The 242643-nt window shown below is 39.3% G+C and overlaps 3 protein-coding genes and 2 long non-coding RNA genes across 9 annotated transcripts; 2 read left to right on the plus strand and 3 right to left on the minus strand.

Annotated features, from left to right (window-relative positions):
• Positions 1–44484: 44484 nt before the first annotated feature.
• Positions 44485–87693, plus strand: DYNC1I2 (dynein cytoplasmic 1 intermediate chain 2). Of its 5 annotated transcripts, none has more exons than XM_074967578.1 (17): positions 44485–44629; positions 46850–46967; positions 49028–49142; positions 59988–60132; positions 63689–63748; positions 65127–65242; positions 78102–78191; positions 78474–78636; positions 78733–78832; positions 79377–79502; positions 80483–80629; positions 80993–81106; positions 81566–81699; positions 82700–82844; positions 83821–83961; positions 85538–85663; positions 86867–87693. In XM_074967578.1, exons 2-17 carry the CDS (start codon positions 46860–46862, stop codon positions 86978–86980), a joined length of 1944 nt encoding a protein of 647 aa, XP_074823679.1. In that variant the 5' UTR covers positions 44485–44629; positions 46850–46859; the 3' UTR covers positions 86981–87693. The 5 variants fall into 5 exon arrangements, with proteins under 5 accessions (XP_074823679.1, XP_074823678.1, XP_074823681.1 ...); XM_074967577.1 differs by lacking the exon at positions 44485–44629 and adding an exon at positions 44636–44922 and having other exon boundaries at positions 86867–87681; XM_074967580.1 differs by lacking the exon at positions 44485–44629 and adding an exon at positions 44636–44922 and having other exon boundaries at positions 60042–60132; positions 86867–87675.
• LOC141995971 (uncharacterized) lies at positions 67175–98779 on the minus strand. Its single transcript, XR_012641448.1, has 3 exons — positions 98403–98779; positions 70460–70566; positions 67175–67305 (listed from the first exon to the last, which is right to left on the minus strand). It is a non-coding gene; the product is annotated as an uncharacterized LOC141995971 (long non-coding RNA).
• Positions 98780–99528: 749 nt separating this feature from the next.
• Positions 99529–169185, minus strand: SLC25A12 (solute carrier family 25 member 12). The gene is made up of 18 exons (XM_074967583.1): positions 168929–169185; positions 167768–167821; positions 156881–157023; positions 150650–150765; positions 141098–141237; positions 138153–138299; positions 135643–135781; positions 134219–134312; positions 133530–133614; positions 124975–125059; positions 123467–123625; positions 119154–119206; positions 118822–118902; positions 109658–109798; positions 105538–105676; positions 101613–101771; positions 101321–101411; positions 99529–100651 (listed from the first exon to the last, which is right to left on the minus strand). Exons 1-18 carry the CDS (start codon positions 168938–168940, stop codon positions 100456–100458), a joined length of 2034 nt encoding a protein of 677 aa, XP_074823684.1. The 5' UTR covers positions 168941–169185; the 3' UTR covers positions 99529–100455.
• An 11812-nt stretch (positions 169186–180997) lies between these two features.
• Positions 180998–226517, plus strand: HAT1 (histone acetyltransferase 1). The gene is made up of 11 exons (XM_074967584.1): positions 180998–181117; positions 187368–187439; positions 194858–194933; positions 197702–197822; positions 208242–208421; positions 208675–208796; positions 209297–209401; positions 209767–209873; positions 213392–213543; positions 215309–215425; positions 226022–226517. The coding sequence occupies exons 1-11, from the start codon at positions 181111–181113 to the stop codon at positions 226187–226189; spliced, it is 1227 nt and encodes a 408-aa protein (XP_074823685.1). The 5' UTR covers positions 180998–181110; the 3' UTR covers positions 226190–226517.
• Positions 191815–202249, minus strand: LOC141995978 (uncharacterized). The gene is made up of 4 exons (XR_012641452.1): positions 202180–202249; positions 198008–198090; positions 193686–193742; positions 191815–193400 (listed from the first exon to the last, which is right to left on the minus strand). It is a non-coding gene; the product is annotated as an uncharacterized LOC141995978 (long non-coding RNA).
• Positions 226518–242643: the final 16126 nt, after the last annotated feature.

The raw sequence follows: 242643 nt of genomic DNA on the forward strand, positions 1-242643 counted from the left end.
ATGACCTCCTGAGGTCCCTTCCAACCCTGATATTCGATGAAGCCAGTCATCTGCAGGGGTCAGGACAGAAATTTGTTCCCCTTGATGTTCTCTATGTTTGGGGGTGATTTTGTTTTTGTTTTGTTTTGTTAGCTTGTGATACACAGAAAATCATAGTAGATTAGTTTAAGATTCTTCTAGTCTTAAACTCTGAGACTAAACTGGTTAATGCCCACCCTGGTCACTGTGCAATAGGTGTTCTACCTCCTTAGTTAGACTGCGTTTAAACTCTGAATATAGTTAAAGTTTTTATGTGCTCTATTTAATCACTTAGGGAAGAACTTCTAATTATTTAGTTTAATCATCTATGAACAATTACATTTAGAAGTCTACTCCCCCTCAATGCTAAACTCACACATCATTCAAACTCACCTGTGGTCACTCCATCTGTTTTCCTCGGTTTGTAGCCTCTCCTCACCCAAGAAGATCCTCACACTGAGGAACACTGCACTGTAAACATATTTCTGCATCTCAATATTCTTTATATTTTCCATAGGTACTGTAAGGTAAGCCACAAACAATAGCCTGAAGAATAACTGTAGATGATTAAACATCACAAAGGTCTGGATTATAAGCAAAAATGTTTTTTCCTCTATTTTATCATTCAGAGCATGTTATCCAAAATCTGAAAACACAAAAAAGACCATATGCACAACAACAAATTGCTAAAATGACTGTAATGATGCACAGTTCTACAGTGACTCTTTTCTCTGAGAGGAAGAACCCTGCATGCAAGCCAAAGCTCCATCTGACAAATTCTAATGGCAGTCTTTCTTATTTATACATACATTACACAATGCAACATGGTTGGCTTTAAATAAAAACACTATGTCACTTCCATTATGGATTGGCAACTGGTACAAATGGAGTTATGCTAAAATACACAGTTTCTTTGCTAATCTCAGACCTTGGCTCCAGGCCAACAGCTGTCCTGACTTTTATTAGTTGCAGTAGAATACAAAATAGAGGCTGAATAAAATAATTGAACAGAAATATAGCTCCAGATAATATTGCCTATGTACCTCACTCTCTCATTTCCTTTTTGTCTCTCCCTAGGGGTAAAGCAGTTATTCTTCCTCCTGCTAAATCCAGTTGCTCCCCACAGCAATCATGTAAATCTTGGCATCCGTCACACAGTAGAATGAAAAGACAAATCAGCAGGTATCTTTCACATAAGTGCAACAGGCAGACATGGGGGAGGGGAACCAAAAATATCCTCTTAAACTGTTCCCCTTTTCTCCTAAGATTTCTAGTCACTAAAAACTTTCAAATATTCTAGTGATTTAAAAAAAACTAAGGTAACGTGCATTCAAAGGGTAACAAGAAAACATTCTACAAATACATTAGAAGCAAGAGGAAGACCAAGGACAGGGTAGGCCCGTTACCAATAAGGGGGGTGGGAAACAATAACAGAAAATGTGGAAATGGCAGAGGTGCTTAATGACTTCTTTGTTTCAGTTTTCACCAAGAAGGTTGGTGGTGATTGGACGTCTAACAAAGTGAATGCCAGTGAAAATGAGGTAGGATCAGAGAAGGCTAAAATAGGGAAAGACCAAATTAAAAATTACTTGGACAAATTAGATGTCTTCCAGTCACCAGGACCTGATGAAATACATCCTAGAATACTCAAGGAGCTGACTGAGGAGATATCTGAGCCATTAGCGATTATCTTTGAGAAGTCATGGAAGACGGGAGAGATTCCAGAAGACTGGAAAAGGGTAAATATAGCGCCCATCTATAAAAAGGGAAATAAGGACAACCCAGGGAATTACAGACCAGTCAGCTTAACTTCTGTACCCAGAAAGATAATGGAGCAAATAATTAAGCAATCAATTTGCAAACATCTAGAAGATAATAAGGTGATAAGTAACAGTCAGCATGGGTTTGTCAAAAACAAATCTTGTCAAACCAACCTGATAGCTTTCTTTGACATCGTAACAAGCCTTGTGGCTGGGGGGGAAATGGTAGACGTGGTATATCTTGATTTTAGTAAAGCTTTTGATACTGTCCCGCATGACCGCCTCATAAACAAACTAGGGAAATGCAACCTAGATGGAGCTACTATAAGATGGGTGCAAAAATGGCTGGAAAACCGTTCCCGGAGAGTAGTTATCAGTGGTTCACAGTCATGTTGGAAGGGCATAATGAGTGGGGTCCCGCAGGGATCAGTTCTGGGTCTGGTTCTGTTCAATATCTTCATCAATGATTTAGATAATGGCATAGAGAGTATACTTATAAAGTTTGTGGACAATACCAAGCTGGGAGGGGTTGCAAGTGCTCTGGAGGATAGGATTAAAATTCAAAATGATCTGGACAAACTGGAGAAATGGTCTGAAGTAAACAGAATGAAATTCAATAAGGACAAATGCAAAGTACTCCACTTAGGAAGGAACAATCAGTTGCACACATTCAAAATGGGAAATGACTGCCTAGGAAGGAGTACTGCAGAAAGGGATCTGGGGGTCATAGTGAACCACAAACTAAACATGAGTCAACAGTGTAATGTTGTTGCAAAAAAAAGCGAACATCATTCTGGATGATGTGGGATGTATTAGCAGGACTGTTGTAAGCAAGAAACGAGAAGTAATTCTTCTGCTCTACTCTGCTCTGATTAGGCCTCAACTGGAGTATTGTGTCCAGTTCCGGGCACCACATTTCAGGAAGGATGTGGACAAATTGGAGAGAGTCCAGAGAAGAGCAGCAATAAAAATGATTAAAGGTCAAGAAAACATGATCTATGAGGGAAGACTGAAAAAATTGGGTTTGTTTAGTCTGGAAAAGAAAAGACTGAGAGGGGACATGATAACAGTTTTCAACTATGTAAAAGGTTGTTATGAGGAGGAGGAAGAAAAATTGTTTTTCTTAACCTCTGAGGATAGGACAAAAAGCAATGGACTTAAATTGCAACAAGGGAGCTTTAGGTTGGACATTAGAAAAAACTTCCTGTCAGGGTGGTTAAGCACTGGAATAAATTGCCCAGGGAGGTTGTGGAATCTCCATCATGGGAGATTTTTAAGAGCAGGTTAGACAAACACCTGTCGGGGATGGTCTAGATAATTAGTCCTGCCACAAGTGCAGGGGACTGGACTAGATGACCTCTCGAGCTCCCTTCCAGTTCTATGATTCTATGAAAGAATAACAGTTGATGGTTCAGAAAACTTGCCATCCTTCCATTTCAAAGCAACAAATCTGTAAAGGGAACAAATTGAAGTCTCTGTCTTTCACTGTATTTTGCATACAGGCTATACAGTCTATCTTTATCAAAATGGGTTTGACCTCAAATTATTGATCTAAATTACTAAAAATTGTTAGCATGAGGTTTGAGGGACATAGTCTATATCTTTTACACCAAGATGGAAACTATAGCCAGAAAAATATTTTGATTCCAAAATTCAGTAGATTAGACCAGATAATCAAAAGCCCTGTTCTTTAAGACAATATTATATATTCAAACAATTTTTCTAGTAATTCAGTTTTAGGTAGCTTTCTAACATTCTGAAGTATGGAAAGAGAGAATATGATACAAGTATAAGTGAGCTATTTATATACATATATCAACGACATTATGGTAAATCTACAAGAGCTGCAGTGGTTTGTGGTGTCATCTAAATTCCTACATATTGTACTGTTTTATTCCTTGTTCTTCTGTGATTTACTTTCCATATCCAATGGATTGCACATGATATCTTTAATAAGAAACCCATTTTTAAAATGAAAATCATATACAAAATGTCCTTCTGTCCTGCTGTATGTTTATTTTTTGTGATATGCTGTTAGGATCTGTCACAGGGTGAGCTACACCTTTAGGGAGGCTGGAACTCAACGTTTTCTGTGACAGGATTAGTCCATCTCCCCAGGTTGGAGGCAATGAATACAAGGTCACATGGCAGGAGAATATGTGACTAAGAACCAGGCCTGCTGGTAGTGATAAGGCTAGCCTGCACTGAGTCAGAAGAGAGACTTTATTTAGGGAGAGCAGACCTGGAAATAAGCGGTTATTAGAGTAGGAGAACAGCCAGGAAAAACTAGTGGGGAGCCTTAGGCTGGTGTTTGTATGCTTATCTGACCACAGGGAGGCCCTTTCTCACAAGACTCGGTGATCCTCCCTCCCCTAACAGACTCCCTTATGCCTATGGTTTTCTATCTAGGGGAAGCCTAATGACCTCAGCTTGTTTAGACACATGGGGCAGGCTTGTTCCATACAGTAGTATTTTTAGGAGGTATCTGTTGTTTTCTCAGAGTGGGAGTTTGGGATTCTCCCTTTTGGAACTGGGAAGACTTGGGGCTTCTCCCCTCTCTCAAACTCTCCTTTATTTCTCTCTTTACCTTTGTTCTGTCTCCCCTCTTCCCTCCATGACATCATGAGATGGAGGCTCAGAGCCTGGGGAGAACTGGGCAATCCTCACATCTCTCTCCTCCTCCTCCCCTGCTGAGTGCTCAGATTTTCAAAGTGGAGAAACCAGGACACCTGTCTTAGGAGGAGATGTTCATAGACTCTAAGGCTGGAAAGGACCATTATGATCACTAGTCTGATCCTGCATAACACAGACCACAGAATTTCACCTAGTAATTCCTGCATCAACCAACTTCTGTTTGAGCTACAGTGTATATTTTAGAAAGACATCAGTCCTGATTTAAAAACTCCAAGTATAATATTCCTATCTACATTATTACTATGGTCAATTACCCTCACTGTCAAATTTTCACTTTATTTCTATTCTGAATTTCTCAAGCTTCACCTTTCAGCCATTGGATCTTACACTTTTGTCTGCTAACTTAAAGAACCCTCTTCTATCAGTTCTTCTCCCCATATAGGTACTTACAAACCATGATTAAGCTCCCTTTTAATATCTCTGTAATGTAAATAGATTACTTAGGACAAGGTCAGCTCCTGGGCAACACAGTATGGGGAGGAGGTGAGCAGCTCTCAGTGGTGAAAGAACAGGTTAAGGACTATTTAGAAAAGCTGGACATGCACAAGTCCATGGGTCCAGATCTAATGCATCCAAGGGTGCTGAGGGCGTTGGCTGATGTGATTGCAGAGCCATTGGCCATTATCTTTGAAAATCTGTGGCGATTAGGGGAGGTCCTAGATGATTGGAAAAAGGCAAATATAGTGCCTATATTTAAAAAAGGGAAGAAAGAGAATCTGGGGAACTACAGACCGGTCAGCCTCACTTCAGTCCCCGGCAAAATCATGGAGCAGGTCCTCAAGGAATCCATTTTGAAGCACTTGGAGGAGAGGAAGGTGATCAGGAACAGTAAACATGGATTCACCAAGGGCAAGTCATGCCTGACCAACCTGATTGCCTTCTATGATGAGATAACTGACTCTGTGGATATGGGGAAAGCGGTGGATGTGACATATCTTGACTTTAGCAAAGCTTTTGATATGGTCTCCCACAGTATTCTTGCCAGTAAGTTAAAAAAGTATGGATTGGATGAATGGACTATAAGGTGGATAGAAAGCTGGCTAGATTGTCAGGCTCAATGGGTAGTGATCAATGGCTCGATGTCTAGCTGGCAGCTGGTATCAAGCGGAGTGCCCCAGGGGGCCGGTCCTGGGGCTGGTTTTGTTCAACATCTTTATCAATGATTTGGCTGATGGGATTAATTGGACCCTCAGCAAGTTTGCAGATGACACTAAGCTGAGGGGAGAGGCAGATATGCTGGAGGGTAGGCATAGGGTCCAGAGTGACCTAGACAAATTAGGAGGATTGGGCCAAAAGAAATCTGATGAGGTTCAACAAGGACAAGTGCAGAGTCCTGCACTTAGGAAAGAAGAATCCCAGGTACTGCTGCAGGCTGGGGACCGACTGGTTGAGCAGCAGTTCTGCAGAAAAGGACCTGGGGATTACAGTGGACAAGAAGCTGGATATGAGTCAGCAGTGTGCCCTCGTTGCCAAGAAGGCCAACAGCATACTGGGCTTTATTAGTAGGAGCACTGCCAGCAGATCAAGGGAAGTGATTATTCCCCTCTATTCGGCACTGGTGAGGCCACACCTGGAGTATTGCGTCCAGTTTTGCCCCCCCCCCCCCCACTACAGAAGAGATCTGGACAAATTGGAGAGAGTCCAGCGAAGGGCAATGAAAATGATTAGGAGGCTGGGGCACATGACTTACGAGGAGAAGCTGAGGGAACTGGGGTTATTTAGTCTGCAGAAGAGAAGAGTGAGGGGGTATTTGACAGAAGCCTTCAACTACCTGAAGGTGGGTTCCAAAGAGGATGGAGCTAGGCTGTTCTCAGTGGTGGCAGATGACAGAACAAGAAGCAATGGTCTCAAGTTGCAGTGGGGGAGGTCTAGGTTGGATATTAGGAAAGACTATTTCACTAAGAGGGTGGTGAAGCACTGGAATGGGTTACCTAGGAAGGTGGTGGAATCTCCATCCTTAGAGGTTTTTAAGGCCCAGCTTGACAAAGCCCTGGCTCAGATGATTTAGTGGGTGTTGGTCCTGCTTTGAGCAGGGGATTGGACTAGATGACCTCCTGAGGTCTCTTCCAACCCTAATAGTCTATGATTCTATTATGGGCCTCAAAAAGGTGTGCCTGGAAGGGTGAGGGAGAAAAAAGGTGCCCACTTCTCTCTCCTGCCCTACAGAACTCACCTGACACCACATATATCTGACTCTGTCCAAAGGGGGAATGAGTTGTTTAAAGGGCTTGATTAGAGGGGGTTGTTCAGAACATCTGGCAGAGGATCAATATGTAGCAGGCCTAGTCATGGGAGATCAACTGACTCAGCAAGTGTCAATAATTTCTCTGTCTCATCTGGCCAATGGCTCCTTCTTCTAGCCGTTACACATTTACAAAAACTGGCACAAAACTGATTTTTGTAACAGGGACAGTATAGCTTTTCAGCGGTAGATGGGCACTCTATTTCCGCCATTTCCTCCTTGTGGTAACTTTCATATATACACCTGACTGCAACACCAGGACACCAGCAGAGAGGTAGGAGGCCAGTTACTGACAGCTCCTCCCTTCTCTGTCTCAGTCAGTTTTTAGATCCACTCTGTAATGGATGAGAGCGGCTATGTCACGAAGAAAAGAGAGGGCATTAAGTTGTCAGCTTCCTACCTCCCCCACCCACAGCAACATATAATGATGAGACACATTAAAACACACAAAAAACAGATCCATCCAGCAGTTTGGCTGGCAAAACAAACACCAGCGCTGTTTAAAAAAAAAAAGCAAAAAAAAAAAGCACAGTCCCAGTGAAAAGGGAATAGTTGGCATATATAACTCGTATGTGTTTGTGTGTGTGTGTCTGCCACCCCATTAATTAATACAGCTGAGCAATTCCCGGTCAGACTCCATTTGCCAAATGAACTGCCTGTAGCTAGCAACCTGACAATATAAACTGATATATACTCTTAGAGTACCCTCTAAGTAGCATGTTGTTTCAGCCATGGTGTTGGTGAGAGAAGTGTAAGGCAAATCTGAGTGTATTATGGTACATGCTGCCTCCTTCCTCCCCTCTGAGCCTTGTCTTCCAGCTCACCAACCCTCTAGCTCTTGTCTACATTCAGGAAATCAGTTGGTGCTATGTACACTGATTGCTTAACTGCTGAGTATGGTCATCCTGCAACTGTTTAAGGATAGTAGTTGCAGTTTTGCTTTGCATCACTTGTGTATTCTGCCTCTGGCAAAGTCAGATAATCCTCTGGGGCTTCTATTCCCACCTCGGCAAACAGTTCCTGGCTGGTAAGATCTATCTCATTCTCATCTTCCTCCTTCTAGCTCTCTTCTTCTCCCAGACAAGGCTCTCCGATGAGCTCTGGCATTATCTACTGCCAGGTTGGATCTTTACTGAGGATTCTGTCCATGTCCTGGTAGAATGGATATATAGTAACAGGCAATGCAGGGGCGGGCAAACTTTTTGGCCTGAGGGCCACATCGGGTTTCCAAAATTGTATGGAGGGCCAGTAAGGGGAGGCTGTGCCTCCCCAAACAGTCAGGTTTGGCCCGGCCCCCAACCCCTATCCGACCCCCCCTGCTTCTCACCCACTGATGTCCCCCCTGGGACTCCTACCCCATCCAACCCCCCCTTTCCCTGTCCCCTGATGGCCCCCCCAGGACTCCTGCCCCATCCACCCCTCCCTGACTCCCCACCCCTGACTGCCCCCTGCTACCCCATCCAACCCCTCCTCTCATTCCTGACTGCACCCCCAGGACCCCAGCCCCCATTAACCCCCCTATTCCCCACCCTCTGACCACCCTGACCCCTATCCACATCCCCACCCCCTGACCACCCCCCCAAACTCCCCTGCCCTCTATCCAACTCCCCCCGCTCCCTGCCCCCTTACTGCGCTGCCTGAAGCACCGGTGGCTGGTGGCGCCACGCCACTGCGCAGCTCAGAGCACCGGGTCAGGCTGGGCTCTGCAGCCCCGCTGCCCCAGGAGCTCGCAGCCCCGCTGCCCCAGGAGCTCGCAGCCCCGCCGCCCAGAGCATTGCGCCGGCGGTGCGGTGAGCTGAGGCTGCGGCGGTGGGGGGAACAGCAGGGGAGGGGCCGGGGGCTAGCCTCCCAGGCCAGGAGCTCAGGGGCCTGGCAGGAGGGTCACGCGGGCCATAGTTTGCCCACCTCTGTGCTATTGTGACCCCTGGTTGGTTTTTTGCATGTCTCACATCCTTCCCCCGCTTGCAACAGTGCGCAAACAGCTGTTAAGTCAAATATTAATACATGTTGGTGTTGCTTTGGTAGTTGTCAGCTATGCCTTGATATGCTCCTCAGCTTAAAGGCAAAGGTATAGATATCCACAAAGGAGCAGCCATCTGAACACTGTGGCATTTCAATAGGTTCTGGTTGAAAAGCTTTGCTATGAAAATGACTTGCAACTGCACTCTCTGTAGTGTGCTGCACTACTTGTACAGGTAGGTAGCTTCTGGACAAAGAAGTGGTGAAAGGTGGCTGCACAAGCCACGTCTGCAGTGACTGTTGTTCTCTGGGATAAGTATTTTGGAGTATCCCAATAGTTTAATAATCCCACAATAAACTGGGCAGCAGTAGGCTAGCTTGGTACAGGAAAGTAAAGGAAGTCTATAGGGAAGAATGCCAGGCACTCCACTGCTATTAGGCAAGTATTAGGAAACTTTTTCAACCAAAGTTTAAATGTAACTAGATAAACTGTCCCTCGTCATTACCATCAAGCAGCGTCCAGTTTTAGATTACAACCAGCACAGTATTAACTTGTTTGGACAGGATATCAAGCAGGTGGCAACTGTCAAATTGAACCTTAGAAATGTAGGGCTTCAAGAGGTCATCTAGTCCAGCCTCCTGTGCTGAGGCAAGAACAAGTAAACCTAGGCCATCCCTGGTGGGTGGGTGTTTGTTGGAGATTTGTAAGAACAGTTTAGACAATGGGGATTCCACAACATCCTTTGGTAGGCTATTCCAGTATTTAACTGTCTTTATAGTTAGAAAGTTTTTCCTAATACCTAACCTAAATCTCCCTTGCTGCAGATGAAGCCCATTACTTCTTGTCCTACCTTTATTGGACATGGTGAACAAGTGATCACAATCCGCGTTGTAACAGCCATTAACATATTTGAAAACTTATCAGGTTCCCCCCCCGCCCCGTCTTCTTTTCTCAAGACTAAATATGCCCATCTTTTTTGTAATCTTTACTCATAGGTCAGATTTTTTTAAACCTTTTCTCATTTTTGTTGCTCTCCTCTCCAATTTGTCCACATCGTTCTAAGCATGTGGTGCCTAGAAATGGATATAATACTCTAGCTAAGGCCTCACCAGTGCCAACTAGGGTGGGAAAATTACCTCCAAAGTCTTACATATGACACACACAACTGCATCGGATCATTGACATATTCAATTTGTGATCCACTAATTCCCAGAAATTTTTCAGTAGTACTACCACCTAAGCAGTTATTCCCCATTTTGTAGTTGTGCATTTGATTTTTCCTTCCTGAGTGAAGTACTTTGCACTTATCTTTATTGAATATCATTGTCTTGATTTCAGACCAATTTTCTAATTTGTCAAGGTTGGTTTGAATTCTAATCTTGTCCTCTAAAGTGCTTATAATGTCTCCCAGCTTGTTGCCATCAGCAAATTTTATAAGCATACTCTCCACTCCGTTATCCAAATAATTAATGGAAATATTGAATAGTACTGGACCCAGGGCAGACCACAGTAGGACCCCACTAGATATTCCCAGTCTGACAGCTAACCATTGATAACTACTCTCTTCCAACTAATTATGCACCCATCTTATGCTTGAGAAGTGTTACAGACAAGTGCTGGAGAATGTCGAAAGATGTGGATGCTTGTATAGCAGAAGCTGCTGCCACATTCTGGGGCCTTCAGTGGCCTCTGTGGATATGTTGGACATCAAGTTTACTGTGAAGCTGTAGATGAACAGAACTACAGTTATATCAACTCTATTGTACAGCAGTGAAACATGGAGGCTGAGGAAGACTGAAAAGGACCAGACTGACATGCTCAAGTCTCATCACCTTCATCAGCTGCTCCTTATAAGTAGCAGGAAAAATCAGTAATAATATCCGTAGCCGAACCTGCAAATCATCTCCATCAGCACTGCTGAGGTTTTGGCAGTTTTCTTGATACTAACATACTAGAATGGAAGACCAAAAAATGCTGCTATATGCTTGGTGATTATACGGGTGCCAAAAGCTTTGGTGGCATGATAAGGTCACCCATGCTGGACACTGATTGACTATCCAGGCAGATCATCTTAAGGACCTAACTAGAGACTGATCTGGGCAGCACTCAATCTTCAAGAAGGTTACTTCCCTTCAAGATTTGTCATGATGATAGTCATGATGAGATAAAGTCTTCAGCTAATACCAGTTCACAGAAACTCAACCTACAAAAGCTCTCTAGCAGGATACTGAGTGGCAACACGCTCAACCAAAGAAAAAAAACAGAAACAGAACAACGGAAGATTTTCAGTGAGCTGAACATACTTTAATAGCATGACACTCACCCAACAACTACTGAGAACTGATAATCCCGCTACTTAGCAGGACACTGGTACCTAGTAACTATTTGCATGGGCTATAAGTCAATATAAAACCTGGCCTAATACACTCTGAAATTAATCTTTTGCTTTTGAGTTCAATATGGCTATTTCTTTTTGGATACTTCTGTACTTGAAGCTTTTCTAATTATGTAATATAAAGGGCCAAATTCTGAGCCTGAAATCTGAAATCAATGGAGTTACTCCAGACTTACACTGGTATAACTGAGAACAGAGTTTACTCCTCTAGCTCCTTGACTGTGGGGAAATGTGTCGCTCTTTTTTCCACTTACACATCACATTATGCTCCTAGGCTTTGCTGAAACAGTATAACTAGCTTTTCTCTACACTTTAAGTAAAATATTTCCTTTGGCCCACATCACAACTTTTGGACATAGAAGACTTCCAGCTTTTTGGTAATTTAGGGATGTTGCAATAACACAATTTTTGAAAGTCAAAACAGGACTGTTTTGTATTTAGTGAAATGTTTGCATTCCTGCGGTTTTTCTTTGGAATGGATTCAGCTCCCTTGTGTACTTTGGAGCCTGCGAAGTCATTAGACACAAGAAGAAGTTTTCCACATTTTTTTCCTCTTTAAATGGTATAAACATTTGAAAAGCAATAAATGCTTTCACTTAGCCTTTATTCTCTTGCTGTATTAATATTTTGCAATGCCAGCTTGATTACTGCCTAAGCATAATAATGTTTAAACAGACATAATTAAAATTCATTTTAGATCTCTAGCTTACGTAATTTTAATTTTTTAGGCCTACAAAAGGCCAATCGGAGCAGCACTAAGACAAGCATGGAACTACGCCCATCTGGGCGCAGTTCAGACATCTTTTAGAACAAAAGATTCCCTCCTCCCTCCCCCCGCCCCCCCTCCCAAAAAAATAAAAATAAAAATAATCCTACGCTTGTAAGACCTAAACAAAGCTACAAGATTTCCTTCAACCACAAACCTGTATTTGGGGAGTGATTAGAGCACTCTCTGTGCTCTCGGCTGTAGCTGCTGCTAGCTATTTTGGAAAAGGAAGGTAACACACTCTACAGGCTGCTTTTGAAAAACAGCTTCTGATTCTGTGGACTCACTTAACTGCAGGTGCAAATGCTGGTATCTAGATGGCTAGCAACAGAAGTGTACTCAGAAATCAGGCAGTCAGATAATATCATTAAGTATTTCTATTGTGGTAGCACCTAGAGATAATGGGATGGGGACCCTAATGTGCTAAGCACTAGATACACATACAATAAAAATACAGTCACTGCCCCAAAGAGTCTGCAGTCTAAGATATCTACAGATTAGCTTGTTGAGAGTGCAAAACTGGTGGACACACTTAAGATGCTTTTATCTTAGCTGGATGTGTTGTAACATCTTTTCTTAGCCTATTAAATATAAAAACTGGATGTTTCAAATAGCACCTCCAATTACATAAGCAACTGTCACAATGACTACCTAGTAACCCTCCTTTGATATTTAAAGTGTTCTACTTCCATCCTAGAAGGAAGCAAAGAAGCTTTATTTCTATTATATGATCCTGCTGATTGATAGCTATTATATAAATTGTCCAGAAATGTCATCCCTATACATATGGAATGTATTTCTAGAACATAAGCCCCTGGACTACTGAATGATATACACATTATGAAAACCTTTCTCCACTGAAGTCAGTGGGTATTTTTCCACCAACTACAATGGAGCCAGGATTTTGGCCATTAGCCTCTTAACAGTCCCAAATAAATGAAACACATGGAAGGAGGAACTGTGCTCAGAATCCTATACTCCATTACTGAGTACACCAGCATATTGTCCATGGCAACGAGGCTAGCAAGGGCTCTTATGTCATTCAACAGCAATTCTCTGCCCAGTTCATGTTCTTTCCTTTCATCCAAAATATGGCCAGTATGCCTGGGAACCCAATCCAATATAACTTTCACATCCAGAGCTCCCGCTGACATCAATGGGAATTTTAGGTGCAAGCAGTGGAGGAATCTCACCCTTGAACTTTACCCATGCAAGTTAGGGAAGCATTGTTCCTATTAATTATAATCACTGCAGACATCACATTTTTATACCTATAATTAAGCGCTAGCTATCATACAAATTAAGGAGAACAAGATTGAACAGATTTATTTTCTCTCTTGTAGTATCACAAAGAAAGGGGACAAATTTTAAGGTCACTGTGAAAAAGGCATCACAGTAATTTTTTAAAAATATTTTTTTTGCCTGTGGACATTCAGGTTCAGTGTCAAAATTTATAAGACATATAATAGAATCTGGATTTCAGTATGTGCTCTAATCAATAAAGGCTTTTTTTTTTTAAACACACTGAAGTGCAATTTTATTCTGGCTCTACAAAATGGCAGTGTGGGGTTCCATACTTATTGTCTGTCTCAAAGACTTATGTATCCAGTGTACTCATTGTACAAGTTAAAAAAAAATTTCTAACTGCCAACCCTGCAAACTCAAAGTCAAATTGGGTTCTTTCATTCTGATGCATTAACACCTGTAATAAAGGATGGCAGGCTGAATTAGGCCATCATTGACACCTGTGCAACCCTGTGTCTTCAAGTCAGCCATCAGTGACTCTTCTTATACGTAAGCTGCCATCAATAAGTTTGCACAGGTAGAACGAATTCGTCCTGTAATTGGAAGTCAGTAAAAAATTCTGTTGCTATACAAGAAGGAATAGAATCCAGCTAACATGCTCTTAGTTGTGTTTGGTTTTGAGTGTCTACATGAGGACACTCAGGAAACTTAAGGGAAATCAACTAACAGGGTGAAGTCAATGCACATAAGTTACAGTGGGTTAAATCCATGTGTGCATGCTCTCACTCAGGAATAAAGTGGTATTAGTTTGCTGTAACTTAACCTATAAGCCAAGACAGAAGAAAATAATAGTATAAAGTTAAGCCATGTCTACATGGGGATATTACAAAGATGTAATTTGTTTGCTCTAAAATTCAGCGATTTAACTGTAGTGAACAGAAGTGCATCCACAGCATTTATTACAGTGTAATAATACTACATTATTAATAACAGTGTCCACACACTATTGCCTTAGATCAAATTTACTGCTCTTCATTCTGGGCAGATATCTCATGGTGCACTGTTCCATTACTCTGCTCTCTGTTCTATGTTTTTTCACATGATACTTCTGATGCATACTGTAAACTCCAGGAATACTAGGACTTGGCGTCAAACTAACAATCCCATGATTCCTCTCCTGCCATTCGTTCATTTTGCTGGTCCCATTTGCCAGCTGGTATCAGACAGCATGGAGCACCCAGTGCTGAGGACTGTGATCATGGTAATCATTCATATGAAGAGGATGATGCATGTGAATTTTGAGTCATGTAGGCAATGGGTTTGGCTCTGCGGTTTCATGGAGACGTTGATGTTGTGCAGTATGGCTACAAGGTAAGGAGAAGCAGGAGGATGAAACTGAGCAGTCACTTTCACAGGGCACGTACCAGGAGCACCTGTACCCAGTGGAGTGCTGCTTCTGTGCTCGGCGAACTAACAGTTACTGATGAGAGAGGGTAATGATGCAGAACTTCAGGATGATAAAAGCAACTTTCCTAAAAATCTATGCAGAGATCATCCCAGATCTGCAACAGCACAAGACTAACATGAGAGTACCCTTCTGTGTGAAGAAACATGTTGCCATCACCATCTGGAAGCTCACCATGTCTGATTGGTACTGGTCAGTAATTAACCAGTTTGGTGTTGGTAAAGAAACTGTCAGGGCTGTTGTCAGGAGGGTCTGCAATGCTATGAGGAGGGTGCTACTGTGCCATTTCATAAAGCTTGGCAATGCACGGGAGGTTATTGATGGCCTGGGGCTCCCAAAACATGTAAGAACTATTGATGGGACACATGCGCCTATTCTATGTCCCCAAACCAGGCCACAGAGACTTTATCAAAAGGAAGGGGTATTTCTCCATGGAGCTGCAAGGCATGCTTGATCACTGTGGAAGACGAATCAGTAGTAATGTACTGTGGTCTGGAAAGGTCCATGATTCAACTATCGTTAGAAAATCATGCCTGTTTGCTGGAGTGAGCAAGGGAACTTTTCCTCCTCAGAACACTGTGGACATTCATGGAATTAAGGTGCCTCCATTCATTCTTGGAGATGCAACTTACTTTCTGCTTCCTTGGCTCATGAAGCCTTACACCGGACACTTGTACAAGTGGAAGGAGAGATTTAACTTTAGCCTGAGTAACTGCAGAATGTCAGTGGAATGTGTTCTGGAAAGCTGTGAGGGAGATAGCAGTGCCTGGTGAAAAGGCTGTTATGTGCCCTGACTTCAGCTGACTTTGGATTAGGCCCCCATGTTTGGCATTGCTGTTGAGTTGAATGCGAGTTTTATGCCTAGAGGGCTTCCAGGATTGGGCCATAAGTGACTACAATGAAAGTAAAAATGCCTACATGTGATTCCCCAGGCAGAAGTAAAAATACAGTAGAATCACATTTATCGGGCTCTCCATATTAACCGAACAACCAGCACTCACAGGTCCAGAAGCAGGTGATCTCTCCTGTGACCACTAGATGGTGCTGCAGCCTTGCACTCTCTCATTCTCTGGATTATCCACATTTTTGGTTATCTGATCTGGCCCCAGTCCCAATTAGATCAGATAAACGGAGGTCTGCTGTATCTCTGCTGAGATGATCTCTCATTCACACATCATTACTCAACATCTATTATGTTACCCACACCTAGCCATTTGTTATAGAAAACAAAAATAAAATGAAAACCCCTATATATGTTTCATTGGGTCCGAAAGCACTGGAAATGATGTGCTATGACTCATTACCATTTTCCTGGAAATACATGTAGTCTAAACAAGCACATAAGTTTTGATTCCAAAAGGCTTAGCTAATTGTTTTCCTCCTCTTGAATTTATGTTTACATTTCTTAGCTCCTGTTACAAGTTTCATGTCCGTATTTTTCAGTAAAGGTTGTCAAAAGTACTTATTCCTGTCTTTTCTGAACTCTTTGGCATAATTCTGTGCTTCTGTTTCAAATGGATGGTCCACCAAAGGGTCTGGTTCATCCAGAAGCTCCACGTAGACTTGTCCACACACAGAAGTAATTCACTGACTTAAAGTTCAGTTGGTCCAATAAAAGATATTACCTCACCCACCTTGTCTCATTAAATCAGTTGAAGTGAATCTATAGTAAGTGTCTGCACCAGCTCAACTAAATCACTTTAGAACCAATTTAGTTAAACTAGTGCACTTTTCTAGCCTAAACAATGACAAAACTAGGAAGTGGTGAGTTAGATAAGAACTTACTTTGCATGTGGGCAAAATTTATTAGGGCGTTTTGCCTAAGAAGGAACTGCAGCACTATGCCCACAATATATAAAACTATATTATTGCTTTTCTGCAATTATGATACGTATGATATGTTATGACCAAGTCTGACATATGCAACCATCTTGCAGGAGAAACTCCTAATACAAAGTAAAAAAATCTAATACAATTTACAAAAGATGGTCACAGCTGACACTGTTGATACTGTGGATCAAATTACAATCTGCTGTTTTTACATACTTGGTATAATTAGGCAAAACAAAGATAGATGTATTATTTTCCTATACATCCCTGTACAAACAAAATTAATAGCTGTTTCAGATAACTGGCAAACAACTACAAAGTAGGTCCTGTGGATTCCAGAGGGTTAGAACCTGATCCTGCAGTCCTTACCTAGTCTAAACGGCCAATGAAATCAATGGAAGTATTGCCCTTGAATGACAATTTTCAAAGTGGCTGGTGATTCTGGGTGTCTCCGTTTTTGAGCGCTTAACTTGAGACATGCTGCGTCTGATTTTCAGAAGTGTTGAACACCCACAACTACATGTTAAATCAATGTGGTCATTATATCTGAAAATCAAAACCAAAATATCTCATGGTGGTCACCCAAAAATTGAGGGACCCAAAATCAGTGTCACTGTTAGAGAAATAGTCTTGAAGTTGACTTCCTGAGCCTGAATCTCGTTTGATTACTCATTCATTTTTACAGCAATAATTAATATTCATACATACAAAGCAGAGGTCTAATAATTGCCAGTGTAACTACTTCCAGCATTTTGGTTTTAAGGTACTTTTTGGAAGTTATCAGAAAAGAATGACTGTTTCACGACAACAATACAACACAATGTGTAGTTAAATTTCCATGCTAAAATGTTTAGCATAGAAATTACAAAACAACTTCAAATAATCATTTCAAATCCATGTTAGCACTTCATCAATATAACTTGCTTAAACATGGAGCTCAAACATGATTGTATTTTTGCTTTTTTTATGTTTCGTTGCTTTCTTTAATTGCCATTTTGCACTGCTTATTCCACCATGGAAGTGAGATTTCAGTTTTGGGGGACTTCAGTATTCTAGATAAGGCTACAGTAGCTGTTGCTATTAATCCCTTTATTACATTATAATTGAAATTCTCTAAGCCATCACTCACACAATTAGTCACAAATTCAGTACAGTTACTTGCAAATAGCTCCCAGTTAGCTTTCTTAAAATTCCAGGTGGGTAATTTTCTATTACCTTCAACCTTACCTTGCCCTTGAGAAGTAATAAGTATAGGGAAATGATCACTCCCCTTTCCTTCTTCCTTATATATTTCCCAGTTGCATGTAGCTGCAATATCTGTTGTTATAATTCCCAGTTTATAACTAGGAAACACTACAATCTGCTGCATTAAATCTAGTTGGGGTGCCATCTTTTAAAATGACTAGATTGTTTTCATCAATGAGCTTTTCTCAACATGTGCCGTTTTTATCAGGTGTTTTACTTCCCCATAATTTTTTAATGGATCTACAGTATAGGTCACCACATATATATACACACAGTCATTTAGCATTCTTCACTATTCTTTGCAGCTCCAAACTTTCTAATTTCCCAAATGGGTTACAGATATTATAAATCCTTAAAGAAATATTTCTCTTCTGCATTAGGATCTCAACAGCATTATGTGGTAGGCTTACTTCTTCGGTCTCTATTGCTATCTCGTTTAACCTTATGAATTACAAACGCTGCCTCTCCTTCCTAGTTTTCGGTCTTGCTTAAAGATTATATACCCTGAAATTTTAAAAGCAAGCTTTTCAACCAATCATGTTTCCTGGATTCGTATGATATCTGGTTTAGTTTTCATTGCCAGGATATTTTTTTTAGTTCTTGACCATGTGCTATCAGACTGTGCATTTTCCAACAAAAGTTCGAGATCCCTATATTAGTCACATTTCACCATTAATCTCACCCAAAACTGCATGAATACAGTCCACTAACATATTGCTAACATACACGTATTTTTCCATTGCTGTCTCTACAATTTTCATTTTTTTCTGATTTCTTCCTAGTTTGTAATATACAGTTTTATCTCTTCTATCATAAATGCAACAAACCTTTCTTTTTCACTACAAGTATATATCACCTATTCTTTCCACAGCGTTTATCATAATGTTTATAAAATAAGGCTGTGTTTGCTGTTTGCCTTTCCTATGCTGATTGTCTCTTCCTTCTTGGCCTGATGCTTTGAGACTCCTAACACCTTTTGCATAAGATATGTTATTAATAATTTTTTTTCTTTAGTATCTCTTTAACTTGTCTTGCTGCAATACACCCTCTATATGTTGGACTGTAATTATTACTGCAGTTATTATATTTGACCTCTCCCCCTTCTATAAAATTTTCATAGGAATGCTCTCCCCCACATTTACCACATCTCATTTTCTCTTTACAAACAGTTACTACATGCCCATACCATTGGACTTATGACACCTTAGGGGAGGGAGGTCTAGGGCTTGGACAGGATGGCAGGCATAATAGGCCGGGAAGGCTGGGGCCTTCAACAACTGGGCCCCTTCCCCGAGACCCCCCCACCTCCTCCACTCCACCCCCACCTCCAAAAGCCCCCACTACTCGCCGTGTCCCTCCTCCTCAGGATGGGGGTGGGCGGTGAGGAGCAACACAGAGAGACAGTGGCCAGTGGACTGAGGAGGCTGAGGACTGGGGCCAGCAGCTTGGTGGGGGAAGGAGCTGGTATTTGGGGAGGCTGGCGGCAGCTTGGCCGGTGGGTTGGGGGGTTCATCTGCCACCCATGGGCTTGGATCTGAATATCTGAAACCCTAGTGTTACTTGTTCAGGTAGAATCCTTTCCTTAAACCTAATCAGTGCAGCTGCTGATTGCTTGCTTTCTCCTCCTCATTAATGAATTATCTCATCATCAGTCAGCTCTAGTGGCACTCCAATATTATCGCTTCAGTTCAGTCAAATACTTTGGTAGCTGACAACTTATTTTAACTTTCCCTAACACTTTAATTTTTAGCTATTTATCAGCTTGATCTTTGTTTTTACATTCAACTAAAAGATCACCATCTTGCAGCCCCCTGGCTCTTACAATATCCCCAGTCAGCTACTTTCACCGGGTTAACATCACCTAATCTTATTTCTTTGGCTAGGGATCTTACAATTATAACATTTTGGTTTATTTCCTTCCTCAGCTTTACCTTTTTGCTGATATCACCTGATTCTGTTCCTGCTCTTTTCTCTTTGTTTCCTACTTTGTATTCGTTCTCCATCTCTTTTGGTTCAGGAGCATCTCTAGTTTTAAATACTAGAAAAAAATATACACTGTTAAATATCAATAAAAATATAACCTAAAGACTATATAGCCTTAATATTACTACAAAGATACACTTCAGGATCTAGACCATCAGATGTAGCTAGACAGATTTCAAGTTTTCAAATCTGCTTTCTCCCTATGAGGTTGACTGTTAAGTGAAATGAATAATTAGTTAATAAAATAAGCTGTGTCTGTTCCTCTGTATCTTTACGGTATATTTTCATTTTGCCTTAAACTTCTTGTCATTTTTATGACATGGTAATTACATTATAACCTCAGTCTCATTTAATTAGAAACAAATGTTTAGGCTGTGATTGCTTATTTGAACAAATTAGCTTGATACTGGGAATGAAATATTGATTATTGCTTATATTAAAAAAAAAAATCAGTGAGTAACATATGACTGAGCCAGCGCAGTCTGAGAATCACTGACTGTACATCACATAAACACAGACCACCCCTCCTGCAGAAAAGATCAGAGTAAATAAGGGAGATGGAATTCATGGCCCCCACCTGCACAACAACTTGTATGCTGTAACAAAGCTCCTCTGCATCTACTACTCCCGCCTACAAATTGAACTATTACTACTGTCACGCCACATATTCCACGTGAGTGTAAAGGAAGTCAGAGCTGTGTAGTTACAGATCTAATTTTTCCTTCCCTAGCCCCCTCTATACCTTCTCACACAGTAAATTTTTAAGGTCAATGCTAAACCCTCTTCCATACAAGAGCTGCAGAAACTCTCTCTGCCATCTGCCCTCTTTCCCAGACTTTAAGCTGTGCAGAGGGCCTTTGCACAGGTGAATTTTATACTTGTTGACATAGGTGCTGACTTTTGGTTTTGCCGGTGGGTGCCCCATCCCGGCTCTGCCCCCTTCCCCGAGGCCCTGCCCCCACTCCGCCCCACTCCACCTCTTCCTGCTCTTCCCCCTCCCCTTAGGTCCTCTCCCCTGAGCATCTCCTGCCCACTGCTCACTCCTTTCTGCCCCCTCCTGCCTTGAAGGTGAGGTGTTTGTGTTGGGGGGGCTCAGCCTCCCCCCAAAACTGGCAATTTTCAGCATATTTATACTCTTCTTTCATATTCTGTTATTGAATGTGTGTCTATCATTGGCATCTTAACAATGTAATCATTATTAAAATAGTAATGAAATATATCATTACATTATCATGAATTACAGTATATTAAAATCATTACACTCAGCAACAACCTGTCTTCACTAACATCCCTGTTTAAAGACATTACGTTCGCTCTGGGCTTCATACCTGCTTGGGGCCTGTTTGGGAGCTGAGGCCACTGATGGCTGTGGGAAGAAGGTGGATGGGAGGGACAAGCAGTGGAGAGTCTTTCCCCTCTCCCTGCCCCTTTCTCCTCTCCCTTTCTTTCGCTCTCCCTGCCCCTTTCCCTTTCTCTTGTTTCTTCTCTAAGTCCTTGCTCCCCCTCCTGATGTTTCCCCCTTCTTGCTTCCTGCCCATGTCCCTTTTTCCATCTCTCTCTGCTCCCCACCTCCTGGTGACTCTGTCTAGTGCCTGCTCCCACCCACCCACTCAAAGTGGCAGAGGAGGTTCCCCCTCCTTGGGTGGGAAGGTTGCCTAGTGGTTAATGCACAGGCCTCGGGCTCAGGTGTTCTGGGTTTGATTCTCTGCTGCCACAGACTCCCTGCTTAGCCTTGGGAAAGTCACTTCACCTCTGTGTGCCCTAGAGCCCACCTGCCAAATGGGACTAATGCTGACCCTGCCTCCTAGGCTAAATCCATTCATGGCTGTGTGATGATGGGGGAAATGGAGATACCAATGTGGGTAGATTTGGCCTGAATTTCTCCACAGCCAGAGAGTGCGAGCCAGCTCCCCAGTGGGGATGGGAGAGAGGGGGGCTCAGTCCAGCTCTGCACAGAGTGGAGTCAGGGCTTCAGCCCTGCAGCTTCTGCCACTAGGGTGGCTGGGGTTCCTGAGCCGGAGACTTCAGCCCCACATGTTCTGCCAGGGTCCGTGGCTTCTCCTCCCCCCACCCAGCGTGGCTCCTGCCGGGATCCGGGGCTTTTCCACCCCCTCCCCAGTGTGGCTCCTGCCGGGGCTTGTCCCTAGCACAGCTCCTGCCAGGGTCTGGGACTTCTCCTCCCTCCTACTTCCCCCAGTGCAGCTCCTGCCGGGGCTTCTCCTCCCTCCCCCCCCCCTCAGTGCGGCTCCTGCTGGGGTCCAAGGCTTTTCCTCCCCCTAATTCACCACTGCACCCAGCCCTAGCCTAGCTGGGCTCCCTTGGGTTACCTGATGCCTGCTGTGGCCAGAGTGGAGCCTGGCTGGCAGGGAGCAAACATATATGTGGAGGACATGGCCATCAGCCCAAGAGGTGTAGGGCGGCCCTAGGTGAGCAGGGGCTGGCTGGGCTACTGCTGATAGCCCAGCACTCCCGCCCACGCCTAACCCTAAGGCTTTTTTTTTTTGTGAGACTCACTCAGCCCCTGCTGGAGCAGGGAGGTGGGAAACAGCTGATCTGAGCTGGCCCACCAAACAGCTGATCGCAGCTGCGCGCAGGCTACCCATAGGAAACAGCTTATCTGCCAAGGCACCCGCAAAACAGTTGATCCCTGGCTGCCAACAGCTGGTCATCCCAGTGGGAGCTGAGCACCCCCTATTTTTTTTCTGTGGGTGCTCCAGCCCCAGAGCACCCACGGAGTCGGCACCTATACTTGTGGATAAATGAGAACTGCCCCAGTTAGACATAAGATTAGTGTTGTGGAGGTGTTGGAAACTACATTGTTGGTTAGGAAGGTGTTGGAAAGATTTGGGGGAAAACATTTTGGAGAAATATAACTATTTAAGAACAGAGAAAATGAATGATTTCCTGCAGTCTTTTATGGTGAGGGAGGGAGGGAAAGATAGTGGCCAGGTTTGAGGAGAACTTTTTAACTTGAGAAAACTCAAGCATAAGTGTGGCTCACTATGTAGTCAAGGCTGGAGGTAACAGAGGTTTTGACGACTGTTGCAAAGTCTGCATTAGAAAGGAATGGATGCAGTACCATAGCCATCTCTAGATAGAAAGGGCACCATGATCATTGACGCCAGGTGGGAATTCAGAAACAACAATGAATTTAGTAGAACCAGAGTCTGTAAATCATTTGACAAAAGTCAAGCACACAGCCAAAGCAGATGAGGCAGACCCAGCCACCACGAACTCCTCAAATGCTTTCTCCTAACAACAAGCATGACTTTTGTGGTTAATTTACTTTTTGATACAGTATCTTTCTGCTGGAAGATTTTTTGCTAATTACGTCTCCATACAAAATGTACATCAACAAAGTATTACAAATGGCATGTGTTTACAAAGTATGACATCTAATAAGTTACAGTTGAAATGGAATCTCCTTTCAATATTCTTATTTTCTGTTGCTTCTATCTTTCTGAAAATATTACCCTTAGGGCTGAAACATAGAATACTTAGTTTTGGCAGGAGATTAATATTTTCTGAAAGGCCGAGGAAAATCTGCCTCAGTGTGTTTTAATTATCTAAATATGAAAAAAAAGTTTTATCCGTTAAGAAAACTGAGTGCAGATAATCATGTGAACAAATAAGTATAATGGCTGTGGTCTTAAACCTCAATTTCGGCATATACAATATGTAATCCTGAATGAGGAATATGCACTTTGCCTCGTCTAAAGAGTTCTGTTTTTTAAACAAAGTTCCAAAGTGTGCAATGAACATTAATATACTTATGATTTAAGTTTACACCATAGCATAACAATCACAGGTGCAAATTTATGCACGTGATTACATCACTGTGATAGCTACCACTGAGGAATGAGGCATGGTTTAGTCCTAGCAATCTTCCAGAAGAGAGATTTCTAGGTCTTTCACCTAGACTCCCCTGATTTGGATGGCCTTGTCCTGTCTTGGTTCACCTCCTACCTCTCTAACCTCCTTTATTATTGTTGTTGTTCTTTTGTTATTACATGGCACCTAGAAACTCCAAATGGAGAATCAGAGCCCCTCTGTGTCAGGCACTACAAATATATGGATAATGAAAAGATGGTCCATGACTAAGGCTACGATCTAATCATGGGTAGTTTTAGTAAAAGTCATGGACGGGACACGTGCAACAAACAAAAATTCATGGCCCGTGACCTGTCCATGACTTATACTATAAATACCCCTGACTAAATCTTGGGGGCAGGGGCCCTGCTAGTGGTGGTGGGGACTTGAGGGGCCTCTGCTTGGGTTGGTGGAGCCAGCGGTACCAGCTGCAGGGGGCCACCCCAAGACAACTGCTGGGGCCTGCTGAGCAGTGGCTGCTCTGGCCACCCCCAGGACTGCTGCTTGGTGGGGACCGGGGGGGCTGCTGCTTGCGGGGGGCCCAGGCCAGCAGCACCAGCCGCCGGGGGCTGCTGAGCAGCGGCTGCTCCAACCGCCCCTGGGACCGCTGCTCAGGTGGTTCCTGGGGCCAGCCGTACCAGCCACTGCTCACACTGTCCCCGGGCCAGCCACACTGGCTGTTACTCAGGCGGTCCTCAGGGCCAGCTCCCCAGGGCTGCCAGAGCAGTGGCCGGTGCGGCTGGCCCCAGGGCCACTCTGGCAGCGGCCGGTGTGGCTGGCTGCGGGGCTGCCTAAGCGGTTAGCTGCAGAGCTGCCCCAGCAGCAGCTGGTGCAGCTGTCCCCAGGCCCACCTGAGAAGCCGGCTCTGGAGCCAGCTGCTTGGGCGGCCCTGGGGTCAGCCACACTGGCTGCTGCAGAAGTCACAAAAGTCACTGAAAGACTCCATGACACACACAGAGCCCTATCCATGACCCAAAGAACTAAGTAAGCACAATATTTTCAGTGTTCCCTTGGGCAGTTCTTTCTCCTCCTGCTACACCTTGCTTATGAAAGTTTAGGACTTTCTTCTCTCTCTCTACACTTTATCCCTGTGTAACCTTACTTCCTTAGCTTCAACTACCATAGCAGTGCTCAGATCTCAAATCTCTCTTTCATACCTGTCCTGTCTCTTGACATCCACTCCCACATAACTGAGGGTCTCTATCATTCACATACTGGCTTGCTGCCAACTCCAGCTAAATATGGACATAATTTCTCTTAAAACCTTTGAACTTCCCCCTTTCCTGTTAACATCATGACCACTGCAGGTCTTCAAACTTGATGAAATCTCAGACTCTCTTAATCCTCTCCTTCCCTTGGCCCAATTAGATTATCATCAAATTGTGCTTCTTTTTCTTCCATAACATTTAGAAAATCAGACCCTTCCTTTCTGTCCAATGCAGCACCTCAACAAATCTGGCTCATTGTTTTTAAAGCTCAGAAAGACAGGGTCTAGTTAGTACTTTGATGGAAGACCTCGAAATAAACAAGAAATCTGAAGAAAGTGTTTTTTGTGTATTACAGTATATTTCACAGATCTCAGCTAGGACTACAGCTGACAGAAACTACAGATTCTCTTTTAGTGCTACTGATTTAGATGCAGATGTCCCCAATTCAATCTCTTGCTGGACTGGATTCCTCACAAATAAGGATAATCCTTCATTTTTCACTTGGATACCTTTCTGTATTCTGCACTGTTCACATCAGACTTTACAATTTTTATTTATTCTTGCCAGAATGCATTTATGCATTGGCTGATTTTATTACAGTTATATGGTTGAAACGGCACTTTCATTTTAGAGCCCCATTTTTAGTGGCTTAAAATAATTTTCCAAAACAATTGTCTGTGGACTGATTCTTCTCATCCTTGTTCTCAGCCTAAATTTTTTTTTTGAAGTTTTAAAAAAACATATCTGGTAGCTTTTGTGGGTCAGACAATCAAATACACATCTACCCCGACATAACGCTGTCCTCGGGAGCCAAAAAAGCTTACCGTGTTATATCGAACTTGCTTTGATCCACTGGAGTGCGCAGCTCCGCGGTCCCGGAGCGCTGCTTTGCCACGTTATATCCGAATTCGTGTTATATCGGGTCATGTTATATCGGGGTGGAGGTATATACACCAATGTGTTTTTACTAAATGTATTATTCTCTTATTTTTCTTTTCAATTTTGTTGGTTTTTTTCTTGTGGTTTTTATTTTTTACCACAAAAAATGAGTAATTAGAATTAGTAATGAACAACCATGCACCATTTTCAAAAAACAAAAAGAGTTATTCTCTTTTCTGATCTTTCCTGCGCATCCTGTCCACTCTGTGTCTGTCTTGTTTAAACTGTAAGCCATTTGATGCAAGGACTGGCTGGATTGTGTGTGTATTCTCTGTGCTTATTAAATAATGTTAATAAAAACGCTATTTTGACTTTTTTTGGTAAAAATAAACTTACACAGAAAACTATCAGTGAAACATTCTGATTTTACATGCATAAAAGTTAAACCATACCAAGTTAAAATTCCAAGAGCAGACACTACTCTGCATCATAATATAATGCATTACATAATTATTATATAACCACCTATGTTGTGATATCAACATTATATGATCACATGGCCAATGTGATATAATATGCAGCAAATAATGTAATTTAATTATCCAGATTCTCAAGTATGCCAGCAAAATCTGGCCCTGGAGCCTGTGCAACTCACTCCCTGCTGTCAGTCCTGGGGGTGTATGTATTCACACCTTACATGCCACTGAAATAATTTTTGTACAAAGTATGCCTTGTGAGGTATCATTTGAAAACTCATAATTTACTGGTCAATACTGGTCATGTCTTGGTGAAATATGTATGTGAAGTTATAAGATACCCCTGTATAGTGTTATTAATACATGTTCCAAACCCCACAGCCCAGCCCAAACCGAAATCGATAAATAAGTCTGTCCTAAACAAAGGGAGCTTAAACAGGTGAGGAAAAAGCAGCAGGGAACATCCTTCTCCATAGACTTTTTGTTTCCTAGTGCTCAGCTGCAAATGTTTTTCAAAAGGAGGACTGAAACAATAAAAAGGGAGGGACAAATACCCAAGCCACCCCTCTCATCCCTTGCTCCCCTGCCTATCATATTCACAGTACCTGAAGCGACAAAGAAAGCATTTGTTGAACTCTGGAAGAAGAGGGTCCTGACCCATAAGGTAAGATTGCTGAAAGTGTATGGTGCGAAACTTTGCTTGAATCTGATATGATTTGTTAAATTTGGGAATAGTAAATGTCTTATCTTTATTTTTCTTGTAACCATTTCAGACTTTTATGCCTCATTATTTGTACTCACTTAAAATCTATCTTTGCAGTTAATAAACTTGTCTTATTGTTTTTTCTAATCCAGTGTGTTTAAATTTAAGTGCCTGGGGTAGCAAGTTATGTGCATATTATTCCCTTAAAGGAATATCGGATTCAAATGATTTTATTGTACAGCAGAGGGCTGAGCAGAACAAGACATACGTTTCTGGGAGGAAAATCTGAGACGAGGGCTATGCTAGGGTCACCCTGCAGTATAACCAAGGCTGGTGAGAGCTGGAGTATAACCCAAGTATGGCTAGCAGGCTGCAGTTACACACAGACACTTGGTGTGGCATGCATGATGGAAGGCTGTTTGTGAGTGGCCCAGGTGGGAGTTACTTCAGCAAGGCATTGTAAGGCAGCCAAGGTTGAAGGGCAAGGGTGACACAGCGGCTCATTAGTCTGGATTGTATAGTGGTATGTCACAATCATCATGTAGCCAATGTGATATAATATTCAGCAAATAATGCAATTTAATTATCTAGATTCTCAGGTGTGCCAGCAGAATCTGGCCCTGGAGACTAGGCCACTCACTCCCTGCTCTCAGTGCTGGGGGCGTTTCTGTACCCTGCTGACCCAAAGATACTATTTTGGTCCCTTGGGGCCAAGACTGGACTGGCACAGAGTTAGTCCAGGATTTGAGAAGTGCAAAAGTGAGCTTTATGCCACCCTTCCATCATCTCACATCCCAACTTGTACTATGTACTGCTCAGCCACAGCTGAAGATCTGGCCCACTATATACTTTAATTTTGGATGGTAGGAGACTCAAAATGACTATCCATATCAGACTTTGCAATTCCATACAACTTTTACTATGAGAGTTGTTTATTTTCCATTCAAAATTATAGTTTTAGTATCCCCTGATTATTACGCTGACAAATTTCAACCAAATCTAAATTCAGTGTAGATTAAGGAACTCTCATTTAAAGCAGTACCAACATTTTCTTAACAGACACTACACCAGAATTTTCTATCACTTACAGCACCTATGTAAAATATCTATTTTAAAACGTATTTCAGTCCAATGCAGCCACATTTATAACATAGTACTTTCACATCTCTCAGCCTTCTAGCACTAGCTCTATGCCTTATAGATGGTCTGCCTGCCCGCCACGGGGCCTCAGAGCCCAACCAGGAAGGGTGACAGGGCTGGGAGGGGTGACAGGGACAGGCCCCAGCTCTCCGCCCTTGGGAAGGGGAGAGGCCCGCAGAGAGGCTCTGACTGATGGGCTGGTGCTGCGTCCCGGGCCTGTGCCAGCCTGTGCTACCATAACAAAGAGTGCAACACTGCCCCCCACCTCAAGTGTAAGGCCACAGATACCCCTTGCCGCCCCCCCAAATACCCCCTCCCAGTACATCCACTCATCCCTCTAGCACCCCCCACTACACCCTCCCAGTACACACACCGCCCTTCAGCATCCCCCAACTGAACACCCCCCCTCCAACTCTCCCTACCTCTCCCCCCGGCAGTGTCCTCCACTTGGGAAATTGAAACGCAGTAACCCTAGCCAAAAGGAGTATGTGAACTCACCTAACATCAAAGGAGCTTTTCCCGAGTTTTACTTTGGGTGGCAGGAAGGGCATGTGACGTGGGGTATGTATGTGTGAAGGCTGAACAGACAAAAAAAAAAAAAAACAAGGAAAGACTTAGCATGAAGGAGAGAGAGCACACATGTGTGCACCTAAAGGAGCTGCTGCAAGCACGGTGGCTGACCCTGGAAGAAACCTGGGGAGAGGTTTTTGGGTCAGGGTCAGGCTGAAAAGTGTTCTTGGTGGTGCTACAAGCAATAAAAGCTGTTTCCTGTTATTTGATTCCTTCTGCATTCAGAGACACAGACTTTGTACATTCTTTATAAATAAACAAAACTGCATCAAAGAAATACCTGACTGTCACCAATTTCTCTTCCCAAGTGGAATAACCTACTAGGCCCCACATTTTTGCCTAGCCACTCAGATCACAAGGGGTAACATTCTATATTGTGGGCTTACATGGTGGTTCTCTTATTTAAGTCAATGAGACTATTTCTGATAGTAAGGTGAGCAGGATGCTATGCATGAATTCTACACATTGTTTTTAAAAGGTTAAATATTCTGAATAGCTATTTATTGGACCATACCTTTACTGGTGCAGAACTGAGGAAAATTTTATCAACTATAAAAATATAGGGAAAGTATCTGATTATATTTTTTCTATTAAAGAAGTCAATTGGATATTTAAAATGTACTAATATCAAGGAGTAATTGGTTATAGAGGGAACAGTTGCACTGAAACTGGCAGTCATTTTATAGTTACATGCACAATTCAAATAGGGGTAGTACCACTATTACTCAAAATTCATTTAGCTGAAACAATAAGATAAATTATTCTAAAAATTCACTGTCTTATACTCAACACAGTAAAAGATCAATTTAATCTAAACATGAGTAGAGTATATACCACATCATCTGATCCAAAGCACTGACCTACTTGATTCAAATGCAAAATGCCTATTCCTGTTGCAGATGAAATTCACCAAGACAAAATGTTCAACAGAAAGATTACATTTCCATTGGGGCAGAAGGATATTTACCAGTATCTCATTATGGTTTGATACAAATATCCTGGATTTCAATCAGCATTGAGATACAATGGCAATAATCCAAAGCTTTGTTTCCTGCAGCATTATGCAGGGTTTTTTTTAGCTACAATAAAATCTTGAAAAATTTCCAAGAGGAAAGAAATAGAAGGAAATAACCTTCTAGTCATTTTAATGTCAGATACATGATGCATCTAGTGATGTCTGCCTGATAACTTTGCACCGGCAGGAGAAGGTGACATCATTTACATTTTTTTCTAGCATAAATGAAAAGCACTGAATTCCTTGAACTGTAAGTGTCCCATCAATTCTTCTACTCTCACTGCCCCACCTCCTATCATTAACATAGCATACCCACTCTATCTGATGCATTTAATCCTTTTCTAAGAGAAGTAATTTGCCTTCTTAATGGAAATGTATGAAATTTGCTTTAGCAGATTTTCTGAGTTTAAACTAAAGCTCCACTGAACATTTCCATCTTGAAAGAGGTAACCTTTTAGTCATAGGAGACATGACAAATTTCAGTCATTTAAAAGGTTTACTTCAAAGTATTATTTTTAATTATGAGAAGTAATGTGGTCTTCTGGTTAGACCATGGAACCTGAGTCTTGGATTCTACTTCTGGCTCTATCTCTTGAGTGCTCTTTGACCTTGGTCAAATTGTCTAAGACCTCTGTGCCTAAGCTGTCCCATCTATAATACTGGGGCTAATACTTGTCATACTTACCTCACAGGGGTGTTGTAAAGCTTACTCCATTAGTTTACTCTAAACGCTTTGGGCTGGGATCCTTGAATAGAAAGTTATGTAAATGTAAAGTATGATTAATTTACGGATTTCTCTGTTAAGAAAAGCTCTTATACTGTATGCAGTATGGATCCAATTTTAATAATAAATAATAATAACGTTTACACTTACTGTATATAGCTCCATTCAAAGAGCTCAACATGTTTTACCAATATTAATGAATTTAGCCTCACCTGTAAAATAGTATTATCATCCCCATTTTAAGAAAACTGAAACCTTGAGAAAATAAGGACCCTGATTCTGCTCCCACAGAAGTCACTGTCAAAACTCCCTTTGACATCAACGTGAGGAGGATCGGGTCCTAACTCACTTGCCCAAAAAAAGGAAACAGGATATATGTGCTAGATATGGGAAATAATCCAGTTCTTCTGATTTTCTGTTCTGTGTACTAACCACAAGACTGTCTTCCCTCCCATGAAAGTGAGTTCTAAAAAACATTAAATTTACCAACAAACAGAATATAATAATAATAATTACTGAATTGTATAACTCCATTTTTGTTACACCCTTACCTTGGATTTTAAAAACATCAATGATTACAAATATATCACAATAACTGACCAAAATCTGCCCTTGTATCTATGTCCTGTAGGTTTACATACGTGGCAATTCTTTCCTCATCACTAGGGTGAAGAACAGCTACAGTATGCAATTGTTTCATTTGGAATGGAAATGGAGGAAAATTTCTCCTAAAACTAGAGGGGAGAGCTATTTAAATATTGCACACCTCAGTAGCCTAAAAAAACCACAGCTTTAGCTAGATTTTGATCCTACATATACATCTCAAACTCTGTGCTAGATTTTGCTAGTACCAGCATGCAGAGCTAACAAAAAGAAAAATTCTCTCAACTTCTGACTACATGGTTAGAACAGTTTTGATTTAATACCCATGGTCCCTGCTCTACATGGGTTCTACATCAGGGGTCTCAAACACGCGGCCCATGGAGTTATTTCCTGCAGCCTGCCAAGCTCCCCCCACCCCCACCCCTACCACTTTGGAGTTATTTCCTGCGGCTGCCAAGCTCCCCTCACTCCCCGTCCCCCCTCCGCAGCGCGGCAAGTCCCCACTCCTCTGCCTACCTCCAGGCACTTTCCAGGAGGGTGAGGGGAGGAGCAGGGAGCCGCGTGCTCAAGGGAGGAGGCAGAGAAGAGGCAGGGTAGGAGCGGGGATTTGGGGAAGGGTTTGGAATAGGGGCAGGGAGGGGTGGAGTTGGGGTGGGGCCTCATGGAAGGGGTGGAGTAGGGGTGGGGCGGGGGGGGCTTTTGTATCTTTGTATGAAAAGGTGTCAGTGGTGCAGCCCTTGTGCCAACGTACTAGTCCCTCATGTGGCCCTCGTGGTGATTTGAGTTTGAGATCCCTGTTCTACATACTAAAAATTCACACAAACCCCTACAGATAGGCAAGGAAGCATTTAAAAAAAAAAAAAAGTTTGATTCTAGGGAATTCTTTTAAGAGATTCTACTTCCTTGGACTTCATGGATTTTCCTCATCCATTAATATCTGTTGCCCCAGATATACTATTAACTGAAACTCAAACAAAGCTCCCCCATACTTGTTAGATTTCAGGCAATTGAAACAGTGACAACTGTTAATTTGTTTTTTACCAGACGAGGGCTCCTTAACTACACCATTCACTCAAAAACCACAATGAAAATTACTGAAAAAATGTGTAAATGATGTCTCTTATGTAAAGCCTATCAATTTTTTATCATGCTGTATGCTTAGATTACACCCAAAGGACAAAAGCTGTGCTGAAAGTTCATAAGGCCTAGTCTATAGCTAAACTTAGGATGACCTGGCTACATTGCTTGGGGGTGCGAGAGGCACAGTTAAGATGCGATGCCCTTATAAGCCCCAGAGTAGACACCACTAGGTGAACGGAAGAATTCTTCCATCGACTTAGCTACCACCTCTTGGAGGTTGGATTTACCATTGTGGTGGAAAAGCCCCTTCCATCGCTGTAGCAAGTGTAGCTGCAGCATCACAGCTGTGCCTGGTAAGGCTGGTAGCGTAGAGATACCCTAAAACATGGAGTCTTCATCGTGAACAGAATAATGTATAAAGACCACCTCCCACTTTCTGCAAATGCACTCATAAAATATATAATTAAAAACACTAACGGTCAAACAAATTATGTCCCTGAATGGAAAGAGCAATATAAACAACATAATGGGTGTAGGGCTTGAGTTTGGGTTAGAGGCCAGGAATGTTTCTGTTTTAATGACTTACGACAAGGACGCAGCTCTTCACCTATACTTAGGTCACTTTTAACCTCAATTTTACCATAATTTACTGTAAAACCAGTTAATTTGGACTACAGGTGAACCATATCATTACAGAACATGTATATCATTACAAAACAAATGTATTACATCAATGTACATATTTAAGTTGAGTGGTAGTAACATTGGGCTGCTACCTCACGGCTGTTCAATAGGACTCCGATTTTGCTAATTGTAGGGATTTTATGTGATAGCTCAATAAAACAAGGTTTATTAAGTTTGTCCATCTCTAATGATGACTTTCTGTTCTGATAAAACTGAGAACTGATATGACTGCAATGGGAATATAGTCAAATTCTCAATTCAGATTGTTGCACTAAAAATCAAAGCATCCTAAATTCTTTACTTTCTGGGAATGATTCATACCCTGGACAGGTTTCAGAGTGGCAGCCGTGTTAGTCTGTATCAGCAAAAAAAAACAAGGAGTACTTGTGGCACCTTAGAGACTAACAAATTTATTTTGGTATAAGCTTTCATGGGCTAAAACCCACTTTATCGGATGCATGCAGTGGAAAATACAGTAGGAAGATAGATATACACAGAGAACACGAAAAAATGGGTGTTGCCATACCGACTGTAACGAGACCAATTAACTAAGGTGGGCTATTATCAGCAGGAGAAAAAAAACCTTTTGTAGTGATAATCAGGATGGCCCATTTCCAACAGTTGATAAGAAGGTGTGAGTAACAGTAGGGGGGAAAATTAGCATGGGGAAATAGTTTTTACTTTGTGTAATGACCCATCCAGTCCCAGTCTTTATTCAAGCCTAATTTAATGGTGTCCAGTTTGCAGATTAATTCCAATTCTGCAGTTTCTCATTGGAGTCTGTTTTTGAAGTTTTTTTGTTGGAGAATTGCAACTTTTAGGTCTGAAACTGAGTGACCAGGGGGGTTGAAGTGTTCTCCGACCAGTCTCCGACCAACTGTTCTCTGAGCAATCTAGAATTAATTGGTCTCATTACAGTTGGTAGAGCAACACCCATTTTTTCATGTTCTCTGTGTATATATATCTTCCTACTGCATTTTCCACTGCATGCATCCAATGAAGTGGGTTTTATCCCACAAAAGCTTATGCCCAAATAAATTTGTTAGTCTCTAAGGTGCCACAAAACTCCTCATTTTTTTATACCCTGGACAGACAACTTAATAATGAGATATGCTGAAGTCTCCTTAAACACCAGAGTAATTCCTTTATAATTTCTTCTCTCCTTTTCTTCCTGTGCTAATGTGAATCACAAAACAAACTCAAAATACTGCTCCACATTGTACTCTCCCAGATTCACACATGAAAGCGACCTCTGACTGCAGATCTCCCACATTCAGTGTAGAAATGGGCTCAGCCTCCTCCGCAGCGATATTCCACCTCTTCTCAGCCTTGAAAGAGTCCAGGTGCCTTGTGGGTCCAGGTGCCAGTGAAAAATGCGTGGGGATGGTGGGAATGCATGTTATCTCCATTCTGATACTAAGGAGAATCCCCGGAGGAGATAATACAGCCTCAGGTCCCAGGAGTACAAGGGAAAAATATAGTCAGGGAGTTGCACCATCAAGAAGCCAGCATGCCAGGGATTACAGCTCATACAGAGGCACAGGGCCATCCATGCATTCTTTGGGATCTGTATGAAACAGTGGAAATCAGCTACACTTGGGGGTGGGTTTCTTGACCTTTTCTTGTGCTAGCAAGATGGGAAAGACCGCAAACTCCCCTTTATCTGTAGTATTATGTTGGGGGAAATTTGCAAGAGAATCATTGCAGAGATTTTCTCCCCAATCACCCACTCTTACAGGTTTTTCTATGGGAAACGATCAACTAGGCCATTTCATTTTGGTTACATGGATTTTAAATTCACTGATCATCGTATTTCTCTTTATTGCATATTCAGTTAAAGGGATTATCTATAATGATTTTGACCCTGCTTTTATATCATAACTTTCACTCCAAGAATCCAAAGCTCTTTCAAACTTTTGCCCTTATCCTGCAAACACTTATGCATGTGCTTAACTTTAAGCTTATGAATAACTCCTCTTAAATCAATGGGACTGCTTATATGCTTAAACTTAAGCATGTGAGCAGGGCCGTCCCTAGCTATTCTGGGGCCTTATGCAGCCCCCCCCATGGGTGGGGAGGGGTGTGGGACCCCAGGCCTCCCCGGGGGGGGGGGAGGGGCAGGGCTGGCTTGAGGGGTAGGAGGGAACTACCCCCCAGCACTCACCGGCAGCGCGCGTCTGGGGCCAGGCTGATGCACTTCCCACTGCCGGTCACTGCAAGCCCGGACCTGCTTCAGTCCTCAGGTGAGAGTGGGTGGGGCTGGGGCAGAGCGGGGGTGGGAAGAGGCAGAGCAGGGGCGGGGGCCATGGGGAAGAGGCGGGGCAGGGGCTGGAGCAGCACGCAGCTGCGTAGGGCACCAGGGAATTTGGCACCCCAAATTTCCTGGTGCCCTACATAGCTGCATACTTTGTGTATGGGTAGGGATGGCCCGGCATGTGAGTACATGTTGTAGATCAGGCCCTTTGCCTTATCTCAACAATTTGATCCAACTATTGGGTCGGAATCCTTGACTTTTGCCCATTAGTTAATTTTGGGACCAATATTTTAAAAATATTGTAGTATGCAATATGTTCTCTGTAACACAAACAGCAACCAGGTGTATATTGTTTTAATTAAATTATATATTTGAAATACATGATAGAATGTATTTCCAACATATTTTATTTATCTAGTCAAAATATTTGGAAAAGTATATATTTCCACCATATGTAATTAAACTATATATAGAATTTCTGCAAATAATAAACGTTTACTTTGTGTGGAGAAGCAGAATTTTAATTGTAAAATACTAGAAATGTACAGGAACTGACATTTCCATTTAGCAGGATGTTCTGCAATGTCAAAATTTGATTTTTGTTCTGAATCAGAATATTGAATATTTCCAAATTTACCACAAAATGAAATTTTTAAAAAATCATTTTTGATTTTGACTTTAAAAAATAATTTGATAAATTTTTAAATTAAAAATTTAAACATTCCATTCTGGAAATAATCAAAATGGACCATTTCAGCAATATGCTTCAAAATGCTTCATTTCAACTTTTTATCTAAACAAAATGTAATCAAAATCGACGTGCTCCTGTGGAAAGTTTTGATTTAATCAAAATGGCATTTTCCACCAAAATCTGTTCTATTAGAAAATTTTTAACGAGAACTATAAAATACTTTAATTTTTCATTCACTAGGGAGTTCACTGGAATAGACTATGACACATAAAGGAACAGCGTACTCTATGTTCTATTGTTTGTAATATATGTTTGGAAGAAGCTAGAAACTTGAGCAATGTAGAAGACATTACTAACACAATGCAAGAGTTTTTTAGTAGCAAATCTCTGAGAAGAATTATAAGGATTTCTTAGTAGCATTTCTTGGTTTCAGACAGGCAAGCATGGATGACTATCCTATGGATGACCAAAACCCAATGACTATCCTATTCCAATCTATTTTATTTTAAAGTCTATTTTATAGTCCTTTGCTTAAGAAGCTACCAACTATGCTCTCAAAATTACACACACACACACACAATTCATTCACTTGGAAACATATCAAAAATTGATGCATCCAAAGATGCACCAAATCGTACCAGTCAATGAAAGTTTTACTTGTGTAAGGACTGCAAGTTTTGGCTTAAAATAAATAGATCTGCTAATGGTTAATTTGGGTTTTTGACCAGCAATTGGTCAACGTTAGCGTACAGTTGCCCTGATTCTCATTTACATTACGGCTGCTCTACATCTCTCCAGTAGTGTAAAGGGCCCTTGAAGTGGGTGTAAAGGTTAAAGTTGTAGTTTTAAGAATGAGATTCAGCCCACTACCTGATAGAAATATTTTTATGTGTGTACAGATTTAGGTTTGTAGTTTCAAGAATGAGAATTAGGCCCACTATCATCATCAGTCCCTTCAGATTAACAACTGATCTGCTATGCTAAATCTAGATGTACTACATCACACATGTTGAAGTAATAGTACATTCCTCTCTAGCCACAGGCTAGTGGGCAGTCCCCTATGAGAAAGGTACATCTTTGAAGGCATAGCTGTAACGTTTCTTTTATACTAGCACTTCTGCTCCAGTAACAACTCAAACAACAAAACACAAACACAAACTGCGATTCCTTAAGACAAACAGGCTACGCATCTTATAACTGACATAACTTATGACTGACAGAAAGGACAGATTTGACTCCACAGGAAATTGAACACTAAGAACCACTGAGACCTGTGGAGATTACCCTTATGGTTAAAAGCATTTATTGGATAAAAATTTGCCAGCAGTAGAGTATCAACTTCTAGACATACATAGCAGCAAAATACACCGTCCTTGCAGGAAATTGCACACTTCTCTCAGCTTTTTAAAAACTAGAAGCAGTATTTTTTTAAATTCCTAACATTATGTGATGTGTGTTTTTCATTGTCTTATGATTTTCTTGAGTCTTAAAATCCCATGTTAAAGGATGGATATAAACTCATTTAACTCCACACAATTTAACGCATGTATTCCATTGTATCAGAAGCATAAAAGAAGGCCTTTTTCAACTTTTTTGTATTTTATTTATTGCTTTTTTGCATCCCAATACAGATCCTTTAAAACAATCAAGAATATAAAATGAAACACCCTATGACTCAAACCAGATTGTTAGGACATAAAAATGTGAGTCTTTTGCTCTAAAATAATTGTATTTCTAAATCAAACCACTTTTAAAGACCAGAGTACTTTATAAGAAAAGATTTACCAAAACATTTATCAAACAGATTTGATTAGACAGAGTAATTCAGAGTGATTCACAGACATAGTCTGTGAAAAGTCTCACAGGGGAAGTGGTAATAGCCCTATGGCTTAGTACTTCTAAAACTAGAGTGAACAACTGTTCTGCACAAACAGCAGAGCCAGTGCTAGGCATAAGAAGATTAAGCAATTGCTTAGGGCCCCGAGCAGCTCAAGGGGGCCCCCAAGTAATTATTAATATGTGTCGGGGTGGGTAAAATTATTGCTGCTTAGGGCCCTCATGGGCTAGCACCAGCAGTGACTAGCAGGGAGATCGACTAGCTGTTCAAATACGTATTTCCTATCTGTAACATGTGTTATTCTTCCCTTTACATTATAAAAAGTTAGGATTTAGTCCTTTATCTGGAAATATTTTCCTATGAAGGCATATTGGTTTTACATTTAACTTTCAAAAACAGCTGATTCAGAAACAAATCAAAAAATGGTTCACTTACAATATCTTTCATTGACAGTCACCCAACTTTTGCACATAAGAGTTGTGTTGATGAAGTGCATCTACAACTGTCTGTTATACATCCTCAAAAGATAAAGAGCTTGATTACATGCTTCTTTGTACCCATGGAGGCAACTGTGCCAACAGCGCTGTTGGGGAGTTCACCATATTGATACCATTCTCACACAACCATGCAACCAGAAAAGGGCAATTTGAAGTTCTGGCTAAGGGTACATAAGAACTCTGACAGCAGAGGCTGCCTGGGAGATACTGTGAATTAGTGCCTCTCTCTGACGTCATGTCTCTGCCCTGTGCAGCTATCTCCACCCACTTTTGGGCCTGTAACAGTGAGCTTTAGGGCCTGTTTTGTTGCAGTAAATAGCCAGCTTTTACTTCTGTCTTCCCACTCTGGACAAAAAGAAAAGGAGTACTAGTAGCACCTTAGAGACTAACCAATTTATTTGAGCATAAGCTTTCGTGAGCTACAGTTCACTTCCTTCTGTAGGCAAGAGCGAGGAGTGAAGGTTTTCTGACAATGGTAGAACTGCATTTTCAACTACTTACAGCCTTGCTACTTATTTTAAATATGAGAGATTTGTTTCAGTTTTAAGGCAAGTAAGAAAAATGTACAATGCAATGCAATATTGTTGTTTACACACTTTCTCTGTAGTTTAACTGCACATCGTTTTTCAGGACTTTGTCCATCACATTGGCAAGCCTCTTACTGAATCCTCAATAAAGGGTCAGATTCTATTTTTATTTACACTGTTAGCTCCAGTTCTAGTTGATATTTTCATAAATTACTTGAATTATAGGTTGGAGATTATGCTTATAAAATCTGCAGATGCCGCCAAACTGGGAGGGGTTGCAAATACTTTGGAGGACAGGATTAGAATTCAACACAACCTTGACAAATTGGAGAATTGGTCTGAATTTGAAAAGATGAAATTCAATGAAGATAAGTGTGAAGTACTTCACTTAGGAAGTCAAAAATCAAATACACAGCAAGATGGGGAATAACTGGCTAGGTGGTAGTACTGCTGAAAAGGACCTGGGGATTATAGTGGGTCACAAATTGAATCCAAGTCAACAATGTGCTGCAGTTGTGAAAAAGGGTAATATTATTCTGAGTTGTATTAACTTGAATTTTTTTTAAAAGACACAGGGGGTAACTATCCCACGCTACTTGGCACGGGTGAGGCCTCAGCTGAAGTACTGTGTCTAATTCTGGGCACCACTTTAGGAAAGATTTGGACAAACTGGAGAGATTCCAGAGGAGAACAACAAAAAGGATAAAAGGTTTAGAAAAACTCACCCATGGGGAAAGGTTAAAAAACCTGGGCACATTTTGAGAAAAGAGAACTGACAAGGGACTTGGTAACAGTCTTCAAATACATTAACAGCTGTTATAAAGAGGACTGTGATTAATTGTCCTCCATGTCCACTGAAGGTATGACACGAAGTAATGAGCTTAATTTGCAGCAAGGCAGATTTAGGTTAGATATTAGGAAAAACTTTCTAACTATAAGGTTTGTTAAACTCTGGAATATGCTTTCAAGGGAGGTTGTGGGATCCCTATCATTAGAGGTTTTTATAAACAGGTTGGACAAACACCTGTCAGTGATGGCCTAGGTTTACTCAGTCCTGCCTTAGCACAGGGGACTGGACTTGATGACTGCTCAAGGTGCCTCCAGCCCTGCACTTCTATGATTCTATGAGATTCTCAGATGAAAGGCAGTATATAAATGCAAATTCTTATTATTATTTTTATATCCTTATATTTTATTGCTCTTTGTCATGTTTATTACTTGTCATCAGCATACTGAACTTTTTCTATAACCAGAAAGGCTTTAAATTTACCTAGGATTAGAAACCTATATATAGTTCCCTGGTTTGTAGCTTTAAGATTAATGATTTTCTTTCATGTAATCTTTGTTTTTTTCTGAAGTCATAAAACATTTTGCATGTTAGTAACTGGCAATTGCTACATGATGGTAAATAATACTGCTAACAACACCAAGTACTTATAATTGCAAAGCACTGAACAAACAATTATTAATCTTCACAAAATCTCAGCAAAGAGCATATTTTATCCTACAACTTAAAAACAAATGTAAAAAAATGAATACGACTGAAAAATGAGATGCTTCATTTCTCCAGACTTATCCTATTAATTATTTTAATTAACAAAATGTATATAATAAATTTATAAGGAACTCTATAGCATCTTCTAACAAACATTCAGACATACTGTCTCCTTGGTGCATACACATAATCCCTGTAAGGATTAATGGGAGTTAGATGCACAAATTGAGAGCAGACTATATCACAGCCTGTAGTATATCTGAAAATGGTTCTTTGGGTGCTGATCTTTTGGCTGTGTTTTCATTCTGTCTTTTAAAACCATTATAACTAGCACAGGTCTGGATGCATTATAGGGACCTTTAAGAAGCCTTCATTATCTCCCCTCTTTTTAACCACATAATAGGAAAAATTGAGAGTATAGTACATAGACCACATTGAGGAAAAGGAACTTACCTTGAATTTTTGAACTGGTATATCTATTTTCTATAATGCTCAGTGGTGAATCACTCTTAAGTGCTGGCCCATTCACGAGTATATGTGTTTTGTGCCAAAGGTTATCAGACTGCAAAAGTGTACTCATCTCCCAAGGGACTCATAATTCACCATCACCTTATTTTGACACTAAGGGAAAAATGTGTGTATCAAGCAGGGGAAATAACAGGGGGAAAACCCTGTGTTAATGGTGTAGGAAATCTTCCAAAGGGAAAAAACACAGGCTAGAAAATTAATAAAGATAACAGAAAAGTAATACTATCACATTATGAGAAAAGACTTGCCTGTGAGTTCATGCACTTCACAGAGTTCCCAAACTGTATTTGAGAAGTTTTCCTGAAATGCAAGGAGAACGAGACAATTAAAATGCTTACCTAAATTAGCAAAATCTGAACCAGGTTTACAATGGCTCAAAGAAAAGAGACAACAGGATTTATTATTGCCTGAAAATACAATAAAAGCTTGAGTAAAAAAATATTCCTGCAAGGTGACTATAGATACAGAATATTCCTATACAACTGTAGAGTCATCAGCCCAGATCCCCAGGTCTGGCCCAGCTGTGCTAGGCATAGGAGGTGAGGTGTGGGTTGGACAAAGGAAGCTAAAAGCCACCTTTACATTCTCCCAGTCCTGGGAATAGACAGGGCCAACTGTATTCCCATCATAAATTAGAGCATCTTCAATCTAATTTACACAGGGGCAGAGGCTATTACACAGCTGGGGATCCCTGTCGTACAAGATGCTGCAACAACAGGGGAAGGTTAGAGATAGCTATGCTGGCTCCATGCCAGCCAATGTTTGCCCTATTCAAAAGGAATTCCCAGATGCCCTGTTAAGCAGCTTTACTTTGGGAATAGTGGGATGAAGTAAGGAAAATGATGGATTTATGCTGGTGCTGGATCTGCACTGTATATGAATTAACATTCTGTAGATATTTGTACACCATTGCCAATTTGCCCCAAATAAAACCATTTTAAAACTAATCAGCAGAAGTGGTTGTGGAGAAAGAAGAAAGATAGGGATTCTAATGCTAATAAATATTAAATATTAACTATTATACATACTATTTTTAAACGTAAAACTAATTTTAAAAACTGCACTTCATTAAGTGTAATAACTATGCTCTATACTAAGAAATATGACCCAGTGTTAAAGAATTTAAGGATTAATTAATAAAAATCAATGAGCCAAATTCATCATGATTTTTTTAACCTGTCCATATGACAATCTCTTCTTTGGACTCTCATTGCTAAGAATTAATATGTTTTTCTCTATATAGAATCTTATATATGAAATATTATTTAACACCTGTAACCTGTCTTCTGAAAGAATTTGCAAATATTTCAAAATCTTACAAAACATTTTAAAATGACTTTTTAACTAATACCAAAATTTGATTGATATATATATATATATATATATATATATATATATATATAAAAATATATAACATTAAAGAAATAAAATTAAAATCTAGTACATTCCTGTTTTCAGGCACACACAATTTTCAGAAGACATATTGCCCTTAGCAATGAAATTCAAACACAGACAGATGTTTGTAGCAGTTCATTATTGTCGTCTTCACATTCTCATCACTGAAAGGCAGCCCCTTTTCTTGCACATCATGAAATCTCCTCTGACAGTTTCATTAAGAAGCATTTATATTCTCCCTTGAATGGTATCCCTTACTCTTTAATACCTCATTAACGATTAGTAGCAGCCAGGACACAAGACACCTTTTCTAATTCCCCCTAAATATATTCTAGGTCAATGGTTCAGTACTGACTCACAGAACAGACAAGCTATTGAATAGTCAACACTGCTTCTTGCAGCAAGCTGAGTTTTCTTTGGAGACATATAAGTCATGTACTAACCTGCTTAGTTTATGACTGTGATCCCCAAACTTTTCAGGGTCGCACCCCCCATTACACCATCCATGGCTCCCCAGAGCTGGGGCTGGGGCCATGGTTCCTGGGGGGAAGAGGAACATAGACAGGGTAAGGGGGCCAAGGCTTGGGCAGGGCCAGGGCCAGGAGCAGAGCCTCAGATAGGCCATGGTCAGGGGCTGGGCGCAGGAGCTGGGCCATAGCTGGGGGCAGGGCCGGAGCAGAGCTGGGTGGCACTCCCTCCCTGTCCCATGTGGGGACTGACCTGGACCCCACCGTGACCCCCGAATGTTCCTCTGCCCCCCCAAAGGGGGTCGCACCCCACTGCTTGGGGACCTCTGGTTTATGATACATAACAAAATCACAGCCTGAAGTGGCATGAATGCAGGCTTGAGACTACATATCCTGAGAACAAAAGCAAGCCAACCAGGAGACACTGGAGCATTTCCTTAGCAGATGTAAATTAGCACAACTCCATTGACATCTAATGGGCTATGCCAATTTACACCACCTGAGGATCTGGACCCGACTCTTGAGCTAACTAATGCAGGTCTTTGCTCTACTGCAGTGATACTGGCCTCAGGGGTTCAGGTGCCAAATTAGTGATCAACATTACGCGAAAGAACCAAAGTAGTGTGAATTCATTGTTTCATTTACTATAGTACTATATATTCATATTTAAACAGTTTGACAGGGGAAATATTTTGTGTGTGTGTGTGTATATATATATTTCTCACAACAAAATGACTGACCAAATATTATTATTTTATCAACTACAATTGGTTAATAACATAGTACAACCATCCTGACTGGTTAATAACTTAGACTGGTTAATAATTAAATCACACAGTGTTTTCATATCATGTTCTGCAAAGGAGAGACACAGAGCCACTTGTGGCTTGCAAGCCTCAGTCTGAGTATCACTGTTCTACGGATTCGATTTTACAAGGTGCTGTGCACTCTAGCCCTGATCTAGCAAAGCACTTCAGCAAGTGCTGAACTTTAAGCATATGAGTAGTCCACATTAATAACATGCTTAAAGTGTGTGCGTAACTGATTTGCTAACTCAGGATCACAGAGATCAGCATTTTGAAGGATCAAGCCTTGTACTGAGAGTGGCAAGGTTTGCCTGTGGCTTTGGCTTAACCAGCAGGAAAAAGGGCAGCTCTTCAAAAGGGCAGCCCAGTGGACAAGTGGCAACCCCTTATCTTTTGGAATATTTGTCTTAACCTTACTAACCTACTAACCATATTATTAAACTGGGATTTCTTTGTGTGTAACTTCAGCACTAGCTTGGAGTTTGAATCAAAGTTGATTGTTTGTGTGTAACTTCACCTCAGCCCAGCACTCACATTGAAACAGCTTGTGTGCAACATCACCTCTAGCTTAACAAAACTTGCATCAAAGTGACTTGGATGCATGTAATCTCATCTAACCCAGTCTGACATTCATATTGGTTTATTTGTGTAACTTCACTTCTAGTTTGGCACTCATGTCAAAGCAGGTTTTTAGTTCACAACTTCATCCCTAGCTTGGTACGTATACTGAAGTAATTTGTATCTAATTTCATTTCTATCCTCTTGCAGAACCAGCTAGTTTGTAACTTCACCCAGTTTGGTACTCACATTGAAGTGACTGGTGTGGAACTTCAGCTTGCCGCTCACATGGGAGTGTCCTGTGTATCTTTACCCAGCTTGGTACTTGCACTGAAACAGCTTGTTTGTATAACTTCATCCAGCTTGGCCCTCGAGCCAGAGCAGTTACTTTGTGTGTGAAACTTGACTACTGGCCTGGCACTTGCACTTAAGGGACTTTGGTATCACCCTGCACAAAACAGTGACAGTCCTAATAGCCTTGTTAAAATTGCTTCTTTGTGAACCCAGTGACATTACTGCCCCATCGCTAGCAGACATGTTAGTAAGTGGAGGGGGCAGCAGGTGAGCAAGGGGAGGGTTATGCAGGCGATGTCTCTGCTTGTGTCCCTAGCCAGAGCAAGGTGGGAAATGCCTCTCCCCGTCCCTATTTCATCTCAGCATGGATGTGACAAGGATGGGAGCTCTTGGGGCCCAGCAGTGCCATGTCCTCACACCAGCAGTGAACACACGTTGGGAGCCTTCTTAGCGACCAGAGGGACGCCATAACCGCACCCACCGCCCACTTCCGACGCTCCCAGTGCGCCGATGTGGCCTATTGAAACTACACTTCCCAGCATGCAGTGCTCCTCGCAGCCTCAGCTCCTGAAACGATCGTTCCCAGAATGCATTGCTCCATTCCCAGGGCTGCGACCTGGCCGCATTACCTGCTAGGAAGTGTTAGCCCTCTGGCGCCGCTATGCATGCTGGGAACGGTGATCTCCTCGGCCGTAGTTCCGTACTTTGATACCGAGGGAGCAGTGGTGGGTTTATTTTATGCCATTTAGGTGCCGCTGGAGTTCAGCCCTCCTGGGCGGGGTCGGCAGCGTTTTGCCAACAGTTCCAGTGTATTTGGGTTCGGGTCGAGAAGTGCATGTGTCCGCCTGAGCTCTGCGGCGCGTGCGCGTTCCATCGGGAGACGCTGGTGTGTCCTTCCGCACTTGCCGTAGGTTCCCGGCTCGCCCGACGTTGCCACCGCCTTTGTGAAGAGGCGAAAGCGGAGCTGGGCGCGGAGCCTCCGAGCGGCGGTTTAAGCGGAGAGAGGCCCCGCTGTCAGGTTAGCGCCGTGCCCGGCGAGCCCTGGGGGAGGGGAGCGCCCCGTAGCCCCTGAACCAGCCACCGCTAGCGGCAGAGAGGTGTCGGGCCCGCCCTTCCCCCCACACCCGGTGCCGCCCAGGGGAGGAGAAGCCGGCAGCGGGGAGAGGGGAGCAGGTTCCGCCCATGGCCTGTGGTGGGCGAGGCGGCCCCACACGCGGGGCAGTAAGAAGCGATAGGCTGGGGCGGTGGGGAGAGTCGGCCCCTGTCTCAGGCGGAGCTGCCAGGCCTCTCGGGAGGCGCTTGCTGCCTTGTGTTGTGGGGAGGGGGCCTTGGGCTGAAGCGCCGCGGTTGCTGTAATGGGTAAGCCCGGGTAAGCCTAGGCATCCCGGCGGCGTCTCCTTCCATCCCGAAGGGCTCCAGGGTGCGCCGATGCTGTCACCTTTGGGTGACAGCACGAGTCTGTGCAGCAGCAACAACAACACAGCCAGCGTGCGCGGGTGTCCCGTCGAGCTCTCTCACCCGTTGTTCGCTTATCCCCGCTGGCACAGCCCCTTTCAGGCGTCTCTGGTGATAATGTACTGGGTCAGGAAGACGCACCTAATCAGATCAATTTTTCATCTTTTTCCAGTTGCAGCAGTGCTGTGAAGCTGGCTTTCTGTATTGGAGCCACCACGTTACATAATTTATGCTTTGTAAATGTAGTATTAAACTTCCAATTCCTTTATTAAAAACTAAACAAAACTAAACAAAAATATTCAATGGTAGTATTAATCTCTTAGATTGTTTTGACAATCTTAAAAACAAATCAATTGGCAATTTTATGTTTAAAATAAATATAAAAACATCAACATTTACATTGGACTTAAATATATGAAATTTCTGGTATGTTTCTTTTCTCATGCACACATGCATGTATGTGAAAAAAGAAACAACTGTCAAGTAATGGTTCACGGCTTTTAGCTTCATCATCTCTGGAAAGCACTGCATCTGCAAACATTTGCTCAAGTGCATAATTTCAGGCTCTTGAATAGTTCCATTACTTGGGCTTAAAGTTAAGCACGTGCATCACTGTTAGCAGGATCAGGGTTTAAGGGCATTCACGGCTCCTCCTATTGTTCACTGTAGAACTTCCTCAGACATAATTTGGATTTCTTTTTCATCAACAAATTTGATCTTAGTCTTCCACCCCATACACATAACAGCTCTTCTGATCTGTATTTTAATTTTTTGGTACCTTTGTTTAATGGGGATGAACTCTCCACTTCTACCAACCCGTTGAATTTGGGAAACCTTGCTGTGTTCACAGTATAACATATAATTGACCATGTATTTCTGAATCCGCCTGTGTCTTCATTTTTCTTTTGAAAAATACACTGGAATCCCTGACAGTAAACACTAGACAAAAAAAAATTATACAGAAAAACATTGAGTAATCTACATTTTGTATAGTTCAAATTGTGTTCTCTAATAAATTATACTTACCTTGCTTTTTAGTTCATAATAAAGTTGGCGTTCCTCATATGATTCAGAATATAGATTTAATACAGCTACGTACTACGGAATATGCTGTTAAACTGCAACTTTTAAAATGAACTTAAATACAAAGGCAGTACATTATTCGTTGATATTTTCCTTCCTACTGTCCTATGCCTGGATCCTGAATGTAGTTGACACTCTTCATATGCAGAGACACATTGTCGGATTAGAGGCTCTAATCTTTTGGTAGCCAGCAGGATATGGTGAGTGAGGGAAATCTGGATATGATGTAATGAATGTTTAGGTGGCTCCTTAAGGCTTTGTTTCACAGCTTTGTTTTTAGTAGGTCAGATAAGTATATTTTTGTCAAACTGACTAATTTTTTGAAAAATCATGGAAGTCCACTATGTTAAAAATACATCACTGTCAGTATTATATGACTTGTTTAATAATCACTTCATTTTGATCAGGATTCCAGCCATGTCTGACAAAAGTGAATTGAAGGCAGAGTTAGAGCGCAAAAAACAACGCTTGGCGCAAATCAGGGAGGAGAAGAAAAGAAAGGAGGAAGAAAGAAAGAAAAAGGAAGTAAGAACCTAAATTTTATCAACAAGAAAATTATCAAATATTTGCTTATGTCCTGTAACTTGTCTTGCACTTAGTAAGTTATTAATTTGCTTCATGTTACTTAAAGGTATGCTGTCAAGTAGGGTAGGGCTAAAACTTAAATGTGCGGTTTTGTTTTGTTTTTAAGGGGGACTAACACCATTTCTGAATAGAAATATTTTGATGAGAGTGTTTTTCTTCCCCATGCATTGTTAGAAATCCAAACATAATAGCATTATACTAGTGCATGAGAAACAGAAAATTGAAGTGATTAGTCAGATCGCTAATCAGTGATCAGGGCGGCACCTGTAGAAAGTAAACAAACTGCATAAACTGTGAAAAGTTTTGGTTTTTTGTTTTTTAATTTAAAGTACTTTCTTAAATGTAGTTCTCAATATGTCCCTCAGTAATGACTATCAGTGCTGTCGGTGGCCAAGTAGAATATTGTGCCGTTAGCCAGCTCTAATCTTCAGCCTGCATTTTCAAGTCAAAACAATAATCAGGTCAAAGCCACCTACTCTGCGTGTTAGAAGAGAGAATTAATAATCAGTAAAAAGAAATCCAAGCAATTGCTTAAGTGCACAGTTGGCAGTTATACTCTAGAGACTTCTGCTGCACATTGGCTCACATTCAACAAAGCACTTAAGCATGTGCTTGAAATTAAGCATGTTTAAATGCTTTGCTGAACTGAGGCCTTCGTTCATGTCTTTTCTGCACTTAAGTTATGAGCTGTTAAGAATCTTAAAACAGCACGTTACTGAACACGCCAGAAGCATGATTCATATGTAAAGAAAAGACAGAGAAATATCTTGCAATATAATTCATGTCCCAATGATCACAGAAAAGTGTATTGACAGTTTGCACTTTCCAGGAATCATGTATAATACAGATAGCACATCACTGGGGGCTTGTTATAATATTTGGGAACTCCTTGATTTAGGAGAAATCATACAATGGTTTGGAAATATTACGTGTATCCAAGAGAGGAGTAGGCATTTATCTTTAACCATAAACATAGTGAGAAAATTGACTTATCTAAGTTTTTCCACCTATACAAAGGATTCCGGTTGAATGACTGGTTTATCTTTGTCACTGTTATTCTTTTTTATAGAGTGCCAATGATCGTACTCTAATTATGTGATTGAGATAAATTTATTGTATGGTATGAGCAACTTGAATTTGAGTCATATTTCTTCAAGTTAATAAGTAATAGACATAGACTTATTTGTTTAAACTTAATGAAGTGTTATGGATCTCTCTCTCGCTCTAGAACATCAGTTATTGTAGACTTTTTTCAGTGACCAGTTGGAGGATAGTTCATTTGATTTTTAGTCTGAAGTGATGTTGTTGGGAGCTGAGTGTGCTTTAATCCTAAAATTCCCTTGGCCCAAACAATCTTTTGGTTATTATTTTGAATAATATGCTGAAGCATTTGATCACTTGATTTTTCCTTTTGTTTTGTGGAGTGTTGCAAGAAACAACTTAACTTAAACTGTACATTGCATCCATCAGTTGTGTTTTTGCATAAAGAAAGAGTGTAATATAGTTATTTCACCCTTCCTTTTCTTTCATTTTGTGAAACCTGTATGATTGCATAGAAAACCTAAGCAGCCCATGTACACACCTACAGAGAAGTGGTTCTAAATATGTTCATGCCCGCTAGCACATGATCTATATATTCTCCTAATTAGTAAGCTTGTAAATATTTGCCATATAGGGCAGAGTGTCCTGTCACACAATTGGCCAAGCTTCTGTCTGTCTCCTTGCTGTCCCAAACCCATAGTATTTTTCTTTATAACAGTTACTGCCATTCGAGAGGTTTTCCAGACCATTATCTCATTAAGGAACATAGAAAGAGCTCTTTGACTTTCCCTGCAAAAGGAGCTTGAGGATTTCTAGATCAGACTTTTCCAAGTTCTGCTCATGATGTTAATGAATACTGGAAAAAAACCTAAATGTTTTCTCACACATGAAACCACAAAATGTTTTATACCAACTATATACTGTCTCATAAAGGTTGTCTGTTCCTGAAATTTTTTTAGACTGATCAGAAGAAGGAAGTTCTTCCTATACAAGAAGAGTCTGACCTTGAAAAGAAAAGAAGAGAAGCTGAAGCATTGCTTCAAAGCATGGGATTAACACCAGATTCTCCTATAGGTAAGAATAGTACCAGTTAACTGTTTCATCCCTCGTATCCTACATTAAGAATGTAGCATTTGTATTAAAGCATGAAAATTAAATGACTGACTCAGTGGTTCTAGCCTGCTTCTGTCTCTTGTCTTTGGCACAATTTGTCCTGCATAGTTCACCATTTGTCATAAATGTCAATTCTAAATGATGTGCCTCAGTGCACACAATTAAATGCTCAATCTCTCTTCTTTTACAAAATATTGTGAGTAAAATGTTGAACTCTGCAAATCTGCTCAATATTTAAGACCATCTCTGAGAACTGGGATCTAAATTTAAAGTATCTTTGGTACATAAAATTGAGGAGTATATGTCAAAAGTAAGTTTTCTTCAGAGTATAAACAAAAGTGAATTATTGGGAATCTGTTTTGGTCTGCATTAAATAACATACATTTTTGTTTTCCTCCTATTTTCCCTGAACAGCACATTGGTATTTTGTCTTCTGTCAACAGGCAGGGTTTTGGCTAGCGATTTTCCACTTTTCCACAATCACTGATCTTAATTACTATACATTATCAGTAATGTATCAGTCTGTGCGTTTGTTCTGTTTCTACTACTTCCCCCTCCCACCAACACAGTCTTATGGGTGTTGGATTGAGGTTCACTTAATCAGCCGATGGGTCTGACAAATATTTTTTAAGGAAAAACGGAGTAGTGATCAGTTACAAGTGGGAAGTTCATTAGGACGATCTCATCGGTATCCTCCAGCACCAAACAATACAGCAGTCTCCCTTCATCACACAAACTTATTTATAACTTCTGGTTATATTTTCTTATAGATATGTACTAATTTCTCATTTCCATGTTAACTCTCTTCCCTGTCCGTACAAGTTTAGTTTTAAAGCAGACCGGTCTCTTCTAGCTTTTTAGTTATTATCTTGATTACTCTGCAGTTTCTTACACATATGCATCACTCACATGATTATTCTGTAATTTCTTACATGTACACATTTCTGTTTATGCTGTTAAATGTTATCAGAACAGAGTGTTAAAATCCAGAGCAGTCTTCTGTCAGGCCTAAAGGTGCTTTCACTTCCAATAGTGGGGGTAATAGCAAGGTCAAATGTAAGTTTTAACTGTCTAGGAAAATATACTTGTTCTTAACTTGTTCTTTCCCTGTCTTAGCCTCAGATCCTACCCCATTCTTGGATAGGCTTGTAATCAGGTATGTCTGATTGCTCAGACTTTGGTTTTCCTTAGTCGTATCTTTCTGAAAAAAAAAATCAGACTGGAGTAGTATTTTTAAACTCCATCCTATATCTCAGACACTTCTCTGATCACTAGTTTTTGAGCACCCAGGATTTCAAGTTATCCTTTTGATTTGGGCTTTCACTGTGAATCTTGTCTTGCAACTATGAAGCAGTGTGGTAGTTGCTTTTCCATTATGGACATGATCCTTCGCTGACTACCCTGTTGCATCTGGTCTTGAAACAATCCCTGTGTATTTTGAAAGCGACCATGGGGATGCCATTAAAAACATTCTTATTCCATAAGCTTCAGCAGTGACCTACAATGGCTTGTGAGGGCAGAATCCTGCCCTTAAATCATTACTCTGGCAATTGTACTCCACAGATGTTTGAGTATCTTTTTCTGTGCCTTCCATTCAGTGTTTTGGCGTCTTTAGCAGTACAATATATTACAAACTATCCATTCCTCTCTGTGTATTTTTGGTAGACTAAAATTTAGGACATTTCCATACAGGAGAAATGACGGTTTGATAGTTCTGCTGAAATAATATGAAAGAGTCTTTCAGAAGTCCACAAGCATATGCTTACTAGCTGTCTGTGAAAGACTGAAAGCCATGAACTGGTACATCTCTCTGAAAGAAATGGGTTTATAAGGTATAACTGTTAATGGAAAATTGTCTGAAAAACCATGCCCTAACAAAATTGGTACTCTTCAGGCAGGGAACCATTTGTCCAAAGCCTGGACCTTGCTCGCATGTGACAGTGGAGAACACTCCCTTTCAGTGGCTATATTTAACTTCAAGCAGTAGCTTTGATCAAGCTCTAACTCAGGTTACATTAAGTTTCTTCAAAGGAAAGAGTGGTATTGGAAAAATGTATGAAGTAAACCCGTATTGATAGTTTTTCCTTTCTGTAGACTTCCAGTAAGGCGGTTTTCCTATATTAGATATTGCCTTAATGATAGAATATGGGATTTCACTTTTAAGAACTCCATCCTCTGATCCACGTTTTCTTAAATACCACCATATCCCTGATGTAAGAAGATATACTTGTAGTAGGAAGAGAGCCTGAGATATAAGCCCTTGTGTTAGAGGCCTGAGCTAAAGTAGTGGGCAAGCTTTTGCTAATATAACGCAAAGTTAGCAAAAGTTAGGCTGTGAGCAAACATCAGGCTTTGCCTGCTTGCAAGTTCACAGAATCTGGCAAGAATAGGGCTGATATTGCAGAAACACACATTTCTAAGAAGTGCTAGGCACAGAGTCTGTATGCAAACACATTTCAGAAGAGTGGTACCAAAACATCCTGGTATCAAGGATGGTACAAAAATATTTTCCAAGAATAAGGAACATGCTGACCCCCCTCCTAAAAGATAAGGTCAGGATAACAGAGTGATAAATAGAGATGTTTTAATCGAACCAACATGCACAAGGAGATGGGTGATAACTAGCCACGTCAGGGGGCAGTAACTAACTATCTCACAGGGGCAGTACGTAATTTGTTTGTATCAGGGTATAAAGAGGTATCTCTAAGGCCTGGTCTACACTGGGGGGCATCGATCTAAGTTACGCCACTTAGCTGAGGTTGACGTACTTAGATCGACTTACTGCAGTGTCTTCTCTGGTAGGTTGACTGCTGACGCTCCCCTGTCGACTCCACCTACACTTCTCACGCCGGTGGAGTACTGGAGTCGATGGGAGAGCGCTCGGCAGTTGATTTATCGCATCTTCACTAGACATGATAAATCGACCCCCGCTGGATCAATTGCTCCAGAGGTAAGTGTAGACATGCCCTGAGAGAGTGTCTTGGTCTAGCCGAGGAAGGAATGGAAAGTCCTGCCATTCACAGAGCTATGTTACGGGCATACATGTCTTAGTATCCTCGTAGAGTCTGCCAGGTGCTATTACTGTGCTTTTTCTGCAATAAACCTTCATACCTTATCGGATCTTGTGGTTATTGGACAGTTTGCTCGAGGTCTGCTATGCCGTCTGTCTGCGTAGAGCTAGGGCAACACACAGGGAGAACACACACATGCAGCTGAACATCTAACAATACTTACTTAGTGAAACACAAAACTGCTTCAAGAAATCATTAAAATTTTATCTTCTAACAACCAAAATTAAGCATCCTTATTTGGACAGTCTCGTAAGATAATTACATATGCATTAAATAGACATTGTCCCCACCAAGGGGGAGACTGCCTTCTTGGAAATGACATGCTTCACAAGAGGGCATTGCAGTATCGCAGACTAAACTTGAGAATGATTTAGAAATAATACATTCTTTGTGCTTGTCATAAGGATCCTGTGCACAAATCTTTTTCTCAACAGTCCTCTGATCTGCTCTTCCCACTAGCCCACTTCTTAACTAGGAAAAGTGTGCAAGTTTTAGTCTAGTAACAGAGCCTAAAGAGATTAGGCCTCAAACCTCTTCACTGCATCTTTATTCATAATCAATACTACAAATATTAAGTACTGTAGAAGAAGATGTAGTAAATTATAGTTTTACCTGAAAATCTGTTTACTAGATATATATGCCTACTACAAGTAAGTGATAGGCTACTACAAGTTGCCTTTTGGTAAATCAGTTTAAAAGGACTAGTTCTTGTCAATTCCTTTAACATTTTGCCTAATTTTAGTCTGTTTTCTACTCTCATATTACAATATTTTAGATCTGCTTTTACCGTACGTGTATTGGAGAGTTCTAAATGTAATTTCCTCTGCAAGAAAAGCATTTTGCGGGAGGAGCAACTTTAGGGGTTTTTTTAACAGGCAGAACATCAGAAATAAGAATTATTTTCCAAAACCCTGGATTAGATCTGCCATTTACTTTGGTATGAGAATCTATTTCTTTAGCATATACACTTGTACTACAGATAAATAACTCAGCTATGCTGTATATAGCAGTTGTTTTTTAAAAAAATGGAAACTTCATACAAATGCAAATAAACTAGGAGGCATAGAGTAGGTACTCAGGTTGACACTAGTCTTTCGTTTCCACCTATATAGTGCTGTCTCTCTTTAAAAAATAATTCTGGTGCAAATAGGATTTAATAAAGATAGAATTTTCATTAAACACTTGTGTGGTCTTCTGTTGAACAAGAGATTCCTAAAAAGAAAAAAGCATTTTAACTTTAGTTTATATTAGAGTGTCAAAATCTGTCCTGACTCTCACTCCATGTAGTTTTAATATCTCTAACAGGGTTGCATCATATATAAATTGGGGCAAAATTTGGTGTAGAAAACCAGGGAACCTTCAAATGATTGTTTTCATTGGTTAATTACTTTCATGGCAGTGATTATAGATTATCTCGATAGGTCATCTAGTCCAGTCCCCTGCACTGAGAGAGCACGAAGTATTACCTAGGCTGTCCCTGACAGGTATTTGTCTGACCTGTTCTTAAAAATCTTGAATGATGGAGATTCCACAACTTCCTTAGATAATTTGTTCTAGTGCCTAACTACCTTACTCTAAGGAAGTTTTTCCTAACATCGAACCTAAATATCCCTTGCTGCGATTTTAAGCCCAATTATTTCTTGTCCTGTCCTCAGTGGATGAGAACAATTTTTCACTCTCCTATTTATAACAAACTTTTACATGAAGACTTATCATGCCTCCCTCTTCCCCTGGTCTTCTCTTCTCCAGACTAAGCAAACCCAATTTTTGAATCTTTCCATGTGGATCACATTTTCTAGACCTTTAATCATTTTTGTTGCTCTCCTTTGGATTTTCTCCAATGTGTCCGCTTCTTTCTTGAAGTGTGGTAGCCAGATCTGGACACAGTACTCCAGCTGAGGCCTTATCAGTGCTGAGTAGAGTGGAAGAATTACTTGTCATGTCTTCCCTGCAACACTCCTTGTAATATATCCCAGAATGATGTTCACTTTTTTTGCAACACTATTACATTGTTGACTCTCATTTAACTTGTGATCAATCTACTATAACCCCCCCCCCCCCGATCCTTTTCTGCAGTACTTCCTAGGCAGTTGTTTCCCATTTTGTATTTGTGCAGTTGTTCGAAAATTACTTCCTGCATGTTTGTCAAGGTTCCTTCTCCACTCTGAACTCTAGGGTACAGATGTGGGGACCTGCATGAAAGACCCCCTAAGCTTATTCTTACCAGCTTAGGTTAAAAACTTCCCCAAGGTACAAGCTTTGCCTTGTCCTTGAACAGTAAACTGCCACCACCAAGCGTTTTAAACAAAGAACATGGAAAGAGACCACTTGGAGACGTCTTCCCCCGAAGCCCAACACCCCCTTTCCTGGGGAAGGCTTAATAAGAATCCTCACCAATTGGTACAGGTGAACACAGACCCAAACCCTTGGATCTTAAGACAATGAAAAATCAATCAGGTTCTTAAAAAGAATTTTAATTAAAGAAAAGATAAAAGAATCACCGCTGTAAAATCAGGATGGTAAATACCTTACAGGGTAATCAGATTCAAAACACAGAGAATCCCTCTAGGCAAAACCTTAAGTTACAAAAAGACACAAAAACAGGAATACACATTCCCTCCAGCACAGCTTATTTTACAAGCCATTAAACAAAAAAAAATCTAATGCATTTTCTAGCTAGATTACTTACTAACTTTACAGGAGTTGTAAGGCTTGCATTCCTGATCTGTTCCCGGCAAAAGCATCACACAGACAGACCAAACCCTCCCCCCCCAGATTTGAAAGAATCTTGTCCCCTCATTGGCCATTTTGGGTCAGGTGCCAGCTAGGTTACCTTAGCTTCTTAACCCTTTACAGGTGAAAGGATTTTGCCTCTGGCCAGGAGGGATTTTAATGCACTGTATACAGAAAAGTGGTTACCCTTTCCTTCCTTTATATTTCCCTTTCCTTTATATTTATGACAATGTTGTACTTTGCATTTGTCCTATTTATTTCACACCATTTATCCAGTTTGTCAAGATCATTTTGAATTCTAATACTGTCCTTCAAACCACTTGCAACTCCTCCCAGCTTCGTATCATCTATAAACTTTACAAGTGTACTCTCTCTGCCATTATCCAAATAATTTATGAAGATACTGAACAGAACTGCTTTCAGGACAGGTCCCTAAGGGACCCCTCTCTTTATGCCCTTCTCGCTTGATTGAACCATTGATAACTACACTATCATTTTCCAAACAGTTGTGCACTTGCCTTATAGCAGGTTCACCTAGGCTATATTTCCTTATGAAAACATCATGTGAGACAGTACCAAAAACTTTACTAAAGCTGAGATATATCACATTTACTGCTTCCATTCTATATCCACAAGGCTTCTGTCAAAGAAGGATATTGGGTTGGTTTGACATGATTTGTTCTTGACAAATCCATGTTGACCGTTAGAAGAAAATAAAGGTGGTAACTAAGTGCTTACAAACTATTTATTTGCTCCATTAACTTTCCAGGTACCAAAGTAAAGCTGACTGGTCTAGAATACCCTAGGTTGTCTTTATTTCTCTTTTTATAAATATGTACTATATTTGCCGTTTTTCAGTCCTCTGGGATCTCTCCCATCCTCCACAGATCCTAGCTCATTTACACTTATGTTCCCTATGTTAGCTCTTTTGGTGAAAAACTGAAATAAAAAAAAGTTTCAGAGTAGCAGCCGTGTTAGTCTATCCGCAAAAAGAAAAGGAGTACTTGTGACACCTTAGAGACTAACAAATTTATTTGAGCATAAGCTTTCATGAGCTACAGCTCACTTCATCGGATGCATTCAGTGGAAAATACAGTGGGGAGGTTTATATACAATGGGTGTTACCATATACACTGTAACGAGAGTAATCACTTAAGGTGAGCTGTTACCAGCAGGAGAGGGGAAAAAAAACAACAAAACCTTTTTTGATAATCAAGGTGGACCATTTCATGATCACGTTCACCCAAGCTGTCTTCCACCTTCAAATTCTCCTTCATATTTGTCAGAATTAAATCTCAAATAGCTTCTTCCTTCTAGTCTCTTTCACCACCTTCTGTAATAAAAAGTTGTCTCCATTGCATTCCAAGAACTTGTCAGATAATCTGTGCCCTGCTGTATTATTTTCCCAACAGATGTCTGGGAGGTTGAAGATCCACATCCTGTGCTTTGGATGATTTTGTTAGTTTAAAAAAAGCCTCTTCCAACTCTTCTTCCTGGTTAGATGGTCTATAGTAGACTCGTATTAGGACATCATCCTTGTTTTTTACCCCTTTTATCTTTATTCGGAGACTTTCAACAGGTCTGCCTCCCACTTCTGTCTCAGTCTCAATGCAAGTATATACATCTTTCATGTACAAAGCAACCCCTCCTCCCTTTTGTCCCTGCCTGTGCTTCCTGAACAAGCTGTACCCTTTTATATTGATATTCCAGTCACATGAATTATCCCACTAAGTCTCTGATACCAAGTATGTTGTAATTGTGGTTATTCACTAGTATTTTTAGTTTTTTTATTCCCCATACTACTTGCATTAATGTACAGGTATCTAAGATGTTGATTAGATTTCCCCTCCTATGATTTCCTATGTTCCCCCCAGATTCTGACCCTTCATCCAGATCTCCATGTTTTGGATTTACCTGTGGATTTTTGTTTCCTGCTCCCTTTGAATGTAGTTTAAAGCCCTCCTCTGTAGGTTAGCCAGCCAGATGCTCTTTCCCTTCCTTGATAGATAGATCCTCTCTCTGCTCAGCAGTCCCTTCTTCTTGGAACAGCATCCCATGGTCAGGGAAGTCAAAGCACTCCTGGCAACACTGTGACCGAATGGCTTTGCATTCATCCTAGGATGTGTCTGTCTCTCTCTCTGCCTGGGTCCCTACCCTTGACCAGAAGGGTTGATGACACTGCCACCTGTGCCCCAAGCTCCCTCTCCCTCACCTCCAGAGGCCTGTAGTCACGTCTGATCTGCCCATGGTTATATCTTACCAGCAGGTGGTTTTCTCTCAGGACTGGTGGCCACATTTCTTCCAGCCTTGGGGATATGTGGCTTCTCCTCCTCTGCCTTTGGGGGAGATTCCTCATTGCCAGGGTAGAAAACTAGTTTTGAGGGTTTTTTTGTGGCCTCTGTGGAGGGTGGGTTGGGAGCAGAAGTAGCCAGCATCCAGCTTCCTCCCTATTAAGGCACTCCTCCTCCCCTGGTGGTGCTACTGCTGGCCTCCCCACATGGATTGCTTCCTCAGTCTTGGAGGTCTCCATGTGTATTATTTTCAATCATTTTCAACCTAGCCACCTCCTCCTGTAGCTTTCCCACCTGCTCCCTGAGGGATTCTACCAGTAGGAAACTCTCACACTGGATGACCTCTCTAGCCTGCCTTTCTGTGATGGGTACTACAGGTCACAGTCTCTGCAAATCCACACCATAGAGTCATCCATGACTGGGTCCTCTGTCTGGACACAGGAGCAGTGTAGGCATTGGCAATGTGGCCTTTTTGACCCATGCCCCCTCGTTAATGCACAGGGGAAGGGTGATCAAAGATGATTCAGGATCAAGGGACAGGAGGCTAGAGCCTTGCTAATGCACACTCAGCAGGCCTCTGGCCCCCAAACACACAGTCCCATATAGGCCACGCTGTAAACTTTAAGCAAGCCAAAAGAAAAACCAAACAGAAACAAACTCACTCACCCCAAGAATTAGTGTTCGCTCTTTCAGCAGTCTATATCCCTCTCAGACTCCCCTGTTTGCTCTTTATACAGTTAATGCAGGCAGAAGATGCCTGTTCATACACTTGTAAACAAGCTCAAAGTGTTCAGGGAACAGTTATGTCATGTTCTGGTGGGGGTTTTTTATTGCTGCTCTTACCTTTTTTGTATCTGACTCTTTCATGATCTATGAAGTTGTGTACAGTAAGCAGCTGCTTCCTGGGGCAAAAGAAATCCTGGAAAGTCAGTCATTTGTCCTCATCTTTTCTTCCTTTGGATTTTTTTGGAGGGAGTGTGGGGAAGAGCTGCTCTGCTTTGGAGAATAAATACATACAATTTTAAGTTGCAGTATACATAAGTATTTTTAGATTTGGCTCTGTGATATTTAATGTCATAGTTCAGTGTTTGATACTTTATATCTATTAGTTAGAGCTCAGTCACTAGATTGCACGTTATTAGGGCCCCTACCGAATTCACGGTTCATTTTGGTCAATTTCATAATCATAGGAATTTAAAATTTAGTCAGTTTTATGGTTTCAAATGTTTAGACCCGAAATTTCGTGGTGGTGTATTCGTGGGGGTCCTGACCCAAAAAGGGGTTGGCTGACTCTCTCCGTCCCCCCACCCCCCCCAGCAGCTGTGCAGGGGAAGAGGAAATACCATCCCTCCCCAATCCTGCCAGAACTAGCAGCTGGAGCTCGATTTATGGTAGGAGCCTCCACCCTCAGTCCTGCCCCTCTTCACCCCCTCCCATAGCTAGATTTCACAGGGGAGAATTGATTTCATGACATATTTTTCAAGGCCATGTATTTGACACAGTCTGAGCTAAATTGATAGTCTAGGCATTATGATCCCTTAGCTCTGTTTTCAGGAGTTAACTGTTTAATTTAATAAAAGCAGAAAAAGTTTTCATTCATGCTTGTCTGTTTTTGTTAATTACCTTTTTTTAATTGAACAAGTTAGTGATAAAATCATGCTGTACTAGAATAGAGGGTTGTAGGCAGTCATTCTATAAATTATCCAGCAGATGGCAGTGACTACCCAGTAAAAGTATACCTGTAAAAAGAGCTATCTACCAACTCTACCTGTAATTTTTCCCTGTTTTGGGAGCAAAGGGGGAGTTTTGTTTTTTGGTGGTTGGTTTTTTTTTGTTAACTCCCAGTTTAGGGGAGAACCATGGCTTTGGGTGTCTGTTACTGAAAAATAGAACATGCAAAGAACTTTGAGGCATTATTAGGCTGTCAAAAAGGTATAAAGATGGGTTAGGCCATTCTTACAAATCATAATTTCTAGAGTGGGGAAACACAGTTTTGCATGATATTTAAATTGCATGATGTCACTCTTCATTATGCATCAGTTCCCAAAAGCGCATTGCTTCTTAAATTTTGTTTACAGTCTTCGCCCAAAATGCTTGAAACTTTTAAAGGAGATATATATTTTAAATATAACATCATTATATTTAATTAAAAAACAGCTTCAGGATAGCAGCTATTCTTGTGTCTAAAAGAAGTGTTAATTACTATTATCCAATAAAACAACAACAGTACAGGTTAAAACTTATTGTATGGCAAAAAAAATTGTTGCAGTTGTAACTGAAGCAAAGGCAAATTTAGTAGAATTTAAATAGTGCATTTTATGGTCTGTTTAAGCCATGAAAACAGTTCTTAATGCTATACTAACAAATGCCTTGAACTTATTTGGAAATGACAAACTGTAAGGAAAATTGTCTCCTTTGAAAGTTGGTGGCAGCATTTTGTAGAAACTGAGATCTTTTTTAAAAAAGATTCACCAGTCATTTTCTCCTGTGTGCGTCTTTTTTTTTGTTTTTGTTTTTGTTTTTTTTGTTTAATATATATAAAATCCCAGGTACATTAAATGCCAAAGAGTTGCATGAGTCTCCAGCATGAAATGTTAACATTGTCTTTTCCCCTCTCTTTCTACTATTCATTTTCATCCACGTATTTTTTTGTTTGCCATCACTTTTTTTTTTTAATACTTCATGTTAAATTAATTTGGAAACATCCTAAGCTGTACAACCTCTACGAGTAGTAACAGCGGATACCTGTCTGTTTCACTATTTAGTCCCTCCTCCTATGTCTCCATCTTCCAAATCTGTGAGTACTCCAAGTGAGGCTGGAAGCCAAGACTCTGGTGATGGTGCTGTTGGATCTAGGTATGGTAACTTTCTTAAAACATTAGATTGTTAAAATGATGTTAGAAATGTTTGTAGGTTGAGAAGTGCTTTAAAATAATATTGAGTTACTGTTAACTTAAAATTTGTAAACGTCTAAGTCAAATTTTATATGTCTAAGTCATTTTAAGATAAACCACATAACATCTCTTGTTCTAAAGCAATTAATGTTTTTTACTCTAGTGATTATGTAAAACCATTTTATCCTCTGATTCAGATAGTTTTCGTGGAATGTATTTTATTTAAATACTGAAGCTGCAAATAAAATGTGAAATGAAACTTTGAATTTCTTTTTAATTTTAAGATGAATCAGATATGTTTGTTTCTAATGGACCGATAGTTTAAAGTGGGTGGGAGGAAAGAGAATGTTATATCAAAGGGGTGTTTTCACTGTCATATCATGTGCACTTTCTTCAGATAGTAGGTAAATTCTCATAATAATTTGCTCAGAAAATCTATTAATTGGCAAAGAGATTAAGGTATTATGCCGCTATCAAATATGTTTTTTAACTTATCAGACTGTATGTTTATATTATGGAATAACTTGTTAAAACATAATCTTCTAGATTTCTTTGTGTGTGGTTGCACATGAGTTTTGCTCCTTTTTGAAGAAGTTTAAATAAGATGTTTGCTATAATATTTATCAGGATGCACATATTCATGTCTTCCAAATACTTGTGTTGTGGCTGATGTGTCATTCCCATATTTTGCATACCCCATGCTGTGAAGAATGAGTGCTTGAGCCCCATTACGTATAGTTTAAAATGTTGCTATTCCCACCATCCTAACTGTAACAAAAAAAAAAGTGAGTATTTTCATAACCAATCAGTGGCATAAACAAAAGTTTAGGTTGTTGCTAAAAAATGAGCCGTGAGCAAAATTAGGAGAATGTAACAGATCACTAACATGGAGACACATTGCTTTCCTGACTGTTCGTGGACACTATGCCTCTTGAATGCTACTTTGTGTTTAATATTTCATTCAGTCTGCGTGGATAAAGCCCACTTTTGATGTAATAAAATATCCAGTAATATTAGTCTTTCATTTAGTAACAACCAGATTTTAAGTAGTACAGTTCACATGTGACATGAGATCTGTGAATCGTTTGTATCATAATCCATTGGGTGGGAGGGTTATTCTCTGCTAACATTATTTTAATCTAAAATATTTGACGTTTAAATTCCATTCATGTGTAATATTGAATGGTGAAGCAAGTATGAAACATGTTTGACATGAAACAAACTTCACATGTGCATTTTATGGTGAATTCATCTCTAACTAATGAAAATATTATAGTCCTCACCATTGTGTATTCTGCACATGCAGTTACATAAATGCATGTCACACAAATGTAGAGTAGGCACAGGTGCTTGAAAACTGTTGAGAGAAAATAATACCGTGCACTTCTATAATTTCATCCATATATCTCAGTGTGCCCTACATGTTAGGATTAACAGCAATTTACAGAGTTTGGAAGTACAGTACAGCGGTTTTCCCATGTTGCAGGTGAGGGAACTGAGGTATAGATAAACAACCTAATTTGCTGAAGATCAAATAGTGAGTCAGTGGTAGAAAAAGGATATAATTTTGAGCATTACATTGGGAGTCAGAAGAGCCAACCACCAGACAATACTTTCAGATAATTTAAAGTACTAAAATATCTGCCTCTATGTATAGTATATTAGTACATATGGACTCTTGGTGAGACACACTGGTATTCAAAAAATCTTGAATTTGGAAAATCATTCTGCAGGAATAGTTTAGTATGATCGCCTCTAGAAACCATGTTAAGGAGTTAACCAGTTTCAGAGGCCCATCAGTGTGCCCATATCAGTACACATCATCTGTTGGAATCTAGTTCTAAAAGTTTCATACTGATCTGAAAATGTAAAACTGATCCTTCTATTTTTTTCTCCATGTTTTTAACCCTTTAATCCCAACATTCCACTTCAGTTGCATGTTGAACAGCTATGTGATCACATGATCAGTGCTTCTCTTATGCAGCAACTCAGTTTACAAAGATTGTCTTCCTGGTTAGCTTAGCATCTCCTCTGCATTTTTATCTCTCCCTTATGGTGGTTGGCACACAGCTGCATTTCTTAGCTACCGGATAAGCAGTAAACCACTGTTCAAGCCCTATGTCCACTGCTGCTATCAGTTTACCTGACTGCTTCTCCTGTCCTTTTCATCAATAAACCATTTTGCATACCTGCTTCTTCTCATCCTCAAGTTGCTGTGTTTATTGCAGCTCTTCTGCCTCTCTTTCCCACTCCCTATGTTTCTCAGGAACATTCAGAATAAAAATTCAGGGCTTTGCATTTCTAACTAAATCATTAATGAAAGGTTCATGCCTTTTTCACCAAAACTTGCTACTAGAACAACCTAGTACATAATTAAAGATACATAAATTTTAATTTAATATTTTTACCACACTTTATTAAACTATTGGGAGGAACTTTACATCTTTCTAGGAACTCTCCAGTTACACTGGAAAATAACTTCAGTCTTCCTAAAATAATCATATGGAAAAACCTTTTATTGATCTAGCATACAAACATATTACATTTTCTTTATTTTTAAGCTTCTGATACAAAATAATAGTAAAATTCTCTACAAAGTATGGTAGCATATACAAGCTTACTAAAAGCAGATGTTCTGCTGCTAATATTTCACGTACATTTGTTTGAAATTGCTTCTTTGTGCCCTGGTAGAGTTAGAAGTAGACACCAATACTGGATGAAGTAGATTTCCCTCCCCCCTCCAGGCAAGACTAAACTATAAAGAAGGTCCTATTTTATATAAGTGACCTGTAACAGATCCATTCCACTTCTTATTCCTATGTACTGTGCTGAATACTCACTATTTTGAAACGTTTTAATATAAAGCCCACTGTTTTCTACGATACTCAGTATCTTAAATTGGCTTTAAATCGGATGACATTTGTAAGCCCAAGGCAGTGCTTAACCCATAATTACAGCAGTGTCACATCTTGGAAACTCTAGCAGTTCTGTATCCCAGTGGAAACGTATTTTGCTTCTCTACCAAAAAGTTTGTGTGTTGACTCATTTCCTTTACCAATATGACAATTTCCTGCACATATTTAATGCTTTGGGCAAGATTGCAGTACATTAACAAACGTGACTTCATATGACATAACCAAATTTGTATAGCTTTAAAATGAAGTTTAAAGTTTAACAGTTCCTAAGCTGTTACAAATGGATTTTTATTCATTTGGCTTTCATTTAGGCTACTTTTGTCAGCGATTCTGCAATGCTTTAATTTCCCACCTCTGAAAGAATTGAATGTCTCTAATTGCTCTGAATTGTATGTTTGTGTTTAACTGTTTTATACTTATTGCATGTATTGTAGCATTGAACATTCACTGAATTTCCACTAACTGACATTATATTTTGTTTCCTTTAAACAATGAAAAAACTGTAAACTTACAGTAGCTTTAACATTTCATAGTGTGTATTTGCTTCACTAATCTCTGGCCTCTTTTGCTAATGCTGCATGGTTGTTCAACCTACGGTATCAGGACGCTGCATTGGGATACTGATCCATCAGTTCTTCAGCTCCACTCTGATTCCGATCTGGGGTATTTCATAGATTTTATATTCCCTCTTTTGTGTATTTATAAATATACAATTTTTATATATATACTCCAATATGAGAGCTTTTTTTTAAAAAATGAACTTTAAGTTACTATTGAGGGAACACAAGTTCTGAAAGTAATCAAAGTTCATGCTCTCCCTGGGTTTAGTGCAACTGGCCTATACTAGGCAACTTCAGTATTACTGTGATTGCAAGTTTATCATTTTTCCAGCAATATGTTTCAGTCTTTTAACTTTTTATCTACATCTTTTTTTTTTCTTGGCAAGACAAACTATAAAATGTCATTCTATTTTGAAATAAAATAACTACACATTTTAAATATATACAAAATGTGTCTAGTATAAGAAAAGATGGGAACTTACTGTTTTGTGGCTAGTCTATCATGAAGTCTATTATAAATTGTAAGCTTTTTCATTAAGACACACATCATGTTATAGAATTGTTTGCCTTCCAAAAATTAAAGAATGTTAGAATTTTTCCTTGAGCCTGTTTAGTCTGTAATGAATTTTTTTAAGTGTGGGAGAAGATGATGAAAAGATTAATTTTCACATACTGCTTTTTATTGCTGGATTATTGGACTAGTGATTAATATACAAATTGAAGTTAATAGGGGTTTTTACATAAAAGTTCTCCTGAGGTGGGTCTAACTTGCAATATATATATATATTTATTTATATATAGTGTGTGTGTGTTGCAGTTAGACCCATTTTGTCCATGTCAGTATTGTAAATGAGACCTTGTTCTCTCAGTTTTTCTTGTTAAATCTTTATCTTTAAGTTATTTAGTATTCCGTTCCAGGATATTATACTACTGTTTGGGAACAGACTTACAGTTCTAAGTCATAAATAATAGGTTTGGGAGAGCTAAGGAAATGGCCAACATAGTTAAATGGACTGGCAAACAGTCATTAATTGCAGAATAATTAAACAATTTTGCAAGCTATGCAATCTTGGAACCCTAGTCCTGCAAATATCTTTCATGTGAGCAAGGAAAACAATGGTAGTGCTCACATGAGTTTGGTTTGTAAAATAGACCCTTTAGCCAGTGAAAAAGAGCCTTGTCATACACTAAGATTTAGCAAGCCTTGAAAAACACTTCATGTGAAGTCAAGAAATCCAGATATCTTTGCCTTTTTTCTTTTTCTTCTAGTCTGTGTGTATAAGCCAGACACCTTTTAAAAAATAAAGATAGCATATCACTAACATATATAGCATTTTTCAGATGATAGCATCCTTTGGATTTAAACTTGATTTTTAGAGTGTGGAGTGAGATGATGCCTTGCAATCTGAAACGCCTTATAACTTAATCATGATTGTATTAAAAATATCAATTGTTCTGATGTCTCTGTTCATTTTATTTAGACGTGGACCTATTAAACTTGGAATGGCTAAAATTACACAAGTTGACTTTCCTCCTCGAGAAATTGTTACATACACGAAGGAGACTCAAACACCAGTTATGACTCAACCAAAGGAAGGTGAATGTTAACTTATACTACTATTACATGTATTTTTTCTGGTTATTAAAATGTACCAAGGCTATTCTAGAAGGACAGATGGAGATCAGTCATTTCTATTTGATGTTTTATATTTTACAAAATAAATAGTGTTTCAGAGCTGGACATGGTTAAGTGTAAATTGATCTGAGGGATGACTGGTAATGTCTTGAGTCCACACACGTCTTTTTAAAGAATGTCATCCTGCATCTTGTAATTAATTAAAGGAAACCTATTAAGCACTCGTATTTTCCTCTCCCAAATACACAGTTTTCTAGAAGATTTACTACATTTATTTGTAGACTTCCTGATGTTTAAGCAATGTAGAATGTGTTCCATGCACATTAAGGTAACAAAATCAGTTTATTTGAAGTTTTATGTGTTCTTAAGCTAAGAGTCAAATATGTGATTAGCATATGCAACTCCTATTCTCATCAATGGAATTTTGATCAATGATTAATGGCAGCCTGTGTCCCAACACATAAAAATCAATTTATAAAAATAAGAGTCTTTGAGAGTGGCATCACTAGCAGTTGACGGAAAAATGCCATTCTCAAAGACTCTTATTTTTATAAATTGATTTTTATGTGTTGGGACACAGGCTGCCATTAATCATTGATCAAAATTCCATTGAGAATAGGAGTTGCATATGCTAATCACATATTTGACTCAGCTTATGGCACAAACTGAAAAGAGTTGGAAATTTCTAAGTTAAAGCTTCAGTTGTAACTCGCTGTCTTTGCAGGAAAGAGATTTTTTTAAAGACGATTCAGTGGGTTAATTCACTTGCTGTTAACCTTTAGAGACCTGGGAATTCGATCACAAATGACAATATTTGGTCTTTGCCTAGTCCTTAGTTCATATCACAAAAACACTGAATTGTTCAGTGTGACTTCCTGCCTGATCTCTGATGAGAAGCTCACTATGAGAACATAAATTGAGGGCCTAGAATTTCAACTTCCAATTTTGTATTTCCTAGCTTTGTTGGGGTTTGTGTTTAATTTTCTGGCATCTTCTCAAATATAGATAAAAGCTGTGGGCAATATGTTCATTTATTCTGTTAAATTTATATTTTACAGGATTTAGTTCTTAAATCTTTTCATTTAAGAATCACAAGCATATTGTCTGAAAAGGTTTGATGCAGAATGTATAGCACTTTAGCTTGCATCAGTACTTTTTAAACATTTGGCAGTGGTTTATGTTGAAGCCACTTATATTAGAAGCACACCTCTATAGAAGAGAAATGAGAAAAAGCAAGTTACAGTACTACTACCTCTCTGTTGAAAAAGAGCTTTTCTTTCTTTTCCCCCCTTTTTTGCCTCATGTAAGGGAATCCAATATACGTTCCAAACACCTAAGAGGGCAGGTTTCTAAACTTGATAAACTAGAGTAGAAGAGGATTTTTTTCCCTGTATTTAAATGGTTTGTTTTATTTCCCCACAAAAATATATATAGACCTAGTATTTATTTTTATTTATCTGACAAACTGAAATATGTACTAATACTTCAATGAAACGTATTTATTGAATATTCAGTATATTGCCTACAGATCATAGGCAAAACCATTCTCTTGTGAACAAGCTTTCTATCCCTTCATATGTGAGGGTTTTTAAAAATATTTACAAGTTCAAAGGCTTTTCTGTAGCTTCTTTTCAGTTTTTGAATGGTGGCTTCTACTTGGAGCACTGGCAAAAATGGAAGCTGAATGCTTGTTTTTCAAGGGTACATCAGTAGTGACATCAGAGGAATCACATTGTTCTTCAGGAACTCACCAGTTCATGAAAATGCTGATTTCCACTTTAACTGTTCTTTATTTATGAGGTCGTCTCAATTCTGCCTCTAAGAGCTTACAGTAGCAAGAGCCATATAGGTGTGCATTCACATTCTACGTGTATTGCGTTGGGCATGGTGTCTGCTGTCAGTGTTTCAAACTCTCCTCCGCTCTCCTGGCATCATGTAATTCACTGTTTTGGTGTGATCACACCTGGGTGGCATCTTAGAATTTTTCAGTGATGGAACAACTTTTCCTTAAAGAATCTTCTTGTCTGAAAAAAAAATAGGAGTTTATGCAGAAACTGTATGTAGGAGAGTTTACTTTTTTGAGAGTGCTAAAACTAAGTCTGCTAAGGGTTGAGTGTGTCTCTCTTTAACATGGTGTTGCTGCAAATTTTGCGTAGGCTGAGGGAAAATTAATGAACAGATAAAATTTTATCTCTTGGATTGCATTCTTCATCCAAGTATTTTACTAATAATCCTCATAAGATGTTCAAGCAGTAAGTAGATATTCCTATTTTATAGATGGGGAGATTGAGTCAGAAGTTAAGTAATTTATTCTGTTCTCTCTTGCCTCCAAAACCATGAGCTTGGATTAGAATTCATGATTTTCTGGTTACCTGTGCTCAAACAAGCTTTAGTATTTCAGAGTGATTTGTATACAATTTTATTTTAGAAATTTGGGTGGGGAGGGGTGTTTTAAAACTGGCAACTTAAGTGATAAAAGGGGAACTGGATACATTGAACTCAGAGTTAAACCTGAAAATCCATCTTAAGTCCCTTAAGTCCCGTAACATACATTTTTAGAGGATTAAAGATGACTTAACTCTCAAATTCTGTACTCTCATTGACTTTCCTGAAAATAACCACTTCTTTGCCTAGGAAGCTCCCTGTAGCATAACTATGCAATACTGCTCCTTTCATCCATTTGTATAACTAGACCTCTGAATGAGACAGTGTGATGGAACATGCATTGAAAGTACAACTGGTTACCTTCTAATATAGTCTAGAAAAAGGCAGTTCAGGTTTTTCAAAGATTAAACTTGAAACATTCTAAAGGAAGAATGCTATCTTGAAATGTAGTGAATTTAAAACTGACTTAAAATAGTTTCAAGTGCTACAACTGCCCCTTAATTCCTCTGCATGTTTTGGTGGTTTTATAGTCACTCTTTTCAATTTTTACAGACGTTTTTCTCTTCCCTATTGCTATGAGATCCACACACACAGTGAAACCTGACTATATGCAAAGTAAACAAATAGAAAAAAAAAATCTTTTCTGTAACCTTTCAGCTATACTAATTTTGTTTATATATAAAAATAGTAGGTAAAAATATTGGACAAAAGTGTATTTAAATTGACAATATTCATTTAAATGTGTTTTTGGTGACAGAAATAACTTCTGTGTTGACACCTTCTTCATCAGGCTCCCTTTTCATGCAACTTTGGGAAAGTCCATACTTTTGGAAAACAGCATTTCCTAATGGAAAGACTGCAAATATTAAATGTGAGATTCTTGGTGGTTTCATTATTTCTATTGTGATATGCAGTGTTGTAGCCGTGTTGGTCCTGGGATATTAGAGACACAAGGTGGGCGAGGTAATATCTTGCATTGGACCAACTTCTGTTGGAGAGAGAGATGAGCTTTCAAGCTTACACAGAGAACTTCCTCAGGTCTGTGTAAGCTTGAAAGCTCATCTCTCTCTCCAACAGAAGTTGGTCCAATGCAAGATATTACCTCACCCATTTTGTCTCATTATTTCCAAATAGCTTCTGGCTCATGGAACATAGTCCCAGGGAGTAGACCACAGTTCCAGGGGAAAAATTGCCCCATGTTACTTTTAATCTATCAAGGCAATTTTACCTATAAACTGTAATAACCCATATAACTATTTCAAAAAAGCAAGTGAGCTACCAAAGTTCTCGTTGTCTTCCGTCTTTCTTCCTTCCATTTTAGTCTTTCTCTTTTGCTTTGCCTCTTTTTCCCCACCACCTCTCATTTTCTTCCCTTTTTCAGATTCTCACTGGAAGGTGGAGAGTTAGCACATGGGTTGTGTGCTGAAGTGCTTTGCTTTACTTACAATGCCTGCTGTGTGTGAAATTGCCTGGGATTGCATGATCCTTGTTAGTTTTACTCTCAACAGATATGCTGTAGTTAAAGAGCTTTAGTTCAGGAAAGTGACTGTGAACTGTCTGCCTCCCACTGGTGATTACCAGAACCCTCCCTTGGACACGATAAACTAGGATGGGTGGGTGCAAGCAAACTTAAAAGTTCCTTGCTTCCTGTTCGCTTGAGAACTACTGCTTTAATTGTATTGTTAAATCTACTGGTATTGTGTATGTGCATCTCTCAAATGTGACTTGACACTTGTATTAAGAAATGGGACTGATAAATTTGCTTTGAAGCCTGAATGTCTTTTTCATACGACTTCTTTCCAAATACATCTTTAATAAATAACTGGGAATTATGCTCCCACCTCTTTAATATGGGGACTACAAATAATACTACAGTCAGAAAGTGAAATTGCCACAGCAAACTGGAGTCTTGAAATGTGGGATGCTATGGTCATAGTTTTTTCTATCTAAAATATCTAAGAGGATACAGGCAAATATGTACGCATGATTTGTGAGAGTTCGGTGAGAATGGAGCACCTTTAGTTCATGTATATCTTTTCAATTATCACATTTAATCTCTAGGCGGTATTTAGTTATGGAATTTCTAGTTCATAGTGTATAAACTAAGTAGCAAGACTGTAAGACATATACTTGAAGCTTGTTCTGTTTAACATAGGGTAACTTGATATTACATAGACTAACAAAATGTTCTGTATACAGGGAACCATGGTGATGAGAATGTGTATTGGAATCTCCTTCATCTGTATACTCAAACTATGTCTGTATTAGAAGATCTGACTATACAGTCAGAGGCAGTCACTTCAGAGTTAGGGTTGCAACTGAATTTCCATTTATAATCCTAATTTTGGCAGTTCCCTCAAAAATCCACAAATGAAAATTAGCAGGTTAGATCCAGAGCGGAGGTCAGTTTTTTTCTATAAAATGTGTGGGTGAATTGGACACAGTGTTTCTCAATTACGACATCCTAAAAAGTGTAGTTTAAAACAATTTTGGAACTCCATTTAACGTGTTTCCTTTCTCTCAAACCCTCTGCTGCCCCATGCCGCCTCCTCACCCCAAAAAAGAGGAAAGAGGCAGCCTTACTGGACTCCCCCAGCTCTTCCCTAGGTGCTTGACTTTGGCAGGAAAGGTTGTGAAAGTCTAGCAACCAGAGACGGTTCATTCAGCCTTATTCTCTGTACTTGTCTATGTGCTACGTATACAGTATGGTGTCTGTATTTTTTAGCTGTAAGTGTTTTATCGTGTGTTTTGGCCAGTGGTTCTTGTTTGTACATATAATTTGAAGTCGCATACCTTTTCTGTGGATGACTTACAATCTCAGGTCCTTTCAGAATGGCTGAAGCCTCGTTTCTCCTCTTTAAGCACGCTGGTGGGGTGTGAAGGTTGATAAAATGGTTGACCTAAGTTTTAATAATAATTAGTGTCTTTCATTTGAACATCAAACTTGAAATTGTACAGATCATTTATCCCTCAGTGAAATAGGTCGAAAAGGCAGCACTTCTCTGAACACTGCCCAGTATGGAAATTAAGACCAGAAATTAAGACGACCGTATCCTATAGGAGGATTTAGGTAGGTCGACAATTCCAGTTCGGTAGTTATTGTTCTAAGATATAGGGGCTAAATGGGGATCTTGACTTTACATCTCATCTGCAAATCAGTACAGTGCCTCCCTATGTCGTGCCCCCGCACTTGGTCCAGTACTGATTCAGATGGAAAAGTGTCACATACTGAATCATGACTTTTTTGACCATGTTCCATTTTTCTTGAAAGTCTTTCCTCCAAGCACTAGCTGGCCTCATCTATCTCACTTCTGTTATAGGAGGCCTATGTTTATGAAATGTGACCGCATCCAAGCCGGATGTGTTATAGCTGCAGGCAATGGAAGGCTTGACAATTGTTCACCTATTGTTGTATAGCTGTATTATGACCTCTGAGTTCCTTAAAATAGTGATGAGAAACTCAGTGTCTTGGAGATATTGGAAATAGTTCTCTTTTGCTTTTCATCTGACACACTAGAATAATATAAGCATACCTCTCAACATGTGTTTTCTCAATTTTGTGACTAGGATGAAATGAATAGTCTTTTAAGAGATTCATTAATGAATGTTTTGCCACAGTTTTTCATACATGCTCCCAGCAACACAGCAGAGTACCTTCTTTTCTTAATTCTTGATCCTAAAATGAAGTGAAGTCAATAAATGCTAAAACATAAGCAGAATTCCAGAGTACAAAACAGACTTATAAAAGAAGTTTACTAAATCTTTCTTCAGGTTGCACCTACCACTTGAAGATTTTGTGTGTCCACAAAGTACTCCTAGTCTCTGTGTAAAGAGTATAGTCTAGAAGAAGTGAGCAAAAACCAGATGAAAGCGAACATAGCACCTAACACAGTGGGGTCCTGATCCATGGTAGGAGTCCTTGGTGCTATGGTAATACAAATAATAGATAACCATTGGGGAGAGGCAGCCAGACATTCTCAATGGAGGGCCTTAATGTTCTTGAATTTGCTCAGTCCGGGACCATGGCGCTAGAGTAGCCTTCCTGTGGTGGTCAAAAACTAATCCAGCTTTATGATGTAGGTCAAATAAATCTGTTTTAAAACATTTTTAAAAGATAATAAAAAAGCACATTTTAGACTATTATTGCAGTAATTCACAATTTTTTCATATTTGTGGACTGTTTCTTCAGCCAGATCTTCTCTTATGGACGGTCTTCCCCCCCCCCCCCAGTGCTAATCCCACACCTATGCAGTAGTTATAATGATTGATAACCTAAAGTAGTATTAGAACAACATAAAGGAGATGAGATGAAAATAAACTTGTTCCAATGCAACAAGTATGTTGTCTTGGTAACATTCTCTCCTTATTTTGTTTTTGTTACCTTTCCATAATGTAGAGTATTGAATTCATTCATTCCTTTGTACTAAATCTGCCCGTTGCCTATAATTGCCACTGCACTGATCTAATCTGTCTGGGTCATTTTAGAGTTTTGGGCTGTCCTCTTGTGATTTGCTACCCATCAATTTTTATGGTGTCAGCAAATTTGATCATGAAAGAATTTTAATACCAGGGACACCTGACAAAGACTTGATATGATTCATGTGTTATCCAAACAGGAATAGGCATCCAAGAGAATTCTGCTTAAACACTGGCTCATTGTTAATGGATGCTTTCTGGGATAGGAGGCCCACCTCTTGTTTTAAATGCCACGTTGCACCTTTGTCATGGAAGCACTTATGGACCAGGGTTTGAGAAACACTGATTCTGTTAGACAAAAGATAGGATGTGGCTCATTTATTGTTAAATGTTTAAATTGTGTGTGTATATACACATGCCTAGACCCTGCGTAACCGGCATAAAACAAATTCTTAAAACTAGATACAGTAGAACCTAAGTGTTATGAACTAACCGGTCAACCACACACCTCATTTGGAACCAGAAGTATGCAGTCAGTCAGCAGCAGAGGCAAATGCAGTACAGTACTGTGTTAAACGTAAACTACTAAAAAAATAAAGGGAAAGTTAAAAAGAAAAAGATTTGACAAGCTTAGGAAACTGTTTCAGTGCTTGTTTCATTTAAATTAAGATAGTTAAAGGTAGCATTTTTCTTCTGCATAGTAAAGTTTCAGAGCCATATTAAGTCAATGTTCAGTTGTAAACTTTTGAGATAACAACCGTAACGTTTTGTTCAGAGTTACGAACATTTCAGAGTTACAAACAACCTCCATTCCCAAGGTGTGTGTAACTCTGAGGTTCTACTATACTGTGCTGTATCAGAGCATTACTAAGTGACTGTAAAGCTGAAAGGAGCAGCTGAGGATTCCCCTGCTGTGAGGGAATCCTTGGCTAATCTATAGTTGAGGTAGCCAGCCAATTTCGGCTTTCCTCGCTCCCATCAGAAAGCATATATCTGGAGCACAGTGTGCTCAAGTGACCTTAACCTTAATGCAGGGGCTGTTAGTGGTAGCCGGAGATAGTTAGTTAGTCCAGTCTTTAGGCTGGACTTAGTTGTTGTGCCAGTTTAGCCTCTGGACAGGCCCATGATTTGGGGAGACGGAAAGATGGCAAAGCACCATGTTGGCTTCCCCTTAATTGTTTGTGCCAACAGTACTCCAATACAGCAGAGGATTGAACATAGGATGTCTAGTAAGAAGTCAGGTGACAGTTTTTCTCTATAACCATCTCTCTTATAACATCTTCCTTTCAGATTACTCAGACAACTGGAACTTCACATTCTAGTATTTATTTCTAGGTATAGGCTAACTTACAGCACCGCCTTTCACTCCATCTCTCCAAAATACATCACAAGTTTGATGTTGAGGTAAAAACTCACCCTACATTCAGAAAGTAAATGGGGGAAGTGTCCAGGCTGACACACTCCCTGAAAGTTTTGCAGTTCATGTTTGTTAGGGAATTCAGAGTGATTTCCTATGAGTGAATTGCTGATAAGCAGTAGAATAGAATATTGCACTAATAAGTATAATATACAGGAGTCTGGGGAGAAAGACACAAAGAGAAAAAGGTGTATGTGAACAGGTAAGTATTATAAACATGAAAATCAACAGAAGATCTGTATAAATGTGAAAATTAGCATAGAATTACACTCAGTTTTTGCTTGGGACACTATTTAGTAATGTATTTCCTCAGAACCAGATGGACTCGGCTTATTTCAGTAATTTGTTGCATAGATGGGACACTTCTGACGTGTAATATACTTAAAACCTGGGAACCTCTTAATTTACAATTATTGTATTCCTTACTCTTGTAGATTATAAAATTAATGTATTTGCAGTCTCTGTACAGTAAAGTGCATTTGTGCAAGTCATATGTAATTATTTGTTAACTAAAGACAATATTGCTGTATTAGCTCCACACTGAGTATTTGTAATTTGTTATTGGTGACTTATAACTGCTTAATTATTAGTTTAAAAAAATGCATAAAACTTGTATGATGAAAATTATTATTTGGTTAAGACTGATTATTTTAACTCAGGTTTTAACTATATTTAACATCCGCATGTAAGGCCTCTGGATGCTACAGCAATACAAACAACACCACACATAGTATTTATATATTCCAACTGTACTCTTTAAGAAATAGTTTAGTTTTATATATGCCTTTAGTTCCCAGTACATGCTATAAATATACAATGAAATACAGAAGGAAAACTTAATAGGAAGACAACTTCATCTTAACAAAAGCCACCCATTTCACAGATGATTTAACTTTGATTAACCTACTCAGCAACAGATTACTCAGACAACTGGAACTTCACTCTATAGCGTTACTGCTAGGTGCAGACTAATTTATAGCACTGCTTTTCTTTCCATCTCACCAAAATACATCACAATTTTGATGTTAACTCAAAGTAAAAATTCAGTGGTTCATTAAATCTGGTTTTAGCATTCATTGACAAGAGATTTGTCACTTTAAAAGTAACTGCTACTTTTATGCACTCTTTACTGCTTAGTTTATAACCTTAGATCCCCTGTCAGGAAAAAACATGGAGTTAACCACTTAGAATATTGTAATGAATATTCATCAATAAATTGTGACATACAGTCCCATTTCCAGTCTTCATGATCCTGTGCAGTTTTTAAAGTTTTAACTGCTTTATCTTCGTCTTTTTTTGGGGAAAAAGGTTAGCATTTTTAAAAAAAACTAGAAATTGTATCAGATATATTGCTAACTTAAATGGTGTAAACACCCAGCAGATAAAGTTGTCAGTAATGAACAGAGGGGAGGCTGAAGTAGAGAAGGTCATCTCTGCAAAAATTCAGGCTAAGATCATACGTTTTTGGGTTGGTGTGATGCATTTAGATTTTAAATGGCTACTTAATGCATTAGAAATGGTAAACTGTTTTTCAACATTAGAACTTTTAATACTTTTTAGTGTGTGTTGCTATTCATCATATTGTATCGCAACCCCTGCAAACACTTAACACTTGGACCATTATTGATAAAGTAAGAGGTGGTGATTGGGGGGAAACGAGTTGGAGGGGAGGGGAGGGGAGAGGAGAATAGGAGAGGAAAGGACATTTTAAAAACTTAACTCTGATCCTTCCTGTTCTCCAGTGGATTCTGGTTGTGTCTTTAGATTGTAAGTTTCTCTTGGTAGGGACCATTCTTTTGTTAACAACTTGATATACAACGTTTTAATTTTCTAAGCTTTTATATTTTAATTCAAGATTCTTTACTAATCCATTTTTTATATATATAATAGTGTTGCTTAATGTAAAGTAACCACAATAGAATTAAGGCTACAAGTCTTATGAGCCAGGGGGATGTTTGTACATATGTAAACCTAAAAATAGGACTGAGTCATCAAAAGTCCTGATAACTTAAAGTATTGGAATAATTGCTGCTCTACTATGTCTAGGACTCAGCTGCAGCAGTAACTAATAAGATAACATATACTGAGAGTAATATGAAGGAATTTGGATCTCTATAATATACACCATCTATGTTGAAACATTAAAAGGGAGGAGCAATCTGCTACAAGATCTTTTCTGTAAAATATGTAGATTATGAGGTCACTTAGCTCTAAACAGCTGACCATCTGCATTTGTTAGGAATTTGACTCCTGTCATTGAAAATGGTACTTAAAATCAGTGTGATGCAGCAAAGTTGGGATGCATTTTCTGATTCATTACATTTAAAGCTAGAGTAGCTGTCCAGAGTGACCAGAATCCAGGTCTCTAAATATAGGGCATTTTGTTAACTGCAGCAAGATTGGTTGGGGAAACAAATATTTTTACATAATTAAATTTAAATTGTACATCAGTTGTCTTGCAATTTGCTATTCTCAGTCATATCTATTAAATATAAATTTATCAGTGTTCGCACCCACAGTGACTGGACATTAGAATTTCAGTTTGCTTTGAACAGTACAGTTTAGAATTGCTACAAGTTATACAGTTTTCAGATTAATAGTCAGTTGTACATGCGAATCCATCTAAAAAGGAGCAGTGTCTTTCTGTTTCTCCATGTGATTATTTTGCGCAAAAAAGCTTTTTTTTTAAGTAGCACAAAAGCTGTAATTGGCGTGCTTTGTAAGGAAGTGTCAATGTGCAAGAGAGTGGAGATCACTAAGAATTCTTTTACGCGTTCTTTCCCCTTTGCACCACCGCCTCCTCAGCAGGGTCACTGAGATCACTAGCTTTTCTTGAAATGGCCATTTTCACTGGCAGGTGCATTATACCCTGTATTTTCAGATTGTTTTTCCATTCTGAATGTTTGGCAGGTTGATTGCTCTGGCTGCATTGACAGAGAAAGGGCTGACAAATGCGGTTGGGCTGGCTGAAAAGACAGTGATTACTGTTTTCCTTTGTGGCTGATTGAGGCCCTTGAAAGGAAAGATTTTAACCTTCACTATTTGGTTCAAAAGTATGAGCATATATTGAAATCATTCATGCCATTTATCCTAGTTCTGTAAACTTGTCAGAACGTAAAAATCGCTCAATTTCAAGTAATGTACGATTGGCATACGTCATTATCATTTTGATTAAGTTGGAGTTTGTATTATTGTAAGCATTATACAGTGTCACTTAAAGCTTTCTTTCCTGCAGGTACAGTTATATTTTTATTTCCTGTACTATGGAGTTAAAAAGACATTCAGACCTCTCTAAACCTATCACTATGTGTGTGGTTTGGCAGCTGGTATGGCCTACAAGCTGTATTTTGTTTAGAGGGTAAAGGCTTGTCTGTGGACCTCCTGGAGTGCTGGTAATTGCACAGGCTTGCCATTGGGGAAAGACATGATTGGAAGCAGTGAGGCAGAAAAATGTTGTGCCATCCCATTGCCACCTCATAGCAGAGACACACAATCCCAGCAGTACCATCTGGTTGTTGCTATCTAGTCAGCTGGCCTGGCTGCTGGGAGCATGGCTTGGCAGCTGGTTCCCATCCCTTGACCACTCTTTTGTGTGTGTGCTCGTGTGTGTTTTTTGTTAGAGAACTTTAAACATGGGTCAGAGAAACGTCTGTGACAAACAAGTAGAGTCCCTGTTGAATACTGTCTCGTTACTTGTGATGAAGCATGCTGTAGACTCCTGCTGCCATTCCCTTATAGACAGATGACATAGCTGTTTAACCAATAAAAATAGTCTTTTCAAAAACTTACCTTAGAAAGGAGAGGAAGAAAAGACAGGAAATGCATATTCCACAACACTAAGTAATTTAAAGTTATTTTCTGGTTTACAGTATTCAAAGGATAAAATGTAGTAATGTAAAAAGTGCTGTAAACCTTGTCAGTATTCCAGAACATTAACATTTTAGGTTATTCATTGCAATTAGGGAAAACACATTTTGCTTTAAAATTCTCATTGCCAAACATGATACAGATAATGAGACTTGCATTTAGAATGACAGAAAAGAAAATGTAATCTCTCAGCTATTATCTTTAGCAAAATTTGCCTCTCAGAATAGCAACCTGAAAGCTAATGTAAGTCATCTTTATGCCATATGAAGACCCATTAGACACTGATGGTTTCAGATCACAAGTAAGCAGCAGCTCTGTAGGCTATTTTAGACATTTGATTTTCTTTATTCTGCAGCATTAATGTGTCAGCATGTTACATAAAACTGTGGTACTTTCATATTCTGTCTGGAATGATAAATGCTTGTAAATTTAGAGATTTCCACTGTGAATTCTCTACAATTGCTTATGTATTCTGTTTCAGTTTACACAGCTACGCAATTTGGTATGACTGTTGTATACTAAATAGTGGTGTAGATAATGTTCTGATTAATATTCCTTCACTTTAACCAAACATTATCCTTTTTAAGGATTACGTTTTAGGAACTGAATCAATTTATGTAAAACTATTCCATATGCACAAATGTATTTACTTTTGTATTGTGTGAAACTGGATGGAACTTTACTGTGCTTCTCTAGGACTGTTATTAACTATTTTGCTGTATCATTTCTTTTCAGATGATGAAGATGAAGATGATGTAGTGGTACCAAAGCCATCAATTGAACCCGAAGAAGAAAAAACATTGAAAAATGATGAAGAGGAGGAAGGTACAACTCGCTTTAGGACACAGTATTAGGCATTGCAAATAAAAGGATGTTTAGGAATTTTAATGTAATAGTTTTTTTTAATCAAACTGACATTTGACTTTTTAGCACCTTTCTGTAAACAAAAATATGAATAACTTAAAATCCTATGTAAAAATTATTAAAATATATGGATATGAAAATGTTTTTTTAATTTGAAAAATATTTGGGGGTTTTTTTCATAAATGTTTTAACAGATAAGAATGAACTTTAGGAAAATCCAACCTTTTTTTCCCTCCCCCCCAGCTGCCCCTCATGAGCTTACAGAAGAGGAAAAACAGCAAATTTTACACTCTGAAGAGTTTTTAAGTTTCTTTGACCATTCTACAAGGATCGTAGAAAGAGCTCTTTCTGAGCAGATTAACATTTTCTTTGACTACAGTGGAAGAGATCTGGAAGACAAAGAAGGGTAATGTGGGAGTATTGAGTGCTTTACTGTGTTTACTATATTTGTAACTGAAAACGTGATCTTGGATTAGTACCCTCCATTTGTCTGTCTTTACAGAGAGATTCAAGCAGGCGCTAAACTGTCCTTAAACAGACAGTTTTTTGATGAACGCTGGTCAAAGCATCGTGTTGTTAGTTGTTTGGACTGGTCATCTCAGGTAAAAAAAATATTTACTTTGAGTCACCTTTGCAGATACCTCAAGTTTTGTGCACTCAACTTTTATTTGAACCATACATTCAGTGGTTTACATATAGTTCTTAGAATAGCTCTGACACATTCTGCTGTTTACATACTGTAATTGGATGTGATTGTGTTTATATATTTTGAAAGAGGTAACAGAAGTTAACTCAATGTTCTTTTAAATGCAATCTATAAATAGAACAGAAAATGCCCAAGGCATAAAGATACAGTATTAGCTCCAAGAAACTAGCCTCACCTAAAATATTTTTAAATGAATACAATTTATAATACATAAGTAACGAACACAATATTATCTTGTATTTTAACACTATTTTTGAATAAACCCTTGTAATTATACTTACTATGGTAATTAGCTAATCCAATATTTTCTGTTTACGGGGCTGACTTATCCATGGGTTAAACTTAGTTTTGCCAGTATAAATCAAGATTCTAGGACTGACTGGACCATAAGGCAGTTGTTTATTTTGAACATTTTTTTCCATTAATTTCTCTATAACTAGTATCCAGAATTGCTTGTAGCCTCCTACAACAATAATGAAGATGCCCCTCATGAGCCTGATGGGGTGGCTCTTGTGTGGAATATGAAATACAAGAAAACTACCCCGGAGTATGTCTTTCACTGCCAGGTATGATGTGAGTTCCTGTCTCACCAGGCTCAAGATTTTATGTTGATTAATTTGGACAAGTGCCTTATTTATACTTGTCAACATGATGATTTCATTGGGTTGGCATGTACTTTAACCACATGTATTTGCAAACAGATGTTGATGGCTGAAGACTTCATCAGTTTGAAAAGATTCCTCTGTTTAAATATTCTGAATGTCAGAAATTTTGCATGTCTGAAAATCTGTTTCTTAATCTCATTTATTAAAAGAAAAACTGACATTTATGCCTTCAGTACGAGGGGCTTTTCAGGAACAATGATGCAGAATGTACAACTAGACCGTAGCCCACTGAATAAAGTGTACATAGCCTGAGGAATTGGAAAAAAATAGATAAGTAAAAACACATGCTTCAAGTATAAAACAGATGCAGGTTTTAAAATGGATTACTGAAAGGTAAAAATGTGCAAACCTTTTCTGTTTGACCAAACCTACAATAACCATTTATTTTCAAAATGTCATAATTCTGAAAAATCACTTAGTTGAATTAAAACTAGTTTGTAATCTGATGCTGTCAGATTACTGTCAAGGCATAGATTGCAAAGGTAATTATATTATGATTTCATACTATAGTGACAAAACAGTTTTCTGCTCTCCTTGAAAAATGACCACAGAATGTGTCTTATTGCTGGATTCTATTTCTGTTACATTTGATTTGTATCTTTCCTAGAAGTTAGTAGTATGCATATGAGGAGAGTGTGATTTTTATTTGTATTTAGTAAAAGTTGAGACCAGAAGAATATCAAGGTTTTTAAATAACCATTCAACTCATGTAGTTGTGAACCTTCGTGTGTTTGGACAAAGGAGCAGAAGATAGGAAAAGCAATATCAAATGTAATTGAGGAAACAGCTCACTACCAGTAATTAGTCAGATTTTCTATCCTTAAATTCTGGATTTTAGTCTTAAAACAAAACTTTTCCGTGTGTGTGTGTGTCCTTTGCAGTCAGCAGTGATGTCGGCTACATTTGCAAAATTTCATCCAAATCTGGTGGTTGGTGGCACATATTCAGGCCAAATTGTGCTATGGGATAATCGCAGCAATAAAAGAACCCCAGTGCAGAGAACTCCACTTTCAGCTGCTGCTCACACGGTAGGGGGTGAAATGAGAACTACTCACTGTTGAGCCGTTAACCCCTTGGGGTGGGAGAGGGTTTCCCCTGGATGAACAGTGATGATGTTTTAATAGTTATGTCTGGGTTTAACAATAGTAGCACTGAAGAATTGTCTTTGTCATGCAGCTGTCAGTTTTAAAGGAGCCTATCTCAACACCATGCATTACGTAAATGCTAAAAGGCTAAATAAGTTTTCATATCTTTCAAATAGTATTGTTAAGTCAACTTAAACTGTTGTATGAAGTATTAAAATTTGTATTTCACACTTGTGTTAAGTGAATGTCATTGAATTTGTTATTATGGAAACTGTTTCTGAAAAGAATTTTGTAATCTCTCTTCAGCACCCTGTATACTGTGTAAATGTGGTTGGGACCCAAAATGCTCATAATTTGATTAGCATCTCAACTGATGGAAAGATATGCTCATGGAGTCTGGACATGCTTTCCCAACCGCAGGTAGAGTAAACTTGGGAAAGTATGTAATAGAGAGCTATAGATGAGGCTATTACTTACCACTTACCTCTTTTTAGCTCAGATAGTCTGTACCTTACTAAATACTTAGGATTTTAATATTAATTTCACCTGTTTGCTTTACCTATTTCATAAGACTTTGTAAAGTAGTGTTCTGCATTTTTTGACAATATGCAGACATTCCCTGCTTGAGTAGTTGTATCGTAATTCTGTAAGATAAATTCCTTTTTTACTGTAGTACATTAAGTGTCATAATAATTTTTGGATTCTTCAGTACTGATGCTAAAGTTTGGATTCATGAATAAGAGAGAGATTTCCAAATGTAGAAAACGGCTGGAATAAGAACGGCTTGTGGACTAACTAGTACTAGGAAACTTACATGATTTCTGGTAGAAGTTAAGATGGCAAGTTTGAAAAATAAGTTCCTGCTACTTTTTTCTACAGGATAGTATGGAGTTGATTCATAAGCAATCCAAGGCTGTAGCTGTCACGTGCATGTCCTTTCCTGTTGGAGATGTCAACAACTTTGTTGTTGGAAGTGAGGAAGGCTCTGTGTACACAGCATGCCGCCATGGCAGGTGAATAGACATTCAAATTATTCTTTTGTTTTAAATAGTAAAGCTTATCAGGATTTTCCCCTTAATATAGAAAGATTTTGTTGAGCAAGCTTAATTAGCGTTCATAGCAGAGCTTCGTGTTTATATAAAAAGGTAATATCTTTTTAAAAATATGAAATATTAAATCAGACTTTTAAAGTTCAAGAAAAGGATCCACCATTGCTACTGTTGGATCTTTATCTTGGCTAGGAATACTTTTAATTATGAAAAGGAAGATGAACTAGTAGACTTCAGTTCTATTCATTTGAATTGTAGCAGAACATCCCAAACTTTGTATCAGTTCCCCAGATAATTGTACAGTAAAATCACACACAAATCTTAAATTGGCTAGCATTTCTCCTGCTGTTCAATCTGCTTTGAAATTGTCTGGCTGTATCCTATCAATTGCTTTCTTAAATAAAATTGAGTGTCCAGTTTTCATCTCAAATACACATCACTCTCACAGCACAGCTCTTTGGTTTAAAACTAGCCAAAATTGTCTCTCTTTTGTAACATCCTTTTTCCCTCCTCTCCACTTTATCAGTTCTGATATGAGATTATTGGGGATGTATTGTCACTGGGACTAAAGTCTGCCCCAGCTACTTATGTGCAACTCCTGTTTAAGGCAATTTAAGGAATTTCGTATCCATATTTGAGGACTGAATTTTGTTATCTGATCCAAATATTTAGCTATTGCTTGAAGAGGTACCTAGTCAAATCTGGATGGGATAGCCTTGCCCAATGTTACTGTTTTCTATGGTATTATGTCTACACTTAAATATAACAGAATAGGGTTTTGGAAAAGAGAGGCTAATACACAGGATCATATTCAAACCCACATTTCACTTCCCCTCTGCAGGCCAAATCTATTTGGGTTCCACTGAAACCCACTCCCAGTTTATTTAAAACACGTATTCCTTGTTGCCTCTGTGTGAAATATAGTTTCAAAGGAAATTAACCTACATAATGTATTTTAAAACAGCAAAGCGGGAATCAGTGAGATGTTTGAAGGACACCAAGGACCAATCACAGGTATCCATTGCCATGCCGCAGTTGGACCTGTAGACTTCTCTCATCTTTTTGTCACCTCATCATTTGACTGGACAGTAAAGCTTTGGACAACTAAGGTATCTAAAACAGAGGTGTCTAACAATTTAGACTTGACACAAGGTGGTGCTATAATGTAAGCTTTAGTTAACCAAATTGTTGTCAAAGGCTTTAGGGAAGCTTGTTAAGTTGATTGGGTGAATGGTAACATCAGATGAGTTAATTTATGTAGCTTAGTTCTCTTTTAATAACCTGCAAGTAGCATCACCAAGATTACTGTAACTTATTATCACCTAAATGAAATTTATATGTAAATCCTGGCTGTTTGTCTATTTCTGGTCCATTTTGCTCATCCTTTCAACTTTTGTAACTGGGTTGGGAAGACCAATGTAATTATTCAAGTTATGTTGTAATTCAGGTATATTATGTATTGTATAAAGTATATTATAATTATGGTAATTTAGATGTCCATTTCATGTCCTTGCATCTCCATAGTTCTCACTACAGCCCGCAATGCATTACCATCAACACTGTTTCTAATGAGCCTGAACAGAGGTGCCGTCAAGAGCCATGATACTCATGTCTTTTCCATCGCTTGCTTAGCAAGCTGCCTCTGCAACATTGTTGTCCCAGGGATCATGAAGCTGGACTAGGGTCAAAGTCAAGCTAGGGTCTCCCCAATAACAGTGCACAAGCCTACCCCTAGGCCATCAGGTCAGCTCAGGAGACTTTACCAGAATTCACTCATATTTAGGTTGTTATACCAGCCTCCTATTGAAACTATGTTGTAATAGCAGGCAGTAAACATGCTATATAATTCATCCAAACGGGGGGGGTTTGGTTTTTTTTCCCCATCCTGTGGTTATTTTTTGGCCTTTTTCTATGTAAGAGACAGTTTAAGAAATTCTTTAAGCACAGATAGTTAGTTTATTTTAGAATTGCTGCAATATGAACTGTACAAAAACTCAGTCTTTCACCTTCATTGCAAAAAGATTTTGCTTTCAGAATCCCAAATGTAAAGTATGGTGTAAAGTACTATATGGTGCTTTGTTTCAGAATAATAAGCCTCTCTACTCATTTGAAGACAACTCAGACTATGTTTATGATGTGATGTGGTCTCCCACTCACCCTGCCCTGTTTGCTTGTGTGGATGGAATGGGTAGGCTTGATCTGTGGAATCTCAACAGTGATACTGAGGTGAGGCACAATAACTTACCTACTTCAAATCTGACAAGAACTAAAAATCTTAGGCTTCTTCAGAAATGTGTGATTAGCAGTAGATGTGTGATTAGAGGGGAATAATTCAAGTCACCTCGTTTTTAGTGTCGGATGGTGGTAACTAAAATGTTGTCCTCCCAGTATAAAAGGAATACAGAATCTCTATCTATATAGCATGCTATACTTGTGTGGCTTTTTCCACATAGCATACAAGGGCTAACCCCCCCCCCCCCCCCAATACTATGAATGAGTCACATAAGATCGCTATTATGCTGTTAGTTGCTCTAGTAGATTCACTGGCTCACATTCAAATGTAGCTGTTAATTTTTCTAGCATGAAAAAAAAAACCCCCACGATCATTAATCACCTGGTAGGGTGACATACACTTATTTTCAGACATAAGAATGGCCATACTGGGTCAGACCAATGGTCCATCTAGCCCAGTATCCTGTCTTCCGACATTGGTCAATGCCAGGTGTGTCAGAGGGAATGAACAGAACAGGTAATTATCAAGTGATCCATCCCCTGTTGCCCATTCCCAGCTTCTGACAAACCGAGGTTAGGGACACCATCCCTGCCCATCCTGGCTAATAGCCATTGATGGATCTATCCTCCATGAATTTATCTAGTTCTTTTTTGAAACCTGTTATAGTCTTGGCCTTCACATCCTCCTCTGGCAAGGAGTTCCACAGGCTGACTGTGTGTTGTGTGAAGAAATACTTCCTTTTGTTTGTTTTTAAACCTGCTGCCTATTCATTTCATTTGGTGACCTCTAGTTCTTGTGTTGTTAAGAGGAAATAACACTTCCTTATTTACAGCACAGCTTTGCAAACAGTAAGGTTCTGTAAAGGATTGTAGTCAGTACCTATCCCGAAGCCCACGTATACTTGCCTATATTACATAGAGCCTTAAATACCAAAGGGCTTTGTACCTCAAAATGCACCTGATCCTCACTGTACTAGCAGAGGCTACTGAGGTCATTCCTAAATGCAGGTCTTCCAAGTAGCAATGAAATTGATTGTCACTAAACAAATAATCTGTTGTGTTATGTGTTTTAAGAAGAATTTAGGGGGGGGAAATTGTCCTAGGATTATTTTTTTTGGCAAATTTCAAATCCATACCTATTGTCCTGTAACATAAACTGTATTTATACCAGATATGTTCCTAATGATTTAGGGACTGTTTGTATTAATGTTATGAGGCAATTTTTTCTCTCTAAATGAGGATTGCTTAAAATAGGCTCTCTCATGACCGTTTCTGCATATGTATATCTCATGAATGCTACAAACTCAGGATTTATTTTAAGAACTGAGGTAGCTTTTGGGAGGAAAGAGGAGTAGGAAAGAGTAACTGGGGTAAGACTTGTAAGCTCCCATCTCTCCCAATTCCCTTTCCCAATGTATTGGACCATTGGGGAAAATACTTGTCAGATCAGTGTTGAAGATTTGTTTCACCTTTTAAAATCTCCTTTTTCTCAAGGGGGAACAGTTGGCTAGAACACATTTCCGTATGATTTTTATGCTGCTAGTTTTAACTGTGTTCTAAATGGATATAGGTGCCAACTGCAAGCATTACTGTGGAGGGTAATCCTGCTCTTAATCGTGTGAGATGGACACATTCTGGGCGAGAGATTGCTGTAGGTGATTCAGAAGGACAAATAGTTATATATGACGTGGGAGAGGTAGGTAACTTTTGAGTTTGCTACTTTGTGTTACATGGATTTAAAGCTTCTTTCTGAATTTACTCTGTCACCTAACTTTTTGACTTTCAACTTTCCTTCAAAACATTTTTGCCAGGAATAAATGGTAATTCAAGATAAAGTTTCTAGTCCTCTTGCTTTCAGCATTAATTATGATTTTTAAATGTTTCAATCTCAGTTCAACTTCATACAATATTTTAGCATTTTAAAGAAACTTTGATGTGTTGTAGTTCTGCAACAAAGAAAAATGGTCAGTATTAAGCTGTTGAAATAAAGAGATCTAACAATTTAAATTTATACTGTAGTAGAAATTGCATATAGAGGAGATTAGTAGTGGGTGTGGACAAGATTTCACCTCCTTGATCACTACTCTGAATGCATGCCAGGTTGGTTATGAACAAAATGTACCATCCAATGGCCATTTGAACTGTAAAGTGAGAAGTAGTTGCCTCACGTCAGTTCCCACTGAGCAGCTGTCAGTCTCTCTAAAACAATTAGAATTGGTATATATATTTCAAGGATTGTTGGACAAGGATAAAAGAACTACTTTCTCACCTGTGGAGGTGGTCTCTCCAGACTGAGGTACATGGGCCAAGCTTATTACTACCACTGCCCTATTTGTTCTGTGCTTAAACGCAGGACTTCAATGCCAAAAAGTCAGACAGCACCCTTATCAAGCACTGAATTTATTAGTTTTTTAAAGTTTACTAAGGCTTTGTCTACACTGGCACTTCATTGGAAAAACTTTTGTCATTTAGGGGTGTTAATAAAAAAAACCAAACCCCTCACCCCCGAACGACAAAAGTTTTACTGACAAAAAGCGCAGTGTGAACAGTGCTTTGCCTGCAGGACTCTCCTGCTGACAGAGCTGCTGGTGGAGTGGAGAGGAAGAGCTCTCTCCTGCTGACAAACAGCAGCTACACTGTGCGCCTTTTAGCAGCACGGCTGTAGCAGCACAGCCGTGTGGCTAAAAGCTGCGTAGTTTAGCCATAGCCACAGTTACCACCATTTGTTGGGCAATGCATATCAGCTGTATTTGCTAGTAAGATTATTGGAAAACTTTTAATGAATAAGGTAAGCTGTTAGCATAATTCATAAATGTGGTGTTTAGACCAGGTGTAAAAATGAGCTAAATTACATTGTGTTCTTACAGTATTATTTACACCCATTGATATTTCTCTATAGCAAATTGCTGTTCCGCGCAATGATGAATGGACACGTTTTGGTCGAACACTAGCAGAAATTAATGCAAACAGAGCTGATGCAGAGGAGGAAGCTGCAACCCGCATACCTGCGTAAATCTTTCAAAATGAGTTATAGTAGTGGATTTGGGAATGACTTGTGTACGTTTTCAGAGTAATAGCATGCTTCATTCTAACTGGTAACCTGAGGAGAAATATGTGGAATAAACTGTGGATTTTGAAAATGTATAAAGGTCACTGAAAATTAAGTCTTGCAATGTCACTTTTTTATACATAATTACAAGCACGTTATTCTTGAATTTGTTTAATTTTTAATACAGCTGCCCTGACTTTGCAAGAAATGTTTTGCTGAAACACTAACCCAGATGTATATTATCTGTAACGCTATTGAATTTTTCAAACAGTATGTAACTATTTCTGAAAGATAAACAAGTTCCATTTCTCAATCAGAACTTCCTGTATTATACTAGCTAACTTTCATTAGGTAGTTAATCTCTGAAGGATTGTTAATATTAGGATATTAGAACTGTCCACGGAAGTGCATGCATCTGTTCAAAGTAAACCTTCATCCAGTTTCTTTCTTGCTCTTTTTTTGATTTAATAAGCAAGCAAGGCTAGGGTAGTAAGTTATGTATATGAATAAAATATTTAGTCTATAAAACTTTATTTGGTCACTGAACCTGACTTTGTAAAATAATACATATTTAGTACTAGGTCTTTGTTAAAAGGTGAGATTTCTTTATAAATAAAGGTTATGCAAGCTTTTAGCACCAGCCCAGCCCCCCCAGTCTCTCATTAGTAGTAACATCTTTGCTCAGATGTACAAAATCATTAGGAACCACTTCTTTATAGTCAAATAAATCAGTGTAAGATTCTTTCCTGTTCCTCCCGAGACAATTCAAAGAACCAAGAGGTTACCAACTCCTGTCATAGAAGATTGCTATCCCCGTCATACTGTAAGAGCCAGGTGCTGGTGTCCTTGTTGCCACAGCCCGTACGTAGAAGTATATGGTATTAAAACATTCTGTGTGACTAACTTAATGTGTGCAAAGAATGTAGAAATGAGTCCTTATTCAATGTTTTGGCTAGAGATTTCCAGGATTAGCAGGATGACTTCTGGAGGATGTTGAAAAGCCTATTGTAATCTGCAAGATGAAAAAATGACTAATAGAGTAGATGAAATTACTTAAAAAAACCTCACCTCATGTTATAGGTAATAAAATTGCCAAGCAACTAGAAAAAAAAGAGAAACATGCTCCATTTGTGCCAAGTTCATGTGAGGCAGTAAAGGGGCTTTTGTAGAGATGTGGATCTAGCTTAGCCTATCCCCTGCCCCATCCCACCCTGAAAAAAAAAACAAAAAAACAACCTAGTTTGTGTCACAAGAATAAGATCTCTTAAGCTCTTGTTTGCTCCAGCTCAGTCTGTTTCCCCAGGTCAACATTAGGGTGCCAGAACCTTCTTTGCTACCCTACTTTCAGAGACCGTTTGACCCCAACTTTTCAAACTAGAACTGCCTACAAAGGCTCTCCATATTATCACAGGTGCTTCTCCTCTCAAGGATTTGCCAGTTTAATGCAGCAGTATCGCCCATCTGCTTTTATATTATTTTTCCTCTATCAGTTACTCCACTCTGTCCCCTCCCTTGCTTTGGCAGCAAGAGAGATGCTTTGCCCTTTGTGTAGAGAAGACAGTGCCTCTCCATTCTTGAACCAAGATTCTGATTAATATGTCTGCTCCAGTAAAGCCTTTTGTCTTATCAAGACCAAAGTCACTCCTTCATACTTCCTGTGAGAGTATTGACAGTGATTTAAAAAACATTTATGAATTCTATTCCTGCTTAACTATCTCTGTGCTCTCTGTACAGAAAAGGCCCTAATTGAACATCAAGGAGTGTGCCTGACTCCTCCATTAAGAACATTTGTTTCTCAGGTTTTTCACTCTGCAAGATAGCTTCTGTGTAGCTGAATGATGCTGCACAGGACTCCTCAAGACTATCTGCTTAGAATAGTGCTCCCCAAATGCTTCCTCAGAGCCATCTTGGAGGGAAAGGAAACTTTTAGCTTATCTTCTCCCCTGCCCAAACTTGAGCCCATTTGTTTGGCAAGTGACAAAAATGGGCTCTCTAGAAATGTTAGGTCAGTGCTTCTAGAAGAAAAGTCTCAGTCTTGTACTCTGAGGCCTAGGTCCTATTTCCATTATTTTCCCTCTTTTTTACAACCATGGCAGAAGCAATGCTTAAGTTCTGTGAGCCTGAGGACTACAATCTAGCCCAAGGCGAATCCCACTCATGCTGGGAGAAGGCGTACCTATCCATCATGCATGTAAGGGAAGGGGCTCTTAACATTTAAAGAGTAATGGAGACTTACTCCTTCTGACTAAATAAGGTAGTAGCCCAAAGCTATTTCAAAAATGTAGGTGTAGACAGTATTCCCTACCATTCTCTAAACGTAGCCTCTTCCCATCCACCCCCAAAAAAATAGCCGCAGGAGAGAAAAGAATGCAGGCAGAAGTCCAGCAGCAGAGTAGGCTACCAGTTTATTGCATTGAATGCAGCATGTATGATTAACTGCCTTGTAGGCAGGTGGCGTGTCAGGTGCTTATGGCCCTCACAGACTGAGTACAGGTTCTTGAGACTAAAGTGGCTGAACTGAAGGAGCTAAGAGACAAAGATACATAGATGAGACTTTCTGGGACATAGAACAATCCTCCTCCACATCTGACAGTCTCGGTGCTGTTGAGACTGTCATCCTCCTCAAGAGGAGAGAAATGATCCCATAGTTAGGACCCTCCTTCCAGATTATGTCAGTCATTGTGTCCTTTCGTACTGAGGATACCTCTCCAGGGAAGGGAATCCTGGTTATTAGGAAGAGACAGGTAATAGCAATGTAGGATTCAATCATTAGAAATATAGATAGCTGGGTTTGTGATATCCAGGAGAACTGCATGGTGAATTGCCTGCCATGTGCAAAGGTGGCAGATCTCTTGAGACATCTAGGCAGATTTATATGTAGTGGTGGGGAAGAGCCAGTGTACATGGTACAGTGACCTACAGAAAGGCAGGAGAAGTGTCCTGGAGGCCAAATTCAGGCTGCCAGATAAGAGATTAGGACCTCCATGGTAGCATTCTCTGAAATGCTTCCAGTTCCATGTGCAGGCCCAGTTAGGCAGAACTGCAGGGTCTCACTGCATGGATAAAACTATAGCGTTTGGAGGAGGGATTTAGGTTTATTAGGACCTGGGGAACCATTTGGGAAAGGAGGAGCCTTTACAGAAGGTTAGACTCCACCTGAACAAAAATGGAATCAGATTGCTAACCTGTAAAATTAAAAAAAAATTGTAGAGGAGTTTTTAAACTAAAGGCTGGAGGAAAGCTCACAGGTGCAGGGGAGGATCTATTAATGGGGATTTGCTACATCAGGGGTGAGCAAACTACAGCCCAGGTGCTACATCCGGCCCTTCAGACATTTTAATCTGGCCCTCGAGCTCCCACCAGGGAGTGGGGTCTGGGGCTTGCCACGGTCCACATGTGGTGCAGCTCCCGGAAGCAGTGCTATGTCCCAACTCCAGTTCCTACGTGTAGGGCAAGCCACTGGATGATAAACATGCTAAAGAAGCACTCAAGGAAGATTAGGCCATAGTGGAGAAGCTAAATTAATTCTTTGCACTGTTGTTCACTGCAGAGGATGTGAGGTAGATTCACACACCTGAGCCATTCTTTTTAGGTGACAAATCTGAGAACTGTCCCAGATAGGTGTCAGAGGAAGTTTGAAACAAATTGATAAATTTAACAGTAATAAGTCACCAGGACCAGATGGTATTCACCCAAAAAAAAAGCGGATTCTGTACCAGATGACAACTGAAGGATAGCCAATGTGATGCTAATTTTTTAAAAAATGCCCCAGAGGCAATTACAGGCCAGAAAGCCTAATGTCAGTACCAGTCAACTTGATTGAAAACTATACTCAAGAACAGAAGGATCGGACATCTAGAAGAACATGATTTGTTGGGGAAGACAAAATGGCTTCTGTAAAGGAAAACCATGCCTCATCAATCTTTAGCATTCTTTAATGAGGGGGTTCACAAACATGTGGACCAGGGTGATCCAGTAGATACAATGCAATTGGACTTTCAGAAAGCCTTTGACATGGTCCCTCAGTAAAGGCTCTTCGGCAATGTAAGAGGTCCTAAGATAAGAGGAAAGGTCCTCTTACTGATCAGTAACTGGTTAGAAGACAGGAAACAAAGGGTAGAAATAGATGGTCATTTTTCAGAATGGAGAGTGGTAAATAGTGGTGTCCACCAGGCATCTGTGTTCAACATATTCATAAATTACGTGGAAAAAGCTTGCAAAGTTTGTAGATGATACAAAAGTACTCAAGACAGGTAAGTCCCAAGCTGACTGGAAAGAGTTACAAAGGGATCTCACAAAACTGGGTGACTGGGCAACGAAATGGCAGATGAAATTCAAGGTTGATAAATGTGAAGTACTGCACACTGGAAAACAGTCTCAACTATACATACAAAATGATGCATCCTAAATTAGCTGTTACTAAAGAAAGATCTTGGAGTCATCTGGATAGTTTTCTGAAAACATCCACACAATGTGCAGCAGCCGTCAAAAAAGCTAACTCTGTTAGGAACCATGAGGAAAGTTATAGACAGAAAATATAGTGCCACTATAAAAATCCATGGTATGCCCATGCCTTCAATACTGTGTGCAATTCTTGTCACCCCATCTCAAAAAAGATATTAGAATTGGAAAAGGTATAGAGAAGGACAACAGAAATGATTAATGGTATGGAACAGCTTCGATATGAGGAGCGGTTAAAAAGACTGGAACTGTTCAGCTTGGAAGAGACGACTAAAGGGGGATATGATAGAGATCTATGAAATCATGAATGGTGTGGAGAAAGTGAATAAGGAAGGAAATGTTATTTATTCCTTCACATAACACAAGAACTAGGGATCACCCAATGAAATTAATAGGCAGCAGGTTTAAAATAAACAAAAGGAGCTACTTCACACAGCGCACAGTTAATCTGCAGAACTCATTGGCAAGGGATGCTGGAAAAGCCAAAACTATAACTGGATTCAAAAAAAAAATAAGGTAAGTTCAGAGAGGATTGAGCCATCAATGGCTATTAGCCAAGATGATCAGGAATGCTGCCCCATACTCTAAGTGTTCCTAGGCCTCTAACTGCAAGATGCTAGGACTGAATAACAGGATGGATGACTGGCCTGTTCTGTTCATTCCCTTTGAAGTGTCTGGCATTGACCACTCTCAGAAGACAGGATATTAGCCAAATGGACCATTGATCTGACCCAGTATGGCCATTCTTCTGTACTGGCTTAGATCATACTTTTCCCTGGGATAGGTGCAAAGAATCATACGGGGGAGGCGGGGGGGGAGTCATCTGACCCTAGACTTGAAATGACTGATAATTTGTGGTTCTCAAATGGTTTAAAATTGAGTTGTGTCCACTAAGTGAACTTGGCATCCTGTAGGCCTGTTGATGCTCTCCTTCACGTTAATAGTGCAACTGAGGGACTTCCCTACTGTTACAAGTAGATGAGATATCCATCATAATACACAGTCCTCTGCCTGGTGAAAGCGCTGCACTAAACAGTTACAAAAACAAGGAGTCCGGTGGCACCTTAAAGATTAACAGATTTATTTGGGCATAAGCTTTCATGGGTAAAAAACCCCACTTCTTCAGACGCATGGAGTGAAAAACAACAGTTGCAGGCATAAATATACTGCATCTGTAATTTTCACTCCATGCATCTGAAGAAGTGGGTGTTTTACCCACGAAAGCTTATGCCCAAATAAATCTGTTATTCTTTAAGGTGCTACCAGACTCCTCATTGGTTTTTGTGGATACAGACTAACATGGCTACCCCTCTGATACTAAACATTAGTTGTCATCCCAATGTGAGAGAGAGTTAGGAATATAAGCATTGTTCTAAACTACACAATCATTTGAGACTGAGGGCAGGGGGGAAAGCAAACCAGGTCTTTCCAGCTCTGGAAGGCTAAGGCTTGTTAAGCTAAGCTCTCTGAGAGTGAGGCTGAGTACTTTCCAAAGGATAGCCCTGAACTCCAATCTTTTCCATTTCAGCCAACCTAAATAAATTGGTAAGCAAGGTAGGATCTGCTTGTTTCTAAATTCTTTGGATAAATCACCTGAGCCCAAGATTGAAACCTTGGCAACCCAACCTTATATGCAGTCCCATGATGATTCTTGCTGTTGAAGAGAACCTGCTAAGTTCTGGAAGGATAATGCCTTTCTCACCTAAGAGACCAAAATGGTGATGCTCCCTTCTGGAGGCAGATTGAAGGACCTTACAATAAATTGTTGTTGCTTTTAATGTGTGTGGGGGGGGGGGCGGGGGGAGGTACTTACAAGAACCATCTCTGGGATCACCAGAGACATAAGTCAAAAAGAGGCTGAAGTAATGCTCATTTCTGCTGTGACACTGCATCTGCCAGAATCATGGTGGAAAATGCATAAGGCTAATGTGTTATCACACTAAATGTAACCATGAGAGAGGTGGTGGTCACCAGTGACAAATCCTGACCTATGGCCAGAGCTCCCCTGAGCTCTGAAGGAGAATTTTGCTTCCCATCTCATGAGACCTACATGACTCTTTCAGGATTGGGAAGCATGAAAACTAGACAGGAGTGTGAGCAACCCTAAAGAAACCTAATGAAACTGAGTAAGTGGTAGAGCGGATTCAAAAATGGGAATAATTGTCATTAAACATGTCTGCTGAAAAATTGCAAAACTCAAAATGTGACCAACTGTCAAGCTATGCGAAATCACCCCTTTTTCAATCAAATAGAAACATTCAAAAAAATTTCATCAGCTCTTGTAATTGGGCAACATGGCAGTTGAAATTCAGTGTAGAAAACTGGAAAAGCTCTTTAAAGCTATCCTGCAGCATTCAGGGGCTCAGGATTGGTCATCTTAAAAACTATCAAAAACAGAAGACATCTGGAAGAGGACACAAAAATCAGTCCCTGCTGCAGGAGTCTAGATAGAGGAGAAATTAATAGGAGTGGTCTATTTAATCTTAGTACTTTTAATCTCAAAATGTTTCTTAATAATTTGGAAAGAGGAATACAGCATTCTGAATGGTATAAAAGAGGTTAATCATGTAGTTCAGTTTATCACTTCCCATAGTGCAAAGGTGAAATGACCAGGAAGGCAAGAAAGATCGAGCTGATAAAAGGAAATCCCTTTCTGGGCAGCATACACCCTGTGGAACTTGCTATTGCAAGGTATCATTGAGGCAGTATCTTAGTAGCAAATGCTTAGAAGCATTGTACACACAGAAGACTTAGCAGGTGCAGTTACACTTACTACATTAACATGCAATGGCTTTTTATTTCTTATGCTTCAGCGTATACCCCAGTATGACATAGTGGAGTTAGGAAGACCTTTTCCCAATAATTTAGTATGTCTAAAGTAGATGTATGAGCACTATCAGACACTGGCCATGGTAAGGGATGGGACACTGTATTTGATTAGATCAACCACTGATCTTGGCAGCTTCCAAAGCAGCATGAATAGAAAAAAAATGTTAATAGTGCATCTTGTAGCAAAAATGCTCATGTTCAGAGAGGGTGCCCTTTTCCTAAAGAAACTTGGATCCAGGTTGTTCGAGAGTAAAGCAAGAAATCTGTGCTCAGTCCTAAGGTGGATGAAAGCATGGCTTTCATTTCGAGAGCAAGTCGCCTTTCCGGAGTAGCTTATCATATTTCAAATAAACAATCTGGCAATACTTCAAACAAGACTGAATATTAGTAACTCTCCAGTGCTGGAGACCCGAGGAAAAAGTAGGCTACCTTCAGGCCTGGAGGCACACTAGCTTCCAGTCGCATCGGCATCGACCTTGCTGCAGGGCCCTGACAGTGGAAAGTTCTCTGCACAGAGGACACTACAGTAGCAGAAAGCAGTTTTAATCACATAGAAACAGAGGAGGCCCAACACAGTCCCACAAATGGGCAAGGCTGGGCAGGGTGCGTGGGGCCATGGCAGCTGGCAAATGCACTGATTCGGTACATCCCCTCGGCAGCCTCCCACAGTCCAGTCCCTACTCAGCACCGGTCAGGATTTAAAGCTACTCAGGGCAGGCAGTGACATCGCTTCTGCCTCGAGGTGCCTGGGAAGATAATTTACACCTCCTTGTTTCAGCTTCAGCAAAAAAAAAAAAAAACAACACTTTGAAACAAAAAGAAACTTGAGACTGAGGATTTAACAAAAACAATAGAAAAATCCAACACATGAACCAATCTTAGCATTATGTAGGTTTAAAGAACACAAATCCCAAGTGTTTCTCTGTCTGATTGTGCGTTTCAGATGGGTGGCGCTCCAGGTACATGCACAGGATAGCTGCAGCTTACTGCACTATGTTTTTTATGGAAATAAATGCCATGCAGCATTGAATGTGCTAATTACATGTCTTTGTGTCTATGTAATGAGACATGTAATCACAGCACTAAAAGCACTTGTTTATTTCAGTGTGCATTAGACATGCACAGAGCTGGAATGCAGCACTGCTACATTCAAAATATTTGGCAGAAAATTCAGAGGTGCTCATACAGATAGGCAGGGCTCCAAGAGCAGCAAAGCTCATCCATCCACTATGCTGGGGATCCAGCTCAGATGGCCCAGGATGGGAATCTCTCCCCTCCCCCACCACAGATCTGTTCCATACATCAGTAGGAGCATCAAAAGGATGTTTTAAAGGGAGGGCAGGGCCATAACCAGTGGACTCTCAATTATGCAGCTCCACTAGCTAACTCTGCGACATTGGGCAGGAGGGGTCTCTATCATAGAGGCTATTGCAGTCCACGGGCTGCAGCAGCAATCAAAGTGTCTGAGCTGGCATTCTGGTGACAGGGAGACCTCTGCTTTAAGTCCATTTGTGCTGTGGTTGTGGGGAGAGCTGGGACCAGACTGCAAATATGCCATGATTTTTAAAAAACTTAATTTCTGATCCAAATCGCTTCAAACACTTCAGTGGCACTTGTCTGAAGGGATGACTTAATCCAGTGGGAGACTGAAGTTTTAAAATTAATCCAGATGAATTACCCAGGTGGAAAAAACATCAGATTTAACCACCTGCACAAATACTCCCCCTCTCCCTTCTCTCTGAAAACCTCAACAGCTGCCCAGTGCTTCACAAAATAAAAAATACCCTTTGGGCTGAGAACAAGGGGAAACATCATACCCCCAAGGGTTTTTTCTCCCACCCAGCAAGTTTCAAGTGCCTGAAAATGGGCATGTATAGGGAGAGTGCTGCCCTCACCATCACAGTAGCTTTGACGGAGCCCTGCGCTGCACAGTGGAGCAGCTGGCTGCAGAGTGACAGTTGTTTCACAACAACTTGTGAAGTTTTGACTTTTCTTTTTGTTCCACACAGCGCAAAACATTTTGGCTTCATGTGTTGACAAAAAAAAACAAAAACAAAAACACCACACACACACAAAACATTTAACTGAAAATGCTTTAACTAGCTCTACTATATGGGTGAAAATCACCTCCTGTGCATTAGTACCAGAGAGCATTCAAAGTTTATTTAGTGCCATTTGTTCTTAATCTCCTCTACAATCCTACTTCTTTGCCAGGAGAACCATTTTACGTATTTCAAAATCAGAAATGGGTTTATGTTGCTATTTAATCTATGCTATAAACAGAAGTTCTCTTACCAATTCTTGGTATTAAAAAAACCCCTCATTCTATTATGAGCAAAGCTCATATGGAGACTGGCTGCTGCAATCGGAATTATGTCTTCAGGAGGTTATCTTCGCTCAATAGATTTGAAAGTGAAAACTTCAGGCTTCCATCAGCTTTGCCTTATCAAAGTACCCCCTCTATTTTCAATCCAAAATCATGCTATTCAATTTGACATTTGCCCTGTATATTTTCACCAACCTTACGATAGTAGCTTTCTGTTCAATTGAGACACACAAGGACTGCATAAAGAACAGGCATGTCATGTGATGGTGTCTATCCTCCAGGCATGGGAATTTTTAGCAAGTGGAGCACAGCTCTGCAGCTTCTGCTAGAATTTAAATAAATTTTAGAGGTATTTTTCCCTCCCTCTCCACTCCAAAACAATTTCTTCTAATTCTAGATGAAAATTTTCAAAAACACAACAAACTAGTTCTGCTCCAGAGGACTCCTGACAAGCACTAGGTATGAATACGAGTCTTGGTAGCTTCAGCATGGGTCTGAATCCACAGGTCAGGTATCATTTAGGGAAATGTATTGGAAAATGGAATCTAGCTTCAAGCAATTTATAACCATTTTTATTTTTCCTCCCAAACCATATTTGCATTGACAACCCCATCCCCCCAAACATTTAGGGAATGAAAAGAGGATAGGGTGGATGGGATTTCTTTAGACAATCCCATGTCAGCAGTTATGGAGGGACCAGCATGCCAGTTGCAGGATGCTAGATATTGTAATGACCATCCCAGGAGCCTCACTGTCCAATAACTATTTCGGAACTCAAGTCAGTCAACAAGCTGTGACCAAGATTAAATGCCAGTGTGTACCAAGGATTTTTCTACCCCTCAAGGGAGCATATTCTTTTCACAGAGCAGAACAAAATTTGAAGATACAGGAACGTGAGCTGCCTAAGAAGCCTATGCCAAGGCAAACTGTGTAAACAGATACATTCTCTGACCGAGGACTGGGAACTGGGTGCCCCATAATAGCCTTCGTTACATGCACTCAATTCCTGTTGAAGTCAAGGGAAGTTTTGCTCCAAAGTTAAGGGCTGATTGTAGTTCGGCAGCTACAAAAGTTACCATCTCTTGGACAGCGACTAAAACACAGGGAGATTTGCAAGTGTTTATTTGGCAGAGACAATAAAGGCTGGACATTCCTATTCATTTTTTTTAAAAAAGCTCCTTCTTCCTTAAATGCTCTCTAAAGCCTTGGCCTTCACCTGTCGTACGGTGAACTAAAATATTTAACTTGAATAAAGTCAAGGCAATTCTAGTTGCCTTAAAAAAAAAAAAAGTCCTGAAGGCTATTTAACACAACCATGGCCCAGAAACTATGGTGTCTGAAACTGAAGTTGTAGGATAGGTAATTTTCTACCCTGCTTATAAAAACCTGGCCACTGCCTGTCTTGTTGAATCATCAGCTCTCTCTTCTCAGTATTACATTTCCTTAACAGTTTCCTAAGGAATTGCAAACCTTTCACTGTCCCCCATTTCAATTAAAATAGCTGCCTGAGATTAAGTGGCAACTGGATTGAGCTCAGCAGCAATCTTGCCTGTCATTTGGTATTTTACTGCAGTTCTTAAACCCAGAACATGGAAGCAAGCCGTTAGCTAGGCATTACTTTAGCGGTCCCCACCCTAGTCAGTTTGTAGGCAAGGCATGGCAGGGCTTCTCCCCAGTTTACCAAGCATACATTGTCAGACCCAGTCTCCTTTGAATAGGTTTATTGTCCAAACATAAGCCAAATAAACAGAAAATAGTCCTTCTGCTCACCCTTTATCCTAGCCTCTTCTCCCAGAGGTCTCTGGTAATTCTGCTTCTTGCAGCTTTCCAGCTCCCTGCTCAGCCAGTCCTCCGTCAGCCAGCTCCAGCTGCTCTTCTGGAACAGCTCCACCACAGGAGTTAGCTCCACTCTCCTGTGGTGCCAGGTACAGCCTGTCCCAATCATTACGCCTCTGACAGGCTGTTACAGCCCCAGGTGTAGCCCTGCTTCCTTTAATTGGCTCAACTGGGTCCACCTGCTCTGATACAGGGGCACTGGTCCTGCCCTGCTTACAGAGACCAGCTATGACAGTAGGGTGATAGATTACAGCTATGAACAGGAACTCTTGCTTTTTCCTGAGAGTCTGGCTGGAATTCTGCATTTGCATTGTTCCAAAAGCAAATTACCCACCAGTCAAAAAGGGCTTTTAATTGAGCAAATTTTAATTTTAATTTAGCAAACTTGAGGCAAAAGTTCTACATAATTTTTTCTTCAAAATACCTGGAAATCGTCTCAGAGTATAGCACTCCTCCTGTGGAACACAACCAGGTGCCTCCATTTTATTTTTTCTGGAATTTAGAGATTTTGGAAAACAACTAGCTTTCCCCCTCGTTTTCCTCCTACCAAGAAGGAACTTAGCCCCTCCCTGAGCAAGTATTTCCAAGTGGATTAATTCGTATATACCTCAAGCCCACAAAGCCAGGAGGGCTTTCAGCTCCCCGAGCTGTCAGAAGTCATTCTTCTAAAGCTACAGAAACCTCCTGTGCAGAATATAGAGCAGCTTTGTAAGTCTGCAAGGCTGTACTCAGAGATGTTTGCACACATTCACACAGTGCTACAGATCAGATGTTAACCCCCTGGCAGATTTCCCCACGCTGCACATTAATCCAAACTTCGTACTTCTAGTGAAGGCACAATCATAATAAAATGAAAGCTGTGTCTTTTAAACAAAGAGAGATTACATCAGAATTCAGGAGTTATGAATATTCACCAATCCAACCACCAGGTGATAGATTTCCTAGACTACACGGGGAGCCAAATTTATCTCTAGGCGATTCCATTGAACACAATAGTTACATCAAAGATGAGTTAGGCCAAGGCCTTTTATTACTTAATTACAAATATGACACTTTTGGGACTTGCTGGCAAACTAGCAGTGCATATCCTGGCAATTATTTCATCCGAATATGCTAAAACTAAACCCTGGACTTATTTTACTTGCTATTCAGATATGTACATTTACAGGATAAATTTATTCAGAGTGCTCATAATAAAATCCACTTATAACTGGTAAATACAATCTCACTACATTTAAACATGATATGCTGGAATTCAGAATGAGCAAAACGTTACTAGTCAACATTACCATGAGTTTCTGGGTAATTCCTACAGTTTCCAAGCACTCCTCCCCACATACACACCCACAGTTCCTGTGTTGTAACTTCCTATCAGCATTGCATGTTTATGCTTTTGCCTTTATTAACTAATACCTTGATTTATTCTCTAAGACAAGTCATGCTACACTATAATGGGACCTTTCTGGCCTTAAAAATCTATGACTAACTACACCAAATATCTGATGGTTTATTTTTATATATTACACAAATATAAGAAAATGAAATGACTTTAAATATATTTTATTGTTACATGATTCTTAATAAAAACACCTTCAAAACATTCTGTACATTTCAAACTGCTTAGAACTGCATACCCATTATATAAATGTAATCGTGTATGGATGCCATGATGTCTCTGTACAAAGATGTACAATATGTACAGTAACATGAAGTGCAAGCTGTGCAAAGCCAAGTAAAGGTTACTGATTCATGCCACTGGTTAGGGGGGGGAAAAAAATCTATGCAGAACTAAAGCTTCAATCCGTTTCCTGTGTGCAAATGATTAATTTATAAACAAATAAATGCATATTGTATATCATTTAGAAAGGAGTGATTTGACTTAAATTCTCAGTTCAGCAAGAGCAACATGCAGCTGACTGGATAGATATAGTACTGTTCTCTTGAATTTTTTTTTCATTGCGTCGTTATACTAGGCTGAAAGGTCATCTCAGGATTCAGCTGCTACTTTTGGTAGAACTGAAGCAACATCAGGAGATCGAAATTTTGGAAGATAAAGCCCAAACTTGTTTTCTATGCCAGCAAATGTAGCTGTAGCAAGTCTGTATCCACCTATGTGGTCAGGATTAACAGGAGGCAGGTCTGAGATTCGAGATTTGGGGGTTGGTTCTGATCCAGAGGGTTTGCTGTTTGAGGAGAAAAAAAGAAAAGATTATTTATTTAAAATGTTTCTGCTGCATCAGAACAACAGAGCAGAATCTATAGTAAGCCAATACTAAAAATGATCATTTGTCTACAACATATAAATCAACATAGTTAGAAGTTTATTATTCTGATTAGTTTTTAAAATAAAGGAAGCTTGCTTTAAAAGCCACTATCAAGTAGTTCAGGCTAAAATTTAGTTTCTGGATATTTTAAAATAGAAATATTTTCATGAAAAAAATATTTTAAATGATTTTAATTAAAACAGTTTGAGGGGGATTTAATTATCATCTTGCAGTGTAGGAAACCCAAATACAGAAGTTTTGTGCAGTGTATTAAGAAAAGTGAAACTGACAAACTTCCTGTTGCTTAGACAGTGAAATAGTATACAAATCAAGGCAATTTGATTTGTTTAAGCTCTTTCAGTTTTAATACCCAAAGATGTTAATAGTAATATCAGTGTTTGGGGTTTTTTTTGTGCAGGGCACACTTAAAACAAAATTCTGGCACTTTGATTTACAGCTAATCAATATCATTAAGTTTAACTACATCTGTTTCAACATATTCTTTCCATTTAGTTCTCTGAAGGCTCTGTATGAATTCAAACTTAGCAGATCTGGTTTGCATGTTAGTGAGCAAATGTTTGCACTTACATTCCTCCAAAATCAACATAGAACCATCGCTGCAGAAGTTCATAGGTCACTAACGTAACACCAAACTGAGGTGAAGATCTGAACACTCGAGCTGTTGAATATTACAAATAATACTGTAATACAGCAACGTTAGATCAAGAAAGATGGTCTGAGAATTTCAAATGAACCTGTGAACTACAATACTAGGGCCCAATCCTGCAAACTTTACTGCTGGGAGCAATCCTGAGTAAAATAACACAGAAAAAATTTGCAGGATTGTGGTCTGACTTAAAATATAAAGAAAATTCCCTACCCATAGCTCCCTTCCAAAAAGCCGAAGGGCCTTCTTCTCTAAGTATCTTTCTAAAACAGTCAATAACTCCACTGTATGTTGTCTGACCAGCGCGAGCTGCCACTTGCAGTCTTGTCTTGATGACATCAGCAGGGGTTACCAAGGAAGCAGCAGGCACACCTTTTAGAAGAAAACAGCATTTAATTTACACAAATCTCAGAGTAACAGCCGTGTTAGTCTGTATTCGCAAAAAGAAAAGGAGTACTTGTGGCACCTTTGAGACTAACCAATTTATTTGAGCATAAGCTTTCGTGAGCTACAGCTCACTTCATCGGATGCATACTGTGGAAACGGCAGAAGTTTCTGCCGTTTCCACAGTATGCATCCGATGAAGTGAGCTGTAGCTCACGAAAGCTTATGCTCAGATAAATTGGTTAGTCTCTAAGGTGCCACAAGTACTCCTTTTCAATTTACACAAAGTATCTTGTAAAAGATAGAAATATGTCTAATGTCAAAGAAAATACCTGCAAATGTCAATCTTTTTATGAAATCAAAGCTTATTAAAACTGTAAACCCACACACCCTGGTACTAACGTAAAGTATTCAAAATTGACTTTTACTGCAGCTAGCATAGCACAATCCTTCTAAATGTCTCTTCAAAATCACGAAGTTAATTTTAATACAGATGCTAAAGAAAAATACTATGAAAATACAGCCAAGAGAACTGCAAAAATTATGCAACGATATTAACAGAACAATTATCTCAAGAGCTCCCCTTTGAGTTCTATTATCAGTCAATTCAAATATCTTTTATTTTACCTTGTTTAAAGAGAGACGCAAATATTTCCAAGTATAAATAGTTAAAACTCACTCTCTCTCTTTTTCAATATAAGGGATTAAATATTCCTGACACAAATTAGTGGTGCTCTCAGCTGATTCTAGGAGCTCTGTCAGCCTTACTGTGCTTTGTGAATATTAATAGTTCTACTCACCTATTGTATGTACCAAGTACTTTGTAACAGTATAGCTGATTAACTGCTCTGCAAAAACCTCTCAAGTACTAACATTCCAATCCTTCACAGATCCATTTGTTTAAAGGTGTAAATATGCAAAGTGATCATTTAGAGGCCTTCTATTCTACAGTGTGAGATTTCTGTGGTGCTCTTTGGCCAGTTCATTAGCAGAACACAAGAACACAAGTCTACTTAAAAAGTAAACTATAAAGAAAGGTTGACAATAAAGGCATTTTGGGCACAGACACTATGGTAACAGCCATCAATGATGGTACAGTAACAGTACCTCACCCCAAGCACCAGCACTGGTTTCTTATTCAAATGAAAGGGGAACTGTACAGGTAAAGTACTATGCTGTTAGAATATTTATAAAATTTAGATGTAAAAATCCAACTCTCATTTTTAGTATAATGAATACTGACTCATTTCAATCACTTAACCAAAACCAAGAATTCCCTTCCAACTTGGAACTTGAATGTTCACTTTCAGTCTTGGTTGAATTGTTACTGTCGATTTCAATACAATTAAAAAAACAGCCTAACAGTTGTCTACATAGCACTTAAGGGAGATTTATAAAGTTGACAGGTCAGAAATTTAACGAAGTTACAGTAAACCTTCCCAAAACATCCTGCTGATCAATTCAGGAGGTTTTATCTTGGAACAGGAGCAGCAAAGCCAGTCTATTTGCTAAAGCTAACTATGCACTATTACAACCCTACAAACTTTTTTTGAAGCCACATGTGTACACACAATGTTCTCAGTTATGCTTATCTGATTCACTCCCATTAAACAGTAACATGAATTTGCAGCTCAGAAAGAAGGTTCTTGTAGGCTAAATTTTATATCTCAAACAAGATTTATAGCCATTTCTACTGAGCGCATTGCATCAATATCCAAGTGTCTGATAAACATTAATGAATTAAGCTGTGGTTAAAAGACACAAATGGCAAGTCTTATTATAGGATACTAGCCCCCACAGTGTATTTTTCAGTAGTTCTATGAATAAAATGGAACAGATTTTCTTCCCATTTCTGGGCCCTTTGTGCCATTCAAGAGCAAAAGGGCCCAGAAAACTGTCACATCTCCCCAGCCGTGGGGGCATACCCAACTGGGAAAGAGTGGGCATAACCACGTCCTACGCCAACTCCAGTTTAGGTGGCAGGCTGGAGCACACAGAGCTCTAGTGATCCCTGGATAGCTCTAAGGATGGTCTAATAAACTACACATAGGCCAGCACCAAATGGACCCAGGATCAAGGAACTGCAAACACCTCCTCTGCATTCCACCCCACTTGTGTTACACCCAGCAGATACTGGGTGCAAAAGAGAATTTGTCCACCAGGATGTCCACCATTAATTCATCTAGCAGTGCATTTTTAGCTTATTCACCATCATCGCATCTGGGCCTAATTTTATTAGCCTACGGACTGAGATAAGAGGCCATTATTACCAACAAACCAGTTACACATTCTGTTCATACCAAGTGCAGCCAATGATTTTAGTTTATTGTTTATTCATTGGGTAATGTTATGATTTACTAACATGTTACTTTACATATAATCATTGTATGCGAAATAGAGTTAAATTGTAGGATTATAGAAATATAAGATTGATCAGTAGTTAGAAGGAGTAATTATGTATTAGATATTTAAGTAAGTAGGATTGTAAGACAAGGCTTACAGGCTGAGGCCTGTAAGATTTTAGCTTAGCCATTCTAGGCCATAGGCTTAAGAAAAGCTTGACAAAAGTAAGCGACCAAAGAATGACCCTATGCCACAAGATTACCAGAAAAGATGTACCAATGGGTGATATTGCAAAAAAAATTAACAGTAAGAGTCATTTTTTGCTTACAAGATGCTCAGTAGTCACATTTTTCTAACACATGCCCTCACCGCAGGGTGCACTATATGCATAAATACTAATGAGGTATAGTCAGAATCACATTATAAAGAGAGGGTGCCCAGATTAGGAAAATTGAGCTCCCTATGGGAAACTCCAGCAGGAACCATTCCTTTACTTATTATCAATCCATGAGAGACCCACCAGACCTAACACTATCTAAGAGGATGTGAGTATAACTATATAAGTAACGTGTGCATAGGTCTGTATAGAATTTCTATATGCTTAGGTAATCATAACTTTGATTGTAACTTTAGTAAAACTTGTCAAACAGACTAGACATTATACTTATAAATGTATGTGTGGTCTCTACCCTAGGCCTTTGTGTGTTTCTAGAGACTCTAAATCTGAAGCAAGTAGCAGAGGTGACTTTCACTCCATTAAGCCTGAAACTGTAGCCACCAGAGCCGAACCCAGGGTGGTGTAATACCACATTACAAAATTCACTTTAAATAAAATAAAAGCCTACAGAAATCATTTCTAAACACTAACTCATGTAAGTGGGGTGAGTTTGTCCCACTATCATTAGAAGGGAAATCTTGATTAGAAATTCTTTAAAAAAACATGAAGAGTATGTTATTTCCACTCCTGTCCTGCTATTGAACAGTAAAGGCACCTTCAAATCCTTGTTTTGGCATTTACCTTTGAACTGAAAGTTTCTTCCCCAGTTGTTTAGGAGCCCTAAGCTAGAGGAATCATTTTCTTTCTAATTCTTCTCAGTATATGTTCATCAAAGATTCAAATTAGCCTTCAAGTCAGAGAGCCTGGTAACAACTAAAACCCCATTGAGACAGACAGATCAAATTTGGCTACAAGTTGCTGAGCTGCATTAAGCTGTTTATCCACATTATGCAAATGTAATTAGCTCTCATCAAAATTACACTACCTCCCACCAAGGATAAAAGTGATCAAATTTAGATTAAATCAGATACAATGGCATACTACCTTTCATTTATATGGGACTGATGAACGAATATTAAATATTATCTATTAAGGGGGAAAAGGTTATTTCTAGAAAACATATTGAGAAGTTACCTGCAATGGCACCAGCTGTAAGGAGATTAAGCCCTCCCACATGGCCATTTTCATCAGCAAGCATCAGTTTACTGTGAGCATAAACAGGAAAATAGATTGCAGAAAAGGGAATGTCTCGGAGGAAACACGCTTTGGCACCCTGTCACACAAAAAGGAAACATAATATACACACGTTATATAAATAGGATTAGACTTAAAGGCTGGCAAGGAGCCCCAGGCCACCGGGTATAGACTGAGCCAAGGCTCTTGAGGGGATCTACCAGGTAACCAGTAAATATAATATGTCTTAGGGAATGTAGTATGGAGATTTGAACATCAAAAGAAGCACAGTTAGTCATTCGATCGTCAGCTCTCAGCTTCAGCGATGGTTTCTAACTTTAGCAAAAGAGTGACACTTGACAATTAAGGGCCTGCCATCAAACCTTAGATAGATCGTTTTTCGTACAGAAATGTACACGACAATTTAACCTGCAAAAAACCTTCTCTTAGCTGATCCTGCTGGCCTGGTGACAGGGAATGTACTGCCACACAAGAGAGTTGACTGGGGCCCTTGCTTGCCACTTGCTCCACAGGAAGCTGAGAGCATCTCCACTGACCCTCTCTGGCTGCCAGAAAAAACTGCACTGCAGGGCTAGCACAGTTTGCTCTCTTTCCCTATGGGAAAGTTGCCACAACATGGAAACACTAAAGCATGGGAAAGTAATACAGAGACAAAGGATGGGGAACTTGAATGACTCCCTTGCTGGGAAAAAAAAGTAATTCTTGGTTAAAACAAAAGCAGACTGTGAAGAACTTCAAAAAGATCTCACAAAACTAAGTGATTGGGCAAAAAAAATGGCAAATTAAATTTAATGTGGATAAATGTAAAGTAATGCACATTGAAAAAAATAACCCCAACTATACATACAATATGATGGGGGCTAATTTAGCTATAACTAATCAGGAGAAAGATCTTGGCGTCATTGTGGATTGTTCTCTGAAGACTACCACGCAGTGTGCAGCAGCAGTCAAAAAAGCAAACTGGATGTTAGGAATCATTAAAAAAGGGACAGAGAATAAGACAGATAATATCTTATTGCCCTTATAGAAATCCATGGTACGCCCACATCTTGAATACTGCGTACAGATGTGGTCCCCTCATCTTAAAAAAAAGAAACGTGGGCATTAGAAAAGGTTCAGAAAAGGGCAACTAAAATGATTAGGGGTTTGGAACAAGTCCCATATGAGGAGAGATTAAAGAGGCTAGGACTTTTCAGCTTGGAAAAGAGGAGACTAAGGGGGAATATGATAGAGCTATATAAAATCATGAGTGGTGTGGAGAAAGTGAATAAGGAAAAGATATTTACTTGTTCCCATAATATAAGAACTAGGGGCCACCAAATGAAATTATTGGGTAGCAGGTTTAAAACAAATAAAAGGAAGTTCTTCTTCACTCAGCGCACAGTCAACCTGTGGAACTCCTTGCCTGAGGAGGTTGTGAAGGCTAGGACTATAACAGGGTTTAAAAGAGAACTGGATAAATTCCTGGAGGTTAAGTCCATTAATGGCTATTAGCCAGGATGGGTAAGGAATGGTGTCCCTAGCCTCTGTTTGTCAGAGGGTGGAGATGGATGGCAGGAGAGAGATCACTTGATCATTACCTGTTAGGTTCACTCCCTCTGGGGCACCTGGCATTGGCCACTGTCGGCAGACAGGATACCGGGCTGGATGGACCTTTAGTCTGACCCAGTAAGGCCATTCTTATGTTCTTATGAACTTGGCATACCAGGCCTAAAAGCAAACTAAAGAGAGTCCCTCTAGATCTTGACACATGCTACAATATCTGTGGAGGGGCTGTTAAAATATGTTATGTCAAGAATCCTGATTAAAATAACTCCCCAATTATTCATCTGATATTGGGTGAATTACTTCCTGCTGCAAAGAGCTCATCCTGAGGCTTCAAAACTATCTCCTCCACCCACCACTTTCAGTCCACTCTGTGCCAGAATAGTGGCCATTGACTCTCTGGGTTCCCTACATAAGAGGCTCTGGGCCATGGGCCACATAAGAGTGATGCCAGGGCCTTAGGAGGTCACACATTTCTAAAAGTTCCCCTCCACGCTGACCTATTTGGAGCAGACAGAGTGTCTCCGCAGGGGATCTGTGGGGCTTAAGTGGTATGGATGGTCTTGTGGAGACACACTCTATGCTTGGATGAATTTCACTCACTGTTATTACATGTTTTAAAACCAGTCCCCTTTTGGTATTTACTCCACTGAGCTTTGTATTCTTTTTTTCTTTAACTTAATTATCCTAAACCTCCTTGAGATGACTGTTCAATTTTAAAGAAAGATAAAATTTGTAATAAAACCATCTTTCTAGTCAGACACAAAAATGATTACTGCACTAAAATTTTGCCCTATGTACCAAAACATTGATGCTATTTAGGGAAACATTATAGCTGTGTGAATCTAACCTAGTGAATTCAGAATAAAAGCTGCAGCTATGGACGTAAATTTACACATTTTTACAGTGCTACATAGCTCCATAAATAAATCAGCTAAACCAATATTATGGAAGTGCACAGCTGCCTATAGCTGTTGAATTTACGTATTACTCCTTGCACTGGCACAGGATACAGGAAGAAATACTCTTCCTTGTTTAAGAAAACTAATCGCTTCTGCACCATTACATCTGATCTGTAATGATGGTAGTAAGTATACCTGCAGGGAAGGAATCTGTTGACTGGCATTCTGGTAAAGTACAGTACAGTACAGGCTTTTTTTTTTTAAATGGAATTCATTATTGACAAATCCCACCACTTAGCTTCTTAAAGATCTGAATCCTACTAAATTCTACTACTGTTTCACTGCTGCCAAATTATTAAGACAAAAAGAAGATGCTGCTGTGAGGATAACAATAGAGATAACTGAGATTCAAAATAAATGTAAGACAATTTAGGCTCCTAAACAAACACAAAAGAAAAGCTAAAGAAACTTTTCACAAAAGCCTCCAGATGAAACGATCCATGCCAGAAGCCAGCAGGTCTGCAGTACAGGACTCCCTGCAACCTGATATAAAAGCCCAAAGGATAGAACAGGAGAGTATTTTTATGTTTCCCTCTTCCACTAATATGAGTATAAGGGCAAGTCTACACTACAAAATTAAAAAGAAAAGGAGGACTTGTGGCACCTTAGAGACTAACAAATTTATTTGAGCATTAGCTTTTGTGAGCTACAGCTCACGAAAGCTTATGCTCAAATAAATTTGTTAGTCTCTAAAGTGCCACAAGTCCTCCTTTTCTTTTTGCGGATACAGACTAACATGGCTGCTACTCTGAACACTACAAAATTAAGTTGACCTAAGACTATGGCTACACTGGAAACTTCAAAGCACTCCCGTGGCAGCGCTTTGAAGTGCAAGTGTGGTCGCGCGCGAGCGCTGGGAGAGAGGTCTCCCAGCGCTCCTGGTAATCCACAGCTCCCAGCGCTCGGAGCCTGTTTACACTAGCACTTTAAAGCACTCTGACTTCTATGCTCAGGGAGGTGATTTTTCACACCCCTGAGCCAACAAGTTAGAGCGCTATAAAATGTAAGTGTAGCCAAGCCCTAAGTTATGTTGACATACAGCCACTGCAGTAAATAAACTGCTTTTGCATGTCAACCCTACAATCCTTGTGTTGGTAGTGCGCATCCTCACCAGGAGCGGTGGAACCAATTTAACTGTCAGGGTGGGGCACTGTGGGATGGCTCCTGAAAGGCAGCAACAGTTAATGCAACAACACACTGCGTCGACCTAATTACATCGACTTAACTGCTACACCTCTCATGGAGGTGGAGTTATTAAGTTGGTGTAGTGGGCAAGTTACATCAGTGGCAGCTGCATTTTACTGTAGACACTTACAGATTTAAGTCGATGTAAGCTGTCCTACATCGAACTAACTCTAATGTAGACCAGGGCTAAATGTGTTTCCCCCTCCCCTCCCCCCAACTTTTCTACCATGTGGCTGCCCTGCAGGAAGAGATTATTTTTAAATTTGAAAAGATTTTTGTTTTTCAGCAATGTTTTTGTTTTAAAAGTTCTTTTAAATTTAGCATAAAATGGTTTAAAAGTGGTGTGCCAGGAATGCCCAAATACATACCTTATAAAGACCAAAAATTCCCAGTTCTTTTAGAACAGTAAGGGCACTGACTCTGGGTCCTGTAGCAATTTCTCCTGCTACCTGCAACCGAATCTTTACAATCTCTAGTGGATTAGTGAAGATGACCTGCGAACCTCCTGCCTGCAAGACCAGAGAAAATGAGTTACAGTGAATTCTATCATTATATCACACCAATAAAAGTCCACTCCTGCAAGGTACTGAGCACCTTTGGCTCCCACTGAAGGACAACAGAGCCCTATTACATTACGTATCTGCAATATGGAACACACTCAGTAAAATCCCTGTTCTGAAGTCTCCCGTTCTTCTGCATAAAAGCATGTGCTTTTTAAAGTAAATTGAAACAGAAACAAAGGCAGACTGCCATGGTTCTGTATGTATTTGTGATTTCTATTACAGCAATTCATTCCATTTTGCTTCTCCCTCTGACATCCATATTTCTAAACAGCCACATTACTACCTAGAAGTTTATCAACTTTCATCCATATTAGATATCAGCTTAAGTTAATCATAATGCTCTGCAGTCCAAGGCTCAGGAAAACCAGAACAAAAGAAAACTGCTCTCATTCACAGACTAAAATAGAGTATATATCAAGTACAGTTTTGCCACAGAGATGAAGAATAAATATTAAAAAGGGAAATTTAATTGATCAATATTAGAGGAATATGTATGAAGTTTACAATATGCAGTGACAGCTCAGAAAAATGGATATTTTAGTTGCCATAACTCTACAAAACTGAAAGTTATGAAATTTTGTACAGTTGTATTTGATATGCAGTAAAATAGTTGGGTTCAATAAATGAAAATCAGCCAATGTGTTGAGGTGTTATTTGTAGTTAGTGCTGCTGCCTGCGGGAAGTAAGCTGACTGAAATTTATATTTGAGGTTGTAATTTTAAATAATCGGCAGAGTGGTCATATTTTTTGTGTGGAGCTTTTAATTGTTCTATCTGGAAAATTAAATAAATAAATGTAAACAACAGACATACCAACATTTCCAAATTTGTTACAAAGGAAAATAGATAGCTAGATACAGACTGGCATCCATTTCTCTGACCTGAGCATGACACAGATTTAATAGCTGGCAAATTGTTTTTACTTTATTAGCAAAGCAGAAGCACCATATCTTGCTCGTTTCTCCCATCTAATATTGCTGCATGAACTGTTCTACAGATTCTGCATTTTAGCCTAAGACTTTCACAGAGCTGCATCTCAAATTTTACAGAGAGATTCAACATGACAGTTTATTCAAGAAACATGTAAATGTTCTTGCAAGTAGCATGTTTAGACTTCTCTTTGGTATGCTGTAGGTACCACCCTTCCCTTCTGGCAAAGTGCATGGTCCCTCACAAAACGGATAATTTGTCTTTACTGCCGACCGCAATGTTCCTTTCTCTCCTCTCCCCCTCTTTAATTTTTTAATTAAAACCATTTACAAATTCTATTTAAAACATGTGGCACTGAACATGCCCAGCCTTATATTAATTAGCATTTTCCTCTCATTTTAAAAACTCTGAATCCCTTCCTCACAGCCCTTTTACATTCACTCCAACCTATCAAAAACATCACCTACGGAAAGGGAGACCATCCCAAACAGCTTTCTTTTTTATCATCCAGGAATTCAACTCCCCCTTTGTGAGCACAGTGGAAAAATGCAGGAACTTGCTTCTTCGGACAGCTATCCTATCTCCTACAAAGCACCCAAACTCAGGCTTTGAGTACCTACTAATGATTTTAAATTACTAAACTAAATATGCGGTTCAACCAACTCACCCCTCCTGCCAAGCAGTAGCTCATAACCAAATCTCGACATATCCAGAATTGAAATCTGTGTTGGGGTTTGCCAGGGCTCAGCCTCTTCTGTCATGTGTGGTCATGCTGGCAAGGATGGAGCAGCATACTCTACAAAATATCATCTTCTGTGCAACATGACCTTGCACGCAGTGTGTGTGCAAGGTCAGGCCAGCCGAGGGGAGCAGCACGCAAAATGGCATCCTCTGTACAGCACCCTCTATTTGAGCCCCAGCATCATTTCTTTACAAATTAAGAACTAGACACACCCATATATTGGCCTATATGTCAATCTCCCTACCTCTCTTCAAAGGCAGATGTAATTAAAAGGCCATGCAACATGGAGTGAAAGTTGGCAAACTGGGCTACTTCAAATCAGGGGCAGGACAACACTGCAGAGCCCCAGTTTATCTCTCACCCCTTCTATTATTTAGAGAGGCAATCAAACATCAACTCTCCACTGATCACAACTGCAGACTGCACCGACTGTAAATTATTTCTCTACTGATCAAAGTTTGCCATAAAGGAGAATGACAACCCTGACAATTAAATGGTCATTATGCTTTGAGTCAAAACCCCTAAACCCAAATAAGGGCAGTTCACATTTATCTTAATGGCATAGTTTCCCATTTGTCATCATCATACTGGTTTACCTCTGGATAACTTTTTGAAGGATCTCTCTCAAACAGAGGAGTTAGGTCTTCAATTTTTCTTTTTCTGGAACACTTGATGCAGCCATCAGGGAAAGTGCCAACTTGCTGAGCCCCTACAGGCCAGCTCAATTTGACCCCAGCTCCTCTGTGATGAACTATATACAGTAAGTTGTCTCAGTGCAATAATGCCACTGGTGTCCAACGCCATTTTTCAGACCTAGTTTCCTTCCTTCCAGTCTCTCTCCCCCTCACACGCACTTAAAACAACAAAACAACAATGGATGATGCCCTGCAGAAGAAACATTTCAGAGTTTCAATCTAAACAAATTTTATAAAATTACCAGCCGGCAAATTTTGTTAAATAATCACCTAATTCATTTTTCTTCATGTTGTATGAAACATCAAACCAATTTGAAAACTTTATGATTTTCCTACATTCATTTATTTCAATAATTGTGGTAGCAATAATCTTAGGCAGAATGCTTGCATTATAATGCAATATACCACAAAAACAATCCTCAAAGAAACCACAAATTTAGATGCTGAAACCAGAAATTCAGTTCTGCTAGACAATAATTTGTTAACTGCTCATTAAATGTGCATACTGTGTTTACATGTATGAAATTCTGGTTTTTATTTTTAATCAGTTATAAATTAGAATGTCCTGCAGGGCAGGCAAAATAACTATCCCTCATTGCCTAACACACGGCAGAGAAACACAAACAGACCAATTCATAAACATTTCTATTTTCTACAAAAAATCCAATCTTCCTGTAATTAACATTCTCTTTTTCTATCTGCAAAAGTGGCTGGGTCTCTGTTAAATCCCAACAAAAGCCTGCTTCTGAAGGGGCAGAGACTTCACACAAAAGTCTTTAACCATTTTCTATTAAAAATGTGTGTTTTGATCAACAGATAGCTGCATAAAACACATCTAGTAGGGGAGCCCTAACATGCGCGGGCTTGTGTGTCATCATTAAAGTAGTATTTTGAAAAGTGCCTTAATCATACCAACCTCATTAACATTTGGCGCGCACAGTATTCAAGATACTGACGGACTCCAATAACAGACACACTTGTCACAAAGGTGACTTGAGAAGTTTCAGAATATTTTAAATAATATAATAATATAATAACTACAACCACAACTAAAACCCATTTTAAATGCTGCTCTTTAAGAATAAATTCTCTTGCCCAAACATTGATTTCTCAACACAGCTTTATTTTTCATCCAGTGTTATAGGTGTGCTTGGACCTCTGCAGGTCTCTACGGTTATGTCTGCATTGCATGCTAGCTTAAATCTACATAAAATGGCTTAAAAAAAAAGGCACAAAGATGCGGTGGCACGGGCTTCAGCATGGGCTGTACAAGCATGCTGGTGACCCTAGATACATACTCGCATTGTCAGTCTGTGCCATCTTGGCTTCACTACTATTTTTAGCAATAGCAGCTAAATAATAGCTAGCGCACATTTGCCAGCTTGTGCTGCAATCACACCTCTTACTACAGTTTAGACATACCCCACGAGACACCACACTTTCCCAAAATGTTCTTACAATCCAAGACCTGATACTGCAAACACTTCGGTACATGAGTAACTTTACTCATGTGAGTAGTTGCACGGAATTCAATAGGACTATTTGCATGAGCAGGGTTTTGCCAGATTGGTTCCTTGAACATATCATTTATGAGTATGACAGAAGAAGGAGGGAAGGCAAAACAGAGGACATTTACGGAAAACGGGAAGCACAAGTTAACATTTTGGCAGTGTATGTATTGTAATTTTTTAATTTATTTTTATCAATGTATTATTTGTTTTAAAGATTATGAAAAGAAGAGGATTTTGAGGAATAAGGAAGAGGGGAGACTAAATTGGATAGGATCAGGGAGGTAACATGAGGCATAGGGAACAGTATTGAAGATAATGCAGAAACAGAAAGATAGAAAGGAAGTGTTAATGGAAAGAAATTGGTGGAGTGCAGGCACTGCTTGTAAATCCTCAATATTTGTTTGCAAATTGGTTGTGCAAATATTCGTACTTCTTTTTTCCTTTTTCAAATAGTCCTATTTCTATTTATTTCTTTGTGTGTTTGTGACAGAGTGTGTGTGTGTATATATATATAAAGGACAAAGGAAATTCAAGTACTAATATTAAAATTTATTTCTTTTTAAAATAGAATTGTCCTTTTGCACCTAAATTACAACAGACACGTTAAAAAAAAAGATTGACAAATTTATTTCTGAATGGAGGTTATTCATACACATCAGAAACAACAATAATAAAAGCTTCTATTTAACCTTAATGTCACGTAAAATAAAAACTCCACAAGAAGCAAATGAAGGAACTACAATTGACAGCAAAGGTTATGAGAGAAAAGATGTAGTTTGAGATCCTATGCAAACACCTCATGACATGCCAAAGCCTGAAGGAAATACACAAATGACCCTACAACATGAGACCTCTTGCCCTTTCCAATTCCACCCCAGAGGCATACGCTACAAAGTGGGAGATGTCTGCTCCAAGCCCTTGTTTACTTCCTCCTTGCAACTGCCACATCCTGGATCAAAACTATTTCCCCACTCAACCAACTAAAATAAGAATATGTTCTTTGATGTTTATGAAGTGGTCTGATTTAAAGAACTTGCACTCCACTCCCAAGTCAGAGCTTTCATTGTTCATACACCTACAGTAACCCTACTACAGTAATGCTAAGTAATACACCCCCTCTCCATTTAAATACGTATGTTTAAGATTGTAACAGAAATCAAAGCAATTTCAAATCGTAGCTGACTTTGCCCTTAACTCTCCTTGTACTTTCAACAGGCAAAAACATACAACAGCACAAGTAAAGGTAAACAATCATCTCTAATTCTACACTTCCTGCATTTTTCCTCTTTGATAATTAAAAACAATTGTTTAAACTTTTTATAACTTCTTTAATTTTTAAAAAAATATTTGACAAATGCCTACCTTGACAAGCTAGAAGGAAATGCACATAAAAAACCATTAAAATTTAATAATTCTTTTTTTGAAATAAAATCACAGGAGTGTTTCGAGACTAGACAATATCATATTTGTTTTTTAGTTAAAAACACACAAAATGGTTTAAAAAAAAGATTATTTTTAGGGTCATATTTGGCCTTTGGATGGATGCATGCATATGACAGCTACAGACATTAGTGGAAGCTCCACATCTGCCTGAAAGGAAGTATTTGGGCCTTGGGCTTCCTGCGACTCTTGCACCCCACATCCTCCTCCTCCTCCCTCCAGCAGAGATCAGAAATCTCCTCCAGTTGGGACTGGATGCATCCCTGTCCCAAGTTTTAATATTGCACTGTCTCCACACTGTTTAGGAGGTATTAACTTTTTCCTGTTTAATTTTAGAAGTCACAGAACATTGTTTCTGAAAGGCTGAGAAAGTCCTTTCAAAGCATTTATACAGCACAATAGGCGTGCATGCGGCTTTACAGACTTAACATGGACTGTCTCCTCCTGACTGATGAACTGATTGTTTCAGAGACAATATTTAACTATACAGCCTTATGGGGCTCTCTCACAGCATTCTCATCTGAATCCAAAACCCATGATGCTGAGTAGGAGGAAAGCTTGTAACTTATAGGTCTCCAGAAATTAATTAATTTTATTTATTTAATCCATTTGTAAAGCAACTATCAGCAAAGTGTTCAAGAGTCATACAATAAAAAGCAAATTACAATACTTAATAATAACCCACCAGCCCAAATACACAGCCTGAAAACACAAATAAGTCTGGCATGGGAGAGAATCTAACAGCCCCACTAACAACCCCCCACTCCCAATTAATAAAAATGGATTAATGGGCAGGGAGAGAAAGGTGGGTCCCCAAAACGGTCAACTGTAGGCCAAAGAGCCAGGTGGGATTTGCAATGTGTCCTAAAGACAGACAATGAGGGACTCTGACACACCTCAGTAAAGGAGTTCACAGCAGATTTGTTCACAGCAGTCCTGAGAAAACCCTGCCATGTCCTGGCCCTCACTGAGCCTAGGTACTGAGGGCAGACCTGTACCAGTTGACCATAACAGCTGGGCAGCAACACATTTGATAATACTCTGCAGTAAACTGACATCTTTGTAAACATCAGAAGTGAGAAGAACTTTTTCACTCTATACCCCAAAGCAGATGACATGCACAGAGGCTGACCCACATTGAGGGTGGGGAACCAACGTTCAGGATGGGATTCATGAAGCATCTCCAGCAGGGTTCCACTTTCAGCCAGCACAATAGCCTCACTTTGAATTCTCCTGCCCTACCTTGCTTGGAACAGGATCCATATGGAAACGGTACTGAACATGTAGAGGGAAGCACTGACAATCAACTGGCATTGTTTCAACCACCTAATCCTGTCAGTTTTCTACTTTAGCTTTTAATGAGTTGCCAGCAGTGTGTCCTAGATTCAACACTAGTATTTGTGAAAAGAATAAAAGAAGCTGAAATGGCATGAAGCAACAGAGCAGTCACCCATTTGTAAGCTATCACGTGACCTACGGGGGCTACAAGGAAGAGAATGTGGTCTCTGAAGTAGCTGAAGTGAGGGCAAGTGGCCTGCTGTCTGCACCTCCTAAAAATGAATGGAGGGGCAGAATAGGTATGCCATCTTCCCCTACAGATGCCAAAAGGGGAGAAACAGGACTACTAGACACACCATAATACACCAGAGAGAAGTAGTAGGCCAATAGCCCACCCCCCAAGAAAATAATTACTGAGAATACAGCCAATTGGAGGAGAGGGTTGTGTTTGGATAGCAATATGGGGAGTCCTCAATTTCAGAGGAGCATCTGAATTTTTGAACTCTTATATGAAAATCAAACATTCTCTCAAATTTTCACATGTCCTCTTAAAATATGATAAAGAAGATCCTTCAGATAGGGAACTACTTATCAGAAATAGATATGGCCTTTAATGCAGGTTTTACTGTGTATGAAACATTTTGGTACAAAAGGATCTAAACATAGTAAATCTGATGATCAGATTTCACAGCCAGATGGAAATTACAAATACCTTGCAAATATTTTTAACTTAACACATCACAGGAGAGAAAAACACCTAATGAATTACACGGTCTGCAAATACTGTTTGTACAACTGAGCCTTCGAGAAGAAGGTTAGCGTTTGTGGTTGATTTTTGCTAGCTACATATTGCAACTCCTTTTACCCATTTCCATGAAAGTAAACTTTGTACACTGACAGGTGAAGACTCAGGTATGTACCATACTGCCAAATCTAATCAGGGAGAACTATAATTAGCCTACCTTCAGGGCTTCTTCTTTGAATTTAAATCTTGCAGAGGTCAACCACCTTATTGCCCCAGGTTGTGTGGCAAGCTGAGGAGGTTTTATTCCAGCTTGCCAACTTCCAGCTGGAAGTTATTAGGGTTCTCTGCTACAAAAGTATCCCTAACCAGCTTTAAACATTCTACACTGTTACCAAATGTTGGGAAATCCCACAAACGAAATTAGCCAAGTTACAAACACCAAAGTCTGTTGTCATTAAAAATGCAAACCAAGTACAGATTGCTTAAAGAACTACCAAATTATAGACTTCATTTCCAGCGTAAATTCCATTTGTATATTTACCACTTTTACATGCTGCTTTTAGTTAAAATATGGAGTAAAATAACTCTAAAATTTTGTATAAAGGAATTTAAACAAACTCCCTCAGATCTGATAGCTCAAAGCCAATAAATACTGTTATTCAATCTCCTTACATTTATGTAAACAATGTATTAAGAGTTGTTGTCATTGCTGTTTTTAAACAGAAGATACCAAGTGAAGATGTAGGTTTAATTCTCTTTTGAGATTTACAGCAGGAACTGGGCTGTCCAAGTCAGTTTTTAAACCCCCTTCTATGGGACTTTTTCTGGGAGGACCAAAGGAAGCTGATGATTATCCCTCTACTGTATTCTCAAGGACTGACAGTGAGCCATCTCGTCCCCTTCACGCAAAGTATTAATACCATCCAAACGTGCCAAGAACTATGGAAAGGGAGGAGGAGCACCCTCTCTTTGAGACTGCGGAAGCCTCTCCTATGAACACCACATCCTGGGACTCAGTCTGACTGAGCTGGGAAAGTATGGTCAGTCAAAGATAGGAGCAGTGATAAGCAGCCACTCCACAAAGCAGGCTTCCATGGCAAATTATAGAGTATAAGATTCACTCAGCATCAGTGTTGCTGACAGCAGTATTCACTTTATCTCTGCAGCTGAAGGTAACAACGAAGAGGGATGGACGTAACAAGCAGCTTTGGCTGGGTCAGCAATGCCAGCACATCTCATATGTTAGCTGTGCTGATAGGGTGGAAAGAAGCAAGGAGCAATACAGAGGGGCCATAATTCCATGCTGCTCTCCATGATTCATGAGACTGGAAGAGGGGGTGTGAATAGATCTTAGGGAACTGGATCACTCTATATTTCCTGCCCCTTTCTCACAGCACTGAAACAAGTAGATAATGCTTGGGCACTCCACATGGAGAACCACAGAGTTTCAGTAACTTTTCCCATGTTTCTGTGTGGAAGAGGATGGTTTGCCTGATGTCATGGAATATACATTATACTTTATCTGTTATTCTGACTGGCCAGTGCAAGGGTGGGAATTCTCTCACTCTTTTTTTTTTTTTTTTTTTTTTTTTTTAACATAGGTATGAACAGCACAGAACTGATACTTACACAACTTCCAGCAAGGATCTCTGCAAATACTGGAATGGAACCATCTCTCTGAGTGAACTTGTCTCTGACAAAATCATTAACCTAATAAAAATATACAATTTATATATCACAAACAGTTTTTTACTTCAACTTTTCTGATCAACACACATTACATTTGTAACCAAACTTAATGGAACACTAGTAAGTGTTCATCATTCATGCATTTAAAGGAAACAAAGCCCAGCTGCTTCTACAAACATGGGAATGCCAGGAAAACAGACTTGTCTTTTACTACTACAAATCAGACAAAGATTAGTAAGAGACAGAATTAATTTAGAAATGGAGAAACTTACTGTGAGCTTAATGGCCTTTTCTGGAGCAACACCTATAAGCTGTGGTAACAAGCCTATAGAGATAGAGAAAATCATGAGGAAGCATTTTTTTCTATCAAAGAAAATATTACTTTTATAAGAGCCCAACACTCCTGCCTCTCCACAGGTGGAACTTCCTTTGAACTCAATGCCAGTTCTGCATGTAGAGCTGGCTGGAACATTGGCTGCTGAACGTGTACTTATGCAACTGAACATCTTAATACTTCTGCTGAAATTGGCAATATAAAGGATAATTGAATCCCCCTTCCATAATCAAGTGAAACCAGAAATAGTGGTAAAAAAGGGGAGGGGCTTGGAATATTTGTTTACACAATGGATCATTCAGCATTTTCATGAATATTTTAGCCTCCTTACTCAGCACCGCTCTCCCATGAAGTATACAAATGAATGATTTACTCTATGAGAGAGTGAGGCTGAAGAATGTCTGTCTAATATTTTCATCCTTGCAGTACACTGAAAGCAGACTGAGCTTGGATCTCTCCTCTACAAAAGTTTATCTTGTACTTTTGATGAAGGATGTTCCCTGCCTGATTTAATTTATTCACATTAAACACATAATCATGCTTTTTGATAACTAAAGCAAGTTTGGTAACAACCTGTTAAATGTCAAAATTCCCAACATAAAATAAATAAAATGTGTAAGCTTGAAAGCTTGTCTCTTGCATCGACCAAATTTGCTTCAATAAAAAGATACTACCTCACCCACCTTGTCTCTGAAATAAGAGACAGTATCAGACATCTAAGCAAAGCATCGTTACACACGGCCAAGTGTTGCCATTACTTAGGTGACTTGTTTAATAAAACACAAAACACACACACACAAGTTTCCTTTGCCCAAATGACAATGTACTACACAAAATGTATGGTTTTCCTTTTTTTTCCCTATTACTTAACTTACATAGTTAGAATGGATATCGAGGATCAGCATTCGGGAAAAAAGTTAGTTGTAAGTAACATTCCATTCGAATTCACTAGTTTCTCTTCAAGCACCACATGAGGTGGCACATGCAGTACTTTAACTTTTAAACCATTAAAAATGTTGTTTACAGGCTACATTTTGGCATGCAGCAGCTGCCTAAGACAAACTAACAATTAACTTCTATATGGAGTCACAGGGCTCAATTTGCTAGAGGCTACAGCTTATCTAAGGCTTTAAAGGATTTCCATTCTTTCAGTACAACAGGGTAGCATGCACTTTAAAAATTGCTACTAATAAATGTTTTCTATTCTGTCAAGTGTGTGTGTTGATGGACCCCTAAAACATACCTTGGAGAGGCTGATGAGACGGACATTTTTTTTTTGTTTTGTTTGTAGATAGGCCTGCAAATATTCTTGCATACATACTACTATCAGTCAAACCAAATCAATGACAAAAGCACATGACCTACTCATACATGTTTCTAGGAGCAGACTGATTTAAAAGAATAAATCAGTAGATGGCAGTCTTAACTTCCTAACATCCATGATTAGATCAGCTCCTGTTACTTTTAATCTAAATCTTCTGCATAATCATGTCAGTATAGTATATATGTTACAAAACCTGCATAAATAAAAGGTTACAAATTGTTTAAGTATTGATTTGTCCCTTTGATGATATAACTGTAGCTTTAACGAATATTAGGCTAACCTGCCAAGAGTTTTGTCATTCAACGGCCGGAACAACAGACCACCAGTTATAGGTGATATCAGACAACAACAACAAACAATACAACCACAGGTTTCCTACTGTCTTGCAAGGGTAAGGCAGGAAAAAAAAATCTATGAAAATATTATGCTATTTAAATAATAAAGAAGGTATAAAGATCCCCCACCACACTTAGCCCATTTAATTCACATAGTACCTTCCTCTAAGCGAACCCACAGAAAACATGCACCTACATAGAAGGATCAACAAATAATACATGCAATGTCTTGTTTTCTTCCAACCCAGTATTTTCTGTGCAATTTACAGGCTTACTACACTGAGGAAAGGTACTTATTACGTACAAAGAAAAGTTGACAATGACAAAAAGAAACACTGCCCTCCCAGCCTGAATCTCTGATCCACTGTGAAAAGAAAATCCAGCTCTACAGTGCCCACAGTTTAAAAAAACAAAAAACAAAAAAAACCCTACTAGACAAAACACCACAAGACACACCTCCCACTGCCTTTTATGTGCTGTTAAATACATGCACACACACACTCCATAAATCTATATTTCAGAGAGCCTGAGATTCATTGAGTTCTAGCCAGAGGAATGTACAAAACATTTCAGAGTTAATTCTGGAGTTGGGTGGCAGAGTCCAGTAGCCTTATGACAGATATTAATAAAAAATAAAGAATTCCTGTAAGGGATCACTTTATTTCTATGTAATTTATGTAGTAAAAACACACGTCACGTCTGCACTGTCCTATTCTGTCTGAATACAATTAAAATTAACACATTTATGCACACAAGAATCTACCTACAGATACACTGGGCATCTCTTCTGTGAATGCAATATAAATGTTTCTGTACTTCTACTTCTACATAATTTGAATTATGACAGTCTGGCATGGTTGTGGAAACAATCTAGCGCTATGAACTCAGTATCAGAGTCTCCACAGATTTAAGTTTTTCAAGGACACAAAAATACTAAAAACGACCATACAATCTAATTAAAAACAAATATAGAACAGATCTAAAAATAATTTGATCACTGTTTATTTTAAGCAATACTTAAAAATGTAAAACATTGTGTATCATTCATGTAGAGAGAGTCTTTGCTTTCAAAGTGCTTGTCAAAGGTTACAAAAAGAGGCAACAATGGTACTGTTAGCAACAATCAAAACTCAGACAGCATCAAAGCCAAAAGCTCCAATGCAAAGCTATTTGACTAGAAAAGGAAAAGGAAATACACTAGAAAAGGAAGAGAAGTGATGGGGTTTCAGGTGAAATTTTAAATTATGAATTAAGGGGTAAAATTGTTCTTGTGAAATAATTAGCAACAAGGGAAAGCAAATCTATTTACCAGTAAGATAAATGACTAGCAAGAGCCATAACAAAAGCTGTGCTACACTAACTATATCATCCCTAATATATCCCTCCCTTTGTGTTCACTTTCATTGCAAGCCCCCAGAAAGACAATGTAAAAGTCGTACATTAACTACGTACCACAAATAATGAGATTATTAAAACCTCTTTAATCTGAGCAGTCTCGTTTTAACTGGATTCTCTAGTGTAAAAACTGCTCAGGGGTTATCCCTTAAATAAATTGGAAGATTACCAATGCCTCCATGGACACAGCACAATGCAGATGACCCAGACAGGGAGCATCAAGGAGGTGAGGGACTCCACCCCAAGGAAAAGAACCAACTTAAGAAGTACTCCTATGGCAGCTGGAGAAAGTTTTTGTGAACACAATTAAGTTAAACCAAATGGTAAATAAGAATACAGAGGTTGGTTAAAACACAAAGATTGCAGGTGACCAGTTAGAAGGGCCCCAACCATATAACATGAAATAGTAACAGTCCTTTGGAATATGCCCGAGCTAAAAACAGGAGATGGACCCCCTATATTTGGGTATATTGAAGCACCTGATTGATAAAAAGCAGTTTTAATTTCTCAACTTAGACTTTAAAATCAGTATTACACTGATAATCAATTTTATAAAATATGAGACATATTATTCATATTTTAGAACTAATACAATAGTAGACAGGAACAAAAAACAAGGAAGGCTTCACCTAGCGAATGATGTTTAGTTTTTCCTAAGGAAACATTTACAAATCATGGAGCAAATCCCATTTATCACTCATGTGAACAGAACCATTAAAAGCATGAGACTACTTGCTTGAGTATGATGAGCAGGATTTGACCCTTAGTTCAGACACTACATTTCAAATGATTCTGTTTCTGTCTTGTATTATGTATTTCTCATCCTTCTCTAACAAATATTTGCATTAAAATAGGATCTTTGCTCCTTAGACACTCATCTGCTCCTGCTGTTTATCTACCGAATACAGTCACAATCCTTTTTTTGCAAGATAACAATCAAGTCCACAGCACCCATAATGCCCCAGAAAATTAGGACTTCAAGCAATGTAAATAGCACTAGAGGAACGAAGATCCTGTTTTCCAAGCAAGTGTTTATAATGACACTGATCAAGGGAAGATAAATACTCAGTTCAGCTATGTGAAATAGAAGCAGAATTGTTCTGATTAGCAAGAGTTTTTTTGGTGTTCCCATAAGGGGTTGGCTGTTGATGCACTGGATGAAGAAAATTACTAGATACCTTTGATTTATTCACTTACCTCTGTAAAGACCAAAAAAGCCTTCATAACGCAAAACTTTTTTAAAACAGTCATAGCTGTTTTTATACATCAATTCTCCCACAACTGAACCAGAAGAGCGCTGATTCTGCATTCGTGTCTTCACCAGGTCTATGGGGTACACAGCAGTGGCACCCACAGCTATAAGCAAAAATTACAAAACATTATTTCTACAGTACCACAGGTGTGTATGTTGCAATTGACTGTTAAAAAAAAAGTACTAGTTTTCTACAGCAGTGACCCAAAACATGAGGTTCAGAGGGTAATTCATGTTTACGGGCACTGCAAGGGAAAGTTGATGGCAGAACACGAGGCAGAAAAAGAAATCTTGGATGGACAACGTGGCATCCTTGGTGGATCAAAAGAATTATTCAGCCACACAGAGATTAGCACAGGATGGTACAGAATAGGCTACTGTGGTTGCAATCCTCCAGTAATGGAGATGCCACATAAGAAGGCTGTATACACTGTGAATAGTACCAATTGAAGTTAATGAGACTACTCACATTGTGAAACAGTAAACACGTGCCAGTCTTTGCTGGATCAGGAGTGTAATCCCTATGCCTCAGTTCCCCATCTGTAAAATGGACAGGATACGTCCCAACCTCACAAGGATGTTGGAAGAATAAATATTCGTATTTGTGAGGTGCACAGATATTATAGTGATGAGAACCATATAAAAGTGAATATGTAAAATAATCTGTTCTCCTTGTTTGAAATTTGCCAAAGGTTGTAAGAACTGCAGAAAGCTCAGAATGCACTGTAACTTCACCTGTTCTGCTGCATGGCTGGTGGGTATCTGGAAGCACACGTTCAATGGCTCTCTGAACCCTTCCTGCAAGTTGTGTGATGGATTCTGGCCCTCCCAACCCTTGAGTAGTTCTCTGCACAATGATCATTTACTCAGGCTGTGTAGGAGTAGAAGGGGTTGAATTTCACCCCAACGTACAATATGTCTTAAGCAAAAAGTCGCTGAAATTAACAAACACAAAGCTTTCAAACGCTATTACAAAAAATGAAGGACAAAACCTTATGACACCAATAGATCATGGATTTTTTTTTAAAAGGCATGTTAAAATGTTCAAAAACTATATTTAAGGGGAAAATTGACAAAAGCTAACAAAATAAGAAAAAGTTTGTTTATAATTATGTAGACAGACAGCAAAATCCTCAGTTTTGTCCCTCTCAATTTTGTTCTTATGTTTTTGGTATCACTCCTACCAAGTATAATCAATGGTGGTGCAATACTGCATGCAGAAAGCCGATGTCATTATGAACGTTTTGCCTTGAAGACTGTCTGGAGCCAGAGGTGCCACTGCAATGTTCTGCCAAGTCTTCTGATCATAGGTAAAAATAAAGAGCACTTCACAAAGCTCTCCAGTTCTTACCCTTTCAAACAATGAACTGCACCTTAGATGATCTCTATTAGTCTGGTGAGATAATATTACATTAACCCAGCCTTGAAAACAGTACACAGACATGTCACTCACCTCCAGCAACTGAGCCCAAAGTGAACCTGTAAGCAGACTCTGCTACGTGGAGCCAGATAGGCCTGCCCATACCGCCGTAAGATTGCTGGGGGGGTGAGGGGTGGGGGGAGAAGGGAGACATGATTTGGAAAACATGTGAGAAACTGAAGCAGCGTATGAACTGGCTTTTGTAAAATTAAAGAAAAAATTTGACAGAACAGCAGCTTTAGTTCAAGGGAAAAAAGACTGGATAATCCTCCTTTGGCATAAAAGAAATAGCACATTTTCAAATAAATCTCTCATATAGTTTTACCTCCTATATTCCTTGTCTAACCAAAGAAACAGTTTGAAAAATTATTTCTTTATATGAAAGGTGCATGCAGAGATGCTTTTAATTTATGATTTTTCCCTTCTGTAGGGCTCGATTCTATGAGATGGTGAGTGCCCTCCTCGCCCACTGATTTCAATAAGCTTTGAAGACCTCAGAGACAGAGCTCAGCACCTCACAGGATCAAGAGCATTATCAATATAGTCTATGTTTTATCATTATATATGCATTAGATATCCATACTTAGCACATACAGCACTTTACAGACTCAAAAGCAAGGAAAAAAGTGATCTAGTCCTCATAACACCCCTGAGAGGTTAATAAGTTATAAGTATAGGGTTGACTTTTGTTTTAAGTTATAATGATGAGCCTCAGATTTCACTGACGTATGCTAGAGTAACAAAGCGGTACATGGCCTTGGAATTTTTCAGTGATAGACTTAAACAAATGTACATCTGCAAGGGGAAAAGCCTACAGAGACTGATATTGTGGTGTCGACTAGTTAGAAAAAAGGTGCCACTAGCAAGCTAGTCTAACTTGCACTGATGAGGCATTCTGTAAAGTATGCAAACTGGGCCAAACAGAAATCAGTGGGGGTAGAGGAGAGTTTGTTCATTGAGTGTAAGATGAATTGCACTCAGAAGGAAAGGAAGATAGCAGTAAGACTAGTCCCTCCTCCCACTCCAAAAAAAGTGAATGATTCAAAATTGTGAATTGAGATCAAATGGAAATTATTGGGAATTAACTGTGTTCAAGTCAGGGAAATATCTGGTCTGGCATAGTAAGGGTGATATTTATACTTTGCCAGAGATATGCACAGTGCTCTATGGACACAAAAACCAAGACCCCACCTCCAAGGTCTTACAATCAGAATTAGTCATCAAAGTCCCCTCTTGCTTATGCTGTGGTTGTACAAGCAAGGAGGGAAAATATCAAAAGGTGTATAAGTAAATCTCCTTGCTCTATTCCCCCGACATTTTTAAAGCCATTTGCACCATGGCAGATGACCCCAACACTCCTGACAGTATATTTAGATCTTGCAGAGGCCCCAGGGTGTTATGGAAAGGTTTTGCTCTTAGACCACACATGAACACATGAATATGCATTAGAAGATATATGGCATTTTACTGAAAACACAGTTCCTATATCCACAGGAGTATATTTTAAAGGATCTATCGCTAAGGTTGCTTAAACGAGTTGTACTGAGCTTGCTGCAGCACTGGGGAGCGAAATAGCCATTGCCATGCAGCAGGCACTGCAGCAAATTCATTTAAGCAGCCCTATTGGTACTGATATTCCGTTGCACAGGTACAAACCTGAAGTTATAATATATTGTACATTTTGCTTTACTTGATTTTATTAAATAAGTGTGGAGAATACAGAAAAAATTGCAAAGATTATATAATTTTGGGGTCCACTATTCTTTTTCACTTTGATTGGGCAGATGTATTTATTTATTTTTGGAGGATATTACTGTGTGTATTTCAATGAGACATTTAAAAGTTCCACCATGCATACAGTTCCAAGCAGCAATCCTTCTCATTGCTGGGCCCTGATCAGGCCAAACAGAGGGAAGGTGCGGTTTTATCTCACAACATTTTATGTCACTGATCTTTGTTAGCTTCTACTAAAATCTTAGCAGCCATCCACTGAATGGGCTCAGTAGGTCCTTGATCCCGCAATGTGTAGCATGCTGCTGAACTGCTCCACTGAAATTAGTAGGGCTTCAGGCTGCCCATGAAGTACATGGTACTATATAGGATTGGCAACAATGAGATTAAGATGAGCTCACTTCTTTTAAAATATAATGAAACTTTTACAAAGGCCTTCCACAATATACACGGCCATCAAGAATTTCCTTCCCCAAGATATTTCTTCCAGAATAACTCACTGGAATACAGCCTAACAGAGAAGAATGGAGAATATTCAGATATTTATCAATTGTGCACATAGATTAAAAAAAAACCCATAAGATTACATCAGAAGAAAAACCTTTAGTTAAGATCAGAAATATATTTTCCCGATGGGTACAATGGAAAAGAAAGATAAATCTGAAGAATTTCCCCATGAATCACAAAAAAATTCATACTGAAAAAAGCAACACTAAATAAATCCCAAAGTAAAATGGTGTCTCGTAGATAAAAATAGATAATAGCAATGAACTCCTAAAAGACTTGAAAAAGGACTAGTTCTTTTAACCCTGCACAGTTTTCTTCTGTCTTCAGCACAGTTGCTTCTCTTTAATCTTTTAAAGCTAGTCTCTTCCTTGTAAGCATCAGAGTCTTATCAAAACCAATATATTATACTCAGACTTAAATTCGGATATTAATACTCAAATTCCTTGTGAAACAAAAGTCACTTTCATCCTATTAAATGAGTGTTCACTATAGTTTGTAGTTCACTTGTGTTCAAATGTAAATAAGTATAATTAATGCTATAGCTTTCAGATCATGCATATTTATAAACAGAAAATTACTGAAGCTGTCATCCCCATCTAACCACTGTACACTGATATTCAACTGCTAGGTTTAAAAAAGTCTTAAGATACGTCAACACTGAAAAAAAAAAGGAGTATTTTTAACATGGGTTAGCTAACTTGGGTTAAAATAGCAGTGAAGACACAGCAACTCAGCTTTTAACTCAAGCTAAAGCCTATGGGGAGCATAGAGTTGAACTTGAGCGGGTAACTTGAGTTAAAAGCCAAGTTGCCATGTCTTCATTGCTATACCCTAGTTCAGAAGACACCTTTTTTTGCACTATAGACACACTCTTACATTAATCAAATAATCAGCAAACATGTCTGACAAGCTATGTCTACACTGAGCTGTAGTGCTGACTACAGGGGTGTGAACTGCAGAGCACAAAGATTTGCACACAAACTTGGTACCTTTTCGTTCTTGCCAGCAACATTTACACAGGGCAGTTTAAGCACAACTCAAACACTCGTAGTCTGCACTATGGAGTAGTGTAGACAAGCCCTAAGTTTCATTCATGCTAAATTTACTGAAGAGATATTTACATTAATTTTTCTACATTACATTTCGTTAATTTTTTCTAAAAAAACCCAGAATTTAGGAGTCATTTAGAGTCACCGTAGAAACATCTCTATTTTTCTTCTCAAGCATAGCTCCCCTGCAAGGTAGATACTTCTTAGACCTCATAGAATTTCTTATCCTTCTCTAGGATTTGATAACATATCCTCCCCAGTATAAATCATAGAATTCAATAAGATAATAGAGTCCAACAGAGATCAAAGTTCACCCCCCGCCCCCGCTGATTCAGGAACAGAAAGAAAATTGACTATTCCTTCTAATCTGCATTTTTAAAAACAGAGCAGAATAGGCAGGATGAATAATGTCTTATTCCGAAGGTGGAAGAAAAATACATTCTGTGCTTATTATTATTACCATAGTGCCTAGGAACACGAGTCATGGACCAGGACCCCACTGTGCTAGGCACTGTTTAAACACAGAACAAAAAAGACGGTCCCTGCCCCAAAGAGTTTCCAATCTAAGTATAAGAGAGAAAAGGCGGGTGAGGTAATATCTTTTATTGGATCGACTTCTGTTGGTGAGAGAGACTACAACAACACTGCATAATCTAAGTATAAGCCAAGAGATAAGAGAGGGCTATAGACAGACAGACTCACAAGGAAACAGTGAGACATTACTGGTCAGCACAATAAGCAGTGATCTCAGCACAGCAGCAGCCTAACCATTGTCAAGTGTATTTAGACATTATGACAAAGGAGAGTTTTCAGGAGGGTTCTGAAAGTGGACAATGAGACAGCTTTCAAGATATTTATGGGGAGTCCCTCCCAAGCATGAGGGGCAGCATTGGAGAAAGCACAAAAGTGCTTATCTGCAAAATCAGTAAGTGGACAATGGAGGCTGGCATCATGGGCTGATCAGAGATGAGATTCAAGATCTGAACAGTGAATACAAACAGCTTATGTTTGATGCACTAGTGAAGGGGGAGGCAGTGGAGGGCTGCAAAGACAGGGATAACAATCAAAGTGACAGGTTAAGAAAATGATCTTTGCAACAGCATTCTGAATGGAGGATGATGATGCTACATCAAGAAAGGAAAGAAAACAGGTCCAGGTGAGCAAAACTTCCCCCCCCCCCCCACATTCCTTTTACCACATAGGTGAGCTACAAAAATAATTCTGACCAAGGAAAAGCTACGCATTCTGTCTGAAGGCATTAATGAAAACAAAATATGACACCATAAAATGCAATGCATGTTTTTGACAGTACAGTATCTCTCAAAGTCCTTTTTATCAGTCCAGATGAACAGAAACAGATTTCTGCAGGGAAAGAAAGATGGAATGGATTGCCACAAAAGTCTACAAAATAAAGCATTACCTGTACGTAACTTTTGTAGACTCCTATTTCATCAGCTCAGGTACGTATTTACCCATAAGGATTTAAACAAAGTGGTAACAGGGAAGAACACTCCAGAAACTGATTCTGCTCAACTGTCAAATCCATGTCAGAGAAGGTGACCAAAATGTATATGATGAGCCACAGGTTGTGCACAGAATTTCATCATAAATCACTCTGCTCAAGACCATACCCTCCATGGGACAATCTCTCAACCACAGCAGCTGAATAGGTTTAAGATTTCCTCAGGGACTGATCCAAGGCTTGGACTTCTATGGTCTTTCTTGTAGATTCAAAGAAATCTGTTTCCAATACACATACTTTAAACCAACTGAGCTGAGGAGTTCCAGCAAGGGGCTTTATAAAGTCCTTGATTACTCTTAAAGCTCTAGAGATTTCAGGGAAGTCTTTGTGTTTTTGGAGATGGTAACCCACATGGCCACTAGACTAGGTAGACACTCACAACATACTGTGCATCTGGAGAAGAAAGCTCTGCTCACTCATTAATGCAGTGTCACTGGGACACATTTCTGGGATCATCTCTTTTTCATCTGGCAGAAAGTTATACAGCATTGTATGCATTTGACACATCCATCCTGGCTGCTTAAAGAAACTAGTAATAGATCTTTCTCAGTTCTCACTTTCTGCACCAGTTTTTGGGTCTTTTATATAGGATGGCAAAAACAGCGTGCTCCGATTCACAGTTCCAAACATGGTAACAATGGTGTAAGCCGTATGGTAGACAAGGCTCAGGTGTTTTTAACCACCATATTAATTATCTCTACTCAGTACATATTCCACCCTTCCTATCACGAGTGGAGGTACACCACTGCACAATGATGGAGAATTAGGGTTCCATCTTTGTCAGTGTCAACACACCCATAGACACTGTGGTGACAGGCACTCTAAAAATTCCAAAGGTCGACTAAAGGATAGATAGGTTTCAGAGTAGCAGCCATGTTAGTCTGTATCTGCAAAAAGAAAAGGAGGACTTGTGGCACCTTAGAGACTAAAAAATTAATTTGAGCGTAAGCTTTCGTGAGCTACAGGTCACTTAATCAGATAGATAGTAGCTAAATCACTCTGATTTTCAGAAAGTGGGGACCTAGAAAAGGGAAACGATGGTAATCCACTGAGCACTTAAGGCAGAAATACAGAGCATGGGTGTCTGTGCACATAAAGAAGCTGAAGAATTTCATCTCTGTTTTACATAACAAGGAAAAAGGATATGGAGACATCCTTTGGTCAGAAGGCAAGAGTTCAGGGAAACACTGGATTTAGCTGTACCTTCTTGAAAGACTTACTTTTAAAGGTACAGCTCCATATTTCTAGAAAGAAATAGACTTTCTATCTATACTTTATAGACTGAAAGTATAAATAAAACCATTTAGGCTCAAGTACTGCATTTTTTCTTTGATTTTTCAGCTCAGAGCACAGTTAGTATTCAATGTAAACAATCACAGTCAGGGCAGCATGATTATGTAATCATTTAATCTGCCACATACATGTCCTTCTTTCTGAATTTGCTGCATAACCGTGTTTCAGGGCTTGTCTTCACTGCAAAGTTAGCCTAGCTCGAGTGACAGCAGTCACTGCAAAAACACTGGAGATGCAGAGAGTGACTGTACTAGCAGCACAAAGCAGCTGAGGCCTGGTATAGAACTACAAAGTTAAGTCAACATATGCTGCCTTGTGTTGACCTAGTTAAGCATGTGTCTACACTTAAATTTGTCTAACGCAGATGTAAGTACTGCATTACACCGACATAGTAAGACCTGAGCAGTGTTGAGTCATAGTTGATGTACTCAGGTTGAGACAACACAAATGTAGACACTGCGTTATCTATGTTGACCCGAACAGTCCTCTAGCAGATGTCCCACAATGACTGACACTGACCGCTCCAATCACAGTTGTGAACTCCACTGCCCAGGGGTCACGGAGACCAGAAGACCTGTTCCCTTTAAAACCCTGTGAATTTAAATGCCTTTTCCTGGTTGTCCACCTTGGCAAGCACACCTAGCAACTCTCCACTGTTGTGCATAACTGCCCAGCTGACCATGCCAGCTATATACTCCAGATGCCCTCCAGCCCAGAGTCGACAGGACATATTGGATCTACCTTATGGGGAGAAGAGGCTGTGCAGGCACAGCTATGGATCTGCCGTAGTAATGTGGACATCTATGAGGGGATGTGGGAGAACAGGTATGACACAGATCAGTGGCTGTGCTCCGTGAAAGTGAAGAACCTGCGGCAGACATACCAGAAGGCAGGAAGACCAACAGTTGACTGAGTGCTGAGCCACAGACTCGCTGCTTTTACAAAGAGTTCCATGCCATACTTAGCAGACACCTCACCACCATCCTGCACACCTCCATGGACACCTCAGAGAAGTCTAAGTCACTGGCCCTTGGCAGGAACAGGGAGGAGGAGGAGGACAGGAGACATGCAAGTCGTGGTGGTGGTGCGGGGGGTGCTCCAACTATGCTGCGAGCCAGGATCTGTTTGTGACTCCACAGCAGTCCAGCCAGTCCCGGTGGTCAAGACCGATGCAGAGGAAGGAACTTTGAGTAAGACTGTACATTTATTTCCCATTACAGCGATGGCACCCCCACCTTGGCAGGACACAACTACTGACTTTTCATATATTTACTCATACTAGAAGAAGAGGTAGCAATACAGCAAAGAGAGTGTAACTTGCCACACAGGATACAGAGCCTTGACTTGTAAAAACACCTAAATCTAAAGTATATAAAACTTCCATGAAAGGAAACCACACAAATCTATGAAGAAAGATCTCAGGTGCAGGACCAGCTCTAGGCACCAGCAAAGCAAGCACATGCTTGGGGCGGCACAATTCCAGGGGCAGCATTCCGCCACCCTTTTTTCTTTTTTTTGGCTTGGGTAAGGGCGGCAAAAAACCTAGAGCCAGCCCTGCTCAGGTGAAGTAAAGAGTTAACATTCTGAAGCTGTATTTTCCATCCTCCAATTCTACATTTTTCATCAGCCCCACACAAACAGGATTCTTCTGTTGCTATGTAAATCACAAGAGCTAATGAGTATCAAACAACATTAGCAAGATTCAGTGAGCACTCTAAACAAACCATCCAAGTCAATCACCATGGAAGATGATTACTCCAACTAATCTCTCAAAGGAGAACACATTTATCAGCCTTACATGCTGTATACACAAGTATATTCACAACATAAAGATAGAGCTTTATTATGGAGCTCAATATGGAAGTGTACTAAAACAGAAATAAAACTCAAAGTGTACTTCCAAACTAGTATTTATTTAAGGATGGATTTTAACAGAAAATTCCAGATATTTTCAGAAGTTAGTGGATATGTTTTTAATTGGTTTATTAACAATAGTGGGAAATCCAAGTGTATAGACAGTTCATCAGAGGGTTTAACGGTTTCGTAAGTTTCTTCTCTAGTACAAAAAATATCTAATATTTTGATTAAAATCTGTAAGCATCTACTCAATGAATGATTTGTTTCAGGAAGTAATGTTTTAAAACATTCTTACAATTTCAGTCCAATTATAAAAAAATGTAATAAGAACTTCCCTTAAAATCTAGTGCCTAGACAACAAAAACATCACTAATGTCAGAGGGATCCAGCATGTTTTCTTTATATTCAAGAGAGAAAAGAAAATCTGTAAAATCTGGGAACAGATTTTCTTTTCTTTTCTTTTTAAACTATAAGCACAGATTTGAGTTTTGTAAAAGCCTTTTTAAGGCAAATAGTTCTAATTTTCATAAGCAAATATTCAGAAGTTTTATAAATTGCCAGCTTCTAAATGTTTCCTTCAGTTTAGCATTTTCACAATTGACTGTACACATGATATCACTCCTACCTACCTGCCGCTGCAGTTCTGCCAAGTTGTAAGGCAAGGCACCTTCAGCCAGTGGTGTTATTCTCTCAATATCTGACAAAGTTAAACGCCTTCAGACAAGCCCAAGGAAAATAAATCATTGTTAGCCAAAATCATAAACAAATCTCAGCAAGCACCTTTTCCTCAACAGACTAGATTATGGCTTTATATATTACTTGTTATATTTCAGGTATTCCTAAGTACTTTACTAAGTACTGTTGCAGGATCCAATCTTGGGAGTTGTAAGCATTTCTGTTCTAACTGTCCTCAGTGGGAATAAAGGGAACTCAGCATTATCCAGGTTTGGGCCCTTGCATACTGGTAATATAGGGTCTGCACTCTGTAAATGCAGCAGCCACCACATACCCCATAATAACTCACATGCTGCAATCTAGTCAAGACACCTCTCACACTTCAAGTTTACACCAGCAATCTGTGTATTACAAGTTTTTTGAAGCAGGGAGTGTATTTTGTTATTTTACACCATATACTGATTATCTGATGACTGCACTATACATATACTTATACACCACTCACCCCCCAGCACAGTCAGCAGTCATCAAATAATCCATATATATGTAATATATGAATATATACGTAAAACAAATCTATTTTAAAGTAAATATAAATAGGGTGGAAAGACTAATATGAATGATTATGATAGTTATAAATTACCCTGTAGCATTGTATAAGTCTGAAAGTTGATAGAGAATATCGATTTCCAGCGGTGTGACTTGTCCAAATTTGATTGCAGCCTGGGAAAACTCCTCTGGATTTAAGAGGAAGGAGAAAATAAGGTAAATGATCCTGAATCATTTATCACATTTTCACTTTAAATAGAATGAAATGAGCCAGAATTAGTACCACATCTATTTCAGAACAGCAGCTTCAATCACAGAGTAAATCTGATCTTGCAACTCTTACTTATGCAAGTAGTCCCCATTGAAATCTATAGCAATTCTCCTATCAGCAAAGTCCATAGATCAGATCCAGTATTTGGGGCTCTACTGTAAAAGCAGACAATGGTATAATTTATGGATGAACCAATCAGCATTAAAACTAGCACAATCATTTCAGTGTTCCTTCCTCCCGTAGCTCTCATTGTTCCCAGGTTTGGATAAGTGCCTATCCACATTACAAATACAATTTGTAACACATCCATGACACTCCTCTGATCAGTTACAGAAAACATGGTTTAGTAGTATCTATAGAACAAGTTTTTCACAAGATAATCACATGTGAGCCACGTTTGTGCATTCACATCAAGAAAAATAGTTAGGTAGTGATGTATCGGTGCAAACCGGAGAATCTGGACAGGTGTCCCATCCTACCATCCAAAGACAGAGGGTGCCCAGAGCATATGAACATACAGCAGCACACATGGGGTATTGCACTCTTAGATGTCTAACTTCATGAGAACTGGAAGGAAAAGGGGTGGGGCCAACCCAGAAGATATAGTTAGTGGGTCCCATCCACAGATGGGAAATAACTATGTTATGAAATGATTACAGAAAGCCAATCAATCCAGGCCACTGGCAAGGCTGAATCACAGTTAACTTGCACGCTTGCTAACAGTTTTAGCCTTATTGTATGTGTGGAAACAAATTATATTTAGCGCACACCATGCCATTAAACGGTTACAAACTCCGCTAAAATTGTGTGGAAAGAGCTACAGTAGCACACAGGAACAGCCAACAGGACACAGAGAGTTTCTGATTAAGTATTTTTGTTATTGTTAAAGCATACCCATTCTGCCAAAGTTGCCATATTCCCCAGACTTTTCTACGCTCCATGTAAACACTTATCACTACCACAAGAAGGTCCACATTGCAGTGGTATCCCCAGGATATCAGAACCAGTCAAGGCTCTTGTCAGAACCCTGACAACTCTTCTCCTTAAAGAGCCAGCTAGAACCCTCTGCTGGCCTGTGAAGTCTGGAGTTGAGCAGGAGAAGCACATTCAGAATCAAACTTGAAATATTTGCATAGCTGTGCTAAACTTCCATATTACTAGATTTACTAGTCTTAATCCATATACAGTATAAAAAAGGCACACTTTATAGATCTGAAAATTAATAAAATATAGTAAATTTATTTTACCTTTTGTGACCTCAATATCTTTCCTTGTAGCTGCTATAATACTGTATATCTTTCTAACGAGTTCCATGTTATTCAGCAGGGCATTAAAAGCATTGAAATAGGAGAAGCTGACCTGATGTGAAATAGTTCCACCTGCTACCTTAAAAACATAAATAAAAAAAAAAGATAAAACACAGATCCTGATATGTGGTTAGGATTCAGCTGATAGCCTTAAGCCCCTTGACAACCCAAGAGAGCTTTACTGTAAATTAACATCCATCTGGACATACAAGAAAAGATTAAGATATATTTCCATCGTAGTAGTTATATCCTGTTTTTTTAGTGATACCAGTGAGGGGGTCATTATTACACAGAAAAGGTACTATCCTTTTTGATGCAATAAAAATAACCAGGAAACAACTGTAGAATTACTATTAAACTTTTTTGTAGAATGCGTTGTTCTAGATTTTTCCAACAGTGACATTTGCAAATGTTTTATTTTAGATAATTTATAGCAATAGTTAACAGTGTTAACAATTAACCTTAGAAGTTGAAATTAACACAAATCCTTACTTTCCAAACTAAGACACCTCCCCCATCCAGCAAAACACTTAAGTGTATAAATAGTCCCCATTGACTTCAATGGGACTTCTCATGTATTTAAGATTAATCACATGCTTAATTTGTTTGCTGGACTGGGGACTTGGCTATAAAGAGCAGTGAGCCAAAAGATGGGCAAATTCTGACTCACATGAATAGTCCTATTATAGTAAATAGGACTATTCACAAAAGAGTACGAATTTGCAGGATCTGGACCACATTTCATGTCACTAGTTATAATACTGTTTACATTGCAAATTTCAGCTCAAATTTTTTATTTACTGTGACAGAGTATACAAACCCCATACAAAGTGGGAAGTGGTTAATGAGAACCTGTGGGCACAATTAGCCCCATCCTGCTTCACTTGCAAGAAGTGCCAAGCCTGGAGGAACTTAAAAGGGGAAACATTCCGTGCAGGGGCTGACTGGGAAGAGAAGAAGGCCTCTTGAAGGAAGGCCTGATTAGGACCAGGGCCTACCCCAGAACTGACTGAAAAAAAGGCCTGGCCAGAGCCAAAAGATAACAAGACACAGTTAGACCTGAGTCTCCCTAGGGGTATGTAGGCCTGGCAAGGGACTCATATATGTTGTCTGTACCCAGAGCTATGGGTTTTTTCCTTTTGGGGTCTGTGAAGGAGTGCGCCCAGGAAGGAGCTGGTGGAAAGGCCTAGAAGCAGGCCACAGTAGGAAGCAGTGGATACAAATAGGCAGACCTTAGCTGTTTATTACAAGGTCCCTGGGCTGAAACCTGGAGTACAGGGAGTGCCTGCGTTCCCCTACTAACAAAAGTAGTGGGGAGGCCCCTGGATATAAGGGCTGGAAAGGACTTAAGCCTGTAGCTGGGATGAAAACCCAACATAAAGTCACTGGGCGACAGCCATACGGATTATGTTTACCCCAGAAGAGGTGGGACCATACAGAGGTCCCTGGCTGGAGGGCCAAGTCATGAGAACAGCAGACCACTGCAGGGCTAGAGTGACTGTCAGCAGAAGGCATCTAATGAGAAGACACTACTATGAAATGCCAAGCCATGAGAACGTGCACCTATGGTGACTCACCTCACTGACACAAAAAAGGAAAATACTCAGCTATTCATGACAAACAATCTTGCTTTCAGTAATGCAGAATAACTTGTACTTTATCATCATTATTAGGGCTGTCAAGCAATTAAAAATAATTAACCACAATTAATCGCACAATTAAAAAATTAATTGTGATTAATCATACTGTTAAAACAATAATAGAATACCATTTATTTGGTATTCTGGTGACACTGTAAATAAGAAGAGGACAGCATTATCTCCTGTAAATGTAAACAAACTTGTTTGTCTTAGTGATTGGCTGAACAAGAAATAAGACTGAGTGGACTTCTAGGCTCTGAAGTTTGCATGGTTTTGTTTTTGAGTGCAGTTATGTAACAACGAAAAAATCTACATGTGAAAGTTGCACTTTCACAACAAAGATTGCACTGCACTACTTTTATGAGGTGAATTGAAAAATACTATTTCTTTTGTTTATCATGTTTACAATGCAAATATTTATAATAAAAATAATATACCCTTTGATTTCAATTACAATACAGAATACGAATATGAAAATGTAGAAAAACATCCAAAATATTTAATAAATTTCAATTGGTATTCTATTGTTTAACAGTGTGATCAAAACTGTGATTAATCGCAATTAATATATTTTTAGTTAATCACGTGAGTTAATTGTGATTAATCGATGGCCCTAATCAGTATTACTTCTATAAAAACACAATATTGCATAAAAACCCTATGTGAGCAATGAATGGTACTGCATTGTCAGTATTGCTAATAAAGAGGAAGATAAGGCATGTGTTAAGAATTTTAGACATATACCAATTAAATTACAAACTCTCACTTGAATAGCACTTATATTTAAGACATTATTTTCTTTACACTTACTGAAACTAGATTTTCTTCCACAAACGGACTTAGCATATGTGAACGAATGGTAGCCATGATGTCACTAAAGTCCAGTCCAGTAATCATACCAGTTTTGTTTTTGTCTTTCAGTGCAAAGGCTTGTCTTGCATGTTCTGACTGTAGCTCCTGAAATACGAATTAGAAGTATCACATTAGGAATATGAGTCTGTACACCCACTGTGCATGGAAATCCCACTGTCTTCATTTGCCTGCCTAAGAGTGTGCATGCAAATGTTATACTCTATATAAAAATACAACAGTAGTTTTAGTAAAAGCGCCCAACAAACTGATTCATCCCAAAAAACTCCAATCCAAAATGGAAGCCAAAAAGTCTTCCCACCACTCCCACCCATTCATCTTTGCTGTCACAAGAAAATCAAAGGAGAACAATTAGAGTTTGAAATGTCATCAAATCTGGGCTTTGGTGAACTGAAGCACAAAGGACTGTTCACAGTTCGAACCCAATGCCCTGCCTGCAGCCTGCTCAATGTTAAACCAGGGAGCTGTTAGCCAATGCTCCTCCAATGATGTGTTATGCAGTACATAAAAGGTTGTTACAAGGAGGAGAGAGAAAAATTGTTCTTCTTAACCTCTCAAGATAGGACAAAAAGCAATGGGCTTAAATTGCAGCAAGGTCAGTTTAGGTTGGAAATTAAGAAAAACTTCCTAACTATCAGGACAGTTAAGCACTGGAATAAATTGCGTAGGGGGGTTGTGGAATCTCCATAATCGGAGATTTTTAAGAGCAAGTTAGACAAACACTTGTCAGGGACGGTCTAGATAATACTTAGTCCTGCCATGAGTTCAGGGGACTGGACTAGATCACCTCTTGAGACCTCTTCCAGTCCTAATATTATATGAAATGAGGAGAGTGCTGATCTCTCAGGTATTCAGGACTGAACACAATTAGGGTTTTATAGGTTAAAATTATCACCTTGAATTGTCCTGAAAATAAACTGGAGGCCTGTGAAGATTCCAGAATACAAGTTTAGCATGCTCCCTGAGAGAAACATCTCTTTACAAGTGGGTCACTGCATTTTATACCATCTAATGTTTACAAATGAATTTAAAAAGAGTAGCCTCATATAAAGCACATTGCAGCAATCTAATCTCAAAGTGACAAAAGCATGGATCACTCTAGTGAGACCCATACAAAAAAAACTGCATCCTTCTAGCCATGCATAATAATAAAGCACACACTCAACTCCCATTATTCCTAGACGTCTAGAAGCAGCTGGGAATCCAAAATATGCCCAGGTTATTAACCAGAGTAACAAAAGGCATGCAAAATTTTCCAGCTGATACCCACTGAACTAAATATTCTGGTTAGTTTCCCCAACCTACCAGTACTACCTCAGTCTTGTCTAGATTGAGCTGCAACCAGCTTGCCCTCATCCAGACTCTGATCTCAGCACGACACAGACTAAGCCAGCTGAATGCAGTAGCAGGTCTGATAATTTGCATGGGCTTGCCAGAGCTGAGCCCTGGCACTTCTAAGCTTGGCAGTTCATAGCCCTGGCACCTCTGGGATTGCTGCATCAGTTATGAATGTAAAAAAATTGCTTAAGCCACGACACCTTTCATTACAAATTAAGCACTGGACAGAACCCTGCTGTATCCCATAAGAGAGCTTCCTTGGGGCTGCCCAGGATACTGCTCTGGGTTATCTCAACAAAAATTGCCACTCAGGATATGTGAACAGTGCATTGTTGCCCAAAACCCTTATCATCCACATTCAAAGCCCTAAACCCACATCTAGGGATGTACTGAACCCCAGCTCACATGTTTGTATAAGCATATACTGAGCTGTGACCCACCACTCTCTTACCACCTACTGTACAGTGTGGGCGCAGCAGAGGTATCTGGGCTTGAGTTTAGATGGCACTCCACTGCCATTCCCACAATTCCTTGTACCACTACCTTCTGCTTACCTCCCACAGTTTTACTGCATTTCTTCCATACACGCCATGGACTTTAGAACCTATCTAACCAAACTCTTTATTTTGTAGAATGCCCTCAGTATCTATGTCCTAAACTATCATTACAAGCCATATAACCAATCTAATTCAACACCCTGTACTTTCCCGCAATTATTTCCAAAAACAAAACAATTTAATTTCACAGGCCAGCCGTGGAATTACGTCAGTTATGAAATTTTAATTTTCTTTAGGTCTAAAAGCCAGAAACCACAACAAAAATATAATATGAGTTGATCATTTCAAATGATATAGAATTCAATTACCTACATAAATTTGCAAAATCTTTTCCCCTTAATTACAATGCACAGCTGTCCACATTCTCCTTCTTTCCTTTTCTCTTAGCTGACAACTCCTTTTTTCCCCTAATGTGAAGTATGGTTCTGGGAGTGAATACTTTTAAAGTCCTCTCCCCACAGGATTCTTCAGCAAACCTTTGAAAGGAAGACTTCTGGCTTACTGCAAGTTTGGCACAAGGGTCTTAAACTTCTGAGGTGCAGTAGTGTATATTATGGGGAAATGTAATAGGAAAAATTTCATGAAGCTAAATGAAAAATTAATCAATACAACAAAGTATCAAGGGAAGCTATGGAGTAACAGCCAGAGGAGATATTCAGGTCCCAATCTTTTTCCCATTGAAATCAGTTTTGCCACTGAACTCCAACGGGAGCAGGACCAGACACCCACACTCATCAATGAGGGGATGTTTTAGAAACAAAATTAATCCTGCCCTCCAACAGGGTGGTGGACCAAAGTCTAATGCACTGTATGTGATCTTATGATATAATCTGTATGGTACAGTGATAGTTTAGCTCTGTTCTGATTAGTCTATCTGGACAACAAATTTCTCACCACCATGTAATAAAACTAATTTATAATGGCATTAATATAGCACAAATGACAGAGCTGATGGCCAATTATGCACAGAAAGAAAAATAAATAACTGACCTGCAGAAACTGTGTAAACTCCGAGTAGGTAAGATTCTTCTTCCTGTTATGTCCAAAATGCAGTCGAATAAACTCACAATCCCAATTAAAAGGGATTTGATGATGAATAATGGTCTGTCCAAAAATTTCTTTGACATTTTCTTGGGAGGGGAAAAAAAGCAAATGAGTTGTAGGATAAAATAATTCACCCCTGCCTAAATGTTCCTGTTAGAAAATAAGCAGTTTTATAAGGCCATTTAGAAAGTGTTGTAGTCTGGTCACTTTAGAGTAATTTCTAAGTTGTATATTCAGAGCCACGTGTAAGAACACATTTACTACAGAATTTAATACTCAAATTTGTACATTACTATGTAAAGCCATGGAATTAATAATTTCATATTTAATTTTAATTAAGAAGCAATTTCTCTTGTAGCACTATAAATAGCTGCTATTTTGTACTCTGATACAGAAATCAATAGTAACTCCCCATTTCTGCAAGGAGTCAAATTAAGCCTTTTATCAAAAACATGAATACCTGCATCACTGTCTAATGCAATATTTGTCATACTAAGTATGGTTTGATTGAAACTTGATTATTACATTCACACTAGCCTGAATATGTCTATTGAAGATAGGCATAAGAAATGCCACCTAAAGCATATCATTAGCTCAGCAGAAAGCACCTTATTAAAAGCTTCTGATAGTGTCATAAAATATGGCCCTGACACAGAAATCAAACCCTATAAAACATGATTGGTAGTCTCAGTTATTAAAATGTTTTAAGGTAAGTGAAATTAAAGATGTCACCTTTTAAATGAAGTAGAGAAGGAAAAAAACACATTTGAGGGTATGGAATTATATTGTGTGTACTGTACAACAAATCAACCTATAGCATATTTGTCCTTAGTAACAAAGCCCGATACAGAAAAATTAGATGGGGTATTATGTGCATACAAGTCTGGTATGTGTGTGCAAATGGCCATGGGACACAACTGGACATTTGTTCACACAAATTGGACACATGCAAACTAGACCAGCACATAATTTTCTAAATTCAGCTCAAAAATTTTAAATCAATTCTAAATTTCCTTGTGAAACTAAACTAATTTAAAAGCCCACCACAGAGCTTAAGTTAAAAGAGAAATGCTAAAATATTTTCTTTAAGACAGGACCGGCTCTCTTTTCTGTTAACAACTTAGCTAGCTTATTTAACATTGTCTGAGTTTACATTTATCAATAGAACTAGAGGACTCTTACCGTATGAGCAGTTATCTACTCTGTTTCTAAGCGGAAATTCACAGATGTGGACTGCAATATCTTCCGTCCATTTTTCCATCACAGACTCTTTCTTTGATGGAAATCTGTTCCCTTCTTTACATTAAGTGATTAGTTGGTTTGTTCATGTTTTAAAGTATATGCTTTTCAGATCTATAGCTGTCTTCTTTTCATGAGTCAATGATTGTAGAGGCTTTATTGGTTCAGTGTATGAGAAATCATTGTGGGAAGGAAAGAAAGAGGGACGAATGGAAATCTATGGAAGGGGTCAGAGTTCCAGATCAATTCACTAATGTACAAGATTGGGTTTTTGGTTATATCATTTGCCTCACATTATAGTTGCAAGGGAGGTTTCAAAAGTATGGTCATACTCTGGTGACTGTGAATGAAGTGATGTCCACCAGCATATTTGTCACACTGTCCCATGCTCTAATTTTTCTCTTTACTCTGTTCTATCACAGCAGGTGCAGGTACTTACATTTCTACGTTCAAGCTGACAGAGTATTTATAATAGAAATTGATAAAATCAGCTAATGTTAAGGTATGTGTACTCCTTTTATTTCCCGAGACAGATGTCAGCAAATTATCAAAAATAAACTGCAAGTAGTTCATATCTGATTGAACCATTCCAATAAGAAAGAGATCAGATAGTAATTCACTAAACTAAAAAAAAAAATTGTAAAAAACACCATTTTATTACAATCTGATAGAAGTTTTTCATTGTCCCCATCAATCCATGCTGCTTATTTACTGAAGTCTCTTCCCAGTCTTTGCTAACCTTTCTGTGGTAGAATTACCTTTTGCTGGACAGATACTCTCCTCCAAGGCAGATATCAATGTAGCTCTGTGATGCAGCTTGGATGTGGGCTGCCACACAAATGACATGGCCAGAGCACAGCCCTGTGATGCATCCAATCTACCATCAGCCCCAGGAGTTATAATCCTAAAGTCACATACAAACCCATAGCTCCAGCATTCCAGTGCACTACCTGGCAAGTGCTTAGACAAAATGTTTACATGACTGCCACAGAAATTTTCCACCTGACCATTTAAAGCAAATTATAGCTGTATCTGAACAGCATTTATTTGAAGGCTTTGCACACCAGATTTTGTCCAATCACCTTCAAATATTTTGAAGATAGGGCCAAAGTCAGCACCTGTGAGGCACAGTAAATTTTCTCCAAACGAAGATCCTTTTCAGACAACATTCAATTTCAAGGGAAGAGGCTAAATACCAATCTGAGTTCCAGGCACGCAGATACAAAGATGAGGAGCATGGTATAAGAACCCAAACAGAACACAGGTGCAACTGAGCTCAACCATCATCCCCCTAACCCACCCACCCACCCACAAGGGGGGAAGGGACTATGTTACCGCAGAATCGTAACAGTGCTACTCAATCCTTTTGATCTGAGCTATAGTGCTGAAAGTATTCTATATATTTGTTGTACTTTTATATACTGTACTTTATTTTTTTAAACTGTGAACAAATATGAATATCAGCTGCAACCAGGAATAATGTAAATTGCTCCATGTAGCTCTAACATTGCACCTACATCATGACAATCTCCAACAGCCCTTATCTTTTAATCTTGGCTTTCCACTGAGCAGAGGGCTAAACAAATTGTACAGCAATTGTACTTTGAATTGTACAGCAATTTAGGATAGAATGGAAGTTAGTATAGTGCTTAGCACATTCTAGTTATGGCTAAGGCCACTGGAAATGCACACAATGGAACTTCTATGTTGCATCACCAATTTAGGATCAGCCTGCAGATTTTTGGCATTTCAAATGTTTTCGGCAGAATGTAAACTTCAGGGCTCAGACTATGCTATTGCTCATACATTAAAAAAAAGGAAAGGCAGCAGCCCTCACCAACAATTTAACACGAGGGTAAGCACAGAGGCAAAACTGGCAGTTGGACATCTTGGCCCTTGGATAATGACAGGTTTCAGAGTAGCAGCCGTGTTAGTCTGTATCCGCAAAAAGAAAATGAGTACTTGTGGCACCTTAGAGACTAACAAATTTATTTGAGCATAAGCTTTTGTGAGCTACAGCTGCATCCGATGAAGTGAGCTGTAGCTCACAAAAGCTTATGCTCAAATAAATTTGTTAGTCTCTAAGGTGTCACAAGTACTCATTTTCTTTTGGCCCTTGGGTGATAGCTACTATAAGATGTCTTACACAAAATGCTTGTACTTTAAATTGAAAAACACTTAAAATGAATTACATTTCATCAAAAATTGAAGACATTTCCTTGGAACAAGGAGAAGGGAGTCATTCTGTAAGATGTCCATGAGATGGGGTTATCAACTTTGTCTCAACTTTTCTGGATACACTGGATAGTGCACAGAATCAAAGCAGCCTTTTAAGTGATCCTGGCTGGGAACCCTGGGTTCTGAGTTCTCTCTTCTCTTTCTAAACTCTTCCAAAATTTAAGATCTGGGAGTATTAAAGCTTGTAACTGAGCCTGAAACTTTAGGCTCACTGTAAGTACAAGTTAATCACTTTATATAGGCAACGCTTAAAGTTTGTAAGGCCTCCAATACAGCCCACCCAAAAACCACAGTTGAGATTTCATAGAAGTTCTACACTCTGCCAGCCTGCATAGCAGAGTTTGTAACTCCCTATCATCTCTCATGAAGCAAAAGTTCACACTAAAGTTACAGGCAAAATCCATTCCACAGATAAGCTATACGAGCATATGTTGGGGACATACGACAATGTTGGGGAGGGGGGGTTAAGTGAGATTTTATTTATGTATCCAGGTTCTTTTATGGTCCCCATCACTAAAAGTCTAAACGCTAATGTAAGCAATGCATTTCTAAAGTGTTGCTATGATCTTTTGCTATTTCTGCAAAAAGCTAATTTCATTCACTTCCACCTTCGTGATACAAAAAAAAAAAAAAATCAAAACAAAAACCTGCTGTTACTTGCAAATAACATAAAAAACAGTAGTCTGTCTGAAAAGCTCCCTGGGGATGTTGCGCAAGTGGTGTGTTAGGGAATAACAGAGGAAGGAATCCAATGGTATATCTACATAGCAACTGGGAGGGGGCTTCCCAGTTCAGGTAGACAGCCAGGCACTACCATGCTAAAAATAGCTGTACGGCTTCAGCAGCATGAGCAAGCCACCCCAGCTGCTGCCATTGCTGCCTGTGGCCACACTGTTATTTTTAGTATAATCACTCAGGAGGAGCTAACACGCGTCTATCTACCCATTCTGGGAAGCACCCTCCCATCTACTGCATAGCCATACCCCAAGTGTAATAAGTGCAGCAGTACGCCTGCTAGTGCTGAGGTGGGAGAGTGGGAAGAGGATGATGCATGGGGTGAATAAAAAGGAACTAAAATGAATGGAAATATATTTCTATTCCTATTTAAAAGGTCAGGACCATCATTAATAGTGGCCAAAGTACAAAGGTAATGAATTAATCATTTTTGATGTAAATAAACATGTACAAGTCACTGCTTCCTGCGCTGCTGAGCTCTTGTTCTGTAAATTAACACTGTTCCTGGACTTTAAACTATTTACTATTAAAACTCAGTGGGTGCCTCTCACATATCGATAACAGATTATGTTGAGTGGTTCTAGTTGTGAGATTGGAGAGGAGAAAGGGTAGTGGGATAGAAGATTAAACAGAAAAACATGTGGAAGGACCAAAGAAAGGAAGGGTGCCATTTCTAATTTCACAGGAACTCCTGGAATTATCATAAATAACTAAAATGCATTGATGCATACATCATGTTCCCATATTCACTGCATGTACCTATGATACCACGTTAAACAGAAACCAACCTCAGGTAAGGTAATAAATGTACACTAAATTTGACATGAAGGTATGTTGTATTTAAAGTTTGGGGGTTTTTTATCCAATCTCATGAATTAGTTTTAGAGCCTGACTCATGATTTTTGAGCGTTGGGGGTTGGCAAAATAGGAAGTAAACAGTTATACTGAAAGGTTTCAGAGTAACAGCCGTGTTAGTCTGTATTCGCAAAAAGAAAAGGAGTACTTGTGGCACCTTCGAGACTAACCAATTTATTTGAGCATAAGCTTTCATGAGCTACAGCTCACTTCATCGGATGCATACTGTGGAAAATACAGAAGATGTTCTTATACATACAAACCATGAAAAAATGGGTGTTTACCACTACTGAAGTGTTCTCAACTACCTCTCACTCACTCTTCCTCAGCCCCTCCCCATCCTCCAACACTCTCAAAACCTCTACTGTTTCTCAATCTTAAGGAAGATTTAACCCTCTCTTTCCCAAGGAGTAATTTGTTACATTTGTCGGAGTAAATTTACTGGTTTAAAATTAGAAATTTGGTTAATAATCCCATCCATCTATAATAGTACAGACAGAGCTTTTGTAAATGCTTTCTTAAGAGATTAGGAGATAGTCTTTTTTTTGCTCTGAGCAACAATATTTAAATGCCTTGCATTAGTCAGCGTTCAAGTATCCAAATACCTTCCAACTTGCTCCAAAAGAATTTGAAAACTGAACACAGGGAAATCATGAACAAGAAAACTGTAAAACAATATACAGTTTGGTTATTTTATCTGTTCTTCTGCTCTTCAGAGCTACAAGATTTTAAGTTAGCTCAGGTATTTAACTAAAAATCAGCCTCCGAAACATTCCATGAGAATGGCTGTCCTTCTAACTTCTGCATGAGAAGGTGCAAAATTGGAAGAAAGTGCTTGGACTTGTACACACCAGTTAAGTGACACAATCCAGATCAGTTTAAAGTTTACCCAGTTGACAGTTCAAGAAGAATCCTTTCATTTCCAGTCAAATACCTACTTCTAGAGAAATTTTAAGCAGTCTTGGCAATCCCAGGTTCCAGTCACTTTTACCCCACAAGATGGGGATTATCTGCTTAGCATCAAGCAAAGGCACAGCTCTTTGAGTTATCTCAGAAGACAGAGCTGAAAAGCAAAAACTACCCAATACGAACATTTGCTCTAACCCAATTTCAGTTCAACTAAAAATGTATAGAAAAAAATCTGTAAATTCTCTCAGCTTTGTAGCATTTGTTTTATATCTTATTTTAAATACTTCTTTCAAGTTGAGAAGGTTTATCATCAATGAAGTAGACAGTTACTTACCTTCATCAATGAAGGTTTAAAAAAATAATCAGGGTCTTAGAATTACCTGATTAGGAAAAGTCCTGACTTGAAAGTATTCTAAAGGTGAACTGTGATTTCACAAATCCTTAACATGTTTATTATTAAGGGATGCTAAATCCCTTTCTCAAAAATTGTTTTCTTTCTATTACAGCCAAGATTGAAACAGGAATGAATGGTTTAAATGAGGTTGAAAGAACGAGGAGTACTTGTGGCACCTTAGAAACTAACAAATTTATTTGAGCACAGTGGGCTTTAGCCCACGAAAGCTTATGCTCAAATAAATTTGTTAGTCTCAAGGTGCCACAATTACTCCTCGTTCTTTCTGCTGATACAGACTAACACGGCTACCACTCTGAAACCTGTTAAATGAAGTTGTTACTTGTTCAACTAGGTATTGATTGCTAACCATTCCACCCCCCTTTTCTTTTATTTCAATAAACTTAGATTTTAGATAATTCTCAGTAATGTATAATCTCACATATGTTATCCACTGATAATGGATCAATCTTTCCGACAAATAGTTTCCATATAAATATAAAGTTGTTAACCTTGACCTCTATGAGATTTTAGGTGTTTCTGTGTAAAAGCTTTACACATAATTTAACAAACAAGTTACTCATTGGGAGTAGAATATAAACATTTTATAAAGAGCTAGTAAGAGTAGAAAAGTGACAGAAAGAGGGCAAAAAAAACAGCAAGAAGCCAATATGGCCACATTTGTCATGGGTATATATGCAGGGTCAAGCCTAAGGGAGAGAAAAAAAAATCAGAGTGAAGGAAACTACTTGTTGTGTGTTTGAAATGTAACCACAGTTCCAGATCTACAACTGTCTACCAATCGTGCGCGCTAGTTGGCTAGCTCTATTCCATTTCGGTATAATTTCTAATAATTCTCTACATTAAAAATATTTATACATACGGGACATGATATACATGCACAGAACCTTGTACACTATACAGATTAATATACACAATATGCCACTATTAAGTGTGTGTATTTTAAGTCAAGCAATGGGTAATACCTTTGTTTATTCGCACTGATTGGCTAAGGTCAAAAATTACAAATCGAAGAAAACTGGCCTTCTCCCCTCACCCCACAAGGAGTAAATATCTTGTAAGATTCTTTGAAGCAAAGATCCAAAATGGAAATATCACACTTCACCATGATCTCATCTCGCGAGGTCTTTGGAGAGTTTCCTAATTTGACATAACTGAAATTGTCTCCTGCACTCATATGAAGCTAACCTACTGTCTGATACATATGTAATGGGGCGGGGGGGAGCCCAGAAATAAACCAATACAGAGGCATCTCCTTAACTCACAAAAGTGATCTGAGACCAATTGCTGATTAGCAAATGTCAGTATTTCATATGAAATTATATTGTGCTTTATATTTCCCCCATACTCTACACACTTATAATAACCCTGTGAAGGTGGTTATGTATCCCATTTTACATATAGGAAAATTGCCAAGGGAAACTGCCAAGCAAGAAGCAACAGAAAGTCAGGGGTACCGCACCACAAAACATATATTATAAAGAAATTAAAACATTTCACAGTACGCCACTAACTATAAAATATACAAGTAATTGCACTATGGCATATTTTGTAAAAGTAATGAACTGGGGACAGTAGTATAAAACTTCCCTACAGCACTCTGTTATTAAAAGGAATATCAACTTAAAAATCACAATTCTATCTGAAAGATTGGTTTTAGTTGTATTTTTACAACTAACGTTATAATAATTGAAAGAGGACAAATTTGTATCTATTTTTAGAGATTACCTTGTGCATTTGACAACACTTTGTGTTTAGTCAGTTTCCCTTGTTTTGTGATCCTCTAATACAGCAACAGAAGAGGGAAAACACAATTTAACAGTAGGAAGCTCTGACCATAAAACCACCAAAATCAGCACAGAGGGACACAAGGGCATATGTACTCGGTGAAATTACTTTTAACTCATTTTTTGAACCAGCTGTTTCAACTTGACTATGTTCATGTACATTTGTGAGAAATCGGGGCATCATCACTTTTTTGGTGAGAATTAATGTAATGGATTGCTTTGTCAGTTTGACAGCTAGCTAGTACCTGAATTTACTGTTTCTTTTTACAAAGTTCTTACATATTATTTCTCTTTAGGATGTGGCAGCTCCTGAGTGCTTAATATTTTGCCCTGTTTGTTAATCATGTCACTTTATACAAGTAATGATTCAAGCAATACTGTATATATTTTTTCAGAAAAAGGCTCGTGCATGATTTGAGTTTTACCACTACCTCAAAAATTGGTGCAAAAATTTTCAGAAATTGCTGATACAGACAGTAAGTGGCTACAAATCCAAGCATAAATTGCATTATCTTTATTGAAAGCTTTATTCTTTTGGATAAAATTAACATTTCGCACTCCATGTATTAAAATTCTCAGCATTAAATGTTTTCTAATCTAAATATACATTTTAGCTTAACATTAAATAACAAATCTACAATCTATTATAATCAGTAAGCTTTTACCTATTCAGTAACATGATAAAATGAAACTCTTTCACCTACAGAATCCTGTTCAGTTCAGTTCTTACTCAGTGATAAAAACTAGACTGTAACAATAAAAGTCTAAAAGCCAAATTCCACTCTTATTTACATGGGTTCAGCTCAGGAGTTGTACCCATATAAGATAGAGTAGAATTTGTCCCTAAAACAGGAAAATTAAATTGGGATTTCTAAAACATGAATTAGAACATCTTCATTTCTACCTGCAACCCCTATTATCTTCTCAATAAATGTAGTAACAGTTCTCCAAAGTTGGTACCTGGAGATCCTGAACTTCTTACAAAAATCCCGTCAGGAATGAAGGAATTAGTACCCATGGTTCACTATGTTTCAGGACAGTCCTGCACAAGCAAGTTTTGCACCACCTATTTTAGGAATGTGTAAGAGTCAATGATTCAACAAAGTATAGTAATTACATTTTTGGATTTCTTACGCTTGTGTTCTAACCAACACTTTGAAAAAATGAAAACAAATTTTACCTATAGATACCCTTTTAGGAAATCAGTACTGTATGTGCAGAACTATATGTATTTCCGGTTAGATTTCCAGGGAGTCTTGGCCATTCTTGCTATCGATACTATTGACCTTAATCTGTTAAAATGCTTTCTGAGAGTATTCTTACCAAATGTCACTTCTCCATTGCCACTCTTGTCAAACAACTGAAAAGCAACAATGAACATTGCATCTGGAGTACACAAAACTGACTCAAATGCCAAAAATTCTTGATAGGAGATCAACCTACAAAGGAAAAACAGAAGTTAAAGGCTTTAAAAGATATTCACAAGGGCCATGAAGGTTGGGGTTTGATAATTTGGAAGGCTTCACAATTCAGTGATTAAGAACAGGTGACAAGAAACCTGATTCTATGTTAAAAATGGGAACAAATGTGCTGTGTCGCCTTAGGGAAGTCACAACCCCTGTGACTCAGTTTCCAATTGCATTCAGATCTGTGGACACAACTCTCAGTGTGAACCTAGTATTTAATACTTCATAATTATTTTTCAAGTGCTGTTCTACTTGGATTTACAAAGTGTGAAGTAACAAAGCATTTCTGCTGAAATGAAATTTGGAGGGTTGCCACTGCTAATATACATGCTGTACCAGAAAAAGTTGGATTTTTTATGAACCAACATACAGATAAAAATGAGATTTTCCTCGCAAAATGCAGAATATAAACACACCTTGAAATTCTTTTAAGAACACTGAAATAATACACTACTCTCCAAATTAAGCAAGCAAAACGCGTATAACTGCTACAGTTCTGAATTTCAGATTAGCAGGTGTCTAGAAAAATAGTTGCAGTATAGCACGAAGCCCATTTTATTCACATTCCATCATTAATTTCTTTATCTACTTTATTTTAACATCAGTTAGGTATTTTTTTATTTCATTGTAATCTCCGAAATAAGTTTAAACCACAAAAATGAACTGCATCTATAGCAATAAAGAAACATGCATAACATTTTTGCAGATTGTCAAGGTAAGAAGTCTCAAAAAAATATTTATTGATCTCAATTTACAAAATATAGCCTTCCAGTACTCTCAATGCTGAAGGATGAACTCAGTTCATAGCAGTTATTTTGCACTGGGACTGTTCATGTCTGAAGACCCCAGTTGAACAGATGCATATTTTATGAAACAGTTTAATGGATTAGGCCATAGTAGCCATTAGTTCATCTAGCCCTTATACATACACTAACCAAAATATAGATCCTTATAACAAGATCCTTTACTTTCCATATTCCCACTGAACTAGAATCTAGAAACATTATGGGCCACTAAACAGGAAAAATCTCAACTTTGACATTTCTATCATAGACCACTTCTAACAATTTACAAAAATGAGTTTCTTCCACAAGGTGATGATTTTGGAAAAGTTGAAATCTAAGGGCCCTGGTTCTATTTATCAGATTTAACCAAGAAAAATTAGAATGGGAGCAAGAGCTATGCAATTACCAGCACAGTTACATCCACCCAAAGGACAGACTACCATCCAGTCTTACACAACACACAATTTATTCCACATTAAAGATAGGCAAATTAGATTTTAGCCCCTGAGAAACAACATCTTTTAAATAGGTTGATAGCCAAACTGTGGGACAAAGTAAACAAGAAGCTGAACCAAATATATACAACTTGCATTGTGCTCTGAAGACCATCAGTTCTGGATTGTGGGAGAGCACCCACTGAAGGAGGTTTCAAAAGGAGCCCTCTACCAAGAAAGCCAAACACTGCTGCTGCTGAGTTCAACCCCAGAAAAATGACAAACGTATCAAACTAAAGGACAGAACAACTATTTTTACAAAAACCTTTCTAAGGTGCACCTAAAGCAAACTGGTACCCAAATACTCCATCTTTTTCCAGAACTGTCATAAACTTTGGTTATTCTTGACCATTTTTTCTAGGATTGTTAATCCTTCTTGAGTTACTTAAAACTTGAGAACTTAATTTTTAGGGGCAGACTAGTTAATGGTTATTCAGAAGACCTTGGTTCTATTCCCAGGTTTTGCAATTGATCTGCAGTGTGACTATGGGTAGTCGCTTCAGCTGTGTGTGTGTGTGTGTGTGTGTACACAAAAGATACATTAATACCTACCTAAACATTGTAAAGCAATTTTAGATCCTCTGAAAAGCGTAATGTATTATTACAATTTAGTTGTAGACTAAAGTAATTAATAATGTTATAAATGAAACTACCTGTAGAAATAATACAGTTATCTAAGACTGAAATTTGGTATAAGATGCTAAGACTCACAATGAAGGCTACAAAAGAATATGCTTCTGCAAAAAAAATTCAGGGATAAACCTGATGATGTTACCATATAGGGACAGAATAAATCTTTCACATGAGAAAATCCTGACTAGAGATAAATATAGATCTGGAGATTCCGGAAGGCGCAGTTTCAGACAACTGAGTGTCCAAATATTTTGTATTCCAGATCACACAATAATAGTTCCCCATCACATAATCAGTTATTTGCATATAATGCATAGTCATTTTATTTTTAATTGTACAACTAAAACTTCACATTTAAGCTGCAATTCACATCATCCTATTTTTCTAATAACTTCTACTTTTGAACAAAAAGTTATTTATAACACCAAGTTACTATTTCAAACATCCCTCACAAGCAAATATGATATAGAATCATATCCTTATTTTTTCTGTTCCCTGATCACATTTATTTCTAGATTAATTTTGTGTTTTTAACAGTGAGGAAATAACACTTTGACACGAAGCATGCAGCAGTCTGGTGCTCTGTGAATTGTCTCACATAATTCTGAAAATGGAACTCCATCTTAGCCTAGGGAAATCCTATTTTAGTTATGCGTTTTTCCTGAACTGAGACTACTGATCAGATTAAACAGTATTCTGCATCTGAATCAGAACTAGAAACTAGGACAAAACCAAATGCATTTTTATTTGTGACTCTTTTAGGATCTGAACCCAGGACTCCTAAATAAATCCAACTCTGAGTTCCTATCTCCCACCAATTTTGGATGATAGCAACAAGAGAAAAGAAACACTTTTCTAGACCCAGTCAACTAAGAATCTCAAGCACACAACATTAATTGCTTAAATTGTGAGTGGAAGAGAAAGAGGTATTAAAGAAAGCATTAAAAGAGAAAGTTAAAATGCCTACTAGTAAATTTGAAAAAAGATTAGTTTTATGCAAGCAAGATTATTTTAATCACATTTTTGTATCCTGTTAAATAATCTAAAATAGATTTTAGAGATACACCTCTACCCCGATATAATGCTGTCCTCGGGAGCCAAAAAATCTTACCGCGTTATAGGTGAAATCGCGTTATAAACTTGCTTTGATCCACCAGAGTGCGCAGCCCCGCCCGCCCGGAGCGCTGCTTTACCGCGTTATATCTGAATTCGTGTTATATTGAGTCCCGTTATATCGGGGTAAAGGTGTAATTTTTGCCCTCTAATATGCAGCATGCTTCACTCTGTAATTTGTAAAAATTAACCAGTGAGCTCTTTTTCCAAGGTGTAGATTGTCATATTCTGGAGAGCAGGCTCAAGCCTCATTAAAAATGAAACCGTAAGTGAATAGAAAATTAGAGAATACTGCATTAATTTGTAAATACCAATCAAGATATAAACCATATTTTACTAGTCCTATTCATATTTTGAGAATGTTTTGATATGAAACCTCGCAACTACAAAAATCCAAACACTAGTGAAGGTGGAATAATAAGATGTTATAAGTACTTGCTCTTCTGAATTTTAAGCAGCAGATTTCATGATCTACTGCTAAACTACATTTATTCTAAATGTAAACTACATTTATTGCAACAAGTGTGGAGGTTTTGCTTTTTCACAGTAGGCATATATAAGGCTGGAAATATTGGCCTTTATTCATGGAGGGTGCTAAAATTACCATTAGCCAATGAGCAAAGAAATGCTCAAAAACTGAGAAGGCAAGCTAAATCTGGACAAGTTAATGCTCAAATACCTTGGCTGCCTTCCAACTTCTTCTGTCTCTGTAAAAATCCAAACTCTGGATAGTAAGTTACACATTATTTCATCATATTTTATCACCTGCATGAATACACTGATCTCGTTCTGAACAATAGTGTCCAAACAAAAAGCTACACACAAAACAGAAAGTGGTAGAAAACCAGCAATTTCTCAGTCTGAGGGTCTGCTATAAGAAGTGAAAGACACTCTTGATTCCTAACTGTACAAAAAGTCCTTTTATAAAACCACTCTTCAAATAAACACACTTCTAAAAGATGACCAACAGCTGCGGGAGAAAGCAAAATATTACAGATTTGCTTGTTTACTGATCATGATTTCAAAAAGATACGTATATTCAGCCATATTGCTGGTGATACATCCCATTACATCCATATGTTAGACACAGTAATGTAACTTTTTTGGGTTATCAAATACCTCCTAAAAGTCCAAGGAGAAATGTTGCAACCTTATTTAACAAACATTATGTAACTATATAACAGAGTAAATTCTATCTTCGCTATTTAACACAAATTATATGCATTTCATAGAACGATAATTTTAGTTATCAAGTGAAGATACCAAACCTTCTTGATCAGGGTCCTTGAAATATAAAATAAAATATTCTAAAATACTACAATAAAGGAAAACAAAAACCATCTGCATACCATCCAGGGTCAGATTTACACTTACACTTACAGAACCAAGGAAAATAAGAGGCTTTCAATTTCAAATAAATGAAATTTATCTATAAAAAATAGATTGTATTCTATTTTAATAGCAGCCTTCCATCTCTTCTCTACCAAATGCCCACTCCTCTCTGATGGTATTTTTGACCTCTGCTCTGATGCTTCTTAACCTCTTGGCTCCACTTTAACAACATCCATGCTTCTTGCTACAATACAATGCCAAACCGGAATGCGTACATGCAGCAATGGAAAAGAGCAAGAAGGCAAGGCTACTTTGGAACAGAGTCAGTTAAAAAAATAACATACATCTTAAGACTGGGCATTTTGTAAAATGGTTTCAGAGAGCAATTTATAAACAAGGACTACTGTTCATAAGCAATGATTAAAAAACTCTGTGCAGTATAACCTTATCTTGATTAGGTTATACTTTTCTTCCTAAATAAAAAGCGTTTGGTGTCTCTCTTGCCAAGAGGTTCTCAGTGGTTTGATCTGTTTGTGAATGGTGGCAGTGAGGGATTATAAAGACCACACACTACAGAAAATGCATGACATCTTTTTTATTTTTCCAAGCTGTGTTTAATTATGGATACTGAAGACCAGGGGGTGGGCAAACCTTTTGGCCCAAGGGCCACATGTGGGAATAGAAATTGCATGGCGGGCCATGAATGCTCACAAAATTGGAGTTGGGGTGCGGGAGGGGGTGAGGGCTCTGGGGTGGGACCAGAAATGAGGAGTTCAGGGTGCGGGAGGGTCCTCTGGGATTGGGTGGGGGTTGGGGTGCGGGAATGGGGGGGAAGGCTCTGGCTGGGGGTGCGGGCTGGGGATGAGGGGACTGGGGTGCAGGAGGGTGCTCTGGACTGGAATCAAGGGATTCGGAAGACGGGAAGGGGATCAGGGCTGGGGCAGGGGCTTGGAGGGAAGGGCTCTGGGCGGCACTTAACTCAAGTGGCTCCCAGAAGCAGCGGCATTTTCCTCTCCGGCTCCTACACAGAGGCATGGCCATGTGGCTCTGCACGCTGCCCCGTCCATTGGTTCCCAGCCAATGGGAGCTGCAGGGGCTGCACTTGGAGTGGGGAAAGCATACAGAGCGGAGGCCCCTGGCTGCCCCTACGCATAGGAACCAGAAGGGGGCCATGCCGCTGCTTCCAGGAGCCGCGTGGAGTGGCCCCCGACCCTGCTCCCCGGCTGGAGCGGGGCAAGTCCCAGACCCTGCTCCCCAGCGGGAGCTCGAGGGCCGGATTAAAATGGCTTGCAGGCCAGATGTGGCCTGTGGGCCATAGTTTGCCCGCCCCTGCTAAAGACTCTACAGTTGCTGATCATGGACCTGAATAAATTGAGAATGAACTTCTTCAAGGTAATCATGAAAAAATGGATGAACTTATTTTAACCAAAAATGTAGCTATTCTGTTAGGCATACACAACGGCCTCTGGCTAAGCCCCATATTAATAACCTAAATACTATGTTAACCCCTCAGTTAAAGCACCTTAAAAATTGTTATACTCTATATTCTCACTAATCTGAAACAAAATTATCTACTGAATTTGAGAAAAATCTCATTATTTAGGTAAACAAACAAGCTCATACAGCTCAACACAAATAGTAAGATATTGTTTTAGAAGGCAATAAAGTAACCAGAAGACATATTAAATCATTTGCCAATTATACACTTTTAAAGGAAAGCAAAGTTCTCACCCATCCTTTGTTTGATCTGCTACTCCCGCCAACAGTTGCACTGTTTTAGGATTATAATTTGGGTCTGTGTATAGTCCTAGGTATCTCTGCACAAAATCTCCTGGTGTCATGTAATGCTCTCCATCTTTCTCAACAGTGGCATACTAGAGAAAAAGAGAGAAAACAAAATAACATAATTTGGATGATTAGGTTAGCGGTTACTGAATTGATACAATATTTTCTGTCTTATTATCTATCCCTTTCTTAATGATTCCCAACATTCTGTTTGCTTTGTTGACTGCTGCTGCACATTGAGTGGATATTTTCAGAGAACGATCCACAATGACTCCAACATCTCTTTCTTGAGTGTTAACAGCTAATTTAGACCCCATCATTTTGTATGTATAGTTGAGATTATGTTTTCCAACGTGCATTACTTTGCATTTATCAACATTGAATTTCATCTGCCATTTTGTTGCCCAGTCACCCAGTTTTGTGAGATCCCTTTGTAACTCTTCGCAGTCTGCTTTGGACTTAACTATTTGAATAGTTTTGTATTATCTGCAAATTTTGCCACCTCACTGTTTACCCATTTTTCAGGACACATTAACAAACTTGACATTATCCCTTTAATTATTATAATTCTAGAACTTCTTGAAGAAAAAAAGGAGAGGAAATGCCTGGTTTTTGGACCACAGTAACCTGAGGCAGAACATACCTAGTCTAGTCTCATCCCATCCCCTTGCAAAGGCAGGATGTAGAGCCTATTCCTACAGAAGCATTAGATATTAAAAAGTGATACTACACTTGCTCATGATATAACAGTTTTCAGACTTTTGGGTATTTGTGACCGCGGTCATAGTGGGGAGCTTGCTATGGTCACTCAATTAGGGTGAACTGCAAAGAATGGCGCAGCCAAACCCCAAAAAGCTGCGGGATATTCCAATACTTAGATTCACCAAACCAGCTTCTTTATTACCTTATTGGTTACTGAGAAGTCCAAACAACACAGTTCCCTTAAAATGATCCAGCCTCAGGCCTCCATCCACGGACCCACATCAAATATGATGAACATTTCTGTAAATCTTATTTCATCATTTGAAAGAAAAGGTTCTACCAATCCCAAAGGATCAGACACATTACCTCGCAGGTTAATGAATGTTTCAGATTCTACCCAAATACACACTACAGCCAATTCTTATTAACTAAATTAAAATTTATTTAAAAAACGAGAGAGAGAGAAGTACGGTAAAAAGATTAATATACGTACAGACATGAGTTCAATTCTTGAGGTTCAGATTCGTAGTAGAGACGGTGAGCTTTGTAGTTGCAAAGAGTTCCTTTAGAATTCAGTTCATAGGTCATAGTCCAATGTACAAATATCATATTCAGGGAGTACTAGAATAACTGGGATCTCAGTGTTGCAACTCAAACTTCCCCTGATGAAGCTTAAACAGATCCGAGATGACAGAATCATGACCCAAGGATCTTTTATAAAATTTCATGTCTTTTGACAAGTTAGAATTCCTCAGAGAACAAAAAGGTTATAGGATGACTTTGAAAGAGGTCCATCACGGGTACTTAGCTATACAAATTAACATAAGGCCATTTGCTGGTTCCTCCACCATTCACCGTACATTTCAAAGAGAGATGAATACTGAGATATCCCATGTTACAATTCATTTACATGACAGGATGTTCTTTTGACCTCTGAATTATCAAAATACAGCATAGACAGGGACTATTAATTACATTGTGCACCCTACTTATACATATGTAAATACACAAACATTAGCTCCTTACATGTCTTTTGAAGGTTGTTTATTTTTCAGGATGTTTAACCCTTTCTAGCCATGCGTCACACCCCCAACGTTAGTCTGGTGTGGAAGGGCAAAATTAGAGCTCCTGGATACACCTTAAGGATCTTCCAACATTGATATGAGCTGTGTTTACATTGAATTTTTTGTAAGGCCAAAGTATTGATGCTTGCTTTGGCCCCAGCCAAAAACTTAGCCCATACTTTGTGAAACACTTTAGTGATTCCAGGGTTTGGTCTATGTGTTAAATTAACATATCCATTAATGTTCTTCAGAGAGCCCTTACTCTGGTATTCAGCCCTGAAGGCTGTGAGGTGTTGTACCCCAGTTTTGCTTTGTGCACAGCAGTTCAAACTTGTCGTGGTTTTTCTGCTGTGGAAAGTTTTAGAAATATACCTATGCATTAGCTGTGAAGCCTCAAGATTGTTAGGCTTTTTAACACAAAGTGTGTTCTTGTTGAACCAAACAGCATAATCATAAAGGTTTCTATTATGTACCACTCTTAACACGTTCAAGAGCTTTTCCAAAAGACCATGCACATTGTACATTTTTACAGTTCTTTGTATCAGCAACAAATTAGTTACAACCATTAGCAATAACATTAACATCAGTTCTATCACGTGTACATTTACAATTATTTTTGTCATGCCAAGCCTTTGGTTTAGACAAATCATTCTTTAGGTCAGCTTGTTCAATATCCCTTTTGAATCTTTGTAGCTTTTTCTTGACCTCAGGTCTTCCTTAACATAGGCTTTCAGTTTAACCAATTCCTTGAGGTTTTGGTATTTTAGGGTTAACCTGTGGCTTTTATTTGCAAGGTTTAATCCTTCCTTTCCTCACTATCCACTAGGGTCAAAATCTGAACTCTTTTGTGTTACAGAATCCATTGGCTGGCTGGGTGCATCATCTTTGCTAATGGCTATGGGCAAGTCTTTCTCCTCCCCCCCCCCCCCCGTCAGTCTGGTAATTTGCATTAACACAGACCTTAGCTTGTTTACTAGTTTTCAAATCTTCAAGCTTTACCAATTCCAAGGCTGCACTCTGTCTTAAAGAGATACCATCAATTTTCACTAGCATGTTATACTCTTTTGTCTTTCCATTACCAAACTCTGCTTCCACATGTAATCAGATGTCAAGTCCACTAAGAGACTACAAGTCATATCCAAAATATCTGGAGACAAGAGTTTGCCTGCTCTCCCCTGCATCCTTGTAACCCAGTAACCAGATCTTTCCTCAGTACCTGAGTCACAGACTGCTTACTTAAAGAATCAACATGGAGACATTCATGTTCCAACAACATTGTCTCCCCAACAAGCTGGTTAAGCTTATAGGGCTGTTTAAATTCCCTAACAATTTTTATTGCATTTGAAATCTTTTCAAAGCTATCCACACTGGGCCTTTCTAAATCAAAGTCAGTGGATCTATATAACTCGGAAAGAATCTGGCAGTTTGGAACTGGAACAAGTCTCCCAAACAAATTGTTGCTTTCTCTATCCAGTGATTCATCCTGAGTTAACTCTATCAAATCAATTCCACACCCATCAGTTGCAGTGAACTGCTTGTTAAAACTACCCTGAAGATTTCTCTTCAGGAATCTTCCTAAGCAACAACCCATTAATTCACAGAAATTCTGCCCTTAGCCTTTTCACCTAGGGCTTGCTCTAAAGGAACATTTTCCTGAGCAACAACAGACTTTCTGGGTTTCACTTAAATCCAGAATCATCTCTGTCCCCTCAGAAAGATTTTCACAAAACGCCCTTTCAGGTAAACTGCTAGACTTCATAGTCACAAGATTAGAAGCATTCTCTTCCTTGTTACAAGTTTCCACACTGTAAACTCAGGCAAACATCCTTGCAAAACCTTCTTAAGATTCCCTTTCCATTTTAAAATAATGTTTGTGGGTAACAGTCAGATTACCTTCATGCTTTCCTTGTGCCCTGGCTATATCACCCTGATCAGACAAGGCTGTCATATCTTTACTCAGCAACATACTAGCAACAGGCAAAACAGAAGCACCAGAATCGCTTGGTCTCTGGGAGCGATTTATGACATTAACTGGATACAACCTAGTTACAATAGCATCACTAGCAGACACAAATTCAGGAACACTTCCTTCCTGGGCTTTAGTTGTATCCAGAATCAGCTCTGGGTCAACTGATAAATTTTCAACCATCATAGGCTGACAGGCTTCTACTGTCTGCTTTACAGACAGAAAAGAGCTGGAGAAACATTCCCCTTTAACAGACAAACAGCTTGGCATATCCTTTCTTTTGTCCCAGCACACATGGCTGTTCACAGACAATTGCTTGGAGATTGGGATAGCTCCCTTCATAGGCAAGTCGTTACCCCTCACAGACACAGAAATATTTCCTTCACTGTCACAATTCTCCACACTGGTAACAGGTAAGGTGTAGGGATACTCATGTTCCACTAATCTTGCCTTCCCAAACTGCTGATTAGACAAAGCTATCAGCTCAGAAGACTGCCTATGCTCATCTAAACTTTCTTTGCCTTTCCCTCCCTTATCATATAAACTACTGTTTTCTACAAATAGTGTCTTATTACACTGAGCTATTTTAAGCACATCAATTTTACCTGGGCCAGGCTTACTTTCCCAAGCTTTATTAGCCAACATTCCCATCACCCATAAAAAAATTACCCTTTTTCCCCTCAATTAGGGCTTTAACCTGATCACCAACTTTAATTTTCTCTAGAGAAACATCTTCCTGAGCCTTATCTAATGTTAGATTCACTTCTGAGATACCAGACAGACAAATAGGAATTTTTTCCACATATGCACTGCTTCTTTGCACAGATAAACAGCTATCTTCCTCATACAAACATTTGGAGAAACCTTCCATAGGCAAATCCTTGCCCCTAGTAGACACAGGTTCAGGATTATTTCTTTCCTGTGACTGGTTTATGTCATCAACTTGACTGAACAAAGTTTTAATATCATCCCCAATCAAAAGAGCCTTAGGCAATAACTTCTTTCCACCAGCTATAACTTCACGTTTAACACCATTCCATTCAAGATGGATTCTGGCTAAAGGCATACTTACAGTAAACTCATAGAGGATTACAATATTCATATTCTAATTTGGTAAATAATCATCTCCTTTGAAAAAATCTGTTTTAACAAGAGTAATGTTAGCTGTAATTTGCCCTGAACAGCTTTTATGATTGACCTTTACATTCTCTGCACAAGTTATGGGGTTACCTTCACCCGAGGTCACAGTAAAATTATTTACATAAAATGTGGCAGTGGTGGGGTAAATTTCTTTACACATACTCAACTGTTTAGAGTCAAACAACACACCAACACTGTTACAAACTGGATAGATTCTATCCCCGTCTTCACAGTTGAGAGGAGTTGGCTTTCCAGGATGACACAGTTCCTGTTGTTCCTTTATCCTCTTGAGGTGGAGCTTAAGTCTGTCCACTTCTGCCTTAGCTTCTAGTTCCTGCAATCAAATATATGCCATCCTTTGTTCATGTTCAAAACACAGGCACTCTCTTTCAGCAGCTTCTCCTTCCATATTAGCTATTTTTTGCTTTTGTACAAGTTCTAGCTGCAGGTTTCTCACTGCAAGCATTTTTGCTGGATCTGCTTCCTTATCACTGGCAATTAACAGATCTTCCAGTTCCTGCTCTGGGGCCTTTTGCTTAAAATACAACCCTCTCTGTAAGCACAATACTTCCAGGCATTTTCCGTCGGGCATCTTGATCATGGGTCGCTCACTGTAACTGATTTTTAACCCTTAAACTCTCCCAATATCAAAATTAAATTTTGACAAGTGTGTGGTTCTGATCCAAAAACCCGATTAACCTGTGGTAATGTGTATCCAAGAACGACTACGCCACTATGACCAGGATCCTAGTGGGGAGTTTGCTATGGTCACTCAATTAGGGTGAACTGCAAAGAATGGCGCAGCCAAACCCCAAAAAGCTGCGGGATATTCCAATATTTAGATTCGCCAAGCCAGCATACAAGACTTTCTTTATTATCGTATTGGTTACTCAGAAGTCCAAACAACACAGTTCCCTTAAAATGATCCAGCCTCAGGCCTCCCTCCACGGACCCACATCAAATATGATAAACATTTCTGTAAATCTTATTTCATCATATAAAAGAAAAGGTTCTACCAGTCCCAAAGGATCAGACACATTACCTCCCAGGTTAATGAATGCTTCAGATTCTACCCAAATACACACTACAGCCAATTCTTATTAACTAAACTAAAATTTATTTAAAAAACAAGAGAGAGAGAAGTACGGTAAAAAGATTAATATACATACAGACATGAGTTCAATTCTTGAGGTTCAGATTCGTAGTAGAGATGGTGAGCTTTGTAGTTGCAAAGAGTTCCTTTAGAATTCAGTTCATAGGTCATAGTCCAATGTACAAATATCATATTCAGGGAGTACTAGAATAACTGGGATCTCAGTGTTGCAACTCAAACTTCCCCTGATGAAGCTTAAGCAGATCCGAGATGACAGAATCACGACCCAAGGATCTTTTATAAAATTTCATGTCTTTTGACAAGTTGGAATTCCTCAGAGAACAAAAAGGTTATAGGATGACTTTGAAAGAGGTCCATCACGGGTACTTAGCTATACAAATTAACATAAGGCCATTTGCTTGTTCCTCCACCATTCACCGTACATTTCAAAGAGAGATGAATACTGAGATATCTCATCTTTACAATTCATTTACATGATAGGATGTTCTTTTGACCTTACTGTAAGCTGTGGTCCACATTTTTAGCCTTCAATGTTTCATAGCTTTTTGTACTGAAAATATATTTTTGTCTTGACCAACCATAACAGAAGTTATCAGAGAAGCTGGGGGTTTCAAAATCTGAGAAAGAGGAAGGCAAGGCTTTTGGCTCCAGAGAAAGTTTGGGACTGTGGGATAAGAAGAATAGTAGATGTATACTGCTGTTAAAATTATCAACAGTGACATGGTTAAAAGCTAACATTTAAATTTATCCCTTATAATTAAAAAAAACAAACTTTAAATGACTCCAAACCTATAATTATTATCTTCATCAATCGTCTCCTATTTGTTTGTTACATCTACTTGTGTCTTGTCTTAGACTGCAAAGTTTTGGGGCCAGGGACTGCATCTGTCTATGTATTTTACGAAAGCTAGCAAAATGGGCCCTTATTTTGACTGGGGCATGTGGGACTCACCATAAGACAAACAATAAACTGTTGTCTTATATTTAAGAATTAACACTCCACTAAAATAAACAGGATAGTTCAAACTTTATCAGAGCTATTGTTTCAGGGTTCCTGCATATTTGGCAAAGTCAGGCAAACATCCTTGCAACACCTTCTTAAGGTTCCCTTTCCATTTTAAAATAATAAAACCTTAGATTATGAAGCATGATTCCGCTGTAAGGAGTGCATTCCACAGTAAACTCTGCATATGCAAGATCACAGAACATACAGGGTACTGAAAATATCCACAATAGCAGCAGAATTCAGTTATAAAAGAGGAAGCACGCAGTCAAGGACACATGAAAGACAGTAAACATTTAAGCATATAATACTGTAAACATAATTATCCTATTTCTTTAAAAACGAATCAAACTATTTTTATTAAATTGTGAATTATTTTACAATAAATAATCTGTTTTGGAATTTATGTTTGATACAAATGAATGAACCATTATCTGACAGATAATTCTCAGCTCCATATGAGAAGGTCATGATAATTAGAAAGGCTGCTGGCAAAAAGCCAACATAATAAGGAGTGACAAAGTAAGTAAGCCTTTCACTTTTGGCATGTATTTATAAATTCAGAGTATCTGGCCCCAAGTGACCTTTCTGCGATGCAACCTATAAGGCAAGGATCTCTTAGCATGAAAAAAATAAAAGGTTTGACTAAACTCTGATATATATATTATTTTATATTTATCTATATTTTATTAAGAAGTTATTTAATTTACCCCAAAATTAAAATAAATTTACATTACATATTAAATTTTATACTAAAATTAAAAATAGATTCTTCAATTCCAAATTATTTCTTTGCAAAAGAGAATTCTTATCACACATAAAAAGGATAATTCAAAATTGAGCATTTGATTAATTTGAACATCTTGTTTTCTACCACCACAACATAACATGTCTAAGCTAAGAACAGTCTGTCTTTTTAACACACAGTTAGATGCCATCACACTGGTTTTCAGCCGAAATTAATATTTCCTCCAAACTTTATCCCTGACAGAAGAAAAAATTCACAGGTATCCCTCTCATCATTCTCATTAAATCAGGTGCAATAGATTTGAGAAAATGGACTTTTAATGGAAAAAACTGTACTGTGTTTTAAATAAATGGAAAAGGGTAGCATGTTCTTTTTTCCTCCTTACTGGTTCAGTTCCATTTTGGATTCAGCACACAGGGACTCATTCAACCGGATAGTTCCCACATTTAACTGCATCTCCTCTAGGGAAAAAAATGGAGGTTCACCAGGAGATTAGATAAACACTGTCCTAAAGAGACCTGTATCCCTCCTGCTCTCCATTTCAACTTCTCCTTTGTTTTGTTCCTTTATGCTTTTATACTCTAAAAATAAAAATTTTCTGCTAACACTTTAATAATTTAAACAATAAAATCTTACACCAAGCTTCACAAATTCTAATATGCACAGCATACACACTAATATATTCATGTGAATTGGATGGTAACATTTAGTAGAATGCATCACGTGAACAAGAGGAAGGATAAGGACACCCTGTACCACAGTGCAAGGTGAACATATGAACTCTCTTCCTCTTCATGATCCTCATCGTTACTTGTGTCTATTTTCAAGGGAAGCCAAATTTAGGCAGGAATGCATGCCCTTTAGCTGAACAACATGGAACAGACTTGCACCCTCAGCAAAGAGCACAACATATATGACCCATGAAATGTGTTGTAACACTAACAATATTTCTCAACAAAGTTATATTCTTTTCTGTCTGGAGGGTTTCTGTTGTGATAAAAAAAATATAAATTTATTTATAACCTACCAACATAGCATGAACAGGATTTCAAACTTGTGTAATTTGCCAAATTATCAAAAAGAAACAGGAGATTATCTCTTTCTATGACCATAACTTTTTCTTAATTTGGTGTACCTCTAAACAGGAGTACAATTTAAAATGTTTAAGTTCCTATAGCTTTTTTATTGCAAGTTTCAGCTATTCAAGAAAAGTAATATGGCAGCCATTATATCTTCATTTCTCATGTGCACAAAACAAGGTGGTTTGCATATCTGTTGTAGAACTTGTGGAATTAAGACTTTTTAAAAACAATAAACTACCAACGTGACAGTAAAATATTTAACTTCATATGGAGAATTTACAGATTTAGCATCACAGTAAGGATAAAAATACTACATACATGACTTAAATCAAGGGTTTCAAATAATTTACTTCACTTCAGCAACAAAAACTCCTACTTCAAAACACAACATAAGACAAGAATCACATATGCTCCGCATTATGCGAAGCATTCCAGTTGAACAGAATAAGATTACGCAAAAAGTTAAATATGCCAAATGTCAGAAAACAACCCAATCATGTTTCAAGTCTTGTATGACTTGCAAAATGTTTTTTGACGGTCTAACTACCAAAGTCCACAAGCCAATAAAAGAACTTTTAGATATCTGAGACTCATTTGTATTTCAATAAATTAATACTTAACTATTTTATTCTTTAAAACTAAATACTACACATCCCGTTTATGCTTTTATGCTGGGGAAAAATCTTTACAGGGTATATCTGATGTTAAAAAATTAGACAATCATTTGAATACAACATTGCAATTTTTAGCACCCACTCCTGTATTCAAATTAACCGTCTATGAAAAAATGTGATGGTTAGATATAACTAGTTCTCTCAGCCAAAAGGGTCTCTTGGCTGCTTATCACATCTGGGAACTTGATAATACAGCATCAAAGGTCACTGTCAAGGGTGACATAAAGGTGACTTGTGTTATTACTGTCTTATTTCCAGGGGAACTCCTTAATTTAAAATTACTTTCATTTCCTGTACTCTAGCTAAAGTATTTTACTTGAGAATTACTGAATGTAAGAGAAATATCATCTTTACATAGAAAGATATTTAAAATATTAAGGGACACAATCAAGGACCAAAGACACATTTGATCACATCAATCTTGTTACAAAATCTTACTTTCATAATTTTGTGTTTTCCTTTTAGAATTATCTTTCTGATGGCTTGAGGGAAATCAGAGAGGAAGGAAGAAAAAAAGTTTCCAGTAATTCAATATAAACATACCAATTTGGACACCCTTTATTAAGAAAGTGACATGATGTAAACAGACTAGTACACACACACACAAGTTGTAACCTTAAGTTATCCTTAAGGTAAGATCTACAGTATAAAACCACTTTCAAGGTAGAGCTTTTTATTATCTTGAAAAGTATAACTTAAAAAAATAATGAGGCTTAGGGTTTGGGGTTTTGTTTTTGTGCTGTAGAGGAAATGTTGTAACTATTTCAAAAATATTTGAAGGAAAGAAGTATTAAGCCATAACTTGTTTCAGTATCGGTTTACCTTAATGCCACTCAAACCTAAAAGGGCCTTTAGACATACAATATAAACAGTGTGAACTTTAAAGATCTTAGTGAGTGTGACATAAAATGTGTGTCATACATTTGACATACCAACTGCCCCGCATAGCAACCGCCCTCCATGGTAACCACTCTCCATAGCAACCGTCCCTCCCTAGCATCTCACAGCATATCAAGAGTTAGGCCTTGTCTACACTGCCACTTTACAGCTCTGAAACTTTCTCGCTCAGGGATGTGAAAAAACACCCCCCTGGGCAATGCAAGTTTCAGCACTGTAAAGTGGCAGTATAAACAGTGCACCAGCACTGGGGAGCCACGCTCCCAGCGGTGGTAGCTACTTGACTTGTGGGGGTGGTTTTTTACAGTAATGGGACAGCTCTCTCCCAGCGCTGGTGCCGCGACTACACAGCCACGTCAAAGCGCTGCCACGGCGGCACATTAACATTGGTAGTGAAGACATACCCTTAAAGAAAAAACTGTCAATCAAATAAATCAGTTTACCTGTAAAAATATGTTCCGTAGCTCATTGGGATCTGCTCTTTTGGTTGTTTGCACCTGTAAAGCCAAGAAAAGAAAGTTAATGCTTTACTAGCTGGGTAATTGACTTATAGTGTAGAGAATCCTCATGCAATCTATGCTGATAAGGGTAATAAATGTCAGCTCTCTTATCTAACTGATAAACAGAATCCCAAACATTAAAATCTAAGTTTTTATTGCTTAACTTTAAAAAAATTCAGGGAGTAGTGATAGCTGTCAAACTCAGTAACTCTTGTCTGAGAATAAGGGAGACATTGAAACAGGCTCAAATGTCAGAAGCAACAGTATTTCCAGTGCCCCAAATGGTAGAAATTGCCCTTAGCAGAAGGAGTTGCAGTAAATCACTAACACTTGTGAAGTGTCTCCACTTGCATTTATAATTGTCTTAGTTAACTTGAATTAAAACATGACCACACTCTAGTTTAGACAAGCAGTTGGGAAGACCTTGGGACGCTTAAAAGTTCAAGCACATGCACCAGCATCCAGGCTACACCTGTAGGCTAAAAACTCACTAAGCAAACACATTTTAACACCTTTGGCTTGACTATGTGCAACAGAACAACAAACACACACAACAAGAATCATCAATATTTTTCCAAGTGAGATACACTGTTCTGAGAACTCCCCCACCCCAACTGTGCTCCCCCAGCTGAAGACTGCTCTGCAGGCTCCTGCTGTAAAACTCCCATCTTCCCAAAGAGCTCCTCTATTCACCCTCAATACCCCCCAGAGGTGCTCTCACCCTCCACTGCCCACCACAGGACCCTTCCCCCAGGGCTGCTCCCTGCCCCCACCACAGGACCTTTCCATCCCGAGCTCCCTCCCATCCCCCAACCGCAGGACCCTTCCCCCCAAAGCTGGTTCCTTCCTTCCCACTACACGCCCCTGCCCCCGGGGTGGGGGCTGTCTCCCCTTCTCCTCCCCCGGGGTGGGGGGCGCTCTCCTCCCCCCCATTGCCCCCTTGCTGTTTGGGGGCCGCTGCCGGGTACCAGGCCCACAGAGGGGCGGCAGCAGCAGCCGTCGCCGCCAGCTCCCCGCCTGCCCGCATAGCCCCGAACTGGCGGCGAAGGGGCCGCCCGAAACACCCGGCTCCTTATGCAACAAGCGACGGAGGAGCAGAGTCACCTTGACCGCCATGCTGAGCGCGGGGAGGGGGAGGAGGAGCTGCCAGCCCGGCACTACCACCAGCCAGCCGCGCCGCCGCAGCCCGGCCCTATGCTAATGAGCCCCCCCCTGCCGGGACCCTGCGCCTACAGGCTGGGACAGGGGCCGTGGTGCTGGGCCCCGCCGGCGGCTGGCCAGGCAGCGGGCGCCCGCCTGAACCTTGTGGCCGCAGTAAGCGGTCCCCACGCAAGGAGGGTGGCCGGAGTGAGGCGGGGAGTGGGGGGCACCTCCCAGAGGAGGACACCGGTCTTGAGCGAGGCAAGAGTGCCAGCCCTGCGGTTGTGACCGCCTAGCGCCTGCCAGACAGGGCTGTGAGGAAGTTGACCTAGGTCAGATGCTGGTGGTCCGGGGGAAGGGGAAGGGGGGGTGCCAGCCTTTCCTACAAAGGCCTTGGTATGGATCTTGCCCAGTAATGCACAACCTCAAAATCTCTGTGTGACTCCTCTCCTCCCCTACCAGAGCTCTGGATCACCTTTTCTATAAAGTGACCACCCCAGGATGCCCCTCTGTTTATACCAATGTAGAAAGATTAGTTTCAGAGTAACAGCCGTGTTAGTCTGTATTTGCAAAAAGAAAAGGAGTACTTGTGGCACTTTAGAGACTAACCAATTTATCTGAGCATGAGCTTTCGTGAGCTACAGCTCACTTCATCCGATGAAGTGAGCTGTAGCTCACGAAAGCTCATGCTCAAATAAATTGGTTAGTCTCTAAGGTGCCACAAGTACTCCTTTTCTTTTTAGAAAGATTAGGGTAGTCTTGACCTCCTGACATCTGTTCATGACTCCCAGATTGAGAACTGCTCTAGGGGTCTGACTCTGTACTGCCTTACACCTTATACAGTCATTTACACCTAAGCAAGATACAGTGCAGAGGAAGCAAGGTCTACTAGGTAGAAAAGACTGACTGGGAGTCATATTCCTGGCTCTATCAGTGATTTAGCAAGTCACTAACCCCTATATATTTCATCTGTAAAATGAATATAACATTGCCCTCTCACAGAGGTGTTGCATAAATTATTTAATAATGTTTGTAAAGTACTTGAAGATCCTTATTAAAGGCACTATACAAATCACAGTATAAGTAGATCTAGTAAAAAAAACTTGAACTTTTGACAAAAACTGCCCATCCCCCAAAAAATCTTTTTGCCAGCTCTAATTATTGTTATTATGTTGCATGTATAGTTCCAGCAATTATAATTAGTACTTATATTTAGTAGCATTTCATATCTGTAAAATGCTGCACAAATTCATTACTGGCATAACCAGGTGCAGCAACTCCATTGAAGACCAATGTAATTACACCTGTTTACGTCAAGCCCCTAAACTAATAAATCCTAGCAACATGATCCATGCAAGGCAGATAAATATTATTATCCCCATTTTATGGATGGGGAAATGGAGACACAAAGTAATCAGTGGAGTTGTGATTGGAATTCAGAAGCTTCTGGTTAGAAGCTGTCCTGTGCTTTAAATACTAGGCAATGCTGCCTGCCTATCTTTAAACTTGAAAGAAATATGCAGGCTACTCATTCTCAAGGAGGGAGACAATGGCACTATGTTTGGACAACTTGTTCACAATCTGCCTTTGGGAACCAAATGTTTGAGAATAATGCACTTTTGATTTTGCCATATAAAAATTTCAAAGTGACCAATAAGATCTCTTTGCAAAGCATATATGACTGCTGCTTTTTTAACCCCAGATAAGATACACGCAAATATTTCCAACTACAGTAGATAGGAGTTTGGGGTTTATAAACAGTGTGATAAAGCCATAGGTCCTCTGCTGTGATATAAGGGTAATTGAAAAAGTAGATTTACTTTTACTTTTATGGTAGAGTGGAACTTTGTCAGGCTACAGCTCAATGACAAATTCCCACAGCCCACTTTTAGTTCATTACCATGCAATAACCATATAATTATTATTAATGCATAATAGTTTTTGTAATCTCAGATTAGATTAGATTAAAATAATGTAGGCACATTACATTTTCCCCCTCACATCAGTTGTGCTAATATACCTTGTGTCAGATTTGGAGCTGCTCTGTAATAATTTATAAACACTGTATGTTGACCTAGTTATTAGAATGTTTACTGTATTAATATTTTAGGATCACTCAAGAGGGCTATCTAGGTGAACAAGTCAAGAAGGGAAAGTAATGGCTCAAGATAGATAGTCACTTCTCAGCAAACACTTGAGAGTTGTAAGGGACAGGGCCAGAACAGGTTACTCACTTTGTGCAGTAACTGAGGTTCTTTGAGATGTGTCCCTGTGGGTGCTCCACTCTGGGTGTCTTCGGATCCCTGCGCCTCAAATCAGAGATTTTTGGTTGCAGTGTCTATTTGGCTCGCACATGTGCTCTCCTCATCTCACGCTGTGCTCTGTTGCTATATCCGGCTGTGCAGGCTAACTGCCCTCAGTTCCTTCTCTACCTCAGAGCTCATATATAAGAACTCTGAAGCAGAAGGGAGGAATGCGGGTAGTGGAGCACCCATAGGGACACACTATGACACCTGGGAACCCCAATATTTACCAATGTAATGTAATTAGGATATGTTTTGTACAAAGTATACCTTGTGAGGAATTACTCTAAAAGTCTTGATCTGCTAGACAGTAATATCTCATTGGATTGTATGTGCTATCGTCGTATGTGAAATTATGAAGTTTGGCTATGTATGTGTTACTGAAACATGTCTTGAGGTTGAAAACACCCACAAGGAGCCTTTCAGGTACAACCGTAAAAAGGCCAAACAATGGTAATGGTTTATTGAGGAAATGTACACAAGCTCAAGGATTACCCCAGGGACTGTGTACGATAGAAACCTCTCAGAGACAGCACTACACAACGGGAACTGTTTGACCCATGTCACAGCAAAAGAGCTTTTGAGCAAGTGGGAAGAAGATATAAAAGGGGGGAAATGACATCATGATGGTACCTCACTCTCTCTACAACAACCCACCTGGAAACATGTAAGGTGCAAAGACTGAACTGTGGGAAGTGATAGTCCCAGGCTAGAGGGATTTTTAGTCTGTGTATGAAAACCTGGAAAAACCAAGGCAGTTTGTGTCTTAAGACAGCCAGCCTGTTTATCACTCAGGGTGAGAAATTGCTAATTCTTATCTTACCTATCTAGCGTGTTAAGCTCAGTTTGTGGATTTTTTTATTTTCTAAGGTAATTTGCTTTGATCTGTTTGCTATCACTTGTAATCATGTAAAATCTATCTTTTGTAGTTAATAAACTTGGTTTTGTTTTGTCTAAAACCAGTGTGTGGAAATTATAACTTGGGGTAGAAGGCTGTTGTATCTCTTTCTCCACATAGAGGGAGGGGGTGAATTTTATGACCTTACTGTACAGTTCCCTGTGCAGCACAAGACAGTATAATTTTGGGTTTGCACTCCAGAGGGGGATGCATGCCTTAGCATCTGAGAGGTGCCTTAGCTGAGCCATCCGATGCAGAGCTGATCTCAGCATCTATGTGTGAAGCTGCAGTTTGGTGTGTCCCTATCTGTGTGTATGTTGGTAAAAGAGCAAGCTTAGAGAGCGTGGCAATTTATCACATCACCACAGTGTGAAAGGGAGTCCAGGCTGCAGGGTCAGGCGGGCTCAGTGGTACCCCAGTTCCAAGTGGCATCCTAGGGGGAACCCGTCGTGATGTTGCACCCCATAATGCTTTATAGAAATATGCTTATGAATGTAAATATGACATAACTGGAATATGTTTTATGCTAGATATGCCATGTAACATCTCTGTGCAAAGGTTATGTTCTTCTGCATATATTCATCCTGTTTGTATGAATGTATCATTCTTGTATCTAAAACTAGAAACATGAAATATAACTCTGAGGTCCTACTGTAATTATGCAAAGTGTGGGCCATTAATGGTGGTTTGGAATCTTGATGGCTCCCATTAACCAGGACAATTGACTGTAGATGGCTCTGTTTACTTGCAAGCCTTCCTGTGAGTCAGGCGGGAAGAATGAAGGCTTGGGATCTCACAGGACATGTGACTATGTCACCTGGTACTGGAATCCATCATAAACCTGGTGCTTTTCCATTTAGAAGGAGGGGTGGGAACCCAGAGAGGGACAAAGGATTCGCGTGTTGTGCAAAAGATATATAAGGGGGTGGAACAGAACAAAGGGGGCTGCAGTTATGAGAAATCCCTAGCTACCATCTGATCTGGAACAAGGACTGTACCAGGGGGAAGGATTGGGCCCAGACTAGAAGGAGGCTAGTCTGTCAAAGAATCTTATTGGAACATCTCTGAGGGTGAGATTTACCTGCATTGTTTCCTACTGTATTAGGCTTAGACTTGCATGTTTTATTTTATTTTGTTCGGTAATTTACTTTGTTCTGTCTGTTATTACTTGGAACCACTTAAATCCTACTTTTGTATTTAATAAAATCATGTTTTATTTATTAATGAACCCTGAGTAAGTATTAATACGTGGGGGGAGGGACAAACAGCTGTGCATATCTCCCTATCAGTGTTATAGAGGGTGAACAATTTATGAGTTTACCCTGTATAAGCTTTATACAGGGTAAAATGGATTTATTTGGGGTTTGGACCCCATTGGGAGCTGGGTATCTGAGTGCTGGAGACAGAAGCACTTCTTAAGCTGTTTTCAGTTAAGCCTGCAGCTTGCGGGGGACATGATTCAGACTTGGATCTGTGTTTGCAGCAGGGAAGTGTGTCTGGCTCAAACAAGACAAGGTACTGAAGTCCCAAGCTGGCAGGGAAAATGGGCTCAGAGGTCCCAGCACATCAGGTGGCAGTCCCAAGGGGGTTTCTGTGACCCAACCCATCACACACACATCTTCAAGAACCTCAGTTACTGCACAAGGTGAGTAAACTTTTCTTCTTCTTTGAATAGTGTCCCTATGTGTGTTTTATTCTAGGTACTCTGGGGCAGTGTCCCTAATGGAGGGGTGGGGCTTTGGAGCTGAGTCCAATATTGATGATAATATGGTGAAACCAAATATCACAACAGATGCTGAATCATGAGTGATTGCATAATGTTAGCAAATGTATGAGCAAGTCACTGCTCTGCATATTTCTGTGACTGGAACATTATTGAGGAAGGCTATGGAAGCGGACAGAGATTTTGTAGAATGAATTTGGTCTCCCGAGGGGGGTTGTACATCATGCATGCAATAGCAGTAGTTAATGCATTCCAATATCTATCTAGAGAGTCTCTGCTTAGCTATTTGGGATCCCTTAGATCTGTCTGCAAGAGAGAGATTTTCGGAAAGGCTCAGTCCTTTCCAAATAGAAGGCTAATGCTCTCCTGACGTCAAGCGTGTACAGTGTTGCCTCCCTTCTATCCCATGTTGTTTGGGAAAGAATGCTGGAAGGGTGAATACATTGATTTATGTGGAAGACTGAAGGTATTTGTGGTAGGAATTTGGGATGTGATCTCAAAGATCTTGTCCTTGAAGAAAATCATAAAGTGGGGGGAATATGCCATTAGGGCCCCTATCTCTCTCACTCTCTGAGCAGATGTGATGGCCACTAGGAATGCAGTTTTCACAGAGAGGTGTAGAAGCAAGCAAGTGGCCCTAGTCTTATAGTTCTTGGCTGTGGCTGTATGAACAGGTCTATCTATACTCTTTCTGATCCAATGGGAGATGTTCAATAAAGGCATTTAAATTGGAATCATTGATGTGGTTATATTTTGCCATGAGGGCTTGATAGTTAGCAACCCTAAATTATAAGGTTGCTAAAGAATATGATTTATATCCAAATAAATCCAGACATTTCCAGTCCTTGTCATATGGTGTCATTTTAGCATGGTGCTGTCTGTTATGTTCATTAACAGGTTCGACAACCAGTGAATTTGGGGATGGGTGAGAAAACAAAAAGTCCATGTGTTTAAAGGGCACATAATATTTCTTGTCTACCGTTTTGGACATCAGGGGTATTTGGCTGGTGTCTGCCATATAGTTTTCACTGGATCAAGCAGCACCTCATTTATGGGGAGTGTAATTATGGCTGATGGCAACGGATCTTAAACATAAAAAAGAAGCTTACAAGAAGTGGAAGGTTGGACATATGACCAGGGAAGAGTATAAAAATATTGCTCGGGCATGTAGGAAAGATATCAGGAGGGCCAAATCGCACCTGGAGCTGCAGCTAGCAAGAGATGTCAAGAGTAACAAGAAGGGTTTCTTCAGGTATGTTGGCAACAAGAAGAAAGCCAAGGAAAGTGTGGGCCCCTTACTGAATGAGGGAGGCAACCTAGTGACAGAGGATGTGGAAAAAGCTAATGTACTCAATGCTTTTTTTGCCTCTGTTTTCACTAACAAGGTCAGCTCCCAGACTGCTGCGCTGGGCATCACAGAATGGGGAAGAGATGGCCAGCCCTCTGTGGAGATAGAGGTGGTTAGGGACTATTTAGAAAAGCTGGACGTGCACAAGTCCATGGGGCCGGACGAGTTACATCCGAGAGTGCTGAAGGAATTGGCGGCTGTGATTGCAGAGCCCTTGGCCATTATCTTTGAAAACTCGTGGCGAACGGGGGAAGTCCCGGATGACTGGAAAAAGGCTAATGTAGTGCCAATCTTTAAAAAAGGGAAGAAGGAGGATCCTGGGAACTACAGGCCAGTCAGCCTCACCTCAGTCCCTGGAAAAATCATGGAGCAGGTCCTCAAAGAATCAATCCTGAAGCACTTACATGAGAGGAAAGTGATCAGGAACAGTCAGCATGGATTCACCAAGGGAAGGTCATGCCTGACTAATCTAATCGCCTTTTATGATGAGATTACTGGTTCTGTGGATGAAGGGAAAGCAGTGGATGTATTGTTTCTTGACTTTAGCAAAGCTTTTGACACGGTCTCCCACAGTATTCTTGTCAGCAAGTTAAGGAAGTATGGGCTGGATGAATGCACTATAAGGTGGGTAGAAAGCTGGCTAGATTGTCGGGCTCAACGGGTAGTGATCAATGGCTCCATGTCTAGTTGGCAGCCGGTGTCAAGTGGAGTGCCCCAGGGGTCGGTCCTGGGGCCGGTTTTGTTCAATATCTTCATAAATGATCTGGAGGATGGTGTGGATTGCACTCTCAGCAAATTTGCAGATGATACTAAACTGGGAGGAGTGGTAGATACGCTGGAGGGGAGGGATAGGATACAGAAGGACCTAGACAAATTGGAGGATTGGGCCAAAAGAAATCTGATGAGGTTCAATAAGGATAAGTGCAGGGTCCTGCACGTAGGATGGAAGAATCCAATGCACCACTACAGACTAGGGACCGAATGGCTAGGCAGCAGTTCTGCGGAAAAGGACCTAGGGGTGACAGTGGACGAGAAGCTGGATATGAGTCAACAGTGTGCCCTTGTTGCCAAGAAGGCCAATGGCATTTTGGGATGTATAAGTAGGGGCATAGCGAGCAGATCGAGGGACGTGATCGTTCCCCTCTATTCGACACTGGTGAGGCCTCATCTGGAGTACTGTGTCCAGTTTTGGGCCCCACACTACAAGAAGGATGTGGATAAATTGGAGAGAGTCCAGCGAAGGGCAACAAAAATGATTAGGGGTCTAGAGCACATGACTTATGAAGAGAGGCTGAGGGAGCTGGGATTGTTTAGTCTGCAGAAGAGAAGAATGAGGGGGGATTTGATAGCTGCTTTCAACTACCTGAAAGGGGGTTCCAAAGAGGATGGCTCTAGACTGTTCTCAATGGTAGCAGATGACAGAACGAGGAGTAATGGTCTCAAGTTGCAATGGGGGAGGTTTAGATTGGATATTAGGAAAAACTTTTTCACTAAGAGGGTGGTGAAACACTGGAATGCGTTACCTAGGGAGGTGGTAGAATCTCCTTCCTTAGAGGTTTTTAAGGTCAGGCTTGACAAAGCCCTGGCTGGGATGATTTAACTGGGAATTGGTCCTGCTTCGAGCAGGGGGTTGGACTAGATGACCTTCTGGGGTCCCTTCCAACCCTGATATTCTATGATTCTATGAACGTCTGCAGGATGTCAAGTAGTTTCTGCTGTGACTCTTTGACTTCTTTGAGTGGGATTTGAAGGGAATCCACTACCCTCTTAAAGAGGTCTTGAAACTGCTTGAAGTCATCTGCTTTTGTTGGCAGAGGAGGCATGGCTGCCTTGTCAGGAGATGATGAGGAAATGTTGGTCACCAGAGTGGCTTCCTTGTCTAGTCTCTCCTCCTGTTCCTCAAAGCTCTCCTCTTGAGGATCAGGAGGTCTGGCTATTGAGAATGAGGTAGATCATCTTTCTCTCTCTCTCTCTGAATGATGCTAGAGGTTCTTGAAAATTGTTGTCTATATGCCACCCATGTGGCCACTGAGGTTGTGGAAATGGCATGGACAGGGGCACCCAAGGGTGTCCATACCAACTGTCTCTTCTACTCTGGCGGTAGATTGAAGCAACATGAGTTTCCACCTGGCTAGCTCCCTGGTGTTGCAATGGAAAGCTCTGGATTGACAATGAATATAAGTCATCCCCATCATTGTCGTTGTCGGACCAGGGTGAAGCAGTCATGGATGGTGGAATAGACTGTCCTGGTACTACATGTAAATCCAGAGACCTGGGTGTAATCCGTACCTCAGTTATGTCGGTGTCTGGTAATGGTGATTCAGTCATCTCCGAGACCATCAAGTCTTTGGGGAACTGAAATTCCTGCAGTACTGGAATACCCATCAGCACCATTGAGGTCATAAGAGTAGGTACCATTGAAATGGAGATAGCCATCTGTACTGGAGGCCCTCTGCACTCCGAGGAATGGCCAACAGGCATCGTCATAGTCTTTTACGGTGCTGGTGTACTTGGCACTGATTGTCTATAAGCCTCCATCAGTGCTGTTTTTAGAGGAGCTGGGTCTTTCTTTGCTGCTCCTTTCCATTGATGGGACTATTCTGCCTGAGCCTGCCCTCATAGGGTCTTTGGGCTTACTGGTGGTATCGGTACCAGAGGATTCTGCAGCTTCATAAGTACCTAATTGTGTGTCAGTCGGTACTGAAGTTATCGACCATGCCTAAGACCTCTTTCTCTTGGCCAATTCCGCGCGGGGAACTTGTGGCCCACTTCTTTGAGACTTTCTGAGAGAAGTCTAAGGATTTCCTCTTTGAAGCCACTGGAGAGTGTTGAATGGACGATGTTGACGGGATCGGTCTCAATGGCGACTGCTGTCAAAAGGGGGGTCCCGGGCTCTGGGGTCAGAGGCAGGTCAGACTGAATTTCCATCATGAGTAGTCTTAATTTCAGCTCATGATTCTTTCTGTTCTTGCCTTTAGTTTGAGACAAAACATATACTTCTGAGGCAGGTGTCGTCTCTGAGGCAGCGAATGCAGCAGGAATTGCCGTTGCTGACAGGAATGGCTTCCCAACAGAAGAGACAATGTTTAAACTTGGGGAGAGCTGCGCATACCCTTTTTAGGGCTCACTTTCTGAATGGGAAGAACTAGGGAAATATAATTTATACTATTCTATAAGCAAAATAATAATATATATGAATGAAATTAAAAAAAGAAATTATTAACACTAACATTAACTAACTGAAGTTGTATTACTACTAAGGAAAAAAATTATTAAGAAGAATCTCTATCAATGGGCTTGCTAAGGCTCAGTCTCAGGCCAAGGGTAGTTGAGAAGGAACTGAGGACGGTTTGCCCGCACAACACTATTTAGCAACAGAGCACAGCATGAGATGGGGAGAGTGCACATGCAGGCCAAATGGATACTGCTACCAAAAATCTCCAATCTGAAGCACAGGGACATGCACCTATAGGGTCACTATTTGAAGAACTGTTAGCTTGAGTTTTGCCTCCTTTCCAGCCAACCTACAAAACTGGTTTTAGCCAGGATAGGTCCATGAACACACAAAAACTCTGGCAGTATGAGACAGGACCGTCTCTGAGGAGAAGGAAACTTGTTCAGAGGAACCTGACTGAGACACACAACACCCTGCTGAGGGTGACTGAAGAAGTTAGGCCTGACTAGGTTACCATCAGAGGGTGATAAGACTTTAGTTAAGAATAGATGCATGAATACTTTTTTTATATTAAAAATCCTTTTTCTTCCCCTAAAAGCTCTATTCCTTTTGCTAAAATAAACAGTACTTTGATTTTAAGAAGACTTGCCTGATCAATGTGTACCACTGGTCATACACTCCTGAAACGAAGACTATAGGTGCCCGAACTCAGTCAGACCTCAGGGTAAGAATTGGTGGAAACACATATAAGAGATACCTGTTCCATGTGAGGAGTTGTGCACAGGACACTGTGTAGCCCAAGATCCAGTGTAGGAGTGGGAAAACTATGCAAATCCACCCCAGGATAGGTAAAGGCATGAAACCTAACATCTGAGGGGGTACATTCAAAGACCAGGAAGGGGGCAGAGGTGTAACTAACACTGTGACCATGGCATATCTGTTAAGTAATTTTTTTTCACCTGAATATGCAGGTTTTGAATATAGAAATATTAAATAATAGAAAAACTGTGCCATAACTTTTTAAAAAATATTTCTTTAAATAGAGGTAGTGTATTTCACGAATGTCTCAGCAGTGACAGAACGGGAACAGAAGGTAGTGAATAAGCAGCCTAGAAAAACAGCCTTAGTGGAAGGGTGTGAAACTGTTAGGAATAGAAGGTATTGGAAGGGGAGTCTGGTGTCCACAATAAGAAAGAGGAAAGGAGAAAACAAAGAGCATCACAAGGAGGTTCCAAATCAGAGGGCATCGGGTGGAGAGAATGGGAATTGAGAGAACCATGTCTGGAGAAGACTACAGAGAGAGGAAGAAAACACACTAGGATGTTGGTGTAAGTGTGGAGACAGCCTGAGGGAGTGACAGGCACAAAGAGGCAGAACCAGCTAGACACCATATCTGTACTACAGCATCTCCAGCCAAAACCAGGGCTGTATAGGACTGAGCACTGTACATTAGGGCTGCCAACCCTCCCAGATTGTCCAGGAGTCTCCTGGAATCGGAATCAATCTCCCAGTGGCTACTGAAACCAATCAGGGAGATTTTAATAGGCCGCTAAAAGTCCAGTCGACAGCGCAGTGGGTGTAAGGCAGGTTCCCGGAAGTGACCGGCACATCCCTCTGGCTCCTAGGCACAGGGGCAGCCAAAGGTCTCTGCGCACTGCCCCCGTCTGGAGCGGTGACTCTGCAGCTCCCATTGGCCAGTCACCAGAGATAATGGGAGCTGCGGAGGGCAGTGCCTGCTGGCAGGGGCAGCACGCAGAGCTGCCTGCTCACCCCGAGCCTAGAAGCCAGACATGCTGGTCGCTTCCGGGAGCTGTCTGAGGTAAGCACCAACTGGCCAGAGCCTGCACCCCATGCCCCTTCCCACACCCCATCCCTCTACCCCAGCCCTGAGCCCCCTCCCATGCCCAAACTCCCTCCCAGAGCCTGCACCCCAAACCCCTCCTGCAGCCCAACCTGCTGCCCTGGTCCTGAGCCTCCTTCCACACCCCACACTCCCTCCCACACTCCAAACCCCTCGGCCCCAACCCGGAGCCTCTCCTGTACCCAAACTCCCTCCCTGAGCCCGCACTGCCTCCTACACCCCACCCCCCAGCCCAGAGCCTGCACCCCCTCCCACACTCCAACCCCCAGCCCAGTGAGGATGGGCGAGAGCACGCTGCAGAGGGAGGAAGGATGGAGAGAATGGGGGCGGGGCGTCAGAGAGGGGGCGGTGAAGAGGTGGCCTCGGGGCAGGGGTGGGGCAGGGGTGTTTGGGTTTGTGCCATTAGACAGCTGGCAGCCCTTCTCTACATGAGCGTCCCCTAGCATGGAGCTGAAGCCACAGGGACCAAGAGAGCCAGGAGCTGGGAGCAGGCCAAGCCACAGGGATTAGGCAACAGGCCCTGGGCTGGCAGGGAGCTGGAGGACTTGAATCGGGGGGAGGAGGGCGAAGGTGGAGACTAGAGGGAGGCGGGCTTATGCAAATGAGCCACTAACTGTAAAAAACACGGCGTCCCCAATAACAAGGGACAGTTCGTTACCATGCCACTGGAATGTACAGAGCATGCGCACTATCTATAGCCGCCTGTTCCCTTCCCCCCTTTGCGCACCGTAGCTGTCGGCGAGCGGAAGCGCGTGGCTATGTTCTCACGTCCGGTGTGTGGGCGCGCGGGTTGATTCGGTCTGTGTCCGGGTGACTTGGCTGCTGCCGCTGCTCCCAAATGGCGGGTAAGTTGTGGCGGCGGAAGCGAGCTGTGGCCCTAGGCTCTGTCGGGGCTTCGCCGAGCACGGTGCAGGGAGGGACCCCGGCTTTCCCTCTGCCTGTCCTGCGGCCCAGGAGTATAGGGGCCTCCCCGGTGCCGCTGCTTGCGGCTGTGGAGGGGCTTCCTGCTCCCCGCCGGGATTGGGGGGACCGGCAGCTCCCACCGTCCGCCCTCACCCCGCTGTTTGGGGGAGCCGCCAACGGCGTGTTTGCCAGTCCCTGGGGTGCGGTGCCTAGTGCCTGTCACGCCGCCTGCCCCGTCCCTCGGAGCTCGGGGCTCCCGGAAAGCGGCTCCTTGTGTCCTGCTGCTCCTGTCTCTTCCCCTCGCTGCGACCCGGCCTGGCTGGGCCGCTCCGAGGCGATCCGGGTCGCAGTGTGGTAAGGAGGCATGGGAAGGGACGCGCTTACCGCGAAGCAGAGCCCAGAAGACTCTCTCATTACGAGCCACAGCTGTGTTAGCCTGTATATGCAAAAAGAAAAGGAGTACTTGTGGCACCTTAGAGACTAACCAATTTATTTGAGCATAAGCTTTCGTGAGCTACAGCTCACTTCATCGGATGCATCATAAGCTTTCGTGAGCTACAGCTACGGATCCGATGAAGTGAGCTGTAGTTCACGAAAGCTTATGCTCAAATAAATTGGTTAGTCTCTAAGGTGCCACAAGTACTCCTTTTCTCATTACGAGCCGATGAGACTCTTCACGGGGTGTCTGCACCCTGCTTCTGGGGAAGAACAAGGGAACATGACTCCGCAGTGGCTCTGCTCTATAGGTCTGGGCCAAGGATACATTCGCACCTGGTAGCTATGTCCAGTTTCAGGTGTCTGCCCAATTCTTAAATACACAGCAGCCTGTTTAAGTCAATAAAAAACAACTTTACAGATGGTCTGGATAGGGTAGTAGCAAATTTTTCCTTTAAGTACCAACTCTCCTTTGAACATGCTTATGCTAACTTTATGGATCCCCAGAAACTAATTAAACTGCAAAATCTTTTGTGCAAACTTCAGCTGACTTATGAGATGGGTCTAAAAAACTTCAAAAATTTACTTTTTAAACTTTGTAAAGCTGTGGCCTGTAAATAATGTGGTTTAGAAACTTCCTTTGTTTTAGTCCATTGTCCTATATAAGGTCAAGTGCATTTGACTAGATACTATGATGGGTGCACTAGAAATGTGAGATGCATAGGTAACTAGATATCAGAAATTAACTAATGTTTGGGAATTATTTTTTGCACATTATTGAATGCTTTGAGAGTTAGGCAGACTTTTCTGAAGTTCTATCGGCTAAACTACTCAGTTCAAGGTTAGTGGTGACTTGCAAAAGAAAAACAATTGCACTTGTGCCCTTTTTTCTTCATGATCTTTCTGAATGCATGACACCTTTTTTCAAATGTGCCAGCTTGTACTTTACATTAGAAATTAAGGGCTGGTCTGTCTTAGGACTCATTGAACAACGTGATATCGTAGCCCTACTAGTTTTTCAAAGTGTAAGGTAGTAAAACCCTGATTTATTGAGATGGAGAAGCTTTTTTAATCACTTAAATTGTTTTTGTTAATTGTTTAGCCTACCAGCACCTTTCTCCTCATCCTTTTGTCCAATAGCTTCTCTCCTGTGTGTTACCTTCTCTCAACTTTTTCAACACGTTTCAGTGGGAGTGGGCATCTTTGTCCGTGCCCTGTTGACTGAGATTAGTGTGTGTAGATTTGCTCCTGTTAGGTGGAGTGGAGAAAAATGGTAACTTAACTTAAACTGATTTATTTTTGATTTTTTAAATTTACGATAAGTACATTTAAAAAAACTATTTAAAATTAAATTTGAAATTGACAGCCTATGCCTAAACTTAATACAATCTATTAAAATAATTTAAATTTAAAAAAATCATATTCAAGCAGTACGTTTGCTTCTGAAGTTGCAAAGAAAGTAAAGCAACTGAACTGGTGGAAGTCAATAGCTAACCACCTGGAAACAGTTTGTGAAGTGTTAAACCTGCTCTGGACAGCAATAGCCTCTTCTCCAGGTGTGGAGAGAATATGTTCTTCATTTCTGTTTGTTCAGCTGAATGAGTAGTCCATTCAACGTTGAGACATTGATTGGGAGTCGGAAAAACAGCAGTTTTCTTCTTTCAGTCTAAGTAAAAATGAGGTATGAGAGCCTGAAACTTACTTGTTCTAAAATATTGAAGATCATGGAGACGACAGATCAGTTCAGTTCACTAAGTACAGACAATACTGCCTTTGTTTAATATATTAGTTTAAAGGCAAGGTTTTGATACATTTATTTCTTATGTATTCAGCACATTTAAGGTAGCTTTATTGAACTAATAAAAAAACTTGAATATGTTTTTGTGCATTTTTAATTGAATTATAGTTTCCATCCAAATTTAGCTTGACACAAATCACAAGTGGAAAAACAAAAAATCAAATAGATAAGAAACTCCTCATTTGCTCACACAATAAAAATGTAAACATTAAGAATCTGAAAAATGTATGTAAGTTTTGTAATAGTGTATCCTCCGGGCTAGTGAAAAGCAGCACCAGGTTTAGTGTAGAGGCTATATTATGTATTAATGATTATAAACCAATGAGAATTGACATCTTGAATTATTTTTCCTCAAAATAGTACAAATGCAGAAAAAGATGAAATTGTGATTAAAATTGGTGATTTTAAATCAGTCCACCCTGGAGAGGTTCATATCCTCTGTCTCTATAATATTGGGTCATTTTATTAACACTAGTGCAATGTGATGCACAGACTTAAAAACTAGGAGGAAGAAAAGCCACCCACTATCTCATAACAACAGCATTAGGTTCTGAAATATATAACTCATAGCCTTTATGGCTAGAAGAGACCACCATGATCATCTAGACCAGTGGTTCTCAACCTATTTACCATTGTTGGCCGTATCCAATGCTACCTGTATGGCCCTGAGGATGTCATGTGGACTGCAGCTATGTGCTGATTGGGCCACAGGTTGAGGACCACTGATCTAGTCTGACTACCTACACGTTGCAGGCTAAATAACCTCACCCACCTGCTCCTGTAATAGACCCATAACCTCTGGCAGAGTTACTGAAGTCATAGATTCCAAGGCCAGAAGGGACCACTGCGATCATGTAGTCTGACCTCCTGTGTAACACAGGTCATAGTACTTCCTCCAAATAATTCCTAGAGCATAGCTTTCAGAAAAATATCCAATCTTGATTTTAAAATTGCCAGTGATGGAGACTCCACCATGACCCTTGGTAAATTGTTCCAGTGATTAAGTACCTTCAGTGATAAAACTTAACTTCTTATTTCCAGTCTGAATTTATCTATCTTCGGCTTCCACCCATCAGATCATGTTATACCCTTCTCTGTGAAATTGAAGAGCCCATCATCAAATATTTGTTCCTGTAGGTACTTACAAATTGTAATCAAGTCACCCCTCCATTTTCTCTTTGTTTAGCTAAATAGACTGAGCTCCTTGAGTCTGTCACTATAAAACATGTTGCGTAATCCTTTAATCCAGGGGTTCTCAAACTTCATTGCACCACCACCCTCTTCTGACAACAAAAATTAATACTCCAGGGCCCCAGGAGGGGGAACTGAAGCCTGAGCCCGCCCAAGCCCTGCTGCCCCGGGTGGGGTCCAAAACCCACTGCCCAGGCCAGGGGGCCCAAGTCCAAGGGCTCCAGCCCCAGGTAGAGGGCTTGTAACCTTAGCCCCACTACCCTTGGCCTTTGGTCCTGGGCCCCAGCAAGTCTTAAGTCAGCCTACTGGTGACCCCATTAAAATGGGGTTGTGACCCACTTTGGGGTCCCGACCCACAGTTTGAGCACTTCTGCTTTAATCTGTTGGCTCTTCTCTGAACCCTCTCCAGTTTATCAACCTTCTTGACTTGTGGACACCAGAAATGGACACAGTATTCTAGCAGTGGTTGCACCAGTACCAAATACAGAGGTAAAATAACCTCTTGCTCCTACTCAAGATTCCCTTGTCCATGTATCCAAGGATCACATTAGCCCTTTTGGCCACAGCATTGTACTGGGAGCTCATATTCAACTGCAGAAAAGGAGTACTAGTGGCACCTTAGAGACTAACAAATTTTTTTGAGCATAAGCTTTCGTGAGCTACAGCTCACTTCATCAGATGCATTCAGTGGAAAATATAGTGGATGAAGTGAGCTGTAGTTCACAAAAGCTTATGCTCAAATAAATTTGTTAGCCTCTAAGGTGCCACTAGTACTCCTTTTCTTTTTGCAAATGCAGACTAACACGGCTGCTACTCTGAAACCTGTCATATTCAACTGGTTACCCACCCTACTCCCAATCTCTTTGAGTGACTGCTTCCCAGTGTAATAAAGCCCAGGTGCTAAAACACACTTTTTAAGCCTTTGGTGTAATCAATAGTCCATGAGAAGTCCCCCTTAGTGGCGTAGTTCTCTCTCCCCAGGGCACACGCCTTCACGTTTTGGTCTTTTGTTTCAAATAATTGTTGATTACTAACTAAATTTTAAAGATTTTTGGCTTATGCAGTTACTGATCTATTTATATAAAATAAGATTCATGTCAGTGCTTCAGTATTCTTTTACTATTGTCCTACTCCTGTTTCATAAAATGCATCAAATCCAGTCTGAAACTGAAACTTGAGAGAAATACAAAGGAACCTACAGGAAAGTATTGATTCAACATCATGCCACGAAGCCATGTCTGATATTTCTTGATTCGTGGTTATGTGCATTTAAATAAGTATATAGAGCTGCTGTAAATTAGCATTTGAAACCACTTTTACTACAGTATAATACTTTTAAAAACTGTTGGTTTAGCTATTCTCTGTATGAGGCTTTTGTGCTTATGTAAAGAATGGAGGCCACACAGCTTTTAACTACAATTTGTCCAACAGACACATTTTTCAGTGCATGGTGGCAGGGTATGTCAGCATAGCTCCCTCGCCCAGGAGTGTGGATTTTTACCTTCTAAGTGACTTGGCTATGTCAACCTAAATTTTAAGTGTAGACCAGGCCTAATTAATACAAGTACACGTAAACTGTCCAAAAACTGATGTAAGAATACAGGTGTTGCTAGGTACAAAGGATGTAATTTTATTAAAGGAACACCAGCAACTTAAATATTCAGATGAGTTTGTTTTTTAACACGCATCTTTCCTTGCAGGTTTATAAGACAGTTGAGTTTAAAAGGGTGTTAACAGTACAACAAAATACATCTTTAAACAGTCTGATTAAAAATCTCACCACTCTGTTGCTTAAGTGTCACATTTTTGGTACTTATGTTAATTTCTAGTTTTCCTGGAAAAATAATGCAGACTAGACCTGAATTACTAAAGCAAAAAATAAGCAGGAAGAAACCTGTACTTTCTCAGACAACCTGAAGAATCATGGACCATATTTTCATATGTACTTGTTTAGCACCTGGCATAATCAGGCCCCAATCCTCGTTGGAGCTTCTAGTGCTACATAATATAAATATTTTTTTCTTCCTTAGCAGCTCAACTTTTAAATAAAAAACAAATGTAACAAAAAATAATGCATAGCTGCTAATAGTTCCTGTTTTAATGTGAAGTTTCATACTTTTTGGTATCCGCTGATGCAACTCTTGTCAGGAAAATCTTCACGATATTTCTATTTGTAACATCAGTGTTCCAAAATGAACTGACAACATTTTGGAAAAATAATTCTTGGCAAAGAACTTGTACAGTATTTTAAATTTCAGCCAGTAGCATATTTACTACTGGCTGAAATTTAAAATACAAATTCTTTGCCAAGAATTTTTTTTTAATTTTTACAAAATGTCAGTTCTCTTTATTTAAAAACAAACAAACAAACCCCCCAAACCAGAAATATTTTAGCTGACTTGTTTGCATTACTAAGAGGACTGTATTTTTTAATTGTAAAAAATGGTAGCCCCTTATTCAAAAAATATGAACTAGGGTATTTCTGTACCCTCTAAATGGTTCTTGCCACTCTGATGCACAGAGTAATTCTGTGTGTAATTACTCTCTGTATATTGTAGATTTACATAACATTTAGTTACATCTCTAAAGGGTCCTGTTTAAAAATGAGAAACCACATATGAAAAGAGACAAATTGAAGTGTTTTTGATGTGTATTTATTTCTTTACTTCTGTAAAGTTTAAATGAGAACCTTATTGTTTTAAACATGTTCCCTTGGACTGTGGCAGTATGTAGTTTAAATAATGATTTGCATAAACTTTTTTCCCCAGGGCTCAGTGCTATGGAGAAGAAGTTGGCTGAGTTCAAGTGTAATACAAATGAAGCAATTCAACTGAAATTAGGTAATTTGTTTTCAAGTCTTTGCATTTGATACTGCAGTATGTTACCAAGTATTTTAGAACCATTGCTTGATATTTAAAGTTTGTCCAGTAAAAGTTTGTTCACTTTCTTCTATTCACCATACACTGCATGAAGTGTAAATATAAGTGTAGTTTAACAATGTCTAGTTCCCTGGGCTCAGTGGAGATAAAGTACGCGAGTATAGAAATAGTCATTGAAGGACTCATGCAGATAAAGTGAGTCCCACCTCCCCATAATGTGTGTTGAATGATCCTTTAGTTGGTTTCAGCACTTTAGTAAACCTACATTAAAATTAGTGATATGCTGAAATTGCCCCATCCCTTATTTTTATGTGGCATTCAGTACATGCTGATAATACTGGGAGGGAAGGGACACAGCAGTTCTGTTCTTCTAGTTCTTCCTTACCATGTCTTTGGTATTCAGCTCTCTTGAGGGTACCTTTGACCCCTCAGTGGATTTAGTGAAAAAATTAGTATTACTCAACTGTGTATTTTTTCAGTTGCACAATATCAAATATCCAATTATGCATTAATTTTGTACTATCCATTAATTCTTTAAATTACTTTTTTCCAGAAAAGGGATCTTGCATTCTTGCTACTTAGTAAAATAGTATGAAATCCTGGTTGTGGTCTGAAAGAAAATACTCCATAAATAGTCTCTCTCATTTTCATTGACTTTCTGGATGGTTTAAGAGTTTTTAATGAGAACTTTTGGGGGGAGGGGAAATCTGAATGAAAATATCTGCAATTCTGGGTTTCACCGTAGTGAATTTACCTAAACAACATCTAAAATGCAAAAAAGAACTTTAGAACTCTGCTGGATGTGGATGCAACATAATTTAACTTAAACAAGCCTATCAGTGTCAATAAAAGTTTTGCAATAGGAGAAGAATAAACCATATCTTTGTAACTTTAAATTTTTCTACCTGTGGGTAAGTGTTCCTCTGATATGACCGAATTGCATAGTTGAAAGGTACTAAGAGGGGGGCCTAAGTTTGGAAGAGGAGCAGCAGCAATCTTCAGAATACTGAAAGAGAGCTAATATCAAACTAGTGTTTGACTTTCAGGGTAGGAGAGTATTGCTTTGAGGACCAAGAGTATGTGTAGTACTCCAGGTTAATGGGAAGGAAAAGAGAACGCTTACTCTAAAGTAGAAAAATTAAACAATAAAGAAATATTCATTCTTTCTCTATTCTGGAGAAGATGAGCATTTAATAAGCTGATTTCATCTATAATTAAAGTTGAATTCATAATATGAACTCAATTTAAAAACTTGTAAGCCAAAATTTTGTTCTAATTGAAGTAGTTTAAAGCTCTAAATATTGGATTTGTAAAACCATTTTCCTCAGATTAAAAAAATATTGTTTTACATATACTTTCTTGAAAATATCATGTTTTACAGGGATTTAATTTTTACTTTTGTGTTTTGAGACAATCTGTCATTTCCTCCTACATTTTTCAAAAGGGATGGAAATAATGGGGTGTATTTGAATTTTGGCTACCAATTAAATGAGCTATTACATTAATATGAAAAAATCTCAAATCGTCCCCCTAAAATTAATTAATATCTCCATATTCTAGTCTTCCTTTTCTGTTTTATTCTCCTCTTCCAACTTGAGACTGAAGAGGATCCTCAGGATCAACCACTTCTATTCTTTGCATGTCTTTGCAGCGTCTCCCTCCTCCTCGAAAATGTAGTTTGTTTTTCCTGCATGTGTACAAAGAAGTAGGAGTACATCACCTTTTATGGACCCTCACTCATTTCAAAAGTGCTTTGTCTTATTAAAACTCTCTATGGGCTTGCCTCAGGCAAGTTCTGCGTATCTGCTTTCTGAATCTAGCAATGGTTGCCTTTCTGTCCCTTTTTGCTATTGTAGGTGCAGGGACTGCTTTCTCTATCTGGAAACTCCTCATTTGCATTTCTTCCTTCTTTGTTTACACCTTAGTTTTCTCATCTTAAATGTAGAAAGATGCATTAAAGCAGCTATAAAGTTATATATTTGACAGCAGGCAGGAAATGCAAAAATGAAGGTTCCAATAACAAGCTTAACTCTGCAACATTGCATACATGTGTAAACACTAAACGTGTATTCATTATCATACACTAATCAAATATACAATTTATAGTGTCTTGAATGGCCTCCCCTTAATTAAGGGTATAGGCAAACTGCCATTGTAATGCATATATTGACCACTGCACACTTTATACTTTTACAAAACTTCATTTAACTGATTTTTATTTTTTTTTTAATGTGGGTGTAGTAGATACTTGTAGAGTTTTCAGAAATGTAGGAAAGAACTTCCATGGAAGTCACAGAAATCCGAAATTGGATGAGGCAAGAACTTATTTTTTTCCCGTCAGTTACATCTTTATCATATTTTACTGTACAAGTATATATTTTAACACACTGGATATAAACTTATTTTTACAATGATTTCTGCAATTGCTAGCTTTTCACATCATGCCCTATTACATGTTTTTCCATCACAGAAGATATTGTTAAATGTCTAAAAAGGGGGCAGTAAAGTGATGCAAAATGTGTTGACTTCTAGAACTCTGAAAAGACTATTGTTTTTGAGGTGTTGAAAATCAGCAGCCCCTTATCCTAATCATTCACAATTTTCCAGAAAAATTCTACCTCAACCTTAGACTTCGCCTACTGATATTAAGGCGAAGCAGACTTATGGTGGAAACACTGTTGTAACCTTAACTATAGAGTAACTGCAATTAGTCCACAGTGTGAATAAAACACAGCTTTAGTAAGCTATTGCATTTGTGTAGATGCATCTGTGGTGAATATTTTTATATTGCTGAAAAATAAATAAGTAACCTGTTTATTGAGATTAACAAAGTCAGTATAATCAGTTAAAATAGTCTCAGGACTGGTGCAGTTTTTTTGCTTACATGTGTGTTCTGGTTTTCATGTCATTAAGTGATAGAAGCATTAGATCTAGCACATAACAGGATCTCTCTACTCCTTGCTGCATTATTTGAATCACCTGCAACTGACTGTATACTTTGCTTATTCACAAGTACAGAGAAGACTGACAGAGTGGGGGAGCAATGTTACATATATGCTTATATGTGCAAAGAGATCGGTAGATTGATTTGGCCTCTATGGGATTGCCCCAGTCTGTAATTTTATATAGTGACCACAGTGATGTTCTATTTTAATGATTAAATACATAAGTTTGAAAATATATCAATTTCTCAGTACAGATCTCAATTTGTTAAACATTTTAAATAACAGATTTATTTTGAATGCATAACACTATAAACGGATGAAAATTAAACTTTGTCACTTAACCAAATGTCCTGAAAGTACAGTAAAAACCTAGAGGTATAATTTTGATTGTGTGTACTTTGGTACTACAGAACGTTGGTGACCTGCAAAACTTATCTATGCAAAGCAGTGATTGTGCTGCTCTTAATAAAAATGTAAAAGCAGATGTAGTGAAGATTCACAGTGCAAAGATTTCTTTTCTCAGGGACAGTATGAAGCATAAATACAACTAAACTACAAATAATACGAAATGTGCGTTGTTCATATTTTAATGCGGTGTCCTGGTTTTGTATTGTCTTTGTTTGCTAATTGTTGCGGGGTGGGAAATCAGTGAATAACAGGCCTCCTGGGTAATTGTTAGTGTAGCATTAGCAAGGTTTACTAGCATTCTAGAACTACCACTAGATGAAAAAATCTTCTGAATATTGCCCTTATGAAAATATACTACAAACAAATGGTTGTGTAAACTAAGTTCTTCTTTCCAGTTTTAATGGTGTTACAGCTTGCCTGTAGACAGGGTGGATTTGATTTAAATCACTAGTCAGGAAGACTCGATTTAATCATAGATTTCTAGATAAAAGTACATTCTTGTTGGTTGTTATAACGTTAATACATATTCTTCACAACTCAGAGATGTAAGTTTCATTTTTAGAAGGTACACACTATACATTTTTAAGTGATTTATTTTGAAAGCTTTTCAGATTAGTTTTACAGCTATGTCAGAAAATGAATGATTGTTTGGTTATTTCATTTACCAAAGGTAATTGAAGCAGATATTTATGAAGTCATTGGGAGGTGAACCATCTCTAATTCAACAGGTTAATCAGTAATAATTTGGAGGATTTTCTTGCCATGCTGTATTAGGATAAGAACATCACCAGACAGACACTTAAAACATATAATATTTTAACAAAATAAGCATATGATTTTGAATTTAGTTAAACATTCAAGTTTTTTAAAATCAGATTTGTTTTTGTTAAAATTGTTTAACTAAAATAGTTAAATGAAATATTAAAAAAAAAAAATTGGCTATGTCAGCCAGGTCAACATGAGAAACTTAAAATACTGGCTTCTGCAGTTAACTCAGTTGTCTTCACCTTCATTTTCCTGTTTGTTCGTAATCTGGAAAAGAAAAACAAGCTTTCCTGCTTTTTCAGGTCCCAAACGATTTTTAAGTTTGGAATGAATTAGTCCAAGGGAAGGAAATATTCTTTCTATACTGGCAGAAGAAGCTACTGCTGTTAAAAGTGAGATTATCACTTCAACAGTCTCTGAATCCAAGTGCTTAAGTGACTTCCACTAGGTCACTGGTGTGACTTTCTTTAAAACATCATCAGCAAACATATATTTCTTGAATGGTTCACCCTCAGCTCTGAAGTTTATTGTAGTTGGCATTATGGAGGGATGATTGCTGGATGTCCATGTCAGAGCCGCCAACTCCTCTTCTTCAGCAGTTAAGGTTTGACCCTGGTATCGAGTATTGAGAATATTTTGCAAGAAAATGAGCTAGAGATAGTGCTTGTCCCATTCGTTTTTTTTAATGCTTGTAATTTAACTCTGTCATTGCATATTTCTCTTTTTAAGATCTCACTCAGTTCCTTCCAAATTTCAACACCATCAGCAATTTCCCTGCATTTTGTTCAAGGCTACAGAAATAGGCTTCAGGTTACTCAGCATGTGTTCAACATTTCTCTGAAGACCAATGTTGAGAACTTTGTCTGTGACAGTGCCATCTATTTTGTCATGATTTTCTTCACAAACTGTCATCAGATTAGGCCAGTTCTTGATATAGTGCTGAAAACACTACTGAGTTTTGCATGTCTTGTGGGAGAGTTAGCTTGGTTCCTCCCACTTTTTTCAGAGCAGCTGCTGCAAAGTGGTTATTTTGGAATTATTTTGCAATTTCAACAACATTAGCCTTTATTTCTGGAACACTGAAGTCTTTGGCTAGGAGGGGCATCAAGTGATCACTGCAACTATATGTTAGCTTGGGACTCTCTTCTAAATTTCTTCTCATCTTGGATACGTTTCCAGCATTGTCTGTGACCAAGCTGTATACTAGACATTTGAATCTTTTTTTTCCCCACAGTTTGTTATAGCTTTTACTGCTGCTACTTGTAAGTATTCTGCTGTCTGCATTTCCTGATGTATCAATTGTTTCTGTAAGGAAGACATTCCCTTCTTCTGTTGCCACACAAGTACGTACAACAGGATCATTGTGGACGTTGCTCCACCCATCAAGACTCAGGTTAACAATTTCACCCTCTAGACCTTTTGTACACTGCTCAATTTCTTTTTCATATACATTAACCAGCAATTTGCCTGCGCCATCTGCTCTGTTGTGTGGACTGTATCCTGGTCTTAATGACTGAACCATGTTAATGACGTGTAGGTTCTCTGTCATACAGAAAGGAGAGTTTGTTGCATAAACAAACTGGGCAATCTGCTGGTTCTTATCACAAACTTATCTATGGTTGTTTCTGGATGATGGACATTTTTTTTTTTCCTTTTTGCCACAGGTGATATATACTGTGGCTATGTGACATACATGATGTGACTGAAACACTATAATTGGCAGATAACTCTGAAACTATAGAAAATGATGGTGATCTTGAAGGTGGATAGTCTTCAGAATCCTGTTTGTTGAGGATGGATTCTCCTAAACAAAATAAGTCAATGCAGTTATTTGGTGATAATAACTATACTGCTCATTTAGTATTACTCATTGCATTCACTGACACTCTGTACTACTTCAAAGGTGAAATTGTAAAAGGAAGATATGTCTATTTCAGCTATTTATTTTGTATCACAACTGCATCTAAAATGATAGTACCATAGAGTAACAACTATATTTTTTTTGCTCAAACGTGAGAATTCAAGAATAGTCCAGAAGGAAGACTGGCAGTCCTTAAGAAAGAAGTATGAAACAAAAAAGTTTACCAACCTGAAGATCCTGTATGTTCAGACATGTTCCTTTCATCATCTTCAACACAGCTTCCTCCTGAGAAGGAACACTTCTCATGACGTTTGTTTCATGTGGGCGACCAGGCCTTGCATTTCTTTGTTGCAGTGTTTGCATTTTGCACGTATGCCTGTCTTACCCACAGGTAGAGGAACTTTGTTAAAATATTCCCAAACTGGGTCTCTCTTATGGCCTGCTGCCATTATAGGTTTTCCCTTCTAGTGAGAGAATGGTATGGTAGATCTCAAATCAGTGAAGACTACACTCAGAAAGACCTCAACACTTCTGGAATATGCTGCTCAAACAGTTTAATTTTTGTTTCTATTGCCTGTCCCTCCCTTTTCACATGTATCTCCGGATCTATTCCGTTCCCAGCAATCTTCTATTCATTGAACTTTTTGAAACTTCGCACTTTTAGAGAGAGGTAAGGGATTGATTGTGTACACAAATCTGCAGGGGGACAATAGGGTTGAGGTCTGTTATTTCTAACCTCTCTATTTATTTTTTGTCCGTCTATCTCTGGAGCCCCAAATCCACAGTGTGATAACTGCAAAACTAAGCATCTCTGATGGTATCTTCTAGATTGAGCACTGAGTCCCATTGAGTAGATAGCAAGATTACCTTAAATAATCTATACAGAAGCCCCTGGAACTCCATAAGATTGGATCCTTAACCCATGAACTATTGGAACTCATTTACAAAACTTATCTCAAACGTTACATGAATATATTGTCTCATACTATTGAATTAAAATTTATAATCCCTATTCCATGATGAGATACATTATAGCTCAAAGATATTTTAATTAAATAGATAGGTTTTTCCTCAAAAAGCATTTTACCAAAATAATCCAATTTAAATTAAAAAATCCAATTGAAAAAAATCCAATTTTTTTTTAAATCATTGATTTTTTTTTTTTAATCCACCCTGCCTGTAGATATTTTTAAATTATGAACAGAACCACAAAGAATTCTCAGAACTGTTAGAATTTTTCTTGCGCACAAGGGCAAATAAAGTTGTCTGACCACAATGAGAAAATGGGTGTTAAACTGGTGTGGCATCTACAGTATTTTAAAACAAATTACAAAAAAAATTGCTTTGACAAATCACGGTTGCTTGTTGCTTATAGTAAAATTATGCCATTTTCTTTTCAGTTCGTTTTCCTGAGGATCTGGAAGATGACAGCACAACATTTAATCCAGAGTACAGCCATCAAGTGTTCGGGGATGAGTAAGTTATCAAATGTTAGGACAAATGAATAGGACGTGAAGGAAGAGGTCATTTTTGTTCTAGTTTTAGAAAATAGGAAATGTATTTTTTTTAAATCACTTTTTAAAATCATACAAGAAAATACTTAAATATCTTGATGAACATATGGTGAGAAAGATACCTCAATGGTCATCTGACAGTTTGGGACTGTAGTCACTTTTTTTTTTTTGTAGAAATTTTGTCAGATTGTTGAAGAATGCTGGGTCTGATTCTGCAATCAAAATTGCCATTTACTTCAAAGGGAATTCTGTTCATGGAACAGTTCCAAATCCTATTAGGTGACTTTCACATTAGTGTGTGCCAAACTCATATAGGTACTTGTAGACCACTGCTAGCTAACTACATTTTAGTTTCTTAATTTTTTTTTTTTTTAAATCACATCTGTACACATTAGGTTTTAGTTTCAATCCAGATCCCTCCTTTTAACACATGGACTGTTAAAATTCAGGAGAGTATTTTCTCAAATACAGTAGATTCCCCTTATTAGCTACCGCTGGATTGCTAGGAAAAAGTTCCCATTATTTGTTAATTGCTGATAAGTGGAAGGCAGGTTTGTGAGGCTGCAGTCAGAGAATGAAGCACTGGGATCTGGCTTCCCTGGCTGCAGTCCTGAAAAAACTGCCTGTGGGGTGTGGGGCTGTAGCTCAGATGTCTGGGCTATCTGTGAGGGTTCTGGGGGGACATGGAGCCACATGGTACTTCTCCCTGCATTCCAGAGGTCAGGGCTCAAAAAGTCCCAGTGCTTTCTTCCCTGGGTGCAGTCCCCAGGCAGGGTACAGCCCAAAGAGCATGGGGAGAGGTACCATGCAGCTCTGGTATCTGGGCTGTAGCCTCTCCTCGCTGCTACTGCCCTGGCCATAGCCTCCCCTCTCAGCCTGCAGTCCCTTACCTCCTCTGCAGTCCCTATGTGCAGGCAGATTTTGCAAGGTTGCTGCCCCAGAAAGAAACAGTGGGACAGGCTGAGCACCGGCTTCAGCCAGCTTAGTGGGGCTGCAAACAAGGAAGGCATGTCCCAGCACTTCCTTCCCCGGCTTCACTCTTGCAAACCTGTCTGCAACTTGGGCCTTTCTTCCAAAAATATTGTTTTAATAAGTGGCATACCATTGCCAATAATCCAAATCCCATTAAAATTAGTCAGTGGGATGGAATTGGTTTCTGGCAAAATGTTGCTATTAACCAGAAGTTGTAAATATCTAGGCTGCTATTAAGTGGAATCTATTGTATGTCAACTCATACCTACACAAAATATAGAAACCGTAGTCTGTGTCCTAATGCGTGTCTGTATATTTCAGTTTAAAAATAAAAAAGCTTTTGCATTAGATGAATTTTTAGCCCCAAAAGGGTCAGCAGGAGTTTTGTTATTTACTTCAATAGGGCCAGGATTTCACTCATTATTTTTAATACAGTACTGATTACCAGTCTGTCCATTATAAATAAAAATGTATTATGTGTAATAATCCTGTATTGACATAGTGGTGTACTAGATGTAGTAGGGATTTTTTTCTGAGATTCCTTAAAGAGCATCCTTAAAAAGATGAGATTTTGAAATGGTCTCTATATATTAACCAACCATAATAAGTTATCAACTTTACAACTATTAACTATTTCAGTTTATTACTAACAATCTTACTTCTCAATGCTGTTATGAGAACTTTCCAATCTGTCCATTCAAAGTGATTCCCTTGCACTAGTAATATTATTTCCAAAACTACTGCTATCAATTTTGAAGGCCTGTTACCTTTCAGGGAAAATATGAATGAAATGTCACTTTTTCCTAAATAAACATGGGAAAATAAAAACTGTCAATATTGGTTTGTAAGTAATCCAGTAACTCTTGTGCCACTGTAAGTAGAACTGTTTTCCAGAAACAAAGTGTATTTCTCTATTCATGAATAGAAATTCTCATAGACCTTGTGCCAGTGATCTTCTGGGTATGTTCTATTCCTTGAATAGGTAGTAGAAGGCTCAAAAACCTCTTCGCTTCCTTCGCTCCCCTTCACATAACCCCATTTCTGTTTTCAATATTAGACTTCCCTGCATTTCCTTCAGTTCTTTCCTAAGTCTGGTATGTTTCATCAGAACCATCAACCAAAAGAGAACCTACTTGAGGTTGCTATAAAATTTATTTTTTTTTAAATATGCAAGTGTCATTTGCAGTAGTCTACCTGAATATAAAATCCACATTCTGAAACAAGGATCCCAGTAAATGCAATCTGCCTCAGTATCTGTCTGTATTAAAAGGTCAAATTACAAGTGATTGATTTAAAAATTTATTTCTAAAAGATCTTATAAAATAAATGGAATGCATAGTTGTATCATGTCTCCCAACTTCTTGACCTTTGAAATAGAGGTTGTTTTACGCGTGTATACATTGTCCTTTAAGGTCGGGGATGTGTGCGTGGTCTAAGACTCTTTTTATGAGTTGTCTTTATTCCTTTATGATAAATTCCACAGATAACTAGTCACTTCACTTCTTTGTTTCATATTGACAGATGAAGGAATATGAGTGGTATATTCATGATAAAATATTGTAAGGAGTTACCTTCATTGTATATATTCTGATGTAGTATATGGCAATTCTATTTCTCTTTTCATATATGAGCAGGTTTGTACACTTAACTTGGAAAGTAGACATGAATTTCAAAGGTTTATACAGATTACAGTTTACTGTGATGATTGTTTAGTAGAGTCTAGGGTTCCTGATTGCTTTATTTTTTTTCCTCCCCCAGTGAAGTTGCCTTCGGTTACAAGGGTCTGAAGATCCTTTTGTACTACAATGCTGGTAACCTGTCAACACTTTTCCGCATCGAGTATACATCTAAAGTTAATGAAAACTTTGACTGTGTGGAGGTAAAGTCAGAGTCAAACTTACATGTTCAAATCTTTGTAGAATATTCAAAATTCTTAAAAGGACCATAATCAAGAGGTTTAGGCCCCGCACTTACCTACTTCATAGTTAGACTATCAGTTTTTAAAAATATATTCTCTTCATACTGTAGCTAATTTAAAAAAAGAAAAAAAAGCATTGAACCCACCTGTGTGTTGTGCCCTTGTGCATCTTCTGACTACAGTAGTCAAATTAATGCAAGCTGTTTCCAGAGATGAGCTGACATCAAGCCTAGTGTTCAAAAATAAAGTAAGGCTGAAATTTCATGTTAATTAGAAGATAGGGTGGTGTTGAGTTTTCCAGATTTAAAATAATCCCATTAGACCGTAAAGAGGTTCTTGTAAATAAAATGTGTATGGTAAAATAGGAATATTTAAGAATATCCTTTTAAATGGGAGGTGCAGAAAGCAACCGATATGGAATTTTGTTTTAGAAATAGAGCTATCCTAGTTTCCCATCCCAGTTATGTATCAGTTACTCTCTGATCTCATTTTAAAGGGATATTGTCAGTATTTATATTTTACTACTACACACTTCCTGTGTTATGAAACATTTTTATAGGAAAGTATCTTTCCCTTCTGATTATATCCTTTTAAAAATTTAGTAGACTAATTTTTCCACCCCACATATCATTCATTATCAGGTTGACTTTTTTGTGAGCTAACCTCAGTTTTTGAATCCATTTATAAAGCCTTTTAGCTGAATTATTCAGATATGAAAACTGAAGCTGAACAGTCAACTTTTGATAGTCCTGCTTTTCCCTTCAGTAGGCTAAAGTATACCATAGACGTAGAATATTAATAATGAAGTTTTTAGTCATGTTTATACAACTAGATATTAAATATTTGAATAAGAGTCTACCTAGTTGTTTAGAAAAAGACTAAGATCTTGCTGGTGGTTCCTGATGGATTAAGAAAATTCACCATTGTTTGGTTATTACTTGGTTACAAGGAAGAAAAAGTTTGTATTGATTTCTTTCCAAAAGTGCTATTGATTTGGTTATTGCTGAATCTTTATAATACTGCATAGAGTGAAAAATAGCTATGCATTTGTATTGACTTCTCATTGTACTGAGCCTGAAAACAAGGTTTACCATTTAGAAATATTTTTACCAGTAAGCAGCCTTCCTTTCTATGATTTCAAACTGAGTTTAAAGTTCCCCATTTCAAAAGTGGAGAAAATTTAAATATGTTCAAGAAAAGACACATTTAATTTTTCTAAAGAGAAAAATTGGATTAATTTTTTTGGTGAGGGATTTGCCATTTCTTCTCTAAAGTTGCATGAAGGCATATTCAGTCGTTTACCCTATGATTAAAATGGTATCAAGACTAAGGCAACACATCAAGACACCTAAAGATCATGCTTTGTAATCTTGTTAGTTTTCTAGAACTGAAAAGAGATGAGAAATGGCAGTCTCCAAAATCAGGATTATCTAGATGACACAGTTGAATGGGTTCAGCCCTTCTCAGCAGTGTAATTTCAGAGCTGTGGTAAAATGGAGAGCGAGGTGTAGAACACCATAGCAAACTTCCATGAGCATCCTGATTCATATACCACCACCAACACAGCTTCCTTCCCTCTCTATTCACGATGGGAGAGTCCTTGTTCACCTTTGTAGTCCCTGGGATCCTCCAACTTTTTTTGCTCATTCAAAGCTCTCAACTTTCTCTCAAATCCCCATGGTGATATCTACCATCTCTCTGGCTGAGGAAGACTGATCAGGACTCATTCAGAGCCTGAAGGAACAATCTTTAATCAGCTAGAGGTGTCGTTATCCACTATGAAAGCACACCCTTTCCCACTGTGAAATACTCATGCACCTTGTCCGCATCAGAGAGATGCGGCAGATAGCTTGTTCTTACCTTTGCATGACTGCAACACACCACATGTACACTATAGCCCTAGTAGAAAAAATATTCCTCCTTTTGCCATCACACCAGTCACTGTTTAGATCTACTTCCCGCATTCTACTGTACCTGGATCAAGTTGACTGGAAGACATTTACCTGTACAAATAGTACTGTGCACACAATTGAGCTCATTTGTGTGCTGCTTTCAGACACAAACTTAATTATTTATATTTATCTTGGAAGAGGCCTTCCTATGAGCATGGTGCCAGCTGGGCTGAAACAGATGTTCAGGCAGCCATCTACTTAAATTATAAAATGTTTGGAGCAGTGGCCATCTTCTTGATTTTTTTTTTGTACACTGTCCAGCACAATGGGTCTGGGACCTCCAAGCACTATCACAATTCAGAGAGGGGGAGACCTAGTGCCAGTTGTGCTTTACCATACACAGTACTTCAGTGTATGACTAGGTGTCCAAACAGCTGACTGGGGACATACATCACTTGGAGCAGCAAACAGTGCTTCAGGAAGATCTCCAGTCTCAAGGTCCAGAATAAGAAGTCTGTCTGACTCAGAGGAAATATTACCTTTTTAATGACAAACTGGGCCAAATTCTCAGGACTCTACCAAGCCCAGTGGACTTCTGGATATCACTTTGGCACCATACAGTGAGTTGGTGAAGGACAAGGAGGATGTGAAAGAAAATGCCCACTCTGTGAACTAGGTAGACAAGTGAGAAGTGGTGACAGACCAGGAAATGCTAAATACAGTGGGATCCCAGGATCTGGAGACTATGGTTGAGGTAGTTAGAAAATAAAGGACTCTGGAGACTTGGTATCCTCTGTAGCAGATATGTCATTTCTTTAATTGTAAAATTTACTGGTTCTGCAGGTTTTATGGTTTTTTTTTCCTAGGTTTTTATGAACGTTGTTATAAGTTTGCAAAAGGTTTTTTGTTGGTGGTCTTTTTGTTTTTTTTTTTATAGTGTCACCTGAGGACAGATGTGGCAAACATCTCCTGGTTCCCCTAGTAGTGTTTCTCCCCTATACCTCTCCACTGAGCTGCCAAGTCCCTTGTAGTCCAGCTGATTTGGTTTCCTCATTACTTCCTGTGGTGTTTCTCCCCCTTGCATACCTCCTTCCCTTTTGACTGCATTGGCTGCTGTTGCTGGCCAGGGCAGTCTAACTCAGCATGCAGAGCAGCTGACTGAGCCCACATGATGCACCAGTGACACAGGCCATGGGACTATATAAAATATTGCCTATTCCCTGTTGTTTTATACATTTCTCTAAATCAAGAAGAGATGTAAGTTAATCTTACCCCTCTATTTTCCTCCATCCTTGCGATTTGTATCTGGGGGGAAAAACTCTCAAAGCAAGGCCTCTTGCCTTACAATCAGATTTTGGGACAACGCATATCTTCCTCCATCCCCACAGAAGCACACACAACTTTTTCCTTCCTGAAGCTGGTCCTCTGTTTTCCATGTAAACAACACACTGCAAGCATATCAGTCTTTCCCTGGATGGAGGACACTCCTTAGATATTTGAAGGTCCTGTATTGTCTGCACTAAGTAATAAACTGTTATGGGCACCTCTCATTCTCATTATTATTGCACTCGTTGACCATAGCTAATCACCTTTATTCTTAAAAGGGTTATGTTAGTTTTAATAAGTCTTTATCATATCTGGTCCAAGGAGAAAATGGCTTGCAAGAAAGCACTGGAATTCAAAATGAACTCTAATTGTTACTTTTATTTTATTCCGTGGTGTGTTAACATAGCATTAGCAAATCTGTCCCTTATCTTTCATTTCTTGTTTTTTTCACTTCAGTGACTGCTTCGGTAGTGTGGACATCCCAGAGTAGGTGCCAGGCAAATAGACTGAATCCTTACCAGAGGAAAGGCTCCCAAATCACAGGCCCAGGAAAAGGAAGAGCAAGGAAGACCTATTCCTCAACATGCTCAGATTGCATGTATAGGTTTAAGGACAAACAAATAAGGTCACTTTTGAGAGAGAAGTGTCAGGGCTTGAATTGGACCAGATTGAGCTAAACTGATAATCAGGCACTTTCTTTGTTTGAGGCTGTCATCTTGTTCTCCAGAATCTCATCTTTCGTTTTATTTAAAAAAAAAAAAAAAAAAAAAGCACCTCTACCCTTATGGTTGTGGAGAGAAATTTCAAATACATAAACAGAGGAGTAAACAATACGGTGATGTTTGCAGAGAAACTGAAACACGAGTTGTCAGCTCAAAGGGGTATTATTCAGATGCCCAACAACAGATTTTTTTTTTAATGTTAACTATTTTAATGTTGATCAAGGCACATAAGAAAGAAGGCTGATTGTATTAAGGTCTGTGCAGTCTACTGAGAGTGATGGCTAACTTTGGTGCTATGAATAGATGATGCTTTGGAGGAGACCACAACTTCTCGCCTCAAACTGATCCATTTAGCCAAAAATGTGAGGCAAACCTTACCCAGGGGGAGTCAATCCTTCAGATCCCAGTAGGGCATCCAGAGGGCCATGATCTGTTTTGATTGTGGAAAGGGAGCCATGCTGCTGCTTTTCTGGTGACAGGGGTTGCTGCCCTTTCCTCTGCAGGAGGCTGTCCGCAAATCTGAGCAGATATTTCTGCCATAGTTTCTTGGATCATGTGAAAAAGATCTTGGGGAAAAAAACCAAAAAAACCCATCAGGGCAAGAAACCTAATTTTTTTTTTTTTTAAAGATGAGATTCTGACATCACCTGACTTTAAAAGCTAGGACCTGAGGCATATGCTTAATCTGCACTGCCCATAAGTGTATCTAAATCCCATTGAGAGAGAGCCAAGCCTGAGGAGCCCAGTGGAGCATGTGATATATTTTGAACATCTACATACTCTTCTGAGAGTAGTACTTCATTTTGGCATTACAAGTGGGCAGAATTTAGCTTGTTTTTCAAAGAGAGATTAGAAAAAAACACTTTCTCTTTTTTCTCCCCCCATTCCACAGTTTAAATCGGAACAGTATTACCTATTGGACTGCCTTCTGCTCTACCGCTTGCTCACTGCCATTCCCTAGATATTGCACTCTTTTACATGGAATCTAAATGAGGCATTGTAGCCTCTTAGACAACTTTTGCTCTTTGTACTGTAAATGTTAGCTTGTTGTGCCAGTGCAGCTGGCCTGTGACCTCTTTTGCTTTTAATAAATTGTATGAAAAGTGTGTGTAACTTAACATCTGGCATGTTATTTAATTACACTACCTCAGATCGCTTCTTCATATACTCCCTCATCAAAACTAATACAAATCATTTCTAAAGCAGGAGCTACATTTTATGTATCTAAACAAAAGTATAATCCTGTTTATAAGAAGCTACTTAATAGTGGCATGCAAGCAACATAAAGGAACTTCATATTAGCAACTACCCGTCAATACAACTAAGCACTTCTCCATAAATCACCTCCACCATGGAAAATAAGAGAATAAGGTTACTAATTAAGGTAAAGTTTTAATACACAAGGAGAAATGCCAAATTGATTTTGGATATCTCCTAATAAAAGTAGGGTTTAGTTCACTAGTCCATTCCCAATTCCCCATCATCAATTTGAAATTAAGTGCACGTGGCATTTCTTATGTGGCAGCATACAGACTGCAGGTAATGCCTATGTAGGTAACAGCACCAGGTTCAACAGCTTTTCTGTGTGGCTGTGCATAGGTTATTTCATTGTCTCTCTCTTGTTTATTGAATACCTTACCCTTGATTTTGTCTGTTATACAAGATGTAGCAGGCAGATTTTTATAATTACTATATTAGTTGGCTGAACTGTCATTGAGATTGGGAGAATGATATAAAGATGGAGATCTGTCAAAGGCAGAGTCCACCATTATCATGCATTTGCAGAATTTGTTTAAACAAACTCAGAGAGAAACTGATTCATCGGGTAATCATTTTTGCAATAGCTGATTAAAATTGACATATGTGGTCATTCAAAATCTCTGGGGACAGATAAATTAAGATAAATATTTGGGAATAATCCCTGTTGAAGAGTCACATCATGCACTTTGCTTGGTCCTTGTTTGTAACTGCTATGTTGATCACTTTCACTGTCATTAAGGCTGATGTGCTCCTGGACTGACTAAGAACGGGCACTTGAGTTCCATCACGTGCTCTGGAATAGTTAGAGCTCTCTAATTGTTCATATCTCTGTTAAGTGTAGCAGTAGGTGTAATGTGGACTTGGTAACCATAACTTAACAAAATTTAACCATAACTGTCAAGAGTAGCTAGTCACTCTTTTCTGTTCTTGCCCTGGTGCTGCATTGTTGGTACTAACTTACCACAGAGGTACAGAAGTCTCCCCCTTCTGAAGTTAGGCAGCCGTAGCTGTTCATACTAGGTGCTGAGAACAGCTCTGTCCCGGCTGCTTTTAGTCATGATCCAAAAATAAAAGCATCACTCCACACAGTAATCATTATTAAGCATGGTACAGAGACAAAAAGAAAAGGAGTACTTGTGGCACCTTAGAGACTGACAAATTTATTTGAGCATAAGCTTTCGTGAGCTACAGCTCACTTCATCGGATGCATTCCGAAGTGAGCTGTAGCTCACGAAGGCTTATGCTCAAATAAATTTGTTAGTCTCTAAGGTGCCACTAGTACCCCTTTTCTTTTTGCGAATACAGACTAACAGGGCTGTTACTCTGAAACCGGTACAGAGACAATGTCTCTGCAGGGGAAGAGAAATTAAAGCAAAAAATCCATCAACTGTAGACCTTGCTTCCTGCAGAGAGATGAAGCCCACACTCTACCACCTTGCAGTTGCTTTTCCAGAAGTTCCGGCAGATGTCTTCAGTCCCGAACAGGGACTGATAATTGAGTGTTCAGAGCCTGAGAATTTATTCTCTCCCATAATTCTTCTGAGCTCACCAAACACCTTTCAAAATCTCAATGAAACAACTGTAGTAGGGAGCTATACCAGGAACCCTGGGATTAATACCCAAAATGCTGTGCAACGGCATCATATAGGTGACATGTGAATATGAAGCAGGATGGCATAGCTAGTATATACATGCTGCACCATTGGATTAACTGACAAAGTTTCAGTTCACTAGACTAGACAGCCATAATCTCTCCTATCCCAAAGAATAATATATATTGAATTGGGAATTGGATCCAGGTCTCCCGAGTGCCAGTGTGGAAGCCCACACAATGGCCCTCTTTCAATTTTAATAGGAAAATATTTCTTGTGGGAATTGCAGTAACTCCCTTATTATTCTTTATTAAAAGTTTGATCCTTATTTCCCTTCCACTTAATGTTCTTGGTCTTCAAGAAGAATGCATGCTAAAAGCTTAGTCATGAGTAAGGGCAGGAGGAAAACTAAAATTTACAGAAAATTCTGGGATTTTTTCAGTTTTTCTGGATATTTTTCAAAGGTGTTGTGGTTTTTGTTTTTTGTTTTTTGTTTTTGTGTTTTTTTTTTAACATAACACATTTTGGTGGTTGCACACATTTATAGGAGTTAGAAGTCCGGTGGGATAGTGTCAAATGGAAGGATTTCAGGGAGCTGACTCCTACCCTGAAATTAAGGAAGCAATGGGCAGTCCATGACAAGGAGGAAATGATTATTTAAGTTCTTGAATATGGGTGCTGCCATAAATGAATACAAAAATTAGTAAAATATATGTGCAGATTTAAATTACTAGCCATTTGCTAGTAGCCATGTGGTACTAGCCATGTTCTAGAACCAAAATCCCAGATGTGATTATTCCTGTGCTTTCAGGCAGTTCATATTCAAATATAGCAAAACAAAATAGTTGAAAATCAGGACTTTATACATCTACCACTTCCCCAAATTGAGGATTCTGGGTTTTTCCTTGTAAGAGGTAACCTCGCAAACTCCTAAGCAGTGTGAGGAATACAACTTTTTATAAAGAATTACCAATTCTGTCTTCTGCAAACAAAATAAAGCTTTTCTAGCCATGACTGTAAATCTTTTGTTATGGAGAGGTTGCTTTAGATTTTTCTGTAGCTTTTTCCCCACTATGGCAGTAGCTAATGAGGGCTCCCATAGGAAGTGTTGATCATATTCAAACAGTTTGGTGTATCTTCTTAATTTCAGTAGGGGAAAGAGTTGCAATGTCCTCATCACCACCACTAGCCTAGCCACATGAGAAAGTTTGCTGCTGCTGTTCTGTGGAGTACACGGGAGGGAACTCACACTCTCAAATATACATGTTTAAGCACAATGAATCAACAAATTACTAATGGATCATACTGAACATAATTTCTCCTATTTCTAGATTTTCTGTATATATATACTGTGAGGAGTTACTGTAAGCATTCACTGAATGGATGATTGCATTTCTATTTTGTGGTATTTTTCCAGAAATACAAAATATTTTTTATGGTAAATGTTGATTTGCCGTTTTCTTCAATTTTGTCAGTTTGTGCAAGCATAAGTACTTTAATATATATAATAGTTCACAAGGCATGACTACCATTTTATGGCTAGATAAATAGGTTGTGAAAAATAACGTTAATGTTAATACACACATTCACTCTGTTGTATTGTTCTTTCGTTAGTAACTACATTGCGTTGATCTTTAAAAAATGCATAATTTTTGTTTTGCCTGATCCATTATTCAGTTGAATTAATGGTTCCAGGGAAAAAAATATTTATCAAATACTGCTTTAGAGAGAACAGAAAAGGTTCTAGTAAATGTACCTTCTTTGTCTTGAGAATGAAATGGATGCAAAGACTGATGTATGGATTTAAAATAGGCTCTTAGACAAAGTATTGTAGAGCTATATCTTAACCAGTTAATAGCTCTTTTTATAGATATAAAGCAAGTTAAATATAAATGTTGGTAGTACCAAACCATTGAGAATAAAACTTGTTTGTGCTGAACTCCATCCATGGTTTTCTGTCCTAAAAATCTAACTGAATGATGATAAAGTGCTATTCATTTGCAGGTGCATTACTTCTACTTAGGGGACTGTGGTTGAAAGGACAGGAATTAGTAGCATGTTGTATTAGCCTTTTGTAGTGTATTTTGTCCTAAGCATCTTAATTTCCCTGTTTTGAATGCTAAGTAGCAAGGGTCTTGGTTTAGAACTAATACCCATCATGCATGTAAACGGTGTGAAAGAGCTGCTTAGTAAGTTAACACAGTGTTCTTGTGTCAGTCCTTGTGGAAATAGATACAATACAAACATTACAGCTGAACTCATGGCAAACTCCATTAAGTAAAAACCTGGGTTCATTGTTCAGAGGAAAGTTTGAATAGAATGTAAGCTCATTTTGTTGAATGTAATGTCAGGCTTTTAGGGGTTGTATTGAGGGGTTAGGTTTTTGTTAAGTTGAGACCAATTCATTAAGTTTTATTGCCTGGTGAGAAGCAGTAATACGTTATTGTGAAACTTCATCAAATATTCATGGTTAAAGAGAAGTAGTAAATGTATTCAATCAAGTGGTCTTTGGGAGTTTGAAAAGGATTATGAAGTCTGCTCAGCTGATAGCCTCTGACATTCACTGTGGTCATTTAACAAAGGTAATTTTAATCTCTGAATTAAAATTTGCTCTGAAGACTCATGTCTCTTCCCTTCCCCCATTTTGAGGTTACAAATCCAAGTTGTTGAAAATTGTCCTGTTACATTTCTGTGTAATATCATTTTGTCTCAAATTCAATTTTCAAAAAATATTTTGGTTAGGAGGTAGGCTCTCCTTCTTTGCATTTGTAATGTTTATTGTGGTTGGTCCTTTAGGCATGCATTTCAAGTGTGTGTGTGTAAAAGAGAACAAGAGCGCTAGCTGCCATTCTTTCTTACTAGGACTGCCATTTTCTCAGTTACCTCCCCTATGCCTTTTGCTAGCTGCCATTGCTTGGCTTGGAGAAAGCAGTATCATGGAAGAGCACACCACAATCAGTGCAGTTTCAAAGATTTTCCAGCTGAAGAGAGTCTTAAGGAACAGTAAGTGGAGCCAGCATCTTACTTTGAAGAGTAATTGCACCACATCCATCACACGCTGGCAAATGGGAAAGCGGGAATTCCTATGCGTCTCTGAGTTCACAGCCTCCCTTTTATCCCATCATCTTCATTGGTGTTTATCAACATAGTATCTTCTCTCTTAACGGAGTAAATGTTCAAAATTGGCCTATCAAAAAATCCCTTACTAGTTGACAGCTTTGAGGACTATCCCCCCAACACTTCCAGTCTTTCCCCGTTTCACATCATTACCCTTTGGGCATACAGTATAGCTACCATGAGACAGTGACTGGACCAAACTTCCTTTGGAGCCCTTTAATGCTGCTGCTTCTCCATCCAGAAGGGTTATTGTTAAGCAATGAAAGGCAATGCCTTCCTTCACCCTGGTACTGAGCACTCCTCCTGAAATTAGACAGGCCTTAGCAACTTTTTTTTTTTTTTTTTTTTTGGTATCTGGGTACTTTTTACAATAATATGTTTTTCCCAGTAGGACTATGCTTTCATAATATTGTGTGTGGAATGCTAGCTTTTGATTTTTTTGTCTCTCTTTCTCACTCTTTTATTCTGTAGGCAGATGATGTAGAAAGCAAAATTAGAAAAATCATCCCTCCTGGATTTTGCACAAGCACAGATGACTTTGTGTCTTTGCTGGAAAAGGAGGTTAATTTTAAGCCCTTTGGAACGTTACTACACACATATTCAGTTCATAATGAGGAAGCAGGAGAAGACATAACGTATCAGATATATCAGGTATGAAAAAGTCTAATAGATCCTTTAGGACAGATATAGCTTGCTTTTGTAGTCATGTATTTTTAGTAATCTGTTATAACTGCAATGTATAAACATCATTATTTTACCAAATCTTTTTTCAGTGTGTGTCTAGTTGAACCAGAGTATTCTGCTTATAAATATTTTCCCACAGGAGTATTTAATTGTGTTCTGCAGGCTTTCTCTTTGACCTTGGTGATGAGTTTCACCTGACTTCTCCTGGCTTTTTCCCTAGGCTGACATGACATGTCCAGGCTTTCGAGAATATCATGAAAGGCTTCAAACCTTCTTGATGTGGTTTATTGAAACTGCTAGCTTTATTGACGTGGATGATGAAAGATGGAACTACTTTCTAGTGTAAGTACAGTTCTAAAGCAACAGTGGAACTTATTACCTCCACAAAGCCTGCATTTTAATTGTGGCTGGCCAATTATTGGGACAGTATAATGATATTTTTCCCAGGAAAGAAAAACCATTGTTTATCAGGCTTGAGTTTTTCTCCATTATGCTTTAGGAGACCTTGAGAATAGAGCTGAATTAAATGCTGTTGTCAGTTAGAACCCTGAATGTAGGCTTAAACAGTAAAATGAGCTTTGCCTGTGTTTTCTTTTACTTGCCACCTATTCATCTTTATAATAGGCAAGTGCACTAAACTGCTGTAAAGAGGCCTGATTTATCCAAGTTGCTGCACACCAATTAAGTGAATTGTACATTCAGAACATAGCAGGTGTACCCATTGGGCCCTCACAGAGTAGCTTGCTGACACTGAAAATTCAGTTGGAGAATGGAAAAGAAAATGGACACTGCATGGGAGCGTGACTGTAATTGACCTGCTTGGCTTTCTGTTTTATCTGCAGATTTGAGAAGTATAATAAGGATGGAGCTACGCTCTTTGCGACCGTAGGCTACATGACAGTCTATAATTACTATGTGTACCCAGACAAAACCCGGCCACGTGTAAGGTAATTGGCAGCATAACACGTGCCTTCCCTTTTATTTCAGAAGAGGGAACTGCTGAAGTTCCCAATACTTGTTTATAATGGTGTTGATTTGTTTAAAACAAAAAAAGTCCCCATTATTAGCTGGCTTTGCACTGATTTGTTTCATTGTTGCCCTCTGTAGCAGGGTGGAATCTCAACCCAGTTTTGAATATTTTAGCAATTTTTTAAAAAATTGTTGCATGTTTTAGTCCCCAAATTGCCATGAATTAGCTTTAATCCTTAAATAAAATGTTGATCATAACACAACATATTTAGATGTTTAAGTTGTGTTGTTTCCTTGTTGAGTCCCTTTTTAATTTAAAAAAAAAAATCCTTTCTGTCTGCAGCCAGATGCTGATATTGCCACCATTCCAAGGAGAAGGCCATGGTGCTCAGCTTTTTGAAACTGTACATAGATACTATATGTCTTCTCCAACGGTGCTTGATATAACAGGTATGTGAATGCTCGTTTTATTAGATATGTGAATTCAATTAGACAAATCTTGGAGCATTTGCTGCCTGTTAGCCTGCAGCCTAACTTTTGTATTCATCTGTCAGAATTAAATGGTCTTTTGAAGATTTAGCTTCAGTTTACTTCAGGGTTAATATTACCCTGTTTTACAGAAGAACTGCATATAATGCAACTCTTTAAATCCTGTACTTACAGAGAACAACACACCAGGAAAATCAAATCCCTGGCATGAAAGGATTACCAGTTAATTACCTGTTTTATTGTGAGGTACACAGCTGAGTTTGCCGAGAGATTGAGCTTTCTCAAACTCCTTGATGAGCTTGCTCCTTTTAAACAAAACAGCAAATCAGAAAATATACTGATGGTAAAATATTCATGTTAATGTGAAGGCCAGAGTCTTTCAACCACTGGAAACATATACAGCAGTCTGGTGTCCCAGGAGCATGGGTAGTAGACTGACTGAAGATCTGCATGAAGTTGACCTTGCATGAATACCTGAAAAATATTAGTGGGATTGTAGGGTGGAGAAGAAAGAAAAAGAATATAAAAAGAAGAGGTATGTGCTGCTTATAACAGGGAAAGGAATTGGCATATGAAACCACAGGAGAGAGATTGTATCTGTAGCCCACATATTAGTCCACAGTATGATAAACAACTGTGAGAACAATGTCAAGTAGAATAACAGTCCACTCTAGGTGCTACCTATGTACAAATAACATCCAATTGTGATATTTTAAAAAAATTATTCAGAGAGAAACATTAAGTACAATAAGACATGTTTGCTTTCTTCTACACAGTGCTGTAGGATTATCAACTAATACATACAGGATATCTGGTCTCTGAACTTCAATACAAGTTACAGAAACTTCACTGAAGCATCACAAACACTCACAAACACTTTTTTTTTTTACTGTTATGTGAAATGAAGTGGAATATTTTACATTATAAAATGTATATCTAATTTCCTGTTAATGTAAAATGCTGTGGTTTCTAGTTTATACAACAAAACCTTTCATATGATCCAGTAAATCTGATTATGGCAAAGCAAATGAAACATTTGACAAAAAGTGTTCAGCATAGTGTTACACAAGAGATGAAACCAGGATGTAAAAGGCAGGTGACCAGTCTGTCCCTCAGTGCACAGTGTGGTATATGTTCTGACCCAGTAAAACTGTTCCAAAAAAGAGTTTAAATTGGCCTGTGGAATAATCAGCTAGGAACCATGGTGTTTTCTACACAGAGTTTAAAGGGTATATGGAGAGAAATTCATCTTTTCATTCATTTCTCATTGCCACTGCTGGGGAAAAGTTGGGCTGGATAGGCGTAAGATGGGTAGGAAATTATGAAAATTAGATGTCATCTAAAGTTACAAGGTGGGTAAGGAAGGGGCATCAAACTCAGTGAGAAGCACAAGATAATGTGGATTTATAAAATTGTTGCTTGGTTGGAGTGAGTTGAAAGCAGTTAACTTGTCTTCAGTTTGCACATATATATTTTACTTGGACTTGGCATTTTTTGTGAATAGTCCATTCCTACATTTAGTTTCGGTCACAGAAGCCTGATTCTAAGTTCATCTCAGTTAAATGTACTTCAACAGTGCTCATTACAGAGGAATTGCCCGCCTCTTTTTGTCTTGCTCTAATTCACCAGTTTCACCTTTACTGTCCTTTCAAAAATCAGTCCCCAGTTTTTCCTTTTCATCAAAATTAATTCTGGTGCATATCCTCTTGCCTTCCTTTCAAGATAGGCTCATAAGGCTCACCATACAAGTGTAGACCATTAGTCCACCAAGTTGATATACTTTTCCCTGGTAATGATCAGAAGCCTTCTCCTCTCCTGCGCCAAGAAAATAACTAGCCAATTGTGCAGTACTGAATGTGTGATGGAAAAATTCTGTCTTAACCCTGTTTATGTGGTCAGTTTATGCCCTGAAGCATGACACCTGATTATCCTTAAATCACAAGTGTTAATGTCAGACATTTACGAACCCTTTTAAAAATCCAAGTATTATGTGAATCTGGCTGCCTGTAGCACTGAATTCCACAGGTTAGAGATCAAAAGCAGCTCCCAGGCTCTGGGGAGCCCAGTGTTTCTTTCAGAAAAACTTTTTGTCAGAGACCTGTCTATGAAGGTTTAGTAAGGGAGTAAAAGCTGCTTGCAATGGTTTTGTAAACGTTTCCTGCTGAGTAGTTCATAGGTGGAAATAAGTCTGCACAAATGACTCCATGCTGGTTTGCATTGTAGCTGATACATGTCTTTTTAAGTTTCCTTCCCACTCCTGGTAGCTCTCCAGAGCTGTGATTTGAATAGAGTTAACTCCTTTTGCTTACAGAGAAGCGTGTGATGATAGACTATCGGATTCCAAATAAAATATCACTAATAGTGAGTCATTTTTAAATTCGAATCTCACAGGAGGTTTTTCCATTTGCTATCCTTCATTGAAATGGAGTAGGTGTGTTCCTGTCTATACCACGATAGTTGCCTGAATACCCTGTCATATCCTGAGGTATAATAAAAATAAACCCAATGCTGTCATGATTATATTTGTTGTTGTTAGGTAGATTAATAAATATCTAAAAAGTTGAGAGAGCTTTTTAATTTTTTTTTTTTTTTTGACAACTTGAGGCCTGGTCTACACTACACAGTTATGTCAACATAAGGCATCATACGTCAACCAAATTATGTCAGTGTACACACGACAGCTCTGTCCCGCCGATGGACGTGCCCTACTACACCAACATCATAACTCCAGCTCCACGAGCGGTTAGGGCGACACAGTGTCTCTGCAGACACTGCGTTCCTCACACCGGCTGTTGGGTGTCTTGGCCATTTCACAGTTCTCATCTCCGTGCAGCTTTTATTATTTTTCTATAGCTGACATTTTATAATTGGTATATTTTGGAGGTTATTTTCACTCAGTGTTATCCAATTCTTATGATATGTACTATAAGAACCACCTTTAAATCACAAAAAATGGGCATACTCCAGGCATTGGAGGGCAGAAGCCACTGAGTTTAAAGCAAGGAAGAACAGAGGTTAATATTTGGTCCAACCCACCTTTTAGTGCCTTACATATTACAACAGATTTTATAAGAAAAATCACCCACTGAACTCATACAATATAGGTTCTGTGGGATAGAAGGAGAGTTAGATATGAAATTAGTCTTAACCTCAGAAAAAGAAACTGAGAATTTATGTTGGACAGTAGCTGAATGTGTAAGGACATTGTATGTTAGGTCTTTTAGATACATTTTAAGAATTTGTGGCCCACTGTGATCTTTTTTAAACTTGTCTTATTTAGGTTTGTTTATATTATGGCAGTACCCAAAATATGGGTGAATAATGAAGTACAGTTATGTACACTGTTGTTTCTGTGTTTTAAGGATGTTGTCTGTCCTTACTTTTAATAAGTTTCCCAAAGTATCAGATAATTAGATGCTTGAAGAAAGAACAGATTACAGACAATTCATAGTTACTGTATAGTTCTATATTCTTTCCAGCTGAAGATCCATCTGAAAACTATGTGAAACTCAGAGACTTTGTACTTGTGAAGCTCTGCCAAGATCTGCCTTGCTTTTCCTCAGAGAAGCTAATGCAAGGATTCAGTCAAGAAATGGTGACAGAGGCTCAACAGAAACTGAAAATAAATAAGGTATTTTAAAATCTGTACAGGTATACTCAGACCTAATCTAATCAAATCTAGTGCTTAGTATTCAAAAGTTTTCACAAACACAGGTGCTCTGCTCTTCAAGTTTCTAACACACACCTCCTGGTCTACATGCAGCATATTTCTGGAGTGCATTTGGAAATGAAACATTTCCTAGCTTACTGTGGTTTTAGAAAAATACTTTTCTTTCCTAGAATGCTTTGGTACGGTACCATTAGTATTTTGGCATAAGACTTGACTAGGAGGAACAGTGTGTTTATACAAATAAAATATGTTTTAATTGGATATATAATAGAATACTAAAATGTAGGGGAAAACTGCTAAAAGGCAGATTCTAAGCTGCTACAGAACTGAAGACTGAAGGTAAGCTCCTTACAGAGTGTTTAAACTGCAGGAGCGGAGCTGCGGAGTTGCTCAGGAGCTCTGCTTCTTCCCTTAACTTGTTCTGGATACTCTGATTTATTTGAACTTCTGATTTTTATGAAGTCTTTGAAAGTACTGAGACCTAAATAAAAAAGAAAAGTGTACCCATATTTTACATATGAAAACTACATAGTGGTGTAAGGGGAGAGCCGAGTGCAGACCTCTTGTGTGTCTATGGGACATTACATTTGAATGGATAAATATTTAAATGAAAACTTAGATAAACATGTAGAAATAATAAGTGTATCAAAGGCTCCATATCTATTTAAAGAACATACAATAAAGACAGAATAAATGCTTTTTAAATGCTGAAAATATGTAACTTGATTTCATATATTTTGTTGTAGATTTGGAGGCTTTCAGAGGTGGTAGGCAATTTTGTTAAACTATTCATTTTGAGTAAAGAAATTTCTTAACTCATTTCTTAAGTTAATAAATTGAGTTAATAAAACCCGTTAACATAACCAGAAATTTGCTGTATTCCTCTAAATAATGTTTCATTGCCCATTATTTCTAGAGGCTGACGGAAACATTTTCCTCTAGAACAATGTTCCCAAAAGCTATAGAATAGATGCAACAGAAATGGAATGGTGTAATGGCAGCAGGAATCTTTTTTTTTTTTTTTTTCCAAATTTGTGAATTTTGCTAAATACAATTGCATCACTACTTTGACTTGCCCCACTTTACTGGTTTGGGGTTTTTGTCCGATCGTCCCTCCCCATCTCCTAAATAGTTTAATTTTAAAACGGCTGTTCCATGCTTAGATACAGAACTGTGAGGAAGTGGCTTTAAGGAAAGCAGCAGGTGGAGCAGCTCCAAATTAGCAATGGAACCACAGTATTATGAATTACCCACCAACAGATCAGTCCCAAACTGTCTTTCAACTCTGGCTGCAGGGTTTCTGCCAATTAATTAGATAAACTCCTGTGCAGCTTATGCCTTTGTGACTCTCAGTGGTAGAATCCTTTGCAACTGAGCATTGCTGCTTCTGAAGTGCCACTGCAGCTGGTACAAAGGATTCTGGGGTGCATTAAAGGCACGGGTTGCACAAGGGGGATTATTTTAGAAGAAACACTGGTAGAAGACTGAGTGAGCTGCCAAACTTGTCAGGTACGAAGTACCATAGAAGTAAGGAAGTGATGGGAGGAGGAGAATCAAGTCTCTGTCAATACCCTTTGAATCTCTCATGATACATGTAACATCTTGAGCAAAATAATTGAACATGTAGCATTTGCACATCTTTTCATTTCTTAAATCATTCAGCAATAAGATTGCAAATTATAACATTATTATTCATACTGTTTTTCTTTTTTTTCCCTTTGATTAGCAACACACAAGACGGGTTTATGAAATTCTCCGATTGCGTGCAACAGACATGGGTGATCCAGAACAGTCCAGAGGCTATAGGTTGGACATCAAAAAAAGATTGATTGGCCCATATAAGGTGTATATGACTTAAGTACCTTTTAACACTTACTCCAGAACTAAACAAACATGGTTTTTGCTTTCGTTTCTATCAATACAGCTGATGCCAGTTATGTTGCCAATCAACTGTTGCTAGTTATGCAGCATGAAAGTGATCTATACACAAATATAGAGCATTTTTGTATTGTCTAGTGGTATCTTTTTACACTGCCATGCTGAAGATCCCGTTTTACTTTATATGCTAAAATCTGAGATACCCACAACATTGAAATTTCCAGCGGTATTTCTTACCTAACATTTAGTTGTATTGCATTATTTAAATAATATGTTTCTTCTTCGAGTGATTGCACATATCCATTCCACTGTGAGTGTGTGCATGCTGTGGACACGTTTGTCAGAGATTTTTCCCTCAGTGTTATCCATCAGGGCAGCATGAGCACCCTCTGGTGCCTTGCGCCACTGCACGCAGGTATAAAGGGCAACATTGCTCCCTGACACCCCTTCAGTTCCTTCCTACTGCCAATGACAATTATTGGCGCTTCGATGCTTGTATTTACAAATCTTCCCCCTTTTAGCGTATATAGTATGTGCACTATTAGTTTTTAGTCTAGTGTAGTGTGTTTGTACATAGTTAGATATAAGAGTAAATTCAGAGTCTTTTTTTCTAGAATTGGGTCACCAGTTCCCATTTGTGTACGAGGCTTGGTACTGGACTAATGCCTTGTTCTACTGGCACCAAGGCCTGTTGCTCATATAAAAGTCTATGCCAGTGAGCAACCCCCATACCAGCTGCCTTAAATGTGTAGGAGAGGCCCATGTGAGTGTCAAATGTCACATTTGTAGAGGGTTCAAGCCCTGATCAAAAAAGGACAGGGCTGCCACAATCAAGTACCTGCTTATGGAGTCTGTGCTTCGCCCACCATTGGAACCTCCCCACTCGGAACAGATCCTTGTCACCAGTACCTAAGAAGAAACAACGTAAGTCTCCCAAAGACTCAGTACCGAAGCCTTCAAAATCTACAGTGAAGGCACTGAGTGGAAGCAAGGATTCAGAGATGTGACAAAGAAGAGGCACCACCAGACACACTCCGTAAGCCAGCAAGGATTGCTGACTCTGGAGCCCAGGAAGGGTCCACTGAGACCAATCCCTGAAATGTTGGCGCACCTTTCGATACCACAGTCAGGAGCCTCTTCCAGTACCATCTACACCCAAGGCTTCTGAGGCAGCTTGAGTTACTGAAGTTGTTGGTGCTGGCTTCCCCCATGGTTTAGGACTCCTGCCTGGTACCAGGATTGGAAGTGCACATCCTTACAGTCCCAGCTTCAGCCCTAAACCGCCATTCAATACTGCGGGCTGCTACAGTTGCTGCACCTCTCTGTAGGGTTCCATCCAGAAGGAAGTCAGCAATGATCTCACTGGTACCCCCATCTCCAGACTCCAGAGCCAGTCTCCCCAGTTCCAGTGACACTAAGGTAATCACCACAGATCAGTGGGTCCTAAGCACGGTGGAACTGTGATACACCGTTCAATTTATTTCAATCCCCCTCCTTCCCCATCCCTCTTCAGAGACCACTCTCATGAAAGCGTGCTACTTCAGGAAGTCCAGTCTCTCCTCATGGGGGACATACAGGAAATTTCCCATGTCGTTCAGATACTTGTTAATCCCAAAAGCAAAGGGGGATCTTGGGACTATTTTAGATCAAAGGGAGCTAAACGAGTTCCTAAAGAAAACAAAATTCCAGATGGTTAGTCTAGCATCTGTTATCCCTTCCTTAGATACTAGGATCTGGTATGCTGCTCTTGAATTAGAAGACACATACTTTCACATGGCAATTAACCAGAGCCACCAATTCACAGTGCTGTCTTTCGGCGTATAAGCAGCCCCTCATGTATTCGCTAAATCCATGTGCTGAGGTTCATATACCTTTTCTGTACTGAATTAACATAAGTTTTGTTTTAAGTTAGTTTTCACATTTCACTTTCTTGAAACATGAGCACCTTGCATACCCATTTTTCACTAAATATTGAGGTTGAGGTTTTGCTGTATATCTTACAGTCATAAGTATAGTTTGAAATAACAAGCGCATTACTTCTGTGGTTGGATAAATAAATTCCAGCCATGCTATTTTCAAAAACTGCTTCTCAAAACAATTGCAATTAAACTAACTCACTTGTACTTATCTCACTTTCCAAATTATAACCTGTTGTGAAACAGCTTTTCATATTGTCAAGCATTTTCTCATCTTTACATCACAGAGATGTACTTACATTCTTAATATCTTTCTTGTACTGATGGTAAGGTCTGATATTTATAAAGCACTTTGAGATCTTCAGTTGAACAGGGCTGTATAAATGCAGAATATTGCAAACTATCTGCAACTCTCAATCTCATGATAGACCTATTCCATCCTATAGCTCTCTCCTAGATTAATGAAGTGAGTGCAGAAAATTAAAACCAAAAATTTTGTAACACTTTCACTCCTTTAGAACTGTCCTTGTTAACGAAAGATCATTGTTGAAAATACTGAACTAAGATACTACATCTGTTCTTACTGGTCCATGAATTGAAGGGACTGCTGAAGTTGAGAATGTTGTTGTGATGAATGTAATTGCTATAATTAAAGATTTTCTTTTTTTTCATAACAATTCTTTTAAAAAGCAAAAGATTTGGTATGAAAATGAACAAGAGAATATAATTGTTTGAAGTTGAGGCTGTGGATTACTTATGAAGTCGTGTAGGGCATCAAAAGGGGGAAGAAAACTTTCTCCAAGAGAGATCCTAGAGAGTGGGCTGATGACTCAATTATAACTTTTTTTTTTAAGTGTTCTATTTAGGATAATAAAAGAGCATGGAAGTCAGCAAAATAAGCAGAGGATTTGTTTTGTGACTTAAAATACGATTCTGCTGTGAAAGGTGACTATGTAAAAACAGTATGTTCTCAGCTGAGGTGCTCCATGTGAGTATTCAAAGTAAGATCAGCTTACTTTGGTCAAAAGAATAATTTTTTGTTTGTTTTAACTCTTATTTGCCTTGCGGAACCAACACACAGCATGCAATAGTGAGCTGGAATTGTGTTTCTTCCCAGACATCAGTGGAATTGTTCTCATACTGTACCCAATCCACCAACTGCAGGGAGGTACAGCCCACAGCTGCTGTTATGGTGGCAGCTTTATAAAAGTTTCTTGGAGTCAACTTCCCAGCATGTATAGACATGGAGTGTATCAGCACAGTCCCTGTACGTTGCATATACAGCTTCATTGTGGATGCTTACTCTCTACTTCAGGCTTATTAGCAGGCTTCTTCTCTACTGGGAATTGTTCCCTTCATCTCTTCAGTTCTCCTTCCACCCATGCCTGATGGCAACAGGATCCATCAATCAATGCTCTTGTTATGAGACCAATAAGAAAATAATTTCTACTGTTGTCTCCCATTTCAACAGAAATAGTTTGTTCCTCAATGATTTACTTCCCCAAACAACTTGTTCCAAGGGAACCCACTCTTGGAACTGACATATCAGGATCTCCAAAGCAGCAAGCTTCAGAAGCTGGTGTGCCCACCTAGGCTCCCTGATGTGCTGGCCAAAGTGTTCCCAGGAAAATGTCAACTGATGCTCCATTGATCTAGAATTTGGGTTCATCTGGTCTTTGTTGAAGAAATTTACTCTTTCCCTGGAATCTATAAATTCTTACAAATTGTGACAATAGAATGACCCTAAGCAGTGTTGCCAAATGTGGGGGCACTTTGGAGTTCCTCTTTGTGTAGAGGTGATCAGGATTGTGTCTTGTATTGAAAGGCCGTCATAGGAAGCAGACAGTTATGTCTCAGTAAGTGCCCCTGCCAAAGAGTAGTAATTAAGTTAAACCAACATGTTTTACACACCTTACCGCCTCTTCTCCCCCTACCCCCCCCCACCCCACCCCGGCCTGTGCGGTCCCCGAGATGGAACTTTTTCTACAACAATGAAGTTCTTGTGTCTACTCCCAGCACTGACAGAAGTCTTCTTGGAAGATGGACACCTTTTCCTTCAAGTGGAAAGTTCTGTGCCTTCATCCCATCCATCATCATTAGCCAGAGTTGCCATGAAAAGTGGCCTGAACAGAGCCACAAAGATCTTGGCTTTCATATGTCAAGGCAAGATCTCTTAAAGCTGCCCAGCAACCAGAGATCTCCTGACTTGGGCTTAATCCTGCACCCAATCCAGAGGTGCTTGTCTCTAAACCTGGAGACGAAGGGTAGTATTTTCCAAAGCTCTCTGTATTAGCTTAACTCTGCTCTCATTGAAGTCCATGCAGATTTTAGGCTAGTACTGAGCACTTTAGATTAGAATATCCCACCCCAAGAAGCTGAACTTTCTGGACTCTTGCCTACTCAAGGGATCAGGGAAGTTTATCCTGAAATCTGGATGAGACTCTAAAACTAAGATTTACCGCTGAATTGTTCTTCACTTGCAGCCTGGTGTGCCCCCTTCAGCATTAACCCTAAAATATTATTTTAAAAAAAGCTTTTGTCAAGGTCTTGCAGGGTGGTGGTTGTCCCATTCCTCCCCCACTCCCAAGGGTGTTGGGTTCACAGAGGCTTATGTTCCAACTATCCATGTTGCCCTTTGGAGCTTCACCATCACCTTCTGGATGTTAAGAAGGCTAAAAAGTACTATCTGGACAGAACAAAAATCTTTCTGCAGATAGAATTGCCTTTTCATTTTTTATGGAGATCATGAAAAGCCTCAAAGCATCAAGACCAGTATAGCAAGATGAGTTTGTTCTGCTATTGTTTGGGTCTCACAATCAGCAGGAAAACTTCCACTTCGAGAGCACAGCCAACTATACCCGTGATAGTGTCAGAAACAGCATCTTCGAAGCTTTTCATGGCTGTGACTGGATTGTTTCTGCTATTTTTACTAAGCATTACAAAACTGATATCGTAGCCGTGTTGGATGCTGCTTTCTGTTACTGGGTCCTGCAAGATGACCCTGTATTCTTTTCCTTACTGTTTAATTTCCAGTTGGGCCAGGACTGGTGGATTGATGATAGGAGAATTGAACAATTCCTTTCACTATAAATTGATCATCTACCCAGTCCAGCAATTATTTTATTCTCTCCTTGAAGTTGTTATTGATTGCTGTTGCTGGGCATTTATTTTTAGTTGTGGATATGTTTTGCTTAAGCTTTTGAAGTATCTACTGGGAGTATGTTGAGGTCCCTCTTGCCTTTATAGATTGGAAATTGGTATCTTGAATCTTCTTGAGAATTGCTTTTGTGACAACAGCTATGAGCTGGATTAGGTTTATACTGGTAGGAAACTGCCAGCTTGCAAGTAAGGAGCAAAAATGTTACATTACACATATTCAGTGGCAGTCCAAATTGTCCCTTCACTCACACCTGTGTAATGCCAGTGAACATAGTGTAATTGCACAGGTGTAATCAGTTGCACAGGTATAAGTGAAGGTAGAATTTGGCATGCAGAATCTTACAGGTGACCATGAGAAAAGAAAGAGTTTAACTTGAGGGTAATATCTCAGTTTGGCAGCTTTATAGAGAAATAAAAAAATGTGGATAAATTTGACCTTAAAATAACTTCAACTAACATGGACCCTTGTGATGCCACTTTAACAAAGTCACTATTTCCCAGTAAAACTAGACTTTAAAGGTACCTTCCTGCCTTTCTGAAAAATTAACGATGTTTTAAGAATGAGTAATAGGCTTAAATTCATAGATGATACTGTTCCAATTAAATACCTTTCAAAGAAATTGGATATGTAGGTGTGAGGGGAGATTTAATTTTTTTTGACAGCAGCTTCCTGAAGGCTGCAAAGAATAGTGCGAAGAGTGAGACTGAAAAAACATTAACAATTATACTGGTGACTGAACTGGTGGTGTTTTCCCTCTTTCCTTTCTTTAAAAAAAAAAAAAAAAAAAAAAAAAAAAAAGACAAGATTACTTGAAAGTGCAGCTGGTCTGGAATTTTTCAGCTAAACATTTTTCATCTGAAAATGCCAAATTGTCAAAACCTAAACTCTTTGCAGGAAAGAGATGGTTTCAATGAATTTTCCATTTCAGATTTTTTTTTTGAAAATTTCAAAAATGTTGAAACCTCATTTTGATGTTTTTGAAATGAAAGTTCCATTTTTATGTTCAAAATGACTTTTTGTTTAGAAATTTGTTACCTTATAGTAAAATGTAAAGATCTAAATCAAATCAAAACATTTCAAGATTATGAAAATGAAATGTTTCAGTTGTTCTAATCTGAATTTTTTTCCTGAATTTTTTTGGTTCACAGAAATTTTCACGATTCTGACTTTTCTTCTTGATTTGGTGTGGGAAAAGTTTTTGAAATCTTGAAAATTCTCATTGGATGGGAGCCCAGGTCTACTTGAAAGGCTCTACAATCCAAAATATTGTTTTTTCTCTGCGTTCTGGGAAATGAGTGTAAAAGCAATATGTGGTGGCTTTTACTTTGAGACTGGCTTTGGGACTGAAATTTCTTAACAATTTTTCTTCTGTGTTTTACCAGAGACGGTATAATTACATAGACATCACAAAGGGTGATTCATTGCTAATGTACTCGGCATGTAGGACGATGATTGTAGTGCTGGTGATGCATGAATACCTTCTTTTCAGATAGATACTATTGTTGTAGAAGTACCAATGGTGATACTGTGAGGTGGAGAGACAAAGCAGTGGTCCTGTCTGAAGCAGAAATGAGAAGTGCATATGCACACAAATGGAGAGATAAAGACACTGAGCACATCTCTTAAAAGCATTGCAATTCTGAATGACTTGCTTTCAACAAAACATATTTTTCTCACATGAAACTTTTATATAGAACAGCTGTCTCTGACTTCTCAGCCCTTCCAGAGCTGTTGTCGACTAATGTAGAAATATTGGCTCATGAAGACTGACCAAACTTGAACTACAGACATGAATATTTAAATAACTGACATTTCAATAATTTCACTTCTGATAGCATTTAGATTTTTAACTATATACATTCGATTAGAAGAAAATTGCTAATTGATATACTTCCATTTAGAGCTGAGGAAAAGACAAGAACAGCAATACGTGCTTGTTTTTCTTGGTATTTTCATATTGGACATTAGGACACAGACCTGTGGAATCATGATGTATGTACTTATTCATATTCTAACCGTGTACTGCAGTAGCTAGTTCCTTTATGAAAAATGTATACAAACACTGCTATGACCCAAGTGGTGGGCCATTAGATACTGTGGAAAGGCCAGGAATACTGGTTCAATCCTTTCCAGCCCTACAAAATAGGAGGGTGTGCAAAAGCGGTGTGCAAAAATCTTAGATTAATTGACAACAGATACAGAAAAAGGGGGAATAAGTGAAAATCAGAATTCTCTAGTGATAGTGTGGTGGGAAAGTAATTATGGAAGTATAATGGAGTCAAATTGTTGCAGGGGTTCTCTCACTCTGACATATATTGATTATTTATCTCTTTATTGGTCCGTGCATATGAGCAATTACATCTTAAAAACAGGAATGGGATATAGTAAACCTGAAAAGTGCCCTAAAGAGTATTTTGGGAGGAGAAGCCAGTGCAAGGAGTGTGTGGTACTAGCAAACTGTTCCATTAACAAACAAAATTATTCCCATCCCAGAGGTGAAAGTATTGGTAGTGGTAGGGAGGTAATATGAGGAACAAAAAACAAATAATGGTGCTGTTCCACTGGAAAAACAAATGCCAGGTGGCACAAATACTAGAATATTAACATGCCATATATTGAACACTGTCTCTCTCACTGTGGATGATCTATCCAAAACTTACTACAGCTACACTCAAAACCTACTCAGAAAGGGTGTCTTTGACACAACATGCTGCCACTTTATATCAGTGGAAACTAGTATTATGTTTGAGCTCAGCTGACCAAAATAGCGATACCCCATTTTTCAACACTGAATGAAACTTAGTTCCCCCAGTTTAACTCCTGCTTCCAAGTAAGAGCTTTTAGTCTGTAAAATATATTACCAGGAAGAACAGAGTGGCAGCATGAGAAGATGATGACCCATTTGTGCCACTTTAGACCTACTTGCATAGCCAAATGTAACACACAGGTGACAGTACTGATGAATCTGACATACTTGCAGTTTGTTTCTATTAGGATAGTCTGGGAGAAGATCATTTAGGTGGAAAGTTCAGGAAACTAAGCTTTTTCTTACTGCTCCTTTTCATATAGAATAAGTGCATTTTCTACAGAATTGGTAACTTCTCATGGTGATAGCAAAAATGGTACTGTAATCTTTACTTTAAAAGGTTTTCTGATAAAGACCGTCCCCAAGGGACAGTAAGAAAATTTGATAACCACTATGAAAGAGGTAAAGCCCTATTACAGATTAAGAACTCATTGAGATAGGAAAATAAATAGCCAAGTCTTGATGGAGAAGAGGTTAATAGGAACAGAGATCATGAATAGGACTAGTGGTGGTCACTATTTAATTTTTAAGCGGGTGGGGACAATGGTGGGAGAAGTGGCATGGTAATAGTGAAGTGGTAACATCTGTAGATGACATGAGTCAAAACTAGGAAAAACTTGAAGAACTTGGAAAGAAGCAAACAAAACTAAGGAATCGGGCAACTTTTGATGAAGTACAAAGTAGTCATTGGTAGGACAAAACACATTGTAAGTAACAAGAATACTCTTGTCTGCTACTAGTTTTGAATTAGTTAACATCTCAGAAAACAGTCTTAGGCTACATGTGTACTGCTCAATGAAGTCCTCTTACTGCACAGCTGTGCTCAAATAATGTTAGGCTGTTTTTAAGAATAGGCTAGAAATCATGCTAGTATATATTTGATAATACAGCCTCACTTTCAGTGCTATGTTCAGTTTTGGTCTTCATCACCCAGATGCTAATGGAAAAGGTCCAGAGAGAGGCAGTGAAAATCTAGTTTAGGGCTTCCATAGAAGGAGAGACTAAAAAGATGAATTAGAAGTCAGAGCTGGGAAAATGGGAGGTCACTTTGTCCAACCTCCCTGCTGATGCTGAACTGTTCTTGGTCTATTAGTGGGTGCTTTGTCCAGTCTAGTTTTTAAATAACACAAGTGTTGTGGGCTTTCTTTGGGAAACTGTTCCAGACCTCTTATTTTTCCTGCTATTCAGCCTATAGTTTCCATTGCTCATTTTCATCCCATCATTTCAGGCTATTTACTCTTGAAGTCAGCCTAAAGAATTCCTTCTCTTTAATATTTTTTCTGTTAAGTTGGCGAAAGTACAAGAAAGGAGATGTATATAAAACAGCAAGTGGTCTAGAGTGAGCCAGCTGAGTGCTCCTTTTTACCCTTTCCCTATAATACAAGAACAAGAGGCCATTCTAAATTAAAATGCAATACTTTTTTTCTCAACATATAATTAACTTGTGGAAATAGACTGCCTCTTGGTAGCACTGAGACATTAGCTTACTAATATTCATAAAAGGAACAGACAAACATTCATAGGAATATCATCTGCAATTTAAAAACCAAAAGGCATTTCAATCTTTAAGTACAGTTTAGGCACAAACTGACCACCAGCTGGGGGCAGAAATTGTCTTTTGTCTGCATTCATGCTATAATTACAAAATTAGGTCCATTTTGTGGGGGTTTATCACTTGCTCTGAAGCATACCACTTTGGCCAAAGGGTACTGGATTACATGATTCCTCTCTTCCTCTATAGCAATTCCTTTATTTCCCTGACTTTCGTAACTAAGTACTTAGTCCCATATTATCTTTAATCAGTATTTTAAATTCCTAATAGGTTTTGGGGAGGGGGGGTTGGTAGTAGTTAGGTATAATTTATTGATGGGTAATGGGGTGGCAGTATGTGGAGGAGCTTACCAATTAGTGAGGAAACATTTTTGAGGTGCATTCTTGTCTGTTATATTGTGCAACAAGTGACCCATTATGTGTTTCCACTAATAATTTTCCTCTGCTAGTGTTTGGGTGGGTGGGTCTGTTTTACTGCCGTTCCCAAATATTGATCATCCGCATAAGATTTTTTTTGCATCAGATAAATTATTAGGCCTTCCTTCCTTATTCTTGGATTATTTTCTAAGTAGTGGAGGAAGGGTGGTTAAAGTTAGTTTTTAGTAGCTGTTAAATAGATTATGTGGGAAATATAAAAATTTGGCAGAAGATCAGCATAATAGTACATAGGTGTGGTTAACACTGGTAGAGGAGTAATATATAAAGTAGTATCAGTTCAGATGGTTACCAAAATTAAGGTCAGTATAAAAATTTTTTCAAAACCAAACCAACAACACGCACACAAAAAACCCACCAAATGAGTAGTACTACTCCCAGTCTCTTAGCTTCAGGAAAAAATACAGAAATCTGGATATTACTTTCTTTTAGTTTATTATTGACCTCTTTGTTTAGACTTTCAAGGGAAAAAGTGTTTTATCAGGAGAATTTACCCAGCCTCCCACTGCTCTTGTTTAAAAGTAGGGACATTGTGGAAAGAAATACGTACTAATAAAAGGAATATATTTAATCAATAAACACCTTTTGGATAAATCTTTAGACTCTACTGCTGTTCACTTCATTCTGAAAATACAAATATCTGCCAATAAAGATGATGACATTGTTTTTAAACCTGTTTATTTAATTGTTTAGAAAAAGCAAAGAGAACTTGCCAAGATGAGAAGATGTCTGAGACCAGAGGAGTTGACGAACCAGTTGAACCAAATAGACCTCAATATGCAGCATGAACAGTTAGAAGAGAGCTTCCAGCAACTTGTTTCAGATTACCGAAGGGTCCTAGAACGACTTGCTCAAGCATGAGAATTCTACCTTTCTGTACAAGAAACTTGCAGATTTCTATACATTGTGTTGTGAAGCACATCCATAATTGCTACTTAATTGCAAAATCTCATGTGACGTTTTAATCACATTTAAGATGACTTTTTCTGTGTGTTTTTTTTTTTTCTGTGCATTTTGAATATTTTCTATTTTTGTGCTGTAGATTTAAAGATGGTTGTACTTAGGTTTTGGGGCACTTATTGCTTAAATAAACAAGAATGTAGATTCTGAGATGCACTATCACTGCAAGTGTTCGGGTCTTCTGTACAGTTTTGTTCAGATGCTTAGTGAGGCTTGAGATGAAGCAGATTGGACTACCGTAGCCTGGAGTATTTTAAGAAGTCACTAACAATCTCAATACTTCAGTTGTTCATAAGGTAAGTTAAAAATAAAACCAAATGTTTTAAAAGTGAAATGTTTGAGTTAACTACTAAAAATTTTTACAAAATTCTATTTCATTCTCCTGCCCTCTGCTGTTCATGACCTGCCTTGTGCATATACTGTTATATGGCTCTCATCATATGATCTGAGCCCATCTTAATTAAACAATATAAAAACCTCATCCCCTCCTGCCTATAGGAATAAACATAAATAGTAGTGATTTTTTTTTAGTAAGTTTCAGTATGTTTGTGTTGAAAGATGACTCTGTTTGTGTAAGAAAAGAGTTGTTGATGGAATGCTAATTTGAAGAAATGGACTTTACATTTGGCTCCAAACACTGAGATCCATGGTCATTCTCTCTCTAGGGAATTCCTGTTGAAACCGTTGATAAACAGTAACATATTTATGTGTTTGTTTAATAGTTTTAAAACTCTTCACAGTTAAGCAATTGGCTTAACTCAGTGTGCTTAGCCTATGGAGGCATGACTTCTCATTTCAGTGTGCTTAGGTTACTTATATAATGTTCCACACTCTCTTGTGATGGTATTTACCTGCAATCCCATAACCAACTCCTATAACTCACAGCTTTCAGAAACCACCAGTTTGCTGTTAACTCCTTAGCTCTGAGAGTTGGAATTTTTGGCAAAGTTTGCCAGATCAAAAACTTTAAAAATTGAACTGATGACAAGAACACCCAAGTTCAACTGATGCTATCAGACCACCCTTCACTTTGCTTTATGACTTACCACTCCTGCAGATCCATAAGAGTCCCACAACACTTAATATTATTATGTACTTTACTTGCAAACTATCTGTGGTGCTATAATATTCAAAGTGTACAAACAGCAACTATAACTATCTACATTGCTCAAGTTAATGAAATAAATGTAAGTCTGACAGGGTGAATCATCCTTTTCCACATAACTGCTCCCTCTCAAAATCCTGTCTGTGCAGTAGTCCCCTGTGTCAATAGTCCTTCTCTCAGTAATGTACGGGATGATATATTAGCATTGAAATTGTTATACTGACAGAGAGGCTCTATGGACTTGCTCTTACAATTTATTTCATAGATTTCACAGTGGACTGGTTGAAATCAAAGCGATTTAACAGATTTTAATCATGATTTAAATCTATTTTCATCATGTTTTGCATTTGTAATTTTTAGTTATTTTCTTAAAAGTTGATTCTCATTAGTTGCTAACCATTAAAATGTTGTTTGTAACTAAGTATAGCCTTTACACTCAATGTGGTGCTTCTTTTTGCTAACCAGGAGGATACACTATATACACATTTATTTAAGCAATGATGTAGCTAAACTTAAATTATTCAGTCTCAATAAGACATTTTAATAGTCTTAATTTTTTCATTTTTTATTGTTATAAAATGATGAATGATATATTTCTTATTTACTAGATGATAAATTTTTTACTTGAGATTTGTGTCAAGTTCTATTTGGACGGAAATTCAAATTCAATTAAAAATACACAAAAACAACAGGTTTTTTTGTATTAAGTAAAACTGCCTTAAATGTGTGGGATACATAAGAAAAGTTTATCCAAAAAAATATGAAAACACATTTTGCCTTTAACAGCGATTTACTAAACAAAGGAAGTATTCTCTGTGGAGTTAATGAATTGACCTGATTGTTTCTGGTCACTGGGTCCTGCGAGATTTTAGAAAGATTGGATCTCCTCCTCTCACACCTAGTTTTTTTCTTCACAAACTGGAAGAAGAAAACCAGCTTTCCTGCTTTTTTCAACTCCCAGTCAACTTCTTAACTTTGAATGAACTTGCATTTGTACTGAACTAGTTGAATCAACAAAAGTGAAGAAAATATTCTCTCTCTACCTGCAAAAGATGCTTCTGCTGTCAAACATTGATTTAGCACTTCAGCCAACTCTGGTTGCAGGTATTTAGCTATTAACTTCCACTAGCTCAGTGCTTTGACTTTCTTTAAAACTTCAGTAGCGGACATGCTTCTTAATATTATTTTTGTATTTAATTTAAATAACTTTAATATATTTTTAGGCCTTAACATAAGCTGTTAATTTCAAATTTAATTTTAAATACGTTTATTTTTAAAAAATCTATTTAATTTAAACTTAAAAATGTGATTTTTTTTTTTAAATCATTGATTTTTTTCATCCATCCTGATAGATTTGCATTGATAGGATAACATGCTTTGCACAGCTTTGCCATTAAATGGTCACGGGAATCTCATTTTGTGGAGCTATGAACTTGGTAGCATAATATACAGGCATTCAGTAGTTAACTTTTCATACTTAAGTATCTTGGTTCTTTTAAATGCTGAGAGAGAAAGGAAAAGTTTACACTTCAGCTATAGATATTAGCGCAAAAAAAAAAAAGCTACCTGAAATTGGATAATTAAATGTTGAATTAGGCCATGTTTTCTCCTATTCATTACCCGTGTTAAACATAAATAATTACTAACAGACACTCCAATGACAAGCATTCTATAGAAAACCAGAAATATTCTGAATGCAAATTTATATTTAAGAAAATTTAATCTAAATTTTCCAGGATAAACTAAACCAAGAAGTTGCTGTTCTTCCATTGAATTATTAAATATTTAATGGGAACTTTTCATTATATATGGAATAAGCATTAACAGATTTATTTTAAGTGATTTTATCTTTTTAAAAATTCTCCATGTATTTCTTACCATTTTGGCTACAACCAAGTTGCTCGGTCACTTTAACTGAAGACCAAGTGAAACTTTAAACTTCTTCTTGAAACAGGATTTAAAGGAGAGTTTGCTGCACTTGAAATACCATGTTGAACTTTCAGGTTGTACAGCATTGGTCAAGAAACTAAAGTTGTGTATGATGTTCTTTGTTGTAGAAGCATCAGAGTGCTGCTTTCTGCTCTCTGACGTAGTCTTTCATCGCTTACTAGACAATTTTTATGCAAGTAACAGTGAAAGTCTCTTGTTACCAGTACAGAAACCTGTGAATCTGAGCAAGTACTTCAAAGCAAAGGGGTAAAATAAAATGAAAAAAATATTGGAATACTTGAAAAGTTGCCAAACTCCCTTCAGTCTCAAAATAAAAGTTACAGTAACAGCAACTCAGCATTAAATGTAGTTCTACTCTGACCAGCAGCTATGTAGAAACAGCACCTTACTCACCATTATCTGCTCCTTGTATTAATTCAGAGTCCCAGCTGCTTGATCATTTACAGAACAGGGTTTTTTTAGTACTTTTTATGCCTGCTAGCAATACAGAGAGAACACCAGATATGGGAAAGTGAGGTGGATTTTATTTTGGCTCTCGCATCTTCAGAATTTTTAATGCAGTTCAACTGCAGGGTCAAATTCTTTTCTGTTACATCTGTGCAAACCCACTGCCATCCGTGGTATTGCACAGGCTTAACAGAACTGAATTTTGGTTGCACACTCCTATTCTAGTGGTGATGTGTGAGAATGCAGCTAGACTGTCAGACCGCATGTTATGTGCGGTCACCTAAAAAAACCAACATTTTTTTACTTGAAATGGAGCAAATATGTTCAAAACAATCAAAATGTGGAATGCTCGTTGCAAATTTTTGTACAGCTTTTTGGAAAACAACCAGACTTTAATTTTCAGATTATATGGGTAGATTTAATGACAAATGCGTTTTTAAATATTATTTTAAAACCCAATTCCTCTGCTTACCTGAGCAGTGCCAAATTTAGAGTTCCATGTTTCCCCTGCAACAGTGGAGGACATCATAAATGCCTAAAATAGCGCAGAAAAGAAGTGCTTCTTGAACACAAGATAGTCCTTAAATACAAGAACTTTAAAGGATCAGGAGGAGAGAGAAGAGCACTTCCCAGAGCCATTAAGATAATTTCATTCTACTTCTAGTGCCTGATCATCCTATGATGAATTGTTCCCCTTCATGAGGCTTGGAGAAAGACTAGGCCCAAGACCTTCAACTAGTTGCTAGTCTTGGTCCCCAGGAAGGCATTAGAGAACTGCCCTGCCCTCTGCAGCAGTAACAGGATGTTCCAGGTAACCCGTTACTATGGAACCTTAAGAATAAGTTTTTCCTGTGCAAAATATGTTGTTTAACGCAAACTTTAAAAAAAAATTCTTTTTTGTAAATGCAAGCACAAAATCCTCTAGCACGGAATGTGATTCTTCTGAGTCATTGCTAACCCCATTGCTAACCCACCCAAGGCTGAAGAAGTTTGTGACAAAGCAAGAAGATGGAACAGAATCTGAGAAAACGTTCCAGTGCTCTGTCCCCGCATACCTCCCTCCCATCTGCTATTGCAGACAAGCTGCTGCTGGTGGGGGAAATCCTTAAAATCTCATGTAGCTGCTCTGCCCTCCTTCCCCCAAACCAGCAACTCAGTGAGAACCTGGCTATATTTAAAGGATGGGTTACCCAAACCATACAGTATCACAAAAAGGCAACTCCCTGTTCCTGGCTTTAGCTCTACTGCCCACAGCAGATTCAGCACTAGCCGCATCAGGGTTCACATGCATCAGGCATAGGGAACCTGGCCTCCGCAGAACTCTCATGCCCACGAGCTTTTTGGGTGGTGGCTTGGTTGTCTTTTCAACCTCCCTTCCTCTCCATGATTCTGCCTGAATTTCAGGACAGGGCAACTAAATTCTTCCAGAGACTTTTGGCTGTGCTGGTTTACAGGCAGACAACTTGCCTTTCTTCCTACCCCCAAGTTCCCAATTCCATATCCCTGTAGTCTTTAGAGGGAGCAAGGACCTGTGATGTTACACCCCATAGTCTTTATGCTTATGATATAGATATGGCATAACTGAGATATATTTCATGCCAGATGGGTCTTGTAAGGTATCATCTGAAAGGTTATAATTTACTGAATATGATTATCCAATTTGTATGCATGTGTCATTTCTGTATCTAAAGTTAGGAATATTGACTATGTAACAATTACAACTGTGTGTGTATTTGGGAGACACCCACCAGACAACAGCCCATCAGGCTTGATGGGCCATTCGGAAGAAACAATAAGACTTTGAAGATACTAATCTCTTTCCTTCCTGAGAGGCATCTTGTGACGTAGCTGTGACGCTATTAGGTCAGATGGTCCTGTCACCTGGTACTAAATACCATCTTGGACTTCTAGTAATTTTCCACTAAAAGGAGGGGAAGGTCAAGACTGGGAAGCAAAATATTCTTGCCTTATGTAAATCTTACTTAAGGCTGGGAGGTAAGGCAAACAGGACTCTTCTCCATTGTCTTCCTGCCCAAGAAGAGAGACTGCTGAAAGTACCTGACGAGACAAAGGAACTGAGCTGAGGGAAAGGCAAGGGCTGAGACCAGACTAAGACAGGAGTCTAGTCTGTAAAGAGAAATAACTGGAACTCGAAGCTACAGAAACTCTGCAACTTGCCTAAAACAACATTTAGGGTGAGAAATTACTTGTTGAAACCAGGTGAGCTGTAGCTCATGAAAGCTTATGCTCAAATAAATTGGTTAGTCTCTAAGGTGCCACTAGTACTCCTTTTCTTTTTGTTGAAACCAGTCTCTTTAAGATCTTAAGCTTAGTATGCATGTTTTGTTTTATTTGCTTGGCAATCTGCTTTGTTCTGTTTGCTATCCATTATAATCACTTAAAATCTGCCTTTTTTTAGTTAATAAACTTGTTTTGTTTATTATTAAACCCAGTTTGTGCAATTTCTAACTGTGGGGCGAGGAGAAGTTGTGCGTCTCTTCCTCCACATTGAGGGAGGGGGTGAATTTCTTAGCTTACGTTGTATAGATTTCTCTACAGCACAAGACAATATTATTTTGGGTGTACCTTCCTGAGCGGAGCTGCACTTGAGTGCTTCGCGATTTCCTAGCTGAGTCTTCCCATAGAGAGCTGTTTGCAGATTCTGTGTGATTTTATAGCTGGTGCCTCGCTCTCCGGCCTCTGGCACGGTAGGCTAATTCAGCAAAACGGGGAGAGGGAGCAGGAAGGCTCAGTGAAATCCCAGTACATCAGGTGGCATCTGAGAAGGGGGGTCCAAACCATGACAGGACCCTCCAAATGGGACTACCTGGGCCCGCAACCTTTCAGAGTAGTTATTAGGAACTATGTTACTCTCAGTTGCCCCCCTAGCCATTGTCCTACCAAATTGACTCTATTTGACATGAAGAAAAGGCTTTGCGGCAGGTGAATGCAGAACACCCAGCTACACAAAAAGCACAAGCTGAGATGCAGGGTGGTTTTGAGTGAGTCTATCTTGGATGAGCAGCATAAATGCATCAGCATTTTATCCTGAGTCACAACAAACAGCTAAATCACAGAATGATGACAAAGGCAAGTGAGGAGCAATACACCTCTCAACTTCTTTTTCACTTGCTGTCCTGAAGAGAGCAATACCATCAACCAGGAATTAGAAACAGTAGAAGGAAAGCTTTTGAAGTTTTAAGAGCAGTGAGAGAAGGAAACTCTGCCACGTACTTTGAGACTATGCTATAACATGAGTGGTATCTATCTGACATCGCCAATGAGGAAACCACCTCTGGATAAACAACAAATAATGAAAACTAAAAAGAAATACAAAAAAGTCACTAGGAAATAGTTTCAGGAGCCAAGAAAGAAATCTATCTGATATCAAGGTAGAGAAGGAGGCATAAATCACAAAGTAATATGGATAGAGGTTCGTGTAGCTGAGGCTCTGCATCTGAAGCAATATCCTGGGCAGAAGATGTCCATGCCTCCTATGAAGAAATACAAAAAGCTGCTGTATGTGGTTTCAGTCCAACCTACTATCATCCTCTGCAACGTTCAACAGAGGCATACAGTAATGCCTTGGTAGGAATTACTCTTGTTTATACAGATAACTTTATCGATTTATTCACTGCTCTTTGTCTTATAGTAGGATTTTTGAACTCTGGAAGAAGGAAGACATTTAGATTATCTTGTAATGTCCTTTCTCTGATTCTGAGTGTCTGATAGCAACTGTCTCTTATACTTTCTATTTGAAGAGAGTTGCAAATTAATCTTTTGTCAATCTCCTAACAGTTTAAGTACTGTCACTGCTTTGCGAGTATACCTTTCTAATAGCTGTTCCTTTTAGATTGAAGCTGAGCAACTGCTTGAGGACATGTGCTCTGATCTGCATTCTAGCCTACAGAAGGGAGAGCAACTCAATTTAGCAAAGGTTTGTTGGACACTCAGAACAGGAGATAAGTAATTAGCAAGTATGTTTGTCTTAATAAGTACATACATGCAGAAATGTGGACCCAACTTTTCTTGTTTATTGCAGGGGCTGAAAATTATACTGGTTTGAGAACTGGGACTTGGCATGGTCCTGGACCAGTGCCAAAAGCACTGCTAGAACAGGGGACCAGAAAGAGTTTTGAAACTGAACCTCTCTATCAGGGCTAGTAAAGAAAACTGTATACTAGTTGGTAAAGTTTGGAATTTCAAGTTTTCAAGGTAAACAGCATATGTTTCCTACCCTGAATAGTTACATAATACTAAACTTTAAAATGGACTAAGCATAGGTTGTATGCGGTGGCATAGCCATGTTGGTCCCAGAATACTAGCGACAAAAGGTGGATGAGGTAATATTGTTTATTGGACCAACTTCTGTTGGTGAGAGAGAGAGAGAAGCTTTTGAGTTTATACAGCCCTGTGCTGCAGGTCTGGGAAATGTACTTGGAATGTCACAGCTAAATACAGAGAGACCTGGGTTCAGTTCCCAACTCTGCCTCTAACTTGTGGGCAAGATACTCTACCTTTTTGACTGTTGCTTCATCTGAGCAAAGGTGATGATGCCTACCCTTCTTTGAAAAATACTTGGAGATCTATGGAGGAAAAGTGCTAGCTAAATCCAATGTTGTATATTTTACCATTCTACCTTTTCTCCCTGTATCAGTTCTGACCTGATTTCAGCAGTGTGTCAAACTGCTGGAGCTGAAATACATGGCTGTAAGCTGACCACCTGAAAACTTGGAACTGAGGCTTTCAAACTGCAAAACGTTCTCTAATGCTATTGATTTGTAAGGCACTGGTCACTATAATGTTGGATTTTAAGTGGGGCAAAGAAGGTAGCATGATAAAATATTAGTCTGATATCTCTGCACTGGCTAGGCACATTGTGACAGATGAATACAAGTGCCTTTAGGACCACTAAGCTATTCCAAGCACTAGTCCTGGACCAGTGACTGGAGAGGAAAAAGATTTCAGTACTTAATTTCCATTTATCCAGTTGTTTAGCTTGCACAGGCTTTTAGCCACACAGTTGGCTCTCACTGGTATCCTTCACCCAAAAATCTCAAGCAGTGGTTGAAAATGGAAGGCTAACTATTCAAAGCAATACTAATAGATGCACAATTTGTTTGCAGGTTTCAGAGTAGCAGCCGTGTTAGTCTGTTTACAGGACGCTATCCATCATCACACTTGTTTGATTTCTAAGGAGGAAAAGCTGAAGGAATAGGAATGCTGCTTTCTCTTCACCACCCAAACCTTTCACAATGCAAGAGGAAAAATAAAGTGGAGAGCCAATATAAATAACCATGTCTACTCAAACTACTCCACCTATCAAATAATTGTCTATCATCAGGTCAATTGCACCTTCCTCTGAAGCATCTGGTACTGACTGTTGTCAGAAACAAGATACTGGACTATAAGCAGGCTTGGAAGGATTTGATTTTTATCAGTAAATGTTGGTAAACATCGATTTCACTATGTACACCCAAACCAATAAAAAATATTTTCATCAATGATAATTAACAGATATGCAAAGTAAGAAGAATGCTGCCTGAGAACGAAGAGTTTGATTTAAGGATATTTATTTTGTATATTTAGAGATGTGATGCTGACAACCCTGCATAATTTTATGCAACTGTGAAAATTTAAATAAATAAAAATTGAAAAAATGCTTTAACATCCATATTTTCCATAAAAATTATATACAAAAATTGAATTCTGCCAAGCCTAACAATGAGCATCTATGAGGCTTCTCTGCAGTCCCATTGTTAGCCCCATATAACTAGAGGGATCATTGATCTGATCTATTATGACAATTCTCAGGTTCCCAGGTTAAAAATGTTTAAATCTCCAGCACAAACAGATCTAAAAGGGCAGGGAAATTCCTCCCTTCACCCCTTTCAAAATATTGCAAGCTAATAGAAAAATGTTGATTTAGACAAATTCAGTTCAGCTGCAAGATCTTTTTAAAAGAATTATTGTGGCAGGTGACTACATACAGAAGCCTTGGGCTGATCACATATGTGCCTCAGTGTTCTGTCTTGTTCATTGTGAAAGCTCTGGGTGACAGCAGAGCAGGGCTGTGTGCTGTCTGTTCCTGCAGCAGCTGCAGCTTTTCTTCCTTTAGCGATCAGAGAAAATGTAATGCTGTTAACATGCCTCAAATAAGAAGAATGTGCTCTAGTTAGGGCTGTTCTGAGTAAATCTGAGTGAACATAAATGAAATCTAGTTCAACAGGGGAGTGGAAGGCTCAGCATCTGCCTTCTTGTTTCTAAATGCATTATAATGAAGGAGATGCTCCATGTTTAATATAATTTATTTTTGAAGATGCTCATCTCCCTTCCCACTGAGCCTTTGCTTATCTTTTGAAATAAAGCATGCTTTTAAGATTTTCATGTTCCCTGCTTAGTTTATCTATTTCATGTTAATCTTAACCTGAAACCTGTTAGGTAAGTGAAAGGGCTGTATTTTTTTTTATGTGGTGTCAAAATTTATTGTAATCTTTGTCTATTTTATATGTTTGGTTTATCACTCATTTAGAAACAATTTCTGTTAGAAATGCTTTGCAGTTCATTTTGAAAATATCATTTTAAAATGATGATGTTGAGCTCTCAATACTGAATGCCCATTAGGAGAAAAATCATTTTATATACTGATACTACCTAAAGTTGTCCCACCATAGGTATATTCTTTCCTTGCCATGTGCATATGACTTTCACTTGATGTTAACGTAGGTAACTTGCATGTGCATCAAGACTAAATACTTCCCTACACCTCTCCTGAACTCCTCCATCCTTCCCTTAGTGGTCAAGTCTAGTGTTGCCAAGTTAGTGGGTTTTGAACACCCCTCCTCTAATTTCAATTCCTAGGGGAAACTCCTCCCACAGCAAGTTGACTAATCGTTTCAAAGGTGTTGGAAGATTTTGAGTGACTTGTGAATAAAGCCATATCTAAGAACAGAGTAGCAAAATCAAAGTTTTTCCGGTGGTGGGTTTACTAGTAGTATCTGGTCACAGCAGGATGCAAATCCTTATGTTTAATGTGCTTAGATTTAGTGGGCACTTCCTTTCTGACTACAACTAGATCGGTCCTCACTTTTATTTTCACTGTATCTGAATCTGTATAAAAGTTTTGACTATACTTAAATCTGACAGGTTATAGGTGCTTTCTTACTGAGTAGCAAAAATCCTCATCTAAGCAAAAATTTAAGACTACTATAATGATTTCCTACTTGGGCTTCCTTTGAAACTGATCCAGAAGTTGCACTTGTTCTTTAGGATAATAGAAAAGAAGCTGGGCATGCCAGTCTTCTGATCCACACTTGACTTCCCATACAAAAAATGAAACAATTCAGTCTTAGCAGTAGTATATAATCACATGTACTAGTTCCAAAATCTGCCCTCTATTGGCAAGGTAATTGCAAGACAGTTGTGGCATATCTGGAATCCTTGGATTTCCTTGGTCCCTGTCAGTTGGGTTTCAGGCTCATGGAGATCAAGCTAACCTCTGTCATTGGTCTACTACAGCAGCACTCAATAAGACTGACTGAGATTTTCTTGAGTCATCTATGGCCCCTGGCAAGAAAGCACAGAATTGCATTTGAATAGTGTCTGTTTCTGCCCATTAGAAAAACTCCAGAGAATAGTGATAGCTAATTACCTATCAGCACCCCCCACACACACACCTACACACACGGATTACATAGGAACATAAGGATATAGGACCTGATGGCCCAGTCATCTGCTATTGCAGACAACCCCACCATGTAATGCCATTCATAAACTTTATTCTGAAGTTCTGTAGTTGTTCTGGCATGCAGCCCTCCCCTCATTTCAGCATGTATGTAAGATACTTTGAGCTGGGTGGCCATTGTGCAGGTTGCATGAAGCTCTACGTTTCTTTAATTGAACCAAAGATGAGATGTCTGTTTTCCAAGTGCCTTGCCAAGATGAAGCAAGCAGGCTGAAGCTCAATCCAGTGAAAGAGAGATCATGCCGTTTGGCTGAAGGAGCAGCCATACGGAGGTGTTGGATTCTGCCCCTATGAATAGGGGAATTCCTTGAGTCCTACTAGGTAGCAATGGGTAAGAGTGGGGGAAACTCCATTTTTCATCTATTTTAGCTCAATTTCTCTTTGATTTGGATCTTGCAACTTTGATCTCCACATTGGATTATTATAGTGCTACCCTTGAAGACAAGTCACAGGCTACAACTGATACAGAATGTAGCATCTCATCTGCTTAGTGGGTCTTGATGTAAGGAATGGATTAGCTTACTTGTTCATATCTGGGGGCAATACAAGGTACTGCTACTGATCTTTAAAGAACTACATGGTTTGCATATGAGGTATATGATCAACTGATACACTTTTAGCTAACAGTCCTTAAACAGGAACATGTGGGGGATGGGTTGCACATTGTTTTGAATAGGAGGCCCTCAACTTTTGAAGTTGCCCCCTGACTGGTTCAGTAGGTAGTCTATCCTTGAGAGTGCAGGGTAAAGTTCATATATTTTTCCATGAATGGGTGGGGGGCTGATTGCATTGATGGTGTTTCTCTGATTTTTAACCTATTTCTAGTAAACTACTTTTTAAGAATCTGTATATGCACCCAGAGACAATAAGAACAAAGCCAGGAAATAAATACAAAGTTTTAGCCATCTACTCTTATCTAATGGAAGTTTGCAGGAGCAATCCACCCCTCCCCCACAGCTAACGTTAAAACATACTGCAAGTTTTTGCATTTTTTTACCCTCTTGGACTATTTGTCACTTCTGAATTTTGGGTTCCCTCCCTTTCCTTTTGTAGCTGCTACCCTAGTTGCTCCCCATTCCTCTTATTAGTTGGGTATTTGATCCCTTTGTGCTTGATATGTTTGCCTGAGAGCTGTTGGGTTCATCATCTAGATCAGTGGTTCTCAAACCTTTTTTTTCCACACACCACTTGAAAATTGCTGAGGGTCTCGCTGGACCACTTAATGATCTTTCCCAATGTTGTTTGTACCATTAGCTAACTATAGTAAAGCACTTTGGATAAAAGAGCTATATTAAAAAAAACATAACATTTTTTTGTTCTACAAATAGAAGCACACAACTCATATTTTAATATCAGTAGTTTTATCTTTCTAATATGATGGATGTGCCCTCTCTTCCCCTCCATGGCAGCCAGAGCTGAGGCTTGGAAGGAGGGCTGTCTCTCCCCGACAGCTGCAGCCCTGGAGCTGAGGAAAGTCACCTTTCTCTGGCCGCCACAGCCCTGCACATCCCAAATTCCCCCCACCCCCTTTTCTCACCACACTGCCCCCTCCCACCTGCGTCCTATTCCCCCCCCAAGTCCACCACCTCACATTACATGTGCATCTTCTCCAGGGTCCAGGCACCTAATTAGTGGAGCCATGCCTGTGTGGATCCACTAATTTGGTAAGTGGCCCTTCATTCTCTTGTGTGCGGCAACCCAGGTGCGCACCTTAGAGGGAACTATCTGCGGACCACCTGAATGGAGCTTGTCGACCACTGGTGGTCCATGGACCACAGTTTAAGAACCTCTGCTCTATAGTAAGTAGCTAGTTTGGTTTTTTTAGGTGTTTAATTTTTGTTGCAGTAAGTGACTGTAGATGAAGTAACTAGCTGGACTAAAATACAACTAACTTGTTTTAGTTTTAGGCATCTCTTTCATGATTCTGCATGGATTAAGCAAAGTTTATGTAGTTGTCATAAATATAAAGGGAAGGGTAAACACCTTTAAAATCCCTCCTGGCCAGAGGAAAAACCCTTTCACCTGTAAAGGGTTAAGAAGCTAGGATAACCTCGCTGGCACCTGACCACAATGACCAATGAGGAGACAAGATACTTTCAAAAGCTGGAGGGGGGGAGAAACAAAGGCTTTCTCTGTCTGTGTGATGCTTTTGCCATGGACAGAACAGGAATGGAGTCTTAGAACTTAGTAAGTAATCTAGCTAGCTTGCGTTAGATTCTGATTCCTTTAAATGGCTGAGAAAATAAGCTGTGCTGAATGGAATGGATATTCCTGTTTTTGTGTCTTTTTGTAACTTAAGGTTTTGCCTAGAGGGATTCTCTATATTTTGAATCTAATTACCCTGTAAGGTATTTACTATCCTGATTTTACAGAGGTGATTCTTTTTAGTTTTTCTTCTATTAAAATTCTTCTTTTAAGAATCTGATTGCTTTTTCATTGTTCTTAAGATCCAAGGGTTTGGGTCTGTGTTCACCTATGCAAATTGGTGAGGATTTTTATCAAACCTTCCCAAGGAAAGGGGGTGTAAGGGTTGGGAGGATTTTGGGGGGAAAGACGTTTCCAAACAGGCTCTTTCCCAATTATACACTTGTTAGATGTTTGGTGGTGGCAGCGATAAAGTCCAAGTGCAAAAGATAAAATAGTTTGTACCTTGGGGAAGTTTTAACCTAAGCTGGTAAGAGTAAGCTTAGGAGGTTTTCATGCAGGTCCCCACATCTATACTCTAGAGTTCCGAGTGGGGAAGGAACCTTGACAGTAGTAAATAAAACTGTGGCTCCAGTGAAGACTTTTGTCCTCTCATGTGACTGCTTCATGTCCAGGGTTTGTTCCATAGACTGTTCTTACTCGATATAAGCAAATGAGATAGAGAAAATTCTAAAAGGGGAAATTATACAATACATCGTTTCTAGTATTACGGAGTGTGGTATAGATACAACTCACCTGTGGATTGTAATTTCTCTTTAGGAATCACTCTGCCACACTGATTCACTTACTGGTTAAAAATGACTAAACTCTATTTCTGTTTTGTTTTTTTTTTTACTTCCCATCACTGCCATTCAAAGCTATGAAAAAACGGAGAATACTCATGACTTGAATAATAAGTGGGACTACTTCATACAGCTTACAGCAGCGTCCCTAATCAAGCTAACTTTGTTAGAAGCAAAGACTCAATATGATTTAAATTACAGCACACAAGAGAAATTCAGCAGTCCTTTTCAATATCAGCTTTAGAACAGACTCCAATGCTCCCAGCAGGCCAAGCTTGCCACTCTGTAGGCAACCAACTACTGGCAGTGTATCATAGAATATCAGGGTTGGAAGGGACCTCAGGAGGTCATCTAGTCCAACCCCCTGCTCAAAGCAGGACCAATCCCCAATTAAATCATCCCAGCCAGGACTTTGTCAAGCCTGACCTTAAAAACTTCTAAGGAAGGAGATTCTACCACCTCCCTAGGTAACACATTCCAGTGTTTCACCACCCTCTTGGTGAAAAAGTTTTTCCTAATATCCAACCTAAACCTCCCCCACTGCAACTTGAGACCATTACTCCTTGTCCTGTCCTCTTCTACCACTGAGAATAGTCTAGAACCATCCTCTCTGGAACCACCTCTCAGGTAGTTGAAAGTAGCTATCAAATCCTCCCTCATTCTTCTCTTCTGCAGACTAAACAATCCCAGTTCCCTCAGCCTCTCTTCATAAGTCATGTGTTCCAGACCCCTAATCATTTTTGTTGCCCTTCGCTGGACTCTCTCCAATTTATCCACATCCTTCTTGTAGTGTGGGGCCCAAAACTGGGCACACTTACTCCAGATGAGGCCTCACCAATGTCGAATAGAGGGGAATGATCACGTCCCTCGATCTGCTCGCTATGCCCCTACTTATACATCCCAAAATGCCATTGGCCTTCTTGGCAACAAGGGCACACTGCTGACTCACATCCAGCTTCTCGTCCACTGTCACCCCTAGGTCCTTTTCCGCAGAACTGCTGCCTAGCCATTCGGTCCCTAGTCTGTAGTGGTGCATTGGGTTCTTCCGTCCTAAGTGCAGGACCCTGCACTTATCCTTATTGAACCTCATCAGATTTCTTTTGGCCCAATCCTCCAATTTGTCTAGGTCCCTCTGTATCCTATCCCTGCCCTCCAGCGTATCTACCACTCCTCCTAGTTTAGTATCATCCGCAAATTTGCTGAGGGTGCAATCCACACCATCCTCCAGATCATTTATGAAGATATTGAACAAAACCGGCCCCAGGACCGATCCCTGGGGCACTCCACTTGACACCGGCTGCCAACTAGACATGGAGCCATTGATCACTACCCGTTGAGCCCGACAATCTAGCCAACTTTCTACCCACCTTATAGTGCATTCATCCAGCCCATACTTCTTTAACTTGCTGACAAGAATACTGTGGGAGACCGTGTCAAAAGCTTTGCTAAAGTCAAGAAACAATACATCCACTGCTTTCCCTTCATCCACAGAACCAGGTATAGTTCTCCACGTGGGCACCAATGATACTGTATATTAGGGCACGTCTACACTTGCAAAGTTACAGCACCGACAGTTACAGTGCTGCTCAGAGAGTGCCGAAGGAAAACCGCTGTTGTGTGTTCACACTGACAGCTGCCTGTGCAATAGTGTGTTCACACTTGCAGCACTATTCGGAGCGGTACACTCTGGGCAGCTATTCCACAGAGCACCTTTCTCTTTTGCCACTAAGAATTGTGGGAAGGCGGAAGGGATCGCGGGGCATCCTGGGTCCTGTCCGAATGCCCCGTCATACATTGCTTCGCATCCCAGCAATCCCTGTGCTTCCGTCTGCATTTGGTGCCATCTTTCAATGGTCTGTGTACTGTGCGCCCTGCCCTGCCTCTTTCGGGCTGCAGGAATGGATCCCGAACTGCTGACCAGTATGCTGCCAGTATGAGTTGTAGTGGAGTTATTCCTTAAACTACAAAGGCAAGATGAGTTCGACATTGATCTTGCCATGCACACTAGTGTTGGATCATATTAAAGAAGTGCTGTATTAAAATCACAAATGAGTTTGATTCTCCATAGTTTAAATTCCAGGGTATTACTAATTAAGAGGTCTTTTGGTTTTTGGTACTGTTT

Source organism: Natator depressus, chromosome 11 (assembly GCF_965152275.1).
Source record: "Natator depressus isolate rNatDep1 chromosome 11, rNatDep2.hap1, whole genome shotgun sequence".
Classification (NCBI taxonomy): domain Eukaryota; kingdom Metazoa; phylum Chordata; order Testudines; family Cheloniidae; genus Natator; species Natator depressus.

Excerpts from the sequence above, each read along its gene's own strand:
- DYNC1I2 (XM_074967578.1), top strand. The coding sequence starts at position 46,860 with ATGTCTGACAAAAGTGAATTGAAGGCAGAGTTAGAGCGCAAAAAACAA. Across the intron at positions 78,833-79,376 it reads GTTTGGACTGGTCATCTCAG|TATCCAGAATTGCTTGTAGC; the intron begins GTAAAAAAAATA and ends CTCTATAACTAG. Across the intron at positions 79,503-80,482 it reads AGTATGTCTTTCACTGCCAG|TCAGCAGTGATGTCGGCTAC; the intron begins GTATGATGTGAG and ends TGTCCTTTGCAG.
- HAT1 (XM_074967584.1), top strand. Across the intron at positions 197,823-208,241 it reads AAAACTTTGACTGTGTGGAG|GCAGATGATGTAGAAAGCAA; the intron begins GTAAAGTCAGAG and ends TTTATTCTGTAG. Across the intron at positions 215,426-226,021 it reads GATTGATTGGCCCATATAAG|AAAAAGCAAAGAGAACTTGC; the intron begins GTGTATATGACT and ends TTAATTGTTTAG.
- SLC25A12 (XM_074967583.1), bottom strand. Across the intron at positions 125,060-133,529 it reads TGGCAGAACTGCAGCGGCAG|CAATCTTACGGCGGTATGGG; the intron begins GTAGGTAGGAGT and ends TCACCCCCCCAG. Across the intron at positions 118,903-119,153 it reads AAAAGGCCATTAAGCTCACA|GTTAATGATTTTGTCAGAGA; the intron begins GTAAGTTTCTCC and ends TATTTTTATTAG.